Below are 288,358 nucleotides of genomic sequence, written 5' to 3'. Positions count from 1 at the left end.
ACTGTAAGGAGCAAGAGCTTGGTTACTCTTTCTTGTGATGAGTTTGTGTAGAGGAAACGGGGGGGTCAAGTTGAAAATGGACAACCTGCGTGCAGTTAGCCCCCCCCCTCATGCTAAATTTAAAATTATTTTTATGTCAATCGTTTGATCATCGTTTGATCAGGTATGATCAACAATTTTTAACGTTTGATCAGCTTTACTAACAGAAATATAAGCGATATTTAGTAGGGGGGGCTAACTACACGCCAGCCCCCCCTTCACGTCAGATTCGTAATTTTTTGATGTCAATCGTTTGATCATCGTTTGATCAGGTTTGATCAACAATTTTCAACGTTTGATCAACTTTAGTAACAGAGATATAAGGGTTCCAAAATGGAGGGCCAGCCCCCCCTTCACCTCCGATTCGACTTTTTCTTATGTCAATCGTTTGATCATCGTTTGATCAGGTATGATCAACAATTTTTAACGTTTGATCAGCTTTACTAACAGAAATATAAGCGATATTTGGTAGGGGGGGCAAACTACACGCTAGCCCCCCCTCACGTCAGATTCGAAATTTTTTGATGTCAATCGTTTGATCATCGTCTGATCAGGTTTGATCAACAATTTTCAAGATTTGATGAACTTTAATAACAGAGATATAAGGGTTCCAAAATGAGGGGCCAGCCCCCCTTCACCTCCGATTCGACTTTTTCTTATGTCAATCGTTTGATCATCGTTTGATCAGGTATGATCAACAATTTTTAACGTTTGATCAGCTTTACTAATAGAAATATAGGCGATATTTAGTAGGGGGGGCTAACTACACGCTAGCCCCCCCTCACGTCAGATTCGAAATTTTTTGATGTCAATCGTTTGATCATCGTTTGATCAGGTTTGATCAACAATTTTCAACGTTTGATCAACTTTAGTAACAGAGATATAAGGGTTCCAAAACGGGGGGCCAGCCCCCCCTTCACCTCCGATTCGACTTTTTCTTATGTCAATCGTTTGATCATCGTTTGATCAGGTTTGATCAACAATTTTCAACGTTTGATCAACTTTAGTAACAGAGATATAAGGGTTCCAAAATGGGGGGCCAGCCCCCCCTTCACCTCCGATTCGGCTTTTTCTTATGTCAATCGTTTGATAATCGTTTGATCAGGTTTGATCAACAATTTTCAACGTCTGATCAACTTTACTAACAAAGATATAAGGGTTCCAAAATGGGGGCAAGCCCCACCTTCACCTCCGATTCGACGTTTTCTTATGTCAATCGTTTGATCATCGTTTGATCAGGTTTGATCAACAATTTTCAACGTTTGATAAACTTTAGTAACAGAGATATAAGGGTTCCAAAATGGAGGGCCAGCCCCCCCTTCACCTCCGATTCGACTTTTTCTTATGTCAATCGTTTGATCATCGTTTCATCAGGTATGATCAACAATTTTTAACGTTTGATCAGCTTTAATAACAGAAATATAAGCGATATTTGGTAGGGGGGGCTAACTACACGCTAGCCCCCCCTCACGTCAGATTCGAAACTTTTTGATGTCAATCGTTTGATCATCGTTTGATCAGGTTTGATCAACAATTTTCAACGTTTGATCAACTTTAGTAACAGAGATATAAGGGTTCCAAAATGGGCGGCCAGCCCCCCCTTCACCTCCGATTCGACTTTTTCTTATGTCAATCGTTTGATCATCGTTTGATCATGTTTGATCAACAATTTTCAACGTTTGATCAACTTTAGTAACAGAGATATAAGGGTTCCAAAATGGGAGGCCAGCCCCCCTTCACCTCCGATTCGACTTTTTCTTATGTCAATCGTTTGATCATCGTTTGATCAGGTTTGATCAACAATTTTCAACGTTTGATCAACTTTAGTAACAAAGATATAAGGGTTCCAAAATGGGGGGCCAGCCCCCCTGCACCTCCGATTCGACTTTTTCTTAAGTCAATCGTTTGATTATCGTTTGATCAGGTATGATCAACAATTTTTAACGTTTGATCAGCTTTACTAACAGAAATATAAGCGACATTTAGTAGGGGGGCTAACTACACGCTAGCCCCCCTCACGTCAGATTCGAAATTTTTTGATGTCAATCGTTTGATCATCGTTTGATCAGGTTTGATCAACAATTTTCAACGTTTGATCAACATTAGTAACAGTGATATAAGGGTTCCAAAATGGGGGGCAAGCCCCCCTTCACCTCCGATTCGACTTTTTCTTATGTCAATCGTTTGATCATCGTTTGGTCAGGTTTGATCAACAATTTTCAACGTTTGATCAACTTTAGTAACAGAGATATAAGGGTTCCAAAATGGGGGCCAGTCCCCCCTTCACCTCCGATTCAACTTTTTCTTATGTCAATCGTTTGATCATCGTTTGATCAGGTTTGATCAACAATTTTCAACGTTTGATCAACTTTAGTAACAAAGATATAAAGGTTCCAAAATGGGGGCCAGCCCCCCCTTCACCTCCGATTCGACTTTTTCTTATGTCAATCGTTTGATCATCGTTTGATCAGGTATGATCAACAATTTTTAACGTTTGATCAGCTTTACTAACAGAAATATAAGCGATATTTAGTAGGGGGGGCTAACTACACGCTAGCCCCCCCTCACGTCAGATTCGAAATTTTTTGATGTCAATCGTTTGATCATCGTTTGATCAGGTTTGATCAACAATTTTCAACGTTTGATCAACATTAGTAACAGAGATATAAGGGTTCCAAAATGGGGGGCCAGCCCCCCCTTCACCTCCGATTCGACTTTTTCTTATGTCAATCGTTTGAACATCGTTTGATCAGGTTTGATCAACAATTTTCAACGTTTGATCAACTTTAGTAACAGAGATATAAGGGTTCCAAAATGGGAGGCCAGCCCCCCCTTCACCTCCGATTCGACTTTTTCTTATGTCAATCGTTTGATCATCGTTTGATCAGGTTTGATCAACAATTTTCAACGTTTGATCAACTTTACTAACAAAGATATAAGGGTTCCAAAATGGGGGCCAGCCCCACCTTCACCTCCGATTCGACGTTTTCTTATGTCAATCGTTTGATCATCGTTTGATCAGGTTTGATCAACAATTTTCAACGTTTGATCAACTTTAGTAACAGAGATATAAGGGTTCCAAAATGGAGGGCCAGCCCCCCCTTCACCTCCGATTCGACATTTTCTTATGTCAATCGTTTGATCATCGTTTGATCAGGTATGATCAACAATTTTTAACGTTTGATCAGCTTTACTAACAGAAATATAAGCGATATTTGGTAGGGGGGGCTAACTACACGCTAGCCCCCCCTCACGTCAGATTCGAAATTTTTTGATGTCAATCGTTTGATCATCGTCTGCTCAGGTTTGATCAACAATTTTCAACGTTTGATGAACTTTAGTAACAGAGATATAAGGGTTCCAAAATGAGGGGCCAGCCCCCCTTCACCTCCGATTCGACTTTTTCTTATGTCAATCGTTTGATCATCGTTTGATCAGGTATGATCAACAATTTTTAACGTTTGATCAGATTACTAATAGAAATATAGGCGATATTTAGTAGGGGGGGCTAACTACACGCTAGCCACCCCCTCACGTCAGATTCGAAATTTTTTGATGTCAATCGTTTGATCATCGTTTGATCAGGTTTAATCAACAACTTTCAACGTTTGATCAACTTTAGTAACAGAGATATAAGGGTTCCAAAATGGGGGGCCAGCCCCCCCTTCACCTCCGATTCGACTTTTTCTTATGTCAATCGTTTGATCATCGTTTGATCAGGTATGATCAACAATTTTCAACGTTTGATCAACTTTACTAACAGAGATATAAGGGTTCCAAAATGGGAGGCCAGCCCCCCCTTCACCTCCGATTCGACTTTTTCTTATGTCAATCGTTTGATCATCGTTTGATCAGGTTTGATCAACAATTTTCAACGTTTGATCAACTTTAGTAACAAAGATATAAGGGTTCCAAAATGGGGGGCCAGCCCCCCTTCACCTCCGATTCGACTTTTTCTTATGTCAATCGTTTGATCATCGTTTGGTCAGGTATGATCAACAATTTTTAACGTTTGATCAGCTTTACTAACAGAAATATAAGCGATATTTAGTAGGGTGGCTAACTACACGCTAGCCCCCCCTCACGTCAGATTCGAAATTTTTTGATGTCAATCGTTTGATCATCGTTTGATCAGGTTTGATCAACAATTTTCAACGTTTGATCAACATTAGTAACAGAGATATAAGGGTTCCAAAATGGGGGCCCAGCCCTCCCTTCACCTCCGATTCGATTTTTTCTTATGTCAATCGTTTGAAGATCGTTTGATCAGGTTTGATCAACAATTTTCAACGTTTGATCAACTTTAGTCACAGAGATATAAGGGTTCCAAAATGGGGGGCCAGCCCCCCCTTCACCTCCGATTCGACTTTTTCTTATGTCAATCGTTTGATCATCGTTTGATCAGGTTTGATCAACAATTTTCAACGTTTGATCAACTTTAGTAACAAAGATATAAGGGTTCCAAAATGGGGACCAGCCCCCCTTTCACCACCGATTCGACTTTTTCTTATGTCAATCGTTTGATCATCGTTTGATCAGGTATGATCAACAATTTTTAACGTTTGATCAGCTTTACTAACAGAAATATAAGCGATATTTAGTAGGGGGGGCTAACTACACGCTAGCCCCCCCTCACGTCAGATTCGAAATTTTTTGATGTCAATCGTTTGATCATCGTTTGATCAGGTTTGATCAACAATTTTCAACGTTTGATCAACATTAGTAACAGAGATATAAGGGTTCCAAAATGGGGGGCCAGCCCCCCCTTCACCTCCGATTCGACTTTTTCTTATGTCAATCGTTTGAACATCGTTTGATCAGGTTTGATCAACAATTTTCAACGTTTGATCAACTTTAGTAACAGAGATATAAGGGGTCCAAAATGGGGGGCCAGCCCCCCCTTCACCTCCGATTCGACTTTTTCTTATGTCAATCGTTTGATCATCGTTTGGTCAGGTTCGATCAACAATTTTCAACGTTTGATCAACTTTACTAACAAAGATATAAGGGGTCCAAAAGGGGGCCAGCCCCACCTTCACCTCTGATTCGACGTTTTCTTATGTCAATCGTTTGATCATCGTTTGATCAGGTTTGATCAACAATTTTCAACGTTTGATCAACTTTAGTAACAGAGATATAACGGTTCCAAAATGGAGGGCCAGCCCCCCCTTCACATCCGATTCGACTTTTTCTTATGTCAATCGTTTGATCATCGTTTGATCAGGTATGATCAACAATTTTTAACGTTTGATCAGCTTTACTAACAAAAATATAAGCGATATTTGGTAGGGGGGGCTAACTACACGCTAGCCCCCCCTCACGTCAGATTCGAAATTTTTTGATGTCAATCGTTTGATCATCGTCTGCTCAGGTTTGATCAACAATTTTCAACGTTTGATCAACTTTAGTAACAGAGATATAAGGGTTCCAAAATGGGGGCCAGCCCCCCTTCACCTCCGATTCGACTTTTTCTTATGTCAATCGTTTGATCATCGTTTGATCAGGTATGATCAACAATTTTTAAACTTTGATCAGCTTTCCTGATAGAAATATAGGCGATATTTAGTAGGGGGGCTAAGTACACGCTAGCCCCCCCTCACGTCAGATTCGAAATTTTTTTATGTCAATCGTTTGATCATCGTTTGATCAGGTTTGATCAACAATTTTCAACGTTTGATCAACTTTAGTAACAGAGATATAAGGGGTCCAAAATGGGGGGCCAGCCCCCCCTTCACCTCCGATTCGACTTTTTCTTATGTCAATCGTTTGATCATCGTTTGATCAGGTTTGATCAACAATTTTTAACGTTTGATCAACTTTAGTAACAGAGATATAAGGGTTCCAGAATGGGAGGCCAGCCCCCCTTTCACCTCCGATTCGACTTTTTCTTATGTCAATCGTTTGATCATCGTTTGATCAGGTTTGATCAACAATTTTCAACGTTTGATCAACTTTAGTAACAAAGATATAAGGGTTCCAAAATGGGGGGCCAGCCCCCCCTTCACCTCCGATTCGGCTTTTTCTTATGTCAGTCGTTTGATCATCGTTTGATCAGGTATGATCAACAATTTTTAACGTTTGATCAGCTTTACTAACAGAAATATAAGCGATATTTAGTAGGGGGGCTAACTACACGCTAGCCCCCCCTCACGTCAGATTCGAAATTTTTTGATGTCAATCGTTTGATCATCGTTTGATCAGGTTTGATCAACAATTTTCAACGTTTGATCAACATTAGTAACAGAGATATAAGGGTTCCAAAATGGGGGGCGAGCCCCCCCTTCACCTCCGATTCGACTTTTTCTTATGTCAATCGTTTGAACATCGTTTGATCAGGTTTGATCAACAATTTTCAACGTTTGATCAACTTTAGTAACAGAGATATAAGGGTTCCAATATGGGGGGCCAGCCCCCCCTTCACCTCCGATTCGACTTTTTCTTATGTCAATCGTTTGATCATCGTTTGACCAGGTATGATCAACAATTTTTAACGTTTGATCAGCTTTACTAACAGAAATATAAGCGATATTTAGTAGGGGGGCTAACTACACGCTAGCCCCCCCTTCACGTCAGATTCGAAATTTTTTGATGTCAATCGTTTGATCATCGTTTGATCAGGTTTGATCAACAATTTTCAACGTTTGATCAACTTTAGTAACAGAGATATAAGGGTTCCAAAATGGGGGCCAGCCCCCCCTTCAAATCCGAGTCGACTTTTTCTTATGTCAATCGTTTGATCATCGTTTGATCAGGTATGATCAACAATTTTCAACGTTTGATCAACTTTACTAACAGAGCTATAAAAGTGAGATAAGTTTGAGAAAGAAACAGTGATAAATTGCCACCTACCAGGGGAAACATTCGGTTATTTACCCAGCGACGCAAATCTGTATTCAACATAGGGGCGGAGTGACGGATAAGACCGTTAGCAATTTTTTTAAGATGTTTAAAATGTTTTTGAAGTTGAAAAACAATGCTGTGGAGTATCAGAAAACTAGAATTGTCTTTAGGGATGCGTACGAGACAAGATTTGTGGCTGTCTCGTCTCGAAAATGTTCTGTCAAAGTGATGTCTCGACTCGAAAAACGTATATTTTTCTATTGGAAGAGCCGTGTCTTTACTCGAATTTTGTCAGGAAATTCCTGTCTCGACTCGTCTCGTGCGCATCGCTAATTGTCTTCAACATTGGGAGACCTGCAGGGACAGATTTGAGGCTATTCTGAGAGGACTTAAATTTCTTCTCACTTTCCTTTGTGGTAATCGGACACAAATAATCATATTTTCCCCAAAACACATTTCAAATCGAATTATTGGGGGAACAGTCGGCCTCAGTTCTAAGATTGGAGGGGACTCATCCCCCCGGAGTTTTGCCAATGTATCTACCTATGCAGAAAATTAAAGTAAATCGTAATTCTGTATGCTAAGATGATGGACCAATAAAAATCTCTTCCCTGAAGGAAAATGAGTGCAGAAAGTTGGAGAGTATAAATTCTCTTCTTTTCGTTTCAAGTGATTCAAATAGCGCGTTGTTCGTTGTTTCACAAGAATGAGAAAAAGGGAGTCAAGATAGGTATGTAAAACTAACATGAAAAGTTTTTTTTTAACTCTCTTGGACCATGGAGTAGTGAAGAAACTCCTGAATCAGCAACATCAAATAACAGCTGAAGCATCTTCATGCATCAATTTACGGTAAGTACCGTATTGTGATCTTTCGTGTACAGTCGGAAACAATAATAAGTAAAGGTAGAGGTATAAGAAACAATAGGTCCAACCTATACTTAATATTGTTTCTGACTGTACATCTACTCTTGCTTACTTCTTACTTATTTCTGTATAATTTCCTTGTGTGGACTGCTAACAAACTTTAAACGTTTAGATACTTGTGTGTCCAAGGACGTAGACATTTCGAGACCTTAGGCGACAAATATTTCGGCGTCGCTTGCTCCCCCCCCCCCCTTCTGTGCCCTCACCTTGATGAAACTTACACCTTTCTTAGTATCTGTTAATAATTATGTTTGCAAGTTTCTACAAACATTGGAAATTATATGTTAACAAAAATACATGTTATTATCTTTGCTATTTTATTTCAAAACTTAACTTTCATATTGATGTATGTAATTTATATCAGATTGCACTACTGTAATACAAAAGCAATGCCGAAGGCGTTATTCAGAGGTATATATTTTTATGCATTTTGTACTTTTAAAGATTTTACATAAACATTATTCTTCTCGTGCTAAGCCGAGTACTTCTACCAGTATATATAGGTATATAGTGCATTATAATTTATACACTATGTTAAGTGTGGCAAGTGCAAACCATCATATCTTTCACTTACGAGCCGCCACCGCTATCAATTTTACTTTCTCCTCTACCTAGGACATTGTTTAGCTTACTTGGGAAGAACTAAAATATATTTAATTGTTATTTATTTGTAACGGTGTTCGTCCGACGGCATTTTCTTTGATAAGGACACCAGTGACCGCCATGACGTACAAAGCAGCCGCAGGTTCCCGTGTAAGCTATTTTTAAAATACCTGTATATATGATTAACATTTTTCGAAGGCAAAAGTAAGGTAACTTTTTTGAAGAGATCAGGGGTGTAGCCAGCAGGTTTAAGTAGGAGGGGCCCTTCGTTTTTGAAGAGGGGCCAGCTACAATGTATAAAACAAACAAACAAAAAAAACGTGTTGAAGTTAGTGTTTTTTGAGACCTGAAAAATCGGAAAATTTTTGTTTCCTTCCGGAAAAGTAAAAACACAGGTATTTAGCTTATTATTATTATTATTATTATTATTATTATTATTATTATTATTATTATTCCTTTTTCTCCATAAATTATGTTCCAGGTAGTTTTTATTATGTTTCATCAAGAACTACTGAACCGGACCAAACATTATACCTTTGTGTATAACTATTTGAATTTAAGCCCTTGGACACACAACCTATCTATAAAGGTTACCAAGAAAGTTATATCGCTTTTTCACCCAACACCTTCGAACATCGATGTATTACCTCTGGCTAAGACTACCTGGAAGATTAAAGGTAGTCCCCATTAGCATCGACGATCTTCTGCCAACGTTCTGGGAGACCATGGATTCCATCGCGGTAGAACTTCGTGGAGCGTGATGCTAAGAAGATATCAAGTGAATTTTGTATCTCTACTAGGGATTTGAACTGGCATCCTCTAAGGTGACTGTCCAAGGGATGCAACAGGTGATAATCGTACGGTGCAATGTCCGGGGAGTATAGCCGATGCAATAGTGTTTCCCATTCAGAGCGTAGAATGGTGTCCCGGGTCATCCTTGCCACGTGGGGCTTAGCGTTATCCTGTAACAGGAGGGCCCCCTTGTGATTCAGAACTGCTGGCTCCACATCTTTGAGTTTTCCTTGGACACGGCTCAACTGCTGACAGTACACAGTTGCATTGATGCTCTGACCAACTGGTAGCAGTTTAAGATGCACGATGCAGCGAGCACTCCACCCAACACACACGAGAACTTTCTTCTGGTGCAGTGCTTCTTTCGACTGTTTTGAAACTGGTTCATGGATGCTAACTAATGATGGCGGCACCGTGGAGTTTCGTACAGGTCCCACTTATCATCACATGTCAACACCCTGTTCAGAAATGGCTCCTTCCTCAGACGAGACGACAAAGAAACACAGGTGTCTGTTCGCGTTGCCTTCTGGCCCGGAGTTTAATCATGTGGGATCCATCGACCCAACTTGTAGTGTTTCCACAGTTGATGGAGGTGCTGCCGAATGATTTCTTCAATTATATAGAATTGTAGTCCCAGTTCCTCACACGTCTGGCACTGTTAGCCTAAATTGCTGTTTGGAGATCTTCATTTTGTACATGTGTTGGTCTTCCAGCATGTGATGCGTCTTCGAGTGTTTCGTCACCGTCCTTAAACTTGTTAAACTACCACTGCACTATCCGCGTACTCACGACACCCTCACAAAAGACCTGGCATATCTTCTACTTCACTGCAGCGTCATTTGACCCCAGTTTGAACTCGTACAGCATACACGCCCTTATGATTCTGTGGAGGTCCCATATTCCCTCTGTCCTTACACAAGTTCACGGAATAACTGAACTGTCACAACCAGGTAGTATGTTGGATATACCCACACCAACAACTGACCTTCGCCTTATCTCCATTCGCATTCAACTCACGGTGTGAGGGCCAATGGATCACATACCTCCACAAAAAGGGACAGAACATTCTTGGCTACCTTTATACATAAGACTGATCTTTGGAATTGCACTTAATTTCTTTAAGATTTCCTGACAAAAATATTTATTTATTATTCGTCACTAAAAAACATAATTATTTTATTAACAGCTATATATCCTGTTACACATCAAGTAGCATTAAAAAGAGCGAATGAAATCCGAACTGAAAAACTGAAAAAAAAAACGTTATTTTCCACTAAATTTTCCATCTGATAAAAAAAATTAAAAAACATTAGTTACATATAAAAATATATAATATCGTTACTAATTAGTTTAGTACCGTTGTTTAATGGTAGTATTTGAAGTACCTTGTTAAAACATTTGACTTCAAACTGTCAAATATGAATCGCAGTAAATTGAAGACTTCGGGGCAAAAACTCGTCAAGTCCAAAAAGTGAGAGTGTAAAGGAGATAGCTTCACAAGGTTTTCTCGCCATCGGATTTTCTTCAAACTTGGCACATACTAGACCGAAAATAAATAGACACTTTTTTTGTGTCTTTCGGGAAATAAGTTAAGGAGGCCAAAGGGCCTCTTTTCAAAAAGGGCCTCCTTGGTTAAAAGGGCCACATTAAAGAAAGGAAACTCTGCCGATGGAAAGATGACTTAAAAATAGGAAATACGTGTTTTGTCGTTTTTGCGAGAATAGAGTTATAGAGGGCAATGGCCCCCTTCGAAATGATAAAGGACACAACCCTTAGGAATTTAGATTTCCGTGGAATTGCTTGAAACCGTGATATGTTCTAGATGTTATATTCCTAAGAAAACGTCTCAATAGGCACAACCACAAATCACTGACTGTTTGGCCACTACAGGGCCACTTTTTTGAAAACAGCCGAATATAACCACATTCTGAATGTTGGTAAAGTGACTAAAGCCGTGATGTGTTGTGGATACTGTGATCCTGAGAAAAATCTTAATGGGCATAACCACCAATCATTGATCGTTTGGCCACTCAGGGTCACTTTTTTTAAAGCAGCCGAAGATAGTGATATTGTGGATTTCGATGGAAATGACTGAAACTGTGATATGTTCTAGATGTTGTGATCCTGAGAAAAAGTCTCAACAAGCCAAGAAGCACAACCACCAATAACTGACTGGTTGCTACAGGGTCGCCTTTTTGGAAAAAGAAGGTAACGGTATTCTGAATTTAGGTGGAATTGCTTGTAACCGTGATATGTTGTAGATATTATGACCCTGAGGAAAAGTCTTCACGGGCACAACTACCACTCACTGACCATTTGGCTCCTACGAGACCACTGTTTTGAAAGCAACCGAAAATATTGATATTGTGGATTTCGGTGAAAATGACTAAAACTGTGTTATGTTATAGATATTGTGATCCTGAGAAAAGATTTTAATGGACGCAACCACTAATCACTGACCGTTTGACCACTACGAGGACACTTTTTTGAAAGCAGCCGAGCCGAAAATAGTGATGTTCTGGATTTCGGTCAAAATGACAGAAACCGTGATATGTTGTAGATATTGTCATCCTGAGAAAAAGTCTCAATGGACACAACCACAAATCACTAATCGTTTGTTCACTACAGGGCTACTTTCTTGAAAACAGCTGAGTACAACGATGTTCTGGATTTCAGTAAGATTGAGTAAGACTAAGATATGTTGAAGATCTCATCATCGTGATTGTTTGGTGGGTGCGCACGTTGAGACTTTTCTCTGGATCACAATATCTACAGCATATCAAGGTTTCAAGCAATTCCACCGAAATCCAGAATAACGTTACCTTCTGCTGTTTTCAAAAAAGTGGTCCTGTAGTTGCCAAACGGTCAGTTATTGCTGACTGTGCTTATTGAGACATTTTCTCTGGATCACAACATTTACAACATATCAGAGTTTCAGTCATTTTGGTCGAAATCCACAATATCAGGATATTCGGCTGCTTTTAAAAACATGGCCCTGCAGTGGTCAAACGATCAGTGATTTGTGGTTGTGTCCATTGAGACTTTTTCTCAGAAACATCATATCTACAACATATCACGGTTTCAAGCAGTTCCACGAAAATCCGATTTTCGTAAGGATTGTGCGGGGTCCTTTGTCATTTCGAATTGGGCATTGGCCCTATAACCCTTTTCTCGCAAAAACGACAATACCGGTATTCCCTACTTTGAAGTCATCTTTGCATGGGCAGAGTTTAGTTTCTTTAAAGTGGTCCTTTTAATCAGGGGAACCCTTTTTTGAAATGGGGCCCTTTGCCCCCTTCAACCTATTTCCCGAAAGAAACAAAAAATACGTGTCGATTTATTTTCGGTCTTATATATAAGTGCCAAGTTTGAAGGAAATCTAATGAAGAGAAACAGAAAATTATTATTTATATATAAGCATTAAAGCTGTCGTTTGGGGGGGAAGGAAGTCATTTGGGGGCTGGCCCCGTTGGGAGCCCCCCGTGGCTACACCCCTGGAAGAGATAAAAAACAATGCAAGCCGTTCTCACTATCATGGCACCCAAGCAGGGGGTTCCTCACACCCTTTTTTATGCTAGTCACTTTGACCCAGGTGGATGAAACAAAGATCAGCAGTGTGTCAGAAATATAAACATCTACAGTAGAACCGTTTTTCTTTTATCTTCATTAAAATAATAATAATAAATACAAATTTACACTTGTAGAATGCAATAATTCCGCGTGAGTCGATGAATGCTTTAACATTGTAATTGAATCTGGAACACTATCACAGAAACCACAACTTTAAGGACATTTTCTTCGAAATACAGGGGTATACAATTTTTTTAAAAGTATACAAAATTCGTAGATTATTTTTGTCTACTTAAGTCTTTCATATGAACACTCCGTACTCCAACGTGATCGTTGAGTTAGAAACCCTGACGGTAATTTTCTCGAAACACAGAAGTGTACAAAATTATTTTAAAGGTGTACAAAATTGTACGAAATTCGCATATTATTTTTAGCTACCTAAATCTCGAATCTGGTGATTCCGCACTCGAACGTCAAGTTGGAGTGCGGAATTTTGATCGCAAATTTCTGGAAACACATGGGTGTACAAATGTTTTTAAAAGATGTACAAAATGTGTACAAAATTATGAACATGTTTAATACGTGATTTGCCGATTTCCCCCTAATAAATATTGCTTATATTTCTGTTATTAAAGCTGATCAAACGTTAAAAATTGTTGATCATACCTGATCAAACGATGATCAAACGATTGACATAAGAAAAAGTCGAATCGGAGGTGAAGGGGGGGCTGGCCCCTCATTTTGGAACCCTTATATCTATGTTATTAAAATTGATCAAACGTTGAAAATTGTTGATCAAACCTGATCAAACGATGATCAAACGATTGACATCAAAAAATTTCGAATCTGACGTGAGGGGGGCTAGCGTGTAGTTAGCCCCCCCTACTAAATATCGCTTATATTTCTGTTAGTAAAGCTGATCAAACGTTAAAAATTGTTGATCATACCTGATCAAACGATTGACATAAGAAAAAGTCGAATCGGAGGTGAAGGGGGGGCTGGCCCCCATTTTGGAACCCTTATATCTCTGTTATTAAAGTTGATCAAACGTTAAAAATTGTTGATCATACCTGATCAAACGATGATCAAACGATTGACATAAGAAAAAGTCGAATCGGAGGTGAAGGGGGGGTGGCCCCCCATTTTGGAACCCTTATATCTCTGTTACTAAAGTTGATCAAACGTTGAAAATTGTTGATCAAACCTGATCAAACGATGTTCAAACGATTGACATAAGAAAAAGTCGAATCGGAGGTGAAGGGAGGGCTGGCCCCCCATTTTGGAACCCTTATATCTCTGTTATTAAAGTTCATCAAACGTTGAAAATTGTTGATCAAACCTGATCAAACGATGATCAAACGATTGACATCAAAAAATTTCGAATCTGACGTGAGGGGGGGCTAGCGTGTAGTTAGCCCCCCTACTAAATATCGCTTATATTTCTGTTAGTAAAGCTGATCAAACGTTAAAAATTGTTGATCATACCTGATCAAACGATGATCAAACGATTGACATAAGAAAAAGTCGAATCGGAGGTGAAGGGGGGGCTGGCCCCCCATTTTGGAACCCTTATATCTCTGTTATTAAAGTTGATCAAACGTTGAAAATTGTTGATCAAACCTGATCAAACGATGATCAAACGATTGACATCAAAAAATTTCGAATCTGACGTGAAGGGGGGGCTAGCGTGTAGTTAGCCCCCCCTACTAAATATCGCTTATATTTCCGTTAGTAAAGCTGATCAAACGTTAAAAATTGTTGATCATACCTGATCAAACGATGATCAAACGATTGACATAAATATAATTTTAAATTTAGCATGAGGGGGGGCTAACTGCACGCAGGTAATGGACATTATTGTAGCGAAACATTTTGAATTCCATCTATTTAATATCCCCATGCAAATTCTATGGACTACAAATAACGATCGATAAACTGGTTCAATAAGATAAACTCTCAAGTAGAACTTAAGAAATGTCCAGAATCACCAATAATATGAGCCATTTGAATTTCGCGGGAACACTAATCCATTTTATAGAATGTTTTTACTACAGAAAAAGATCTCGTTGCTATCGTTGATGGCGTTAAACGAAGATAAGAAAAAGAAGAAAGAAGACAAGTTGAACCGAGTTCGAATGACCTTGGAAGTCTATATCTTTTTCAATACTTTTTATATTCTTTTACTCAAGATTTCTTCATAGCTTTTTATTAAAATACTCACTAACATATCCTCATTTTATTTCCCTAGAAACCAACATGGGTATGTTACTAGTAAAATAGTTTAGATTGATTGATCTCCTGGTGTGTAACCACAGTATTTCATATCACATTCCCCCCTTTATTACGAAATCCTGGCTAAACGAACGAATGAATTTAGGACAGAATGGCAGGAGGACAAAATGACAGGGGACAAAATGGCAGGAAATAAAGGCAGAAGGACATAATGGCAGCGGACAGAATAGCAGGAGGACAAAAGAGCAGCGGACGAAATGGCAGCTGACGAAATGGCAGAAGGACAGAATGGCAGGAAGTTAATTTGGCAAAAATTATAACTCCTAGGCATCGATTTTTTAGGTTTCAGCTATTGTGTTGGTTAGTAGGTAACGGTTCTCGATTTAGTAATTTCTGCCTCGAAAGTCCAAAGCATATGAATACAGCTAAATTGAACCAAGAGCGTACAAGAGGGTAAATATCAGTTATCCAACCTGAACTTGAAACTTAACAAATCTTAACTTTTTTCTTAAATTTATTTCTTTGTAACCATCTTCCAATTGATATCTTGACCTTATAACAATTCCAACTACAAGAAATATAGATTGAGACAAAACAAGGTAAGTACAAAACTGAAAGAATGGTTACTATTTGTTCTTCAATATTAATATATATCAGTACAGACCTATAAAATTCCTTTACAGTTACAGATATGACAAAGTTTTTTATTGTATTTTTGTTAATTTCCTAGTTTTTTAAAGGAGACATATCCTTTAAATTATAAAATCGGCTTATAGTTGTAAGAATGAGTAATTTCGTACATCTTTCTTAATTCTCAATAATAACGGATATCGTAGAACATACTATGAGGAACACTGCTGTCGTCAGAATAACCAATTACTTACATCATCATTAATTTTATATAACAAAACTAGCCTGTGGCTAGCTGAGGGCTCTAGGGGTCTCTTCATCCCCCTTTAGACACCTAAAAAATTAAAAATATTCACTTTTGGTAATTTTTCTGAGGGTTAGTCCCGGAAAGCTACAATCATGCCAAATTTAATCACTGTAACCCTACAAGAAGTGCTCAAAAATTTGGGGGTGTAGAAGACGTCCCATATAAATAACATGCGAAGATTTTTTCAGTTCTCTATGAAACCACTCTAACGTTGGATGTTTTAAATTTTTACTGATTTACTTAGGTAGTACCAACAAAACCGTAGAAACATACCGAATTTCAGGTTTATATTCCAAATTAAGTACTTAAACCATGAGATTATATGTACAAAAACAGCCCTATTTAAATAACATGGGGAAATTTTTCATCCTCTCTTTAGACCCCCTAAAAATTAAAAATATTCACTTTTGGCAATTTTCCTGTGGGTTAGTTCCGGAAACCTACAATCATGCCAAATTTAATCATTGTAGTCCTACAGGAAGTGCTCAATAATTTATGTCAGCTAATATAGTTTTATATATAGTTAGGATAGGATATATTGTAATATAGCCTATAAACACACTTTGCAGTCGTAAGAATGACTAATTACATACCAGGCCCCCCTAACTTTAGCAAGGTCTCCCTTACATTTTTGGGCTGGCTACCGACCTGATATCAAGTCTTTAACATCTTATAACACATATATTAGAACACAATATAAAAACATTCTACACATGTACGAGTGACTAATAATTACATTGGCGTTAATTTTATATAACAAAATACAGGTATATCGTAATATAGACTATAAACACAGTCGTAAGAATGACTAGTTACTTACAGTGTCGTGAACATCCTATACCACATATCCTAGAATATGCTATAAAAACAATCTGCAGTCTTAAGAAAAGAATGGGTAATTATTTACATTGTCGTAAACTTTATATAATAAAATATATCGTAAAATAGACTACAAAAACAATTTGCAGTCATAAGAATGACTAGCTACTTACATTGTCGTTAATTTCAAGTTGTGATCAATTCCCGCAAGAATTTCTGCAGAGATCTTTTGTTTGTGTCATAATTCACACATAGGTTCTTCAATCTATGCTGCAGATCAACATAAATCTTTTTAGTTTTCTTGACGGGGTATTGTCGCCTTTCGCACTAGGAAATGGTAGAATTTTCTATCTGGAGGCTTTGTATGAGTTTCCATACCGTTGGGTGGTTGTGTCCAACCAAATGGAAAAACTTATGATTTCAACCCTCACATAAGTTATTTGTGCGAGGATTGTTAGGCAGAGTTGCCTCATGAGCATTCCAAATTTAAGGCGGAAATCTTGGTGGCACTCTCTTAATTCTTACATCAGAATTCTCAGAATTGAAATATTATTAGCAGTTCGAATTTTGGAACATAATGAATAAATCGAAAATCTTTGTTGAACTCATCATTCACCAAGTGAGAAACAAACTAGTTTAAAACCCGAGAATTCAAATTATACTTTCTGCCTTTATGTCCTCCTGCCATTTCGTCCTCTGCCATTTCGTCCGCCTGCCATTTTGTATCCTGCCATTTCGTCCGCCTACCATTTCGTCCTCTGCCATTTTGTCCGTTCCCCGAACGAATATATGTTATCAGTAAAATAGTTTAGAATGATTGAGTCCCTGGTATGATAACCACAGTTTCATCACGGATCTCCCTCCCTATTGCGAAATCCTGGTTACGTGCCTGCCCGCAGGGTAAGTCGGGTTCTGTTCTGGACATAAAATGAGCATATTAAAGACTTTCCAATATTTTTGTATACATTTTATAATCTGTGTATCCGTAAAGTAAAACTACACCGAGAACAAAACCACAAATGTACTTGGCCCACCAGAGAAAGCACTCTACCACTGAGCCACAGCCTCCGATCATTAAAGTAAGTCAATGATTATAGATGAATTGGTGGAACGAAATGTAGGGGGAAGTTGAGAGTATCCTAACAAAAACCATGGATACGATCTTGTCCAACACAAACTTACTTGGCTCATCACTGGAAGCGCTCTACCACTCAGCCACCCTGCCCAATGATTAAAGCAAGTCAATGCTAATGGAGAAATTGGTGAAATGAAATGTGGAAGGAAGCGGCAGTACCCTGACAAAACCAGACGTATACGATCTTGTCTACCACAAAGTTATTTGTCCCACCAGAGGAAACGCTCTACCACTGGGCTACCGCGACCAATGATTAAGGTAGGTCAGTGATAATAGAGGAATTGGTGGAATGAAAAATGGGAAGAAGCGGTAATAACCTCAGAAAATACACGAATACAATTTTGTCCATCACAAAAATAATTGGCCCACCAGAGGAAGCGCTCTACCACTGAGCTACCGCGCCCAATAATTAAGGTAGGTCAATAATAAAAGAGGAATTGGTGGAATGAAAAATGGGAAGAAGCGGGAGTAACCTCAGAAAATACACGGATACAATCTTGTCCATCACAAAATTAATTGGTCCACCAGAGGAAGCGCTCTACCACTGATCCACTGCGCTCAATGATTGAAGCAAGTCAATGATAATATAAGAATTGGTGGAATGAAATGTGGGATAAAGTGGGAGTGCCCTGACAAAACCCACGAATAGGATCTTGTCCATTACAAACTTACTTCGCACACCACAGGAAGCGCTCTATCACTGAGCAACAGCGTCCAATGATTAAAGTAAGTCAATGATAATAGAAGAATTGATGGAATGAAATGTAGGAGAAAGCGAGAGTATCCTGAAGAAACCCACGAATACTATCTTGTCCACCACAAATTTACTTGGACCACCAGCGGAAGTGCTCTACCACTGAGCCACCGCGCCCAATGATTAAACAAATTCAATGATGGTAGAGAAATTGGTGGAATGAAAATTGGGAAAGAACGGGATTACCCTGAGTAAACCCACGTTACGTCTTGTACACCACAAACTTACTTGGCACACCACACGAAGCGCTCTACCACTGAGCCACTGCGCCCAATGATTGAAGCAAATCAATGATAGTAGAGGAATTGGTGGAATGATAAGTAGGAAGTAGCGGGAGTAACCTCAGAAAATGCACGGATACGATTTTGTCCATCACAAACTTACTTGGCCCACCAGAGGAAGCGCTCTACCACTGACCCACTGCGCCCAATGATTGAAGCAAGTCAATGATAATAGAAGAATTGGTGAAATGAAATGTAGGAGGAAGTTGGAGTGCCCTGACAAAACCCACGGATACTATCTTGTCCACCACAAATTTATCACGCAGGGGATCGAAACAGTAAGGAATCCACGCACCAGAGGAAGCGTTGTACCACTGAGCCCCCGTGCTCAATGATTGAAGCTAGTCCGTGATAACGTGATAATAGAAGAATTGGTGGAATGGAATGTGGGAGGAAGCTGGAGTACCCTTAGAAACGCTACGCATACGATCTTGTCCACCGTAAACTTACTTGGAAGGGGATCGAAACAATAAGAATCCCACGCGCCAAAGTAAGCGGCCTACCATTGAGCCACCGCGCCCAACAAGAACAAGAAAATTGGAAGTTACTAGGAAACATTTTAAGAAGCAACATCTTTCAATGGTAAAGACCACTGCCCGATGATCGTAGATCGTAGATCCGCCTCTGGACAAGAGAATGGGAAACACCTATTATTCACATTCAGTTTGCACATCTCAACAAATAAACAATATTTCCTTTCACTTCTGCATTCTACTGAACTGTAACGACTTTTTATGTTTAAAAATAATTATTCATTTTTCAATAATTGTAAATGTTTATAAGTTCACCATGAATATAGTCAACTAGAAGTTTTTTGTAACGAAGAAATAACAACATGAACTGTGAAATATCTTCTCACAAACTGTCGAGAGTTGAGAGTCGACAAACTTTGCTCTTTCGTTTACCGATTACCTCGAAACCGCGGTAGCCAGAATTAGCCCAGGATAGGGGACTTAGGGTAGATTGGGGTGAATAGGGCCACTTTCGAGGAAATTACCCTGTACTGCCATAATAAATGCTTTAATAAAGGATTTCTTAAAAGGATTATAATATACTATGTCTCTGCTACAAAGCTCACATAAAATCTTTTCCTTCAAATATTGTATAATACCACAAAAATGTATATATATATTCGCCTCGAATGGCCCTATTCAACCTAACATATCTGGGTGCATAGGGCCGTTTGTAAGATGAATAGGGCCACACGTATTATGTCAATAGAAACCATACACAATTATATATTCGTACTAAAACAGAACACTATACATATACATAATATTTCAGAACTACAGGAAGCGTAAGCGATAAATTTACGTGCTCATAAAGTCATATAGTTATATGTGGATAGCAACAAGTTTCTCTCCAATATATTTTACGAAAATACAACACAAACAAGTAGCTTTAAGTACCTTCTTTTTGTAGCACAATAATCACAATACAAATAAAAATCTCTTGAACAGTCTTTTAAAAGTAATACGAACGCTCTCGTTTAATTAAAACAAATTCTTGAATTAAATCTTGTATATAGGCCTAGTCTATCATATACAAAAGAGCATACACAGACAAAATTTCAGTTTGCATAAGAGAAAACAGTAAATTTCTCATTTGGAACTTTTCTTTCGGTGTTCCGTTGCTGGGTTGTTGAGACAACGTCCACAAGTAAACATTTTCCTTCGTTCTGCCCCGACACATCGCGTATGATACCACGCTTTACATTTGCAGCAACATACCCAATCCCCAAAGGATGAAGACAGAGGATGGTAATAGGAAATGTTGCAAAATCCGCACACGTCCATTTCATTTTTATTTGCATTTTTTATTACTTCATCTTCCTCATATTCTTTTTCTTCCTTCAGGTTTTCTGCACTTACTACTGGCGCTCTACGTTGCCGATCCCTTTTGAATAATGCTTTGCGAATAGATTCCGGAGATGTTAGTAATTCAGCACGTTGCTTAGGTCTAGATTTACTGGATACTTTTTTTAACAATTTTTTTGGGAATTGGTATTAAATCATGGAATGAAACACTTACTTCCTTAGACGTAGGCATACACGTAACTGTTTTCACAGATGTAGTTGCTGACGTTTCTTTTTCTGCAGGTCTTGAGCTGTTATCGTTAATTTCTGCTTCGTTATTGGATATTTCAATTGTGCAAGAGGGCAAGAACTCGTGGTCTGGAATAATATGTCGGTTAAACGGGAACACTCCAGTTGATGAGAAACATTGCTCTGCAATTTTTGGTGTTGCTGCCTGAAGCCATGCTTCTTTGAGAAGTTTGCCAAAATTAAATTTAGTTACTTTTCTTGCAGAGCCAGTTTGCTTCATGTATGAGTTGCATGCATTGTCGAAATATGTTTTAAGTGGTTTAAAAAATGCCCTGTCCAGAGGTTGAAGTCTTTGTGTTGTGTGACTGAGAAATACCATCATATGAATGTTATGTTCTTCACAGAACTTTAGCGCCTCCAGAGATTTGTGCGAGGAATGACCGTCAAGTAAGAGAAGACAAGGGCCTTTTACTCGATTGTTTTCAAAATGATGAAGCCAAGAAAGAAATGCGTCTTCATTTATCCAACCACTGTCAGTCATAGTCACCAAAGATCCATTTGCAACACCTTCTTCGTAATCTTGAAAATACTTTTTCCCTTTAAAAATAATCATAGGTGGTATGAAGTTCCCAACTGCATTTGCACAAGCCAGAATAGTAACTAATTCGCCTCTTTCAACACATGTTTGTCCGCACACAATTTTGGATCCTTTCTCGCAAAACACTTTTTGATTTAACCGATTATTTAGCACTAAACCAGTTTCATCGCAATTGTAAATTAACTTAGGTTTTGTCATGAGCTGGAACTCTATAAGAACGTTCTCTAATTTATTAAAGTAATCAGAAACGTCATCTTTGTTTAATCCCTGTAATCTTGCTTGGGATAAACCCTCGGCTTTCCTCAGAGAAATATCAGAATGTCTCTGTCTAAACCCAGTTACCCAATCATAACCAGCTTTTTTCTTATTTTGTGAAAAATTGTGTTTTACTTTATTTATCACAGCAAATTGGTAAGCATACTTTCTGAGGTCATTAATAGTTAGTCCGAACCCACAACGTGACATTTTCTTTATTCGTTCTGCCAGCTGCAATTCCTGCTCGTGTGTAAAGTATGTTTGACCCCCCTTCTTTTTCAACAGTTTAACATTACTTGCACCATTAAGAAGTCTTCTCTGCAAACATGTTCGTGGAACTTGGTACAACTCAGCTGCTTTTCTTTGACTCATTCCTGCTTTTATTGCTTGTACTGCTTCTTGTACATCATCTTCACTCCATTTCTGCTCTGTTTTACGCTTATATTTTCCCATCTGAAATAAGAAAAAGAGACAAAAGTATTGAATTCTTATATCACCATTATACTGTATATAAAACGATAGATAGGATGAGTAGGTGAGGGTGTGGTTGATGCATGTATTCGTACAAAATTAAAATGAAAAAAAAATCTTTGAGTTTTGGGTCCAACAGTTATACTGAGTAGTCTAAAGGAGATGATGATGAAAATAAATGAAATGGCGGAGTAAAAAAGTTTGAGTAAACGGGAGAACCCCGAGAAAACCCATGCACATGGTGTTTTTCCACCATTTGGCGCGAGCTGGGTTCGAACCAGGGACCCCGCACGTAGGAGGTGAATGTTGTGCCACTGAGCCATCACGGCTCCCTCATCAAACACATGGCCCTATTCACCCTAATTAGATATGGCCCTATTCACCCAAATTGGTAATATATAGAAAAATGAGTTAGCAACCCTGCTGAAGTTCCTTCATGATCACCATGCCAGTAATAACAACTTGAGTGAACCTTTTTGAAGATAAGAAAATAAAACTTCTGCACTTTCAACTGAACAATATAGCGTAACAAGAAAGAATACACGACAGAAATATTAAAAATACGCTATTTTTCTTAACACTTACCTTCAATTGATGATGAAACTTGCTCTGTACTACGACCAACGTCCAGCATTCACTCAAACTAACTGCACAATAAACTTGTAGAGACTCACAGTGAAGACACGGCGTGGCACTAGCTTCGCTGCTTCTGTTCTATAAACAAGTAAGGTGAATGACGTAACAAGTGGCCCTATTCATCCTGCGGCCCTATTCCACCGAAACTACTATATATTAAGAAAATGAAAACCTCAAGAAAATGCAGAAGTCTTTTAGTCTGAGAGAAAAAAGTAATGAAATCTCTAATTTCTAGTTCTGTTAGTCTTGTAGCTCTTAATCCGTACCAAAGTACTGATAGAAATATGGCCAATGAATTATGATTATTTTGTAGAACATTCCACTTTAATATGACAGGAAATTCATCTTCCGGCTATATTAGTATACCTTGCAAAGTCTGTGTACTGCCGGTGATTTGTGATAACAATCAGAAACAGAAGTTAAAGGTAAATTACAGTAATAGTTTTCTGTTAATTTTTATATTCTAGGGGAGACGCAAAACCTACTTTTATCTTAACATTTGTTTTTCTTAAAATCTCTATTCGGGTTCACACCCTTTCCCGTCAACATTGAATACGGAAATGGAGAACTTATTTAGAATTTGATTGTTGATTCCAGTATATTTCAAGCATCACTTCTCAGACCTGGGCCTGTGATATGTCGATACATCGCTATCGTCGATATCTATATTATCATATATCAACATTCGATATCGCGAATATATGGACAAGAATATATATCATTCTAAATTTTCGATATCGATATTGGGGGGACGGCGAGGTATAATGGGCCTCTAAGACTTGCGATGGATGAAGAAATTAAACTTACTTTTTACAATATTGTTTTCTAATCATAATATCTTTATTACCACAAATTGCAATGTAAATAAATACATCCACTTGCAAATTTGCAATATTGTATGGTATAATTTCTTAGGTGCCAGAACTTTTCTGTTCCCTGAAAAAAGAAACAAAAAATCACGTGCAAAAGCAAGTGCTTCGAACTTTGAACTAGAATTTACCATAAGAAAGTTTTTTTATTTCTCTCTCTTGGAGATTTCCACCCCTTTTGGCCTTTGGGACCGCTCGTTGACAAAACGTGCACACATGATCGCTATATGTATTCATGCTTTTAGGCAGAGTCAGAGATTTTGAAAATGAAACGACTTTTTAATAATAATAATAATAATTATTATTATTATTATTATTAGTAGTAGTAGTAGTAGTAGTAGTAAAAGTAGTAGTATTAGTATTATTATAAAAATGGTGTTTCCATTTCTTTATCTTGCATGGGAGGGCTGGTAGTCTGCTACGCCACTGGTGTCCCCTATTCTGTGTTTGTCTCTTTTTCGTTTCGTTTATCTATTTGTTTTTGTGCTGTTAGGCTTTTATATGAAACCTTTATATTATATAACTTTTTCCTTTTATGAGTTTCTTTTTTTGGGTGGGATGGGCCGAAGAGAGAAATGCTTTTTTCTTATATCTGTTTCTTGACATTCATCTTGTTCGAACTGCTTAAGTAAGTCATTTTGTAACTTTTGATGTCATCCAACTCCGTCACAATAATAAAATTGTCATTCTTAACAATTTGTTTTATTCTCTTATTTGCAGTTTGCTACACTGATATATTTTTGACAAAATTGAGGTTTAGTCCAACACCTTTCGAGTTTGCAACCAACCCAATCGCCGAGCTTTTTGGGTTGCCAGCTATTGCAGGAAAAGGAGAATTGCAGGTGGTAATGCACTTTGGGAGTCGTATATACATTATAGATGCCCCCCTGAAAACGACGGGCCACCCCTACACAAACCTGCTGGCTACACCCCTGCTCGCGTCATATGTAAAGTCCGCAATGATAGAGCAGCATTTTGAGGAAAAAATACCTTGTGCAATAGTAGAGACAACGAGCTTGCTCATAACATGTATGAGGTCAAAAATGTTTCGGTAGCTTAAAAGGTTTGATCCCATCTTCCTATATTTTCGTCTAGTTTCATGTACCTTTTCACAATATACTAGAGCGTCTGAGTTACGATTTGCAAAGATCGAAATCTGTTCATTAATTTTCCGTCATACAGTCTATCTTACGAAAAGCTAGCAGCATTTCCTCGTTTAAGTATTTGGAGCAGTCAAGAATATCCTTCATTACTTCTCGATGATGATTTACAAGTTCATTACTTTGCACCAAAAGACTTGAATCAATTCGATTTCCTGCTAAAAATTGTATTCTTGCAATTTGATATTCGAAATACCATTTTGATATTTCGGTGAGCTCTTTATCGCTAGAAGCATTTTTTAAAAAAGCAATCCACCCTTTGTACCCCGTTGAAGATCATACGGTTTGATATCTTGGTGAGGCATAGCATGCAATGCACGCAGAAAGCCGCATCTTTAGATTTGCTATAGGCTAACCATTTTCGCTTTTTGGTACAATAATGTAGTAATTGACTTGATAACTAGATTTTACGTTTCTTTTTGTCTTTGCGTGAAATGAAGCAATTTTAATTATTTTAAATTAAAACAATCCCCCACCCAAAAATTGTAATGACACTATTGAGATCATGTTTCCCTCTTGCGAACATCCCTGACTGTAGATATTTCCGTTAATTTTCATTAATTCTTTTGCCGCCAGAAAAAAATATATATTTCTTTACAACAGCTGTCATACGAGCTCGTATTAAAAGATTCTGAAGAATCATGATTTTAGCGCAAAAAGATTAATTAGAAACTAATATAGGTAACTTTCAATGATTTTTACCTGTCGACATCCGCCTTCAGGAGTAGTAATGGAATATGAATTAGAATTTACACGGCATTGCAAGTGTCATTGTGCATCTCAGCGACCACGAAAACTATGGATTGAACATTAATATTCGTCATTTTGTTCGCACATCTCCTCCTCCCTCTGCCTCAACTTGCGGGGCTGAATTGGGATTTAAACGACGTCGAAATTGTCACTGTTCATCTCGGCGATCCCGAAAACTATGGATTCGACACTAATATCGATTACTTTCGATCATTTTTATTATTATCCCCAAGTCGCGTCTTCGAAGTTACATGATGAAAACCATCCCAGGCCCGAAACTAATTCATGTTGAAACTTTGATCGAGATCAGTCATTAACTTACAAACATAATCACTTTCATTTGTATATAGGTTCCTATATACATTGCAGAATAGGTTAATAATTGCAAGAATTACGATTTTTTGGAAAGTTCATAATTCCATGCGATTATGCATTTTGGAATTTATCTAACTGGCTAACAATCATATTTTCTAGAGGATGACGAAGAAAAAAATACATATAATTTTTCACTAAATGTCTGATATGAGGGTTTCTGCAATAAAGTAGCGTTGTAAAGAAATGTTCCTTCTACCGATATAAAATGCACGTCATATTTAATAAATAGCTGCAATATATGCATTGCATTTTTTAAAGATGTTATTTTCTGATGTATTCTCTAAGAAATGAACTGAAAATGTAACTTCTTCGTACACTTTTCTCGGGTTCACCCTTTTATCTACTGTAGTAGGTGCTGGTAGAAAGGATCGTTTATTTTACTAAATTGTTAGTTAAAGCAAGATTAAGTTAAAAATTATCAGTTTTTCTGGCTAGTCCACTACAGTGAGGATTAACATTATGCTTTAGAAAAAGTTTACATTTCATTCTTCTGAGATTAATTTTGTGCCTCTGAATAACCTTTAAAGTTCATGACTCGTAGCCGGCAATCATAACTATACTTTCAACCACACAATTCTTTTATCTTGTCAAGGAAGTGCCGAAATTATATCGAATAATAAATAAATTATTGGTCCCCCTCTCTTTTCTGGCAGTCATAAATACATTTAGTTAGGAATAACAATTAATCAGAAGTTCTTATCTTTAATTTAAAATTTTGTAAAAAATGAAATAAATTATTTTCTACGCTTAACACTAAATGGAGTGTTTTGTTACCTCAATCAATCCTAGCCCTTCATGAAAATTGGCAACACCGCAAAAATCAAGCTACAAAAAATTTAGACTTAGCTGGGAAAAATCTCCTTCTGAATATAAATTCCTTTCAACTAGTTTTCGGCCAAACAGGAAATCCTAATTTGCCGAAGATGGCCGCGTGTCCAGGTGTGCGATAATTTAGTAGCCAAAGGCATTCGGCGAAACAAGAAGACACGAACATGAGATATGCTACTCTGTTTAATTAGTTAAATATATTGCGAAATCGTTTCTTTTTTGTGATTCTTACATTCAAACTACGTTTATATTTTTCATATGTAGAAATAAATAAACAAGAAGTTTTACACTCCATCTGCTTCTGACTTGGGACCTTGAATAAAAAAAAAATGTCAGTTACGATCTTGAACAGATGACTCTCGAGTTATTTAACTTATGACTCCAATATTAAATTCTTCATCACTGATTTAGAGTTGCGTCGGCAGGCTCCCCATGGAGGAAAATTTCATCGGCATTTAGTACGATAGTTTCACCGTCGTTTGATAGCGTATGAGCTACAATAATTACTTCTCTTGATCGACACGCGTATTGACGTACTACAAATAATGATGTATTGTAGTCAACAGGTTAGCTTCCCCGTGGAACCCAATTTAATGGGAATTACGTCAGATCGATAAATCATCGTTAGATCGCGTTTGATCTCCTAGAATTACTATTCACTGCTCACGCTTACTGACGTACAGCACAATTTTGTAATGGTGGAAGCAGATTAACCTGTTAATACCCTATGGAAGAAAATGTTATCGGTTTCGTGTATTAAAATGAAAAGAAGATTTGTTATCTTTCTAGAGCTCCCTATCTCGATGATAAGGCAATAATCACTACAACGCATTATACTAACTTTCAAAAATACATTTTCCCAGCGTGTGTAGTCATTTTCCCTTTGATTTTTATGGCTGCGGTTCTTACTTCGAACTCGAAGTCTGCTCTTTATAATTATCAGCATCTGCGCATCTCATGGTCTCACACTAACTCTGCTGCCTCAAACATGACTCTCAGATTGTTCCAAGGCTTCGGAAATGTCTTCTTTCGCATGATAGCAATAGTAATTAAGTCCTATCCGTATTTGGTCCCTCTATTCCCGTTACTACTGACTATCAGTACGCACACAAGGGTTGAATGATATAATTTCATTGTTCTTCACCATATGCCTTACCCTTAACATGAGTTTCCGAGTGATGTTACGTACAGGAAGATATATATTTTGATTCTTTTGTTAAAAATTGTTCTCGATATAATTTAATTATGTACAACAAATTGCTTTATTAGCATAAGTTATAAATATAAGTTATAAGTGTTATTAACACTACAAAAATTAAAAATAAATAATTTAAGTTCATTAGAACATTTTATAATATTCCATGTATCTAATGTATGAGAAGATGTACAATCTATACATTCAAAATTCGTAATGTAGTATTTATACATTAAATACATATTTAACGTTACCAACTATAGTGTGTGCATACATCGACAACGAATAGTGTTCCGCGGACAATAATTTGAAAAACGTTTTCTTAACACTAGAAGCACGGAAATTTTGAACCCCCTAGAAGCACGAAGCAGTCAAATTGACTGCTTTGCGTTTCTGACTAAAATATAGAGTAATGATGACACAGGATGAACGTTTTTAATGACATTCGTAATGAGTCACATTCCCAAGTAAGCCTAGGAAATATATTATTTATTTTATTATTTTTATTTATAAGCGTTAATTGCATTAATATGATATATTAAAAATATTTATGAATAAAATATGTTCGATATCAGTATTTTTAAAATACTGATAAAATAATCAAAGATTACTCTCAACTCTCAGATATTAAATGTTTGTTGTAAAATAATATCTCCTATGATATCTTTCTAAATATCTTCTAAGGAGGAGATCATAGCAGAGTCACCTACACTTGGCGCAGATAACTCGCTTCCAGATCTCTGCTGTACATATTCCACAAACATGCTTTCGAAATTTGAAGCATATCTCAACTGTTTTGCTGCTTTATACAATTGCACTTGACATTGTCACGTGTGTGTGGAAGGAATTTCATCGTCTTCAGACACACTGTAATTGTCATCACCGACATTGACCATCAACTCCTCGGCCAAATGTTGGAGATATTGTCCCTACTGATTTTCTTTCCGGTAGCTTCTCTGTATATCATTGTATATCATGCAGGAATTAAAACATGCCAAATCAACCATATTAAAGAAAACGTACTTGAGCCACCATCTACACGCACATCTCACAGTGTGTTTCTTCTCTATTTGATGCACGATGACTAAACCAAACTGTGTCTGATTGTAATATGTTATAGTTCGGGTCTTTCCTTGGTGTCACAAAAATTGACACTGACTTATGCCTGGAACTCAACAGAGAAACGCTTTTGTTCCGCTTACGTTTGTAGACAGTTAATGTACTACCACTCTGATCGCAGTAAACATCACAGTGAAGTAGGTCTTTGGTTTTTTTTTTTTGGTGGTGGAAGTGGGGAAGCACGTAGTGGTGGTGCTTTAGGAAACTCTCTTCAGTTTTTAGCACTGAGAGATTCAGGAAGTTTCGTTGTGACGAAATTATCACATGTCACATTTATTCTTTATTTTAGTAAAAGGATTTATCGAACTAGGCACTGCAAATTCACCTTACCCTATTCCAAATCCTTGCCTAGATACGGAAAGCCATTGATGTCGGCAAGTAACCAAATCTTGATCCCAAATTTTTCGAAATTATTTGGCATATATTGCAGAATGCACCATCTGACTTTTGTAAAATAGAGTTGAATGTCAACAGTCACGTTGTCATGTGGTTTGTAACATTTTACATAGTTCTGAAGAAAGGAATCCCACAATTCGGATGCGGTTGCGGGTCCGTTTGAAGTCTTGGAGATCTTATCACCATTTCATCAAATCTCAAGTGCCGTCTTATTTCACAGAACCCATCTCTATTCATTGTTTTCCTATAAATTGGTGACCCGGTTGTTCTCTACAAGACCGTAATGAGTATTGCTGACGCACGAGTAGCACTTCGATAAATAAAAAGGCCTAAATAAGATTGCAGTTCTGAAAGAGCTAACGTCCATGTTGTTGACTTCAGTTGCCTATTTGCTTCAGAAATGTTGCACTTTAGGATATTATTCATCATCGAATCATCAAATAGTAAACGAAAAGCACTAGTACATTCCTGAAGCTCGGCAAAATCTGACAGACACCCGTCGCTCGGCAAAATCTGTCAGTCCTGGAGCTTCGTGAACAATATTCTGCTTAGATATACGGCAAAAGTCACCTTGCCCAAATCCAATTTTGTCCACATTGTTCCATCTGGAGCAATAAACTGTCACCACTACTGGCGTTGCCTTCCCATCACTGTCTTCCACTTCTTCATCACTTGAATATAAAATGTTCTCTTTAGGTTGAGAATCACTTCAGTTTCCATCTTCTTCACTCGAATTCTGCAAACTGTCATTACTTTCTTTAGACTCACCTTCTGAGAGATCATGTAAAATTCGAAATATTTCTTGAGGTCTCATCGTAAAATTCACATGTACACAGTTCACCTCAACCAACTACACGTACAAACTAAGATGCAGATATTGGGTACATGTACCTGAACTAATTTGTTTTTGGACTATAAATCACTAAGAGATATCTCGTAAGGCAATGGAGGCTAGGTTGTGTGTGTGTGTGTTTATCTCTGGGTGTAACAAACGGCTCTGTGAACTCAAAATATTTTAACAACCGGTTCTAGCGAACAGGTGCGAACCGGGTGAATAGCACCACTGCATACACCCTTCCTATTCCCAACTAGAGAAAGTTTCATTTGCTTCTGAAACGTAAGAGGTAACCGTCATAATATCCCTTCTGAAAGAAAAAATATACATGGATGTACACTAATGTCCAAAATTATTGTCGCATGTCTATAAATATGTTGTTGTAGGAATATAATTTGATAACGAATTCGGCCAGTATTTATCATAATATTAGCATTTGTCTAATCTGCAAATACATGTCTGTGGAAGATTTCATGTCAAAAGAGCAGTAAAGAAGAACAATAAAAAAAATAAAACTTCCTTTTCCATTTAGCAACATTTTCTTTCACTCATTCTAATTTTCGTATTTATAATTTGTTTCCAATGAAATTTACCACAAATATACATTTCCCGATTATACACATAGTATCGGTATTAAAACTGCGCTTCAAAATTATTATCAAATTATATTCTTACAACACGACAATTATAGATAAGACAATCATTTTGTACTATATAGAACATACCATTATCGTACTTACCAAAACAGAGATGAAATCATCCAGAATCCAAGCGTAGGAATTAAATGTTTATCTTCAAGAATGATGAAAAACACCAATAAACACTCATGTAGATATATCTATATACACACACTTAACTATGAGGTACACCACTTCTCAAAAACACACACAAAAGTTTCCTCAGTACTTACAAAATATTGTGGATACATTTCAATTTATGCATGAAATATATATTTTCAGCGAACCACACGATACACTGCTCTACTAAATATATTTATAGGAAAATTTAAAAACACTGATTTTTTATAGCATCTATTCGCAATAATAACGACACATTACTGATTTAAAAACAAAATTTAAAAAAAAGAAGTTCACAGTCCACTGTGTTCCAACATCCTATTTCCAAATTTTGACTTAAAGAAATCCTAAGAAATTCCATTTGTCCTTTTGAGTTGAATCCTATATGTGGTTAAAGAGTTCGTGTCTTATAGATCTAGCAGTAATTGAACATAACTCTTAACACTAAGGTCAGATTAAGAGTCCTCCAAACAGTCTCTACCAGTGTGTCTTTCTGAAAATATGTTCCGTGGGGCACACATAGTATTCCGGGAGGGGCACTGCTGATAATATTATATTTCTTATTAAATTATAACGTGTAATTTTGGTCTGCTCCGGGGGGCCCTCTCAGAGCTACGGGGGGTTACTGCATCCCAAAAAACTGGTCTTGAAGAAAAACTAGTCTCTACTAAGAAGAGAGGTACTTGAAATCCATGGTTGTCTCGAATTTCAGAAAGTGGTGTAGTTACAAATCTAACTACGTTTAAATTAAGGCTGTACCCGATGATGAATTATTTATGTCACAAACACTTTTCCTGTGTCACTATGTAAATACACCCTCCTGAGACTATCTCGAATGTTAAGTTCTCGTTGTCTCAAAAAGTAACTTGAGACGAGCTGAGGTACAATACTGTTAACACAGTCGGTATAGCAAAATCTTCGTATATGATGCGTAAAAATACAAGAAAACCCACGATAATATTCAGAATAATAATAATAACTTCTAGTTGCAGTGGTGCCCCCCCTCTCATGTGCATGACGCACCCCCCTCAATTGTCTATCCGTAGGTGTTCTTCCATGAAAAAAAATCTTTTCGATTAATTTTTACCCCCCCTCAAACATATTTATATAGATTTTTACCCCCCCCCAAATATTTCAATGACGCAGTTTGCGTCCTAGATCCCCCTTGTGGGCACCCCTGTAGTTAGTATCTTATATATCGTCCGAAACACGTAAAATCAAAGTTCACTAATTTTGTTATTATCGTTTACTCCAGGAACTAACTCTAGAATTTTCATTGACAATTAGTACTGAAACATATTCCTTCTTCTCAACAGTCTTCTGGACTGGAAGAATCAGCTGGATACTTTTCAACGGACACACTGAGACTAAACCTCAAAAGAAGAGAATAACAACCTTAGTGGTGTTGTCTATTGTTGCTCATTCTCAACCCTTTCCCACTAGTCAGTCCCTAAAAACTATCTTGCCACTAGACAAAAGAGGTAAAGTGGCTCGCACCAAACCAGCAAGTTTCTGGAAAAGCACCATCCCCTGGAGCAATGCACATGTGTGGTCTACTTTCTTGTGCAAACCAACAACAAAAAATACAACGTTAATATAGAGTATAATTCACTGTAACTTTTCACATATGAATGCTATTGTGGAGCGGAGTAGGTCATCTTATTGTCCAGTCTTTTTGATTTATTTTCATATCAGATACTCCGATAAACAATATATTAAGAGTAAACAGAACCACTTTTAATCGTCTCAATATGTCATTATGCCATTGTAATAACTGGTAGCTCAGACACTGCTGATAGGTGCTGCCACAGTCTAGATGACAGAAAGAAAGATATTTAAAATGAATTTATTTTGAGTTTAACGTCCGTTTCAGCTGTGAGGCTATATGAGACGTGTATCTACTGATTAACGTGGAATCCGAACCACATGAACTCCCTCCGGGAATCGAACCTAGAACCCTTCCAGTGTATGATTACAGAAAAGCTTGTCATGACAATTTAAAATAATCATTGTACACTGGAGCAGTGTCACACATACAATTACATGATAACATTAGTAAATACATACATCAGAGAAGATAATTGCTAAGTATATATAACATAATAACCCTTCTCTCCTGTTGGCAACGAGCATATCGTCTGTTCTTTCAACATATTCACCCTCTTAGGATCGTGCTGGCAGGGACGTATCCAGGATTTCACAATACATCTTATCGCAGCAATGTTGCTTGCCTTAGATACATTTCCACAATTTGTTTTAAATCTTCCTAGATAAATTCTGAATAAAGTGTGATCAATTCACATTTTTTATAACATTAACATATGCCACGAACTGTCTTCAATCTACGCTGCAGAGGAATTTGGATTACTGTCAGGAACTTGGTTTGCTTTAATACATTGTTCGCAACAATCTAGAAAATTTATTTTACGAATCTACAAAGCTTCTGAAATTAATATTAATTGTACCTATGATGTCAGCAAAAGGAGATAGGGGTTTCCCATATCGAACAGAATTGACATGTGGGCCCCGATTTCTTTGTTTTCAGGCCACGGGATCGATTTATAACAACCGCTGTGCTCATGAAACCCGGTTCTTTTCAAGTACATAACTTGTGTTTCCAACTCCATGTCTAAAACGATTGCCTTACTGTAGGATGATTTTCATGGAATATTCTACATGTTCTTATCCAAGAGTAACAAACATAATACAAAGCTGTGGTAATTAACAGGGCATTAGATTGAGACAATTTATTTTTATCGTACATGTCAAGTAGACGGGAAATAGTGGACCCAGAAGGAAACGCCTCACTCTTTTCTTGCAAATCTTTAGTTTTTATCTTATGATTTGTTATTATTATTATTATTATTATTATTATTATTATTATTATTATTATTATTATTATTATTATTATTATTATTATTATTATTATTATTATTATTATTATTATTACTGGTTTACAAACCACGAGTAGTAGAAGGTCTTCATTGCTGATGCAATTCATAGTTTTTTTTTTGTTTTCTTTTTTTTAAGTTCGAGTCCATAAAGAGGAAGTGGGATAGCAAGATGGGGTTTCTAGTTCGGTATAACTAACAATAGTGCACGAATATTAGCAAGGTCCCATTTCGGAGTGTTGGCACTGGAATTCAAGTCCACGTCTGGTTAAAGGATAGATTTACAAACAACAAAAAATTAATCTTTGATGCTTCTTGTCTTGATCCTCGCCGATTTACTAATTTACTATATGAGGATGCTCTAAGTGCCTTGCATCGGACAGGGGAAAATGTTTAGTTGAGCATGAAAATTTGAATCTAAATTGTTGAATTTTGGTAAAATTAAAAAAAAAGAAAACACTCTCGAAAACTACATGACATAAATCAAATAATAAAGACTGTACTGACGTACATTCATAGCCGATGTAGATGTTGCAGAATGCGACAGTTCTAATAAGTGTAGGTAGTGCCTCGGAGGGCGAAAGTGAACCTGAGGAATGCATCACCTCTTTTTCAGAAGCCAGTCTTATAAGATATGCAACGAAAATCATCCATGTAAGCAGTGTTACTTGTATTGCTACTAAGGTATAACATGTATGTTTCTACTGTCTTTAGAAAAGTGCTGCTGTAAAAGTTGGTTTGATAAATGAACTTCATTACGCACGTATTTGATAAGAAATGCATCAAAGACATGACTGACAAATGCGCTACAACCTGTATGTAGCAAATAGGTATGCGAATTTTTACATCAAAAGTTAGTTTTGTTCGTTTCGTTGTTCTTTCTTGAGTTTGAGATGGTGATTCCTAATTGCCGTTAGTGGAAAAATTATTTTTGGCTGTAATGCTAATATATGGCACTAATGTTCCAGTTTAATTAGTGTGTAAGAATTCCACAAGAAGTTAATTATAAAATTTTACGTGGTGTTTCAAAAAAGTTTAAAAACCAATTATTATCTAAACTTTCTGTGTTTTCAAAATGTTACCTTCTTATTTCTCACCTCCATAATTGAATGGTTAATCAATGTTCTTCAGTATATATAACGAAAACAAATCTACAACGATACACTATTATTGTAGGCTTAAAATTAAGTTTATTATAACTTATTCACTCCTTTGCATGTATTATTCATGAACATTAAATTCCCCATCATTTTAAAGATAGAATCGTATCATATTCAGACTTCTTTCAATGGAAAGATGCGCTGGTTTGAAAGGACATGTACGATACATTGCAAAGATGTTCATACTGTACAAAATAAAGAAAGCGAAATAATAGTTGCCTATAGATACTCATACACAACTTTATATTTCCTGGATGCGGGGATTTAGCCATCCAAGTCCCTAGCTAAGGGTTCTTTTCTAAAAGGCCACCCTGGACCAACGCGGTCTTCATTAAGATCCTTCGAAAATATGTTACTTTCTCGACTCGACTCGAATTCGAGTCGAGACGTCTCGAAATTCGAGTCGAGACAAAATATACGAGTTAAAATATACGCACACATGAGCCAGAACATTATGACTACCTACCTAATTATCAGTGTGTCCACCTTTGGCACAGATAACAACGGCGAATGCTCTTTGCATGGACGCAATGATCCTTTGTAAGTCGCTGGAGAGAGTTGGCACCACATGTGCACACACAGGTCACCTAATTCCTGTAAATTCCGGGGAGGGAGGCGATGCGCTCTGACGTAACGTTCAATCATATCCGAATATGTTGGATTGGGTTCAAATCCGGCGAGTTGGGGGGCCAACACATTACTTGAAACTCGCCCCTGTGTTCCTCGAACCACTCCATCACACTCCTGGCCTTGTGACATGGTCCATTATCTTGTTAAAAAATGCCACTACCGTTGGGAAACATGGTCGTCATGAAGGGGTGTACGTAGTCTGCAAGCAGTGTGCGATACGCCTCGGCCGTCATGGTGCTTTACTCGAGCTCCCCTAGACACATGGATGCATAAGCGTAACCTTGGTCCATATGGTCGGGGGGCAAAACATTCGTGCACACACACACACATATATATATATATATATATATATATATAATTCTCAACCTTTGTCGGCCCACTGATGGATGAAGGTCTCTGTCATTCTTTTTCACATGTATCTATATTCGGCAGTTCGTTTCCATGTTACTCCGCACTGCTTCCTAATTTCGTCACACCGTATTGTATTACATCTTCTAGATCGTTTTCGTTCCCTTAGGATCCAGTCAAGGATTGCTTTTGTCCACCTATCGTCAGTTCTTCTTGCAATATGACAAGCTCCCTGACACTTGAGTCCTTTTATTTTCGCGATGATATCGGTCACTCTTGTCATCTTCCTGATCCATGTAAATTTTTTTCTATTTCTCCGGGTTATTGCAAGCAAACATCTCTCCATGCTTCTTTGAGTTGTGTATGCTCTTTCCCTATGGACGTTTAAGAAAGAGCATTATACATTAACATCTGGTCACAGAAAGTTGCGAATTCAACCGGGCGTAGATTTTAATTCCACTTTAGATTGAAACATATTTCAAATTATTGCCTTTGGTATAAAAAACAATTATAAAGTTTAAATTTGCGGTGGCAGCTACATGGCATGAGCGTGAACTGCGATTCTTCTTTTCTTTCATTATTAAAAGACAACAAGTTTTATTTATTGACTGTAAGATTCACAAGCTGTAGTTAGAAATATATAATATACATTGCTCACTTATGCACGTGTAACTTTTCTTTGTTTCGACAAAAATATATTCACAGATTTCCACTTGGGTAGGTAGTCCTCGACCTTAAATTGTCAGTTTTTGAAACCAACCATACATTTGCTTCTAATGTTTTAACCAAATATTTAGCACTGTAGTTTCGAGAAACCCTCTCTGATTTTGGATCATCATTGTGTAGTTGAAGTGTGGAAATGATATAAATACTACTCCGGCAGATATCCAGTCTAACTTGACGTCAGTTTTTGCGGATGAGACCTAAAATTAAACCTTTGCCTTTGTGCTAAAAATTTTTTAGTCAATAGCCGGAACGCCTTTCCCTAGAATAATTTCGCGGAACACAATGACGCAGAACGAAAAGTTCTACATTAATTCTTTATCGTGCTTTAATAGGGTATTAATCTGCTTAAAATATGAAAATAATAAACTGAAAAGATACAAATTTGGAGCGAGACAAGTACAACACACGAACTGAATTCGGACACCACACTGACTTACTGGAACGCAGGACTTGTGCGTTCCGGCCCATTTTAAGCCCCACTTAGCCAATGTTCTCCTGATCTTTGTCCAATCCTCATATTGACCTGACCCTTAAATGTTGTTAAGGAATTACCTGGAACAACCTATCAGCACAACATCCACATATTCGTTTACCCCAGCTCATTAATAGTGTTTCTTTCAGAAAAAATCTCCAAAGAGGGTATTTGAAAAGTAAAGAGGGAAATTATAGTTAAACATATGCAGGGCCGGCGCGAGAGGGGGTCGAGCCGTGCCACCGCCCAGGGCGGCAAGTCTAATGGGCGGCAAAATTTGAAAAAGAAAAGAATGTTGTCAAAATAGGCTTCGTAATAGGCTCACATGGAAAAATAAAATTGTGTTCACCTGGGAATGTAATTGAACTTACTTCACTCACATTCAGGAAATTCAGAGCATTCCCCTTCATTTTCAATTGTCAAACTACTAGCCACAGGTATCTCGTTCAATATTTCCCTTGCAGCGGCGTAGATAAGATTTTCAACTAGAGTGGATAAGATTATCAAGGTGTCTTCTATATTTTTTTCTATTCAACAATGTTCTAACGCTTCACTCCAAGTATGCAAAAAGTACAGTCCGCAGCAAAAAACCTGGAACTTGGGCATGTAAGTTTATTGTGAACGTACGCCTAAAAAACCCAGGGAATCAACATAACGTTTAAGTGGCATGAATCACACCAGGAGAAGCCTCGGCGTCCTCCCCTGCACACTTATTTTGGAGCAAAAGACTTCGTCGTTGCACAATATGAGTTTTTAACCAATTTATAAACTGTTCATTCCGAATATTAGAACCACCCTAATCAAAAAAGGTCCTCCAAGGCAATTAATCAAGTTTGATAACTGTCCCAGAGATAATTTCGACCGTCGGTTCGCTGATAACTGTCACAAGTACACATTATGTGATATCGAAACAATGTTCAGAAAGTGGTTAGTTTATTCAGAAAGTAAGAATGCTGTTTTCCGTTTTTGTTGCAAATTATTTTCCACAAGTAAAATATCTTTCATACAGTAGTTGATGACTATAACAATTGGCACCACATTTCTGAAGCTTTGGTTAGTCATAATAGGTTTCCTATTCAGTTTGAAGCGCAAATAAGGTGGATGGAGCTTTCAATAAGACTGAAGAGTGGTCTTACAATTGATGCAGAGAGCTCCTTGGTGGCTAAGCGGTTAGCGTACACGCCTCTGGCGTGGGAGACCCGGGACCGCTTCCCGGCAGGGACTTATGTGGTTCGCATTTCACGTTAATCAGTAGGTCCACGTCTCATATAGCCTCGCTGCTGAACGGGACGTTAAACTCAAAATCAATTCAATTGATGCAGAACACCAGAAAATGTTAAATATCGAAGCACAACATTGAAAGAACGTAATAGAACGACTAGTTGCAATAATACAGTTTTTAGGTGAGCAATGTCTACCGTTACGCGGAACATCAGGTAAACTTAACACAAGTAATAATGGTAATTTTCCGAAACTGGTAGAACTTTTCGCAAAGTTTGACAGCGTCATGGCAAAAGACATTAAAAGAATCATGGGAGAACAAAACAAATAGCACTATTACTTAGGAGAAGATGTTCAAAACGTAATTATTCAAATTCTTAGTGAACAAATTAAAAGTAAAATCCTGTCTTTGTTGAGAGATACAAAATATTATAGTATAATAATAGACTACACACCAGATATTTCTGACACAGAGCAAATGGCAGTAATCGTTACTTTTGTACAAATTACATACAGTAATGGAGAATTCCTTGTAAAAATTTGCTAACATTTTCTTGGTTTCGTACCGACACCACTGGTCCAGGACTGACAGAAGTAATAATTAATAAGCTAAAGGAAATTAACATTCCTATCGAAGACATGAGAGGCCAAGGATAATGATTCCAATATGAAAGTCATTCAGGTATTCAGAAGAGAATTTTAGAAAAAAATTTCCGAGCCTTCTATGTTCCTTGCAGTAGTCATTCACTAAAAACTGTCGTTAACGATGCAGCCACAGCATCTCTGTACGCCGTTTCTTTCTTTTCTTATTTTCTTTGTATGGTTAATGACTTTTTTCTACGTCAGTTCAACATTGGGCTATACTAAAGGAAAGTATTAGCAGTTTCACTTTAAAACCATTAAACACCAAAAGGTGGGAAAGCCGAATTGATGCTCTGACTCCACTTAGATATCAAATAGGGAAGGTTTATGATACCTTACTTCAAATAAGTAGCGACAATAGAACAGATAGAATGATCGCCAAAGATGCTCTGTGTATAGCAAACCAGCTGCGTGACTTTCCTTTCCTTTGCTCACTCGTTATCTGGTATGACTTTTTACTCCACATAAACATAGTAAGAAAAAGTCTCAAAAGCATTGATTCTCGTGTGTTGGATGCAATCGGATTTCTTGAAAATATATCTGAGTACTTTGAGATGAATAGAAATGGTGCAAAGTTTCAATCTTACTCACAAGTAAACCTTACGTTTGGGTGAATCGAGTTGCTGACTGAGACACATATGAGAAAGTAGTACTAAATGTGGTCAGTATTTCAGTGAAGTTGTAGGTGCGAAGCTCCAGGGGTTTAGGAGATACAGCTACCAGAACATCACATGGAAGTACAGAATAGTCTTCATACAGTTGGAGGTAAAAGCCCTGTAAGACCTCTTGTAACGACAAAAAGTGAATAACAAATATATGGGTACATATTAGGACTAGAGGGAAGTCATATAGTAAGGGTATACCTGACGGCGGCCATCTTTAAATCCGCCATTTTGAATTAAGGTTAAGTTTTTAAAATAGAAATAGGGTATTGTGATACATGATTTAAGGCGCAAATTTAATCAGAAGAACAATGGTGACGTTAATTTTGATTTACGCTCAATTTGTAAAAAGTTAAAGGGAAATTAAATATTGTTGCACCATATGTATTAGTCCTTTACCCCACCTTGTAAATTTTGTATTAATGATAATAATTAAATAAAAAGCAGGTGGATAAATATTAGGTCTATGGTAAGAGTTGCCTTGATGGCGGCCATGTTCAAATCCGCCATTTTGAATCAGACAAAAGTAAATAATAAAAGCAAAAAAGGTTATACCGTTGGATTTATGGTAAAATTTGCTATTAATAAGGTGTCAATGTTATGCGTTTTGTTTAAAACTTTTGTAAAACTATTCCTATTTTAAAAACTTAACCTTAATTCAAAATGGCGGATTTCAAGATGGCCGCCGTCAGGTATACCCTTACTATATGACTTCCCTCTAGTCCTAATATGTACCCATATATTTGTTATTCACCTTTTGTCGTTACAAGAGGTCTTACAGGGCTTTTACCTCCAATTGTATGAAAACTATTCTGTACTTCCATATGATGTTCTGGTAGCAGTATCTCCTAAACCTCTGGAGCTTCGCACCTACAACTTCACTGAAATACTGATCACATTTAGTACTACTTTCTCATATGTGTCTCAGTCAGCAACTCGATTCACCCAAACGTAAGGTTTACTTGTCAGTTGGTGTGATGGAGTTGGCATCAGCATTAAATATGGATGATCCACGAATAGGCAATACAGTGCAAGCTCGAAGTCGAAAGAAGAAGAGACAGTTTCAGTACAAGGCAGAGAATGAAGCTATTGAAGATCCACAAAAAGGTTAATTTTTATTACAAAATTCTAGGGGTGATTGTGTTAGCATTAAGAGAAAGGTTTCAGCAACTTAAACATTACAGCGAGTATTTCGATTTTCTTTACGATATAAGTAATCTTAAAGATATGCCACCTGAACTTTCGTCTGAAAAGTGTACTAAACTTGCCAGCCTTTTAACACTCAAAGAATCGGATGATATTAACCCTAGTGATTTGAAAGTGTTATCCGCTATAATTAGGCCTGAAAGTTCACCAAAAGAGATTTTAAAATATTTTTCTATTGTTATTATGTTATCGTATAGAAGCTGTGGTCAAATTGCATAGATTTTCACGTTACGCTAGTGATTAACTATTACTATCTGTTTATCTATTACGTTTATAGTATAAATCTTTGCCACCTAGAAAAAAAATATTTACTTGATTGAAACATTGCCTTGAATTACTTAAATGTGCACATGTCGGTAGATGTATTTTAAGACTTCGTATGTTAAATATTTAAATTATATGTTCCTCTTAAAAGTAATCTATATAAATAGAAATCTTTGTAAATAATTGTAAAAACGTACAAAATGATTTTAAAATTAATTAAGGAACATGGTTTTGCTTCCAATATCAGTGTTGAACTTAGGACTTTGTTAATATTACCGGTAACAGCGGCAAGTTCAGAAAGAAATTTTTCGAAACTTGAACTTATTAAAAACTATCTACGTTCTTTCATGTCTGAAACACACTTGAGTAGTATAGCGATATGAGTATAACACGAATTGGCTGAAACATTGGACTATGAGAATGTGATAAAGGAATTTGCTCACATCAAAGCTAGAAAACTTTCTTTCAATTAAGATATGTTAAATTTATGTATCTCTATTGTATTTTAGTACATTATAAGACTTAGGCTAATCACTTAGTTTTGCCGTAATATCTGATTCACTATATTATCTTCATACTCGATAGGAAACACCTTTTGATATATAATAAGCTTAAAAATTAAAATTCTTAGTCGTGACTAAAACGTAAGGAGCCGTTTATATATTACGTAAACATTTCAAAGAGGCAGTTATCATTTTTTCTTTTTAATTTTACTTTTTCATTTTATAGATGCTTTTAAATGGGGCATCTTACCTTTTCGTAACACTTGAACGTCTTTTGTCAATTGACGGTTTGTAGATTAAAGAGGCGGCATGTGAAAGTACCGCTCAGGGCGGCAAAACTGCTAGCGCCGGCCCTGACATATGTTTCTTGATATTCTGATTTTCTCTGAAAATTTGCTTGAAGGGTATTTTGCACTTGAGTGTGTTTTTGTATGGAGGAGTAGGCCCGGCTCACCCTCTGAAAGAAATACTGCTTACAAGGAAATCACAATATTAAGAAATCCAAATATTAGCCAGTAAATATTACATTTATAATTTTGATTTAATAAGTTAATATTTCGCTTACTGCTAACTGTAATTATATGGAAGCTGGACTTGAACTGTTAATGGAGCTGCAGTTGCCTTCCTCGAAGTGTTGCTTCTGAATCAAATGTGTCGATAATCTGAGAAACGTTAATGTCGTAAGACCTTTCTAACCACAACACAGCTAAACTACGAAATTTTTCTTGACCCATAGTGGTACGAACGTATGTTTTTAGCCGTCTCAGGAGCGAAAAGGAACTGGTAGCGGAACTGACAGGTACGGTTAGAAAAGTCTTATAAACTTGGTTCAAGTTTGGGAAGAATTCGTAAAGGTTCAATTAAAAAAAAAAAATAGACGCGATGAAAAATCATGTTCAGTCTCTCTGCACACAAATTGGAGAAGACTATTAACTCTGATATCAGTTCAACTTTGGGGATTTTGTAGGTGTTGCTGACAATTGTGATACTTTCTGCTGATGGCTTGTGTAGATGTCTTGGAGGAAATGAAGAACGTGCATATCATTTTCTTTGAAGTTTTATTGCTAATATCTGCCACAAGAATGTCAATAACGGAATAATAGGCCCTACACTTCGCGTCTGTAATATTCAGCTGCTGTCTTAAGAAGTATCATCACCATCCAATGCTCGTGGCACTCGTGTTCCCTCGTGAAACGTTCAGTGCACTGCACCCCATGGTTTCTGCAATTTATTCTGTTTCCGTCCACAACATATTGAAACTTTTCTCACTCCGTAAGGACTGAAGGCTGCAGATAGTGGCTTGCGACAAATTTTTCACAGTAGAAACATTGGCACGTGTACCACTGTTGCCACACTTGGTACAATTGTACCAAATTCAGCCCTTTTTGTCATTCATCGGCCCGTTGGTACCACGCTGGCATTTTCAGCCCCTTTTGTGAAAAAGTTGGTACAATTCTACCCAATTCAGCACAGGGATGAATTCAGGGGGTAGCCCGGGGGGAATCTCCCCCCGAAGAAAATTTATTCCCCCCTGGAGAAACTCCCAAAATTTCAGTCACAAAATGTAGAAATTACTTCACCCAATTATTTGCTTTTCTTTCCGTGCACGTGCAGACGAAATCCGATCTCTCAATATATGTAGATATAAATGAGGCAGACACATTCTATATAAATATTAAACATGTAACATCTAAGATAGAATACCAAATAGTCAATAAAACCTGTATTTCTTAACGCTATGGCCGAGTTTGGCAGAACATGAAATTGTCAACTGTTGAAGAAAGGTTTGTATTTTAGCAGGTACAATACTCTCGCCCTATACAGTATTATATGAATATTAGTAGGTAGCACTAGCACAAATTAAGATAGGAAAGGAAAGATAGGGAAGATCTTTCGATCATTCCATATGATCTCTGATGTCAGCAGACTTCAGTTCTTGAATATGTACAGTTCTTGCATTATTTGAAATAAAGCGCCTAAATCCCATTTCTCGCATCGGAAGTAACAGACGTAAATGTGTTTTACGATTGTTAAAGTAAACACACCTTTCTTTAACTAAAAATAAGTCAGTTAAAGGGTGGGATTCAGAGGGATCAGGGAGGAACAGTTATCCCTCCTGGGTTAGAAATTTATATAGAATTTATCAATATAATAGTAGTATATAAGTGAAAGATTGCTATTGAAGGTTGCGAAGATCCTGCTCACTGCCGTGCCATGGGGGAGGGGCAAGCAGTGCGACGGCCCCGGGCGCCGAAGTAAGGAGCGCAAAATTCGGAAGGGAAAGAGAAAAGAGAGGAATAAAACACATGTGCACATGTGGGCATATGCACATATATAAAATGAAAGGAAAAAAGTACTAAAAAGTGCTCAAAATCAAGGAAGAGCAGGGTTTACTTTTTAAAATTTTCTCACCTTTTGCGGCTGGTCTGTCGACCTCACTCATATGTACGGGGATGCCGTCATATACTCTCGCCCTAAGCGTTGATTTTCCACGACACGGCACTAATCTACTGATGATTTCGTAAACTAAACTATTGATGTGTATGCAGTGAAAAAACCAAGGCTAATATGCTTGATGTAGAATCAGAAGTGTGAGAAAAAATGATAACTTTTTGTTAAGATATTCCTATGTATGTTTGTTTTAGGACAAAAAATATTTGAGTTAATTTAAATCTTTTTAAAAACTTCTACATTAGTATTACCTGACCAGCGAACGAGTGCGGGCGGCCGGTTTTGGAACTAAAATGCAAAGCAGCAGTGTTTCTAACCGGATTATTTGTAATCAATCTATCACAGTTCTTTTTGTTCTGTTCGTAATAAACCACTTCACGCACATACTCAAGTCACGGGCAGATTCAGGGGAAGGGGCGATCGGGGCGATTGCCCCCCAGAATAGGATATTTTTTATTTTAAAAATATAATCTAAGAATTTTCACCTTTGTATTATAAATGTAAAATAAAACTTAAAATAGGTAGGTCTTACTTTTTTTTTGTTTTACGTTGCAGAAGTCAAATAATAAATTGCAAGAAATTACTTACATTGGCGTTCTTGCTATTTAAAAAAAATGTCCACCTTCGAAATCGCAGGTGGCCATTTCTGTTCTAGAAATTGCACACAATAGCTACTTCTCCTTTTCTAAAGTTATTTTACTTTTTTTGCAATAAACTCTCAACTTGATTTGACTTTGAACGACCACCCTCCAAACATTCAGTCTTTATCCGCCCTTGGCTCAAGTTAAGACAAACAGTTTCAAAAGTTATTGAAGTTATTTGCAGAACATCTTAAGTAACAAGCAGAAAACATCACCAACAAAAAATATAACTCCATATTAACTTGCGAACAAACTAACGAGAGCAGCGTTTTACAGGTTGGTCCTGTTTTATAATGACATCGAATAAAACGTAATCAATTTTTATACAATCTTTTTAACACACGGTAGAAGCTCATTGAATTGTCAATTGTGCTATGTTGTTCTTAAATTGGTAATTTCCATTCATATATCACTATTCACAATACATCTGCATACTGCAGGAATGGTTCACTACAATCACATAACTTACGGCGTTCTTTATTAAGCGTAAAGAGATTAGACTATGCATAACATCTAAACTGCAACTTTTAAAAACCGTTGGATACACTGCAGAGTGAAACTCTCCGCTCCCCTGTCTCACCGCGCTTGCCAAGAAACTGATGTAAACACAACAGCAGCGCCATCATCCCAAAACCGCACTGCTATCCTGGTCAGGTAATAACAAACAGTAACTACTGAATATAGAAAATAATAACAAAAATAGTTACTGTAAATAGGAGTTAAAGTTTAGTCTAAAATATTTTTGCCAGTCTTGGCAATTTAATGTTGTAGATAAAATTAAACTATTGTTTTTTTTAATTATAATCTCTCATTGAATATTTATCAACATTTAGTCTCAATATTAGGTAAGATAGCATGTCAATGGAATTGTTAAATATGCTACTTTCTTGCAAAAATACAGAAAAACAACCCTCCCCCCCCGAGGAGTTCACATTCCCCCCGGGTGAAAATGTCTGAATTCAACACTGATTCAGCACCATTTAACAAATACTTGCCATATTTTCAAAAGTGTCAGTAAGACTTTTCCTACATCTCACGTTACTCATACTGCGTGTTGGCAGTTATTTTCTTTCATATATGGCCATAATACCGTTTTGGTTTATTAGTCACTTTGAAATAGAGGTGTGTTTGGTTTTCTTACAATACATACCGAAGATGATAACTGTTTTCTCTTTTAATTTGCAGCTTCTGTTATACTAACTACGTGCGAGAAAAGTTTCATCTACTTCGACGGTTGTTTAGGATCCTCCCAGCGGCGTAGCAATAGGGTAGGCATTGCCTACGGGCGCAGGATGTTTCGGTATATTAGGGGGAGTCCCCAGGTTTTTAATAAAAAAGAAACAAATTATATAACTGGAGCCCCAAGTTTTCGTCGTCTTCATCTTCAAACATGGGAAGAATAAAAATCCCCTCCCTCTCTCGCAGTTTATTATATTTGCGTATCAAATTATTAGCATTACTGTAAACTCGTCGAGGTTACAGCACTGTATGATTAAGAAATTAATCCTCCTGGTAATTAATTATTACCGTATTAATACGATACGAGTCCTATATTACATACACTGGCGTCTCTGGCATGTAAAATTTGGGGGGACATCAAAGAAAGTTATATAAATGATATTACCTAGCCCAACCTGTTTATTATCTTCGATTCAATTTGTTATCTTTCTTCTTACCTTCACGAACCCCCTGAGACATATCAAGAACTATTTTATAATCGTTTCATAGCCTGAATATTATAGTCCAAATAAATAAAATTATTATTATTTGTATATTTTTCTGTTGTTAATAAATAAAGTAAAATAAAATATTGAATATTTTGTACTTCAAAATATTGGTGGGACGCGTCCCCCCACCAGAGACGCCCGTGATTAAATGTACTGAGCTTACTAACTATATTCTAAATAAAATTCCCCTGCGCAACAGGCTTTCAACAATAACGACAAATTCTCCAAGCACCAAAGGTTGGGCAAACCGGGCAACTGCCCGGGACGCTAACGTCAGAGACGCCCAAAACAGTACCCCATAATAAATTTTCGAACGTGTTTTCTAACATCACTGTAATAAAATGTAAAATATAGGCTAGGACTAGGTGAGGGCGGGGCAAACACTGGCAGGGTGAAAATTTTGCCTTCGTCCGCTCCTGATGTTGACTGAGATGACGTAGTGTTAAATGGATGAGGACGATACTGACCTATTTAGGCTCTAATATCAACATATTATTGGAGAGTAATTATTAGGTGACCACCTTAAATACCGATTGCAATATTACTTACAGTATCTTTGTAAACGTGATACTTTTTTTTTTTTTTTTTTTTTTTTTTTTTTGCAGTTAGCAAATTTTCAGCCCTGTTTCAGCGGAAAGAAAAATCTCATGTTGGCAATACTGCCAAAAGCTAGTCAAATGTGGGATGTGGCGCATACGCGTAAGTTACAGATGGTCATACATTGATCTATTAAAAGGGTGAGGGGGCGCTACTAGGTATTTTGCTTAGGGGCGCCAAAGGCCATTGTTATGCCACTGGGTCCTCCTATTTGGATGTTTTTAAAAAATAATTTTTAAAAAGAGTATTTCTTGATTTGGACTCTTGGAAGGGGGCGGGGGTGCTCTAGAACTTGACCTCTTTTAGTTTCGTGATATAGAGCCACGTATTACACTGATACAAAATAATGAATTCAGCCCTTTTTCTTTCAATTTGGTACTATTTTTCAGCCCACTCCAGAGCGAGGATTCTGGCAACACTGACGTGCACCGTATTCTGTAAGTGCATGGACAGTTGATTCGTGTATTCAAAAACACGTCTTATCAGTTTAAGACGAAATAGAAATAAAAAGTCACGAATATTTTTAACAGTAAATGCGCGTCTGGGCCGTAAATTTGATCGTGATCTGCTATATCCTCTAAAGTTTCAACTACTGGTCCAAAATTTTCTAAAACTGCACGAATAGCTTCTAATCTACAGTTCCATCTAGTGTCGATCACAGATTTTAATGTTAGCAAATGCTTTAAGTTTTCTCCTTGACGTTGAATATTTTCAAAAATAGTGTGCCTTTTTGACGACGCTTCTACGAAGGAATGCAAACTACTCAGAACACCAAATATATTTCGAATCGCAGACGCTTCTCTGCACACATCAACAATGCATAAGTTCAAAATGTGAGCGTAACAATGAATATAAATGGCTAAATCGTTCACGTCCCTGATCCTCTTTGCAATACCAGAATGCTGACCACACATAGCCAGTGTTGCCAGATCTACTGATTTTGCAGGAGATCTCCTGCTTTTTCTACGTTTTACTGATCTACTGCGAAAGAAAATGAAAAGTGAATAATCTCCTGCTTTTCCCTTATTTCGAGAAGTTGAAGCAATATATTATTATTAATACTGAATTTTTAATGTTTCCTCACATAAAAGGATGAAATTTCCCTGTTATAATACACAAAGCTCAGTAGAGCATATAGTTATAGAGCTTTACTGTATATAATATGAATCCAAAGAATACAACTGTACGTCATCTTCTATATGCATTATGGTTAGCGTTTTTATGACTTTCTGTAAGATTTACAAGTAAGTGTTGTTTAGATTGGGATTTTGGTTGGAAGAGTAGATTAGATCATTTCTCCACGATCGTCAGCAAGAAATCGTCTTACGCCACGATCACGTGTGACTGTACCATATAGCTACGTTATCGCTACGTGCATGAAAAGACATTTTCCCACTCCACTTTGCTCTTTCAGTACGTTTTACTTCACACACTTATCAAATAATATTAATATAAATTGGGACATTTCCCTTTCATTTGCTCAACGTAGTTCATCGGAAATGAATTCTGGACTGCTTGTTATGACTACTGCGCCCGTAATAATGGCAAATTTTATTGCCCCCACCCGGATTTACATTCAAACGCCACCACTGTATGTGTCTACTGCTTTCTCCTGTTTTTTGTCTTCGAATCTCCTGCTTTTCCAACTGACTGGTCTGGCAACACTGCACATAGCGGCTGCACCATCGTAACATTGCCCTCGGATGTTATCTACTTTCAGACCCAGTTATATTAACACATTTGTTAACAGTTTGGATAAACTTTCACCGTGTTTTTTCTATGTTGTAAAACCCGATAAAACTTTCGTGAACAATTAATGTTTCATCACAGACTCACAAAACAATTGATAGTTGTTCATGTCGCTTCAAATCTTGAGTTTCATCCATGATGACACTATATATACCTGCAGTCTTCACACGATCAGTTATTTTTCCCAGCACATACTCACACAGTAAATCTAGAAATTGATTTTGGTATTCGGGACTAACGCATCTAAAGGTTTTCTCTTTGTTTCCATAATACAGAAAAATCACGTCATTGTCTTTGGATCTTAGCAATAAGAGTTCTAGTAAATTATCTTTATTTTCACTTTCGTTATTTCCCTATGGCCTCTAAGAGGAACACATCGGCGAGCACAATTCAAATACTATCTAAAAGTGCTTCAAATATATTCTATTGCCGTTAACTATTTGGTTCGTCTAATTTACGCGCAACTGATCCATGCAATAGTGCGTTTCGGAATTCCGCAGCCTTAGAAATACAAGTCTTATGAGCGTTACTTGCCTCATGAGTACCGAATTTATCTACGACCTTCTTCCAGTTACGGAAACCCTCCTTAGTAAAGGTGTCTTCAGATTTCGGAATATTTTCGGAGAATGCGCGACAATAAAAGCAAAAAGCACTATCTCGAGAAATGCTATATTATAACCAACTAAGTTGCCTATACCACTCAGATCGGAACCGGCGGCTATTTTTATTGGGGTATGTTTTCAATTGCGGTTGAAAGGGACCTAGACCTAGTGTCAGAAATGTCTTTGCCTTTTCACAACCTTTGACTGGATCACGATCTTCTGAAATTTCATCTTGTGACACTGTTTCAACAGTAGTACCGGCATTTGAATTCTTATCTTCTGACGCTGTTTTCACACTAGCACTTGAATTTTTATCTTCTGAAACGCAACAAGTAAATTGTTTATTCACTATTTCATTATCTCCGCTGGCACTGTCAATATTGCTAAGTTTCGGCTTCTTACTAAAATATTCCAAGTGTTTTTTTTTTTTTTTTTTTTTTTTTTTTTTTGAGCACTGCATATTAGTCACAACTTCCTGTGAAACTTGAGAAATGTTCAGGTACCACAGATAAACTATAAAAAAATGTAACCACTATACACCGATACACGTAAAGGCTATATATATAACTAAACGAACTGCTCACTGCAAAGGGCGCCAATTTCTCTGTAACTTTTGGGGAGGGGGGCATTCAGATGTGGGTTTGTATATTTATAAAAAAATACATATAATAATACAAAATACATATAAACATACATATTCAGAAAAATACATAGGTTCCCCCCATATGAGCTTTGGGGGGCCAGGGTCCCACCGGCCCCCCAGGATCGGCGACCTTGCTCACTGCAAACACAAACTTCAGAATAAATCAAGTGTATTATTTTTGGTTTGGGTGCCAGGGTGGCTATTAGTAAAAATAACTCGTTGTTTTAACCTTACAATTCTCCCTTTCTACTTTACAACAATACCAGATGTTACTATTTTTGTGACTTACAGGGAAAACAATAAAATATCTTTTGTATTTAGGACCACAAGATTTCCGACAAAGAGCCGAGTTCTGTATGTCTCTGCTTATCCTTATAAAACACACCCAGTATCCCAGACAACAGACCGACCTGCACTTACTTTGACCATCAACGTACACCGCAACCCCGTTCTCCAGCACACTCCAAGTTCACTGACCTTTATTAAGATGAATGTAGCAAAACATTTATTGCAAGACATTACCAAATATGGTTAAAATCAGAGTTCCATTCGCGTTGTTATTCTAGAACTTTTATCAGACTTAAAGTCAGTTTACAGTCGAACATTTTATAATAATATCAGCATAGATAAGAAAATTTTTAATAACTGTCCATTGCCTAAGAAACACCCATAATCAGTAAGGGAGAAGGTATATGAACATCTCTGAACATTAGATTTTTTTTTTCTTTTTAAGATATAGTTCAATCACAATTTTACACTGCCTCTGTGATCCTCCCCCTTTCCAAAGAAAAACATGTTCAGAATAAGTCCTATCTTTATTCAAATTACGAGCATTTCTGATGTAACAGAAAAATAAAGAAATCCTGAATTTGACGATACAGTTTATAAATTATTATTGCCGTCGTAAAGCGTCAAAGTGTCTAAAAACGAAAAAGCAATAAAGTGAGGTGTGAACCAATTCAGATCACATGCATCGAAAATGAGTGACAATTACCCAGCTAGTAGTAGAGAGGCAATGTCAGGGCTTAAAGTGAGCCGCAACGTGCCGGCGCTGCGTTCCGACAAATCAGCCTGGTGTCAGAATTTAGTTCGTGTGCAACATTTGTCACTTAACAAACATAGTGCATTAATTTTTAATTAATATTTTAGTTCCGTCTATGAAACAACTATTAATGATTTATCAAACCACATCAGGAATATAGATCAGGGATTATTTACTTTAATTGTTGACTGTGTTCTCGCAAATCACTGTGGATAAACATTCTGGCGAGGTGGCTATTCACTGAAGCCACTTTAAGCCCTGGGCAGTGTGTATTCCTAACGAGCAGTATTTTAAAGGTGGATCATCGAACCCTGTTCAGACCGGCCATCCTGACTGAAGTTTTACCTGGTACGTTTTGTTAGGCCAGGGTCACTGTCTTTTCACTTCCTTGACCCTCCTTTCTCTTGGCCTGGTTAGCGCCTAAAGACCTTATTACTGTGAAACAAAATCATAAACTTAAGCAAAACGGTGTTGTACTAGGTTCAGCTCAGTTCATAGATAACACTGAATGACTATCCTAATAAACTTGAGAAATGTGGGGGGGGCAGTTGCCCCCCCGTAAGTTACGTCTATGCATGGATGCTCACTTGAATTGGTTTCAAGGCTGTTTCTGAGTAAATACTTTCTTCAAAATAATATTAAAAATTATAGAAAGATTTTCGAGACATTCGATTCGAGTCGAGATTTTTACGAGCCGTCTCGACTCGACTCGAATTTTCGAGTCGAGAAATATGTTTGCCTCGACTCGTCTCGAATTTTACAAGGTGTGTCTCGACTCGAATTCGAGTCGAGTCGAGTCGAGATTCGAGACTTGTCTCGACTCGAGCGCATCCCTATCCTTTAGTCTGCTCGGCATAATCGAGGGACGTAAAACTGTAAGATTTCATTTAAAAACACATACTGTCTCAAAAGTCAAGCAGAAGGTCCTATTGTTATTAATAATATAATTAGTACAATAGCTATACTTAAATGTACCTTAAGTTATTTTTCGCTTACATACACTCATCTCAGTTAAGTAAATAGAAACGAATGAAGAAGTAAGAAAAACGAAGACCTTTATAGTAAAACGTAGACAAAGTTACCAATGTTCAGAAGATGTATACAATATACTGAGCAGTGTACGGTCGCTGGATCGTAGTAGTCCATTTTGGGTTGGTGAGTCATGGTGGGTCAGAGTGGATTGGTGGATCGGAGTGCGTCAGTGGGTCACAGTGGGTAACGGAAAGTAGTGGGTCGCAGTTGTTCACGCCCTGTTGATCTACAACTCACTCGCAAATGTTGACCCATGACCCACTCTTTCTGTGACAAAGGGAAACTCACTCATGGCTTACTCTTGATTAAAAATTGGAATATTTAAATTTTAAATTAAATTGAATAAATATGTGTAATAATAAATGTGTTTTTCTTTGCTTTTCTGCTTGATTGATTCTCCTTGATACTGAAAATAGTTTTATATCTGGACTGAACAGCAAAATTTGCGAGCCAGAGCTAATTATGTGGTGTATGATTTTCCGGTCGTTTTTCATATTAACGTATGCGGACTGCTGAGTGTGGTTTCCTGTTTCGTTGCCTTCTGATAACTAAAGCAATGTGAAAAGCTGGATACTTGGCATGCGAGGTTAATAATGTCTGATATTGACTATATGTGAAGTCAACAAGAAATGGAATGATAGAAAGCCTGTAATTTAAGTTTTATTACAGCATGATTAAAAATTGGATTTTTTTTTAACCTGAGTGGGGGAGAAACGTTCATTCTATCGTTTTCGATTGATTTTAAAATCCAGGTTGTGAGCATGATTTTCAAGTTTCAAGAAATATACGGGATACTCCATAAAAAACTGCATTTTTGCAAAATATATATTGGATCATACTTTTATATCTGTACGTAATAATCCACTACACATTAAAGTGCTAAATTGTACGCTTATTATTTACTGGTTTTAATCCTAAGCATGCAGGATGCGGAAAAGAGTGAACGAAAATGTACATAACATTGTATGGAGATTGAATGAGTTTTATGTAAGTTCTCCGGGACTACCAGTACCTGACTGGCCAAGTCGGCTACTTGGCGATCGACAAGGACACGAGGCCTTAGGGGCCCCTCAGGAATCACGAGGCTTAGGACCTGCAGGCCTTCGTTGAATTCTAGCAATCGAGCAAGTGCTTTCTTGAGTCTTCCTACCCAAAAAAGTTCGTAAACCTAAGTTCGTCTCGACAGAAGTTTTCTTGGGTTCCCCTTGCTCATATCAGTACGCCGTCGAGTCAGTAAAACTTCGTACTTAGCAAAGGCCCCCTCTAGTTCGTAACGCTCTTGCGCTTATTTGCTTTCACCTGTTGTCTCATGCGTACACCGTTCATATTTACTACCAAGAAAATATGATTGTATCACTTATCATCTTTTGCAACTGACGTGTTAAGTTTATATATATATATATATATATATATATATATATATATATATATATATATATATATATATATGTGTGTGTGTGTGTGTGTGTGTGTAGGATGTTTCAAAACAAGACCGACAACGTTTGGGAGATGATTCCTGGCACCAAGATAAGACAAAAAGTATATACTTATACCAACCTGGGTTTACAAATGCATTCTTTCGGAGTTATAGGCTAGCGAAAATCTGAAAAAATGAAATTTAAAAGTCCATAGCTCGTAAGCTATGGGACCTACCGTAGTCGGGTCAAGATTTCACATCATATGCGCTATCGAAAAATACATGTTTCAGAATTCAAAAGTACTCATGCTAGAATTTTGTAGAAGTACTTAGGCTACGAGCATATATCTGAAGGGGCCTTTAAGGACCCGCGACAAGGACCCTCAACTTGGCCAGTCCGACACTGAGGACTACAACTTTACTCTTTACTGATTTCAGCTCCGTGCAGAGTGAATGACTAGAAATCAAGTTTCCGAGTAGGCTCCTAGTCAGCCTTCTCTATATTTACGGTAACTGGTGACAAGTGTTCTGTTTTGTAAGCAAAAATGTTTGGTTTGCAATTCTCAATGTTTATATATGAAATAAAGAAATTTAAAGATGTAAAGCGTTGCTAAATTTCGTAAATATTATTTTAAATATATTCATATCTTTACGTGTATTAAAGTTTACTAATCAATAAAATTAGCATAGAGTTATTAATATACAGAATAAATTAAGAATAAATTCAAGATTATTTCAAATCAAATTCACTTTATAAGTATCTATTTCGTTGACTTGATTTTCAATTTAACGTCCAGTGCAGCAACAAGACTGTATGAGACTTGGACCTACTGATTAATGTGGAATATATTATAATTAATTTAACAGAAGAATAATAAGCAAACCTTTTTTTTTCTAACACAGTATGGCATTTTAGTCAGTGTTACATTGTATGAAAGTGTTCGTGTTGCAATAATCTGTTCTTGCATCTACATAAATTAATTCAAAATGTGCAATATTGCGTTTATAAAGTCAGCAAAGTACATTAAATTCTCTATAAAGTAACAGTCCGCAAGAAAGGATATAGGAGCGCTACTATTACCAACCTGCAGTTCTAAGCATTTACGATGATTGGGAAAATTAGAATTAATAATAATAATAATAATAATAATAATAATAATAATAATAATAATAATAATAATAATAATAATAATAATAATAATAATAATAATAATTGCGGTAGTAGTAGTACGGGAAATAGAAATACTATTTTTTTTTTTTTTTAAATTTTCCACTGAAAATCACCCACAGCTGCACAGAAAATTGACATCGACTAACGAACATAGCTTTTCGTAGTTAAGAAAAAAATACCTTCAAGCTGAGTTAATGCTTTCAAAAATAAGCACATGTTTAATTTAACAATAGAGTATATGATGAATCGAAGTAGATTTTTCGATTTTAAATGAACGAATGTTAGGAATGATAAAAAATATTATCAGAGTAGTGCAGACGATACGCAGCGAAGAGAAAACGAAGTTATTATGACATAAAGTATACTTCACTTGTAATACAAGATGTCCAAGAACTTCTTGTACTCCTAGGTTTGAGTATCACAGAGAACAATTTCAGTTGTAGTGTTGATAATACTGCTTTTATGGTCACAACCAGCACCGTGTCACAACGTTTTATTCATTGTGATATGGAAATTTTAAGTTGTAAGGCCATGACTGATGTGACGGGTTGCAGTTACACAATTCGATCCCATTGAAATGGCCGCCACGAAGCCCGGACCTTACACCAGATAACTCGTTGTGGAGAATAATCAAGACATATGTTTCTGATCGTTGGTACACGAGAGACTAAGAATTAGGCGGATGTGTGGAGAACAACTATCGAACGATGACTTATCATATGCTCCGCAAAATGTCAAGAAGAACATGAAGACGCACACGTCTATGTGTACATTACAATGGAACACATAGAGATCCACTGGATTTGAATTCCTATATGTGGACCTAAATACTCAACTGTAATATGTAGTAAATAAATTAACTACAATGACACCGACATTGCTCTCTTGATGCCCACACCTAAGAATAGAGGAACTTCTCAGACATCCTGTAACAAGCAACGAATAAAATTTGGTAAACCTAAGTAGGGATGCATTCGAGTCGAGTCGAGTCGAGATTTAAGCCTGTCTCGACTCGTCTCGAGAAAATGTTGTCTCGACTCGTGTCTCGACTCGAAAATATGTTTCTGTCTCGACTCGTGTCTCGACTCGACAGTCTCTGTCTCGACTCGACTCGAATTCGAGTCGAGACGTCTCGAAATTCGAGTCGAGACAAATTGTACGAGTTAAAATATACGCACACATCAGCCAGACCATCATGACTACCTACCTAATTGTCAGTATGTCGACTTTTGGCATGGATAAAAACGGCGACACGTCTTGGTATACACGCAATGATCCTTGATAGGTCGCTGGAGAGAGCGGGCACCACAAGTGCTCACTCAGGTCACCTAATTCCCGTAAATTCCGGGAAGGGGGGCGATGTGCTCTGACGTCACGTTCAATCACATCCCACAAGGGACATCACTCAAATGTCCGGCTCCAATTTCAATGAAACTTTTTTTTGCTGATAGAAGGCATGTATGCATCATTACTTGTGATGACAAATTTTTGGCATGGTGCATGATTTCTATTTTTTTAAATAACTTTTAAGAGTTGTGATGTGGTTATTAGAGATTACTACAGGAGTCGCTTACTACCCTTTGTAAACGGAGCGTTAATGAAGAGAAGTGAAGAAAAACCATGTGGATACATATAAGTCCTGGGGGGAAGTCGTATGGTAGATATGACCTTGATAGCAGCCATCTTGAAATCCACCATTTTGAATTAAGGTCAAGTTTTCAAAATGGGAATAGGGTAATATGATACATAATTTCGGGCTAGAATTTAATTAGAAAAATAATGGTGAGGTTAGTTTTAAGATACACCCATTTGGGGGAAAGTTACAGGCATATTAATTGTTTTTACTTACTGTGTGCGTACGTCCCTTCTTACTTTCGTCTCAAGACCTGTAAATCGATCGCAACGGCAGAGCCCGGTTTCGCACTAGTGTTTAGAAATCTTTAAACTCACTTGAGGCAATATTTGTGGATTATTGTATTGTATTTTGCCTTTAATTAAATTTGAACCCACTTCATGATCTTGTGTTATCACTAAAACAGAATTTCTGTTTTTATGGAGAACGTAAGCATGGCAATTATAAAAGGTGAGTAAGGTGCGTATGTATTTATAAGAAAGTCTTTTGTGGTTCCGCCAACCTATTTTTTAGTTGTTTTTTTTTTCAAAATACTCATATCTCATAAATAAAAGAGCTATTATAAAATCTCTTACCACTATTCTTTAATACTTATAAAATTTTATTTATTGTAAAAGCACTGGCGAGATATTTCTTAACGCCCACTAAAATTATGGTGGAGCTCCTTCGTGGCTAACGGTTAGCATACTTGCCTTTGGCGTGGGAAACCTGGGCTTGATTCCCGGTGGGAGTTCATGTGGTTCGGATTCCACGTTAGTCAGTAGGAATAGCCTCACTGCTGAACGGGACGTTAAACTCAAAATCAATTCAATTCAAAATTATGGTTTTGATTTTATTATGATGCCATTAGTTTAAACGCCCAACTGCCCAGTAATTATAAACATTGACTACATTATAAAATTGTAATTTGTGACGACTAAAATATCAGAAATTAAAGATTATTCTTTGGGTTTTGGAACATTTTGAAAAACGTGAAAAACCGGTACTGCACCGATACAACACACCTTTTGGATTTGTCATAACATGTCTTACATAGCTTTGGTTCGATTCTCAACACGGACTGCAACTACCCGTTAAATTGTGCATCCGAAAGGCACTCTTTGTTAAACCTCGCTTATCACCGCTCATCTTAATAATATATATAACTTCACCGCGAAGCAAATGTTGCATTTCTCTCTTTCATCCTAACACAAAACAAAACTAACCACAGCGTGACACGAAGGAGCTATTTCGAAAGGAAACAAGCTGTGCTTCATAGAGATGTGTACCAAATAATAGAAGTATAAAGTATTGTTTTCTTTCCTGTTTATTGATATCAGTTGGTGTTCTTAATGAGTTTACTCATTAGTTTAGAAAGAGTATATATGGAATTTGGACATATGTTGTACGTATTCTCCTGAGAAATTGATGAGACCAGAAAAGTTATAAGGACAGATGGAATAGGTTTAAGCGCATCTACGTGACTTCATCATATATTTATTCTCCGTAATGGTACCACGCGGAAAACTTGGTATAGGCCTACTTTTATCTTTGCCTCCCTGTTAGCTGTTTCGTATCATATATATCGGATGGTTTTGATATTTCTTCTGATCATTAAAACAACAATGGTACCTGTGTGCGTGCAGAAATGCAAAAGCACAAGGTAACTTCCTATTTGTTTTGGAAACAACAAACCCATTTCACGTGTGCGGGAGAAATTGAGCACAGCGAGATCGGGTGTTTACTCACGGTCAGTTCGCAGCAGGAGTCCATGGTAAAAGATTTGGCTATCTCGAAAACACTCGCAAAACCTTACAAATACAAAAGACTGCGCTTCAAAGAAAGTTTAGACACAGATGTTTCAATTTTCTTTTAGCATCTTTCTTCAGCAAAAGAGTCGGTTCATTGTATTCGAAAAAGGGAAGGGAGAAAGGTTGAATTTATATTTTATGTGGGGGGTAACGTTGTAAGTAGTATAAACAATACATACCGCTTCCGACTCTGTACTGAAGCATTTCCTTTAGCGGTATATCACTAGATCTATCCTGACTCTCATCCCACCTCAAGTTGTAAAGTAGAAAGGGACAGAAGTATTCAACATGACTGCGCACTTGAGTTTCAGTTCACAATACGAAAACCAGTGAGCAAGTAAACAGTCTTTTGTAGGATCCTGTTTTACTTCTTGAATTTATTTTTGAACATTTCTGTGAATTCAACAACAGAACGCAGTAGAAATACGGACTAGTTTTTACTCCAACCATTACTTTCGCTCCAACCCAGGGATGCCACATTTATGATTTCGTACTAGATTTAGTGATTTTACTATTGAACTAGTGATCTAGTACGTACTTTGGGTAAATAGGCACATTCTAGTGATTTTTTTGCATTTTTTCTGATGCAGACAAATGAAAAATAAAAGGAAGAAGTATATTGCAGTTCAAAACAAATGTAGAAACCTTAAATTATTTTTTCTTTTCCCTCTGACTGAATGAAACCCCTGCTGTGTAACGACCTTAGGTAAACAACGGCTATCTTTGGTCCGCTACCTCCTTTTGTTAGCCGACATGAGATCGGTTACTTTTTTTTTCTGGAAGAAAGTGAAGAAATAATTATCCAGTACATTTACGTTTTGTCAGGCACACAGGCGCAGTCTGTACTTGTTTCCTAACGAATTTTAGCAACATAACATAAATGAAACATATGTACCAGAAAATAGAGGCAGTACAAAAGGAAATTTTCATCTGTGACACATTTGATGATAAACATAGTTAGATATCACGTGCAAGCAATCTAAATATGTCCTATCCTGTAATTCTATTCGTATGTTTATGTAGGTGAGACTAAGAAATCAAGAAACAATAATAACTGGTTTTCTTCCAGGGGAAAAATCTAAATGTGAAGGGGTGTTACACTGGGACTTTAATTGCGTCCTTTGTACAAGATTAACAAGTAATAGCAATTTTTTAATTTATTTTAGTTCTTGGGGAGAGGAAGATGGAAGCGAACCCTTGTAAGGACCTCTGCAAGGAAACATGAATACTATCCGCCACTGTTTGTTACATTACACAAAATAGTTATATATATATATATATATATATATATATATATATATATATATATATATATATATATATATATATATATATATATATATATATATATATTGAGTTTTAGTCAGGGTTTTCATTCTGCAGGAGAGGGGGGATAGTAATACCTGACGAACATTTTCTATTCTCAGAGTGTTGCAATGATAGCATTTCCTCCATTATAACTTGGCCAAGCTAGTTGCATTATATGTAAGGATTAAGTTAGCCTAAAAAGCTTAAATTTCTATGGCTGTTTTACTCTGTACCCATGTTTCTCATTTTCGGTCTACGGGACTCTGTGTCCGGAAATTTTCGATGGCTTCCAAGTCGGAAAATAAGTGTATCAAATGCATATATATTATATCTATGGTTATATGAGGCATGGATCTACAGTTTAAAGTGAGATACCGGTAACAACTTCATGAGCTTCCACCGTAAATCGAACCAGAGTCTCCCGCGATCAAGGCGTATGTGTTAACCATACAGCCACGAGGAAATTCACATAAGCACACACACATATATATTGTTGAGTTGATTTTGACTTTACCGTCTCTTTCAGCAGCGAGGATATATGAAATGTAGACCTAGTGATTAACGTGGAATCCGAACTACATGAGCTCGCGCCGGGAATTGAACCCGAGTCTTCCACTGCAAAGACGCGTACACTAGCCGCGGAGTTCACACACACACACAGAATCAGAGTCCTCACACACCAAGGGTGAGAGCTGTGCCACTGAGTCACAGCGGCCACGGGGCTAGGTCGAGTCCACTTTACGTTCATAGTTTCTTAGTACATAAATGTTACGATTATGAAATAGATTTTCCTTAATGAGCTGCATAAAAACAAAAGCTTTCGAAATGCATTAAACAATTAGCTTGATTTGAGTGTGAACTTAAAGTTATATCAGAGTGTAAATACGGATACGCACCAAAGCTCGAAAACTTAATACACTATTTCTCCTATATAGTCAGCATGTATCAAGCAATCGTTCAGCTTTCATTTGAGAGGATGGAAATCGAAGGCCCCTGAACAACTATGTTACTAATGTGCGGAATGTATTTATCTTACAGTGAACTGCTTTGATGCCAAGTGGCCTAACTCCAAAATTGAAATTTTCCAGGAGTGAAAGTCGAAGTTCAATATCTCATGAACAATCCATATTTCTTTTATGTTGGGAACCAAAACCATAACTACTGTATGTAGTTCATTGTTTTATAACTTAGTGATTACAAAAATCCTTTTAAAAATACCTATTCATAGAAGTGAATGGTACTTATCTGTACTAGTTCTTGGCATCCAAGCAGTCCATTTATTGTAATACTAGCTTAATATACCCATTCTTCGCATGGGGGCTGTATTTCGAAGTCAACACCTGTGGAAGTATCACCATTCATTTCAGTGACCGCGAAAACTATGGATTTGAAACTAGTATCAATCAATATGGGCTATTTATACTTGTCTCGGTATTCCTCACCCGCTGACACCCGGCCCGCATACAGTAGTAGCCGAATTTGCAAGTCATCGCTGATGGAAGTGTCACCATTGATCTCAGCGACCGTGAAAACTATGGATTTGACACTCATGTCGATCAATTTGGATTACTTTTACTACATGTCTCGCTAAAGGCCCCCCTGAGACCCCCTGGTTCCAATTTTGACAAAATCGCTTCGCCTTAGACTGGGACCTCGACCAAGGTATCCGTGACCAAAATTTGGTAACTCTCGGTCAACTTGTCTGGTCCCCAGGTCGGTCCCAGTTAACGTCCCCCCGAGACCCCCTCTGGTTCGAAATTAAAAAAAACGCTTCGTCTTGATCTGGGGCCTGGACTAAGGTACCCGTGACCAAATTTTGGGAACTCTCGGTCCACTCGTCTGGTCCCCAGGTCGCACACAGACAGACAGACAAACACAAACAAACTCTTTATTTTATTTATATTAGATAAGATATACTATGTAAAATAGTCTCGTATCATAATATGTGATTTACAACAAATGTTACATTATATATTATCCGTAGCTCGTGATATGCTGCAACATATTAAAGCCTCAGAATAGTTGGGTAAGCGAATAATCCAGAAGTTACGTAACCCTATTGCGTTCATGGGAACGAAAACACAATAATTATAACTATGCTAAATTACTATAGACTACCAACTGCTCATTCAGAGAATTTATGAAGTTCACTTTATCTCAATAGTTTTATACAAACTAGATTTAGACTACGGATAATAGTTTTATACAAACTAGATAATCAATTATTATTATTATTATCATTATATTTCCAGTACAACCAAATACAACGACATTAACTATTAGTTCTAATTAACTGAATTGAGCTGAAAATTAAATCTTGATCTTTAAAGATTAACTATTCTCATTCAAATTTAAATATTAATGAACAAAATAATAAAATTTTTACAATCATCCAAAAATTGATGAACGGAAGTTTGTACATATTCCTGTTCGTTATTATATTGATATTTCATATTTGATAAAGCAAATTAATACGCACAACAGATTCACAATTTACATACATCCTACATTAATGAAAGAAATGGCGATTATATAAGACGTGCTCGTAAAAACACAGATGTGGACATTGTATTGTTACCAAGTGCTAGTGCGGTGTTGGAATTAGATCCAGAAGCAGATCTAAGGAACAGGCAACAAGACAAAACTGTTCCAAATTTACATTTAGGACTTCCATATACAATGTATATATTGTGATATAGTTCAATCTGTGTCTTTGGAGATCAGTAGCACCATTATTATAAACCTTCGAAACATTTCAGTTTTACGTCCCACAGTTATGCCCGTTCGGCTAAGGAAATGGTCACGATTATTATGTATCATAAATATAACTACTGTGGATCATACATTTGGAGCTAGTGCTATACAAATTTTAAAACTCCACATTATGTACTTATTAACAACATGCATTTTGAACACACAAAAATAGATATAAGAGATTGTACAGGCTCTCCACTCGCATTTAGTTTCGGAAATATATGCGGTAAACTACATTTTTGACCAGTGCGAAAACATCAAAAACTATCAACAATCCATATTTACATATTATAAAAACAATCTCCTTCTGCAAGTGGAAAGGTTTATGCTGGATCACATTATCATTATGGACATGCTATCGAAAGTTTCCTTGGAGGATTATTTCGCTCTGTCATGTCATTAGTAAAACAAGGCGTAAAATAATAACAAAGGAATTTCAACATCTGGCGCAAACGATATTAATGACTCATCATTGATAAACAACCTATTAACGAATCCTTTCATCAGTGAATGGGTGAAGTGAATTCCAGCTTGCATAAAGCTAAAAATACACTGAAATGTATATCGGCATCTGGATATCACCGAAGGAAAAGAATTACACATCATTCTAACTTTAACCCTTCATCATTACACATCATAGAAGGAGGAAGAAATTCACAAGTAAAAACAAAACAAAACAAAAAAAAACGTACACAGAAAGCAAAGAAAAATAGATTTTATAAGAAGAAGAAACTATCAGACATCTTCGATTAAATCATCATCCTGGCCTCTCACATCTCACAACACAAACCAGTATACTAGATAATCATATTGTTACAAATAAACCAATCAGTTCACTAACTGATAACCCAAGTATAGAATTTGTCATACCTGGAACAAGAGATGAATACATAGATATTACACACACTCTTTATATTGAAGCTCAAATCGTTAAGCTACATGGATAATTTCGAGAAAATGGTATGGGTGTGACTTCTATTAGTGTACTTTAAATTTTATGTTCTGTGAAATAGATGTGTATTTAATTAAAAAAAATTATTTCATTTCTGTGATAGTCATTTATATCGATCATCCCTAAGAAAAGAGTTAATTATGATGATTATGCTAAATCACTCATCTTCAACGTGCATTATGGTTTCAAGATACTACTGGACATATAAATGCAAGAACTAGTGTTAGTAAGGGATTTCAACAGCGTTATGAATTAACAAAAACAGTGCAAAATTCGACATGCTGGGACATCTTCAATGTGATACTTTTAATCAGGATAAATTTTTAATCCAAGGAGAACTACGCATCAAATTAATTCCTGTTAAGCCAAATTTTTGTCTCATCGCTAATTATTCCTCTGTTGAGGCTAAAGTAAATATTTTAGTCCATGCTTCACATATTTCAAAGGTTGCTGTTAGTCCTACAATAAAACTAACACAAAACAAGTTTCGATAATCAACATCAGAGAAATGTCCTTTCACAAGAAGTCAAATGAATTCATTCGTCATTCCAAATGGTCTTCAATCAAAAGCAATAGAAAATTTATTCATGCAGATATTACCAACTCGAGCGATTTTGGCGTTTACTGAAAATAATGCCTTTACAGGAACGATAGCTTCAAATCCGTCTACCCCAAAATATTTTGACATTAATTTCTTATCATTACATACTGATGGAAAACCTTTACAACTAAATTTTGAAGAAAAGCTATATATTTCTTCATATCAAACCTTATTTTGTGGATCAGGTATTTACTTTTTAATCTATGGTAACAACATTTTTCGCCTTGACTTTGCTCAAGGATACATTATCTTTGTTTTCGACATTATGCAAGATGAAGAAGCCAGGGCTGTGCAGCATTGGAACTTTATTAGACACGGATGTGTTCGTTCGTTTCGAAGTTAACTTAAGAACCCTCTACCAGAATGTGTCCCACGCAGCACATATAGATAATTCCAATCCCACTTAGAAGTGGATCACCAGACGAACATCATCATATATTTTCAAAAGTACGTTATTATTATTATTATTATTATTATTATTATTATTATTATTATTATTATTATTATTATTATTATTATTAAATACCACCTCATATATATATATATATATATACGTATGTATTTTTATATATGATGTCACCCACAATAGAATAGGAAAGATATGCAGAATACTTCGCTATATTTCGACTTCTTCCCTCTGTAATTCAACACATTCAATTTCTTCGTAGAATTTCTCTTTATTATAAATTCACCAATAATAAAATTCAAAGTGTCAAATCGTCCCTATGTGGACATTATTAATACTTTTTTCTGTTTCAAGGCTAAAGGAAATTCCTCAAATGATTTTCATCATACATTCTCATCAAAACCATAAATAAATAATCTCCAATTTTTCTGTCTATTACTATGGGTATTCATTTATTATTGTATTATCATTTCATCATTTCTTCCTAATTATAGATAAATTTTTAATTATCATTCAAATTTTTATTATCTTATAAATAATACTCATAGTACACAAGGAAAATATTACAAGATTTTCCTTTTATAAAACGTAAAATATTACTGAAGTAATAAAAATTTATATCAAATTTAAGTGCATTAAACGAACACAAAGGACAAATTTATTTGTAAATGAAGCATTTCAGTTTCGCTATATCTTTATTATTAAATGCACTAAATTTATGACTACACTGCTCAGTATAAATGAAAAAATAATTTCCCTCTCTCTTAACAGAATTTCATACAATGCAAACGTTGTGTATCAGTTTCCCCCACCATGGCTGTGTTTGTGCACTGTCAAATAATTCACTCGTTATTGAGTCTATGAATTTTTGTTTGTCAAATCCTTTCGTTTCCAATTTTAACCAACCGATATGAATCACTGATTCAAATGTGACACTATCCACTCCAACACAAATTAATTTATTTCCTATTGAATTAAGACCTTATTTAAGTACCACTGAAGAGTACCATTTAGTAAGTACTCGTTCTTAGTATGCATAGTTGGTAGACAAGTACTCATAGACCTTTCAATCCAGTAGCTGATACACACAGACTACTGTCACCAGAAGATGTGGAAAAATAATGCTTGGTCTTGTTCGAACACGTCGCATATATTTACGAACAAGATACAATCTCAGTAAATTCAAGATCGTGCATGGTACATCCAGATAAATTAATCTTCATTCCTTTATATTTTGTCTAGGAATTAATTCGTGCGGTTGGTACGCACACATTGAAGCTGTAGTAAGACACAAAATACATAAATACCTTAAGAAAAATATTGTCCATCGCTAGCCACCACTTCCGCCCATCTGTCAGGCAATGTACTGATTCCGTGGCGAAAGAAGTCCTCATCCTTGGAAGCGATCCAGTCAGAGACCCATGTTTCGATATCTTCTGAAAAAGTAAACCGCTGTCCAATCAAATCGTTGTTCATGCAATCGAACAAGTAGTAGTGCGAAGGAGCAACGTCTGGTGAATACGGCGGGTGGGGTAAAACTTCCCATCCGACATTTTCTAAATAGGTTTTGACCGGTTTTGCGACATGTGGGCGAGCGTTATCATGTTGAACAATAAGTTTATCATGTCTGTTCTCCCATTCTGGTCGTGTTCTGACCAGAGCTTGCTTCAAACGCATTAATTGTCGTCGATAACGTTCTCCATTCATAGTTTCACCCGGTTGCAGCAGCTCATAGTACACCACACCTTTCATATCCCACCATATGCACAGCATAACCTTTGCACAGTGAATATCTCGTTTTCGTTGTGATGGACCTGGTTCACCTGGTTTCAACCAGACCTTTTTTCGTTTAGGGTTCTCGTAATGGATCCACTTCAAATAACCCGTCATAATTCGATGCAGAAACCCCTTTCTGCTCTGTCGTTGAAGCAGCAATTCGCAAATGGTTTTTCGCGTTTCAACGTCTCTGTCTTTCAAGCGTTTGGAGACTGTTGTTTGATCAATGCCTAATGCTGTTGCAAGTTGTTCCTGCGTTTGACACGAATCCTGCTCGAGCAATGCTGTCAATTCTTCGTCTTGAAATTTTTTTGGCTGTCCAGCTCGCTCTTGGTCTGCCAAGCCGAAATCACCACTTCAAAACAGTGCAAACCACCTCTGACACGTTCGCTCAGCTAGAGCATGGTCACCATACACTTCCACCAAAATACGATGACTTTCAGTCGCACTTTTCTGCATGTTAAAGTAATGCAGCAGGACACCCCGCAAAAACACTTTATCAGGCACAAATTGCGCCATGTTCACTTAACTACAAACTGGTGTTGTTAACGCTTTAATCCACTGCCCTATACTACGAACGATACGCGATGACAGGGGTTTGCAACACATGTGTGGATACACGGAACTGTGGGACGCTCCGTTCGTTGCGCCATCTCTTGTCCACCCGCACGAATTAATTCCTAGACCAAATATGTTAAACATATCTTTCCACTTTGCAAATACGATAATAATGCACCATGATCTTCTTCTAATTTTCCAGTACAGCGTCATGGTAAAATTACTGTTTTGTCCTCCTTGAAATGTGAAACATGCCTTCCTTCCATTACTCACTGTAATTACCTCAAAGTTTACAATACGAAATGGTACGCATATCTCTAAATCACGCATAATTTTTAAAGGGATCCAATGATTGCGTAGTAAGCTTACTTAATATATTCATTGACGATATCATCTTTAATTCGATTTTTCTTCTTTCACAACAGCTGCTAACGGAATGATATACACATACACATACGTGTACGTTCTGCATTCCGTTAACATCATCGTACTCACAATCACTACTTTTCGTCACGTGATCTTACTACATCAGACATACGACCTCACGCACACACACACACACCTCACGTGTCTCAATACTTCCTTCAAAAAATAGTCATGAAATGCTATATCCCCTTAGCAATAAATCAATTTCACGTGGAAATTCAAGGCCAAATTCTACGGAGTCTGAGTATCATGAATTCTTCAACATACTGATCATACGCTCTGACATATACAGGTAGCAACCAAGGCCAAATTCGACCCAGTTTGGCATAAGATCCAATTCCTGTGGGAAGCTCCGGACTCTGACAGTGAGCGGAGTCTATTACTGTGTTAAATAAAGCCATCCAACGCACGCCTACGGCCACATACACACCAAGGAACAGCTACAATTCACACAAGAATTTTCCCACGACGGGACGAAGTCAACTATTTCTACCGCGGTGCCCAACCACTTAAGACATCAAGCCGTTCTTCTTCGTCTGGTAAGTGGATGCTGATGGAAATGTCAGCACTGGTTTCCGACTATTATAATGCAAACATGTGTGGAGCGGACAAACTGGACCAAACCTGAAGCTCTATCACTCTTCCAGTCTTGAAATGAAGTGGTATTTCCCGTTCATAGTCTGGATGCAAAAGGTTGTTACCGCAAACTGTTGTATACTTGAAAGGAAGGCTGGATAAACTATTGACCCTACACACATTGACCCTACGCATAAGCATTTGCAAGATACTTTTGAGGAAATTTTGGAATTTAAAGCCTGGGCCTGAAGTTGATGCTACTTCAAAATCTTCAGATACCACTGTCAGGTATTACAACATAGGTCATACAGTAACGGTTTTAATTTTAAGCAGGATCTGAGGTTCTTTTCAAAAACGAAACAATGTTAAATGCAAACTATTCCTGCATGACAAATGTTTCGATGCGTTTCATACTCAGGCATAAGTATGCATCATAGGTGCGCTAGTATAGTTACAAAATGGTGTACAATCTATTTTCACGTATATATATATCATATAGTTATTATCAAAATGTTTCTTATCAGAAATTAGAGAACAATGCTTCATAAACTGTTCAAATATTGCAAATCTATGGAAACAACAGGTCTCTGACGAAAATGTAAAAATTAAAATTAACAAATTTTAATTAATGTAATCATTTATTCCAGTTGATACTAACTAACAAATTTATTCAGAAGGACAACGTATTGAAAACTTTACCTCATGTTCTCAATGGGTCGAAAACGACCCCTGTGACTAAGAACGATATTTCCGATGTATCATTTTCGACCCACCCTCCTGAAAAGTGTACACGTAAGACGGAGATCATTTATTTCAAGAATTTTGTGATTATTCCTCATCAAAGATTACTCCACACAAATATCAAAAAAAATTCGCCACAAAAAAATAATTCGGAAAAATGTGGGTTAATAAGACAGAAATAGAAAGAGTCTGATATTAGAAAAGAAGTCAAAGATATTCTAAAATAATTCGTCCGTAGTTACCTTTTTTTTAATTGAAAAAAGCATTTCCAAAAGTGCTACTTAAAACTTTAAATAAAATAACGGAAAAATGGTGCATGATGATATTTGAGAGTGTTTTTTTTTCGGAAAATGGCACTAGCAAACAAAAATATGAGGAATCTACTCCGTTAAAAATCAACAAATCTATCTTCTTTGGAATTTGGTGTACACTTAGCACAAAATAAACCGCAGTACAATTGGTACCTATGCGTTTTTAAAATATATTTTTTTTGTATACCAGAAATTCTGAACTAGTATGTATATTTTTAGACACAAATGGTAAATTCATCGAAAACCAAACACAAATTAATAATGAAATTATTAGAAGAAAAATCTTAATTAGGAAATTATTCGATAATTATAGACATAGGTGCTTATGATAATAAACTAACTTCACTAATTTATTAATACAGTTGTTAAAACGAATTGAAAGGAAAATTAATATAGAGATTGTTTTTTTTTCTACCAGATACGTATACTAGTTATTGTGTACAGCTACGACTACCGTAACTAGTTACCACTCCTATTACGTAAATAGAAATTGCCCTCCTTATTCAAGATGTGTTTGTGGTATTACAATTTCTAGCAATCTTTTCACACACTTTTTTGGTAGGATTCTTATCCACCGTAAACTAATAAGTCGTATTACACTAAAACCTACCTGACTTTATTTCTCTGTGGGTAGTATGAGTCTTGAATTTTTGTCTGATGTCGGAAAAGAAATACGAGAATTGGACAACAATCTAGAGAATACCAGATGAAGTGAAACAAATGCTGGAAGTGAGTGAATGTTTTTTCCGGAAAGATATTTACACGAAATTAAGACTGTAGTAGTGCAAGGAAGCACGATTTGGCGTGGGAGGAAACTATAGTTCAAGGTTAAAACCAAACCGAAGGGAAAAAGTAAACAAGTCATTGATTTCAAACATTCGTACATTTCTGAAAAATAAATTTTCGTCAAAATAGTGAGAAGTCGGTGCATCTCTTACTGCCAATTATGGTACTACTCAGATGCTACCAATTATCTTGTATTACCTGTTACTCTATAGACCAACAATTTACGCATACAATTCCACATTTCAGACATATAACTTACAACTTTCTTTTTATGGGGGACAAAGATCACCACGTATTTGCATCCTGTCCCATTATTAACAGATTTTTTTTAACATTCGTTTCTCCGCTTACTGCTGAATAAGAAAGAATATTTATACTTATTACGTGAGAAGTTTCGTCCTAGCTCCGGGTCTGAAAGTATCATCATAAAAAAGTCAAATGTTTTTCTGGTGGCATGTAAAAACCTTGGTTTCGTAACAGTCGTGTACAGTGAGTACACGGTAACGAGTCGAAACCAGTATCATCACAAATATCGATGTAATACCACTACTAGAACTTTTAATAATAATAATAATAATAATAATAATAATAATAATAATAATAATAATAATAATAATAATAATAATAATAATAATAATAATAATAATAATAATATAGAGGAGTTGACTAAAACCATGTGGCATTGGTGTAAAAAAAATGAAATGAATGAAAAAGGAGCTAGACTAATGGATTAGAATGCATATACCCATGCAGTGCTATTTGCAAAGCCTTTTATTGTTAGAATTAATATTGAAGAAATTAAACATCTGAAAACCCATAATTCTTTACTAATAAAGAGTAGAATTGACATTCTCCTAAATAGACATTACAGACCAAGGATACAGTACAAGTTACCCCATTTCTGCGTAATGTGCGAACTTTTATCTATAATTGCACAGAAAGTAAAACTTTTTATACTTAACAATTTCTGCTGTGAATGAAATAACTAATTGAGTGTTGAAAACATATTCTTAATTACGCAGAATTAGGCACCATTTTTCGTGAAATTCCAATTGGACTTAACACATCTTCCGAAGAAATTGTCTTTTTCATACCGCCATAAGGGAATGATGGAATGACAGTGAGGAGCAGAAAGGAGTATGCAACGAATCGATGATTTTAAAATATAGAAGAAGATATTGGGACTAGCTAAATGAGGAAGCTGATGATCAACAAACGTGGAAGAAACATTCCAGGTCCAAATCTAACATAAAAACGATGTAACACCTCACTAGGCCCACGACCAGCCAAAAGGCAGACTACTTAATAACTAACAGTATACGTTCCCGCGAAAAGTTTACTATCTCCTTTTAGCAGTAATTATTCATCACAGCTGGAACGTACAAGGTTAGTATGTGTTCCTTATGCAGACTTTCGTTCCCTATAATCGGTTTGAAAATATCCTCTCGTCCTGCCTTCGCATTGAAATCCCCTAATGGAATTTTCATATATTATCGTGGAGTTGGTTAAATATCCGTTCCACTTCTACGTAAAAACTGTCATCCTTATCTTCAGTTGGGGCATGTACATTTAAAACAATAATATCACACCATCGTCCCTTAAGCGTAATAAAAGAAAGTCTGTCAGTAACAAATTCAACCCGTTTAATTGCTGGTAATATTCGTTTGTGAACGAAAAACTCTGTTCCTAACTGGTGATTTTTATTTTTTTCCCCGTAAAATTTCCGAAATTCACAGATCCATTTCCTTCCCCCTTAAGTTCCTGAACTCCAACTAGGTCCATCCTGTATTTCTCTATCTCACTCGTTACGGATTTTAACGCGCCTGCCCTATAAAAACTTCTAAAATTCCATGTTCCAAATCTCATGTCCATTTTCTTTTGGTGAGATTGTGCCAAGTTATCAGTCCTTATCCAAGGCTTTTTTGAATATTTCTGAACAAGAGTGTTTTTTTACAGATAAGGTTTTGGTACGAAAACCCCCAAGCTGGAGGACCACTTCTAGTCGTCTGTCCGCGACTGCTTATTCAGTAAATTCGCAGCTGACCTCTATATCTAGAGGCCTTCTCCTCAATCTGCAACCTGAGGAAGCGCCGTGCCGTGGTGACGGAAACCCACACCAAGCACATATTATTAGACACTCCTTTCCTATATATGATCCATACCAAATGCAGGCCTTTAGAATCACGAGATTATAAGATCCATTGTAATAGACTATTTTCACAGACAATGGTGAATTGTCTTCAATGACATCAGTTTTTAGCGTTGGACATTTAACTCCTTCTTACTGATGTTCTTTAGTGGTCAGAATAAATTTTATTGTTCTTGGGAAACACCAAGGGTCTAAACAAAAATTTAATTTAAACGAATTATTGTGTTAATAGTAAAAATTATAATTAATGTTAATTTGCCATTCAATAGAAACTTTGTCAAAAATTGTATCATAACTTAGAATAATACATAATTGAAGCTTTTCGTAGGGGCACGATGTCACCAATAATAATATATAATTCAAGCGTTTACCACTGGGTTTCTAGTTCAAACTCCACCAGGTAAGTTTCTGGTGGCAACAATGTGTCAGTGAATTTTCGCAGGATACTTCCGTTTTGTCCCACATTCTCATTCCATCAATTCTTCCATTACAATTGACATACATTAATCAACAGATTCCTTTAACTTAATAGACATTACGTGGGACGTTAAGCTTTAAAATTTCATTTTCAAACTTCTGTTTCAAGATTTGTGATAATTTTAACAGATACATATTATCAGATATACCATGTTTTCTACGTCAATAATCGCACCGTTCGAAACGTCGCATTTATTAAACGACACGTGAAATGTAAACTATTGACCAGTTTGCAAACTACCATAATGGATGAATAAGATGACCTTAAATGGAGAGATGAGCTAAGATGGTCAATATCAGGCACTTTTTTACTCAAAAGCAAAACGTCAATCATGTCACATTAAGATATCTATTTTCTAAAAAGTCTGCTTCTGTTAAAATGAAGAACTCCCTGAAATGAAGATAAGATCACACAATTAGCTCTGTCATTCAACTTATGCTCATTAGTTGATATATAAAATCATTTTCTCTATTAAAGAGAATCACTCAATCGTAAATTTAACAAACAGAAATTTACTGCCCAAAATAATTGATAACATAAATAATGCAACTTCTATGTACAAAAAGTCATGCTCTGATTGAATTATCAATTTCATGATTCCTTTGTTCCATTTTTTGCTAATTTTATAAATGTTCAATATGGGACATTATTTTACTCCCACGCAAAAATTTCGGTCTCGTCACAATCACGTACTTAACGAGAAACGAAAGAGCTGAAACTATTCAAAACAGTCCGCATCTGTCAAAATGAAAAACTACCTGAAATGGAGACAACGTCACATAATTAGCTCTGCCATTCAAGTTTAAATGCTTTGTAGCGTCTCGATTTACATTTTAATAATCACGGATTCTACGGAAATATCTCGAAAATCGTTAAACACAATTGAACAAAACAAAAACTCAAATAGGAAATGCAATAGGTACATCGGACGGTGTTGTCCCGGTGCCTATCAGGGCAGGCCTTCATGAAGGCCAAGGGCCTGATTTTAAAATTTTAAATTGAAACCTCGTTCGATAATCTTCAAACACTACATGGACTTGTGACAAAAGATTTTTCATATCGGTCACCATATTCAAAATGGAACCTAGACATGATCCTTTTATCAAACAAAATGTCTAGTATTACTAATATGAAAATGGTTGGAGATAAATCAACAGAACAAAAAGTGAAACAGGAAAATGGCATAGTGCACGTCGAATGATATCGCGGTGACCCCATGGCTACCTTTCAGGAGGGCCCAATGCCTAACTTCAAAACTGTCAATAGAAACATGGGTCAAGTGATATCTTGTTCGATACATCTTTAAAAACTAAGAGGCGTTGTGGTAAAAGATTTCTCATATCAGTCACCGCATTCAAAATGGCCGCCAAGACATGGTGCCTGTATCAGATAAAACGTCCAGTACGAATAATATCAAAACGGTTGAAATAAATAACCGAACAACAACTCCCGGTGATTTCCTATACGAGTTTTATTCTGTTCATTTCTCTGCATCCCTTTTCATATGAGTGTACTAGACGTTTTATCTGATACAGACACTATGTCTTGGCGACCATTTCGGAAACGGTGACAGATATAAACATTTTTGCCACAACACTGTTTAATGTTTGAAAATCTATCGAACGAGGTATCACTTGAACCATGTTTCCACCTAAAATTTTAAAGTTGGACCTTGGGAGCACCACGACAGCATCATTCGACGTACCCCTTGATATTTTCCTGTTTCGCTCTTCGTTCTGTTCATTTATCTCCAACCGTTTTCTTATTAGTGTAAGGCCCTGGGTCCCCATGAAGTGTGGCCCTGGGTAGCACCGCGACAACATCATTCCACGTTCTCCATGATATTTTCCTGTTTCGCTTTTCGTTCTGTTCATTTATCTAAGACCGTTTTCATATTGTTGTATTGGACGTTTTATCTGATACAGGTACCATATCTTGGCGACTATTTTGAATACAATGACTGATACGAAAAATCTTTTGCACATCTCTTGTTTAGTGTTTGAAGATCTATCGAACGAGATATCACTCAACGCACGTTTCCATTTAAAATTTTAAAGTTGGACTTTGGCGGCACCGCGACAATATTTGACGTGCCCCGTTGCATTTAACATTTGAGTTTTTGTTGGGTTCATTTATATTCAGCCGTTTTCGAGATATCTCCGTGGAAAGGTTAAAATGGGTCACCAGATATATATATATATACTGGCGGATCCAGGATATGATCAACGGAGGGGCTAAACCATAGTCTGCAGCTTTATCCAGTGTAAAACAGGATTGAAGTCCATTTTATCCAGTGTATATCTGAGGACCAAGGGGAGATATAGCCCCTCTTGGATCCGCCCTTATGTATATATATACCTTTGGGGAACCCGTGGTACAATTTGTACCATACGAGTGTTTCAAGGTACATTGCGTTATAACTCTCCTATTTGAGCTTTTTCCTCCGGGTCTTTTGTTTTTCAAATCCAGAGGCATTGTAGAAGACCTTACGTATGGTTTCACACCTTCCTGCGTCGAGACAAAGAAGGTGATGACGTCATAATTCTTAAATATATATTTTCTTTTAATATTGCGGGGCCGGTCTATGTTCATTATTTTTTGCCGGGATTATTTTTGCAACGTAGATTGAAATTTTGCACAAACATTCAGTCCATCAAGTAGTATTTACCAGATTTTTTTTAAATTTCTGCGTTAAAACAGGGGGGATCCAGACGGGCAAAAAGTGGAAAAAAGGGATATTTTGCCAAAAAATCCCTTTCTTCGGGATTTTCCCGCCTTAGATACATGATGGAGACATGTGAATGTGGTACCGCCTAAAAGGCAGTTCTATTCTGAAGAGAATGATGGGCGAAACATGATCCTAGGGTAATTAGGGAAGTGTCAGGGAATTTTGATCAAAATATACTTCTGTATAGGGGAATTTTGGACCAGTGTTGAATTCAGACATTTTCACCCGGGGGGGAATGTCAACTCCTCGGGGGGGAGGGTTGTTTTTATGTATTTTTGCAAGAAAGCAGCATATTTAACAATTCCATCCACATGCTCATCTTACCTAATATTGACAAGGTACATTCGCGAAGTGTCCCCTCGGGATTCGTCTAAAATTGATTTAAATGCAAAGTTTTCCGCGACGCAAAGTATATTGTACTAATTTTAGCGGCCCATACGGGTAATTTGCATATTTATGGGCCTTCATATATCCGGAATTCATACACTACTATAACGCTTGGTCACAAAATTGCTTTTAGTTTCTTTAGATGTAACTGAATATAAATGTGGGCATATGCAAAACAAATTGGATCAAGTACTGCTTCTCTGACAGGTTTTTTCCACACCGACCGTCATATTGAATTCAACTTTCGGTTTTTCAAATGGGAATAGGTGCATGTGATACATCAAATTCATACAAAAGTTTCTCGGAAATTCATTGGTGTAGTGAGATTTACGGTAGCTTGTACCATTTGCAAGATATTTCATGTTAAATGTGAGGTACTTCACAAATTCAACCATTAAAAAGTTGTGCAGGGCCTCGTATGTATATGTGATCTTTTACGTGATTCATTGTTGATGATATTTCTTCTGAACGTACATACATACAGACACACAGACGTCAATAGGATATGTTAGATCTTCACCGAAATCTGGTCGCATCTAGATTTACATTAGGCATAATGTTCGTAATACAATACTTCCTTGTTCGGAGAATAACATGGAAGTAATAACAATTACTCACAGAAATGTTGTAAGATTATGACATCAATGTTGTAGAGAGTTTGTTTATACCTACAGTATTTTCCAGTTAGAAATTGTTTTGATTTGTCAACATCAAAAACGTAAGCGTAACTCACATTACTCTATAATGTCTATTCGCGAAGTGCCTAGTGGGATTTAACATGTAATATCTCGCAAATGGTACAAACTACCGTAAAACTCACTACACCAATGAATTTCCGAGAAAATTTTATATGAATTTGATGTATCACATGCACCTATTCCCATTTGAAAAACCGAAAGTTGAACTCAATATTGCGGATCCAAGATGGCGGCCGGTGTGGATAACACGTGCCAGAGAAGCAGTATTTGATTCTATTTGTTTTCCATATGCCCACATTCATGTTCAGTTTTATCTAAAGAAACTAAAAGCAATTTTGTGACCGAGCGTTATAGTAGTGTGTGATTGAATTCCGGGTGTATAAATATGCAAATTACCCATATGGGCTGCTAAAATTAGTACAATACACATTAGGCCATGGAGAACTTTGCATTTAAATCAGTTTTACATGAATCCCGGGGGACGCTTCGCGAATGTACCTTGTAAGATTAATTGCTGATAAATATTCTATGTGAGATTACAATTGAAAAAAACAATCCTTTAATTTTATCTAAAACATTAAATAAAGACTGGCAAAAATATTTTAGACTAAACTTTAACTGCTATTTACAGTAGCTATTTTTGTTATTATTTCCTATATTCAGTAGTTACTGTTTGTTACTAATGTAGAAGTTTTTAAAAAGATTTAAATTAACTCAAATATTTTTGTCCTAAAACAAACATACATAGGAATATCTGAAAAAAAAAGTTATCATTCTTTCTCACACTTCTGATTCTAAATCAAGCATATTAGCCTTGGTTTCTTCACTGCATACACATCAATAGTTTAGTTTACGAAATCTTCAGTAGGATTAGTGCCGTGTCGTGGAAAATCAGTGCTTGGCGCGAGTGTATACGAAGGCACCCCCGTATATATGAGTGAGGTCGACGGACCAGCCGCGAAAGGTAAGAACATTTTAAAAAGTAAACCCTGCTTTTCCTTGATTTTGAGCACTTTTCATTACTTTTTTCCTTTCATTTTATATATGTGCACATGACCACATCGCACTTACTTCGCCGCCCCGCTTGCCTCTTCCACATGGCACGGCATTGAGCAGGATCTTCATCACCTTCAATAGCAATCTTTCACTTCGAAATATATACTACTATTATATTGATAAATTCTATATAAATCTCTAACCCAGGAAGGATAACTGTTCCTCCCTGATCCCTCTAAATGACGCCCTCTGAATCTCACCCTTTAACTGACTTATTTTTAATTAAAGAAAAGTATGTTTACTTTAACAATCGTAAAACACATTACGTCTGTTACTTCCGATGCGAGAAATGGGATTTAGGCGCTCTATTTCAGATAATGCAAGAACTGTACATTTTCAAGAACTGAAGTCTGCTGACATCAGAGATTATATAGAATGATCGAAAGATCTTCTCTACTTTCCTTTTCTATCTCAATCTGTGCTAGTGCTACCTACTGATATATAATATAGGGCGAGAGTATAGTACCTACTAAAATACAAAACTTTCTTCAACAATTAACAATTTCTTGTTCTGCCAAACTCGGTCATAGCGTTAAGAAATACAAGTTTTATTCACTATTTGGTATTCAATCTTAGATGTTACATGTTTAATATTTATGTAGAATGGGTCTGCGTCATTTATATGTATATTGAGAGATCGGATTTCGTCTGCACGTGCACGGAAAGAAAAGCAAATAATTGGGTGAATTTCTACATTTTGTGACTGAAATTTTTTGAGTTTCTCCGGGGGGGAATGAATTTTCTTCGGGGGGGAGATTCCCCCCCGGGCTACCCCCTGAATTCAACCATGTTTTGGACATTTTTGGTATTTTCTGCGGGCTTATTTTTGCACCTAGAAGATTGAAATTGTGCACAAGCATTCAGTCCACCGACAAGTATTTAACAGATTTTGTTCGTATTTCTGTTTTAAAACAGGGGGTTACAGAAGGGCTAAAAGTTGAAAAAGGGAAATTTTTAACAAAAAATCCCTTTCACGGAATTTTCACGCCTTAGATACATGATGGAGACAAGTGAACGATACCGCCTGAAAGGCAGTTCTATTCTGAAGAGAATGATGTGCAAACCATGATCCTAGGGTAATTTGGGATGTTTCAGGGAATGTTTAAAAATATCCCTCTGTATACGGAAATATGGGACATTATCGGTATATATATTTTTTGGGCGGGCTTATTTTTGCACCTGGAAAATTGGAATTGTGATAAACATTCAGAACACCTAGTAGTATTTATCAGATTTTTTAAGATCTCTGCGTTAAAACAGGGAGGACCAGAGGGGCTAAAATTTGAAGAAAATGATATTTAGACTAGGGATGGCCACATTTTCCGGAAAAACGGAAAATATTTTTTCCGGAAACCGGAAAATTGAAAACGGAAAATTTTCCGGAAAATCGGAAGGCGGAAAATTTTCCGGAAAAACGGAAACGGAAATTTTCCGGAAAATGAAAATGTTCACTTGGAATAGTGACATTGGTCGTCTTACATTAAGAAATATAACGAAAAATGCTACGCGAAAACAACCTGTAAATGAGGCAATTCTCTTCACAATCTAGTGCTATAGAAACGCAACTCAAACTTAACAGTGGATAGAAGAGAAAAAGTCGAGTAAATCAGCGACGAAACATTCCTTTCTCCTACATCTATTTGTACACTTGCTAAATCATGTAATTTTTTTGTTTGCGTGAGGGCTTGCAGATCATTCGTTTGCACCGGGAAATTCCCATCATGCGTGTGTTTCGGGGAATCCCCGATTATGCGTGTACCTGAGGGCAGAACTCTGACAGTGTGTTATTAATACAACTGGTATGTTTATATTCCAACCATTTTTTTTTATTGCTTATCGTGACCACGGTGATCTGTCAAGGTCACAAATCCTGGGGGGCCGGGGGCAGCCCCCATCAAAATTCATGTGGACCCCGCATTCTATTTATAAATATACAATATTTTACACAATTTGAATTCAGTTTATCTTAAAACCCTAATATATACCTTCTGTATCTGAATGGATCCCCAAAGTTACAGAGAAATCGGCGCCCTAGATTCAATAGAATCCACACGCAGTAATATTGGCGGGAGTATACTACGTATTCCAACTGAGCTCAGGCGTTAGAACATCGGATTAACATTGAGAAAGCCGATGTTCGATTCGAGCGCCCTATCGTCCCGACTGCGAACTCTGACAGTGTGTTATTAATACAACTGGTATGTTTATATTCCAACCATTTTTTTTATTGCTTTTCGTGACCACGGTGATCTGTCAAGGTCACAAATCCTGGGGGGCCGGGGGCAGCCCCCATCAAAATTCATGTGGACCCCGCATTCTATTTATAAATATACAATATTTTACACAATTTGAATTCAGTTTATCTTAAAACCCTAATATATACCTTCTGTATCTGAATGGATCCCCAAAGTTACAGAGAAATCGGCGCCCTAGATTCAATAGAATCCACACGCAGTAATATTGGCGGGAGTATACTACGTATTCCAACTGAGCTCAGGCGTTAGAACATCGGATTAACATTGAGAAAGCCGATGTTCGATTCGAGCGCCCTATCGTCCCGACTGTTTTTTTCTGTATGTTTATTACTCAGTTACATCCGACCTGTGCCATAGACTTTTTAATCCTAAGATAAATTCAATTCTACTGATGTAATTCAATTTTATACTTTACCCTAGTGTTACCATCTTGCAACTATAAGCGTCACGAATTCCAAATACCGGTACTATTGACTATAAATACCATAGTATGTAACACTACTTGAAACTAGCGCCAGGTATTCATATAATGATCTATTCCACATAATTCTCTTCGTAATTTTTCCCTCTAATTTCTCTTAAACTGAAGGAAGATTCCACCTAGTCATCGATACATCAATTCAGTTCTCAATGCTGGCTTATTATCTATGTTTCTGTATGCATTTGAAAGTTTTACTTATTATTAGAGCAACCCAAAAGCATACAAAGCATAAAAAGCATAATAGCTATTTACACATATGGTTGGTACCTTGAACATGGTTGTGGCTGTCTAAGGGTCCAGAAGAAACTAATTTTAAGAGCATAATTTTAGAAAATAAAGCATAAAGCATAATTTAAAAGCTATAGCACAATTCTTTAAAAAATCTCTTTAACTTCAAGTTTAACATACTGTATTAATATTTTTAAGAAACAATATTTACAATGCAACAATGAAAAGCTTATTTTTATTTCTGTAAACATTTTGGTCTAATCTTTTGACATGGAGAAAAGAATAAAGGACAAAAAGAAGAAAACTACCACCAACAATGAATAGTACACAAGAACTCCACACTATACTGTTATGTGTACGTACCTCTTGAAGTTGAGCACTTTCTGTACTTTTTTGGTGGCATCTTTTACTTTTCCTTTCTGTATATATGCACCTCAAGGCGCACACAAGTTATTAAAAAAAACTGACTCGAGTAGAGCCTCTCTTTACAGTGCATTAGGTAGAAAGTTCATTAAATATGAAAGAAACTGGTTGCATAAAATATTAATAAATAGATCAAGATATTTGGAATATTTAATGTATAGTAAATATTATACGTTATACACGATTAATGTAAAACAATGATTTAAATTAATAATAAAGCATAATAAAGCATAATTTGAAAAAAAATAAAGCATAATGTGGATTGCTCTACTTACTATTCTACATTCATGTTTTATTACTAAATTGTGAACTCGTAATGCAATGAAAGTGCTTTATTATTATTATTATTATTATTATTATTATTATTATTATTATTATTATTATTATTATTATTATTTCATAAACGTAGATGATAATCTAGGTGCTGCTACCTCTATATCAGATTATCGCTTCACCTGGCGCACGCTCAAATGCATCTAAAGTAACAGAAAGATCCCAGAAAAAATGTTTTACAAATAAGGGAACATAGTAGTACGTAAAAAACAGAAAAGAATTCTGTCTTATCTCAGAGATCTTAAACCTTGTTCTTTCGCAAGAGCAGAGGTGCTTCATAGTAAAGTAAGTAATATGATACCAAAGGATCTTCTTCCTTTGCCTTTCGTTGAAGCAATTCGGTTTCTTGAATTTATGAATGAAGTAGAACCAAGTTACCACTCACCATCCAGGCAAACTGTGACTTGCCGTATTTAGGCCTTGTTTTCTAAGGAGAAGTGTGGCTGCGGAATCGATTGATTTGACAACAGATAGCTGGGCTTCGCAGGCTGCGGAAAGTTATATTACAATTACAGCCCACTATATGCTTCCATCTAAGTTCAATAAGTTCAGTACTTCAAATAATTGAAATAGAAGTGAGGCACACAAGGGTAAACCTAACTCAGCAGTTAGCACATGTTGCAGAGCAGTGGAACATTTTAGATAAAATTCATGCAATTGTCTATGACAATGCTAGTAATATCACAAGTGCAGTACGAGAACTTCCGTATGCAAGCATATGTTGTTTTGCTCAGACCCTACAACTCTCTATAAATAAGGGTCTTGCAATAGAGAAAATCGAGAAAATGTTAAGTGTTGTTAGTCGGATTTTTTCCCACTTTAAATATAGCACGTTGGCAACGTCAGAACTGGAAAAACAGTAAAGGTTATTAGGATTGGAAGTACATTTCCTTATACAGCAAGTGAAAACTCGGTGGAACAGCATACATGAAATGCTTGAGAGACTGATAGAACAAAGAAGAGCTCTTAACAATGAATTATCAGATAGAAATGTAACAAAGACGTCAGATTGCACGAAGTTTAACCCTTTAAGGATATCCAAAATTTTAGACTTTCACTAAACAGCTACTGCTTCCTTACTATTTATCGTAGGATCATGGTTCATATCTCGTTTTTCTCACGATAGAGCATACTTACCAACGGTATCACGTGTCGGTATCATAAACCTTAACCGGAAAAATCGAAAAAAAAACGGAGTTTTTCTGAAAAAATCACCCCTTCGTAACACTTGCTCCCCTTGCAGTATTTGCTTTTCGTAACAAAGATAACAATTCATGAACAATGTAAATAATTTTTATAACGGTATTTCCTACTTCCTTTATCAAGTAACATGATTTAATAAAAATAAGTGATTATGCAAATAAAACTAAGTTAAATTACTTTCAATAATATAATCTATCCCAGCGTCACCGAGAACTAAACCCAAGTACCATAGCATCCCATAACATCCTATGACAGTGCTTCAACAGCATGGTGATCTGCTGGACTGTATGCGGGTGCGGACTGACTTGAAGGAAGATGATGCACAAGCTGGAAAGTCCTAGATTAAACCTCTACCTGCTGCCGATGAATTTCAGTTGTGCTTACATGTTGTGTCAGAAAACAAGCCCCCATTTTTATTTACCTACAAATAGCGCACTAGGTGGCAGGTAGTTAAAACTTTATACAGTTGTCAACTCCATGTAGTAAAATCACTGCACTCTTCTCACTCCTCTATAACAAAGGAACCTCCAGATATATCGGCCTTGTAACCTGACTTTCTGATCATCCCTCGTACGTCCAATTCTGATTCGCAAACCCCTTCACTTATCACTACGCGGTGAATAGTCTGGATTTTCATGTGATGTACAACGTGTTCATCAGAGAGGTCTATTTTGTGAAATTAAGAGCTATTTTCATGAGTCGAAAAATTTCTAGTTTCCATTCTGATGAACGAACTCAAAATAAAGCTGGCACAAAATTAAATTTAGTTACAATTATATTCGAAATACAAGAGACCGAAACATTTTTGAGGTGAAATATTTACCTTGTTCACTCTAAACCATCGCTATTACTACAAAAGTGTTCCGAAATAATGTTTATGCTGCTCTGATAATAATGATTGTTTTTACAAATATTTCACGTGAAAAGATAGAAATCAATGCTCATAAAACTTACAAGATAACAAAGGCTATGCCTGTGTGCATGGGACAACACGTCGAAGCAATACAGAAATGGCAATACCATTCCGCATTGATCCCAAGGGACCAATGCAAGAAAATTTCAATTTTCCCAGGAACTGTTAGTAATATTACAAAATTATAGTAACAAAATAACATTTCAGTGAGAGTTACATATTACTACATGAATGGCACATTGGACCCAACGAGTAAATTTCTGAAACTAGAGTAGGAAAGGAAGTTGGATCGAGAAAATTTCCTGTTCCTCAAAGCTTGCAGCGCTGGCCATGGCCAATTCCTACATTACTAATTAGTATAATTTTATAGACATTTTTGTCTTTGTGGCGCAAGGTGTGTCTGTTACAGTGGAATCGAGTTTCTTGGTTAAGTCCCTGGTTCAATCCCCGGGGAAGTAGGCTGTTTTCAACATCGTGCCTATAGGTTTTCTTGGAGTACTTCCGTTTCCCTCCACATTACATATCACCAGTTCTCCCATCGTGATTCACTTGTCCTGATCACCCGTCGCTCTTACGCTTGTCGGCATATTCATGGGTCTTTAAACAGAAAAACTTCATTTTTATTTCCCTTGGAAATTCCTTACACTTTTCAATAGTATGTCTCATCGCGATTTCAAACCTCAAACTTCACACTGCATAAAATCTAATGGGTTGTTAATAATGAAACAAAAATAGTTAAAGTTCTGTAAGCTTAACATTTAAGGAGAGAAACATTTTGAACTTCAGGGAAAGCAGAATAGACACAGTAATGATCTTGGCACCTGGCGTATTAAGACGAAAACAAATGACTAGATAATAAAGTGTATTTTCCAGTTATTAGTGTTGTTCAAACGAAAACTGGTTAAGCTATGTGATTATATGTATATAGTGAGAAAGGGGACCATCGAACGGAAGACAATTGGTATAGACGAGCTGAAACAGCTAACTGTAATTACTATTGCGATAGCCCTTCTTACTAAGATCGATGGATACTCACCTCACGCTTTAGCTCGTTTGTAATATGAACTACGTGCTTCAGCTGACAGTGAATACACTGGAATTAAGAACATGACACTAACGGGGACTTGAAGGCAAGTGTTGTGTTGCAAATATTTTTCTCTAATTTACATAGAACACTCAGAGATAAAAGCTGAGTATGTCACTAACAAGTGACTCACTGAAATTCTTTCAATTTGATGCCCTCTTCTTTTATTTACCATGGTGGGTAACACATAACGATTAAGCTTTTGTCGTATTCCTGCTAGATACTTGACATATTTGTGATTGTACTAACAAGGAATTGTTAGAATAGAGGGGAGATGTCAGAGAAGAATGGTATTTGAACGAGAGTTCGACAGCCCGTAACCATTTTTATTTAATGTTAGCAAACACTAATACTCAGAGTAGAATTTTACGTTTTTCCTTTTTCGTCTTGGAGATATTTCCAGTCCTTAAGGCTCATACTTGCGTGAATTCGAATAGCTTGTATGGAGTGGTTATTGAAGAGTACGCCGTCCTATTTGTTCCCTTAGGGAAAATATTTTTAAAAATACACTGAAACACGTGTGCAATTATCTTAATTGAAAAGTTCAAATACTGAATTTTTGGTATTTAACCTTAACAAACTTCAATATGTGGACAGCTTGTTAGAATAATCGGTTCTCATTCCCGTCCATCCTTGCACTTCGAATTTCTGTGTAAAACTTGAAGTCTCTAGCTAGATCAATATATCAGCCAGTCTAGAATTATATATAGAAGAGATACTAACGAAGACGGTATTTTGATAGACAATATAAATATTAGATTTACTAAATTCCCAGATGACATATTTCGTTGCGGAATCTTAAGGGAAAATAAGACGAAAATTTCGAGAAAAAGTTTTAAGAACTTAGTATCTGAGATAAGCCCAATAGTAATTGCAACCAGTGATTATCTTTGGGGTACCCAGAGGCTACGAGACTCCATTAGGGAAGCTTCGCGGATCGTCCTTGAATATTAATCGATGAAATCCTGCGTACACCACTGTTAGGGAGTATTAATAGTGAAGACGTGAAGTGCAAACTCTGATCATGGAACTAACGAAAGAACAGGTATGGCGAAATGAGGTTTGGGACGGTGAAGTAATATTCCGTGCAGCTTTGAATAAAAAAATCAGGAAACAGTATCATAAGATATCTCGTCTGAAGTTTGGGTTAGAAACGCTGACTTTATGCAAAGTAGATTAAAAATCACTGGAAGCTTTACAAAATTCGGATGAAAAGGGAGTTCTACAAAATTCAAATTAGAAAATGTGACGAATGATAAGAAGGGGACAATATTATTGTGAAATAAGGTCTAAGATAGAGAGAACAGTGTAAAAATAAATCCGTAACGTTGATCCAAATGTTGGATGCAGCTCAGATACATTCACAACATGGATGAACGTAACTTAAACCATTTTTTTTTAAATTAACTTTCATACTGAATAAAGGTTTATTTGGTTAGCTGAACGTTTAACTCTGCTAAAGGATAAAGGTTCATCTAGCTGGTTGAACGTTAAAGTCTCCTGGAGGACGAATACCCATCTGAGAATGGGTTAAAGGTCTAAATGTGGTACAGTTAAAACTATAATACAGAGGATAAATAAAGGGTCATTTCAATATACCCACAATAGACCCATCTTTTCTCCGTTGCTTTGAATACAAATTCTACAATTTTACATATCATTAAAAAAATGGGCATTAAATTCAAACGAAATGTAGCATTGAGCAACAGTTAACAATAGCTTCTATAAATCTAATACAGACTCGAAATCACGTTAAATATACTCTAAAAATCAATAAATGGATTCAACCGTACCTTTGAAATATTGATTAGTAAATCATTAAAAATAAAATATAGAAAATGAAGACATGAGAGTAACTAGATATATCATATGACTAATTATTATTTACAAACCAGTGTCTGATTATCAACATTTTTATAATTTTCAACATATTAGTAAAATATGTTCCGTTTTAAATATGTTATTTCTTCACAGAAAATCACACAAAAAATATCCATGTAATCAAGACTCGAATTGAGAATTTTGTATGTCAGAACATTTTTAAGCTCAATATAATCTGCCACAATAGTAGCGGCTGAATCATTAATGCTCAAACATTATTCAGTTTCGTTTGTAAGCGTTTCTTCCTTTTCCAGCCATTATTTTGTCAACAGCTTGATATTTCTCTTGCTATTACTTTTTTTTATATATTTTAATTAGTTTCCTGATAAAGCTCAGTACTTTCTTTCCTCGTTTTTAGTATATAAAATTGATCATGTAATAATTTATCATTGACTTCTAACTAGTAAGTGCTTTGCAAAAAGCAAATAAATTGAAACCCCACAATATCATTTATGGATTGCTTTTTTGGGACGAATTTCTATGCTAGAGATACACACTTACTTCTTAGTAATCATTTATTAATTCGCGAAAAGCTTATAGTCTTTAAAAAATGAGCATAGGGGTCTAGGTTGGGATGGTCTCTGATTTGAGTGTTTTCCTGAGACGGGAGTTAGATTGTGTAGAACATATGAAAATGAATATCAGCACAATAGATCTCATCAATAACCAGAATTCAGAGGAAGATATTGGGCTCTTACCAGGCAGGCGTCTCCTGACATCTATTCAGTTAGCTTGCTACTGTGTGAAAACAGATCCAAAAGTTTAAAATATCCAACAAAATCAATATATGACGGGATTATAGACAAGAGAGTGGAATTGTTTCGTGAAAATTTTCAGGATTCACAAATTCGTTACGGGTTATTTTCATACAAATCATCGCTTTGATTATGACTGAAATGTTCATACTGTTTGCCCATTAACTTCGACATTTCAAATATAAGGGTACTAACTCCATATTGTCTTTCATCTGTTTGCATTTAACTAAAATCATATAATTAACATACTAGAAACTACAATGTTAAGTTTAAAGAAAAAAAATACTAATTTTTAATTCAAAACTATTTTTCAAAGTAAACATCAGTGAATATATATTTAATGAATATTAGTTACCAAATATCTACTATTTATCTAAACGACTAATGCACATGGCTGTACATCAGTGTACTATTTGAAAAAAGTTATCAAGGATTGAAATACATAGACAGGAGCAAGAACAATATGTTAGTATACCAAATTTGGTTTCTTAAGATTTGACGCTAAAACATCCTCCAGGCCATATTGTAACAGCGTTATAAACGTTCGTAATAAACGTTATACAAAGTGTTCCTTTGTGAACTCTATAATTTGTTTTTTTACTGTTTATTCTATTCTAAAATATTTTGTATACTTTCTCTTATATATTTTATTATCTTTGAAAGTCTTGCTATTGGTTTTTGAAACATCAGATTGTGATTGGTAAGTAATATCTTTCGAAAACTGAAATAATTTCAAACAGAATTTTGTAAACTAAAAAGCCAGAAGTCTTGAGTGTGATATTTTCGTTATTTAGACGCGCTAGACGGTCTATCAATAGAGTAACGGAGAAAACACTGTCTACTTTATTAATATTATTTCCCCGGAGGTCATGCTCTGATATGAAAGATTAGACCTTTACATTTTTCATTCATATACAGATTCTTGAAACTTGACTTAATTCCATTTTGTTTTAAAACTAAATTCGAAACATTTAAGGATATGAAGTTTTCCATTGTATTTTATTAGCGCGTATGAGTTTTCAAATTATCCTTCCGACTAAATTCTTATCCACGTTCTTCGCATGTAAGATGTTTCTCACACGTGTTTCTTAAGATGTGAGCTCTCAAAGGAGAACTTTGACTAAATCCTTTTCCACATTTTTCGCACTTTCGAGGTTTTTTTTCTGAATGTCTTGTAACGTGTGCTATCAAACTAACATTTTGACTAAATCTCTTTTCACACTATAGGCATGTATGAATTTGCTCAACTGTATCTGTTAAGATGTTCCTTTTCAGAGTACAAGTATGTCTGAACTTTTTTCCACATTCTCTCCAAGTGTGAGCATTTCCATTTGTATGCATAAACATGTGCGCTTGCAATTGTAACCACCCAATAAATTACTTTTAACACAGTTGTCACTTCTGAGGTTTTTCATCTTTATGTATTAACATGTGCGCTCTCACAAGTGATTTTGGACTAAATCTCCAACAGCACACTTAGCACTTGTGAGGCTTTTCACCAGTATGTTGAAAGATATGTTTTCTTAAGTTAGAACTATCGGTAAATTTCCTTCCACATACCTGGCACTTTGGGGTCTTGCACCACTATGTGAAAGTAGGTGTCTTCTTAAGGAAGAATTATGAGTAAATTTCTTTCCACATTCTTCGCACGTGTAACGTTTTTCACCTGTATGTATTAAGACGTGTGCTCTCAGATTTGAAGTATTTGTAAACCCCTTGCTGCACACTTGGCACTGGTAGGCTTTTTCACCAGTATGTGTAAAGATGTGGCTTCTTAAGTAAGAGCTTTGACTAAATGCCCTTCCACAGTGTTGGCACTTGTGGTGTTTTGCACCAGTATGTGTAAACATGTGTGTTCTTAAGTTAGAACTTGTTGTAAATACCCTACAACATACTTGGCGCTTGTGCCGCTTTTCACCTGTATGTATAAACATGTGCTTTCTCACATTTGATTTCGCACCAAATCTTTCACCGCACACTTGGCACTTGTGAGGTTTTTCACCAGTATGTATAAACATGTGCTCTCTCACATGTGATTTAGTACAAAATCCTTTACCGCACACTTCGCACTTGTGAGGTTTTTCACCAGTATGTGTAAAGATGTGTCTTCTTAAGTCAGATTTACGAGTAAATCCCCTACCACATTCTTGGCACATATGAGGTTTTTCACCAGTATGTCTTAAGATGTGCTCTTTCAAACTAGAACTTCGACGAAATCCCCAGCCACACTCTTGGCAGATATGAGTTTTAACAGATGTATGTATAACTATGTGTGTTTCCGTACTTGCTGTTGCAGTAAACCCGTTTCCACACTCTTCACGTTTTTCTCCTGTATTTAGTAACATGTGTGCTCTTTTATTAATTCGTTTTACATATTTTTGATACGTATGATGTTTTTCACTTTTACGTGATCTCGACATATGCGATAGACTTAATCCTTTACAAAACGATTTGCTAGTATCAGATATCCCATCTGGATGAGAAATTACCTGGTTTCGAGCAAAAAGCGTGTTCTCTTCTCTGCAAAGAGTGTGTTTATGGAACCAGTAAGAAATTAATTAAATCCATAAAAATAACATGAAAGAACAAAGAAGGGAAATTTCTTAAATGTAAAATACAGCAGCAACAGCGAGATACTGATCACGAGAACCTTTACAATTACAACTACCAGAAACTGTTAGTAAAGCGACAAAAACAATTCCAATTAAAATAAAGATAAAAAGGTTATAACAATTCCTAATGTTTGGACACTGGTATCATTTTAGGCAATTTACCAATCCCTATAAAAGATTCTATTATCCTTAGAATGTTTTGAGGTATCAAATTTTAATCCATATTACGACATTCACGTCTATTGAAATATATCTACGTGTTTAGTTGTGATACATATCTAAACACTGTTCCGATATAAAACTATTGAAGAAATGTTCCTTCTTAATATTTCACAAAATTATAACAAATACATGATATTATCATTATAGAATTCGATGCTAAGGTAATGAGGAAATGCGTAAAGTTCCTCTATCTTGGGTTCTTACTGTTAGAGACTTCCAAAATTTCCAATGCTATCATTACGTAACCTCCCTAATTTGTAACACATAAAAATAAATGTGTTCCATACTATAACATAGTCAAAAAAAAAAAAAAAAAAAAAACAACGAATCATGAACATTAAATTCAACAGAAAAAAAAATGAAGAAAGAGGTCCTCACATCTCAAAACGTATGCGGCTAAACAGTAAAGTAGTATAAGTCATCAAACATTAATTTCACAGAAGTGAAAAAAGTTTCGGGCGAAGAAGGTGACTTGAAATAATTTCTCTCTCAGCCCCACAAATATAATACAGGGATAGCTAATTAAAAGATTACGGCAAGCACATAATGAAAAACTTAAAACCGACGTATAGCACATAGAGTAAAAATGGATAGAATATTCTGAAAAGTAGGTCGTTTCAGAAAAACAAAAAAATAATAATAATAAAATATATCCATCCTCTGTTAATTCTCAAGAGCACCCCTTGCGGAGCTTACGTGCTTGAAATATCTCAAATTGTGTTTCGAATCTCTAGTCTCAATTTAGCACGAAATGTGACATTTGAGTTGATCATGTGACACAATATGGTCCTTATGACAAACGAAATAAGCCCTTCGTAATAAGCTGATGCCATGCCATTGAAACAAAGCAATATATTATATCGAATTTACAACCCTATTATTGCATGATATGTCAAACGATGTTCCCTGGCAGTTGTCTGCATCCTGAAAAAAGTCAGTGTTTATTGTTTATTATTTTAAAAGTTAAAACTGCATGTAAAATAGGCTCCAATCTGTTTATGAAAAGAAATGTAACAGACATAAATACGAGGATAAAACAAAAAATATCTGCGATGTAGGTATATATTTGCTTGCATTGTGCATACTAACATCTGCCCGTTTATCTCATTGCAACCCACTTGTGGTCATCGTTCGATCGTAATTCCTTATTTTTTTGCAGATAGGTCATCGGCGCATCATTAGAAATTTGCAGCAAATAAGAACAATGAGCAGTGATCCGGTTTATGCGGTCCGAAGGTGCATCAGAGGCCGCAATCCGTCCGAAACCTTCGGCACACTACGGGAACAGTATCCTGAAGCAACGCAGTTTTTGGGAAAGGATTCAAAAATTTCAAAATGGTCCCATTGGTGTTACGGACTAGGAAAGAGTCGGACGACCATCTAGGGCCACAAATGTTGTCAATATTGAGCGTATTTGTGCGACTATTTTTGAATTTTTCAATCCATCTCTAAATACTATTTACCGGGAAGACATACACTCCGAATTGTGCCGAAAGTCTTTCATGGATTACGGCTCCTGATACATATTCCGATCACAAAAACTGGATTATTACTCGTTCTTCCTCTTTAGTACAAACTTCTGATGGAGCGCCTATGTACTATCTGTAACAAAAAGAAAACAAATGGACGAAATAGGATCAAACCTTCACAGCATAACTACATCAGCATATCAATAAAATAAACGAGGACATATGTCAGGATGAAAAATATAAGAAAAGTTAAAGCTACACTATGGGTAAATTTCATTTACCTCGTACATTACATTATAAAAAGTATTCAGCTGAGCTGTTTATACAAATCTTCTAATGTCCTGAGTTATTACGGTCAAATGTCATGATGGTTATTAAAATTAGAGTTCTACATTTTACGTGGGCAGCAGATGATATAAGAAATCATTGGATAAATGATACAAATGGATACTCATGAGATTTGGGCTTATGATGTTGTTCAATAAGGTGAGAATACAAAAAGTGGTTGATTATTTGCAGAATACATATATATGTAAAAGCCAAAATGGAAGCTAGCGGACGGTCATCATATTGTGAGACAGATGAGCTAAAAGAGAAGGACATTCAACAATTTTATGAAAAAAGAAGGAATACGGCTAGATATAAAAAGTAAAACTTAATCTAGTACCTAGGAATATATCTATGTTAATGTTAAATTCAATTTCAGAAAAATTTCGCCAACGTGTGAACATGTGACAAGTAAGCGTCATTAATAACCGCAACGAATTATATGATAACATCATGATTTAGAAGTTCATCAAATATTTCTAGTAAATAATGGCATGTTATAAGTATATCGGCAATGGTCAGACGAAGTCCCTGTTTCATTATCAAGAGTAAACGTCACAGCCGCATATACAACAGCACAAGCTAGATTGGAATTGTATAAGAATTTAGATCAGCTACATGAAAAAGAATTATATTTTGATACCGATTCGGTAATTTATACACAAAAACCTAGTGAAAACATATCCCAACTGGTGACATTATAGGTAATTTAACAAATGAATTATTCGAAAAGAGTAAAGAAACATATATCGCAGAATATGTATATTAATCCCGAAACAAATGTGTATAAAGTGAATTACATAAAACGACGTAGAATTCCAAATACGAATGAAACTGTACCACGCAATCCTTAATTCAAAAGAAGAGAAATGTAATACAAACATTTATAAATATATTGTTGCAGGGAAAACTATCATACTGCTTAACATAAGTACGACATGGAAATATTTGTTTTCATGTCTTGTTGCAGAACCCAATGCATGTGGAAAAACTTCCTTCGTAACAAGACTACTTTCTAATTTATCACGCATGGTTAATGCAACATTTCGTAATACTTATTGGTACTATGAAGAGTTGAAAATACATAGAGATTTCAATGAAATTACAGTTCATTGAAGGATTACCTCAAACAAAAGACTTTTTACCTGAAAGTGGATCTCATGTTATTATTACTGACGAAGATATGTATGAAGTGAACAGTTATATAGTTGATTTCTTTACAAAAGGTTTCCATCATAGCAATCTTAGTGTAATATTTACTACTCAAACATATTTCATCAAAGAAAAGGAAGTAGTTGTAATATTTTGAATACTTTTTATCATGTATTATTTAAAACTCCAAAGGATAAATCACAAATTATACATATGAGTTATCAGGTAATTCCTAAAAATCCAAAATAACCAATGAGAATTTAAAATATCTTCAAGAAAGTTTGAACGACACAACAACGTTACCATACGGTTATTTATTCATTAATTCAAAACCGGATACACCAGATGAAAATAGTTTCTAAATATATTTCCTAACGATATTTATCATTATTTTCCGAATAGATACAGGAAAAAGAAGCGATCATGATATTCGAGCTGTGTTTATAATATTAATTTTAAAATGTTTCTTCATTCTATAAATATGTCTAAAGTAAACCACGGGGATGATCTTCGTACGCTGAGCAAAGCAAATCCTGAATTACTTAAATCTATAGTGACAAATGAACTTTTCAGTGATTCGTAGTATTTGCGAATGTTGTGTTAATGCTTTGAAAAGTAACCTATATCTTATAAAGATACAGAAATCAAGGTTAATGTGATACAAGACGACACTTCAATATCTTGTGAACAATGTAAACTCCATCCTAAAGAAAGAGCATTTGTTACTGCAACAAGCGGATTCTTACCAGCATTATTAACTTATATTTTAAGTGGTCCGTTTTGAAGTTTACTACTTGGCTAGTGAAATGGAGCACTCAAACAAAATGACTTTAGCTTCATCTCAATTTCTAATCGTAAACAATCAACATCAGCAGCAGCCCTGGAAAAGTGTGAATTTAGTTAGGATCAAGAAATGCAAAACATTTTACATTTATCCTCTAACAGAATTTAGAACAGACCTTCATATCCTGCTTTGTTTTAAACTGCTAAACCGTTGTGGACAGCTACAAAGAAGAAAATTTAAATACGCTGTATAAGAGAGTGCTCACTGAAACAATCAACATATACATTACACAAACCAGTACGTCGTCGTTTAAAAAGAGATTTCTCTGTGGTGAACAATATTGGCGATGAGTAGGAATAATGATCGTCAGTCTCTTCATACATTTAATGTTAAATATCGTTATATTCTTACACTGATAGATGTGTTGGAATAATATAAATGCTGTCTCCCAATAAAATCTGAAAAAAATAAATGTCTTAAAAACATGTTTTCATGTAAATTGTTTTCAAAGACTTTTATGAAAACTGTTTTCGAAACCCGGTACATTGCAAACAGATAAAGGAAGTGAGTTTACAAAAAGAGCAATACAGAAATATTTTAAAGAAACAAAATAAAAAATATTACAAACAAAAACCTGATTTAAGGCTAGAATTGCAGAACGTTTTAACAGAACTGTAAAAGAAAAAATGGGGAAGAATTTCACAAAGAGTATCAAACGTATGATTATGTAAATGTATTGCCTCTTCTTGAGAAATCATAGAATGAAAGGTATCATTCAAGTATTAAGATGTTATTTACAAATGTTTCTCAAAATAACCTATTGCAAATGTGGCATAATCAATATGGTAGTAAAATGAAGAAGAAAACTAGGGATTTTTTAAACATTTCAAATTGGTGATAAAGTTCGAATTAGTAGAAGTAGATATAGTTGATAACGGATACATGCAAAACTGGACGTGGAAAAAATTTAAAATGAACGAAATAATACCAAGAGAACCACCTGTTTATCAAATAGAAGATTTAAACCAAGAACCGCTGGATTGGCGATTTTTAGAAAGGAATTACAGCTGTAACACTATCAAAACCTTTTTACATAAATAATATCATACGCACACTAACCGTAAGAATAGGTAACAGATTAGAATCTCTTATTCATTGGAAAGTATATCATTATTCTTTCGACTCCTGGATACCTGCATCATCCCTGAAGATCAAGAAATACAATGGAACCAGATGGAGCTTTTGCAGTTACGCTTCCCAGTAATAGTGCTATGGAATATTTTCCTCATAACATCATACACTACTAAACTTCATCAAAGAATGGAATTCCGTGAAAAATGGAAAGTGGCTATTTTTGAGTTTCATTATTCTCATTCAAATTTAAATATTAATGAACAAAATAATAAAATTTTTACAATCATCCAAAAATTGATGAACGGAAGTTTGTACATATTCCTGTTCGTTATTATATTGATATTTCATATTTGATCAAGCAAATTAATACGCACAACAGATTCACAATTTACTTACATCCTACATTAATGAAAGAAATGGCGATTATATAAGACGTGCTCGTAAAAACACAGATGTGGACATTGTATTATTACCAAGTGCTAGTGCGGTGTTGGAATTAGATCCAGAAGCAGATCTAAGGAACAGGCAACAAGACAAAACTGTTCCAAATTTACATTTAGGACTTCCATATACAATGTATGTATATTGTGATATAGTTCAATCTGTGTCTTTGGAGATCAGTAGCACCATTATTATAAACCTTCGAAACATTTGAGTTTTACGTCCCACAGTTATGCCGATTCGGCTAAGGAAATGGTCACGATTATTATGTATCATAAATATATCTACTGTGGATCATACATTTGGAGCTAGTGCTATACAAATTTTAAACCTCCACATTATGTACTTATTAACAACATGCATTTTGAACACATAAAAATAGATATAAGAGATTGTACAGGCTCGCCACTCGCATTTAGTTTCGGAAATATATGCGGTAAACTACTTTTCTGACCAGTGCGAAAACATCAAAAACTATCAGCAATCCATATTTACATATTATAAAAACAATCTCTTTCTGCGACTGGAAAGGTTTATGCTGGATCACATTATCATTATGGACATGCTATTGAAAGTTTCCTTGGAGGATTATTTCGCTCTGTCATGTCATTAGTAAAACAAGGCGTAAAACAATAACAAAGGAATTTCAACATCTGGCGGAAACGATATTAATGACTCATCATTGATAAACAACCTATTAACGAATACTTTCATCAGTGAATGGGTGAAGTGAATTCCAGCTTGCATAAAGCTAAAAATACACTGAAATGTATGTCGGCATCTTGATATCAGCGAAGGAAAAGAATTACACATCATTCTATCTTTAACCCTTCATCATTACACATCATAGGAGGAGGAAGAAATGCACAAGTAAAAAAAAAAACGTACACAGAAAGCAAAGAAAACTAGATTTTATAAGAAGAAGAAACTATCAGACATCTTCGATTAAATCATCATCCTGGCCTCTCACATCTCACAACGCAAACCAGTGTATTAGATTATCATATTGTTACAAATAAACCAATCAGTTCACTAACTGATAACACAAGTATAGAATTTGTCATACCAGGAACAAATGATGAATACATAGATATTCCACACACACTCTTTATATTGAAGCTCAAATCGTCAAGCTACATGGATAATTTCGAGAAAATGGTATGGGTGTGACTTCTATTAGTGTACTTTAAATTTTATGTTCTGTGAAGTAGGTGTGTACTTAAATAAAATAAAAATTATTTCATTTCTGTGATAATCATTTATATCGATCATCCCTAAGAAAAGAGTTAAATTATGATGATTATGCTAAAACACTCATCTTCAATGTGCATTATGGTTTCAAGATACTACTGGACATATAAATGCAAGAACTAGTGTTAGTAAAGGATTTCAACAGCGTTATGAATTAACAAAAACAGTGCCAAATTCGACACGCTTGGACATCTTCATTGTGATACTTTTAATCAGGATAAATTTTTAATCCAAGGAGAACTACGCATCAAATTAATTCCTGTTAAGCCAAATTTTTGTCTCATCGCTAATGATTCCTCTGTTGAGGCTAAAGTAAATATTTTAGTCCATGCTTCACATATTTTAAAGGTTGCTGTTAGTCCTACAATAAAACTAACACAAAACAAGTTTCGATAATCATCATCAGAGAAATGTCCTTTCACAAGAAGTCAAATGAATTCATTCGTCATTCCAAATGGTCTTTAATCAAAAGCAATAGAAAATGTATTCATGCAAATATTACAAACTCGAGCGATTTTGGCGTTTACTGAAAATAATGCCTATACAGGAACGATAGCTTCAAATCCGTCTACCCCAAAATATTTTGACATTAATTTCTTATCATTACATACTGATGGAAAACCTTTACAACTAAATTTTGAAGAAAAGCTATATATTTCTTCATATCAAACCTTATTTTGTGGAGGGGCCATGGTGGCTCAGTGGTAGAGCGTTCACCTCTGGTGCTTGGGGTCCCGGGTTCGATCCCAGCTCCCGCCAAGTGAACTTTGTGGTGGACAAACACCGTGTGCGTGGGTTTTCTCCGGGTTCTCCCGTTTCCTCCCACTTTCTTCATTCCACTATTTCATTCATTACTCATCATCACCGTCTCCTTTAGCCTAATAGGCATAACCGTGAGACGTAAAACTCAAAGATTTCATTTTTTTAATTTTGTGGATCAGGTATTTACTTTTTAATCTATGGTAACAACATTTTTCGCTTGACTTTGCTCAAGGATACACTACCTTTGTTTTCGACATTATGCAAGATGAAGAAGCCAGGGCTGTGCAGCATTGGAACTTTATTAGACACGGATGTGTTCGTTCGTTTCGAAGTTAACTTAAGAACCCTCTGCCAGAATGTGTCCCACGCAGCACATATAGATAATTCCAATCCCACTTAGAAGTAGATCACCAGAGGAACATCATCATATATTTTCAAAAGTTATTATTATTATTATTTTTAAATACCTTTTCATATATAGAGACGTATCTATTTTTATATATGATGTCACCCACAATAGAATAGGAAAGACATGCAGAATACTTCGCTATATTTCGACTTCTTCCCTCTGTAATTCAACACATTCAAATTATTCGTAGAATTTCTCTTTATTATAAATTCACCAATAATGAAATTCAAAGTGTCAAATCGTCCCTTTGTGGACATTATTAATACTTTTTTCTGTTTCAAGGCTAAAGGAAATTCCTCAAATGATTTTCATCATACATTCTCATCAAAACCATAAATAAATAATCTCCAATTTTTCTGTCTATTACTATGGGTATTCATTTATTATTGTATTATCATTTCATCATTTCTTCCTAATTATAGATAAATTTTTAATTATCTTTCAAATTTTTATTATCTTATAAATAATACTCATAGTACACAAGGAAAATATTACAAGATTTTCTTTTTATAAAACGTAAAATATTACTGAAGTAATAAAAATTTATATCAAATTTAAGTGCATTAAACGAACACAAAGGACAAATTTATTTGTAAATGAAGCATTTCAATTTCGCTATATCTTTATTATTAAATGCACTAAATTTATGACTACACTGCTCAGTATAAATGAAAAAATAATTTCCTTCTCTCTTAACAGAATTCCATACAATGCAAACGTTGTGTATCAGTTTCCCCCACCATGGCTGTGTTTGTGCAGTGTCAAATAATTCACTCGTTATTGAGTCTATGAATTTTTGTTTGTCAAATCCTTTCGTTTCCAATTTTAACCAACCGATATGAATCACTGATTGAAATGTGACACTATTCAATCCAACACAAATTAATTTATTTTCTATTGAATTAAGACCTTATTTAAGTACCATTGAAGAGTACCATTTAGTAAGTACTCGTTCTTAGTATGCATAGTTGGTAGACAAGTACTCATAGACCTTTCAATCGTAGCTGATGCACACAGACTACTGTCACTATACATACGGATATTGGTGCACGTACAAACGGCAAGAAAGAAGAGGTGGAAAAATAATGCTTGGTCTTGTTTGAACACGTCGCATATATTTACGAACAAGATACAATCTCAGTAAATTCAAGATCGTGCATGGTACATCCAGATAAATTAATCTTCATTCCTTTATATATTAAACATATCTTTCCACTTTGCAAATACGATAATAATGCACCATTATCTTCTTCTAATTTTCCAGTACAGCGTCATGGTAAAATTACTGTTTTGTCCTCCTTGAAATGTGACGGGACGCAGGCAAGGTTGGACGACGACAAGCTTGGACAACCACAAGCTTGGACACTTCTCAATTTATCCTCTTGCGCCAGACTCGAACGAATTCCTGAGGTGTCCAAGCTTGTCGTGGTCGATCCCGACAAGCCTGGACACATCTCATTTTGGGTCGCTGACGACAAGGTTGGACGATGACAAGCCTGGACACATCTCATTTTGAGTCACTGACGACAATGTTGGACGACGACAAGCCTGGACACATTCCTGAGGTGTCCAAGCTTGTCGGGATCGATTTTGGATCGCTGACGACAAGGTTGGCCAACGACAAGCCTGGACACATTCCAATGAGCCGGTTTGGTGCATTCAAAGCACGTAGCAATAAGTTTGTTTAGCGCTGAAAGAGCAGCATTGCGTGAATTTCCACCAGAAAAGTTTCGTTCCGTTTCTAGGTTCGGGAGATGCTAAATACCCCGGAAAGTAGCACCACAGGCTCCATAAAGTTGCTTTGTTCTTTTTTACCAAAAATATTTCAATCCAAATATAAATTTTGTGAAAATGAATATATTTGTGCGTGTGTATGAAAAGGTACAAGTTTGCGGGTATTGAGCTATTGGTGTTTTCTTAATGTTTGTTAAAAGTAATAACCATATAGAATGCGGTTTGAATACAATTTCAGCATTAAAAATTACTTTCATAAAGTTAAAAAAGGTATACACTTTTTATATACATGGTTTTTATGTACATTTAATTTGACAAATCAAAATATCTTTGGAACGAAGAACAATTTTCAAATTCGGTATACACAAGAAGATAGATAGTATAGGGGGCACCGTGAGACGCTATAGAGTAGAATCTGTGGATCTAGTCTTCTTCTTCTTCCCGGGTATTATCGATACGCATAATACTGATTCCCCATTTCATCCACGGTAGTTCGCAGTGGAACAACATAAACAGTCTCTTTAATGTATCCTACCCCACACAAAGTGAGAACAGGTGATAATCCACTATTAGAGATCCTCATGCCAGAAATTCTAGAAAACTTCCATGCAGATTTTTTGAATATCACTTCTGATACCAACATCACCCTTATTGGAAATATTATACTGATATTTCCAATAAGTATAATATAATGTATACACGGTGTCCGATGAGGAAATGCAAAGATTTGGGGATGTGATGAGGAGGGGGGATCGGGAAGGTCATGCTAAGCTTAAATGCTTATGTAAACATAGGTTCTATTCCCATTCCTTTCGGAGATAGGGGTGGAGGTAACGTTTTTCGTGGTGCACTTGTCGATTTTCGTTTGAAACATTATAGCCCACCCTGTAGTTGGTCTTACGTTACATGCAGTTTATCCCAGTATTTTCCTATTTTTTAAAGGTTACTAGCCTTAACGCCCGACTTCGTACGGGGAGATCTGGTTTCTTAAAAAATATTTTGGAATACTATTACCCATTTCTACTACATTATACTACTACTACTACTACTACTTCCTACTACTACTACTACTACTACTACTACAACTACAACTAACTACTACTACCTCCACTACTACTACATCTACCTACTACTACTACCTACTATTAGAACTACCTACTACTACTAATACTAATACTACCACTACTACTACTGAAACTACCTACTGCTACTAACACTACAACTACATAGTAGGCTTATTACTACAACTACCTACTACTACTACTACTAGTACTACTACTACTACTATTACTACTACTACTACTACTACTACACCTACCTGCAACTACTACTACTACTTACTACTCCAACAACAACAACAACAGCAACTACTACAACTACGGCGTTTGGAGTGTTAACATTGATCTAAGTGACCTCAGAACCTATATAAACGACACTAATATTGGTCATTTTCGACAAATTTTACATTTCAGCCCCTCCACCTCCGCCTCTGGACGCGCTAGGGGTGTCCTACTCCAACATTGTTATTTGCCAGACTATAAGCTATATGTGGGGCAAGTTTCGTTTAAATCGGTCGAACCGTTCTTAAGATAATTCATTAAAACCATTTATGCCATTATATCGCCATTTAAAAAGCATTGTGTAGTGTTCCACGCCCTCCCCTTCTGCAATGGGGTGAATATAGTGTGGCTAACCCCGACAGTGTTGGTTGTCTAGTAGCAAGAAATACTTGTGCCAAGTTTGGTCAAAATCGGTTCAACCGTCTAGGAGGAGATGTGGAACATACATACATACATACAATCATTTTTATATATAAGAATAACCGTTACTTGGTTAATAAGCCGTTTTTCTACAAAACTGGAAATACAATACTATTCCCAAACAGTGACGACGCCAGCTGTAAGTTTCTAGGGGGGGCAAAGGAGGGGTAGATACATTTTCGGGGGGGCGGCTATTTTCCACACCAAAAATGACATTTATTATGTTTGACTTACTTTACATTGTGTATTTCGTTGTTGTTTTTATATTAGGCCTATATGATAAACTTATTTCAAGTAAAATTTGTAACTAACAAATAAGTTACGTCTGCACATAAAATATTTTTCAATGCAACTTTTGAAACATAAATTGAATTACTTTCGCGTTTGCTACAAGTAACAAATTCGTCTAGTACTATATGCTACGTATATATATATATATATATATATATATATATATATATATATATATATATGAGGGGCTGCTGAAAATCTCTACAGAAAAATGAAACTATAGTTTTGAAAAACATGTTTTCAACAAATTTACATATTAATAACGAAATTCTTATTGCTTTCTCAGGCCTCTGAAGTGATTATGTGTGCCCAAACAGCGAATTTCACGAACATCCAGATCACAACTATTATAACATTTTTGTTCCACCAAGGATAGTCACCAAAGTAAATTAATGAGAAAATCAGTGAAACACTACGGGACTCTCCTCCATTATATACAGTGGTGAAGAAGTGATGGCTTAGTTCAAACGTGGCGGTTTCTCAACAAATTATGCTTTACATCCAAGATGACTTTACATCCAGTGACTGTTCCCAAAATCATAGATGCAATTTGTGACATTATTCTTGAAAATTGCAGCATTTCAGCCAGTGGTAGATATAACCTGGGGCTGGGGTTCCTACGCCACCCCAGTTTTTGACTGACAAAAAGAATTTAAGCTATTATTTATACACTTTTTAATGTGTACAGTAAACTCACGATATACTTATTATAGTCTGAGGTCTGGCTGCAACCCCTTCCCCAGTTTTTACCGTCTCAGTAAAACTTGTGTCAGAGATTGTGGGCATTTCTTTGGAACGCGTCGGTAGTGTAATTCAGAATGGCTTGGGTATGCGCAAGTTCTTGACACAATAGGTTCCCAAAAAATCTGTCAGGAGAATAAAAGAGTGACGGCTTTAAGAGAAATCTTCTTCCAATTTGAATGTAATGCTGATCATTTCGCTCACGAATAGTAACCAGGAACGAAATATGGTTGTACCACTATGATCCTGAAAAGAAACAACAGTCAATGGAGTAGTAGCACTCCTTTCTCCCTTGCCCCAAGAAGTTCGAGACACAGAAGTAGGTTGAAAAACTGTTTGCAACATTCTTCTGGGATAAGTATAGAGTCGTACTTAGGGATGCGCACGAGACAAGATTTATGGCTCTCTCGTCTCGAAAATGTGCTGTAAAAGTGATGTCTCGACTCGAAAAAATGTATATTTATCTATTGGAAGAGCCATGTCTCGACTCGAATTTTGTCAGGAAAATCCTGTCTCGACTCGTCTCGTGCGCATCTCTAGTCGTACTCATAGACTACCTCCGCAACGGTCAGATATTTAGTTCAGAATCTCTACATTACTCACAAAACTGAAAGGAATATTCAAAGTTCAACACCGCGGAAAATGAAAAGAAAGGAATTGTGTTCCTTTAAAAGAATACACCTGTCCATCGAACCCCTGCGAACACAATTAGCATTGCATAATCTAGGATTTCAATGTCTAGATCATCATCCTTATTCCCCAGATTTAGCTCCGCCTAACTATTGCCTGTATTTATTTCCCAATCTTAGATCTGATTAAACTTTAGATCTGATAAGGGTAGTGTTATGAACAGTGGTGCGAGGAAGTCTCCAGATTTTTTTAACTTCTGCAAAACTGGAGCACTGTACAAGGTAGTATATTGACTCTCGGGGGAAGTGTAGAAAAAGTAAAACTTCACCATTCTACGTGCACTCCTGGGTTGGGCTACGAATTTTTCAGCAGTTCCACGCACATTTTTAGTCAATATGATAGACGTCATGTCAGTACTTTGAAACAAAATAAGTAAGGAAGCACTAGTGCATACCAATTACTAACTAAAGATCAACACTCTGACAATACGTTTTATTGGGAGCTAAATAAATAATCGATTTAATTCCATACATTTATTATTATTATCATTTGCAGGAAGGGAAAACACAACTCTTTTTTTCCTTCAAAAAATTAAGCCCTGGTAGTCGCAAATTAAGCTGTTATAAGCCCATCCTCCGAATATTGAAAGCCGAGAATAATGTTTCAGGAAATAGATATATAAAACCTTTAAATAAAACAAAATATGAAACTGAAAACTTCAAAACTGGATAAATACAAACAAGTTATGTAATTGGTTTTACCTTTCTTTTGTTTCTAATCGAAGTTGATGCAATGAGAAGAAAACAAGTCGACCAAATCTACTATTGCTCGCTAGCCACAGTAATTAAAATTCATAAGAAAGAACTGTAACTAAAATTTACCGGAAAAGGCGCTAAATTAGAAAACAGAAATATGTGTGCATACCCAGACGCTCAAAGAAGAAAGCTTGAGGACTAATCTACCACATAGTAAATGCATGGAAAGTAGACTACAATTTGACAATGAGATTGGTTATGATACTGATATAAAATACTATATGTAGAATGTTTTATGATTGTAGGAGTCTGGGGGGAGGCAGTCTGGATGGCAGTCAGGGGGGCAAGAGTAGCCACCAGGGGGACGCTCGCCCCCTTGCCCCCTCTGGCGTCGTCACTGTTCCCAAACATACGAAAGCTCTACATTTCCACGTAGGAACACAAGTTACAATAAAAATTGTGACAATAATAACAGTAACAATTAAAATAAGAGAAGAAATAATAATAATAATAATAATAATAATAATTATGAAACAAGCAAAATTGTTTGTTTCCAGTGGAAGTCATTATTCAACAAATAAACCGATTAGTAAGAAGTGTTTGTGGCTTCTAAAGAAGATAACAACTTGACACCTGTGTATAGTTTTCCCCAAATCAGAAACAGTTTCTCTACTGAAAGAGTTTCTACTCAAGAACAGTGCAAAATTGTGTTACAAAAGAGAATTTTTAAAAATCCCTCCGTTACTTCCCTATTGTATGCAGTATTGAGACAATTGCAGACCTCCTACAAGCCTGTTTCATTAGCTTTAAAACAAGCTATAATATGTAATGTAAGACCAACTACAGGGTGTGCTATAATGTTCGAAACAAGAATGCTCAAGTGCAAGATGCAAAAAGTTATCTCCACCTCTATCTCCGAAACCCTATATGTTCACATAAAATTTTTGCTTAGAATGACCTCCCCTATCACCTCCCAAAGTCTTGGATCCAATATGGTGGCCGGGAGCATTTGTCATAAAAATACAGAGCCTAGACGCTGAGGCTAGAGACACCAAATGTGGTATAAATAATGACCATCACGAGGAGGTTAGAAACAGAAAATAAACAGAAAAGTCTCCATCCTGAATCCAATATGACTCCTAAAATATAAGCACAGTATATGCACAGCCCGAACTACTGAACCTAAAAATACGAAATTTGGTATAAAACCCTTTCATCAAACGTGTATTAAAAGAATAATAAAAATGTTCAAGAACTCACCATCTTGAATCCAATATGGCGGACGAGAATATACTTCACAGTCGCTGGGGATAGAAACACCAAATGTGATACAAATATTGATTATGAATATGTGATCACGCAATGAAGTATGAAAAAATCGTCATCTTGAATCCAATATGGCCTCCTAAAATAAAAATCAAAGCTATATGTACAGTCAAAGTGCTGAAGTTATATTACCAAATTTGGTAGAAATATTTTTGAGAATGAGCAAGTCAAGGGACCAACGCCAAATTTTGAAAAAGTTGCCATTGTGGATCGTATTTGACAGCCTAAATAAAATAAGGAGTGTATATGCACAAACCAAATGGCTGAAGCTATACAGACACAGAGTTTGGTATAAATGTGCATTATGATAAATTGGTAAATCCATTAAGTAAATTGGATAATACCAAGAATGTAATGGAGGGAATACCAGGGTATTCGGCGTATACTCACCTTCAATTTTGAGATACCATTGTATGGCTACCTAAAATTTATGAAGTCTATATACCGCATCTATAGAGTGTGTAATAAATGTCAGAGCGTATACCCACCTAAAATTTTAGGATGACATCACTGGAAACTTTGAAAATGTTGTCATCTTGAATTCAATATGGCAACCGTACATACAATTTCAAAGTAGCCAGCACATCCGTACAATGTAAGCGTAGTTTGTTTTCGTCCACTTTTTCGAGGGCTTCTCACATATCTTCGCTTTTTTTCTGTATTTTCATTTTGTTCGTTTAATTCAGATGCCAATTAGTAGTTGTTTCGATTAAAGTCATATACAGGGTAGTGTTGTAAAAAAACGGTTTTTTTCTGTGAAGTTTTTTTTCAATAAAAAACATCGTTCTTTTTCATGTTTTTTTTTCAAATGTCTGTTTTTTTTCTGGCAGCTATTATTTATTGATTTATGTTGAAGATTATTGAAATAATCAATAGAACTTGAGTTGAAGCCCTCGTAACTTACAAATCGTTTGTTTCCTTGTACCTATACGGGCAAAATCGTGTGATTATTCCTTTCGGACCCAGGTCATTTTTGGTGTTTTCCTACCTTGTCAGTTAGTGACTTATTACTCAAAAACCATTTACCCTATTGATATGGTTAAGACCTTATATTTTAGAGAAGGAATGTGGCTATTTTTTGGTGTACGTTACATTGCAGTGTTGCAAGCGGGTTGGAAATTACTGAGGGAAATGTAGGGGTGAAAATTTACAAAAAAAAAAATCCCTAACCGAATTTCAAGACTTTTTATATCTAGCACCACTGTTGCCATATGAGTCCAAGTCACCTAAAAAAATTCTTTGGTGCGTTGACAAGGTACAGTGAAAACCTGAAGTCTCTGGCTTCCATTCAAAGAGAGAAAGAAAAAATTCTCTGTTCCCATACACATGAAATTTTGACACTTTTTACTCCTCAGAAGCAAAAATCAACAGATATGCCGGGACTACAGCTTCTCTAATTATCCTATTGAAACTTTTTATGTTGCGTTCTGTAGGCTAAAAAGAAGGCTTTCAGGTAGTGGTACATTTGTTCCAACGTAGCGAGCAAGAGGGAAATAATAGAGGGAAAAGGAAATTTGCCGAATTTTTCACTTAAAATTGGTAATTAATTGCTTTGGCTGGAAACACTGCCATAAAACAGACGTAAACTATCTGAAAGTAAACCTTGGTACCAAAAGAATATATCCTACAAATATCATGGCGATATCTAACAAAGTAAGCATGATTTTTTTAAAAAAAAATCTCATTCTAACTCAGAAATGCACAATTTTCTTACCATTTACAGAACATGGTTTATTATAAGCCTCAACTGTACTTCCCCTAATATTCTACCGAAACTTTTTATGGTGCGCTGTGTAGGCTAAGGACGAGGCTTTCAGACAGTAATACGTTTGTTCGAATGAAGCCAACAAGAGGGAAATAATAGAGACAAAAAGGGAATTTTTCCAAAATTTCCCCCTAAAATCGGAAATTAAAATTTTCTGTAGCTGGCAACAGTGCTAGCAGACACACACAAACTATCTTAAAAGAAGCTTTGGTATCCCTATAGTATATCCTACAAGTACTGTGACGATATCTAATAAAGTAAGCAGGTCATTAAAAATATTTCAGTCTACCTAAAAAATCACAGTTATCTTTCCACTTAGAGAACAAGGTCTACTGTAAACCTTAACTGTACTTCCCCTAACTATTCTATTGAAACTCTCTATAGTGCGTTGTGAAGGGCAAAGACAAGGCTTTCAGATACTGTTACTTTTGTTCCTATGTAGCCAACAAGAGGGATATACTAGACAAAACACGTAATTTCCCCCTAACATCTTGAATTAAAATTTACCGTAGCTGGCAACACTGCTACCAGACAGACGAAAACTATTTTAAAATAAACACAGGTACATTACTAATATATCCTACAAGTATCATGGCGATATTTAAGAAACAATGCTTCTAATTATAAAAAAATATATTTCGATAAACAGAAAAGTAAAGGAAAATCAAGAGTTAGAACCTAAATCCGAATTTTTCGTGCGTCCCCTAATTATCTCACTGTAACGATATGTACCCGAGTTTGTTCAGTAAGGACAAATGTTCGACTGGCGTAAGTTGACTTGCATTCGGACGTATAGGTACGGTTTCTAACAAAAACTTCGATTTTTGGCCCAAATTTAAGGAGATTTTAATTTCCGTAGTTGGCAACACTGCGCGCAAGCCCGTCCAATTGATATCAACAATTAGGTATCCATCCGATGTATCTACCTGACAAGTCTTAAGGAGGTCTCTCTACAACTAGTGATGGGATATTTACCGGTAAATATTTTTTGGGTATATACCTTGGGTAAATACCCAGATATTTACCCAAATTGGGTAAATATACGGGTTTTTTCCTTTTCAACCCTATATGTGAGACAAGCGTTCTTTCGCAGTACGTAAAAGTAGTTAAAAAGTAACAGTAGATCCAGTAGAAACTAAAACAAATGTCAAAAGTCAGTAAATTTATTATTTTCCGTAATATAAATAAGTTAGGTGGTCGTTCCTGTTTTCATAATAATAACACAAAACAAGTATGATTCTCTAGAGAACTTATTTTTTAAAAACTGTTTACCCTGAAAAAGACCAGTTATTTTTTCTGTAAATAAAGAAACTAAAATAGAACATACAACGCAAATAAGTGTCTTTCTTTTAATTTACATTCTACAAATGACTATGTGCGACAAGTTATTAAAATTGACATGATTTGAAATATATTTTTTCTGTTACATTATGCATGCTTTAATAACTGCAAATAAAACAGTAGGAGTATAAGTATGAGTGGGGACTTTCACATTTACACTCACTTGCTAGCTATACATTAAAATGTAATAAAAATTGAGCTATCTTAAACCAAAATGAAGTAATTGTATTTTCATGTTTTGCATGAAATTAGCATTATTGGAAACAAAATTAGATAAAATACCATTGGAAAATGGGCTTCTCATGACGATAAAGTCAGTTTCTTTAATTAGTTTCTGATTGGATGGCATCAGATTCATACGCCTAATTCAAATGATTTCATGCTTTAATTTAGAATTCGGCAAAATGCCGTTAGTTCACTCTGGTTTCTAACATCTCATTTGACAGCATCATCCACGGCATTTCTATCTTAAAGCTAATAAAAGAACAAATTAATTACAGAACATCAAGAATTAGCAGCGTTCTCGAAATATTCTAGCTATATACTTAAGGACAAAACGTTATCTCGTTATGAGGTTACATTTCTACCAACATTATTCATCAGCTTCATCGGATATATAGAATGAATATATGGCATCATCACCGCTGATGTATCCACCAATCTCACACACGGAAAAAGTGTCATATCATTGTCTTCCTCAAGCGTTTTCCTTTCTTTTGTGTCATGTTCACTTCAAGTGTTATTTTAGAACGCACTACGTCTTCTTATTATGTAATCTTGCAGTTTGTAGTAAATACCCATTTTTTGGGTAGGAAAATAAAATTTCGGTATTTACCGGGTATTTACCCAATTTTTATTTACCTACCCAGTGGGTAAATACCCAAGTCCCATCCCTATCTACAACGAATGAAGCTATAGGGGGAAAGTAATAAAGAAAATTCGAAAATACTCGAATTTTTGACTGGGGTGAAATTTGAGAAGGAAATTCGACACACAGAAGAAAAAGAAACTAAAATGATAAACTATGGACCAACCATATTTGGAAAAATAATATATACCGATATCTTAATTAGTGACCATACAGGAGCGGATTTAAAAAGTGACACACCCGTATGTGCCACTTTGGCCACCTGGGTCCGAAAGGGTTACGAGTGTACATTTAATTCCTTTTGTTTTGACTACTAACTTGTTTTGTAGGAATTATAGTCTTGACTAATAATAATATCGTTGTTGTAAACAATCACAATCTCTCCTTTTTACATCTTAGTTCTAATAGTGATGCTGAGAAATGCAGGGTGTTTCAAAATGAATATCGGGGAATTAAGTCTTCGTAGTACTTATTACATTTTGCGCACAATTATAAACAATACATCAAATAAAACAGTTTTTGCTTCAAGTGTTCGATATGAGTTTCATTCGTCACATGGCACACATTGAGTCAATAGGTGAGAAAGGCCCATAAACTTTCCGCCATATGGCACAAAACATTCAATTCACACAGACGGTTGCACTGTAAATACAGATTCAATCTTTGCAAAATTAAAACACACAAAGCTTTCTGTTCTCTAGTCTCCATCTTTGCTACTTGCTCTTTCTAACGGCAGACAGAGGAAACAATGCATGGCATGCGTGTGTACAAAACTATTTGAGTTGCTCTTTCATTTGATAATACTTATAATTGTAAGTTAATTATAATAGATACTACAGTTTCAAACCCTAATATTAATTTTGAAACACCCTGCATTACTTCAAATTATGTCATCCTATATTCATGACTTGTATGTACACTCATGTCCAAAATTATTGTCGAATGTCTATAAATATGTTGTTGTAGGAATATAATTTGATAACGAATCCGCCTGGTATTTCTTATAATGTTAGTATGTGTATAATCGGCAAAAGGCATGTATGTGGAAAATTTCATGTCAAAACAGCAGTAAATAAGAACAATAAAACGAAAATAAAACTTTCTTGTCCATTTAGCAACATTTTCTTTTACTCTTTCTCATTTTCGTATTTATAATTCTTTTCCTTTGAAATTTACCACAAATATACAATTTGCGATTACACACAGCATCAGTAGGCCTATTAAAAGTACCCTGCAAAATCATTATCAAATTATATTCTTACAAGAAGACAGTTATAGGTATGCGACAATCATTTTGGACATGAGTATACATATCATCAGGGCCGGATATGGGCAATTTGTCGCCCTTTGCCGCCTCCCTCTTTCTCCAGAAAGAACAAATCTTAAAAGTCACGATTTTAAGTATGCTACTCCAGCATGAACAACGAAGGGGAGGGTAACTACACTCGCACTCAAAAAGGCTTAAATACTTACTATACATGCAATATTGTTGTGTCTGTTTTTTTCTTTAAATATTAATCTATTATGTTAAAGAAAGATAAAGCAAACACATCTGAAAGATGGTAATCCTCTTTATAGAATTCAATATCGAGTTTCAATCTCAACATATCAGTTTGCAATTATAGTGCAACTAGCTCTTTTACCTTTATTTCTTGATTTTCCTTCTACATCTGTTATTTTTTTTTAAGTGTTTCCACCTTCAATGATAACGATCTTATTTGCGACAAAGACAAGAGAAGCTTTCATATCGGAACTCTGATAACTAACCAAAGGGGACAGCCATTCGAGAATTGAGTTCTTGTATTTCACAACAATCAAGCAATTTATTCTGGGATTTATTTTACCATTTGCTTTAGCACTGACCATGTGACTTAAACTAATGCGACCTAAACATAATTTATGAATGTAGTATTCAAATAGAAGGTCAGCATAGTAAATTTAACTACCATGATCATGAAGTCTGTTTCCAACAAGAAATATTTATTTTAAATCAAATACTTATGACAGATATTGCAGCCCCGTACAAATGCGCGGGTTGCACATATGGTAGAGCCAGCAATGCACATCATATATCTAGTCGACAAATTATTTATATATGATATTCAGAAAAATATTAGTAGGCAAATTAGTATTAGTTTTTACCTTTAGACAAGTTATTTGCATTTTATACTGTTCGTGATATTATTTTCGTACTTATTAAAGGCCTACTTTCACGAAAAAAAACAAACGGTCATTTATACTTTTATTTCTTCGTTGACCTTGGTGAAACAGTACAGAAACCCGGATTATTAGTAGGTACGCTACTCATATAAATTGTAAAATATTTATACCGTATCAGTATCTAGTGTTTAATTTATGTTGTATTTTATGGTAATTACACCTACATAAAAATACTTCAGACTTAAATGACGTAAGATACATTACAAATAACTATTTGAAAAAAAAAACGAGAGGCAATGTTTTTTTCTAAAAAAAACGTACATTTCTGAAAAAATACGAACAGTTTTTTTTTCTATTTACAACACTAATACAGGGAAAAGTTCCTATTTCGTGATTGCGACCATTTTGAATCCAAGATGAAAACCATTTCAAAGTTTCATATTATCCCATTTACGTAGTCATCGTAATGCATATTTATACCAAATTCAGTGTTTCTGCCTTCATCCAATTATTAGGTTGTTCATACTTTAGTTATTTATTCAGGGCGCCATACTGATCTACGATGGGAACTTTTCTACATTTGGTATTCTTCCCTTTACCTGCCCATTCTCATGAATATTTCTACCTAATTTAGTACCTTCGATTTTTATTTTAGGAGGCCATTTTGAATTCAAGACAACGACTTTTTCACACTTTATTTATCATTTCGTAATCACATCTTGATAATCAATATGTGTATTTCATTTGGTATTTCTATCCACAGGGATTGTGAAATACATTCTCATCCACCATATTGGATTCAAGATGGCGACTTCATGATCTTTTTAAAGAAATTATTTTTGTAATACACGTTTGGTGAAAGGTTTTTATATCAAATTTCGTATTTCTAATTCTCATTCTCATTCCCATTCATCATAATCAACATTTGTCTTTGACCTAGAAATATAGATGAAGGTTCTGAGGTCCAGGGACTTTACCGTCCTTTAAAAATAGGACAAATTGCAAGAAATGGTATTTTTGTGGGGATATGGAAGATTCGGTGTAGGGAAGTTCTGTGCAGGCCTTGGACGTAAGGTGGACGCTTTCAGACCCTGGACCTGTTGTGTCAGCAATCCATCAATCCTAGCAATTTTTGTGCAGTTTAGCACATTTTACAATGATATAATGCATTGAGGAAAAATAGTTTTTAAATATTAATATATATATCTATATCTATATCTATCTATCTATCTGTCTATATATATTTAAAAACTATGATATAATATCATTATCATCATTTTCAATCGATGTTTATCCACTGTTGGATGAAGGTCTCTCCAACTCTTCTCCATAACTATCTATCTTCTGCTGTTCTTTTCCATGCTAGTTCACAGTGCTTTTTCATTTCGTCATTCCATCTTGTATTAGGACGCTTTCTTGGACGTTTCCTGTCTAGGTATCCAATCGAGAACTGCCTTTGTCCATCTGCCATCAGTTCTTCTTACGATATGTCCCGCCCACTGCCACTTCAGTCCCTTTATTTTCGCAATAATATCCGTCACTCCTGTCATCTTCCTGATCCATGTATTTCTTTTCCTATCTCTTTGGGTTATTCCGAGCATACATCTCTCCATGCTCCCTTGTGTAGTCTGCAGACTGTGAATGTCTGATTTTGTTAGTGTCCATGTTTGAGCTCCGTATGTCAAAACAGGAAGAATACATTCATTGAAAACTTTCCGTTTCAGACACATTGGCAGTATAACCTATATCACTAGCGTGACAGACCTTGCGGCCTCTTAGCCTGACCCAATACTATGTGCAATTATTTCCACCTGAGTGATGGCCGTTGGGTCAGCACTGCGCAAATTTGAACAAAATTATTTTAGAACTAGTTGGCCAACGAAAATAAAGTTTTGGTTAAAATGACAGTCTTTATTGACGCAATGAAACTGTTGCAAATATTAAATTAAAATACTCTTCCTTAGTTACATATATATTTTTTTAATATTGTTTTTTTTCTATTCAACTAACAGGTGGGGTGAATAGGAACAAGCATTATTTTTTGTGTTACTTTCCTATTGCATTGCAACTGACATGAATTATCATCATTCCCTTACAGTAAGGCTTTGGCTGCGAGAGTTTCCTTTTTACCTGCCCAAAATGGAGATCGAAGACATCTGGAACGTCGGGATAGCCACACACGAAATCGATATCTGAGATTTTTGGGAATGACGTTGAAGAAAACTTACGACCAAATTATTTTTGAACTTTTAAAATGTTTTCCCTTATTTGTTAAGATATCTTTTGATCATCAGTGTTATGTCATACTCTTGTAGTGAATAACCCTACTCTGCACACTTCACAATTTTATCAATAATCATTTCTTCTGTATTTTTTTTTTTTTACAGTATTCGATCTTGAGACTTCACGTTATATTGGTTTACATATCTCTGTAAAACTATTGTGGGTATGTCATATTTTTTACTAACACATTTTTTACATTAGTTTGTTAACGATAATGCCCTTTTAACTTTTTCAGTTAGGTCATTTGGGTATTTGCGATATTTTTTGGTACGATGTTATGGTTTATAAACTCAAGATATTATGTACCTGTTCACCTGCCACTCTCAAAAATGCTGTTGTTAATTTATAAAAATGTCTTAAAATCAAATTATGAAATTTCAAAACTAGTTTTGCACATGAAACATCGAAGTGCAGTAAAATGCTTTGAAGCCCCACACATCAAATTGCTTGGAGCGCTACCTTTGGAGTGAACAAAGTTAAACTAAGTTAATTAGTATTAAGATTCTTCGAACAGTAGACCTCGCGATAAATTACTGAAAGTTTTACTTAGGTTCGTCAGTTCTCATTTTTGGATAATTCATTTTCATTTTCTGGCTACATCCTTATCTGATTTCATCCCCCCTCCACCTTCATCCGAGACAACAGTAATTCTCGAAGTATATTTGTTCATTTCCTGTCAAAGTATCGTTTCGATTCATCAGTTTCCATTTTTGATCACCCCTGTTTCATTTTCTGGCTACACTCTTAGCTATTTTACCCCCACCCTCTCCGAAAAACTATGCCGTAATTCGCGAAGTACGTTTGCTCGTTTTCTGTGAAACCCACACAGCACATAATGTATAATATACGCATATTAAACGTCTAATACATGTTAGAATGTTTATTATACGTTTAATATACGTATATTATTCATTGTGTGTTGCGTGGAAAGTTTTGTTTCGATTCGTCAGTTTTCATTTTTTGATCACCCCCTTTTCATTTTCTGGCTACACCGTATCCGATTTCATGCATCTCCGTAAACAAAGGTCGTAATCCCCGATATATGTTTATTCATTTGCTGTGACAGTTTCGTTTTGATTCGTCAGTTTTCAATTTTAGATTACCCCCGTTTTTGTATTCTTGCGATTTTATTCCTTATCCGATTTTACCCCGCTCCCTCCGAAACAATAGGTCGGAATCCCCAAATATGTTTGGTCATTTCCTGTGGAAATTTCGTTTTGATTCGTCCGTTTTCATTTTTAAATAACCATCTTTTCTACTTTCTGGCTACACCCTTATCCGATTTTACCCCCTTCCCTTCCTCCGAATCAATAGCACATAATTGCTTATTTATTAAGCTCTTGTAACAGAGAGGAGTTCATCAAATTAGTTTTTAATTGTGGTTTTCTTCGATTTTCTATATTTTCGCACTATTAAGAGGGAATTTCACCCCCTTACCCTGGTCCGATTTTGTTTCCCAACGAACTCGACCTGTCATTTGAACCAATAAACATTCTGTGAAACGAACAGTAGACCTCGTGATAAACCTGCGAAAGTTTCATTCGTATTCGTCAATTTTCACTTTTAGATAACTCCCTTTTGTAATTTTCTAGCTACATCCTTGTCCAATTCACCCCCTCCCCGTCTTTCCGAAGAAATAGCTCCAGATCTCCGAAGTACGTATATTTGCTGATTTATAAAGCTCTTGCAACAGAAAATAGACCATTAAATTCGTTTTTATTTTTTTATTTTCTGTGTTTTTCTACATTTTTGCACTTTTAAGGGGGTTCCACTCCCTCCCTTTGGTTCGATTTTGTTCCCCAATGAATGATCTGTAACTTGAACCAATAAACAATCTGTGAAAGTTTCATTTGAATCTGTTCACTCGTTCGACTTTTATCGTGCGACATACACACAGACAGACAAACAACACAAATGCCAAACTTTCGACTAGAAGACCTTCGCAAGCTCGGTCAAAAATTGTCAACAGTAATGTAGCTAAAAATAGTTGCAGAGAAAAAATGTTAAAGCAAGTCGCCAATCCTATTATTGCATGCATAGCAAGATTAGAGTATGAAGAGTACCTCAAACAATTAATATAGGGTTTCTCTTGCATTTATAAAACATAAGAGTGAACAAATTAAAAAAATGAAAGTTTTGTTTGTATTCACCCCACTTGGCGGTATAAAGAAATTAGTGTTTGTGATTGTATTATGTGGTGAACTTTTTGGAGTTCCAATTCAAAATAGAATCAATTTCCAACTAACGTATTCCTTGATTTTTTGCTTCTGAAATGTAGAATGGCGACGGTTTTCTACATGCTTTCAATTTATGCTTTAAATCATGTTCACTTTCACACGCGATCACCTAGGAAAATGCAATGTTACACATTTGATTTGCAAGATATCTTGATCGAAAGTTGTTAGTACATTCTCCTATCCTTCGACAATAAGGATATAAAACTAACTATGATCACTCTGGCGGTTTCTTATACAATTTTTGTCCGTGCGCATCTCAGAACGTTTAGTTCCTAGACCCGGGCTTAGTATAGGCCTATCAAGAAATTCGGGCCTGCAGGAACAGATAGTGAAATCTAATCGGAAACTTTCGAAATGTGGGCATAGAGAGAAAGATAAATTATCAGACAAAATATATAATGAAGGAGAGCAGAAGAAATTAAGTGCTGTAACAGCAATATTAAAAAGAACAAATTAAAGAGAAGTAGAGTGGGTGAGACTACGCACTAACTGAAGAATGCAATAGGCCAGGGGGAGCGAGAAAGAAGCTTAGTATTAATGCAGACTCTTCAGATCAAATCTGTAACACTTGTACGAAAAGCAAGTATCAGCATTTAGCTGCCCGTCTGTCTCATTTTCCTTGGATTAGAGTCATAAAACTATCCACTCTTTCATACACTGATGTCAAGCAAGAGAGTTCCACACAGAATTTTCTCTACCATTCAAGACTACATCTGTATAACTCAAACGATTGATTCAGTTCTAACATTGCAGTTTGGAAATCCACACTTTCTTGTAACATTGTTCTCCATCGAGATGGCGTCCGTAGAAAAACACACTGTGCGATATTGGAATATTCTTGGTTTATATTTCAAAATTGCTCATGTTCTCATAGTCCGAAAATAACATCAAGATTAGCACAAATACTTGTTGTCCCAGCCGAATACTGCTATGACACTGTTAGTTTCCTTTATTGTAGTTACTGGTTTAAATAAAATACAGTGATGCACCTCTAAATATCCTAAATATGGTCTATACCCTCCTCAAAATATTCTAAATATGGCCTATACCCTCCTCAAACAAATCCTGGGTACGGCCCTCTTTAAGACGAACCCCATTCTCAGCTTTTGAACATCCTACTAAGAGGCACGCAAACAACAATGCTGTACATGGTCATAGATCAGGATTTTTTTTTTTAGATATTCCTTGTTCTATCAGATAGTCTTCCAGAAACCAGATATACTTAATTTGCTTACGATTGCTCACCAGATGATCTCCCCAAATAACTCACTTCCATAATTGTTCATCAAAAAAGTTTTTTTTTTTTTTTTTTTTTGCGAAGTGTAGACCTACTCACGCTAATAATTGATTCACCTCCCGTAACGAAATAAGCGTTTTCACGAAAAGAATTTCATAACACTAGGCATTTAACCTGATCAAAGAAAGCATTTAACCTGATCGATGTTTAAGAACGCGCCCTTAGAGTCAGAGGTGCATGAAAACGTGGCTTTCACGGCACAGTCGCACGATCCTGATTTTTTGGCGGAAATGTTTCAACGATTGCTAAATACTGCTTGTAATATTTTAAGTAAAACGAAAATCTTGTAAATAATAATAATCTCTTTTAATAAAAGATAAATAAATTTAAAATAATTTGAAAATCCTCTAGTAGAGGGCAGTAGCTGACTGGCGAGAATCAGCCAATAGCGATATAGATGCGAGCCATGCAACTATATTGAAGGGCACGTATGTATGAACTGGAAACGCCTTAACTGGTAGAGTTTGTTGGAACAGACATTTCAAATTGGGTCGTTGACGACAAGCCTGGACACATTCCTGAGGTGTCCAAGCTTGTCGCGGTCGATCCCGACGAGCCTGGACACATCTCATTTTGGGTCGTTGACGACAAGTTGGACGACGACAAGCCTGGACACATTCCTCGGGTGTCCAAGCTTCTCGTGGTCGATCCCGACAAGCCTGGACACATCTCATTTTGGGTCGCTGACGAAAAGGTTGGCCAACGACAAGCCTGGACACATTCCTGAAGGTGTCCAGGCTTGTCGGGATCGACCCCGAGATGCTTTGACATATCTCATTTTGGGTCGCTGACGACAAGGTTGGCCAACGACAAGCTTGGACACAAAAAGTGTCCAGGCTTGTCGTCGTCCAACCTTGGCGCGGTCCCAATGTGACACATGCCTTCCTTCCATTACTCACTGTAATTACCTCAAAGTTTACAATACGAAATGGTACGCAAATCTCTAAATCACGCATCATTTTAAAGGGATCCAATGATTGCGTAGTAAGCTTACTTAATATATTCATTGATGATATCATCTTTAATTCGATTTTACTTCCTTCACAACAGCTGCTAACGGAATGATATACACATACACATACGTGTACGTTCTGCATTCCGTTAACATCATCGTACTCACAATCACTACTTTTCGTCACGTGATCTTACTAGATCAGGCATACGACCTCACGCACACACACACACATCACGTGTCTCATTACTTCCTTCAAAAAATAGTCATTAAATGCTATATCCCCTTAGCAACAAATCAATTTCACGTGGAAAATCAAGGCCAAATTCTACGGAGTCTGAGTACCATGAATTCTTCAACATACTGATCATACGCTCTGACATATACAGGTAGCAACCAAGGCCAAATTCGACCCAGTTTGGCATAAGATCCAATTCCTGTGGGAAGCTCCGGACTCTGACAGTGAGCGGAGTCTATTACTGTGTTAAATAAAGCCATCCATCACACGCCTACGGCCACATACACACCAAGGAACAGCTACTATTCACACAAGAATTTTCCCACGACGGGACGAAGTCAACTATTTCTACCGCGGTGCCCAACCACTTAAGACATCAAGCCGTTCTTCTTCGTCTGGTAAGTGGATGCTGATGGAAATGTCAGCACTGGTTTCCGACTATTATAATGCAAACATGTGTGGAGCGGACAAACTGGACCAAACCTGAAGCTCTATCACTCTTCCAGTCTTGAAATGAAGTGGTATTTCCCGTTCATAGTCTGGATGCAAAAGGTTGTTACCGCAAACTGTTGTATACTTGAAAGGAAGGCTGGATAAACTATTGACCCTACACACATTGACCCTACGCATAAGCATTTGCAAGATACTTTTGAGGAAATTTTGGAATTTAAAGCCTGGGCCTGAAGTTGATGCTACTTCAAAATCTTCAGATACCACTGTCAGGTATTACAACATAGGTCATACAGTAACGGTTTTAATTTTAAGCAGGATCTGATGTTCTTTTCAGAAACGAAACAATGTTAAATGCAAACTATTCCTGCATGACAAATGTTTCGATGCGTTTCATACTCAGGCGTAAGTATGCATCATAGGTGCGCTAGTATAGTTACAAAATGGTGTACAATCTATTTTCACGTATATATAAATCATATAGTTATTATCAAAATGTTTCTTATCAGAAATTAGAGAACAATGCTCCATAAACTGTTCAAATATTGCAAATCTATGGAAACAACACGTCTCTGACGAAAATGTAAAAATTAAAATTAACAAATTTTAATTAATGTAAACATTTATTCCAGTTGATACTAACTAACAAATTTATTCAGAAGGACAACGTATTGAAAACTTTACCTCATGTTCTCAATGGGTCGAAAACGACCCCTGTCACTAAGAACGATATTTCCGATGTATCATTTTCGACGCACCCTCCGAAAAGTGTACACGTAAGACGGAGATCATTTATTTCAAGGATTTGGTGATTATTCCTCATCACAGAGTACTCCATACAAATATCAAAAAAAATTAGCCACAAAAAATAATTCGGAAAAATGTGGGTTAATAAGACAGAAATAGAAAGAGTCTGATATTAGAAAAGAAGTCAAAGATATTCAAAAATAATTCGTCCGTAGTTACCTTTTTTTTAATTGAAAAAAGCATTTCCAAAAGTGCTACTTAAAATTTTAAATAAAATAACGGAAAAATGGTGCATGATGATATTTGAGAGTGTTTTTTTTTTTCGGAAAATGGCACTAGCAAACAAAAATATGAGGAATCTACTCCGTTAAAAATCAACTAATCTATCTTCTTTGGAATTTGGTGTACACTTAGCACAAAATAAACCGCAGTACAATTGGTACCTATGCATTTTTAAAATATACTTTTTATGTATACCAGAAATTCTGAACTAGTATGTATATTTTTAGACACAAATGGTAAATTCATCGAAAACCAAACACAAATAATGAAATTATTAGAAGAAAAATCTTAATTAGGAAATTATTCGATAATTATAGACATAGGTGCTTATGATAATAAACTAACTTCACTAATTTATTAATACAGTTGTTAAAACGAATTGAAAGGAAAATCAATATAGAGATTGTTTTTTTTTTTACCAGATACGTATACTAGTTATTGTGTACAGCTACGACTACCGTAACTAGTTACCACTCCTATTACGTAAATAGAAATTGCCCTCCTTATTCAAGATGTGTTTGTGGTATTACAATTTCTAGCAATCTTTTCACACACATTTTTGGTAGGATTCTTATCCACCGTAAACTAATAAGTCGTATTACACTAAAACCTACCTGACTTTATTTCTCTGTGGGTAGTATGAGTCTTGAATTTTTGTGTGATGTCGGAAAAGAAATACGAGAATTGGACAAAAATCTAGAGAATACCAGATGAAGTGAAACAAATGCTGGAAGTGAGTGAATGTTTTTTCCGGAAAGATATTTACACGAAATTAAGACTGTAGTAGTGCAAGGAAGCACGATTTGGCGTGGGAGGAAACTATAGTTCAAGGTTAAAAACAAACCGAAGGGGAAAAGTAAACAAGTCATTGATTTCAAACATTCGTACATTTCTGAAAAATAAATTTTCGTCAAAATAGTGAGAAGTCGGTGCATCTCTTACTGCCAATTATGGTACTACTCAGATGCTACCAATTATCTTGTATTACCTGTTACTCTATAGACCAACAATTTACGCATACAATTCCACATTTCAGACATATAACTTACAATTTTTTTATAGGGACAAAGATCACCACGTATTTGCATCCTGTCCCATTAATAACAGATTTTTTTTTTTTTAACATTCGTTTCTCCGCTTACTGCTGAATAAGAAAGAATATTTATACTTATTACGTGAGAAGTTTCGTCCTAGCTCCGGGTCTGAAAGTATCATCATAAAAAAGTCAAATGTTTTTCTGGTGGCATGTAAAAACCTTGGTTTCGTAACAGTCGTGTACAGTGAGTACACGGTAACGAGTAGAAACCAGTATCATCACAAATATCGATGTAATACCACTACTAGAACTTTTAATAATAATAATAATAATAATAATAATAATAATAATAATAATAATAATAATTATAATTATTATAATAATAATAATAATAATAATAATATAGAGGAGTTGACTAAAACCATGTGGCATTGGTCTAAAAAAATGAAATGAATGAAAAAGAAGCTAGACTAATGGATTAGAATGCATATACCCATGCAGTGCTATTTGCAAAGCCTTTTATTGTTAGAATTAATATTGAAGAAATTAAACATCTGAAAACCCATAATTCTTTACTAATAAAGAGTAGAATTGACATTCTCCTAAATAGACATTACAGACCAAGGATACAGTACAAGTTACCCCATTTCTGCGTAATGTGCAAACTTTTATCTATAATTGCACAGAAAGTAAAACTGTTTATACTTAACAATTTCTGCTGTGAATGAAATAACTAATTGAGTGTTGAAAGCATATTCTTAATTACGCAGAATTAGGCCCCATCTTTCGTGAAATTCCAATTGGACTTAACACATCTTCCGAAGAAATTGTCTTTTTCATACCGCCATAAGGGAATGATGGAATGACAGTGAGGAGCAGAAAGGAGTATGCAACGAATCGATGATTTTAAAATATAGAAGAAGATATTGGGACTAGCTAAGTGAGGAAGGTGATGATCAACAAACGTGGAAGAAACATTCCAGGTCCAAATCTAACATAAAAACGAAGTAACACCTCACTAGGCCCACGACCAGCCAAAGGTAGACTACTTAATAACTAACAGTATACGTTCCCGCGAAAAGTTTACTATCTCCTTTTAGCAGTAATTATTCATCACAGCTCGGACGTACAAGGTTAGTATGTGTTCCTTATGTAGACTTTCGTTCCCTATAATCGGTTTGAAAATATCCTCTCGTCCTGCCTTCGCATTGAAATCCCCTAATGGAATTTTCATATATTATCGTGGAGTTGGTTAAATATCCGTTCCACTTCTACGTAAAAACTGTCATCCTTATCTTCAGTTGGGGCATGTACATTTAAAACAATAATATCACACCATCGTCCCTTAAGAGTAATAAAAGAAAGTCTGTCAGTAACAAATTCAACCCGTTTAATTGCTGATAATATTCGTTTGTGAACGAAAAACTCTGTTCCTAACTGTTGATTTTTATTTTTTCCCCGTAAAATTTCCGAAATTCACAGATCCATTTCCTTCCCCCTTAAGTTCCTGAACTCCAACTAGGTCCATCCTGTATTTCTCTATCTCACTCGTTACGGATTTTAACGCGCCTACCCTATAAAAACTTCTAAAATTCCATGTTCCAAATCTCATGTCCATTTTCTTTTGGTGAGATTGTGCCAAGTTATCAGTCCTTGTCCAAGGCTTTTTTGAATATTTCTGAACAAGAGTGTTTTTTTACAGATAAGGTTTTGGTACGAAAACCCCGAAGCTGGAGGACTACTCCTAGTCGTCTGTCCGCGACTGCTTATTCAGTAAATTCGCAGCTGACCTCTATATCTAGAGGCCTTCTCCTCAATCTGCAACCTGAGGAAGCGCCGTGCCGTGGTGACAGAAACCCACACCAAGCACATATTATTAGACACTCCTTTCCTATATATGATCCATACCAAATGAAGGCCTTTAGAATTACGAGATTATAAGATCCATTGTAATAGACTATTTTCACAGACAATGGTGAATTGTCTTCAATGACATCAGTTTTTAGCGTTGGACATTTAACTCCTTCTTACTGATGTTCTTTAGTGGTCAGAATAAATTTTATTGTTCTTGGGAAATATTTCTAATTCAATATGTCTTCACTGTTGAGAAGGGAAATATTTTCGAAATGATACTAAAAATGTTTTCCGTATATGATACGGAAAGCAATCAAACAAAATATATTCCACATATTTAAAAAATGTTTTCTAATTCGTTATTTGTAATATTTTCTATTTTTACGAGAAAACGTATTAAATATATATTTTTAAAAACATTTAGAATATTTTAAAAATAGATTATTTCGTAATATAAGAAATATTTTTCAGAAATGTTTTAAAAAGGTTTACTTAATTTTTACAAAAGTATTTTGGTAATCTTCTCCTATAACTTAAATTAAATATTTTCGTATGATATTTTAGTATTATTTCCAGAATATTTTATGGAATTTTGAATATAAAACTTTAAAACAGGTAAAAGAAAACATTAAAAATGAATAGAAAATGTTTTCCATTGTGTTTTGGAAGATATTTTGTGTCTTTAGTGAACAACATTTTCTGATATAGGTCTATTATAGAAACATTTTTACATGTTTTCAGAATATACTCTTCCGTTACTGGAGAAAACACATTCCTTGTTATATCTGGGAAGTATCCCAAATATATGCCGGAACTATTTTTTAAAATGTGTTTGGAGAACATTTAATTAACTACGGGAAGCAGTGGCGTTAAATAAGCTTTCCGGGCTTAATCCTCTCCCGAAATTGTTTTACTATATTAAAGTAAATGAAATATCCTGCACAATTTTCACATTTTCAGGAATAAAGTTAGCAAAGATTCCCTCTACAAAACAAAATCGTAAATATGCCACTGAACAGGATGTGCATTTTTAGAACGTTAGTAGGAAAATAATGTATGGAAAATTTTCACAAATTGTAATAGAAATATTGTGTTGAATGTAATGTAATATGTTTTCAATGTTGAGAGCAGGGGTAAAAGTGAATCTGAAAAGGTTGGGGGACGGTAGGTAGCGGATGACGTCACGCCGTTCACCCTGCCTATCTTTGCCCATTGTAATTTTTTTAGGAACTGGGTAGACGCCGTGTATATTTTCTCGAGGTGGGGGCGGCGTCCCCCCGTACTTTTACCCCTAGTTGAGAGAGAAAATGTTTTCTAAGTAACACAAAAAATGTTTTACATACATGATAAAGGAAACAGAATAGGCCTATAAACAGAATAAAGTGTTTTCCAACATGTCATTTACATTCTTTTCTATTGTTACAAGAAAACATATGAACTATATTTTTTAAAATATTTCGAATATTTTAAAAATAAATTCGTTCGTAATATAAGAAATATTTTTAAAACTCCTATTAATTTTGTATGGAAATGTGTTTATCTTGTCCTGTAACTTAAATGAAATATTTTCATGTAAAATTTTAGAATTATTTGCAGAATATTTTATCGAATGTTGAATAAATTCTCTCACGAGAGTATCGTAGTAGCATTATTACCAATCATTATACTAATTATAGCAGCACCAAAGAAATATATTTGTTAAAAATTTGAAATTTATGATATCCAGTGTGTGAGATTGCTAATTAGCATAGCTACATCAACCGTCATTTGTTTATCAAAGGTACCAGCATTCCTTGCGCGCTGTGTTGAATTCACAAATCAAGAGAAGGAATATTTAAAAAATAAATAAATAAAATAAAATAAATCTCACTATATTCAGTCATGTTGAAGAAGATATCTTTATATAGAAAAAGGGTTATAGTTAAGGAGCCAGGAATTATTCATTGAATATCTACCTACTTAAAAAGTTGGTAATATACCCAATTTTAATTAGTTAATGAGTGATTTGAAATTAAAGAAGACTTTTCCGAAGTCGGAGGCACACCTCAACACTGTTAATAGTGAAGAAGAAAGAAAGAAAGACAAGAAAAGTCGGTAAGTATAACGATTACATAAAATAATTTAGTTTTATTGTCTTTATAAGTGATTGAGTGTCTGTATAGTATACATGAAGCTGCATCAGTTCCCGAATGAGCAGGACGCTCGTACTTTTAGGGATTATTCATTGAGTATGTACGAACTTACAAAGGAGGTAACAAAGCGACTTTTCTTTACTTATCGACTGATACGAAAATAAAGAAAGAACGTACCTGTACTTTATATCTGCATGTGTAGTGCTCTTGTACTTTATCTATGACTATGTGTGTGTGGAGGGGGGGATTTAAGGTATATCGCATGTCTTGTGCACATGGGTACTTCTTATATTGCACTACGTAGAAAATTTATGGTATTTCATGCAGAAATGGTAATAGAACACAGAAGAAACGCAGGTCAGGGGGTTCTCATGTATACTATGTATTATCGAGAAATTTATGTTTACAAATTAATAAAGGTATGGGATGCTAGATTTCTATTTTTCATCTCTATACATAAAATACCGTGAAGGTTTACTTTTGGCTCACCAGTCGAAATAATTGCTGAAAAATAGATTCTTTTAATAATTTTTCTTTTTATTGTCGGATTGAGTATAGCCCGCTCCCCCCAGTGATTTTTAACGAATCATAGTGAATCTAACGATTCATACTAGTTCATAATGAATCGGAATCGCATGTTATAAAGATTTAAGATGTAAATCTTGCGGTAAGGTAGCTTTAGTATAAGTAGTAGTAGTAGCTTTAGTAGCGGTAGTAGTAGTAGTTAGTAGCAATAGTAGTAGTAGTGGTGGTAGTTAGTAGCAATAGTACTAGGAACGGGTTAGAAGCCCCGCAGGGGTTGGTTTGGTTCTGTTCTCGATATAAGTAGTAGTAGTACTGACTCTTCCAGTTCCGGTGACAAAGAACTGGGGGGAGCGGGCTATACACAAGCCTTATTGTCTCCTAAAGATTTGCGCTAGGCGATTTGAGATACGTAACATGGAATAGATAAAATTCAAAAGGAGCGTCAGAAGTAATTGTCGAAAAAGTAGTTATTCTTTTATGATTTGCGTATATATATACGTTGCCGGATGTATGACGTAAAAACTACAGTGCAAAAAATATAAATCAGCCTGTACTACATGGCCACTAAAAAGCACCAATAGGCAGGGATGTAGAACACAGGTTCCTCTTCCCATTTATCTGTAATAAAGACAGAAATCAACGTGCCCTGCGGGGCTCTAACCCGCCTTCACTTGCTAACGCTCGCTCGGCAATACAATGTGAATTAAATATTTTACTTTGATACAGAAAAGAAACATCTATTAACCTATAAAGGGGACCTGTGTTCTAGAAGCACCAATACTGTCTGAGTCAGAGCATTGCGAAGTTGGAGGTCAGCAGGAGCGAGGGGAAAATATGCGGGCAAGTCTTTACTTTAGTCAAGGCAGTGACAATGACCAATTGATCTGAACCGGTTTCTGCAGTTACAGTTCCCAAGAAGGAAAGAGAAAACAACGTGCCCTGCGGGGCTCTAACCCGCCTTCACTCGCTAATGCTCATTCGGCAATACTATGTACTGACATAATATCACTGCCTTGTTCAAAGTAAAGAGTTTAAAAAGATGCTTACATTACCATTTTTATGACAGGTTATAATTCTTCGTGCAGTTTTACTTCTAGTGTGCCACTCGAAAGCAGTGTTTCTTTCAAAAGTAATGTTCCGGGGGCATTGCTCGTCCTATTCTAGTTATTATTATAAACGTATTATTTTGGTCTGCTCCGGGGAGCCACTGCCCTCCCAAAGACAAGTCTGGAAGAAGCACTGCTCGAAATACTTACTGAAATATAATTCTTTCGCTACTTTCCTTCTTGTTGTCTATTTAATGATTTTCGCCAAGCGACGTATACATTTTTAAATTTTTCACTTATAAATTCAAGGCGACCGTCAGAATTAATTGTCGAAAAATTACAATTCTTTTACGATTTGCGTATTTATACTGATTCCTGATGTGTGGATAAGAAGCCCAAAAAATACAAACCAATCTGTGTTACGGGGCTAATAAAAAGCACGAATGCCATCTAACCGAGTCAGGGGGGGCCGAGGGGATGCTTCCGAAGGGAGTAGGCACGTACATTTCTATTTTCGTGACGGGATAATTGCGCGTATATTAACATTTTAATGACGTATTTACGATTTTTTTTTTTCACGGGAGAAGGGCTTGGCTAACTTTGTTCTCCAAGATAATTCATTTACTTTAATATAGTAAGTACAATTTCAAGGGGCTTAAGCCCAAGAGCCCCCCTTAAATACACCAGTGGGTTATAATAATTCTTCGGTTCTGTCGAGCAGACGTTTACGCCGAGAACAAAATTTATAGATAAAATATGATGTGAAATATTTTTCGTGAAGGAATGAGAGTGTTAATGTAAGTTATTTCTATCATTGCACAGCTTATTGAAATGGATTTTGAATGCAAATAGGGTAGAAGTAAGCGGCGGGAATTTCCGGTTCATACGTCAGTTGTGAACATCTGCGATGGCCGTAATGTAAACTTTTTTTTTAAGAATTGTGTAATAAAGAGAGAAGGATTATAAATTTTTTACAGAGTCATGGTATGGTGAAGCGCGTAAATTCAACTGCGCAAAGTGTGGAAAAGATTTATTCAAGAAGAAAAATTTAGAACAGAGGCAATAGCCCTACATACACTATTTTCTGTCGTAAAGGTAAGAAAGAAAGGCGGTGTAACACTCGTGTATTAGCTGTGAAAGGTATTTTTCTTAGGATCGAAATTAAGTGTTTTTGAAGATAAGAATAATTACAAATATTGTAAATGTTTTTGCACCATCCTCGTTTATGCGTACCCCCTGCCTTGTCGCTGACGTGTCTGCTCGCTACGCTGTCGCTCGGGCCCCCCTTCTGTGCTTCTGTCCTGACTCAGATAGCATGCGTGCTTTTTTACTGGCCACCTAACAGAAGTTGTTTCGCTTTTTCTTTTAGAGCTCCTCATTTAGTACATAGGGGGGCGCGGTTGCTCAGTAATAGAGCGTTCACCTCCGGTGCTTGGGGACCCTGGTTCGATCCCAGCTCGTGCCGTGTGGACTTTCTCGTGGGTTTTCTCGGGGTTCTCCCGTTTCCTCCCACTTTCTTCATTTCTCATTATTACCGTCTCCTTTAGCCTAACTGACATGACCGTGGGATATTAAACTTAAGGATTTCTTTTCGTTTAGTGCATGTACTACAAAAAGAAACCGGAAGATGAAGAAATGCGTCAAAATTTAGTAAAACAGTCTGCTTGAGTATTACCTAATTCTGCCTGCAGGTTTACTATTGGCGTGCCGCTCGAAATAATTGTTGAAAAATTATAATTCTTTCGCTAATTTTCTTATTTTCTCTTAAATGGTTTGCGGCAGGCGACATGTAAATATTTTACCTGGCATATATAAAATTAAAAGGGGCCATCAGACTAGATTTGCCGAAAGATTACAATTATTCTTTTGCGATTTGCATATATATATATATATATATATATATATATATATATATATATATATATATATATATATATGTTTGTGTGTGTGTGTGTGTGTATTGTATCGTATTGTGTTCAGGGTTTGTTATTGGAAGTGGTTCTTATTAGATTTTGGACTTTCCTTGGGCGAATTAGTTGCTTTCGCGCTAAGATATACAACATTCAACGTAAGACCCGGGGGCGCGGTGGCTCAGTGGTAGAGCGTTCACCTCCAGTGCTTGGGGTCCCTGGTTCGATCCCAGCTCGCGCCGTGTGGACTTTGAGTTGGCAAATACGTGCTCGTGGGTTTTCTCGGGGTTCTCCTACTTTCTTCATTCCACCATTTCACTCATTTCTCATTATCACAATCTCCTTTAGCCTAACCGCATAACCGTGGGACGTTAATCTTAAAGATTCCATTTTTTTCAACGTAAGACCTTTATAAAGTTCTGAATGCACTGAATGCATTAAAAAAGCCGTACCTTAGATTCAGAGTGGAAAGAATCATAGAAGTTGTCATTTGAAGAGGGATACACTATGTTTAAATTCTTGTAAAAAAAAAACCTTTCTGGCTCCCTTTTTATTTTTTCTTCGCTTTAAATACATACTATTGTGCCATGATACTTCTCAGAATCATCTTCCTGTAAACTTTATTTCCCAAAAGCATGTACTACAAGCGCTGTTATAACATTTAAAACACTTTGAAAATTCTTATTTTAGCAAAATGCGCAATTTTCCCATCTTAAAGTGACACGTTCCATTTAAGTGTCCGTGGAAGACAGAGTTGAACATGTATAGAGTATATTTGAAGGGTAAGGGGAAAATAGAAGGAATGTCACAAAATTGTATTTTTGAGAAAACGGTGTTTTAATATTGAAAACCTCGTAAAAAGGCATAGGCTTAATCAAATCTTTTGCCTGTTTTTACATAGGTATTTTTACATCTAGGGATGCATATATATATACAGCCAAATAGTACCAAAAGTCACCATCACATAGGACAAAGTACCCAATAAAGCACACACATGGACATTCCTTGTTTTTTCCCCTTACCTTTCATTTCATCCTTTTACTGAATTGTTCTGTCATGTTGGTAGTTTTCTTGAGCATTTCATGGTTCATTCCTATATTCGCGATTTTTTGTATTCTTTGCAATGCAACGTTATCAAAATTATTCATTTGTATAAGGCAAAATAATATGTATGGCCTGCTCCGTGGGGAAAGAAATCAAGCAAGGTAGCGGTCATCAAGGCCTTAGTAACCACCTCGGCATTCACCTGGTACGACTGAGGGGAAAAGGATGTTCGGGTCCAGATTTTAGATCAGAGCATTCGGAATGAGACGCTAGTTCTTCATCAACTCAAATGCTGCCACATGTTTTCAAATTATTATTATTTTTTTTTTTAATATTAGGTTTAATATTTATAAGATGCTATACTTTTTAAAAATAAATGTGTGACCGCTTCAACATGTTACAACGTCCGTAATTAAGCTACAGTCTAAGCTATGTCACTTTCAGCTGTAGCTGTTGTCTTCCTTGCCCTTTACATTTTCTTCAGGATGTTACTTTTGTAACACAATATTGTCTTCACAAGCTGCTGTAGGTCCTACACAAACATTTTAAATATTTTTGTAAGTTTAAGATGTAATAATTGATCTTTAATCATTCCCTACTGTTATTATGTTATTAAACGCTGCCTATTATTTTTATTTTCAGAAACTGTGTAACACAAGAGAAACGTAACTAACGATGAGATCGTAGATTATTGGGATTTGGCTTCAACATGTCATACAGAGACGAACAAGAAGATCAGTTAAGAATTCAGCTGCAGTTCCACAGAACTTTAACTGACAATTCGCAGCGTCGAATTTATAGTTAGTTGTGGTAATCAATAGTGACATTATAAAGAAGCAAATACGTTTTCTGGTTATTCAACAATGTGATATTTCTTGAAAGTTGCAAAAAGTGACATTTCGTGAAAAGATCTATTCCCCATGCGCCGTAGATTTGTAGAACATATTTTCAGCAACATACATAAATATCGTTGTTGATTTTTTTTTTAATTAGTGTCAGTGACATAATTTTTTAGAACAAGTGTTTACAAGTTAAAATGTGAATTTCTGATATTTGAGAAGATTGTTCTTAATGTATAGAAACAAATAATACGAGCAGCATGAAGATGCTGCTGAAGAGTATTTAAATAAATAATGCCAGAATAGTGTACATTTAAATTTTTATTTAACTACTAACCGATATAAACTTATATAGATGTATATTTATTATAGTGTACAGTGTAAATTATAACTACATAATGTTAGCTTGCTCTCATAATTTTAAGCTGCTTTTATTATTATTATTATTATTATTATTATTATTATTAACTCAAAATCTTATTTACACACAGAATGCTTCAGGGTGTTCCACTGCTACTACTGGTATGTGGCCACGCCGTCTATGTATGTTTGGGTGTCTTATGTGATGTTGCGAGGTTCAAACTGCAAATTAGAGCCTTCACAATCATCGCGTGCCAAATTACAAAGCGGCTATATTGGATTTATTATTTTTAAGATAGGAAAAGGATTGCCAACAATTGTTTCTTGAAATGGATGTCTAAACTTCAATCCTTTTCGTATTAAAAAAAAATCCAATACAGCCGCTTTCAAAACTGGCAGGCGACGATTGTGAACACAGTGATGTGCAGTTTGAATGTCGTAAGTCACATAAGACACCCCAACATATATGCACGGCGTGTCCACATACCAGTAGTACCAGTGAAACACCCAGAAACATTTTGTGTGTAAATAAGTTTTTGAGTTTAAAAAAAAATGCTTAAAATTATGAGAGCAAGTTAACATTATGTAGTTATAATTTACACTGTTTATTATAATAATAATAATAATTATTATTATTATTATTAGTAGTAGTAGTAGTAGTATTTTATTTTTATTTTTAGTTATTTATCTATTTATTTATTTTTTTGGTCTGAGTCTGTGGGCCGCAATGGTTCCTCGTCATGAAGACAGAGTGAGGCAAAGACGACTAAGCAGGTAAAATTGTACAGAAGAATCTTATGTTTTCTTCCAGCTGCTATGTCACAGCCTGGCCGCCTTGTTTTCAACCCACTATTTGTTCCCAGCAAGAAGCCGTTATACCGTATATGCAGAGTGACGCAAAAGTCCGGAGCCCATAGGCCAACTCGGTTACTATTGCAGGTATGGAAACACGGTAAGATATCTAAGGACTCCTTTAAATTCCAGCAACACTTTTGTTTTTGTACTAGTGTACCGCTCAATAAAGAAAATGCGTTACCATACATCATGTAGGGCTACACGAATGAAAGAATGTGTGGTTTGAAATTAGCTACACCGAGAAGAATTGAAAGGAGACACAGTGAAGGATAAACATGCAAATGCAACATCCACGCCAGAGGCGTAGCAACCACGGTGTTGGGAGAGGGTAGGAGATATAAGGACGCAAAATTGGGTCTTGCACTATATTTTTCATTGTGTCTTTCCGTTCCCTTTGGTTCAAATAATTTCAAACCACACTTTCTTTCATTCGTTGTTGTCCAACAGTGGCAGCGTTGTACTTTTCGTTACTATTGGGCGGTATACTAATATAAAAACAAAACTTGCTGCATTTTAAAAATTTCCTTCTGTATCTTACCTTGTTTTCGTATCTGCAGTAGTAACCGAATTGGCCTATGGGCTTTGGGTTCTATCATGTACAGAAAATATTCTATAGATATTTTGTCATGTACAGAAAATATTCCCTAAATATTTTGTCATGCACAGAAACTATTCTTTAAATATTTTCTGTGATGTACAAAAAATATTCACTAAATATATTTTGTCATGTAAAGAAAATATTTTGGCATATGTAGGAAAATATTGTCTGCGTTATTGGTAAAAAATTTTAAAATATTCCATGAGAAACATTTTAAAAACCATTCCGTTAACATTGTATAAAACGTTTCAAATACTTTTTCAGTAATGTTTGAAATCGTACAGGAAACATTTTTAGGAAAACTTTTCTAACGGCGTATAAAATATTTCTACAACGTTTTTGAGTGAATTTAGAGAATATTTTCAGTATTATGTGGAAAATGTTTTCAACAACATATGGAATATATTTCCTTAAGGGAAGTAGGATACATTTTCTGAAGGAAAATGATGGCACGTTTTAGAAACGTTTTGAAAATATTTCATTCCTGTGTGGGATGACCTTAAATGGAGAGATGAGCTAAGATGGTCAATATCAGGCACTTTTTTAATCAAAAGCAAAACGTCAATCATGTCACATTAAGATATCTATTTTCTAAAAAGTCTGCTTCTGTTAAAATGAAGAACTTCCTGAAATGAAGATAATATCACACAATTAGCTCTGTCATTCAACTTATGCTCATTAGTTGATATATAAAATCATTTTCTCTATTAAAGAGAATCAGTCAATCGTAAATTTAACAAACAGAAATTTACTGCCCAAAATAATTGATAACATAAATAATGCAACTTCTATGTACAAAAAGTCATGCTCTGATTGAATTATCAATTTCATGATTCCTTTGTTCCATTTTTTGCTAATTTTATAAATGTTCAATATGGGACATTATTTTACTCCCACGCAAAAATTTCGGTCTCGTCACAATCACGTACTTAACGAGAAACGAAAGAGCTGAAACTATTCAAAACAGTCCGCATCTGTCAAAATGAAAATCTACCTGAAATGGAGACAACGTCACATAATTAGCTCTGCCATTCAAGTTTAAATGCTTTGTAGCGTCTCGATGTACACTTTAATAATCACGGATTCTACGGAAATATCTCGAAAATCGTTAAACACAATTGAACAAAACAAAAACTCAAATAGGAAATGCAAAGAGATACTTCGGACGGTGTTGTCCCGATGCCTGTCAGGGCAGCCCTTTACGAAGGCCAAGGGCCCAATTTTAAAATTTTAAATTGAAACCTCATTTGATAATCTTCAAACACTACATGGACTTGTGACAAAATATTTTTCATATCGGTCACCGTATTCAAATTGGCAACCTAGACATGATTCTTTTGTGAAACAAAACGTTATAGTCATAAAATATACTGAATATATCATATAGTCATAAAATTGAATTTCTGAAGATGTGAGAAACGTACTGCGTTTTAACTATCAAAATAAAGAAATAATCGAGCGGTATGATCCCTTGGGGTCTGTGAGACCCCACGACATAAAACTGGGGCTAACCATAGAAGGCAGAATTTCAAATGAGAAAAATGTGCCGAAGGACAGATCATACTATCGTTAGCCTTCCCGAAACAAATGTGTATAAAATTAATTACATAAAACGACGTAGAATTACAAACACGAATGAAACTGTACCACGCAATCCTTAATTCAAAAGAAGAGAAATGTAATACAAACATTTATAAATATATGGTTGCAGGGAAAACTATCATACTGCTTAACATAAGTACGACATGGAAATATTTGTTTTCATGTCTTGTTGCAGGACCCAATGCATGTGGAAAAACTTCCTTCGTAACAAAACTACTTTCTAATTTATCACGCATGGTTAATGCAACATTTCGTAATACTTATTGGTACTATGAAGAGTTGAAAATACATAGAGATTTCAATGAAATTACAGTTCATTGAAGGATTACCTCAAACAAAAGACTTTTTACCTGAAATTGGATCTCATGTTATTACTACTGACGAAGATATGTATGAAGTGAACAGTTATATAGTTGATTTCTTTACAAAAGGTTTCCATCATAGCAATCTTAGTGTAATATTTACTACTCAAACATATTTCATCAAAGAAAAGGAAGTAGTTGTAAGATTTTGAATAGTTTTTATCATGTATTATTTAAAACTCCAAAGGATAAATCACAAATTATACATATGAGTTATCAGGTAATTCATGAAAATCCAAAATAACCAATGAAAATTTAAAATATCTTCAAGAAAGTTTGAACGACACAACTACGTTACCAGACGGTTATTCATTAATTTAAAACAGGATACACCAGATGAAAATAGTTTCTAAATATATTTCCTAACGATATTTATCATTATGTTCCGAATAGATAAGCTGTGTTTATAATATTAATTTTAAAATGTTTCTTCATTCTATAAATATGTCTAAAGTAAACCACGGGGATGATCTTCGTACGCTGAGCAAAGCAAATCCTGAATTATTTAAATCTATAGTGACAAATGTACTTTTCAGTGATTCGTAGTATTTGCGAATCTTGTGTTAATGCATTGAAAAGTAACCTATATCTTATAAAGATACAGAAATCAAGGTTAATGTGATACAAGACGACACTTCAATATCTTGTGAACAATGTAAACTCCATCCTAAAGAAAGAGCATTTGTTACTGCAACAAGCGGATTCTTACCAGCATTATTAACTTATATTTTAAGTGGTCCGTTTTGAAGTTTACTACTTGGCTAGTGAAATGGAGCACTCAAACAAAATGACTTTAGCTTCATCTCAATTTCTAATCGTAAACAATCAACATCAGCAGCAGCCCTGGAAAAGTGTGAATTTAGTTAGGATCAAGAAATGCAAAACATTTTACATTTATCCTCTAACAGAATTTAGAACAGACCTTCATATCCTGCTTTGTTTTAAACTGCTAAACCGTTGTGGACAGCTACAAAGAAGAAAATTTAAATACGCTGTATAAGAGAGTGCTCACTGAAACAATCAACATATACATTACACAAACCAGTACGTCGTCGTTTAAAAAGAGATTTCTCTGTGGTGAACAATATTGACGATGAGTAGGAATAATGATCGTCAGTCTCTTCATACATTTAATGTTAAATATCGTTATATTCTTACACTGTTAGATGTGTTGGAATAATATAAATGCTGTCTCAGAATAAAATCTGAAAAAAATAAATGTCTTAAAAACATGTTTTCATGTAAATTGTTTTCAAAGACTTTTATGAAAACTGTTTTCGAAACCAGTTACATTCCAAACAGATAAAGGAAGTGAGTTTACAAAAAGAGCAATACAGAAATATTTCAAAGAAACAAAATAAAAAATATTACAAACAAAAGACCTGATTTAAAGGCTAGAATTGCAGAACGTTTTAACAGAACTGTAAAAGAAAAAATGGGGAAGAATTTCACAAAGAGTATCAAACGTATGATTATGTAAATGTATTGCCTCTTCTTGAGAAATCATAGAATGAAAGGTATCATTCAAGTATTAAGATGTTATTTACAAATGTTTCTCAAAATAACCTATTACAAATGTGGCATAATCAATATGGTAGTAAAATGAAGAAGAAAACTAGGGATTTTTTAAAACATTTCAAATTGGTGATACAGTACGAATTAGTAGAAGTAGATATAGTTGATAACGGATACATGCAAAACTGGACGTGGAAAAAATTTAAAATGAACGAAATAATACCAAGAGAACCACCTGTTTATCAAATAGAAGATTTAAACAAAGAACCGCTGGATTGGCGATTTTTAGAAAGGAATTACAGCTGTAACACTATCAAAAACTTTTTACATAAATAATATCATACGCACACTAACCGTAAAAATAGGTAACAGATTAGAATCTCTTATTCATTGGAAAGCATATCCTTGTTCTTTCGACTCCTGGATACCTGCATCATCCCTGAAGATCAAGAAATACAATGGAACCAGATGGAGCTTTTGCAGTTACGCTTCCCAGTAATAGTGCTATGGAATATTTTCCTCATAACATCATACACTACTAAACTTCATCAAAGAATGGAATTCCGTGAAAAATGGAAAGTGGCTATTTTTGAGTTTCATTATTCTCATTCAAATTTAAATATTAATGAACAAAATAATAAAATTTTTACAATCATCCAAAAATTGATGAACGGAAGTTTGTACATATTCCTGTTCGTTATTATATTGATATTTCATATTTGATAAAGCAAATTAATACGCACAACAGATTCACAATTTACATACATCCTACATTAATGAAAGAAATGGCGATTATATAAGACGTGCTCGTAAAAACATATGTGGACATTGTATTATTACCAAGTGCTAGTGCGGTGTTGGAATTAGATCCAGAAGCAGATCTAAGGAACAGGCAACAAGACAAAACTGTTCCAAATTTACATTTAGGACTTCCATATACAATGTATGTATATTGTGATATAGTTCAATCTATATCTTTCGAGATCAGTAGCACCATTATTATAAACCTTCGAAACATTTGAGTTTTACGTCCCACAGTTATGCCGGTTCGGCTAAGGAAATGGTCACGATTATTATGTATCATAAATATAACTACTGTGGATCATACATTTGGAGCTAGTGCTATACAAATTTTAAACCTCCACATTATGTACTTATTAACAACATGCATTTTGAACACATAAAAATAGATATAAGAGATTGTACAGGCTCTCCACTCGCATTTAGTTTCGGAAATATATGCGGTAAACTACATTTTTGACCAGTGCGAAAACATCAAAAACTATCAACAATCCATATTTACATATTATAAAAACAATCTCTTTCTGCAACTGGAAAGGTTTATGCTGGTTCACATTATCATTATGGACATGCTATTGAAAGTTTCCTTGGAGGATTATTTCGCTCTGTCATGTCATTAGTAAAACAAGGCGTAAACAATAACAAAGGAATTTCAACATCTGGCGCAAACGATATTAATGACTCATCATTGATAAACAACCTATTAACGAATCCTTTCATCAGTGAATGGGTGAAGTGAATTCCAGCTTGCATAAAGCTAAAAATACACTGAAATGTATGTCGGCATCTGGATATCACCGAAGGAAAAGAATTACACATCATTCTATCTTTAACCCTTCATCATTACACATTATAGAAGGAGGAAGAAATGCACAAGTAAAAACAAAAAAAAAAACGTACGTAGAAAGCAAAGAAAAATAGATTTTATAAGAAGAAACTATCAGACATCTTCGATTAAATCATCATCCTGGCCTCTCACATCTCACAACGCAAACCAGTATACTAGATAATCATATTGTTACAAATAAACCAATCAGTTCACTAACTGATAACCCAAGTATAGAATTTGTCATACGAGGAACAAGAGATGAATACATAGATATTCCACACACACTCTTTATATTAAAGCTCAAATCGTTAAGCTACATGGATAATTTCGAGAAAATGGTATGGGTGTGACTTCTATTAGTGTACTTTAAATGTTATGTTCTGTGAAATAGATGTGTATTTAATTAAAAAAAATATTTCTGTGATAATCATTTATATCGATCATCCCTAAGAAAAGAGTTAAATTATGATGATTGTGCTAAAACACTGATCTTCAATGTGCATTATGGTTTCAAGATACTACTGGACATATTTGGTCTAGGAATTAATTCGTACGGGTGGACAAGAGATGGCGCAACGAACGGAGCGTCCCACAGTTCCGTGTATCCACACATGTGTTGAAAACCCCTGTTATCGCGTATCGTTCCTAGTATAGGGCAGTGGATTAAAGCGTCAACAACACCAGTTTGTAGTTAAGTGAACATGGCGCAATTTGTGCCTGATAAAGTGTTTTTGCGGGGTGTCCTGCTGCATTACTTTAACATGCAGAAAAGTGCGACTGAAAGTCATCGTGTTTTTGTGAAAGTGTATGGTGACCATGCTCTAGCTGAGCGAACGTGTCAGAAGTGGTTTGCACGGTTTAGAGGTGGTGATTTCGGCTTGGCAGACCAAGAGCGAGCTGGACAGCCAAAAAAATTTCAAGACGAACAATTGACAGCATTGCTCGAGCAGGATTCGTGTCAAACGCAGGAACAACTTGCAGCAGCATTAAGCGTTGATCAAACAACAGTCTCCAAACGCTTGAAAGCCATGGGAATGATTCAAAAGATGTCACATTGGGTTCCACATGAATTGAAAGACAGAGACGTTGAAAGACGCAAAACCATTTGCGAATTTCTGCTTCAACGACAGAGCAGAAAGGGGTTTCTGCATCGAATTATTACGGGTGATGAGAAGTGGATCCATTACGAGAACCCTAAACGAAAAACGGCCTGGGTGAAACCAGGTGAACCAGGTCCATCACAACCAAAACGAGATATTCACTGTGCAAAGGTTATGCTGTGCATATGGTGGGATATGAAAGGTGTGGTGTACTATGAGCTGCTGCAACCGGGTGAAACTATGAATGGAGAACGTTATCGACGACAATTAATGCGTTTGAAGCAAGCTCTGGCCAGAACACGACCAGAATGGGAGAACAGACATGATAAACTTATTGTTCAACATGATAACGCTCGCCCACATGTCGCAAAACCGGTCAAAACCTATTTAGAAAATATCGGATGGGAAATTTCACACCACCCGACGTATTCACCAGACGTTGCTCCTTCGGACTACTATTTGTTCGATTGCATGAACAACGATTTGATTGGATAGCGGTTTACTTCTTCAGAAGATATCGAAACATGGGTCTCTGACTGGATCGCTTCCAAGGATGAGGACTTCTTTCGCCACGGAATCCGTACATTGCCTGACAGATGGGCGAAAGTGGTGGCTAGCGATGGACAATATTTTTCTTAAGGTATTTATGTATTTTGTGTTTGTACTACAGCTTCAATGTGTGCGTACCGACCGCACGAATTCATTCCTAGACTAGTGTTAGTAAGGGATTTCAACAGCGTTATGAATTAACAAAAACAGTGCAAAATTCGACATGCTGGGACATCTTCAATGTGATACTTTTAATCAGGATAAATTTTTAATCCAAGGAGAACTACGCATCAAATTAATTCCTGTTAAGCCAAAATCTTGTCTCATCGCTAATTATTCCTCTGTTGAGGCTAAAGTAAATATTTTAGTCCATGCTTCACATATTTCAAAGGTTGCTGTTAGTCCTACAATAAAACTAACACAAAACAAGTTTCGATAATCAACATCAGAGAAATGTCCTTTCACAAGAAGTCAAATGAATTCATTCGACATTCCAAATGGTCTTCAATCAAAAGCAATAGAAAATTTATTCATGCAGATATTACCAACTCGAGCGATTTTGGCGTTTACTGAAAATAATGCCTTTACAGGAACGATAGCTTCAAATCCGTCTACCCCAAAATATTTTGACATTAATTTCTTATCATTACATACTGATGGAAAACGTTTACAACTAAATTTTGAAGAAAGGCTATATATTTCTTCATATCAAACCTTATTTTGTGGATCAGGTATTTACTTTTTAATCTATGGTAACAACATTTTTCGCCTTGACTTTGCTCAAGGATACACTATCTTTGTTTTCGACATTATGCAAGATGAAGAAGCCAGGGCTGTACAGCATTGGAACTTTATTAGACACGGATGTGTTCGTTCGTTTCGAACTTACGAACCCTCTACCAGAATGTGTCCCACGCAGCACATATAGATAATTCCAATCCCACTTAGAAGTGGATCACCAGAGGAACATCATCATATATTTTCAAAAGTACGTTATTCTTCTTCTTCTTCTTCTTCTTATTATTATTATTATTATTATTAAATACCACCTCATATATATATATATATATATATATATATATATATATATATATATATATATATATATATATATATATACATATACGTATGTATTTTTATATATGATGTCACCCACAATAGAATAGGAAAGACATACAGAATACTTCGCTATATTTCGACTTGTTCCCTCTGTAATTCAACACATTCAATTTGTTCGTAGAATTTCTCTTTATTATAAATTCACCAATAATAAAATTCAAAGTGTCAAATCGTCCCTATGTGGACATTATTAATACTTTTTTCTGTTTCAAGGCTAAAGGAAATTCCTCAAATGATTTTCATCATACATTCTCATCAAAACCATAAATAAATAATCTCCAATTTTTCTGTCTATTACTATGGGTATTCATTTATTACTGTAATATCATTTCATCATTTCTTCCTAATTATAGATAAATTTTTAATTATCATTCAAATTTTTATTATCTTATAAATAATACTCATAGTACACAAGGAAAATATTACAAGATTTTCTTTTTATAAAACGTAAAATATTACTGAACTAATAAAAATTTATATCAAATTTAAGTGCATTAAACAAACACAAAGGACAAATTTATTTGTAAATGAAGCATTTCAGTTTCGCTATATCTTTATTATTAAATGCACTAAATTTATGACTACACTGCTCAGTATAAATGAAAAAATAATTTCCCTCTCTCTTAACAGAATTTCATACAATGCAAACGTTGTGTATCAGTTTCCCCCACCATGGCTGTGTTTGTGCACTGTCAAATAATTCACTCGTTATTGAGTCTATGAATTTTTGTTTGTCAAATCCTTTCGTTTTCAATTTTAACCAACCGATATGAATCACTGATTCAAATGTGACACTATCCAATCCAACACAAATTAATTTATTTTCTATTGAATTAAGACCTTATTTAAGTACCACTGAAGAGTACCATTTAGTAAGTACTCGTTCTTAGTATGCATAGTTGGTAGACAAGTACTCATAGACCTTTCAATCCAGTAGCTGATACACACAGACTACTGTCACTATGCATACGGATATTCGTGCACGTACAAACGGCTAGAAAGAAGAGGTGGAAAAATAATGCTTGGTCTTGTTCGAACACGTCGCATATATTTACGAACAAGATACAATCTCAGTAAATTCAAGATCGTGCATGGTACATCCAGATAAATTAATCTTCATTCCTTTATATTTGGTCTAGGAATTAATTCGTGCGGTTGGTACGCACACATTGAAGCTGTAGTAAGACACAAAATACCTTAAGAAAAATATTGTCCATCGCTAGCCACCACTTCCGCCCATCTGTCAGGCAATGTACGGATTCCGTGGCGAAAGAAGTCCTCATCCTTGGAAGCGATCCAGTCAAAGACCCATGTTTCGGTATCTTCTGAAAAAGTAAACCGCTGTCCAATCAAATCGTTGTTTATGCAATCGAACAAGTAGTAGTCCGAAGGAGCAGCGTCTGGTGAATACGGCGGGTGGGGTAAAACTTTCCATCCGACATTTTCTAAATAGGTTTTGACCGGTTTTGCGACATGTAGGCGAGCGTTATCATGTTGAACAATAAGTTTATCATGTCTGTTCTCCCATTCTGGTCGTGTTCTCGCCAGAGCTTGCTTCAAACGCATTAATTGTCGTCGATAACGTTCTCCATTCATAGTTTCACCCGGTTGCAGCAGCTCATAGTACACCACACCTTTCATATCCCACCATATGCACAGCATAACCTTTGCACAGTGAATATCTCGTTTTGGTTGTGATGGACCTGGTTCACCTGGTTTCACCCAGGCCTTTTTTCGTTTAGGGTTCTCGTAATGGATCCACTTCAAATAACCCGTCATAATTCGATGCAGAAACCCCTTTCTGCTCTGTCGTTGAAGCAGCAATTCGCAAATGTTTTTTCGCGTTTCAACGTCTCTGTCTTTCAAGCGTTTGGAGACTGTTGTTTGATCAACGCCTAATGCTGCTGCAACTTGTTCCTGCGTTTGACACGAATTCTGCTCGAGCAATGCTGTCAATTCTTCGTCTTGAAATTTTTTTGGCTGTCCAGCTCGCTCTTGGTCTGCCAAGCCGAAATCACCACTTCTAAACCGTGCAAACTACTTCTGACACGTTCGCTCAGCTAGAGCATGGTCACCATACACTTCCACCAAAGTACGATGACTTTCAGTCGCACTTTTCTGCATGTTAAAGTACCGCAGCAGGACACCCCGCAAAAACACTTTATCAGGCACAAATTGCGCCATGTTCACTTAACTACAAACTGGTGTTGTTGACGCTTTAATCCACTGCCCTATACTACGAACGATACGCGATGACAGGGGTTTGCAACACATGTGTGGATACACGGAACTGTGGGAAGCTCCGTTCGTTGCGCCATCTCTTGTCCACCCGTACGAATTAATTCCTAGACCAAATATGTTAAACATATCTTTCCACTTTTCGAATACGATAATAATGCACCATTATCTTCTTCTAATTTTCCAGTACAGCGTCATGGTAAAATTACTGTTTTGTCCTCCTTGAAATGTGACGCATGCCTTCCTTCCATTACTCACTGTAATTACCTCAAAGTTTACAATACAAATTGGTACGCAAATCTCTAAATCACGCATCATTTTAAAGGGATCCAATGATTGCGTAGTAAGCTTACTTAATATATTCATTGACGATATCATCTTTAATTCGATTTTTCTTCTTTCACAAAAGCTGCTAACGGAATGATATACACATACACATACGTGTACGTTCTGCATTCCGTTAACATCATCGTACTCACAATCACTACTTTTCGTCACGTGATCTTACTACATCAGGCATACGACCTCACGCACACACACACACACACCTCACGTGTCTCAATACTTCCTTCAAAAAATAGTCATGAAATGCTATATCCCCTTAGCAACAAATCAATTTCACGTGGAAATTCAAGGCCAAATTCTACGGAGTCTGAGTATCATGAATTCTTCAACATACTGATCATACGCTCTGACATATACAGGTAGCAACCAAGGCCAAATTCGACCCAGTTTGGCATAAGATCCAATTCCTGTGGGAAGCTCCGGACTCTGACAGTGAGCGGAGTCTATTACTGTGTTAAATAAAGCCATCCATCGCACGCCTACGGCCACATACACACCAAGGAACAGCACAATTCACACAAGAATTTTCCCACGACGGGACGAAGTCAACTATTTCTACCGCGGTGCCCAACCACTGAAGACATCAAGCCGTTCTTCTTCGTCTGGTAAGTGGATGCTGGTGGAAATGTCAGCACTGGTTTCCGACTATAATGCAAACATGTGTGGAGCGGACAAACTGGACCAAACCTGAAGCTCTATCACTCTTCCAGTCGTGAAATGAAGTGGTATTTCCCGTTCATAGTCTGGATGCTAAAGGTTGTTACCGCAAACTGTTGTATACTTGAAAAGAAGGCTGGATAAACTATTGACCCTACGCATAAGCATTTGCAAGATACTTTTGAGGAAATTTTGGAATTTAAAGCCTGGGCCTGAAGTTGATGCTACTTCAAAATCTTCAGATACCACTGTCAGGTACTACAACATAGGTCACACAGTAACGGTTTTAATTTTAAGCAAGATCTGAGGTTCTTTTCAAAAACGAAACAATGTTAAATGCAAACTATTCCTGCATGACAAATGTTTCGATGCGTTTCATACTCAGGCATAAGTATGCATCATAGGTGCGCTAGTGTAGTTACAAAATGGTGTACAATCTATTTTCACGTATATATAAATCATATAGTTATTATCAAAATGTTTCTTATCAGAAATTAGAGAACAATGCTCCATAAACTGTTCAAATATTGCAGATCTATGGAAACAACAGGTCTCTGACGAAAATGTAAAAATTAAAATTAACAAATTTTAATTAATGTAAACATTTAATTCCAGTTGATACTAACTAACAAATTTATTCAGAAGGACAACGTATTGAAAACTTTACCTCATGTTCTCAATGGGTCGAAAACGACCCCTGTCACTAAGAAAGATATTTCCGATGTATCATTTTCGACGCACCCTCCGAAAAGTGTACACGTAAGACGCAGATCATTTATTTCAAGAATTTTGTGATTATTCCTCATCACAGAGTACTCCATACAAATATCAAAAAAATTAGCCACAAAAAATAATTCGGAAAAATGTGGGTTAATAAGACAGAAATAGAAAGAGTCTGATATTAGAAAAGAAGTCAAAGATATTCTAAAATAATTCGTCCGTAGTTACCTTTTTTTTAACTGAAAAAAGCATTTCCAAAAGTGCTACTTAAAACTTTAAATAAAATAACGGAAAAATGGTGCATGATGATATTTGAGAGTGTTTTTTTTTTCGGAAAATGGCACTAGCAAACAAAAATATGAGGAATCTACTCCGTTAAAAATCAACTAATCTATCTTCTTTGGAATTTGGTGTACACTTAGCACAAAATAAACCGCAGTACAATTGGTACCTATGCATTTTTAAAATATATTTTTTTATGTATACCAGAAATTCTGAACTAGTATGTATATTTTTAGACACAAATGGTAAATTCATCGAAAACCAAACACAAATAATGAAATTATTAGAAGAAAAATCTTAATTAGGAAATTATTCGATAATTATAGACATAGGTGCTTATGATAATAAACTAACTTCACTAATTTATTAATACAGTTGTTAAAACGAATTGAAAGGAAAATCAATATAGAGATTGTTTTTTTTTTTACCAGATACGTATACTAGTTATTGTGTACAGCTACGACTACCGTAACTAGTTACCACTCCTATTACGTAAATAGAAATTGCCCTCCTTATTCACGATGTGTTTGTGGTATTACAATTTCTAGCAATCTTTTCACACACTTTTTTGGTAGGATTCTTATCCACCGTAAACTAATAAGTCGTATTACACTAAAACCTAGCTGACTTTATTTCTCTGTGGGTAGTATGAGTCTTGAATTTTTGTCTGATGTCGGAAAAGAAATACGAGAATTGGACAAAAATCTAGAGAATACCAGATGAAGTGAAACAAATGCTGGAAGTGAGTGAATGTTTTTTCCGGAAAGATATTTACACGAAATTAAGACTGTAGTAGTGCAAGGAAGCACGATTTGGCGTGGGAGGAAACTATAGTTCAAGGTTAAAAACAAACCGAAGGGAAAAAGTAAACAAGTCATTGATTTCAAACATTCGTACATTTCTGAAAAATAAATTTTCGTCAAAATAGTGAGAAGTCGGTGCATCTCTTACTGCCAATTATAGTACTACTCAGATGCTACCAATTATCTTGTATTACCTGTTACTCTATAGACCAACAATTTACGCATACAATTCCACATTTCAGACATATAACTTACAATTTTTTTTATAGGGAAAAAGATCACCACGTATTTGCATCCTGTCCCATTAATAACACATTTTTTTTAACAATCGTTTCTCCGCTTACTGCTGAATAAGAAAGAATATTTATACTTATTACGTGAGAAGTTTCGTCCTAGCTCCGGGTCGGAAAGTATGATAATAAAAACGTCAAATGTTTTTCTGGTGGCATGTCAAAACCTCGGTTTCGTAACAGTCGTGTACAGTGAGTACACGGTAACGAGTAGAAACCAGTATCATCACAAATATCGATGTAATACCACTACTAGAACTTTTAATAATAATAATAATAATAATAATAATAATTATAATATAGAGGAGTTGACTAAAACCATGTGGCATTGGTCTAAAAAAAAATGAAATGAATGAAAAAGGAGCTAGACTAATGGATTAGAATGCATATACCCATGCAGTGCTATTTGCAAAGCCTTTTATTGTTAGAATTAATATTGAAGAAATTAAACATCTGAAAACCCATAATTCTTTACTAATAAAGAGTAGAATTGACATTCTCCTAAATAGACATTACAGACCAAGGATACAGTACAAATTACCCCATTTCTGCGTAATGTGCAAACTTTTATCTATAATTGCACAGAAAGTAAAACTTTTTATACTTAACAATTTCTGCTGTGAATGAAATAACTAATTGAGTGTTGAAAACATATTCTTTATTACGCACAATTAGGCACCATCTTTCGTGAAATTCCAATTGGACTTAACACATCTTCCGAAGAAATTGTCTTTTTCATACCGCCATAAGGGAATGATGGAATGACAGTGAGGAGCAGAAAGGAGTATGCAACGAATCGATGATTTTAAAATATAGAAGAAGATATTGGGACTAGCTAAGTGAGGAAGCTGATGATCAACAAACGTGGAAGAAACATTCCAGGTCCAAATCTAACATAAAAGCGAAGTAACACCTCACTAGGCCCACGACCAGCCAAAAGGCAGACTACTTAATAACTAACAGTATACGTTCCCGCGAAAAGTTTACTATCTCCTTTTAGCAGTAATTATTCATCACAGCTGGAACGTACAAGGTTAGTATGTGTTCAATGTAGAGGTTTTGCACGTTTAATTAGTTATTAGTAAATCCTCCGAAATGCCATCAATAAAATAACAATAACCAAACACTCGAGATTTGCAAAAAATACCCAATAAAAGGAGTTCGACGTTTGTACCTGAAATATCGATGAAAAATTTAAAAATAAGTATTACTACTCACGCCTGGAACGTGTAAGATTAGTATCGTGTAAGTATTGACTAATTTAGTATTTTATTATTTGTGAAACAAAAAAAAACTGAAAATTATTAAATATATTTTAGATTTAATGTTAAACAATAAACCAAATTCGTAAGTTTGGTTCAAAATAAATTAGGAAACGAATATTCAAACGAAGCACTGTGAAAATAAAAAAAAAAATTAGTCAACTAATTTATTAAATTGATTTTGTGCACAATTTATCTAAAAATCCATCTAGCACTTATTCTACACTTTTAAGTCAATACGTAAATTTAAATAGCATAAATAGCTCTGAATTATTTAAGTGATGTATATATTCGAGACGGCATGGTTCAATAGAAACATCATCCGTGTCACATTCACTACTTTCCAGCACGATCTACTAAGCTCGTATCTACTTCAACCCTCCGTGTATTACTATGATTTAACACTCTTTGCAACCACTGTAATCCACCGTCTCTTTCTCTCATAGACGCCTAAGCAACATTTGCTGAGAAAGAGCATACATAACTTAACATTTCTTCTGTGTGTTATTTAAATACACGCAACATGATTGAATTCAATTTGACGTGGTGAAGGGTAGAGAACACAGAGAACGCTGACATTTTGTTTTAATTGAAGTGTGAATCCCTATTGTAAATCACCCAAACGTTTCCTTCATTCACAGTAACAGTAGAACAACAAATGTTCCTTAAAATAGAACTCAAACCAGCACACGAAGATAGTTTGAGTTAATCAACTGCTTATTGTCAATCATTCAAAAAATTAATACCTTATTATTTAATAAACAGACCACAGCACATATAATTATAAAGAAAAGTGTTTGCCTGCCAACTCATTAAACGATTATAAAGCATCGTTTGCAATGCTTTTTACTAAACTATGATGTGACAAGTTATTATTAAAAAATGAAGCAAGAATACCTAAAGTTAGAACTTGATGACATTTCGTTATGGATTAAGTATTGCTCACTTGAACTTATAAGCTAAACATTAGGATGTGTTTGTTTCTTTTTCTTTTTTTTATTTATTTATTTAAATGTTTGCGCTTCCATTTACTCAGTTAAAACGAAACGAAAAGAATAGTTAACTAAAAAAATAATTAAGTATTGCAAGTTAAAAAAAATAATTATACAAAATGTAACTTATTAAATAAAACATTTAAACGTACCTGACAGCCTGAGCATTGCTACCTGCATCTTGCTTATCATTTTCTTGAACGTCCCCTTCGTGACCATTCTTATATCCAATATTGGAAGATATCTGATTGCTTGACTCTTCTGTGCTGTTTCTTAAATCGGAGGAATTTGGCTTGATGTTACTGTGAAAACTATTGGAATTTGCACGTACTTCAACTGTTGACAAACGCCTGATCAAACATATTGCTTTAGAAGTTAGTTTCCAATCTGATATTGTTTTATCCTCATTACATTTTGGAGTGAAATTCTCTCCCTCCGTTCTACTTTCTCGTTCCTTACATTCCAAGCGTATTGCAAGAGGATCTTTATGATCGTCAGAGCTAATAGTACAAAGTTCATAATTACATTCTTGAAATAACATGCTTTCTGTTTTCACTTCAACTTTAATAGAAACGTTTTTTGTTTTCATTTCAATTTCATTACAATGTTGAAATAATGAGAAGCTGTTTCGTTAATACAAAAAATTGTTCAAGTTTGAGATTTGAAATCTTCAGCATTCAATGTACAAGGAAAAAAACAAATCTGAAAGAAATAAGAAAAATATTCGTTTTATTTAAATTTATCACCAAGCTGGGGAAACACAAAGGTAAATGCCAGTTCAGGTGAAATTGAGTTAGTGGGTGGAATGGTTTGGTATCAGACTAAGGATATAAAAGATACTGGAACAAGTATTTTAAAATTTTGCTACTAATAACAAAATAACGATAGATCTAAATACCAAAATGACAGAACTATAACGAACTACTGAAAAACTTATTAATATCCAATTTTTTCTTTTGTTTCTCTCTTGATAAATCGAAAACTAACCTGTTTTCCTGATGACAAACTATATTAACAAAAACTATCTATATTTAATAAATAGTTTATGTTATAGATATAAATAATCTTTCTTGTTATACTTAAATATATTTTATTTAAGTACGATTTTTGCCTTCTTTCTCACTTTTCTTAAAGTAACGAATTCTCTACGTACGATCAGTATTGCCTGAAGACAGGAAACTGCGCTACGTACCTTGCTTTTATTTCTTAAATAAAATATGAAAAGCAATGCTATACAAATTTTTACTTAGAAATGGTTTGCATTTTCAAGACGTATTATAATATCTTAAAGGCAGATCTACTTGTTGTCTCCAGCCTCTCATTCTTAATCAAATATATGTAGCTCTAGCAACTTCTATTTATATTTATTTTGCGTCGTTATTGCGTGCTCTAATTTCCTTTAATACTTTGGTATTTTCGATTTCGAAAATTTAATTCTAATTGGATTTTTTTTATACAGCAACTTATGGTATTTATCTGATAATTAGGCATATTGGAGATTAGTGTAAATTTTAGTAGCAATGTTATGCGAAACATCGACCTACTGGCTACTGTTGGATCCTAACAGCAAATATTCTTACCAGAAATTAAACGATCTTTCGCGAAGAAGGCGTACAGGCTTATCTAAAGAGCATCTAGAGACCTATTAAACAGAGATGTAATGGAGCATATAACAATCTTATTATCGTCTAGCGTACAACTACCTTAAATTAACAAAAGAAAAGAGTACTAAGTGCATAGTTATACGGTATATTTTATTGAACTGAAGCATTTCGTAAAACGATATATTATTTATCTTTTCGATGTAAATCAGTTTTTGGATATTAAAACATCAAAATCAACATCACAAGATCTTGACATCGAAGAGTCTCACTGGCATATATGCTAACTACAATTCCCAATTCTTTTGAAAATTAAAGTGAGATATTAAGCTGAGAGAGCTGTATTATAAGAGATGAGTTTAACCAAATTTTTCAACAATTTTATTTTACTAAAATAAATGCCTGCTCACATTAAAAGGGATTCTTACGATTTAAGCAAATATCTCTCTTATTTGGATAGAAAAAGCATTTTTTTCTACCATACAAACAACTGTATAGTATTTTCCCCATGTTTTATAAATACTGGTTTGAGTCATGTGCGCCTTTTGGTACTTTATGTAATAGTATTCAGACAATATTCTCATAAACCGAAAAAGAAGATACTTCTTCTACGATAGTGAATGCCTCTTCCTGGAACAACGAAATCGCCCCGAAGGATTTTTCCAATAGGAATCAACTAGGATTACCAGAGTTTCAGCAGTATTTCTTACACTGTCAGGGTCTTCTGATCTCATAACTGCTACAGTTCATTACTCGGATGATATTAACACGCTAAGTGGAGTTGACTTTGAGTTTAACGCCCCTTTCAGGATGGAAGCCTTATGAGACGTGTACCCACTGATTAACGTGGAATCCAAGCCACATATACTCAAGTCAGGAATTAAACCCGGGTCGTCCAAGCTAAAGGCGCGTACGCTAACCGATTAGCCACGGAGCAGCTTATATTAACACTGAGTGTTAAACACGTATATATAACAGGAGACGGAACATAAGGAGATGGCGACGTGCTCCAAATCAAAATGTATTTTATGTTTTCTTTAATACTTGCACGAAGTTAGCAATCTTGTATTATACTCAAGATTTTCGATACCGTAATTTAGTTACTACTATCCATTTCATAAAGATACGCTCTACATTTCGTGGTGCTGACCTGATGATCATTCGAAATTTATATGGCATTGTCGTACCTCGTTAGTTATTGTTGAAATGTCATTTCAATAATTAAGATATGAAACTTTTCTTTGTACTGAGCACTGAGAAAAATAGGAATTATTGAAAGAGTGCTTATTTTATTGTACTCTTTTGGTTGGTTAATGTTCATACGACTATATATCGGAAAAGAAATCGTAAAATAATTTCCCGTGCGCGATATGTAGGTCAATTTATTTATTTGTTTTAGAGTATACCAGCTGGAGCGAGCACTGTAAAGTTAACCCGGAGGATTATTATATTAAAACAAAATTGTAGGCATGTTAACGGCGCCTATGACAAGGTGTCACACACATTCAACTCTTTCTCATCTTCGCCACACCTTTATCTCCATAATACCACGTTGAAGTTCAGACACAATATTGAAAATAGGAGTTCTCGCTTAAGTGTAGAGTTGCCCCTCCAGTTTCCAATCTACAAAAAAGCAGTAAACACATTAAAATATGCAGTTTTATTATACAGATCCAGTGTATAAGCAGTAGTAGTAGTTGTAGAAGTAGAAACGGGTTCGTTGCTTTCTGTTGTAGACATAAAATGGTCATGCCGCTGAATCATCGAACCTTCAGCGTCTTAAATATAGTACTCACTTCCACATCTTTTCTAGTATTAAGCATAACTTTATTGCCAAACTTACACACACAAGCATCAGATAAGAACTCGAAATCATTTCTTACCTCATCTCTCCTGTAAATTTTCCTAATTTTTATAAAAAACGGAAGGGCAACATAACCCGGATTTTCATATAGTATGTATGATAATATACACAGAGTATAACTAGTACAAGGGTCCAGAACCACGAGAAAAACACAAAAATTACAGGAGAAATGAGTAATGCAAGCACTTACACATAACATAATGCATCCAAATCTGACCTAACTTGAACTAATTTAAGCTAACCTGAACTAACCTAAACTAACGTAATATTAGTAGAAATAAGCGAAATTCTACCACTTTTTGGAAAATTATTCGGGACTCCCACACTAATATAACAAACTAAACTAACCTAACGTAACCTAAACTAGCCTAACCTAACTTAAACTAACCAACTTTACCCCAAACTAACCGAATGTGAACAGAAATTACTGAAATAGTAACATTTTTTAAAGAAAAGAGCTGGACCCCTTCTGCTAAACATAGGCTATATAAACTGTAACACAAAAGATTTTAACTCGCCATACCAGAGAACGACATTCAGTTTCAGCATAGACAAATTCTGTGGATTTTAAGACCATGCAGAGCATGAAAATATATATAAATTTAGAACGATTATAACGTGGGAGAAATTTACAACAGAGTCACTGAGAAAGACTCACACAGTCTTTCCAGATGCCTCGAGTTGAATTTCCCACATCAATTAAGAAAAGACCCACATCTACCGGATTTTTCCCACAATATTTCTTTTATCAATTTTACAACTTGCAATTACCTAGTTAACATGTGTTTCTAGAAAACCCTCTTTACTAACGGGAAGAAAAGTTTACAGACTAAATATTAGCAATTAATACGTGGATGGTTTGCATTAACTAATTAAACCATTGTTCTGCGCAAATCCAAGTTTAAAACTATAATGTGCTGATAAACCTAGATTTGTAACAAACAGCGGCTTCATTGGTTGATGCAAGACATTATCCATCTTATGCAGAGATGTTTTGAAGTATGATTAGCGTCAAACTAAAACACTGACTTCTGCAGGAGACTTATGTTAGTCGAACTCTTTAGTATGGCCCTAATCACACTTCAAAACTACTCTGCATAAGGACCCAAATTTCTAATTCAGTATAAAAGCCTTTAGATTAATGAAATCATAAACAACAACAACAGCACAAATCAAAGTTTTACATACTGAAGAAATCTGACAAAAATTAAAAATTATCTATTGAAGCTTTCCTGGCGACGTATTGTGAAGAGGTCTTCTCGGGCTAGCAGCCAGGTAGCAATCTATATTCTTCGCCTGAAAAGCTGATCTCACTAGATTGCCACTGCACTAAGAGCATCATCTCCATTTCTGTTCTTCTTTCTTGTTTTCACATAATTTACAATGGAGAAAATTCTTTCCGATTCAACATTTGAGTGGGCCAATGTGAGTACAAGTATTGCAAGCTTGTCTAAGTTGGGGAACTTAAGTTCATCATTAAAATCTTTCGTTTTTGAAATGAAATCCCACATGATATCCAATTCCATAGCCATTAAATCACTTTTTTCGTTAGCATTAAAGAAGTGTGGCAGAACCCTCCATTCAATAAACAAATCGTTTTCGTCAATACGCTTACTGAAATGTTTGGATAAAGGTGTAAGCTCTTTTAGCTCATTTCTAGAATTTACTTCTGACGCTACAGAGAGAGAGAGAAACCTTAGTTCACGAAGGAGAGGTTGATTCACTGCTAAGCGTCGTTGAATATCAGTCACCACTGCATAACACAATTGGATTGTGTTGGGTTCGGTTCCTGTTTAGGGCAGTTATTCTTATAACCGGAAGAGTTTGATTCTTACCTGATCCCATTCGGGATAACCAAGTTTTATAACTCCGCTGGAAACAACTTCTGTTCAATACGGCTTACCTGTGGTGGATTTTAGTAATTGGCGTGAAGAAGACATTCGCAATACAAATTATAATGCTACAATAGAGAGTGCGCAAACCTCCAAGTTGGATCTCGAACCAAAATACTATTTCATTGAGGTTGCGACTGCAAGTGCCCACCATCCTTGCCACGCCTGCTGGTATCAGCGGAATAAGTGCAAGTCATTAGACATAACATCCAGCAACTCTGTAGTGATTGTGCAGAAATACTGTAAAGGTAATTGCACATAAAGAAATAGATAGTGTGTAAATTTTATTCGCTTAACACAGGTTTATAATACTTACGTTTACAACATTACAACATTTTGTTAGTGATTTATTTAACATGTACCAACACACCATAAGCCCAAAACTTTATTAATGTGTAATTTATGCGAAGAAATTATTACATATTTTTATTTTATTCTTTCTTTCTTTAAGGAAGATGACGCACTACGAATGCCGGCTGAAATTTGCATTACACTATGCACTAGTATTAAACACACGCTATTTCGATATCACACTTAACCACACTATAAATTAATGGATTTTGGGGGGGGGAATCATGTAGTCATTTTTACGAAGAAGATTTCTCCATGCTTCTTGTTGCTCGTTGGACAGTCATTATTTAGCTTCCGTGGAGGTTATTATTTTTCGATTCCAAGTGGAATTCACCATTTTACTTGTGTAAGTTCCTTGCTCATGCCTCGTTACTTACGTGATTTCACATATTAAACGTTGTCTTGGTATACGAACATAGATTTTGTGTTAAATTTATATTTATATACCTGCGCAGATTTAGCTTACTCTTTTCATTATCAAACTTATTAAATCTTCAACGATTGCGAGGCAAAACTTTGATATTCTTCTCGGGCGTCACTGTAGTAGAACCAATCTAGACCACCATAACCACTTAGAGTACCTTTCACGGCTTTTTTGCCTCAGCGTCAATATCTTTACGCTGAGCACACCAGAAAAGATTTTATAAATATTCATAATAAATATCCTTCATCAGAAATACAAATATCAAAGGGCGTTAAATAAGTTCCCAATTAATACAAAACAATTGAAGTGTTAAAAACAGTGAAGGTATTTTACGATGGCATTTGAATTCAAGGGACTATATTTTAGATTGTCATAACCACTTTACACCTCCTTTATTCGGTGGACAGGAAGCACGAGTCATCACTCACAGGATTGCCAACTTATACAAAGATAAAACCAAAATACAGTTTGCGTCGACGAACAGTACATGAAGCCTCATTCCAATTCAGCCAACAGTAACTGGGAAATTTAAAATGGAATGGGAGTGAGGGGGGCTACACACTCATAAATGGCGTGCGACATGGACGATGATCTTCTTTGAAGATTATCAGAACCCTGGGATCTTGGGTTTCCTCTTCTTAAATTTATTTTTCCGGTTATTATTCCTCTTGTTTCTTCCATTGTTAACATTTGATTCATTATGATTCACTAACACTTTACACAAACGTAGATGGGCTTTTATTTTATGGGCTATTTATTTTAAATGGGCTTTCTTTCTTTTTTTTGTTTGTGTGTGTGTGTGTATATGCGAAAATATAAAATTACATTTGTTTTTATAAGACAAGATTTCAATATAAGTTGAATAATATTGATTATCTATTATATTTTCATTTTATATTATATACTATTCATATTCTATTTACTAACATTAAACTAATATATTTCTTACACCATTACTTAAATTATAAGATTTCAATCTTTTTTTTGTAAGTATCTGACTCGTATTACTACACCTCACACTAAATATTCTTATCAAACTAAACACATAAAATTTTCAATATTTTGAGAAAAATGACACATGAAATGCAAAAATAACCTTTTCATCAATATATGCTTCCTTATAACTAATTCTCAAAATAACTCCTAATAATGTAATATTTCCATTCTTCAAACCTTTAAAATACAACATTTAAACAACACTATATCAACTTACAAATTAATTTTCAAATATAATGCAATAGTATAGTGACATGACATGAATATACGAAATGGGTTCTCTCATTAGTAAATAATTTTTCAAAACATATTACATATTAAAACTTTATTTTCGCACAATATTCAATAATATACCTTTTTGGTCGAGATTTAATAAAATTTATCGACGCCTTTAAGATTCACAGCTAAACTTTTACAACGTAATAATTCAGCTATGACTCTCTCTGATCACTCGACAGGATCTGCCTGGCTAAATTTCGAAGGAACCTACCCACAATGAATTATTTATTTTACCACCCCGAGATGAGGCCGAATTAAAGAATACAAGGTTAAAAACTTAAAATAATAAAGAATGGGATTTACCAAAATAGCTTACTCCGAGCATTAAAAACATGTTACATTACCCAATACACATAAAGGGGGGGGGGAACCTCATCTCCATGACTTGGCATATTTCTTTACTGGTTTTTCCATTACTTTGGAAAAGAAATATCAACGGTCATCTGGAAGTCGCATAGCGGGTCACAGATGCCTGCATAAATCATATGAAACATTTTTTTTTTTACATTCCTTGTACTTGCTCATGTAGTGCCACATAAGGATTCTGTAGATTTACTAACGCAAATTCCAATACATCAGATGAGCATAAATTTTTACAGTACAGAAAATTCAAATACTTATCAATATCTAGCAATTTCTCTAAAATTTTATGTATTCGTTGGTTATTACTTCTCGATTGAACACTTTGAGACAAACATACTGGTGTTGTAGTTAATGCATTGCAAAGAACGGTTTCAACACTACTTTCTAGATCTGAATTTTTAAATTCGCTTGAAATTACATCATGATATTTCTCAGAACTATGTTTTACTGCTAAATCTAACCAGATTTTACGAGTTTGTTTCGTAGGTTTCCACACCTTAAGTCTATCCACTGAATGTGAACCAATTAATTTACCAGTTAAAGGATCTAACAATTCGAACACCTTTTCTGAATTGGAGGGTTTGTTAATACAAAGATAGGGTCCTTTGAACACATTGAAAAATTTGGCGATTTTCTTGTCTGTTGCGGAACTTAAGTTTGTCTGTTTCAAAAAAACCAGATCATTCACCTGTATTTTATGTTTACTCTCCTGTTGTGAGTTATACCTTTCATTTCGCTTTCGGATCACTCCCTTTCTTTTAAAATCAGCCATTACCAATTTATTGTCCCAACTTTCATTATCGTTTTCGTTCGTATCATTCGTAAAAATGCCAAAATGTCCGAAGATAGGTTTTTCAGCCTGTATGTTCAAATGTAAACTGGCTGGACTCGCGCCAAGAGTGCTAGATATAGAATAGTTCAGCAACACAACGACTTGTGGTATAAATTTCTCCCAAGAACCATGATCATCTTTACAAAACAGTCTAAACAACCTGTTCGTGTCCCGATGGATTCTCTCCACCGCGTTCGACGCCGGATGGTAAGGCGTTGAATAAAATATCTTAACACCATATTCTTCCATTTTCTGTTTAAAGTTTTTAGAGATAAAACAACTACCATTGTCCGCCAATATAGCTGAAGGTATTCCTAAGTGCACGAAGTACAATGTCTCCAAACATTTAACTACGCACTTCGTAGTAGCGTTCCGGATCGGATAAAGAACAAGGTAACGAGTAAAGACATCCAAAACTGAGAGTATAAATTTACACTTTGAGGGAGATGGCACAAGAGGTCCGATAATGTCAATTGAAATTAATCTCCTAGGGCCTTTCACCTGTATGGTTTCTAAAGGTCTCGCCGGGGGTCGAGTATCGACTTTAGTTCGTTTACACTCGAGACAATCGTTAATATAGTTCATCACGTCTCGCCGCATAGATTTCCAATAACAGATCTCACTGATGAAGCTTACAGTTCTTTCGCACCCGAAATGTCCACGGTTATTATGCATTTCTTCAATTACCAGATTTACTAAAGATGGTGGGATGCAAATTCTCCAACTATTGGGAAAGTGAAAGTTCTTATACAACAATATACCATTTTCTAATTTGTAGAATTTCTCTACATTTCTATTTTGCATCTTACTGTAGGGATCGTTTGGTTTCTCTAGAAATTTGATAATTTTATTATACTCAGGATGTTCCTTTTGTTTTTCAGTTAACTCTCCTGGTGTGAGATTTCTGAAGAATGATGGAAGTACTTCTAAATTGTTTATATCCAGAATTTCACTAGGAGGAGCTAAAACTATCCTGGACAATGCATCACTGGCTACATTTTCACTCCCTGAAATGTGCGTTATCTCTAAATCAAATCCCTGTAGTTCAAGACTCCACCGAGCCAAACGAGAGTTCCAATGGCGAATTTTATTCAAAAACACTAATGAGTTATGGTCTGTGTAAACTTTCACGTGATGGCCATATAATAAATGTCCCCATTTACGTACGGCTGTAACGATTGCATACGCCTCTAATTCCGTGATAGTGAAATTTCGCTGTGCACTATTTAAAGTCTTACTGTAAAAACCAAGTATGTGTTTTTCACCGTTAACTTCTTGGAATAATATACTTCCCACTGCTACCAAGGAACTGTCTGTCACTAAACAAAAATCGTGATCTAACAGCGGATGATTTAACAACACTTCTTCAGCTAACGATGCTTTTAACTGAGTAAAACTTTGCTCACATTCGTCAGTCCAAACCCATTTTTTATTCTTTTTCAGAAGTTCAAACAATGGATTGGCTAAATGAGCGAAATGATATACAAATTTTGAACACCACTCGAACAAACCTAACACTCGCTTAAGTTCCTTTACATTTTTCGGACGAGGCAATGTTCGAATTGTTTCTACATACGACGGATCCTTTTTCACGCCTTCAGGTGTGACTACGAAACCAAGAAATTGAAAACTCGTATTGCAAAATGAAGATTTCTTTAAATTTACAGTCATATTGGCTTCTTCTAATTTTGTAAACAACAAATTTAGAATTTCTAACTGTTCATCAAAAGAAAATGTTGGTACAGAAATGTCATCGATGTACGTAACTAATTTATCAAACAATGCATGACCTAAGACAACCAAAAGACAAGCCATTAACCCTACACCTCCATTTGCATATCCAAAAAGGATAGATGTAAATCTATACATTTTGCCATTCCACGAGAAGGCTGTGTAATCTCTACAATTTTCAGAAATTGGAACTTGTGTATAACTTCCTACTAAATCAATATTTGAAACATACTTCGCACCTTGAAACTTTAACAACAAATCATCAATTTTATTTACCTTTGATTGTTTTATTTTTACATGCTTGTTCAAGACAGTTAAATCGACTACTACTCGCATTTTACTAGTGTTTTTCTTTGGCACGCAAAAGATTGGGTGAGAATGGATTGACACACAAGATTCTATTACGCCACATTGTAACCACTCATCGATTTGCGAATCAATATGCTCTTTGAATTTATATGGTAATGTATACTGCCTTTTAACCAAAGGTTGATCAGTGTCTACTTCAATTTCATATTCAAATTTGGTACAACGTCCGGGAATATTTTTAAAAATTTTCCTATGTTTCAACAACAATTTGAACAATTTCTCTTTCTCAAAATCAGACAATTGTGCTTCCATAACCCTTTCCCGTATTTCTGAAATTGGAACAAATTCACTTTCAATCTTACTATCAAATGTATTACAAACTGCAGCTCTATCTAACGATTTACAATGCGATTTTTCGATCTCACAGTCTATTTCTAAAATTTGCTGTGAATAGTAATCAAACAAAAATTTATCTTCGCTAGCAACTTCTAGATTTAACACTCTCATTTCTTTTTCATTACTACAAGAATTACGAATTTTATTATAAGCTTGATCAGAAAGAACAACATGATTAACCCATTCTTTTTCTAATTTTTGTTTTTCACTTACCAAATTATTTACTATGGGACACTCTACATTTACTTTTCCAATCTCAAATAAAATTTCTGATTCATCATCACTGCCGCTGGTAACATTCATTTTAGCTTCAATACCAACTTGAGATACAAAATTTACCTTTTTCTGTACATCACCTTTAGTCAGAATTTTTGTAACTTTCATATTGTCAGCTTGAGCACCTAGCATAGGTACGTTAACGATTTCTCCTTCCTTTTCAACCGTAATAGAATTATCACCAAAATCTATCTTTGCCTTGGATTGTGTGAGAAAATTTCTACCCAATAAGCATTCAGTATTCAAATCAGAGACAACTAGCACACGTACGTCAAAACTAACTTTCCCTATTTCAATACACAATATTGTTTCACCTTGCACCTGTTTCTTTTTCTTACCTGAAAAATCCACCAACAAAATATGTGGGGCTGGTCGCAAGTGAGGGTGTGATATGATTGACGCTATACGTTTCCATGTCTCTAACGACAAAATACTAACCGAAGCTCCAGAGTCACACAAGGCTACTACCGGTTGATTTAAAATATGTACTTTTATTTCAGCTGACCTAGCTTGACTATTAAATTTCTGTTCTTCATCACTACTTTCAGATGAATCAGTGTCCCAACTTACTACATTAACTACATTCTTTCCAATTACAACAAGCTCGCATTGCGAATCATTGAGTGCATTTTGACTTTTAGTACCAAAATTACCATTTACATTACCAACTCTGCCAACCGCACTCGCGTTGGAGAGCAACTTTAGTTTAAATGTTGATCTTTGTTTTGAGGAAACATAACTCTTGGGCTATAATACGGAAATTGTGGTGCAGATTGAGTATATGTAGACATTGGCTGTGTTCGGTTCATACCTTCATCATGGTTACTATTTACAAAGCTCACTCTTTCGTTTTGATTTGAATTTTCATACTCGTGATCATCTTCGTAATTGCTACGATTATTACCCTGACCTTCATTGCGATCATTATTCCTTCTATGATTATTCTTACCTGTGTTCCAATGGAACTTTCTCTTGTTCGGAGTTCCCTTTCTTCTGGGTCCGTCAAACTTACCTTTACCTGAATTTTTACGGTTTTCATTACCATAATTTCCTCTTTTATTAAAACTCTCGTAATTCCCTTGCACTTCATCTACCTGATTGACACGTACAGTTCTACCATAAAAATTGTTTCTATCATTAGTATTTCTGCTGTCATAATACAGTGCTTCAAGATTTTGTATGGCTGTTAAAAATGAACTGAAATCTAAATTTGGGAACAACGCTAATTGTCGTCGGTAAGAAATAGGGATCAACTGTTTAATCGTATTCACAATGAAAGTATCCGGTATATTAGGTGACAAACCCCGTATCTTATTAAATCTTTTGTGAACGAAATCAGTAACAGTACCATCAGTTTTTGGGTTGAACGCTTGCGATTGCAACACTGAAAGTTTACTTGCGATGACTTGTTCAGAACCAAATTGAGCTTTGAACTCTTTAGTGAAATCTTTAAATGAACGAAATGTACCTAATTTTGACTTGTACCACTCACGAGCGTTACCGGTAAAAATAAACCCTAATACATCTAAATATTGGGATTCAGGTACGTCTACAGCGTGCGCTGCGATCTTAAACTGCTCTAAAAACGAAGCTGGTGACTCATCATCTTCTAAACCAGAAAATTTCGGGAACATTTCGATGTCACCGTGACGCAATATTCGTCGTTTAGCCCTTTTTACGTCACCCCAAACTGATTTTCTTACTTTAATACGCTTCTTTAGTTTTGTTGTCTCACTAGCTGTCGAAGAACTACAATCTGTTTGGTTGGCACTACTAGTTTCTTCCTTACTGCTGTATTTCGACTTATGACTACTCCTATCATCACCGGATATACTTAATCTACGCCAATTACGCTCACTCACTTCTCTGCTAGCGCTCTCCGCTAATGAGGTTAACTTCGTTTGGGTTTCATCTACCTTAATTTCTAAACTTGACAACCTGTCACCTATTAAAGCAATATTTTGGTTCATATTAACGATATCAATACCAGGAGGGATAGCGTTCTGTGACAAAATATCAACCCTACTGTGCAAAACTACGACATTTCTTTCTAACTTATGGGTCGTATCATTTAATCCCACTAACATTTTTTCTTTATTTTCCAAATTATCTTCAATTTTATTTACTGACCCCTCGATTGCTTCAATTTTCTCAAAAGCTCGGTCCACCTTTTCTTCACATTTACCCAAATCGACCGTAATATTCTCAAGTTCTTGATAATTCTGAAGTGTTTTCCCCCATATTTTCTCACATTTATCATTAACCTTTTCATATTTCTCATCTATTTCTTTGGATATTTGTTCATATCTACCTACGCATTCTTTTTTGAATATTTCTAATTGCACCTCAAGTTTATCGTCGATCTGTTGTTTTGTTGCCTCTGAGATTTCTAACATCTTGTTTTCTAAGGAATCATTGTTCTCAACAATTTTGCTTTCTAAAGACTCACGTACACTATTAGTTTGCTCGCTAACCCTTTCAATTTTGTGTTCTAAAGATATATTACTCTTTTCTATTTTATTTTCTAACGATTCACGTAAATTTTGCATTTCTTTATTAGTTTGTTCAATAAGTTCCTCTTTATTTGCTTTCAGTGCGTCCAGCACTAACTTAACATTACTTTCATCCATTTTTCACAATTGCAGAAAATTTCTAAGTACGAGTCAGATACTTTATACCTTTACGTTTCTACACATAAATCACTACTTTTTACATGTACGGTGAAGGAGTTCTGTTCCTGTTTCGGAGCGCCATTTTTATAACACAATTGGATTGTGTTGGGTTCGGTTCCTGTTTAGGGCAGTTATTCTTATAACCGGAAGAGTTTGATTCTTACCTGATCCCATTCGGGATAACCAAGTTTTATAACTCCGCTGGAAACAACTTCTGTTCAATACGGCTTACCTGTGGTGGATTTTAGTAATTGGCGTGAAGAAGACATTCGCAATACAAATGATAATGCTACAATAGAGAGTGCGCAAACCTCCAAGTTGGATCTCGAACCAAAATACTATTTCATTGAGGTTGCGACTGCAAGTGCCCACCATCCTTGCCACGCCTGCTGGTATCAGCGGAATAAGTGCAAGTCATTAGACATAACATCCAGCAACTCTGTAGTGATTGTGCAGAAATACTGTAAAGGTAATTGCACATAAAGAAATAGATAGTGTGTAAATTTTATTCGCTTAACACAGGTTTATAATACTTACGTTTACAACATTACAACATTTTGTTAGTGATTTATTTAACATGTACCAACACACCATAAGCCCAAAACTTTATTAATGTGTAATTTATGCGAAGAAATTATTATATATTTTTATTTTATTCTTTCTTTCTTTAAGGAAGATGACGCACTACGAATGCCGGCTGAAATTTGCATTACACTATGCACTAGTATTAAACACACGCTATTTCGATATCACACTTAACCACACTATAAATTAATGGATTTTGGGGGGGGGGGAATCATGTAGTCATTTTTACGAAGAAGATTTCTCCATGCTTCTTGTTGCTCGTTGGACAGTCATTATTTAGCTTCCGTGGAGGTTATTATTTTTCGATTCCAAGTGGAATTCACCATTTTACTTGTGTAAGTTCCTTGCTCATGCCTCGTTACTTACGTGATTTCACATATTAAACGTTGTCTTGGTATACGAACATAGATTTTGTGTTAAATTTATATTTATATACCTGCGCAGATTTAGCTTACTCTTTTCATTATCAAACTTATTAAATCTTCAACGATTGCGAGGCAAAACTTTGATATTCTTCTCGGGCGTCACTGTAGTAGAACCAATCTAGACCACCATAACCACTTAGAGTACCTTTCGCGGCTTTTTTGCCTCAGCGTCAATATCTTTACGCTGAGCACACCAGAAAAGATTTTATAAATATTCATAATAAATATCCTTCATCAGAAATACAAATATCAAAGGGCGTTAAATAAGTTACCAATTAATACAAAACAATTGAAGTGTTAAAAACAGTGAAGGTATTTTACGATGGCATTTGAATTCAAGGGACTATATTTTAGATTGTCATAACCACTTTACACCTCCTTTATTCGGTGGACAGGAAGCACGAGTCATCACTCACAGGATTGCCAACTTATACAAAGATAAAACCAAAACACAGTTTGCGTCGACGAACAGTACATGAAGCCTCATTCCAATTCAGCCAACAGTAACTGGGAAATTTAAAATGGAATGGGAGTGAGGGGGGCTACACACTCATAACTGTAACATAAAATTGCAAACATCTCTTTCGCACTTCTTCTGCCCCGGAATTTGGCAACTCACTTAACTAATTCTCAGCGTCCGGGCCAAGGTACACTTCGGACAAGGGAAAAAAGTTTCTGGGACATGAAGCTTTCACTGTCTCTATATTTTGTAAAGTACTTGACACTAAAAAGTTCTGCACTATCTCCTTCAAAAGAAGCACAGCAGATTCGGTTAAGGAATGAATAAGTATTTTCCGACCTTGAAAAATTACATTAAAAGTATTAAGGTACATGAACACATATTTGAGGAAAAACATGTATGGCTTTGTGAATAGATTGTTAAGTTCTGTCAATATTATTTCTGCGCTTTTCAATTTATCTTCGAAGACTGCTAATTGAAAAAAAAAACTTTCGAGCACTTCCCAATTTTCAAGAATACGACACACGCACGCATGCATTGCTAACCATCTCGTAAGGGCAAGCTTGAGATTTTTTTTCCTTTCCGTGTTCAAAAATTCTTGAATTTTGTGAAATAATGCATTTCGTTTTGAACTGCATGACAAATAGGAGGAAATATTCCTTACAAGTTCTTCCGGTGCCCCCGGAAGTTCCTCACAGGCTTTGCTAGCAATTAAAGCTGCAAAGTGACAGATGCATCCCATGGGAATTAGATCACTCGAATTCTTTTTAAGGCGCGAAACAAAAGAGTCTCTGGCCCCGACCATAACACTGGCTCGATCACAAGCAACTCCGACTGTATTATTTAAGGGTATATCCTTGGAAATAAGGCACCCTTTAAAGGTGGTATATATGTTTTCTGCCGAACAGTCTCGTGAATCTAGATTTACCAGCTTCAAGAGCAGAGTTTTCACTCTCTCTGTTATCGGTGAATTATAGCGCACAAGAACACAAAGAAACTTTTTAAATCCAATATCTGTACTTTCGTCAACTAAAATAGAGCAAGTGTTATCTTTGATATCGTTTACAACTTCATCTGTTTCAACCTGAGCAACAACATTCTTGATCAAACTCGTACATTACGTTCGTTTTAAATTTAGTTCCTGAGCAATTGTAGAATATTTGAAAATATCTTGAACAACGGGAACTAGGTGCTCAACTATTTGGAACACTGCGTTGTGCTCAGCGAAGAAAGCGGCTAGTTTTATCTAAGCTTCTTTGACTTTCGTTGAGGACGTAGGAGTATCTTTAGTGTGTGTCTTATTTTTCTGCACATATCCCCTGATTGATGGTGTTGCCGAAAATGATTTCACTGCGTTTTTGTTTGAGACGTATGCAGGCCCGTGCTGGCCCACCGGGACGTGTCCCGGTGCGCCCTCCAAAACATCACGATATAAGAAAAGGTACAACTTTTTAGTAATAAATTCTTACAATTTTATTGGTACAATTTTATTGGTATGTTTTTTGTATAACTCAATGTACTTCTTTGACAAGGTGGTAGAGCAGAAATATGCTGAACCTCGCCCGCTTGAATAAAGCCTTTTCAATTCAATTCAATTCAACCCGTGAAAGGCGCAGTGCACCCTTTACATTAGGCCTCTTTCCGAAACCACATCAAAGATGAACGATTTTATTTATTCTTCTGTATACCACAATTCTTTACAATAAATAGCCTACATTCAGTTACTGTTGGTAAAGAACTCGTGAAAGGTACAGTGCGCCCTTTACATAAAGCGTCCTATGAAACCACATTATAGATAAGTGGTTTTAGTTATCCTGTATACCAGCTTTGTATAATAAATTCAAATAGTGAATGCTATTAAAGAATCTGTGAGGGATACAAGGCGCCCTTTACATAAGATGTCTTGCGAAATATCACATTAATTTAAAATAAAAACATTTTATTCTTTTGTATTTCAGTTTTATATTATAAATTCATACACTTGCTATTGGCAGAGAATAGGAAAAGAGTATAATCACTTACAAAAAAATTATAAAGTTATATAGCTATAAAACGAACAATGTGATACATCAAGTATAGTTTGTATAGTAAAACGTACGATGTATTCATAAAGTACTATATTGACACTAGTTTCTAATTTACCATTTTTACGGTAACGAAGCCTTCACAGTCTTAATATTCATCCATATATCCGAGCATATTGATTGTTCTTGTGTGTTTTAAAGCAGTGTTCAGATAATCAGTACCTATTGTAATCTAAAATATAGCTATATTAATTTCTGTGAAATGTGGTCTTCCTCTCACCACGGCACGCCTCGTCCTCAGGTTCCGGATCAAGGAAAAGGCCTCTAGAGCTTGGCTGCGAATATAGACCTACTGAATTAGCAGTCGCGGACAGACGACATGGAGTGATCCTCCAGCTTGGGGATTTGGTGTGGGGCTAACAACCTCATCCTGTAAAAAGAGATTTGTTCAGATATATTTACAGAATTCTCGAATCAGAACTCCTAACTTGGCACGAACTCAGGAAAGTAAAATCGACATGAGATTTGGAACATGGAACATAAGATGTCTCTATAGGGCAAGCACGTTAAAATTTGTAACGAATGAGTTTAGAAATAGAGGATGGATCCAGTGGGATATCAGGAAGTTAGATGAGAAGGAAATAGAGGAATCAAGTCAGGAAATTTTACGTTCTTTTACGGGGACGAAATAAATTTTACCAGCTAGGAGCAGGGCTTTTCGTTGACAAACGAATAAAATCAGCAATTACATGCGTTGAACTTGTTAATGATAGATTTTCATTTGTGATATAATATTACTGTTTTAAATGCACATGCCCCAACAGAAAATAAGGATTCCGATAAAAAGACAGTTTTTACGAAAGAATAGAACGGGTATTTGATCATCTCCGGCAATACCATATGAAAATTCTGTTAGGCGATTTCAGTGTGAAGGTAGCACGAGAGGGTATTTTCAAACCGGTTATAGGGAATAAATGTCTGCATAAGGAAGACAACGGCGTTAGACTCGTGAACTTGGCAGCATCCAGAAACCTTATCGTGAAGATTACAAAATTTCCACATCGCAACATTCATAAATATACTTGGACTTCATCAGATGGAGAAACACATAGTCAAACTGATCACATTTTAGTAGACAGAAGAAAACAGATTAGCACAACAGTTTCTGATGTTCGGTCGTTCAGAGGAGCTGATTCTGATACTAATTGTGATACATAAATCAGAGAAGAGTCAAGTGAGAGTGGAGCGATTGAAATGTCAAATAGATTTTCCCTTTAGAAGGTTCAAAGTCCACTAGTGTTCAGGATACTTTGTTGAAATTAGAGATGCCATTAAAATTTCAGCAAAAGAAGGATTGAGGCACGCAGAAATGCGTAGAAACAAACCATGGTTCAACCAGGAATGCACTAAAGTAGCAGAGAAGAGAAAACAGAAGAAACAGTATTGGCTGCAAAATCCGAACAAAATAACCACATCAAATTTCATTGTCATCTGGCGGAAAACTTCCAAAATTTTTAGAACAAAGAAACGCGAGTTTTGAAAGCTAAATCAATTATCTTGAAGATAGTAAAAACAAAAGCATTCGGGACATGCATAAATGCATCAATGAATTTAAGAAAGGAAATCAGCGTCGTGCTTATACATTAAAGAAAGAAAACGGAATAGTTCTCACTGATCAGAATAGCTTCTTAAATAGATTGAAAGATTTCTTTGACGATTTACTTAACACATTGCCCATCAGTAATATTCGTGGAGAAAGTAAAGTGCACATAGAAACAGAAATCGCTATTTAAAAAATTAAAGAAACACTCATCTCCGAGTGTACATGAAATTTTGACTGAGTAAATTTTAGCTGGAGGGGAAAAATTATAAAGCCATATACACAATGTCATTCTCCTTATCTGGAACAAGGAGGAATTACCACAAAAGTAAAAAGAATCACTGTCCTAGTTCAGAACAAAACTGATTGTAATAATTATTGAGACATTTCTGTTCTGTCAACATCCAATAAATCCTCTTAAACATTCTATGAGCAAGATTGACTGCATACACAGATGAAATTATTGGAGATCATCAGAGAGGATTTAGGTAAAATCAATCAACTATGGTACAGATATTTACCATTCGACTAATACTTGAAAAGAAATGGTAATCCTATATCCTGGCATATCAATTATTGACCTTAGACGCGGATAGGAGGGAAATATTGTACATGCTTACAAAATTTGGAATACCGAAAAAGGTAGATTAAGTAATATATGTTTAAATGAATCCCAAAGTAAAGTCCGGGTAGGAAAATTTATGTTCACGAGCTTTCACGTCAAAAATGGCCTGAAAAAGAAGACCCGTTTTCGCCATTATTATTCAACCTTGTTCTGAAGAACACTATAAAGAAAATCAAAGACAGCAATCAAGTTCTAGAGTTGAATATTATATACCAGATTATGGCGTACGCTGATTATGTAAATTTAATAGGAGATGATAGGAGAATAGAAAATAATGCAGAAATCTTAATTAACGCATGCAGTGATATGGGATTACAAGTAAATTGAGAGAAAACTAAATACATAGAAGTTTGTTGGGATCGTAATACTGTATTGTATGGATGCGTTAAATATCAAATAATATTTACTCTCGAGAAAGTGGATACCTTCAAATATCTAGGATCATTATTAGCAGACCAAATCAATAATCACTAAGAAATTTGATGTCAACCGAAAGCAGGGATTTCGTGTTATTATTCAGTTAAAAATCTTTTGTTGTCGCGAATTCTGTTGAAAAATTTGTAGCTTAAAATATAAAAGGATAATCATGCCTGTTGTGCTGTATGGTTGCGAAACATAGTCACTGACTCTGAGGGAAAATCGGAGACTGAAAGTATTTGAAAAAAAATATTCTTAGACCAATATTCGGGTTCCAAGATGAACGGAAATGGAGAATGGCGGAAACTTCATAATATATACGGTTTACCAAACATTGTTAGGGTCATCAAGTCTAGGAGGCTCAAATGAGCGGGCCATGTAGCCAGAATGAAAGAAAATAGATATGCTTTCAAAGTTCTAACTGGAAATCTAAATAGGAAAACGACCATTAGAAAGACCGAGGCTGAGATAGGAGGGCAATATTAAAATGGTTCCCGCAGAGATTGGAATATAAAGTAGAAACTGGGTCCAGTTGGCTAAAGACAGAAATCAATGGAGAGCTTTAGTAAACGCGACACTGAACCTCTTGTGTCCATGGGCCATAGAGTTATATTAATTTGTTGATATATGTAGCTTGTTTTTATTTGACAGAAATGTTATTATAGGAACAAAAAAGTATTTCTCTAATAAACATGATTTCAATTCGATTTTTCCACAAATTAGCTATTTACGTTAGTACTAAAAATAATTTGATGATGATTTTGATATAAAATGGCACCCATACTTTCTTTCAAAGTTTCTCTCTTTGTATCCGTTTGTATGGGCGCTCTTTTAAAATAGTAGACTTATCCACTACCCTCATTACTATCCCAGCACGGGCCTGGACCTATGCTATGTTTTTGAAGATCACTTTTCCAACATTGTAGTTCAACATTGCATACAATATATCTACACTTACAGTCAGTACCTGGCACTCGTTTTAACCAGCCTTTAAAATCTGGATCATTTAGCCAGTTCTCTTGAAATTTATTCTTTCTGCTTTGTTCCCCTTTTTCTTCAGATGAAAGTTCTCAGCGAATCTTCCTTTCCTTTTTAGGCGTTCCTAGTATTTATTCATTTTACTAAACACAATGCTACACCAACACACACTGCACACAATCGAAAATGTTCATAATCCAGTAAAAGCTCTGCCAGAATCCTATTACGTCTTAAACCTCGTGCCTAATGAAATCCAAATGACGATATTTTATATGAGGCTCAATTTCAAACAAGACGCATAAATATTTTTAATACGTGTGGACGGAATGCCACATCCTACCCTCACCGCAATAATACAAATAATCTAACGAAATAAAATATTATATGCAGTACGTTACTTAACATTTACACATAACAATAATCATACAAACGGCAAATGAATTGGAAAGCAGTAGGTGAATATAGTAAAGTTTAAACTCTGCCTCCCTATTCCAGTTTTGGCTTCCTCCTACATAATGCTTTCGATATAGGGACTGGAAGTTTACTCCTTAAATTAGATGTCTGTGTGTAGAATTTTCTCGAGTGTTAACAGATTTGTTTATATATACTGTGGAAGTGTGTTGTGAAATCGCAACGGTTGGTGCGGTTCTTTCTTTGATTAACGTTTACTTATCAGAACCCAACAATGTGCTATAAATATTCTGAGGTGAATGTAATACTGTAATAGGGTTATATTGGCTTAAATTTTTGCAGCAAAAGGAGACATTTTCAACATATTGTACAGAGGGGAATAAAACTATTTCTCCTTAACCCGTGAGGAGTGGGATTCTTTAAAATATTGCTAGAAAACCCATTATATTTCTTGCTCTCTGAATATAAGAAATTTTTATTCGCTTGACTTCACCACTAATAAAACCTATTTAAGAAGAATGTTGAAATTTCCCACGTTTTCGTTCTATTTTCGCATATTTTCCCTTTTACCCACACTGAAAATTATATCCATTTTTCCCACGTCCGTGGGAAATTTCCCTCAATCTGACATCACTGGGTTCACACAGACGCAGAGCGCCAGGACGATATAAATTATTTGGTCCCGATAGAATACTGTGCAATGACAATGGAGACGTTCAGTAATGGTTTGCGTTATAGCAACGCTATGCTTGCGATACACTTCAAAACAGTTATGATAACAGTTACGTTGCCTAAAATAAAAACATGTTTTCATTAATATCATGCTCCATTTAAACTTCAATTTTACAGTATAACTTTTTCGGTATCAATAAAAAATTCTTTGGAAAGACAACGGGCATTTTCTCTAACGGTTTGCGTAAACGCAAACAGAATATTAAGATAATTGAGATAGTAGTCAATGACATTTTCCTTTTTTGTGTGTGTTGCGTTACTGTACGTAGAATATTTAAAGACACTGAATGAGCCTCAGCATGAATTAGTGTTACACAATTATTTTTTTTAACCGATGGCCATCAGTTTCATGAATATTTCTTATTAGTATCGGGAAACTGGTTAATAATCCTAAAGTTAACAATAACCAATTAAAATCGTTATACTTGTTTTAAATTAGTCTTAATGCATCATTCAGTACAATTTAAAAACAATACTGCATTAAGAACCCAATTAAGCCGTTTAATGACTCTAGCATAAAAATTCAACGTGACTCGCCTACAAGGACGTCAATTCTGAGGAGCCTGGGCTCCCCAATGCCGCATGTGTTTTATGAATATATATATATTTTAACGAATATACAATATTTTACATACCTTGAATTCAATTTCTAATAATAACCTCATAAATGCCTGCAACCAAACTCACATATGAATGACTCACCTCCAAAGTTACAGAGAAATAGACGCCCTTGCTCGCCTTAAATCCAGTTCAATATATATATTAACCCTGCGTTATGAGCGTACGTTTGTGTTGCACAATTAGGCGCATGGGTGACTCACCCACAAAAATATATCTAGAATAAGTAAAATCATTTTTAAATGACGATACTTTGATTCGTTTCATACAATGTTAATTACAGGTTATGGTTTTGGTTGTACACAGTGTTCTACTCAATACAATGGGCCTTTTTTTCATAACTACTAGACTGACTGCAAACATGTTACACAAATGTCTTTGAGATGCTCTCCACACATCGATCTTTTACATTTTAATCACCACTTCCTTGTAGTTTTGTCTCTTCCTCTTCCATAGGCATGCCAGCGTCCTCAAGAACCTGATGGGTTTTCAGGATCGACCATTCTCTCTTCCTCAACACCCAGTAAGAACCGAAGTCCGACCCTCCTCCTAATTTCAACTAGAACTTGGAGAATAGAGCATCGCCGTTGTAACTGAGATTTAATCATTTCCCAGGAGATATCGTACTAAAAAATCCTTCGTCATAATTGAGTTGAACAGGTATTGAATTTTACAATGTAAAGTGCGCTAATTGCACACATATTTAGAAGATCAAAAATATCACCATGGGCCATTTTGTTCCGTTTCAGTATTGAGTGCCACTTGCACTTATTTGACCAATTTCATAATCACTGTCATCAGAACCTACTTCCGACTCCTGCTCTTTCTTCTCAGGCCATTTCAGAACAATATTTTTATCTTTTGTCGTCTGTCTTCCGTCGTTTTGATACTTTACTTGTTACGTACATGGACGTGCGGTTGACAATTGTCACACAAACACGCTGTTGCAAAGATAATTTATTTCTTATGAACTGTAGACGGGAAACAGAAGTGCACTACTGCTGCCACATCAAACAATAACAATTAACGCTCAACTACTGACAGGCACGACTGCGAACACCAACACACAGTGTTGCCATTTTGACACAAAAATCACTGGGGACATCTGTCACCCACGCGCCTAATCTAGGGTTAAAAAAACAAACAATCTGATGAAAAATATACATATAGTCTTTAATAGTCGACAAGAGAACGTTACTTGTTCTACACTAATATCTACTACTTTGCGATACACAAGTGCAAATGTAAATACTTAATCTACCGGGTATCTAAATTAAGTAATGATATGTCATCTACTAAAAACTTTATCACAACAATCACATTATAAGCAGCAGTAACAGTGTGGGGGAATGCGGGAATCACCATTACCTCTCTCCGAAAAAATATGTATGGCGACCTTCCACTTCATATAAAAAATACAATGGGCAAAAATTGAGAGTGGCGGCCCTACAGGGGGCGAGGAGGTGCTACCACTACACCCATATTTTTTCTTACCCCTCCTTTGACCATCCATTTTTCTACGTGCAACCAGTGAACACCTGATCACGAACTACTGCTGTAGAATTTGCCACTGAAATCTATATGACATTGAAATCTTCGTTGTTCATTGACATATTTATAGATATAGAAGCCTCTTTTGTTCATTAACGCATTGTTTAATGCAGGTTCTGATCTCTAATTAAATAAACCCTTCTGAGTATGGCTAACCACTGAGTATTTCCAGGCATTACGTTGAACATTTTATAATCCCTTTGTACTTCCGTCTATTGATAACTATTGATAAACTGCAGCCACACCTGTGCAATAAAGTTAATGCTGTAACTATGTGTACAACTGGGAAATGTATTTTGCAGTAAATTTCATATAAAAAATTATAAATACGTAAATTAGAATGAGTGAAACAAAATGTTGGTAAATGAACAAGAAAAATTTTTGCGTAATATTGTTCTTATTTACTGCTTTTCTCATGAAATTTACCACATACATATCTTTGCAGATTTTATACATACTAACATTGTTAGAAATACAGGAAATCATTAACAAATTATATAGCATTCGTACAATAACATATTTATAGACATGCGAGAATCATTTTGGACATAACTGTGCATTTTTATAGTACGTATGCTTTGGGCATACGTGCTTCTAACAATTCCAATTCACTTCACTGTATTTGTGTGATATGCTTCTTTCAATATTTGTTGTAAGTTTATGTTGCTGTGTTTTGCTTACATTAAAGTGTGTCCAGAAATGTGCCGATGTTCATTTGCTACCCACAAGCATAAAGCTGTGCAATCATACACAATACAATTATTATTATTAGACTAGCTCTATAACTATAAAACCCATAGGTTCATTGCCGCGTTCACAAAAGCTCTGCACTGACTTCTATCCTTAGATCCAGTTTCTACTTTGTATTCCTATCTCTGCGAAATCCATCTTAATATTGTTCTCTCATCTGCGCCTAGGTCTTTCTAATGGTCGTTTTCCGATTGGTCTTCCAGCCAAGACTTTGAAAGTGTTTATATTTCCTTTCATTCTAGCTACATGACCTGCCCGCCTAAGCCTCCTAGACTTGAGGACCCTAACAATGTTGTGTAAACCGTATAAATTATGTAGTTCCTCATCATGAAGTTCCCGCCATTTCCCATTCCCTTTCCTCTTGGGTCCCAATATTCGTCTCAGGATCTGGTTCTCAAATGCTTTCAATATATGTTCTTCCCTCAGACTAAGCGACCATGTTTCGCAACCATACAGAACAACAGGCATGATTAACGTTTTGTATATTTTAAGTTTCCAATTTTTCGACAGAATTCGCGACGACAAAAGATTTTTAACGGAATTGTAACACGAATTCCCTACTTTTAGTCGACATTTAAAGCAAGGAATGTATTTAGTTTTCCCCGTTCTCCCGACGCACTTCCATGCATTTAGTTTTCTCTGTTTTTACTTCTAAACCCATGTCCCTGCAAGCGTTTATTAAGATCTTTGCATTTCTTTCTATTGTTCTCCTATCATTCCCTATTAAATTTACATCATCAGCATATGGATAACCTGATGAATACCGTTCAACTCTAGGCCCTGGTTGCTATCTTTGATTTTCTTTATATCGTATTCCAGAACAAAGTTAAATAATAATGGCAACATTCTCGGTATTCCAAGTTCTGTAAGAACGTTGTATAATCTTTCTTCCTAACCGAGTCGCACGCCTTTCTAAAATCAATAAATAGTTGATGTACCGGGGTATTGCGTTCCCAATTTTTTTCGAGTATTTGGCGAATCGTAAATATTTGGTCGATAGTTGATCGATTTCGTCTAAATGAGCACTAATAATCTCCAATAATTTCATCTGCGTAGAGGGTCAATCTTGCTAATAGAATATTTGTAAGGATTTTATAGGACGTTGACAGAAGAGAAATGCCTCGATAAATATCTTGGGGCAATTCGTCATTGTTCCAGATAAGGAGAATGAGTTTGTGTATTTTTTTCCACAGTTTTTCGCCACCAGCTAAAATTAACTCAGCCGGAATTTCATCTACACGCAGAGATTTGTGTTTCTTTAATTTCTTTATAGCGGTTTCTACTTTTATTCGGTTATGTTCTGGAATATACGGTCTTGCGGTGTGTATCTCTTTTTCTCCAGCAACATTAGTTTTTGGCTGCGTGTCCTCAAATCGTCAAAGAAATTTTTCCATCTATTTGAGATGCAATCCGTATCAGTGGGAACTGTACCGTCAGCTTTCTTTGATATATAAGCACGAAATTGATAGTCTTTCTTAAATTCGCTGATCCTCTTATACATGTACGGAATGTTTTCATCTTTACTATTATCTTCAAGTTCCTTAATTTTAGTTTTCAAAAAAAAACGCGTTTCTTTGTTCTAAAAGTTTTGGAAGTTTCCCGCTTGATATCTGCGAAATTTTGTGTAGAAATTTCATTCGGATTTTGTAGCCAGCATTATTTCTTTTCTCTGCTAGTTTAATGCATTCGGGTCGAACCATGGTTTGGTCCTACGTATTTCCGCGTATCCCAATTTTTCTTTTGCTGAAATTTTAATGCTATCTCTAATTTCAATCCAAGTATCCTGAACACTAGTGCACTCCGATTCTTCTAGAACCGAAAATCTATTCGAAACTTCAATCTGATATTCCTCTCTTACCTGGCACTCTTCTAATTTCTTTAAATTAAATCTCTCCGATTTCGGACATTGAATATTACCTTTATTCAATGATAAACTCTCTCGTGTCATTGCTGCTACCAGGTAGTGATCAGTATCCCAATCAGCCCCTCTAAACGACCGGACATCAATTATGCTAGATTGCCTTCTTCTATCTACTAAAACGTGATCAATTTTATTATGTATTTTTCCGTCTGGTGATGTCCAAGTGTATTTATGAAAGTCGCGATGTGGGAATTTTTTACTCTTCATGATTAGATTTTTGGATGTTGCAAAGTTCACGAGTATAACACCGTTGTCATTACTTTCCTTATGCAGACTTTCGATCCCTATAATCGGTTTGAAAATATCCTCTCGTCCTGCCTTCGCATTGAAATCCCCTAATGGAATTTTCATATATTATCGTGGAGTTGGTTAAATATCCGTTCCACTTCTACGTAAAAACTGTCATCCTTATCTTCAGTTGGGGCATGTACATTTAAAACAATAATATCACACCATCGTCCCTTAAGAGTAATAAAAGAAAGTCTGTCAGTAACAAATTCAACCCGTTTAATTGCTGGTAATATTCGTTTGTGAACGAAAAACTCTGTTCCTAACTGGTGATTTCTTATTTTTCCCCGTAAAATTTCCGAAATTCACAGATCCATTTCCTTCCCCCTTAAGTTCCTGAACTCCAACTAGGTCCATCCTGTTTCTCTATCTCACTCGTTACGGATTTTAACGCGCCTGTCCTATTAAAACTTCGAAAATTCCATGTTCCAAATCTCATGTCCATTTTCTTTTGGTGAGATTGTGCCAAGTTATCAGTCCTTGTCCAAAGCTTTTTTGAATATTTCTGAACAAGAGTGTTTTTTTACAGATAAGGTTTTGGTACGAAAACCCCCAAGCTGGAGGACCACTCCTAGTCGTCTGTCCGCGACTGCTTATTCAGTAAATTCGCAGCTGACCTCTATATTTAGAGGCCTTCTCCTCAATCTGCAACCTGAGGAAGCGCCGTGCCGTGGTGACAGAAACCCACACGAAGCACATATTAGACACTCCTTTCCTATATATGATCCATACCAAATGCAGGCCTTTAGAATCACGAGATTATAAGATCCATTGTAATAGACTATTTTCACAGACAATGGTGAATTGTCTTCAATGACATCAGTTTTTAGCGTTGGACATTTAACTCCTTCTTACTGATGTTCTTTAGTGGTCAGAATAAATTTTATTGTTCTTGGGAAACACCAAGGGTCTGGACAAAAATTTAATTTAAACGAATTATTGTGTTAATAGTAAAAATTATAATTAATGTTAATTTGCCATTCAATAGAAACTTTGTCAAAAATTGTATCATAACTTAGAATAATACATAATTGAAGCTTTTCGTAGGGGCACGATGTCACCAATAATAATATATAATTCAAGCGTTTACCACTGGGTTTCTAGTTCGAACCTCCACCAGGTAAGTTTCTGGTGGCAACAATGTGTCAGTGAATTTTCGCAGGATACTTCCGTTTTGTCCCACATTCTCATTCCATCAATTCTTCCATTACAATTGACATACATTAATCAACAGATTCCTTTAACTTAATAGACATAACGTGGGACGTTAAACTTTAAAATTTCATTTTCAAACTTCTGTTTCAAGATTTGTGATAATTTTAAGAGATAAATATTATCAGATATACCATGTTTTCTACGTCAATAATCGCACCGTTCGAAACGTCGCATTTATTAAACGACACGTGAAATGTAAACTATTGACCAGTTTTCAAACTACCATAATGGATGAATAAGATGACCTTAAATGGAGAGATGAGCTAAGATGGTCAATATCAGGAACTTTTTTACTCAAAAGCAAAACGTCAATCATGTCACATTAAGATATCTATTTTCTAAAAAGTCTGCTTCTGTTAAAATGAAGAACTCCCTGAAATGAAGATAAGATCACACAATTAGCTCTGTCATTCAACTTATGCTCATTAGTTGATATATAAAATCATTTTCTCTATTAAAGAGAATCAGTCAATCGTAAATTTAACAAACAGAAATTTACTGCCCAAAATAATTGATAATATAAATAATGCAACTTCTATGTACAAAAAGTCATGCTCTGATTGAATTATCAATTTCATGATTCCTTTGTTCCATTTTTTGCTAATTTTATAAATGTTCAATATGGGACATTATTTTACTCCCACGCAAAAATTTCGGTCTCGTCACAATCACGTACTTAACGAGAAACGAAAGAGCTGAAACTATTCAAAACAGTCCGCATCTGTCAAAATGAAAAACTACCTGAAATGGAGACAACGTCACATAATTAGCTCTGCCATTCAAGTTTAAATGCTTTGTAGCGTCTCGATTTACACTTTAATAATCAAGGATTCTACGGAAATATCTCGAAAATCGTTAAACACAATTGAACAAAACAAAAACTCAAATAGGAAATGCAATAGGTTCATCGGACGGTGTTGTCCCGGTGCCTATCAGGGCAGGCCTTCATGAAGGCCAAGGGCCTGATTTTAAAATTTTAAATTGAAACCTCGTTCGATAATCTTCAAACACTACATGGACTTGTGACAAAAGATTTTTCATATCGGTCACCGTATTCAAAATGGAACCTAGACATGATCCTTTTATCAAACAAAATGTCTAGTACTACTAATATGAAAATGGTTGGAGATAAATCAACAGAACAAAAAGTGAAACAGGAAAATGGCATAGTGCACGTCGAATGATATCGCGGTGACCCCATGGCTACCTTTCAGGAGGGCCCAATGCCTAACTTCAAAATTGTCAATAGAAACATGGGTCAAGTGATATCTTGTTCGATACATCTTTAAAAAGTAAGAGGCGTTGTGGTAAAATATTTCTCATATCAGTCACCGCATTCAAAATGGCCGCCAAGACATGGTGCCTGTATCAGATAAAACGTCCAGTACGAATAATATCAAAACGGTTGAAATAAATAACCGAACAACAACTCCCGGTGATTTCCTATACGAGTTTTATTCTGTTCATTTCTCTGCATCCCTTTTCATATGAGTGTACTAGACGTTTTATCTGATACAGACACTATGTCTTGGCGACCATTTCGGAAACGGTGACAGATATAAACATTTTTGCCACAACACTGTTTAATGTTTGAAAATCTATCGAACGAGGTATCACTTGAACCATGTTTCCACCTAAAATTTTAAAGTTGGACCTTGGGAGCACCACGACAGCATCATTCGACGTACCCCTTGATATTTTCCTGTTTCGCTTTTCGTTCTGTTCATTTATCTCCAACCGTTTTCTTATTAGTGTAAGGCCCTGGGTCCCCATGAAGTGTGGCCCTGGGCAGCACTGCGACAACATCATTCCACGTTCTCCATGATATTTTCCTGTTTTGCTTTTCGTTCTGTTCATTTATCTAAAACCGTTTTCATATTGGTGTATTGGACGTTTTATCTGATACAGGTACCATATCTTGGCGACTATTTTGAATACAATGACTGATACGAAAAATCTTTTGCACATCTCTTGTTTAGTGTTTGAAGATCTATCGAACGAGATATCACTCAACGCACGTTTCCATTTAAAATTTTAAAGTTGGACTTTGGCGGCACCGCGACAATATTTGACGTGCCATGTTGCATTTAACATTTGAGTTTTTGTTGGGTTCATTTATATTAAGCCGTTTTCGAGATATCTCCGTGGAAAGGTTAAAATGGGTCACCAGATATATATATATACTGGCGGATCCAGGATATGATCAACGGAGGGGCTAAATCATAGTCTGCAGCTTTATCCAGTGTAAAACAGGAGTGAAGTCCATTTTATCCAGTGTATATCTGAGGACCAAGGGGAGATATAGCCCCTCTTGGATCCGCCTTTATGTATATATATACCTTTGGGGAACCCGTGGTACAATTTGTACCATACGAGTGTTTCAAGGTACATTGCGTTATAACTCTCCTATTTGAGCTTTTTCCTCAGGGTCTTTTGTTTTTCAAATCCAGAGGCATTGTAGAAGACCTTACGTATGGTTTCACACCTTCCTGCGTCGAGACAAAGAAGGTGTTGACGTCATAATTCTAAAATATATATATTTTCATTTAATATTGCGGGGCCGGTCTATGTTCATTATTTTTTGCCGGAATTATTTTTGCACGTAGATTGAAATTTTGCACAAACATTCAGTCCATCAAGTAGTATTTACCAGATTTTTTAAAAATTTCTGCGTTAAAACAGGGGGGATCCAGACGGGCAAAAAGTTGAAAAAAGGGATATTTTTGCCAGAAAATCCCTTTCTTCGGGATTTTCCCGCCTTAGATACATGATGGAGACATGTGAATGTGGTACCGCCTAAAAGGCAGTTCTATTCTGAAGAGAATGATGGGCGAAACATGACCCTAGGGTAATTAGGGGGTGTCAGGGAATTTTGATCAAAATATACTTCTGTATAGGGGAATTTTGGACATTTTTGGTATTTTCTGCGGGCTTATTTTTGCACCTAGAAGATTGAAATTGTGCACAAGCATTCAGTCCACCGACAAGTATTTAACAGATTTTGTTCGTATTTCTGTTTTAAAACAGGGGGTTACAGAGGGGCTAAAAGTTGAAAAAGGGAAATTTTTAACAAAAAATCCCTTTCACGGAATTTTTACGCCTTAGATACATGATGGAGACAAGTGAACGATACCGCCTGAAAGGCAGTTCTATCCTGAAGAGAATGATGTGCAAACCATGATCCTAGGGTAATTTGGGATGTCTCAGGGAATGTTTAAAACTATCCCTCTGTATATGGAAATATGGGACATTATCGGTATATATATTTTTTGGGCGGGCTTACTTTTGCACCTGGAAAATTGGAATTGTGATAAACATTCAGAACACCTAGTAGTATTTATCAGATTTTTTTAAGATCTCTGCGTTAAAACAGGGAGGACCAGAGGGGCTAAAATTTGAAGAAAATGATATTTAGACTAGGGATGGCCACATTTTCCGGAAAAACGGAAAATATTTTTTCCGGAAACCGGAAAATTTTCCGGAAAATCGGAAGACGGAAAATTTTCCGGAAAAACGCAAACGGAAATTTTTCGGAAATGAAAATGTTCACTTGGAATAGTGACATTGGTCGTCTTACATTAAGAAATATAACGAAAAATGCTACGCGAAAACAACCTGTAAATGAGGCAATTCTCTTCACAATCTAGTGCTATAGAAACGCAACTCAAACTTAACAGTGTATAGAAGAGAAAAAGTCGAGTAAATCAGCGATGAAACATTCCTTTCTCCTACATCTATATGTACACTTGCTAAATCATGTAATTTTTTTGTTTCATGCGATAGAGAAAATCGAGAAAATGTTAAGTGTTGTTAGTCGGATTGTTTCCCACTTTAAATATAGTACGTTGGCAACGTCAGAACTGGAAAAACAGTTAAGGTTATTAGGATTGGAAGTACATTTCCTTATACAGCAAGTGAAAACTCGGTGGAACAGCATACATGAAATGCTCGAGAGAGTGACAGAACAAAAAAGAGCTCTTAACAATGAATTATCAGATAGAAATGTAACAAAGACGTCAGATTGCAAGAAGTTTAACCCTTTAAGGATATCCAAAATTTTAGACTTTCACTCAAACAGCTACTGCTTCCTTACTATTTATCGTAGGATCATTGTTCATATCTCGTTTTTCTCACGATAGAGCATACTTACCAACGGTATCACGTGTCGGTATCATAAACCTTATCCGGAAAAATCGAAAAAAAACGGAGTTTTTCTGAAAAAATCACCTCTTCGTAACACTTGCTCCCCTTGCAGTATTTGCTTTTCGTAACAAAGATAACAATTCATGAACAATGTAAATAATTTTTATAATGGTATTTCCTCCTTCCTTTATCAAGTAACATGATTTAATAAAAATAAGTGATTATGCAAATAAGACTAAGTTAAATTACTTTCAATAATATAATCTATCGCAGCGTCACCGAGAACTGAACCCAAGTACCATAGCATCCCATAACATCCTATGACAGTGCTTCAACAGCATGGTGATCTGCTGGAATGTATGCGGGTGCGGACTGACTTGAAGGAAGATGATGCACAAGCTGGAAAGTCCTAGATTAAACCTCTACCTGCTGCCGATGAATTTCAGTTGTGCTTACATGTTGTGTCAGAAAACAAGACCCCATTTTTATTTACCTAACACTAGCGCACTAGGTGGCAGGTAGTTAAAACTTTATACAGTTGTCAACTCCATGTAGTAAAATCACTGCACCCTTCTCACTCCTCTATAACAAAGGAACCTCCAGATATATCGGCCTTGTAACCTGATTTCTGATCATCCCTCGTACGTCCAATTCTGATTCGCAAACCCCTTCACTTATCACTACGCGGTGAATAGTCTGGATTTTCATGTGATGTACAACGTGTTCATCAGAGAGGTCTATTTTGTGAAATTAAGAGCTATTTTCATGAGTCGAAAAATTTCTAGTTTCCATTCTGATGAACGAACTCAAAATAAAGCTGGCACAAAATTAAATTTAGTTACAATTATATTCGAAATACAAGAGACCGAAACATTTTTGAGGTGAAATATTTACCTTGTTCACTCTAAACCATCGCTATTAGTACAAAAGTGTTTCGAAATAATGTTTATGCTGCTCTGATAATAATGATTGTTTTTACAAATATTTCACGTGAAGAGATAGAAATCAATGCTCATAAAACTTACAAGATGACAAAGGCTATGCCTGTGTGCATGGGACAAAACGTCGAAGCAATACAGAAATGGCAATACCATTCCGCATTGATCCCGAGGGACCAATGCAAGAAAATTTCAATTTTCCCAGGAACTGTTAGTAATATTACAAAATTATAGTAACAAAATAACATTTCAGTGAGAGTTACATATTACTACATGAATGGCACATTGGACCCAACGAGTAAATTTCCGAAACTAGAGTAGGAAAGGAAGTTGGATCGAGAAAATTTTCTGTTCCTCAAAGCTTGCAGCGCTGGCCATGGCCAATTCCTACATTACTAATTCGTATAATTTTATAGACATTTTTGTCTTTGTGGCGCAAGGTGTGTCTGTTACAGTGGAATCGAATTTGTTGGTTAAGTCCCTGGTTTAATCCCCGGGGAAGTAGGCTGTGCTCAACATCGTGCCTATAGGTTTTTTCGGGGTACTTCCGTTTCCCTCCACATTACATATCACAAGTTCTCCCATCGTGATTCACTTGTCCTGATCACCCGTCGCTCTTACGCTTGTCGGCATATTCATGGGTCTTTAAACAGAAAAACTTCATTTTTATTTCCCTTGGAAATTCCTTACACTTTTCAATAGTATGTCTCATCGCGATTTCAAACCTCAAACTTCACACTGCATAAAATCTAATGGGTTGTTAATAATGAAACAAAAATAGTTAAAGTTCTGTAAGCTTAACATTTAAGGAGAGAAACATTTTGAACTTCAGGGAAAGCAGAATAGACACAGTAATGATCTTGGCACCTGGCATATTAAGACGAAAACAAATGACTAGATAATAAAGTGTATTTTCCAGTTATTAGTGTTGTTCAAACGAAAACTGGTTAAGCTATGTGATTATATGTATATAGTGAGAAAGGAGACCATCGAACGGAAGACAATTGGTATAGACGAGCTGAAACAGCTGACTGTAATTACTATTGCGATAGCCCTTCTTACTAAGATCGATGGATACTCACCTCACGCTTTAGCTCGTTTGTAATATGAACTACGTGCTTCAGCTGACAGTGAATACACTGGAATTAAGAACATGACACTAACGGGGACTTGTAGGCAAGTGTTGTGTTGCAAATATTTTTCTCTAATTTAGATAGAACACTCAGAGATAAAAGCTGAGTATGTCACTAACAAGTGACTCACTGAAATTCTTTCAATTTGATGCCCTCTTCTTTTATTTACCATGGTGGGTAACACATAACGATTAAGCTTTTGTCGTATTCCTGCTAGATACTTGACATATTTGTGATTGTACTAACAAGGAATTGTTAGAATAGAGGGGAGATGTCAGAGAAGAATGGTATTTGAACGAGAGTTCGACAGCCCGTAACCATTTTTATTTAATGTTAGCAAACACTAATACTCAGAGTAGAATTTTACGTTTTTCCTTTTTCGACTTGGAGATATTTCCAGTCCTTAAGGCTCATACTTGCGTGAATTCGAATAGCTTGTATGGAGTGGTTATTGAAGAGTACGCCGTCCTATTTGTTCCCTTAGGGAAAATATTTTTAAAAATACACTGAAACACGTGTGCAATTATCTTAATTGAAAAGTTCAAATACTGAATTTTTGGTATTTAACCTTAACAAACTTCAATATGTGGACAGCTTGTTAGAATAATCGGTTCTCATTCCCGTCCATCCTTGCACTTCGAATTTCTGTGTAAAACTTGAAGTCTCTAGCTAGATCAATATATCAGCCAGTCTAGAATTATATATAGAAGAGATACTAACGAAGACGGTATTTTGATAGACAATATAAATATTAGATTTACTAAATTCCCAGATGACATAGCTTTCGTTGCGGAATCTTAAGGGAAAATAAGACGAAAATTTCGAGAAAAAGTTTTAAGAACTTAGTATCTGAGATAAGCCCAATAGTAATTGCAACCAGTGATTATCTTTGGGGTACCCAGAGGCTACGAGACTCCATTAGGGAAGCTTCGCGGATCGTCCTTGAATATTAATCGATGAAATCCTGCGTATACTACTGTTAGGGAGTATTAATAGTGAAGACGTGAAGTGCAAACTCTGATCATGGAACTAACGAAAGAACAGGTATGGCGAAATGAGGATTGGGACGGTGAAGTAATATTCCGTGCGGCTTTGAATAAAAAATCAGGAAACAGTATCATAAAATATCTCGTCTGAAGTTTGGGTTAGAAACGCTGACTTTATGCAAAGTGGATTAAAAATCACTGGAAGCTTTCCAAAATTCGGATGAAAAGGGAGTTCTACAAAATTCAAATTAGAAAATGTGACGAACGATAAGAAGGGGACAATATTATGTGAAATAAGGTCTAAGATAGAGAGAACAGTGTAAAAATAAATACGTAACGTTGATCCAAATGTTGGATGCAGCTCAGATACATTCACAACATGGATGAACGTAACTTAAACCATTTTTTTAAATTAACTTTCATACCGAATAAAGGTGTTTTTGGTTAGCTGAACGTTTAACTCTGCTAAAGGATAAAGGTTCATCTAGCTGGTTGAACGTTTAAGTCTCCTGGAGGACGAATACCCATCTGAAAATGGGTTAAAGCTCTAAATGTGGTACAGTTAAAACTATAATACAGAGGATAAATAAAGGGTCATTTCAATATACCCACAATAGACCCATCTTTTCTCCGTTGCTTTGAATACAAATTCTACAATTTTACATATCATTAAAAAAAATGGGCATTAAATTCAAACGAAATGTAGCATTGAGCAACAGTTAACAATAGCTTCTATAAATCTAATACAGACTCGAAATCACGTTAAATATACTCTAAAAATCAATAAATGGATTCAACCGTACCTTTGAAATATTGATTAGTAAATCATTAAAAATAAAATATAGAAAATGAAGACATGAGAGTAACTAGATATATCATATGACTAATTATTATTTACAAACCAGTGTCAGATTATCAACATTTTTATAATTTTCAACATATTAGTAAAATATGTTCCGTTTTAAATATGTTATTTCTTCACAGAAAAACACACAAAAAATATCCATGTAATCAAGACTCGAATTGAGAATTTTGTATGTCAGAACATTTTTAAGCTCAATATAATCTGCCACAATAGTAGCGACTGAATCATTAATGCTCAAACATTATTCAGTTTCGTTTGTAAGCGTTTCTTCCTTTTCCAGCCATTATTTTGTCAACAGCTTGATATTTCTCTTGCTATTACTTTTTTATATATATTTTAATTAGTTTCCCGATAAAGCTCAGTACTTTCTTTCCTCGTTTTTAGTATATAAAATTGATCATGTAATAATTTATCATTGACTTCTAACTAGTAAGTGCTTTGCAAAACGCAAATAAATTAAAACCCCACAATATCATTTATGGATTGCTTATTTGGGACGAATTTCTATGCTAGAGATACACACTTACTTCTTAGTAATCATTTATTAATTCGCGAAAAGCTTATAGTCTTTAAAAAATAAGCATAGGGGTCTAGGTTGGGATGGTCTCTGATTTGAGTGTTTTCCTGAGACGGGAGTTAGATTGTGTAGAACATATGAAAATTTCAAAGTAAACATCACTGAATATATATTTAATGAATATTAGTTACCAAATATCTACTATTTATCTAAACGACTAATGCACATGACTGTACATCAGTGTACTATTTGAAAAAAGTTATCAAGGATTGAAATACATAGACAGGAGCAAGAGCAATATGTTAGTATACGAAATTTGGTTTCTTAAGATTTGACGCTAAAACTTCCTCCAGGCCATATTGTAACAGCGTTCGTAATAAACGTTATACAAAGAATTCCTTTGTGAACTCTATAATTTTTTTTTTTACTGTTTATTCTATTCTAAATTATTTTGTATACTTTCTCTTATATATTTTATTATCTTTGAAAGTCTTGCTATTGGTTTTTGAAGCATCAGATTGGGATTGGTAAGTAATATCTTTTGAAAACTGAAATAATTTCAAACAGAATTTTGTAAACTAAAAAGCCAGAAGTCTTGTGTGATATTTTCGTTATTTGGGCGCGCTGGACGGTCTATCAATAGAGTAACGGAGAAAACACTGTCTACTTTATTAATACTATTTCCCCGGAGGTGATGTCTCTGATATAAAAGATTAGACCTTTACATTTTTCATTCGTATACAGATTCTTGAAACTTGACTTAATTCCATTTTGTTTTAAAACTAAATTCGAAACATTTAAAGATATGAAGTTTTCCATTGTATTCTATTAGCGCGTGTGAGTTTCCAATTATCCTTCCGACTAATGTCTTATCCACGTTCTTCGCATGTAAGATGTTTCTCACACGTGTTTGTTAAGATGTGAGCTCTCAAAGAGAACTTTGACTAAATCCTTTTCCACATTTTTCGCACTTTCGAGGGTTTTTTTCTGAATGTCTTGTAACGTGTGCTATCAAACTAACATTTTGACTAAATCTCTTTTCACACTATAGGCATGTATGAATTTGCTCACCTGTATCTGTTAAGATGTTCCTTTTCAGAGTACAAGTATGTCTGAACTTTTTTCCACATTCTCTCCAAGTGTGAGCATTTTCATTTGTATGCATAAACATGTGCGCTTGGAATTGTAACCACCTAATAAATTACTTTTAACACAGTTGTCACTTCTGAGGTTTTTCATCTTTATGTATTAACATGTGCGCTCTCACAAGTGATTTTGGACTAAATCTCCAACAGCACACTTAGCACTTGAGAGCCTTTTCACCAGTATGTTGAAAGATATGTTTTCTTAAGTTAGAACTATCGGTAAATTTCCTTCCACATTCCTGGCACTTTGGAGTCTTGCACCACTATGTGTAAATATGTGTCTTCTTACGGCAGAATTATGAGAAAATTTCTTTCCACATTCTTCGCACTGTAACGTTTTTCACCTGTATGTATTAAGACGTGTGCTCTCAGATTTGAAGTATCTGTAAACCCCTTGCTGCACACTTGGCACTGGTAGGCTGTTTCAGCAGTATGTGTAAAGATGTGTATTCTTAAGTTAGAGCTTTGACTAAATGCCCTTCCACAGTGTTGGCACTTGTGGTGTTTTGCACCAGTATGTGTAAACATGTGTGTTCTTAAGTTAGAACTTGTTGTAAATACCCTACAACATACCTGGCACTTGTGCAGCTTTTCACCTGTATGTATAAACATGTGCTTTCTCACATTTGATTTCGCACCAAATCTTTCTCCGCACACTTGGCACTTATCAGGTTTTTCACCAGTATATATAAACATGTGCTCTCTCACATGTGATTTAGCACAAAATCCTTTACCGCACACTTGGCACTTGTGAGGTTTTTCACCAGTATGTGTAAAGATGTGTCTTCTTAAGTCAGATTTACGAGTAAATCCCTAGCCACATTCTTGGCACATATGAGGTTTTTCACCAGTATGTGTTAAGATGTGCTCTTTCAAACTAGAACTCGGAAAAAATCCCCAGCCACACTCTTGGCAGATATGAGTTTTAACAGATGTATGTATAACTATGTGTGTTTCCGTACTTGCTGTTGCAGTAAACCCGTTTCCACACTCTTCACGTTTTTCTCCTGTATTTAGTAACATGTGTGCTCTTTTATTAATTCGTTTTACATATTTTTGATACGTATGATGTTTTTCACTTTTACGTGATCTCGACATATGCGATAGAGTTGATCCTTTACAAAACGATTTGCTAGTATCAGATTTCGCATCTGGATGAGAAATTGCCTGGTTTCGAGCAAAAAGCGTGTTCTCTTCTCTGCAAAGAGTGTGTTTATGGAACCAGTAAGAAATTAATTAAATCCATAAAAATAACATGAAAGAACAAAGAAGGGACAATTCTTAAATGTAAAATACAGCAGCAACAGCGAGATACTGATCACGAGAACCTTTACTATTACAACTACCAGAAACTGTTAGTAAAGCGACAAAAACAATTCCAATTAAAATAAAGATAAAAAGGTTATAACAATTCCTGTTTCAACACTGGTATCATTTTAGGCAATTTACCAATCCCTAGGTCGTTTCAGAAAAACAAAAAAATAATAATAATAAAATATATGCATCTTCTGTTAATTCTCCAGAGCACCCCTTGCGGAGCTTACGTGCTTGAAATATCTCAAATTGTGTTTCGAATCTCTAGTCTCAATTTAGCATGAAATGTGACATTTGAGTTGATCATGTGACACAATATGGTCCTTATGACAAACGAAATAGGCCCTTCGTAATAAGCTGATGCCATGCCATTGAAAGAAAGCAATATATTATATCGAATTTACAACCCTATTATTGCATGATATGTCAAACGATGTTCCCTGGCAGTTGTCTGCATCCTGAAAAAAGTCAGTGTTTATTGTTTATTATTTTAAAAGTTAAAACTGCATGTAAAATAGGCTCCAATCTGTTTATGAAAAGAAATGTAACAGACATAAATACGAGGATAAAACAAAAAATATCTGCGATGTAGGTATATATTTGCTTGCATTGTGCATACTAACATCTGCCCGTTTATCTCATTGCAACCCTCTTGTGGTCATCGTTCGATCGTAATTCCTTATTTTGTTGCAGATAGGTCATCGGCGCATCATTAGAAATTTGCAGCAAATAAGAACAATGAGCAGTGATCCGGTTTATGCGGTCCGAAGGTGCATCAGAGGCCGCAATCCGTCCGAAACCTTCGGCACACTACGGGAACAGTATCCTGAAACAACGCAGTTTCTGGGAAAGGATTCAAAAATTTCAAAATGGTCCCATTGGTGTTACGGACTAGGAAAGAGTCGGACGACCATCTAGGGCCACAAATGTTGTCAACATTGAGCGTATTTGTGCGACTATTTTTGAATTTTTCAATCCATCTCTAAATACTATTTACCGGGAAGACATACATTCCGAATTGTGCCGAAAGTCTTTCATGGATTACGGCTCCTGATACATATTCCGATCACAAAAACTGGATTATTACTCGTTCTTCCTCTTTAGTACAAACTTCTGATGGAGCGCCTATGTACTATCTGTAACAAAAAGAAAACAAATGGACGAAATAGGATCAAATCTTCACAGCATAACTACATCAGCATATCAATAAAATAAACGAGGACATATGTCAGGATGAACAATAAAAAAAGTTACAGCTACACTATGGGTAAATTTTATTTACCTCGTACATTACATTATAAAAAGTATTCAGCTGAGCTGTTTATACAAATCTTCTAATGTCCTGAGTTATTACGGTCAAAAATCATGATGGTTATTAAAATTAGTAAATTCATATTTGTGGACAGGTACTTCAGCTTTGATAATCTCCAATCGATGTCTTTCCACTATGCGATCTTCATTCCAAATCTTCAGTTTACTGCCCGTACTCAACCGGCACAATTCTTTTCCGGGATTCAGATACTTTCTGGTTGTAGCGTAGAGCTTAGCTCAGGTCTCCTTATGAAATGCCTTACTTTGTTATTTCCGTATAGCAAACTTCCTATAATTGTGGTGTGATGCCTACGTTATGTTTTTATTTTCCTAAACAATTTGAATATCGCTTTCTTGTTTTACAATAAATTTACAAAATACATGTGAGGATTTTGGGTACTTTACAATACTATTAGTATGATACCAAAGAACGGGTATCGCGGGAGAGATTTACAGTCGATTGAAAGGGAAGAGTAAACAAAAATTCTAATAACGAATGCTGCACGTAGTAAGGGAAAGCGAATTGCATCAATCAAGGTAGATGGTGAATGGACAGACGACACAGGAAAAAGACACGTGTGGGAATATGAAGTGTATTTCACACACGTTTTTATTTTTTGTTACCAACCAATGCTACAGACACCATGGAATTTCGATATGAAGCAGCAAAAATTAAAAAATTAAAGGATTTTGGATGTGAAGTTCACGAAATATGGGGTTGTGGATTTAAAAAACAGTTGGCAGGAAATGAAGAGATGAAGAAATGTTATAAACCAACCATACCAAGAAAACACCACTGAATCCTAGTGACGCTTTTTATTGAGAGCGTGTGAAAGCCATACATTTGTACCATAAATCAGAAAAGCCTGAGGAAAAAGTAAATTATGTAAACGTTAATAGTTTGTACAGTCCGCAGCAAGAAACCTGCAACATAAGTATGTAAGTCTATTGTGAAACGGCGAAGTCTCTTGTTCGAAAATAAACGTGTAGGGGAGGATGCCCAGGTTTCTCATCGCGTGGTTCGTGCTACTTAGACGTTATGTTGATTCCCTGCGCTGTTATGCGTAATTTGGCAATAAACTTACATGCTTATCTTGCAGGGTTTTTTTTTTGGCTGCCGACTGTACCTATTCGTATGAAAAAATAATTAATTTGCAATATGTCACCAGACAAACTATTTGCTTGGAGATTCCATTTTCCCAGCATTGAAGAGGTAAAATGATTAGTTAAGTTTTCCTCCAAAAACTCATTGTATATTGCCTTACAAATGAAATGACAGATTAATGTTTCCGCTTTGTCATACATGTTGTGATGAATGAAATGAGTGAACATGTAATCACAGTGATGAAGAATGAGTTCTACATTTTACGTGGGCAGCAGATGATATAAGAAATCATTGGATAAATGATACAAATGGATACTCATGAGATTTGGGCTTATGATGTTGTTCAATAAGGTGAGAATACAAAAAGTGGTTGATTATTTGCAGAATACATAAACATGTAAAAGCAAAAATGGAAGCTAGTAGAGGTCATCATGTTGTGAGACAGATGAGCTAAAAGAGAAGGACATTCAACAATTTTATGAAAAAAGGAGGAATACGGCTAGATATAAAAAGTAAAACTTAATCTAGTACCTAGGAATATATCTATGTTAATGTTAAATTCAATTTCAGAAAAATTTGGCCAACGTGTGAACATGTGACAAGTAAGCGTCATTAATAACCGCAACGAATTACATGATAACATCATGATTTAGAAGTTCATCAAATATTTCTAGTAAATAATGGCATGTTATAAGTATATCGGCAATGGTCAGACGAAGTCCCTGTTTCATTATCAAGAGTAAACGTCACAGCCGCATATACAACAGCACAAGCTAGATTGGAATTGTATAAGAATTTAGATCAGCTACAAGAAAAAGAATTATATTTTGATACCGATTCGGTAAATTATACACAAAAACCTAGTGAAAACATATCCCAACTGGTGACATTATAAGTAATTTAACAAATGAATTATTCGAAAATAGTAAAGAAACATATATCGCAGAATATGTATATTAATCCCGAAACAAATGTGTATAAAGTGAATTACATAAAACGACGTAGAATTCCAAATACAAATGAAACTGTACCACGCAATCCTTAATTCAAAAGAAGAGAAATGTAATACAAACATTTATAAATATATGGTTGCAGGGAAAACTATCATACTGCTTAACATAAGTACGACATGGAAATATTTGTTTTCATGTCTTGTTGCAGAACCCAATGCATGTGGAAAAACTTCCTTCGTAACAAGACTACTTTCTAATTTATCACGCATGGTTAATGCAACATTTCGTAATACTTATTGGTACTATGAAGAGTTGAAAATACATAGAGATTTCAATGAAATTACAGTTCATTGAAGGATTACCTCAAACAAAAGACTTTTTACCTGAAAGTGGATCTCATGTTATTATTACTGACGAAGATATGTATGAAGTGAACAGTTATATAGTTGATTTCTTTATAAAAGGTTTCCATCATAGCAATCTTAGTGTAATATTTACTACTCAAACATATTTCATCAAAGAAAAGGAAGTAATTGTAAGATTTTGAATAGTTTTTATCATGTATTATTTAAAACTCCAAAGGATAAATCACAAATTATACATATGAGTTATCAGGTAATTCCTGAAAATCCAAAATAACCAATGAGAATTTAAAATATCTTCAAGAAAGTTTGAACGACACAACAACGTTACCATACGGTTATTTATTCATTAATTTAAAACAGGATACACCAGATGAAAATAGTTTCTAAATATATTTCCTAACGATATTTATCATTATGTTCCGAATAGATACAGGAAGAAGAAGCGATCATGATATTCAAGCTGTGTTTATAATATTAATTTTAAAATGTTTCTTCATTCTATAAATATGTCTAAAGTAAACCACGGGGATGATCTTCGTACGCTGAGCAAAGCAAATCCTGAATTACTTAAATCTATAGTGACAAATGAACTTTTTAGTGATTCGTAGTATTTCCGAATGTTGTGTTAATGCATTGAAAAGTAACCTATATCTTATAAAGATACAGAAATCAAGGTTAATGTGATACAAGACGACACTTCAATATCTTGTGAACAATGTAAACTCCATCCTAAAGAAAGAGCATTTGTTACTGCAACAAGCGGATTCTTACCAGCATTATTAACTTATATTTTAAGTGGTCCGTTTTCAAGTTTACTACTTGGCTAGTAAAATGGAGAACTCAAACAAAATGACTTTAGCTTCATCTCAATTTCTAATCGTAAACAATCAACATCAGCAGCAGCCCTGGAAAAGTGTGAATTTAGTTAGGATCAAGAAATGCAAAACATTTTACATTTATCCTCTAACAGAATTTAGAACAGACCTTCATATCCTGCTTTGTTTTAAACTGCTAAACCGTTGTGGACAGCTACAAAGAAGAAAATTTAAATACGCTGTATAAGAGACTGCTCACTGAAACAATCAACATATACATTACACAAACCAGTACGTCGTCGTTTAAAAAGAGATTTCTCTGTGGTGAACAATATTGGCGATGAGTAGGAATAATGATCGTCAGTCTCTTCATACATTTAATGTTAAATATCGTTATATTCTTACACTGTTAGATGTGTTGGAATAATATAAATGCTGTCTCCCAATAAAATCTGAAAAAAATAAATGTCTTAAAAACATGTTTTCATGTAAATTGTTTTCAAAGACTTTTATGAAAACTCTTTTCGAAACCAGTTACATTCCAAACAATAAAGGAAGTGAGTTTACAAAAAGAGCAATACAGAAATATTTTAAAGAAACAAAATAAAAAATATTACAAACAAAAGACCTGATTTAAAGGCTAGAATTGCAGAACGTTTTAACAGAACTGTAAAAGAAAAAATGGGGAAGAATTTCACAAAGAGTATCAAACGTATGATTATGTAAATGTATTGCATCTTCTTGAGAAATCATAGAATGAAAGGTATCATTCAAGTATTAAGATGTTATTTACAAATGTTTCTCAAAATAACCTATTGCAAATGTGACATAATCAATATGGTAGTAAAATGAAGAAGAAAACTAGGGTTTTTTTGAAACATTTCAAATTGGTGATACAGTACGAATTAGTAGAAGTAAATATAGTTGATAACGGATACATGCAAAACTGGACGTGGAAAAAATTTAAAATGAACGAAATAATACCAAGAGAACCACCTGTTTATCAAATAGAAGATTTAAACAAAGAACCGCTGGATTGGCGATTTTTAGAAAGGAATTACAGCTGTAACACTATCAAAAACTTTTTACATAAATAATATCATACGCACACTAACCGTAAGAATAGGTAACAGATTAGAATCTCTTATTCATTGGAAAGTATATCCTTGTTCTTTAGACTCCTGGATACCTGCATCATCCCTGAAGATCAAGAAATACAATGGAACCAGATGGAGCTTTTGCAGTTACGCTTCCCAGTAATAGTGCTATGGAATATTTTCCTCATAACATCATACACTACTAAACTTCATCAAAGAATGGAATTCCGTGAAAAATGGAAAGTGGCTATTTTTGAGTTTCATTATTCTCATTCAAATTTAAATATTAATGAACAAAATAATAAAATTTTTACAATCATCCAAAAATTGATGAACGGAAGTTTGTACATATTCCTGTTCGTTATTATATTGATATTTCATATTTGATAAAGACAATTAATACGCACAACAGATTCACAATTTACATACATCCTACATTAATGAAAGAAATGGCGATTATATAAGACGTGCTCGTAAAAACACAGATGTGGACATTGTATTATTACCAAGTGCTAGTGCGGTGTTGGAATTAGATCCAGAAGCAGATCTAAGGAACAGGCAACAAGACAAAACTGTTCAAAATTTACATTTAGGACTTCCATATACAATGTATGTATATTGTGATATAGTTCAATCTATATCTTTGGAGATCAGTAGCACCATTATTATAAACCTTCGAAACATTTGAGTTTTACGTCCCACAGTTATGCCCGTTCGGCTAAGGAAATGGTCACGATTATTATGTATCATAAATATAACTACTGTGGATCATACATTTGGAGCTAGTGCTATACAAATTTTAAACCTCCACATTATGTACTTATTAACAACATGCATTTTGAACACATAAAAATAGATATAAGAGATTGTACAGGCTCTCCACTCGCATTTAGTTTCGGAAATATATGCGGTAAACTACATTTTTGACCAGTGCGAAAACATCAAAAACTATCAACAATTCATATTTACATATTATAAAAACAATCTCTTTCTGCAACTGGAAAGGTTTATGCTGGAACACATTATCATTATGGACATGCTATTGAAAGTTTCCTTGGAGGATTATTTCGCTCTGTCATGTCATTAGTAAAACAAGGCGTAAAACAATAACAAAGGAATTTCAACATCTGGCGCAAACGATATTAATGACTCATCATTGATAAACAACCTATTAACGAATCCTTTCATCAGTGAATGGGTGAAGTGAATTCCAGCTTGCATAAAGCTAAAAATACACTGAAATGTATGTCGGCATCTGGATATCACCGAAGGAAAAGAATTACACATCATTCTATCTTTAACCCTTCATCATTACACATCATAGAAGGAGGAAGAAATGCACAAGAAAAACAAAAACAAAAAAAAAAAAAAACGTACACAGAAAGCAAACAAAAATAGATTTTATAAGAAGAAGAAACTATCAGACATCTTCGATTAAATCATCATCCTGGCCTCTCACATCTCACAACGCAAACCAGTATACTAGATAATCATATTGTTACAAATAAACCAATCAGTTCACTAACTGATAACCCAAGTATAGAATTTGTCATACCTGGAACAAGAGATGAATACATAGATATTCCACACACTCTTTATATTGAAGCTCAAATCGTTAAGCTACATGGATAATTTCGAGAAAATGGTATGGGTGTGACTTCTATTAGTGTACTTTAAATTTTATGTTCTGTGAAATAGATGTGTATTTAATTAAAAAAAATTATTTCATTTCTGTGATAATCATTTATATCGATCATCCCTAAGAAAAGAGTTAATTATGATGATTATGCTAAAACACTCATCTTCAACGTGCATTATGGTTTCAAGATACTACTGGACATATAAATGCAAAAACTAGTGTTAGTAAGGGATTTCAACAGCGTTATGAATTAACAAAAACAGTGCAAAGTTCGACATGCTGGGACATCTTCAATGTGATACTTTTAATCAGGATAAATTTTTAATCCAAGGAGAACTACGCATCAAATTAATTCCTGTTAAGCCAAATTTTTGTCTCATCGCTAATTATTCCTTTGTTGAGGCTAAAGTAAATATTTTAGTCCATGCTTCACATATTTCAAAGGTTGCTGTTAGTCCTACAATAAAACTAACACAAAACAAGTTTCGATAATCAACATCCGAGAAATGTCCTTTCACAAGAAGTCAAATGAATTCATTCGTCATTCCAAATGGTCTTCAATCAAAAGCAATAGAAAATTTATTCATGCAGATATTACCAACTCGAGCGATTTTGGCGTTTACTGAAAATAATGCCTTTACAGGAACGATAGCTTCAAATCCGTCTACCCCAAAATATTTTGACATTAATTTCTTATCATTACATACTGATGGAAAACCTTTACAACTAAATTTTGAAGAAAAGCTATATATTTCTTCATATCAAACCTTATTTTGTGGATCAGGTATTTACTTTTTAATCTATGGTAACAACATTTTTCGCCTTGACTTTGCTCAAGGATACATTATCTTTGTTTTCGACATTATGCAAGATGAAGAAGCCAGGGCTGTGCAGCATTGGAACTTTATTAGACACGGATGTGTTCGTTCGTTTCGAAGTTAACTTAAGAACCCTCTACCAGAATGTGTCCCACGCAGCACATATAGATAATTCCAATCCCACTTAGAAGTGGATCACCAGAGGAACATCATCATATATTTTCAAAAGTACGTTATTATTATTATTATTATTATTATTATTATTATTATTATTATTATTATTATTATTACTATTATTATTATTATTATTAAATACCACCTCATATATATATATATATATATATATATATATATATATATATATATATATACGAATGTATTTTTATATATGATGTCACCCACAATAGAATAGGAAAGACATGCAGAATACTTCGCTATATTTCGACTTCTTCCCTCTGTAATTCAACACATTCAATTTCTTCGTAGAATCTCCCTTTATTATAAATTCACCAATAATAAAATTCAAAGTGTCAAATCGTCCCTATGTGGACATTATTAATACTTTTTCTGTTTCAAGGCTAAAGGAAATTCCTCAAATGATTTTCATCATACATTCTCATCAAAACCATAAATAAATAATCTCCAATTTTTCTGTCTATTACTATGGGTATTCATTTATTATTGTATTATCATTTCATCAATTCTTCCTAATTATAGATAAATTTTTAATTATCATTCAAATTTTTATTATCTTATAAATAATACTCATAGTACACAAGGAAAATATTACAAGATTTTCTTTTTATAAAACGTAAAATATTACTGAACTAATAAAAATTTATATCAAATTTAAGTGCATTAAACGAACACAAAGGACAAATTTATTTGTAAATGAAGCATTTCAGTTTCGCTATATCTTTACTATTAAATGCACTAAATTTATGACTACACTGCTCAGTATAAATGAAAAAATAATTTCCCTCTCTCTTAACAGAATTTCATACAATGCAAACGTTGTGTATCAGTTTCCCCCACCATGGCTGTGTTTGTGCACTGTCAAATAATTCACTCGTTACTGAGTCTATGAATTTTTGTTTGTCAAATCCTTTCGTTTCCAATTTTAACCAACCGATATGAATCACTGATTCAAATGTGACACTATCCAATCCAACACAAATTAATTTATTTTCTATTGAATTAAGACCTTATTTAAGTACCACTGAAGAGTACCTTTAGTAAGTACTCGTTCTTAGTATGCATAGTTGGTAGACAAGTACTCATAGACCTTTCAATCCAGTAGCTGATACACACAGACTACTGTCACTAGAAGAGGTGGAAAAATAATGCTTGGTCTTGTTCGAACACGTCGCATATATTTACGAACAAGATACAATCTCAGTAAATTCAAAATCGTGCATGGTACATCCAGATAAATTAATCTTCATTACTTTATATTTTGTGTAGGAATTAATTCGTGCGGTTGGTACGCACACATTGAAGCTGTAGTAAGACACAAAATACATAAATACCTTAAGAAAAATATTGTCCATCGCTAGCCACCACTTCCGCCCATCTGTCAGGCAATGTACGGATTCCGTGGCGAAAGAAGTCCTCATCCTTGGAAGCGATCCAGTCAGAGACCCATGTTTCGATATCTTCTGAAAAAGTAAACCGCTGTCCAATCAAATCGTTGTTCATGCAATCAAACAAGTAGTAGTCCGAAGGAGCAGCGTCTGGTGAATACGGCGGGTGGGGTAAAACTTCTTATCCGACATTTTCTAAATAGGTTTTGACCGGTTTTGCGACATGTGGGCGAGCGTTATCATGTTGAACAATAAGTTTATCATGTCTGTTCTCCCATTCTGGTCGTGTTCTGGCCAGAGCTTGCTTCAAACGCATTAATTGTCGTCGATAACGTTCTCCATTCATAGTTTCACCCGGTTGCAGCAGCTCATAGTACACCACACCTTTCATATCCCACCATATGCACAGCATAACCTTTGCACAGTGAATATCTCGTTTTGGTTGTGATGGACCTGGTTCACCTGGTTTCACCCAGGCCTTTTTTCGTTTAGGGTTCTCGTAATGGTTCCACTTCAAATAACCCATAATAATTCGATGCAGAAACCCCTTTCTGCTCTGTCGTTGAAGCAGCAATTCGCAAATGGTTTTTCGCGTTTCAACGTCTCTGTCTTTCAAGCGTTTGGAGACTGTTGTTTGATCAACGCCTAATGCTGCTGCAACTTGTTCCTGCGTTTGACACGAATTCTGCTCGAGCAATGCTGTCAATTCTTCGTCTTGAAATTTTTTTGGCTGTCCAGCTCGCTCTTGGTCTGCCAAGCCGAAATCACCACTTCTAAACCGTGCAAACTACTTCTGACACGTTCGCTCAGCTAGAGCATGGTCACCATACACTTCCAACAAAATACGATGACTTTCAGTCGCACTTTTCTGCATGTTAAAGTAATGCAGCAGGACACCCCGCAAAAATACTTTATCAGGCACAAATTGCGCCATGTTCACTTAACTACAAACTGGTGTTGTTGACGCTTTAATCCACTGCCCTATACTACGAACGATACGCGATGACAGGGGTTTGCAACACATGTGTGGATACACGGAACTGTGGGACGCTTCGTTCGTTGCGCCATCTCTTGTCCACCCGCACGAATTAATTCCTAGACCAAATATGTTAAACATATCTTTCCACTTTTCGAATACGATAATAATGCACCATTATCTTCTTCTAATTTTCCAGTACAGCGTCATGGTAAAATTACTGTTTTATCCTCCTTGAAATGTGACGCATGCCTTCCTTCCATTACTCACTGTAATTACCTCAAAGTTTACAATACAAATTGGTACGCAAATCTCTAAATCACGCATCATTTTAAAGGGATCCAATGATTGCGTAGTAAGCTTACTTAATATATTCATTGACGATATCATCTTTAATTCGATTTTTCTTCTTTCACAACAGCTGCTAACGGAATGATATACACATACACATACGTGTACGTTCTGCATTCCGTTAACATCATCGTACTCACAATCACTACTTTTCGTCACGTGATCTTACTACATCAGGCATACGACCTCACGCACACTCACACACACCTCACGTGTCTCAATACTTCTTTCAAAAATAGTCATGAAATGCTATATCCCCTTAGCAACAAATCAATTTCACGTGGAAATTCAAGGCCAAATTCTACGGAGTCTGAGTATCATGAATTCTTCAACATACTGATCATACGCTCTGACATATACAGGTAGCAACCAAGGCCAAATTCGACCCAGTTTGGCATAAGATCCAATTCCTGTGGGAAGCTCCGGACTCTGACAGTGAGCGGAGTCTATTACTTTGTTAAATAAAGCCATCCAACGCACGCCTACGGCCACATACACACCAAGGAACAGCTACAATTCACACAAGAATTTTCCCACGACGGGACGAAGTCAACTATTTCTACCGCGGTGCCCAACCACTTAAGACATCAAGCCGTTCTTCTTCGTCTGGTAAGTGGATGCTGGTGGAAATGTCAGCACTGGTTTCCGACTATAATGCAAACATGTGTGAAGCGGACAAACTGGACCAAACCTGAAGCTCTATCACTCTTCCAGTCGTGAAATGAAGTGGTATTTCCCGTTCATAGTCTGGATGCAAAAGGTTGTTACCGCAAACTGTTGTATACTTGAAAGGAAGGCTGGATAAACTATTGACCCTACGCATAAGCATTTGCAAGATACTTTTGAGGAAATTTTGGAATTTAAAGCCTGGGCCTGAAGTTGATGCTACTTCCAAATCTTCAGATACCACTGTCAGGTACTACAACATAGGTCATATAGTAACGGTTTTAATTTTAAGCAGGATCTGAGGTTCTTTTCAAAAACGAAACAATGTTAAATTCAAACTATTCCTGCATGACAAATGTTTCGATGCGTTTCATACTCAGGCATAAGTATGCATCATAGGTGCGCTAGTGTAGTTACAAAATGGTGTACAATCTATTTTCACGTATATATAAATCATATAGTTATTATCAAAATGTTTCTTATCAGAAATTAGAGAACAATGCTCCATAAACTGTTCAAATATTGCAGATCTATGGAAACAACACGTCTCTGACGAAAATGTAAAAATTAAAATTAACAAATTTTAATTAATGTAAACATTTAATTCCAGTTGATACTGACTAACAAATTTATTCAGAAGGCCAACGTATTGAAAACTTTACCTCATGTTCTCAATGGGTCGAAAACGACCCCTGTGACTAAGAACGATATTTCCGATGTATCATTTTCGACCCACCCTCCTGAAAAGTGTACACGTAAGACGCAGATCATATATTTCAAGAATTTTGTGATTATTCCTCATCACAGAGTACTCCATACAAATATCAAAAAAATTCGCCACAAAAAATAATTCGGAAAAATGTGGGTTAATAAGACAGAAATAGAAAGAGTCTGATATTAGAAAAGAAGTCAAAGATATTCTAAAATAATTCGTCCGTAGTTACCTTTTTTTAACTGAAAAAAAGCATTTCCAAAAGTGCTACTTAAAACTTTAAATAAAATAACGGAAAAATGGTTCATGATGATATTTGAGAGTGTTTTTTTTTCGGAAAATGGCACTAGCAAACAAAAATATGAGGAATCTACTCCGTTAAAAATCAACAAATCTATCTTTTTGGAATTTGGTGTACACTTAGCACAAAATAAACCGCAGTACAATTGGTACCTATGCATTTTTAAAATATAATTTTTATGTATACCAGAAATTCTGAACTAGTATGTATATTTTTAGACACAAATGGTAAATTCATCGAAAACCAAACACAAATAATGAAATTATTAGAAGAAAAATCTTAATTAGGAAATTATTCGATAATTATAGACATAGGTGCTTATGATAATAAACTAACTTCACTAATTTATTAATACAGTTGTTAAAACGAATTGAAAGGAAAATCAATATAGAGATTGTTTTTTTTTTACCAGATACGTATACTAGTTATTGTGTACAGCTACGACTACCGTAACTAGTTACCACTCCTATTACGTAAATAGAAATTGCCCTCCTTATTCAAGATGTGTTTGTGGTATTACAATTTCTAGCAATCTTTTCACACACTTTTTTGGTAGGATTCTTATCCACCGTAAACTAATAAGTCGTATTACACTAAAACCTAGCTGACTTTATTTCTCTGTGGGTAGTATGAGTCTTGAATTTTTGTGTGATGTCGGAAAAGAAATACGAGAATTGCACAAAAATCTAGAGAATACCAGATGAAGTGAAACAAATGCTGGAAGTGAGTGAATGTTTTTTCCGGAAAGATATTTACACGAAATTACGACTGTAGTAGTGCAAGGAAGCACGATTTGGCGTGGGAGGAAACTATAGTTCAAGGTTAAAAACAAACCGAAGGGAAAAAGTAAACAAGTCATTGATTTCAAACATTCGTACATTTCTGAAAAATAAATTTTCGTCAAAATAGTGAGAAGTCGGTGCATCTCTTACTGCCAATTATGGTACTACTCAGATGCTACCAATTATCTTGTATTACCTGTTACTCTATAGACGAACAATTTACGCATACAATTCGACATTTCAGACATATAACTTACAATTTTTTTTTATGGGGACAAAGATCACCACGTATTTGCATCCTGTCCCATTAATAACAGATATTTTTTAACATTCGTTTCTCCGCTTACTGCTGAATAAGAAAGAATATTTATACTTATTACGTGAGAAGTTTCGTCCTAGCTCCGGGTCTGAAAGTATCATCATAAAAAAGTCAAATGTTTTTCTGGTGGCATGTAAAAACCTTGGTTTCGTAACAGTCGTGTACAGTAAGTACACGGTAACGAGTAGAAACCAGTATCATCACAAATGTCGATGTAATACCACTACTAGAACTTTTAGTAATAATAATAATAATAATAATAATAATAATAATAATAATAATAATAATAATAATAATAATAATAATATAGAGGAGTTGACTAAAACCATGTGGCATTGGTCTAAAAAAATGAAATGAATGAAAAAGAAGCTAGACTAATGGATTAGAATGCATATACCCATGCAGTGCTATTTGCAAAGCCTTTTATTGTTAGAATTAATATTGAAGAAATTAAACATCTGAAAACCCATAATTCTTTACCAATAAAGAGTAGAATTGACATTCTCCTAAATAGACATTACAGACCAAGGATACAGTACAAGTTACCCCATTTCTGCGTAATGTGCGAACTTTTATCTATAATTGCACAGAAAGTAAAACTGTTTATACTTAACAATTTCTGCTGTGAATGAAATAACTAATTGAGTGTTGAAAGCATATTCTTAATTACGCAGAATTAGGCACCATCTTTCGTGAAATTCCAATTGGACTTAACACATCTTCCGAAGAAATTGTCATTTTCATACCGCCATAAGGGAATGATGGAATGACAGTGAGGAGCAGAGAGGAGTATGCAACGAATCGATGATTTTAAAATATAGAAGAAGATATTGGGACTAGCTAAGTGAGGAAGCTGATGATCAACAAACGTGGAAGAAACATTCCAGGTCCAAATCTAACATAAAAACGAAGTAACACCTCACTAGGCCCACGACCAGCCAAAAGGCAGACTACTTAATAACTAACAGTATACGTTCCCGCGAAAAGTTTACTATCTCCTTTTAGCAGTAATTATTCATCACACCTCGAACGTACAAGGTAAGTATGTGTTCCTTATGTAGACTTTCGTTCCCTATAATCGGTTTGAAAATATCCTCTCGTCCTGCCTTCGCATTGAAATCCCCTAATGGAATTTTCATATATTATCGTGGAGTTGGTTAAATATCCGTTCCATTTCTACGTAAAAACTGTCATCCTTATCTTCAGTTGGGGCATGTACATTTAAAACAATAATATCACACCATCGTTCCTTAAGAGTAATAAAAGTAATTCTGTCAGTAACAAATTCAACCCGTTTAATTGCTGATAATATTCGTTTGTGAACGAAAAACTCTGTTCCTAACTGGTGATTTTTATTTTTTTCCCCGTAAAATTTCCGAAATTCACAGATCCATTTCCTTCCCCCTTAAGTTCCTGAACTCCAACTAGGTCCATCCTGTATTTCTCTATCTCACTCGTTACGGATTTTAACGCGCCTGCCCTATAAAAACTTCTAAAATTCCATGTTCCAAATCTCATGTCCATTTTCTTTTGGTGAGATTGTGCCAAGTTATCAGTCCTTGTCCAAGGCTTTTTTGAATATTTCTGAACAAGAGTGTTTTTTTACAGATAAGGTTTTGATACGAAAACCCCCAAGCTGGAGGGCCACTCCTAGTCGTCTGTCCGCGACTGCTTATTCAGTAAATTCGCAGCTGACCTCTATATCTAGAGGCCTTCTCCTCAATCTGCAACCTGAGGAAGCGCCGTGCCGTGGTGACAGAAACCCACACGAAGCACATATTATTAGACACTCCTTTCCTATATATGATACATACCAAATGCAGATCTTTAGAATCACGAGATTATAAGATCCATTGTAATAGACTATTTTCACAGACAATGGTGAATTGTCTTCAATGACATCAGTTTTTAGCGTTGGACATTTAACTCCTTCTTAGTGATGTTCTTTAGTGGTCAGAATAAATTTTATTGTTCTTGGGAAATATTTCTAATTCAATATGTTTTCACTGTTGAGAAGGGAAATATTTTCGAAATGATACTAAAAATGTTTTCCGTATATGATACGGAAAGCAATCAAACGAAATATATTCCACATATTTAAAAAATGTTTTCTAATTCGTTATTTGTAATATTTTCTATTTTTACGAGAAAACGTATTAAATATATATTTTTAAAAACATTTAGAATATTTTAAAAGTAAATTATTTCGTATTAAATATTTTCGTATGATATTTTAGTATTATTTCCAGAATATTTTATGGAATTTTGAATATAAAACTTTAAAACAGGTAAAAGAAAACATTAAAAATGAATAGAAAATGTTTTCCATTGTGTTTTCGAAGATATTTTGTGTCTTTAGTGAACAACATTTTCTGATATAGGTCTATTATAGAAACATTTTTACATGTTTTCAGAATATACTCTTCCGTTACTGGAGAAAACATATTCCTTGTTATATCTGAGAAGTATCCCAAATATATCCCGGAACTATTTTTTAAAATGTGTTTGGAGAACATTTAATTAACTACGGGAAGCAGTGGCGTTAAATAAGCTTTCCGGACTTAATCCTCTCCCGAAATTGTTTTACTATATTAAAGTAAATGAAATATCCTGCACAATTTTCACATTTTCAGGAATAAAGTTAGCTAGATTCCCTCCACAAAACAAAATCGTAAATATGCCACTGAACAGGATGTGCATTTTTAGAACGTTAGTAGGAAAATAATGTATGGAAAATTTTCACAAATTGTAATAGAAATATTGTGTTGAATGTAATGTAATATGTTTTCAATGTTGAGAGCAGGGGTAAAAGTGGATCTGAAAAGGTTGGGGGACGGTAGGTAGCGGATGACGTCACGCCGTTCACCCTGCCTATCTTTGCCCATTGTAATTTTTTTTAGGAACTGGGTAGACGCCGTATATATTTTCTCGAGGTGGGGGCGGCGTCCCCCCGTACTTTTACCCCTAGTTGAGAGAGAAAATGTTTTCTAAGTAACACAAAAAATGTTTTACATACATGATAAAGGAAACAGAATAGGCCTATAAACAGAATAAAGTGTTTTCCAACATGTCATTTACATTCTTTTCTATTGTTACAAGAAAACATATGAACTATATTTTTTAAAATATTTCGAATATTTTAAAAATAAATTCGTTCGTAATATAAGACATATTTTTAAAACTCCTATTAATTTTGTATGGAAATGTGTTTATCTTGTCCTGTAAATTAAATGAAATATTTTCATGTAAAATTTTAGAATTATTTGCAGAATATTTTATCGAATGTTGAATAAATTCTCTCACGAGAGTATCGTAGTAGCATTATTACCAATCATTATACTAATTATAGCAGCACCAAAGAAATATATTTGTTAAAAATTTGAAATTTATGGCATCCAGTGTGTGAGATTTCTAATTAGCATCGCTACATCAACCGTCATTTGTTTATCAAAGGTACCAGCATTCCTTGCGCGCTATGTTGAATTCACAAATCAAGAGAAGGAATATTTAAAAAAGAAATAAATAAAATAAAATAAATCTCACTATATTCAGTCATGTTGAAGAAGATATCTTTATATAGAAAAAGGGTTATAGTTAAGGAGCCAGGAATTACTCATTGAATATCTACCTACTTAAAAAGTTGGTAATATACCCAATTTTAATTAGTTAATGAGTGATTTGAAATTAAAGAAGACTTTTCCGAAGTCGGAGGCACACCTCAACACTGTTAATAGTGAAGAAGAAAGAAAGAAAGACAAGAAAAGTCGGTAAGTATAACGATTACATAAAATAATTTAGTTTTATTGTCTTTATAAGTGATTGAGTGTCTGTATAGTATACATGAAGCTGCATCAGTTGCCGAATGAGCAGGATGCTCGTACTTTTAGGGATTATTCATTGAGTATGTACGAACTTACAAAGGAGGTAACAAAGCGACTTTTATTTACTTATCGACTGATACGAAAATAAAGAAAGAACGTACCTGTACTTTATATCTGCATGTGTAGTGCTCTTGTACTTTATCTATGACTATGTGTGTGTGGAGGGGGGGATTTAAGGTATATCGCATGTCTTGTGCACATGGGTACTTCTTATATTGCACTACGTAGAAAATTTATGGTATTTCATGCAGAAATGGTAATAGAACACAGAAGAAACGCAGGTCAGGGGGTTCTCATGTATACTATGTATTATCGAGAAATTTATGTTTACAAATTAATAAAGGTATGGGATGCTAGATTTCTATTTTTCATCTCTATACATAAAATACCGTGAAGGTTTAGTTTCGGCTCACCAGTCGAAATAATTGCTGAAAAATAGATTCTTTTAATAATTTTCTTTTTATTGTCGGATTGAGTATAGCCCGCTCCCCCCAGTGATTTTTAACGAATCATAGTGAATCTAACGATTCATACTAGTTCATAATGAATCGGAATCGCATGTTATAAAGATTTAAGATGTAAATCTTGCGGTAAGGTAGCTTTAGTATAAGTAGTAGTAGTAGCTTTAGTAGCGGTAGTAGTAGTAGTTAGTAGCAATAGTAGTAGTAGTGGTGGTAGTTAGTAGCAATAGTAGTAGGAACGGGTTAGAAGCCCCGCAGGGGTTGGTTTGGTTCTGTTCTCGATATAAGTAGTAGTAGTACTGACTCTTCCAGTTCCGGTGACAAAGAACTGGGGGAGCGGGCTATACACAAGCCTTATTGTCTCCTAAAGATTTGCGCTAGGCGATTTGAGATACGTCACACGGAATAGATAAAATTCAAAAGGAGCGTCAGAAGTAATTGTCGAAAAAGTATAGTTATTCTTTTATGATTTGCGTATATATATACGTTGCCGGATGTATGACGTAAAAACTACAGTGCAAAAAATATAAATCAGCCTGTACTACATGGCCACTAAAAAGCACCAATAGGCAGGGATGTAGAACACAGGTTCCTCTTCCCATTTATCTGTAATAAAGACAGAAATCAACGTGCCCTGCGGGGCTCTAACCCGCCTTCACTTGCTAACGCTCGCTCGGCAATACAATGTGAATTAAATATTTTACTTTGATACAGAAAAGAAACATCTATTAACCTATAAAGGGGACCTGTGTTCTAGAAGCACCAATACTGTCTGAGTCAGAGCATTGCGAAGTTGGAGGTCAGCAGGAGCGAGGGGAAAATATGCGGGCAAGTCTTTACTTTAGTCAAGGCAGTGACAATGACCAATTGATCTGAACCGGTTTCTGCAGTTACAGTTCCCAAGAAGGAAAGAGAAAACAACGTGCCCTGCGGGGCTCTAACCCGCCTTCACTCGCTAATGCTCATTCGGCAATACTATGTACTGACATAATATCACTGCCTTGTTCAAAGTAAAGAGTTTAAAAAGATGCGTACATTACCATTTTTATGACAGGTTATAATTCTGCGTGTAGTTTTACTTCTAGTGTGCCACTCGAAAGCAGTGTTTCTTTCAAAAGTAATGTTCCGGGGGCATTGCTCGTGCTATTCTAGTTATTATTATAAACGTATTATTTTGGTCTGCTCCGGGGAGCCACTGCCCTCCCAAAGACAAGTCTGGAAGAAGCACTGCTCGAAATACTTACTGAAATATAATTCTTTCGCTACTTTCCTTCTTGTTGTCTATTTAATGATTTTCGCCAAGCGACGTATACATTTTTAAATTTTTCACTTATAAATTCAAGGCGACCGTCAGAATTAATTGTCGAAAAATTACAATTCTTTTACGATTTGCGTATTTATACTGATTCCTGATGTGTGGATAAGAAGAACAAAAAATACAAACCAATCTGTGTTACGGGGCTAATAAAAAGCACGAATGCCATCTAACCGAGTCAGGGGGGGCCGAGGGGATGCTTCCGAAGGGAGTAGGCACGTACATTTCTATTTTGGTGACGGGATAATTGCGCGGCTATTACCATTTTAATGACGTATTTACTTTTTTTTTCACGGGAGAAGGGGTTGGCTAACTTTGTTCTCCAAGATAATTCATTTACTTTAATATAGTAAGTACAATTTCAAGGGGCTTAAGCCCGGAAGCCCCCCTTAAATACACCAGTGGGTTATAATAATTCTTCGGTTCTCTCGAGCAGACGTTTACGCCGAGAACAAAATTTATAGATAAAATATGATGTGAAATATTTTTCGTGAAGGAATGAGAGTGTTAATGTAAGTTATTTCTATCATTGCACAGCTTATTGAAATGAATTTTGAATGCAAATAGGGTAGAAGTAAGCGGCGGGAATTTCCGGTTCATACGTCAGTTGTGAACATCTGCGATGGCCGTAATGTAAACTTTTTTTTTCAAGAATTGTGTAATAAAGAGAGAATGATTATAAAGTTTTTACAGAGTCATGGTATGGTGAAGCGCGTAAATTCAACTGCGCAAAGTGTGGAGAAGATTTATTCAAGAAGAAAAATTCAGAACAGAGGCAATAGTCCTACATACACTATTTTCTGTCGTAAAGGTAAGAAAGAAAGGCGGTGTAACACTCGTGTATTAGCTGTGAAAGGTATTTTTTTTAGGATCGAAATTAAGTGTTTTTGAAGATAAAAATAATTACAAATATTGTAAATGTTTTTGCACCATCCTCGTTTATGCGTACCCCCCTGGCTTGTCGCTGACGTGCCTGCTCGCTACGCTGTCGCTCGGGCCCCCCTTCTGTGCTTCTGTCCTGACTCAGATAGCATGCGTGCTTTTTACTGGCCACCTAACAGAAGTTGTTTCGCTTTTTCTTTTAGAGCTCCTCATTTAGTACATAGGGGGGCGCGGTTGCTCAGTAATAGAGCGTTCACCTCCGGTGCTTGGGGCCCCTGGTTCGATCCCAGCTCGTGCCGTGTGGACTTTCTCGGGGTTCTCCCGTTTCCTCCCACTTTCTTCATTTCTCATTATTACCGTCTCCTTTAGCCTAACTGACATGACCGTGGGATATTAAACTTAAGGATTTCTTTTCGTTTAGTCCATGTACTGCAAAAAGAAACCGGAAGATGAAGAAATGCGTCAAAATTTGGTAAAACAGTCTGCTTGAGTATTACCTAATTCTGCCTGCAGGTTTACTATTGGCGTGCCGCTCGAAATAATTGTTGGAAAATTATAATTCTTTCGCTAATTTTCTTATTTTCTCTTAAATGGTTTGCGGCAGGCGACATGTAAATATTTCACCTGGCATATATAAAATTAAAGGGGGCCATCAGACTAGATTTGCCGAAAGATTACAATTATTCTTTTGCGATTTGCGTATATATATATATATATATATATATATATATATATATATATATATATATATATATATATATGTGTGTGTGTGTGTGTATTGTATTGTATTGTGTTCAGAGTTTGCCCAATTGGGCCCAGCCCGGAAAAACCCACCTGGGTTTTTGAGCTTTTCGTTGGTATATTATTGGTGCAATAAAGGTGATCAAGTGATTGGAAGTGGTTCTTATTAGATTTTGGACTTTCCTTGGGAGAATTAGTTGCTTTCGCGCTATGATATACAACATTCAACGTAAGACCCGGGGGCGCGGTGGCTCAGTGGTAGAGCGTTCACCTCCAGTGCTTGGGGTCCCTGGTTCGATCCCAGCTCGCGCCGTGTGGACTTTGTGTTGGCAAATACGTGCTCGTGGGTTTTCTCGGGGTTCTACTACTTTCTTCATTCCACCATTTCACTCATTTCTCATTATCACCATCTCCTTTAGCCTAACCGCATAACCGTGGGACGTTAAACTTAAAGATTCCATTTTTTTCAACGTAAGACCTTTATAAAGTTCTGAATGCACTGAATGCATTAAAAAAGCCGTACCTTAGATTCAGAGTGGAAAGAATCATAGAAGTTGTCATTTGAAGAGGGATGCATTATGTTTAAATTCTTGTAAAAAAAAAAAAAAAAAAAAACCTTTCTGGCTCCCTTTTTATTTTTTCTTCGCTTTAAATACATACTATTGTGCCATGAATACTTCTCAGAATCATCTTCCTGTAAACTTTATTTCCCAAAAGCATGTACTACAAGCGCTGTTATAACATTTAAAACACTTTGAAAATCCTTATTTTAGCAAAATGCGCAGTTTTCCCATCTTAAAGTGACACGTTCCATTTAAGTGTCCGTGGAAGACAGAGTTGAACATGTATAGAGTATATTTGAAGGGTAAGGGGAAAATAGAAGGAATGTCACAAAATTGTATTTTTGAGAAAACGGTGTTTTAATATTGAAAATCTCGTAAAAAGGCATAGGCTTAATAAAATCTTTTGCCTGTTTTTACATAGGTATTTTTACATCTACGGATGCATATATATATACAGCCAAATAGTACCAAAAGTCACCATCACATAGGACAAAGTACCCAATAAAGCACACACATGGACATTCCTTGTTTTTTCCCCTTACCTTTCATTTCATCCTTTTACTGAATTGTTTTGTCATGTTGGTAGTTTTCTTGAGCATTTCATGATTCATTCCTATATTCGCGATTTTTTGTATTCTTTGCAATGCAACGTTATCAAAATTATTCATTTGTATAAGGCAAAATAATATGTATGGCCTGCTCCGTGGGGAAAGAAATCAAGCAAGGTAGCGGTCATCAAGGCCTTAGTAACCATCTCGGCATTCACCTGGTACGACTGAGGGGAAAAGGATGTTCGGGTCCAGATTTTAGATCAGAGCATTCGGAATGAGACGCTAGTTCTTCATCAACTCAAATGCTGCCACATGTTTTCAAATTATTATTATTATTATTTTTTTATTATTAGGTTTAATATTTATAAGATGCTATACTTTTTAAAAATAAATGTGTGACCGCTTCAACATGTTACAACGTCCGTAATTAAGCTACAGTCTAAGGTATGTCACTTTCAGCTGTAGCTGTTGTCTTCCTTGCCCTTTACATTTTCTTCAGGATGTTACTTTTGTAACACAATATTGTCTTCACAAGCTGCTGTAGGTCCTACACAAACATTTTAAATATTTTTGTAAGTTTAAGATGTAATAATTGATCTTTAATCATTCCCTACTGTTATTATGTTATTAAACGCTGCCTATTATTTTTATTTTCAGAAACTGTGTAACACAAGAGAAACGTAACTAACGATGAGATCGCGTAGATTATTGGGATTTGGCTTCAACATATCATACAGAGACGAACAAGAAGATCAGTTAAGAATTCAGCTGCAGTTCCACAGAACTTTAACTGACAATTCGCAGCGTCGAATTTATAGTTAGTTCTGGTAATCAAAAGTAACATTATAAAGAAACAAATACGTTTTCTGGTTATTCAACAATGTGATATTTCTTGAAAGTTGCAAAAAGTGACATTTCGTGAAAAGATCTATTCCCCATGCGCCGTAGATTTGTAGAACATATTTTCAGCAACATACATAAATATCGTTGTTGATTTTTTTTTTTTTTAAATTAGTGTCTGTGACATAATTTTTTAGAACAAGTGTTTACAAGTTAAAATGTGAATTTCTGATATTTGAGAAGATTGTTCTTAATGTATAGAAACAAATAATACGAGCAGCATGAAGATGCTGCTGAATAGTATTTAAATAAATAATGCCAGAATAGTGTACATTTAAATTTTTATTTAACTACTAACCGATATAAACTTATATAGATGTATATTTATTATAGTGTACAGTGTAAATAATAACTACATAATGTTAGCTTGCTCTCATAATTTTAAGCTGCTTTTATTATTATTATTATTATTATTATTATTATTATTATTATTATTATTAACTCAAAATCTTATTTACACACAGAATGCTTCAGGGTGTTCCACTGCTACTACTGGTATGTGGCCACGCCGTCTATTTATGTTTGGGTGTCTTATGTGATGTTGCGAGGTTCAGACCGCAAATTAGAGCCTTTACAATCATCGCGTGCCAAATTACAAAGCGGCTATATTGGATTTATTATTTTTAAGATAGGAAAAGGATTGCCAACAATTGTTTCTTGAAATGGATGTCTAAACTTCAAACCTTTTCGTATTAAAAAAAAAAAATCCAATACAGCCGCTTTCAAACTGGCAGGCGACGATTGTGAACACACTGATGTGCAGTTTGAATGTCGTAAGTCACATAAGACACCCCAACATATATGCACGGCGTGTCCACATACCAGTAGTACCAGTGAAACACCCAGAAACATTTTGTGTGTAAATAAGATTTTCAGTTTAAAAAAATGCTTAAAATTATGAGAGCAAGTTAACATTATGTAGTTATAATTTACACTGTTTATTATTATTATAATAATTATTATTATTATTATTATTAGTAGTAGTAGTAGTAGTAGTGGTATTTTATTTTTATTTTTAGTTATTTATTTATTTTTTTGGTCTGAGTCTGTGGGCCGCAATGGTTCCTCGTCATGAAGACAGAGTGAGGCAAAGACGACTAAGCAGGTAAAATTGTACAGAAGAATCTTGTTTTCTTCCAGCTGCTATGTCACAGCCTGGCCGCCTTGTTTTCAACCCACTATTTGTTCCCAGCAAGAAGCCGTTATACCGTATATGCAGAGTGACGCAAAAGTCCGGAGCCCATAGGCCAACTCGGTTACTATTGCAGGTATGGAAACACGGTAAGATATGTAAGGACTCCTTTAAATTCCAGCAACACTTTTGTTTTTGTACTAGTGTACCGCTCAATAAAGAAAATGCGTTACCATACATCATGTGGGGCTACAAGAATGAAAGAATGTGTGGTTTGAAATTAGCTACACCGAGAAGAATTGAAAGGAGACACAGTGAAGGATAAACATGCAAATGCAACATCCACGCCAGAGGCGTAGCAACCACGGTGTTGGGAGGGGGGGAGGAGATACGAAGGACGTGAAATTGGGTCTTGCACTATATTTTTCATTGTGTCTTTCCGTTCCCTTTGGTCCAAATAATTTCAAACCACACTTTCTTTCATTCGTTGTTGTCCAACAGTGGCAGCGTTGTACTTTTCGTTACTATTGGGCGGTATACTAATATAAAAACAAAACTTGCTGCATTTTAAAAATTTCCTTCTGTATCTTACCTTGTTTTCGTATCTGCAGTAGTAACATAATTGGCCTATGGGCTTTGGGTTCTATCATGTACAGAAAATATTCTGTAGATATTTTGTCATGTACAGAAAATATTCCCTAAATATTTTGTCATGCACAGAAACTATTCTTTAAATATTTTCTGTGATGTACAAAAAATATTCACTAAATATATTTTGTCATGTAAAGAAAATATTTTGGCATATGTAGGAAAATATTGTCTGCGTTATTGGTAATAAATTTTAAAATATTCCATGAGAAACATTTTAAAAACCATTCCGTTAACATTGTATAAAACGTTTCAAATACTTTTTCAGTAATGTTTGAAATCGTACAGGAAACATTTTTAGGAAAACTTTTCTAACGGCGTATAAAATATTTCTACAACGTTTTTGAGTGTATTTAGAGAATATTTTCAGTATTATGTGGAAAATGTTTTCAACAACATATGAAATATATTTCCTTAACGGAAGTAGGATACATTTTCTGAACGAAAATGATGGCACGTTTTAGAAACGTTTTGAAAATATTTCATTGCTGTGTGGGATGACCTTAAATGGAGAGATGAGCTAAGATGGTCAATATCAGGCACTTTTTTAATCAAAAGCAAAACGTCAATCATGTCACATTAAGATATCTATTTTCTAAAAAGTCTGCTTCTGTTAAAATGAAGAACTCCCTGAAATGAAGATAAGATCACACAATTAGTTCTGTCATTCAACTTATGCTCATTAGTTGATATATAAAATCATTTTCTCTATTAAAGAGAATCAGTCAATCGTAAATTTAACAAACAGAAATTTACTGCCCAAAATAATTGATAACATAAATAATGCAACTTGTATGTACAAAAAGTCATGCTCTGATTGAATTATCAATTTCATGATTCCTTTGTTCCATTTTTTGCTAATTTTATAAATGTTCAATATGGGACATTATTTTACTCCCACGCAAAAATTTCGGTCTCGTCACAATCACGTACTTAACGAGAAACGAAAGAGCTGAAACTATTCAAAACAGTCCGCATCTGTCAAAATGAAAATCTACCTGAAATGGAGACAACGTCACATAATTAGCTCTGCCATTCAAGTTTAAATGCTTTGAAGCGTCTCGATGTACACTTTAATAATCACGGATTCTACGGAAATATCTCGAAAATCGTTAAACACAATTGAACAAAACAAAAACTCAAATAGGAAATGCAAAGAGATACTTCGGACGGTGTTGTCCCGATGCCTATCAAGGCAGCCCTTTACGAAGGCGAAGGGCCCAATTTTAAAATTTTAAATTGAAACCTCATTTGATAATCTTCAAACACTACATGGACTTGTGACAAAATATTTTTCATATCGGTCACCGTATTCAAAATGGCAACCTAGACATGATTCTTTTGTGAAACAAAACGTTATAGTCATAAAATTTGTTATAGTCATAAAATATACTGTAAAATTCAATTTCTGAAGATGTCAGAAACGTACTGCGTTTTAACTATCAAAATAAAGAAATAATCGAGCGGTATGATTCCTTGGGGTCTGTGAGACCCCACGAAATAAAACTGGGGCTAACCATAGAAGGCAAAATTACAAATGAGAAAAATGTGCCGAAGGACAGATCATACTATCGTTAGCCTTCCCGAAACAAATGTGTATAAAAGTAATTACATAAAACGACGTAGAATTCCAAACACGAATGAAACTGTACCACACAATCCTTAATTCAAAAGAAGAGAAATGTAATACAAACATTTATAAATATATGGTTGCAGGGAAAACTATCATACTGCTTAACATAAGTACGACATGGAAATATTTGTTTTCATGTCTTGTTGCAGAACCCAATGCATGTGGAAAAACTTCCTTCGTAACAAAACTACTTTCTAATTTATCACGCATGGTTAATGCAACATTTCGTAATACTTATTGGTACTATGAAGAGTTGAAAATACATAGAGATTTCAATGAAATTACAGTTCATTGAAGGATTACCTCAAACAAAAGACTTTTTACCAGAAATTGGATCTCATGTTATTACTACTGACGAAGATATGTATGAAGTGAACAGTTATATAGTTGATTTCTTTACAAAAGGTTTCCATCATAGCAATCTTAGTGTAATATTTACTACTCAAACATATTTCATCAAAGAAAAGGAAGTAGTTGTAAGATTTTGAATAGTTTTTATCATGTATTATTTAAAACTCCAAAGGATAAATCACAAATTATACATATGAGTTATCAGGTAATTCATGAAAATCCAAAATAACCAATGAGAATTTAAAATATCTTCAAGAAAGTTTGAACGACACAACAACGTTACCATACGGTTATTCATTAATTTAAAACAGGATACACCAGATGAAAATAGTTTCTAAATATATTTCCTAACGATATTTATCATTATGTTCCGAATAGATAAGCTGTGTTTATAATATTAATTTTAAAATGTTTCTTCATTCTATAAATATGTCTAAAGTAAACCACGGGGATGATCTTCGTACGCTGAGCAAAGCAAATCCTGAATTATTTAAATCTATAGTGACAAATGTACTTTTCAGTGATTCGTAGTATTTGCGAATCTTGTGTTAATGCATTGAAAAGTAACATATATCTTATAAAGATACAGAAATCAAGGTTAATGTGATACAAGACGACACTTCAATATCTTGTGAACAATGGAAACTCCATCCTAAAGAAAGAGCATTTGTTACTGCAACAAGCGGATTCTTACCAGCATTATTAACTTATATTTTAAGTGGTCCGTTTTCAAGTTTACTACTTGGCTAGTGAAATGGAGCACTCAAACAAAATGACTTTAGCTTCATCTCAATTTCTAATCGTAAACAATCAACATCAGCAGCAGCCCTGGAAAAGTGTGAATTTAGTTAGGATCAAGAAATGCAAAACATTTTACATTTATCCTCTAACAGAATTTAGAACAGACCTTCATATCCTGCTTTGTTTTAAACTGCTAAACCGTTGTGGACAGCTACAAAGAAGAAAATTTAAATACGCTGTATAAGAGAGTGCTCACTGAAACAATCAACATATACATTACACAAACCAGTACGTCGTCGTTTAAAAAGAGATTTCTCTGTGGTGAACAATATTGACGATGAGTAGGAATAATGATCGTCAGTCTCTTCATACATTTAATGTTAAATATCGTTATATTCTTACACTGTTAGATGTGTTGGAATAATATAAATGCTGTCTCAGAATAAAATCTGAAAAAAAGAAATGTCTTAAAAACATGTTTTCATGTAAATTGTTTTCAAAGACTTTTATGAAAACTGTTTTCGAAACCAGTTACATTCCAAACAGATAAAGGAAGTGAGTTTACAAAAAGAGCAATACAGAAATATTTTAAAGAAACAAAATAAAAAATCTTACAAACAAAAGACCTGATTTAAAGGCTAGAATTGCAGAACGTTTTAACAGAACTGTAAAAGAAAAAATGGGGAAGAATTTCACAAAGAGTATCAAACGTATGATTAAGTAAATGTATTGCCTCTTCTTGAGAAATCATAGAATGAAAGGTATCATTCAAGTATTAAGATGTTATTTACAAATGTTTCTCAAAATAACCTATTGCAAATGTGGCATAATCAATATGGTAGTAAAATGAAGAAAAAAACTAGGGACTTTTTAAAACATTTCAAATTGTTGATACAGTACGAATTAGTAGAAGTAGATATAGTTGATAACGGATACATGCAAAACTGGACGTGGAAAAAATTTAAAATGAACGAAATAATACCAAGAGAACCACCTGTTTACCAAATAGAAGATTTAAACAAAGAACCGCTGGATTGGCGATTTTTAGAAAGGAATTACAGCTGTAACACTATCAAAAACTTTTTACATAAATAATATCATACGCACACTAACCGTAAGAATAGGTAACAGATTAGAATCTCTTATTCATTGGAAAGTATATCCTTGTTCTTTAGACTCCTGGATACCTGCATCATCCCTGAAGATCAAGAAATACAATGGAACCAGATGGAGCTTTTGCAGTTACGCTTCCCAGTAATAGTGCTATGGAATATTTTCCTCATCATACACTACTAAACTTCATCAAAGAATGGAATTCCGTGAAAAATGGAAAGTGGCTATTTTTGAGTTTCATTATTCTCATTCAAATTTAAATATTAATGAACAAAATAATAAAATTTTTACAATCATCCAAAAATTGATGAACGGAAGTTTGTACATATTCCTGTTCGTTATTATATTGATATTTCATATTTGATAAAGCAAATTAATACGCACAACAGATTCACAATTTACATACATCCTACATTAATGAAAGAAATGGCGATTATATAAGACGTGCTCGTAAAAACACAGATGTGGACATTGTATTATTACCAAGTGCTAGAGCGGTGTTGGAATTAGATCCAGAAGCAGATCTAAGGAACAGGCAACAAGACAAAACTGTTCAAAATTTACATTTAGGACTTCCATATACAATGTATGTATATTGTGATATAGTTCAATCTATATCTTTCGAGATCAGTAGCACCATTATTATAAACCTTCGAAACATTTGACTTTTACGTCCCACAGTTATGCCCGTTCGGCTAAGGAAATGGTCACGATTATTATGTATCATAAATATAACTACTGTGGATCATACATTTGGAGCTAGTGCTATACAAATTTTAAACCTCCACATTATGTACTTATTAACAACATGCATTTTGAACACATAAAAATAGATATAAGAGATTGTACAGGCTCTCCACTCGCATTTAGTTTCGGAACTTTATGCGGTAAACTACATTTTTGACCAGTGCGAAAACATCAAAAACTATCAACAATCCATATTTACATATTATAAAAACAATCTCTTTCTGCAACTGGAAAGGTTTATGCTGGATCACATTATCATTATGGACATGCTATTGAAAGTTTCCTTGGAGAATTATTTCGCTCTGTCATGTCATTAGTAAAACAAGGCGTAAAACAATAACAAAGGAATTTCAACATCTGGCGCAAACGATATTAATGACTCATCATTGATAAACAACCTATTAACGAATCCTTTCATCAGTGAATGGGTGAAGTGAATTCCAGCTTGCTTAAAGCTAAAAATACACTGAAATGTATGTCGGCATCTGGATATCACCGAAGGAAAAGAATTACACATCATTCTATCTTTAACCCTTCATCATTACACATCATAGAAGGAGGAAGAAATGCACAAGTAAAAACAAAAAAAAAAAAAAAACGTACACAGAAAGCAAAGAAAAATAGATTTTATAAGAAGAAGAAACTATCAGACATCTTCGATTAAATCATCATCCTGGCCTCTCACATCTCACAACGCAACCCAGTATACTAGATAATCATATTGTTACAAATAAACCAATCAGTTCACTAACTGATAACCCATGTATAAAATTTGTCATACCAGGAACAAGAGATGAATACATAGATATTCCACACACACTCTTTATATTGAAGCTCAAATCGTTAAGCTACATGGATAATTTCGAGAAAATGGTATGGGTGTGACTTCTATTAGTGTACTTTAAATTTTATGTTCTGTGAAATAGATGTGTGTTTAATTAAAAAAATATTTCATTTCTGTGATAATCATTTATATCGATCATCCCTAAGAAAAGAGTTAAATTATGATGATTGTGCTAAAACACTCATCTTCAACGTGCATTATGGTTTCAAGATACTACTGGACATATAAATGCAAAAACTAGTGTTAGTAAGGGATTTCAACAGCGTTATGAATTAACAAAAACAGTGCAAAATTCGACATGCTGGGACATCTTCAATGTGATACTTTTAATCAGGATAAATTTTTAATCCAAGGAGAACTACGCATCAAATTAATTCCTGTTAAGCCAAATTTTTGTCTCATCGCTAAATATTCCTCTGTTGAGGCTAAAGCAAATATTTTAGTCCATGCTTCACATATTTCAAAGGTTGCTGTTAGTCCTACAATAAAACTAACACAAAACAAGTTTCGATAATCAACATCAGAGAAATGTCCTTTCAGAAGAAGTCAAATGAATTCATTCGTCATTCCAAATGGTCTTCAATCAAAAGCAATAGAAAATTTATTCATGCAGATATTACCAACTCGAGCGATTTTGGCGTTTACTGAAAATAATGCCTTTACAGGAACGATAGCTTCAAATCCATCTACCCCAAAATATTTTGACATTAATTTCTTATCATTACATACTGATGGAAAACCTTTACAACTAAATTTTGAAGAAAGGCTATATATTTCTTCATATCAAACCTTATTTTGTGGATCAGGTATTTACTTTTTAATCTATGGTAACAACATTTTTCGCCTTGACTTTGCTCAAGGATACACTATCTTTGTTTTCGACATTATGCAAGATGAAGAAGCCACGGCTGTACAGCATTGGAAATTTATTAGACACGGATGTGTTCGTTCGTTTCGAAGTTAACTTAAGAACCCTCTACCAGAATGTGTCCCACGCAGCACATATACATAATTCCAATCCCACTTAGAAGTGGATCACCAGAGGAACATCATCATATATTTTGAAAAGTACGTTATTATTCTTCTTCTTCTTCTTATTATTATTATTATTATTATTAAATACCACCTCATATATATATATATATATATATATATATATATATACGTATGTATTTTTATATATGATGTCACCCACAATAGAATAGGAAAGACATACAGAATACTTCTCTATATTTCGACTTGTTCCCTCTGTAATTCAACACATTCAATTTCTTCGTAGAATTTCTCTTTATTATAAATTCACCAATAATAAAATTCGAAGTGTCAAATCGTCCCTATGTGGACATTATTAATACTTTTTTCTGTTTCAAGGCTAAAGGAAATTCCTCAAATGATTTTCATCATACATTCTCATCAAAACCATAAATAAATAATCTCCAATTTTTCTGTCTATTACTATGGGTATTCATTTATTATTGTATTATCATTTCATCATTTCTTCCTAAAAATTATAGATAAATTTTTAATTATCATTCAAATTTTTATTATCTTATAAATAATACTCATAGTACACAAGGAAAATATTACAAGATTTTCTTTTTATAAAACGTAAAATATTACTGAACTAATAAAAATTTATATCAAATTTAAGTGCATTAAACGAACACAAAGGACAAATTTATTTGTAAATGAAGCATTTCAGTTTCGCTATATCTTTATTATTAAATGCACTAAATTTATGACTACACTGCTCAGTATAAATGAAAAAATAATTTCCCTCTCTCTTAACAGAATTTCATACAATGCAAACGTTGTGTATCAGTTTCCCCCACCATGGCTGTGTTTGTGCACTGTCAAATAATTCACTCGTTATTGAGTCTATGAATTTTTGTTTGTCAAATCCTTTCGTTTCCAATTTTAACCAACCGATATGAATCACTGATTCAAATGTGACACTATCCAATCCAACACAAATTAATTTATTTTCTATTGAATTAAGACCTTATTTAAGTACCACTGAAGAGTACCATTTAGTAAGTACTCGTTCTTAGTATGCATAGTTGGTAGACAAGTACTCATAGACCTTTCAATCCAGTAGCTGATACACACAGACTACTGTCACTATGCATACGGATATTCGTGCACGTACAAACGGCTAGAAAGAAGAGGTGGAAAAATAATGCTTGGTCTTGTTCGAACACGTCGCATATATTTACGAACAAGATACAATCTCAGTAAATTCAAGATCGTGCATGGTACATCCAGATAAATTAATCTTCATTCCTTTATATTTGGTCTAGGAATTAATTCGTGCGGTTGGTACGCACACATTGAAGCTGTAGTAAGACACAAAATACCTTAAGAAAAATATTGTCCATCGCTAGCCACCACTTCCGCCCATCTGTCAGGCAATGTACGGATTCCGTGGCAAAAGAAGTCCTCATCCTTGGAAGCGATCCAGTCAAAGACCCATGTTTCGGTATCTTCTGAAAAAGTAAACCGCTGTCCAATCAAATCGTTGTTCATGCAATTAAACAAGTAGTAGTCCGAAGGAGCAGCGTCTGGTGAATACGGCGGGTGGGGTAAAACTTCCCATCCGACATTTTCTAAATAGGTTTTGACCGGTTTTGCGACATGTAGGCGAGCGTTATCATGTTGAACAATAAGTTTATCATGTCTGTTCTCCCATTCTGGTCGTGTTCTCGCCAGAGCTTGCTTCAAACGCATTAATTGTCGTCGATAACGTTCTCCATTCATAGTTTCACCCGGTTGCAGCAGCTCATAGTACACCACACCTTTCATATCCCACCATATGCACAGCATAACCTTTGCACAGTGAATATCTCGTTTTGGTTGTGATGGACCTGGTTCACCTGGTTTCACCCAGGCCTTTTTTCGTTTAGGGTTCTCGTAATGGATCCACTTCTCATCACCCGTAATAATTCGATGCAGAATCCCCTTTCTGCTCTGTCGTTGAAGCAGCAATTCGCTAATGGTTTTTCGCGTTTCAACGTCTCTGTCTTTCAAGCGTTTGGAGACTGTTGTTTGATCAACGCCTAATGCTGCTGCAACTTGTTCCTGCGTTTGACACGAATTCTGCTCGAGCAATGCTGTCAATTCTTCGTCTTGAAATTTTTTTGGCTGTCCAGCTCGCTCTTGGTCTGCCAAGCCGAAATCACCACTTCTAAACCGTGCAAACTACTTCTGACACGTTCGCTCAGCTAGAGCATGGTCACCATACACTTCCACCAAAGTACGATGACTTTCAGTCGCACTTTTCTGCATGTTAAAGTACCGCAGCAGAACACCCCGCAAAAACACTTTATCAGGCACAAATTGCGCCATGTTCACTTAACTACAAACTGGTGTTGTTGACGCTTTAATCCACTGCCCTATACTACGAACGATACGCGATGACAGGGGTTTGCAACACATGTGTGGATACACGGATCTGTGGGACGCTCCGTTCGTTAAGCCATCTCTTGTCCACCCGCACGAATTAATTCCTAGATCAAATATGTTAAACATATCTTTCCACTTTTCAAATACGGTAATAATGCACCATTATCTTCTTCTAATTTTCCAGTACAGCGTCATGGTAAAATTACTGTTTTGTCCTCCTTGAAATGTGACACATGCCTTCCTTCCATTACTCACTGTAATTACCTGAAAGCTTACAATACAAATTGGTACGCAAATCTCTAAATCACGCATCATTTTAAAGGGATCCAATGATTGCGTAGTAAGTTTACTTAATATATTCATTGACGATATCATCTTTAATTCGATTTTTCTTCTTTCACAACAGCTGCTAACGGAATGATATACACATACACATACGTGTACGTTCTGCATTCCGTTAACATCATCGTACTCACAATCACTACTTTTCGTCACGTGATCTTACTACATCAGCCATACGACCTCACGCACACAAACACACCTCACGTGTCTCAATACTTCCTTCAAAAAATAGTCATGAAATGCTATATCCCCTTAGCAACAAATCAATTTCACGTGGAAATTCAAGGCCAAATTCTACGGAGTCTGAGTATCATGAATTCTTCAACATACTGATCATACGCTCTGACATATACAGGTAGCAACCAAGGCCAAATTCGACCCAGTTTGGCATAAGATCCAATTCCTGTGGGAAGCTCCGGACTCTGACAGTGAGCGGAGTCTATTACTGTGTTAAATAAAGCCATCCATCGCACGCCTACGGCCACATACACACCAAGGAACAGCTACAATTCACACAAGAATTTTCCCACGACGGGACGAAGTCAACTATTTCTACCGCAGTGCCCAACCACTGAAACATCAAGCCGTTCTTCTTCGTCTGGTAAGTGGATGCTGGTGGAAATGTCAGCACTGGTTTCCGACTATAATGCAAACATGTGTGAAGCGGACAAACTGGACCAAACCTGAAGCTCTATCACTCTTCCAGTCGTGAAATGAAGTGGTATTTCCCGTTCATAGTCTGGATGCTAAAGGTTGTTACCGCAAACTGTTGTATACTTGAAAGGAAGGCTGGATAAACTATTGACCCTACGCATAAGCATTTGCAAGATACTTTTGAGGAAATTTTGGAATTTAAAGCCTGGGCCTGAAGTTGATGCTACTTCAAAATCTTCAGATACCACTGTCAGGTACTACAACATAGGTCATACAGTAACGGTTTTAATTTTAAGCAGGATCTGAGGTTCTTTTCAAAAACGAAACAATGTTAAATGCAAACTATTCCTGCATGACAAATGTTTCGATGCGTTTCATACTCAGGCATAAGTATGCATCATAGGTGCGCTAGTGTAGTTACAAAATGGTGTACAATCTATTTTCACGTATATATAAATCATATAGTTATTATCAAAATGTTTCTTATCAGAAATTAGAGAACAATGCTCCATAAACTGTTCAAATATTGCAGATCTATGGAAACAACACGTCTCTGACGAAAATGTAAAAATTAAAATTAACAAATTTTAATTAATGTAAACATTTATCCGAGTTGATACTAACTAACAAATTTATTCAGAAGGACAACGTATTGAAAACTTTACCTCATGTTCTCAATGGGTCGAAAACGACCCCTGTGACTAAGAACGATATTTCCGATGTATCATTTTCGACCCACCCTCCTGAAAAGTGTACACGTAAGACGCAGATCATTTATTTCAAGAATTTTGTGATTATTCCTCATCACAGAGTACTCCATACAAATATCAAAAAAATTCGCCACAAAAAATAATTCGGAAAAATGTGGGTTAATAAGACAGAAATAGAAAGAGTCTGATATTAGGAAAGAAGTCAAAGATATTCTAAAATAATTCGTCCGTAGTTACCTTTTTTTTAACTGAAAAAAGCATTTCCAAAAGTGCTACTTAAAACTTTAAATAAAATAACGGAAAAATGGTGCATGATGATATTTGAGAGTGTTTTTTTTTTCGGAAAATGGCACTAGCAAACAAAAATATGAGGAATCTACTCCGTTAAAAATCAACAAATCTATCTTCTTTGGAATTTGGTGTAAACTTAGCACAAAATAAACCGCAGTACAATTGGTACCTATGCATTTTTAAAATATATTTTTTTATGTATACCAGAAATTCTGAACTAGTATGTATATTTTTAGACACAAATGGTAAATTCATCGAAAACCAAACACAAATAATGAAATTATTAGAAGAAAAATCTTAATTAGGAAATTATTCGATAATTATAGACATAGGTGCTTATGATAATAAACTAACTTCACTAATTTATTAATACAGTTGTTAAAACGAATTGAAAGGAAAATCAATATAGAGATTGTTTTTTTTTTACCAGATACGTATACTAGTTATTGTGTACAGCTACGACTACCGTAAGTAGTTACCACTCCTATTACGTAAATAGAAATTGCCCTCCTTATTCAAGATGTGTTTGTGGTATTACAATTTCTAGCAATCTTTTCACACACTTTTTTGGTAGGATTCTTATCCACCGTAAACTAATAAGTCGTATTACACTAAAACCTAGCTGACTTTATTTCTCTGTGGGTAGTATGAGTCTTGAATTTTTGTCTGATGTCGGAAAAGAAATACGAGAATGGGACAAAAATCTAGAGAATACCAGATGAAGTGAAACAAATGCTGGAAGTGAGTGAATGTTTTTTCCGGAAAGATATTTACACGAAATTAAGACTGTAGTAGTGCAAGGAAGCACGATTTGGCGTGGGAGGAAACTATAGTTCAAGGTTAAAAACAAACCGAAGGGAAAAAGTAAACAAGTCATTGATTTCAAACATTCGTACATTTCTGAAAAATAAATTTTCGTCAAAATAGTGAGAAGTCGGTGCATCTCTTACTGCCAATTATGGTACTACTCAGATGCTACCAATTATCTTGTATTACCTGTTACTCTATAGACCAACAATTTACGCATACAATTCCACATTTCAGACATATAACTTACAATTTTTTTTTTATGGGGACAAAGATCACCACGTATTTGCATCCTGTCCCATTAATAACAGATTTTTTTTAACAATCGTTTCTCCGCTTACTGCTGAATAAGAAAGAATATTTATACTTATTACGTGAGAAGTTTCGTCCTAGCTCCGGGTCGGAAAGTATGATAATAAAAAAGTCAAATGTTTTTCTGGTGGCATGTCAAAACCTTGGTTTCGCAACAGTCGTGTACAGTAAGTACACGGTAACGAGTCGAAACCAGTATCTTCACAAATATCGATGTAATACCACTACTAGAACTTTTAATAATAATAATAATAATAATAATAATTATAATTATAATTATAATATAGAGGAGTTGACTAAAACCATGTGGCATTGGTCTAAAAAAATGAAATGAATGAAAAAGAAGCTAGACTAATGGATTAGAATGCATATACCCATGCAGTGCTATTTGCAAAGCCTTTTATTGTTAGAATTAATATTGAAGAAATTAAACGTCTGAAAACCCATAATTCTTTACTAATAAAGAGTAGAATTGACATTCTCCTAAATAGACATTACAGACCAAGGATACAGTACAAGTTACCCCATTTCTGCGTAATGTGCAAACTTTTATCTATAATTGCACAGAAAGTAAAACTTTTTATACTTAACAATTTCTGCTGTGAATGAAATAACTAATTGAGTGTTGAAAACATATTCTTAATTACGCACAATTAGGCACCATCTTTCGTGAAATTCCAATTGGACTTAACACATCTTCCGAAGAAATTGTCTTTTTCATACCGCCATAAGGGAATGATGGAATGACACTGAGGAGCAGAAATGAGTATGCAACGAATCGATGATTTTAAAATATAGAAGAAGATATTGGGACTAGCTAAGTGAGGAAGCTGATGATCAACAAACGTGGAAGAAACATTCCAGGTCAAAATCTAAAATAAAAGCGAAGTAACACCTCACTAGGCCCACGACCAGCCAAAAGGCAGACTACCTTATAACTAACAGTATACGTTCCCGCGAAAAGTTTACTATCTCCTTTTAGCAGTAATTATTCATCACAGCTGGAACGTACAAGGTTAGTATGTGTTCAATGTAGAGGTTTTGCACGTTTAATTAGTTATTGGTAAATCCACCGAAATGCCATCAATAAAATAACAATAACCAAACACTCGAGATTTGCAAAAAATACCCAATAAAAAAAGTTCGACGTTTGTACCTGAAATATCGGTGAAAAATTTAAAAATAAGTATTAATACTCACGCCTGGAACGTGTAAGATTAGTATCGTGTAAGTATTGACTACTTTAATATTTTATTACCAGTGAAACAAAAAAAAACTGAAAATTATTAAATATATTGTTAAACAATAAACCAAATTCGTAAGTTTGGTTCAAAATAAATTAGGAAACGAATATTCAAACGAAGCACTGTGAAAATAAAAAAAAATTAGTCAACCAATTTATTAAATTGATTTTGTGCACAATTTATCTAAAAATCCATCTAGCACTTATTCTACACTTTTAAGTCAATACGTAAATTTAAATAGCATAAATAGCTCTGAATTATTTAAGTGATGTATATATTCGAGACGGCATGGTTCAATAGAAACATCATCCGTGTCACATTCACTACTTTCCAGCACGATCTACCAAGCTCGTATCTACTTCAACCCTCCGTGTATTACTATGATTTAACACTCTTTGCAACCACTGTAATCCACCGTCTCTTTCTCTCATAGACGCCTAAGCAACATTTGCTGAGAAAGAGCATACATAACTTAACATTTCTTCTGTGTGTTATTTAAATACACGCAACATGATTGAATTCAATTTGACGTGGTGAAAGGTAGAGAACACAGAGAACGCTGACATTTTGTTTTAATTGAAGTGTGAATCCCTATGGTAAATCACTCAAACGTTTCCTTCATTCACAGTAACAGCAGAACAACAAATGTTCCTTAAAATAGAACTCAAACCAGCACACGAAGATAGTTTGAGTTAATCAACTGCTTATTGCCAATCATTCAAAAAATTAATACCTTATTATATAATAAACAGACCACAGCACATATAATTATAAAAAAAAGTGTTTGCCTGCCAACTCATTAAACGATTATAAAGCATCGTTTGCAATGGTTTTTACTAAACTATGATGTGACAAGTTATTATTAAAAAATGAAGGAAGAATACCTAAAGTTAGAACTTGATGACATTTCGTTATGGATTAAGTATTGCTCACTTGAACTTATAAGCTAAACATTAGGATGTGTTTGTTTCTTTTTCTTTTTTTTATTTATTTATTTAAATGTTTGCGCTTCCATTTACTCAGTTAAAACGAAACGAAAAGAATAGTTAACTAAAAAAATAATTAAGTATTGCAAGTTAAAAAAAATAATTATACAAAATGTAACTTATTAAATAAAACATTTAAACGTACCTGACAGCCTGAGCATTGCTACCTGCATCTTGCTTATCATTTTCTTGAACGTCCCCTTCGTGACCATTCGTATATCCAATATTGGAAGATATCTGATTGCTTGACTCTTCTGTGCTGTTTCTTAAATCGGAGGAATTTGGCTTGATGTTCCTGTGAAAACTATTGGAATTTGCACGTACTTCAACTGTTGACAAACGCCTGATCAAACATATTGCTTTAGAAGTTAGTTTCCAATCTGATATTGTTTTATCCTCATTACATTTTGGAGCGAAATTCTCTCCCTCCGTTCTACTTTCTCGTTCCTTACATTCCAAGTGTATTGCAAGAGGATCTTTATGATCGTCAGAGCTACTAGTACAAAGTTCATAATTACATTCTTGAAATAACATGCTTTCTGTTTTCACTTCAACTTTAATAGAAACGTTTTTTGTTTCCATTTCAATTTCATTACAATGTTGAAATAATGAGAAGCTGTTTCGTTAATACAAAAAATTGTTCAAGTTTGAGATTTGAAATCTTCAGCATTCAATGTACAAGGAAAAAAACAAATCTGAAAGAAATAAGAAAAATATTCGTTTTATTTAAATTTATCACCAAGCTGGGGAAACACAAAGGTAAATGCCAGTTCAGGTGAAATTGAGTTAGTGGGTGGAATGGTTTGGTATCAGACTAAGGATATAAAAGATACTGGAACAGGTATTTTAAATTTTTTAAAATTTTGCTACTAATAACAAAATAACGATAGATCTAAATACCAAAATGACAGAACTATAACGAACTACTGAAAAACTTATTAATATCCAATTTTTTCTTTTGTTTCTCTCTTGATAAATCGAAAACTAACCTGTTTTCCTGATGACAAACTATATTTAACAAAAACTATCTATATTTAATAAATAGTTTATGTTATAGATATAAATAATCTTTCTTGTTATACTTAAATACATTTTATTTAAGTACGATTTTTGCCTTCTTTCTCACTTTTCTTAAAGTAACGAATTCTCTACGTACGATCAGTATTGCCTGAAGACAGGAAACTGCGCTACGTACCTTAATTTTATTTCTTAAATAAAATATGAAAAGCAATGCTATACAAATTTTTACCTAGAAATGGTTTGCATTTTCAAGACGTATTATAATATCTTAAAGACAGATCTAATTGTTGTCTCCAGCCTCTCATTCTTAATCAAATACATGTAGCTCTAGCAACTTCTATTTATATTTATTTTGCGTCGTTATTGCGTGCTCTAATTTCCTTTAATACTTTGGTATTTTCGATTTCGAAAATTTAATTCTAATTGGATTTTTCTTTATACAGCAACTTATGGTATTTATCTGATAATTAGGCATATTGGAGATTAGTGTAAATTTTAGTAGCAATGTTATGCGATACATCGACCTACTGGCTACTGTTGGATCCTAACAGCAAATATTCTTACCAGAAATTAAACGATCTTTCGCGAAGAAGGCGTACAGGCTTATCTAAAAAGCATCTAGAGACCTATTAAACAGAGATGTAATGGAGCATATAACAATCTTATTATCGTCTAGCGTACAACTACCTTAAATTAACAAAAGAAAAGAGTACTAAGTGCATAGTTATACGGTATATTTTATTGAACTAAAGCATTTCGTAAAACGATATATTATTTATGTTTTCGATGTAAATCAGTTTTTGGATATTAAAACATCAAAATCAACATCACAAGATCGTGACATCGAAGAGTCTCACTGGCATATATGCTAACTACAATTCCCAATTCTTTTGAAAATTAAAGTGAGATATTAAGGTGAGAGAGCAGTATTATAAGAGATGAGTTTAACCAAATTTTTCAACAATTTTATTTTACTAAAATAAATGCCTGCTCACATTAAAAGGGATTCTTACGATTTAAGCAAATATCTCCCTTATTTGGATAGAAAAAGCATTTTTTTCTACCATACAAACAACTGTATAGTATTTTCCCCATGTTTTATAAATACTGGTTTGAGTCATGTGCGCCTTTTGGTACTTTATGTAATAGTATTCAGACAATATTCTCCTAAACCGAAAAAGAAGATACTTCTTCTACGATAGTGAATGCCTCTTCCTGGAACAACGAAATCGCCCCGAAGGATTTTTCCAATAGGAATCAACTAGGATTACCAGAGTTTCAGCAGTATTTCTTACACTGTCAGGGTCTTCTGATCTCATAACTGCTACAGTTCATTACTCGAATGATATTAACACGCTAAGTGGAGTTGACTTTGAGTTTAACGCCCCTTTCAGGATGGAAGCCTTATGAGACGTGTACCCACTGATTAACGTGGAATCCAAGCCACATGTACTCAAGTCAGGAATTAAACCCGGGTCGTCCAAGCTAAAGGCGCGTACGCTAACCGATTAGCCACGGAGCAGCTTATATTAACACTGAGTGTTAAACACGTATATATAACAGGAGACGGAACATACGGAGATGGCGACGTGCTCCAAATCAAAATGTATTTTATGTTTTCTTTAATACTTGCACGAAGTTAGCAATCTTGTATTATACTCAAGATTTTCGATACCGTAATTTAGTTACTACTATCCATTACATAAAGATACGCTCTTCATTTCGTGGTGCTGACCTGATGATCATTCGAAGTTTATATGGCATTGTCGTACCTCGTTAGTTATTGTTGAAATGTCATTTCAATAATTAAGATATGAAACTTTTCTTTGTACTGAGCACTGAGAAAAATAGGAATTATTGAAAGAGTGCTTATTTTATTGTACTCTTTTGGTTGGTTAATGTTCATACGACTATATATCGGAAAAGAAATCGTAAAATAATTTCCCGTGCGCGATATGTAGGTCCATTTATTTATTTGTTTTAGAGTATACCAGCTGGAGCGAGCACTGTAAAGTTAACCCGGAGGATTCTTATATTAAAACAAAATTGTAGGCATGTTAACGGCGCCTATGACAAGGTGTCACACAAATTCAACTCTTTCTCATCTTCGCCACACCTTTATCTCTATAATACCACGTTGAAGTTCAGACACAATGTTGACAATAGGAGTTCTCGCTTAAGTGTAGAGTTGCCCCTCCAGTTTCCAATCTACAAAAAAGCAGTAAACACATTAAAATATGCAGTTTTACTATACAGATCCAGTGTATAAGCAGTAGTAGTAGTTGTAAAAGTAGAAACGGGTTCGTTGCTTTCTGTTGTAGACATAAAATGGTCATGCCGCTGAATCATCGAACCTTCAGCGTCTTAAATATAGTACTCACTTCCACATCTTTTCTAGTATTAAGCATAACTTTATTGCCAAACTTACACACACAAGCATCAGATAAGAACTCGAAATCATTTCTTACCTCATCTCTCCTGTAAATTTTCCTAATTTTTATAAAAACGGAAGGGCAACATAACCCGGATTTTCATATAGTATGTATGATAATATACACAGAGTATAACTAGTACAAGGGTCCAGAACCACGAGAAAAACACAAAAATTACAGGAGAAATGAGTAATGCAAGCACTTACACATAACATAATGCATCCAAATCTGACCTAACTTGAACTAATTTAAGCTAACCTGAACTAACCTAAACTAACGTAATATTAGTAGAAATAAGCGAAATTCTACCATTTTTTGGAAAATTATTCGGGACTCCTACACTAATATAACAAACTCAACTAACCTAACGTAACCTAAACTAGCCTAACCTAACTTAAACTAACCAACTCTACCCCAAACTAACCGAATGTGAACAGAAATTACTGAAATAGTAACATTTTTTAAAGAAAAGAGCTGGACCCCTTCTGCTAAACATAGGCTATATAAACTGTAACACAAAAGATTTTAACTCGCCATACCAGAGAACGACATTCAGTTTCAGCATAGACAAATTCTGTGGATTTTAAGACCATGCAGAGCATGAAAATATATATAAATTTAGAACGATTATAACGTGGGAGAAATTTACAACAGAGTCACTGAGAAAGACTCACACAGTCTTTCCAGATGCCTCGAGTTGAATTTCCCACATCAATTAAGAAAATTCCCACATCTACCGGATTTTTCCCACAATATTTCTTTTATCAATTTTACAACTTGCAATTACCTAGTTAACATGTGTTTCTAGAAAACCCTCTTTACTAACGGGAAGAAAAGTTTACAGACTAAATATTAGCAATTAATACGTGGATGGTTTGCATTAACTAATTAAACCATTGTTCTGCGCAAATCCAAGTTTAAAACTATAATGTGCTGATAAACCTAGATTTGTAACAAACAGCGGCTTCATTGGTTGATGCAAAACATTATCCATCTTATGCAGAGTTGTTTTGAAGTATGATTAGCGTCAAACTAAAACACTGACTTCTGCAGGAGACTTATGTTAGTCGAACTCTTTAGTATGGTTCTAATCACACTTCAAAACTACTCTGCATAAGGACCCAAATTTCTAATTCAGTATAAAAGCCTTTAGATTAATGAAATCATAAACAACAACAACAGCCAAATCAAAGTTTTACATACTGAAGAAATCTGACAAAAATTAAAAATTATCTATTGAAGCTTTCCTGGCGACGTATTGTGAAGAGGTCTTCTCGGGCTAGCAGCCAGGTAGCAATCTATATTCTTCGCCTGAAAAGCTGATCTCACTAGATTGCCACTGCACTAAGAGCATCATCTCCATTTCTGTTCTTCTTTCTTGTTTTCACATAATTTACAATGGAGAAAATTCTTTCCGATTCAACATTTGAGTGGGCCAATGTGAGTACAAGTATTGCAAGCTTGCCTAAGTTGGGGAACTTAAGTTCATCATTAAAATCTTTCGTTTTTGAAATGAAATCCCACATGATATCCAATTCCATAGCCATTAAATTACTTTTTTCGTTAGCATTAAAGAAGTGTGGCAGAACCCTCCATTCAATAAACAAATCGTTTTCGTCAATACGCTTACTGAAATGTTTGGATAAAGGTGTAAGCTCTTTTAGCTCATTTCTAGAATTTACTTCTGACGCTACAGAGAGAGAGAGAAACCTTAGTTCACGAAGGAGAGGTTGATTCACTGCTAAGCGTCGTTAAATATCAGTCACCACTGTAACATAAAATTGCAAACATCTCTTTCGCACTTCTTCTGCCCCGGAATTTGGCAACTCACTTAACAAATTCTCAGCGTCCGGGCCAAGGTACACTTCGGACAAGGGAAGAAAGTTTCTGGGACATGAAGCTTTCACTGTCTCTATATCTTGTAAAGTACTTGACATTAAAAAGTTCTGCACTATCTCCTTCGAAAGAAGCACAGCAGATTCGGTTAAGGAATGAATAAGTATTTTCCGACCTTGAAAAATTACATTAAAAGTATTAAGGTACATGAACACATATTTGAGGAAAAACATGTATGTCTTTGTGAATAGATTGTTAAGTTCTGTCAATATCATTTCTGCGCTTTTCAATTTATCTTCGAAGACTGCTAATTGAAAAAAAAAAACTTTCGAGCACTTCCCAATTTTCAAGTATACGACACACGCATGCATGCATTGCTAACCATCTCGTAAGGGCAAGCTTGAGATTTTTTTTCCTTTCCGTGTTCAAAAATTCTTGAATTTTGTGAAATAATGCATTTCGTTTTGAACTGCATGACAAATAGGAGGAAATATTCCTTACAAGTTCTTCCGGTGCCCCCGGAAGTTCCTCACAGGCTTTGCTAGCAATTAAAGCTGCAAAGTGACAGATGCATCCCATGGGAATTAGATCACTCGAATTCTTTTTAAGGCGCGAAACAAAAGAGTCTCTGGCCCCGACCATAACACTGGCTCCATCACAAGCAACTCCGACTGTTTTATTTAAGGGTATATCCTTGGAAATAAGACACCCTTTAAAGGTGGTATATATGTTTTCTGCCGAACAGTCTCGTGAATCTAGATTTACCAGCTTCAAGAACAGAGTTTTCACTCTCTCTGTTATCGGTGAAATATAGCGCACAAGAACACAAAGAAACTTTTTAAATCCAATATCTGTACTTTCGTCAACTAAAATAGAGCAAGTGTTATCTTTGATATCGTTTACAACTTCATCTGTTTCAACCTGAGCAACAACATTCTTGATCAAACTCGTACATTACGTTCGTTTTAAATTTAGTTCCTGAGCAATTGTAGAATATTTGAAAATATCTTGAACAACGGGAACTAGGTGCTCAACTATTTGGAACACTGCGTTGCGCTCAGCGAAGAAAGCGGCTAGTTTTATCTAAGCTTCTTTGACTTTCGTTGAGGACGTAGGAGTATCTTTAGTGTGTGTCTTATTTTTCTGCACATATCCCCTGATTGATGGTGTTGCCGAAAATGATTTCACTGCGTTTTTGTTTGAGACGTATGCAGGCCCGTGCTGGCCCACCGGGACGTGTCCCGGTGCGCCCTCCAAAACATCACGATATAAGAAAAGGTACAACTTTTTAGTAATAAATTCTTACAATTTTATTGGTACAATTTTATTGGTATGTTTTTTGTATAACTCAATGTACTTCTTTGACAAGGTGGTAGAGCAGAAATATGCTGAACCTCGCCCGCTTGAATAAAGCCTTTTCAATTCAATTCAATTCAACCCGTGAAAGGCGTAGTGCACCCTTTACATTAGGCCTCTTTCCGAAACCACATCAAAGATGAACGATTTTATTTATTCTTCTGTATACCACAATTCTTTACAATAAATAGCCTACATTCAGTTACTGTTGGTAAAGAACTCGTGAAAGGTACAGTGCGCCCTTTACATAAAGCGTCCTATGAAACCACATTATAGATAAGTGGTTTTAGTTATCCTGTATACCAGCTTTGTATAATAAATTCAAATAGTGAATGCTATTAAAGAATATGTGAGGGATACAAGGCGCCCTTTACATAAGATGTCTTGCGAAATATCACATTAATTTTTAAAAAACAAACATTTTATTCTTTTGTATTTCAGTTTTATATTATAAATTCATACACTTGCTATTGGCAGAGAATAGGAAAAGAGTATAATCACTTACAAAAATATTATAAAGTTATATAGCTATAAAACGAACAATGTGATACATCAAGTATAGTTTGTATAGTAAAACGTACGATGTATTCATAAAATACTATATTGACACTAGTTTCTAATTTACCATTTTTACGGCAACGAAGCCTTCACAGTCTTAATATTCATCCATATATCCGAGCATATTGATTGTTCTTGTGTGTTATAAAGCAGTGTTCAGATAATCAGTACCTATTGTAATCTAAAATATAGCTATATTAATTTCTGTGAAATGTGGTCTTCCTCTCACCACGGCACGCCTCGTCCTCAGGTTCTGGATCAAGGAAAAGGCCTCTAGAGCTTGGCTGCGAATATAGGCCTACTGAATTAGCAGTCGCGGACAGACGACATGGAGTGATCCTCCAGCTTGGGGATTTGGTGTGGGGCTAACAACCTCATCCTGTAAAAAGAGATTTGTTCAGATATATTTACAGAATTCTCGAATCAGAACTCCTAACTTGGCACGAACTCAGGAAAGTAAAATCGACATGAGATTTGGAACATGGAACATAAGATGTCTCTATAGAGCAAGCACGTTAAAATTTGTAACGAATGAGTTTAGAAATAGAGGATGGATCCAGTGGGATATCAGGAAGTTAGATGAGAAGGAAATAGAGGAATCAAGTCAGGAAATTTTACGTTCTTTTACGGGGAACGAAATAAATTTTACCACCTAGGAGCAGGGCTTTTCGTTCACAAACGAATAAAATCAGCAATTACATGGGTTGAACTTGTTAATGATAGATTTTCATTTACTTCTCTTAAGGGTCGGTGATATAATATTACTGTTTTAAATGCACATGCCCCAACAGAAAATAAGGATTCCGATAAAAAAGACAGTTTTTACGAAAGAATAGAACGGGTATTTGATCATCTCCGGCAATACAATATGAAAATTCTGTTAGGCGATATCAGTGTGAAGGTAGCACGAGAGGGTATTTTCAAACCGGTTATAGGGAATAAATGTCTGCATAAGGAAGACAACGGCGTTAGACTCGTGAACTTGGCAGCATCCAGAAACCTTATCGTGAAGATTATAAAATTTCCACATCGCAACATTCATAAATATACTTGGACTTCATCAGATGGAGAAACACATAGTCAAACTGATCACGTTTTAGTAGACAGAAGAAAACAGTTTAGCACAACAGTTTCTGATGTTCGGTCGTTCAGAGGAGCTGATTCTGATACTAATTGTGATACATAAATCAGAGGAGAGTCAGGTGAGAGTGGAGCGATTGAAATGTCAAATAGATTTTCCCTTTAGAAGGTTCAAAGTGCACTAGTGTTCAGGATACTTTGTTGAAATTAGAGATGCCATTAAAATTTCAGCAAAAGAAGGATTGAGGCACGCAGAAATGCGTAGAAACAAACCATGGTTCAACCAGGAATGCACTAAAGTAGCAGAGAAGAGAAAACAGAAGAAACAGTATTGGCTACAAAATCCGAACGAAATAACCACATAAAATGTCATTGTCATATGGCGCAAAACTTCAAAAACTTTTAGAACAAAGAAACGCGGGTTTTGAAAGCTAAAATTAATTAACTTGAAGATAGTAAAAATAAAAGCACTCGGGACATGCATAAATGCATCAATGAACTTAAGAAAGGCTATCAGAGTCGTGCTTATACATTAAAGAAAGAAAACGAAACAGTTCTCATAGATCAGAATAGCTTCTTAAATAGATTGAAAAATTTCTTTGACAATTTACTTAACACATTGCCCATAACTAATGTTCGTGGAGAAAGTGAAGTGCACATAGAAAAGTGTTTACATGATCTTTCACACCAAAGACGCGATGGACAGGCGCTACCGCCCGTTTCCTAATTTTGGGGGAGGGTGCGAGTCCGGTTCTTTTTTCCGCAGAAGACGCGTACGCTATTTGCTTAGATATGAACTATTTTAACAGATTCGTTTCTTTTTGAAACCTCTACTTATGTATTTATTCGTTTTTTCATTAAAATTTTTCCTTGTAATAATTACTTGAACGCTTTGTGTGAGCATACTAAAGTTATTCCGAAAATATTAAAAAGTATGAACGTACTGAAGATTGGGAGGGGTCCAATATTTTAACTGCTGTAAAAAATGCTACTAAATTACTCGAACACTTTGTGTGATAGTACGAAAATTGGGAGGGGTTCAATAATCCTCATAATCGTTGTGCACCCCTAGAATCCAACAGGTTAAACGGTCTGCACCTCACAAGTTTTGCGGAAGTACAACGAAAAATTATTGGTAAAAATCATAGCCACGAACTGTGTGTTTGAAATGGAAAAAGAATTTGTAAAATTAGGGGATCCTTATGTTTTGTTATAGCATCAGTATTGGAGGCAGATATACCAGATTTTTATTGGGAGGGAACCAAACAAATTTACACCTTTATGTTTTGTTATAGCACCGACATTCTTGTTGGATATTTTCGATTTTCGATTTGGACTTTAATACACAAGTGGAGGGGGGACTAGCCCTCATGGCACGGCACGCACCCCTGATTATTAAATTTGTATAATTGTTTTAAATGCTCATATATTGACAATAAATTCGTGTAATTTTTAAAATGTGAATTTAACTACAACAAATTCGTGTAATATATAATTTTACATAGTACATAAGGAGTTTGCATACCTTAACGCGGAAATTGCATGAACAGACATTCGAGCTGAACAAAAGCGAACAATATGCTGATCTCTAAATCAAAAATTTCACACCAGGTGACGCTTCTAACGGTAGTGTAGCCACACATGACAGTTTTGTTTATTATTATTGTTAAAGTATTGATAATGATAATTTACTAGGAAACTTAAAAACATTTTTTCAGTATTTTGACTATGTACTGATTAAGCGAATTAATGTTCTGGTATTCTAAGAAAAAAAGTAAAGAACGAATGTAAAATCTAATTTCTAATATATTATCACAACTATTGGATTCAAAAGACATATTTATTTAATATGGTTACTGGGATCAATCTTAGTTTTGTTTATTTTCGAGAAAATATTTTCTACTTTTTACAATTTTAATAAATGAATAAAATGAAATCTTTTTGTTGTACATCCTACTATTATGCCGGTTAGGTTGGAGGAGACTTTAATGATAAAAAACGAATGAAAGAATGGAAAGAATAAAGCGGAAGGAGGCCCAAGAACTCCGAAAAATACGGATACTTCGTTTAACCACCACAATTTATACAAATCCAAAACATGTTTTGTCTGAAAAATGTTAAAATAATTGGCGCGAGCTAGGATCGAACTAAAGACACCAGCCATTTGAAGTGAACGTTCTAACACTTCTCCACTTTTAATGTATAATTTTGTATAAAAGCATGTCATAAAACAGAAGTTTCCGCTGGAATTAAACTCAGGTTTCCTCAGCACCGAACCTTTCATAAGTACTCCCTGGATTGAAATATAAGTTTTCACACCAGTGGAACTTTCTTGTTTCGACTAAGTTAAATTGATTTCAGTTTGGCATATCGTTAAACAACATCGCTATATGTGACATGGCCCAGCCGGGAATCGGACATAGGTTCCGCAGGACAACGATACTTTGTTTGGGGATGTCTTATCAGCAATCTAAACTGATTGAGGTAGCGCTGGGAATTAGGGCTAGGTCTTACACACCACCGAAACTTTTAGTCGGGATTGTTTGTCTAACTTGTTTTCTAACTTGTCTAACGTGTCTAGCTGGTTTTATAGAGTACATTCGATTTTCAAAATTAATAAGTGATTGGAATAGTGCAGACCAGGAAATTACCATAATTCTGAGAAAAACCGAATAGCATGAATTCAGGAACACGTTCATTTCTTATTTATATTTCAGCCAAATGCTACTGGAACATTTTTATTTTATGTTATTTTCACTAGCCCGCAGTTTTTGCTACTGCGACCTTAATTTTACGTCTTTTCTAGACGGTTAATTAAGCGTAATTTATTGTTAGGATATTTAGTATTAGACTAGGGTGCCCACGAGATGATAAGTTTCTTCTTAAATTCGAGAAGAGATGATAAACATATCGATTCTAGTGTCATTTTTGAGACTAGAATTGAGACGAGACTAGAAATTTCACGAGTCTGGTGGACAACACTAGTTTAATGTCGTCCTACATCTAGTGCCTCGAATAATCACTAAACAGAATGTAATACGATAGTAGTATGGGTCCCCGTCTATGCAACTGACTCAGCAAAAATTTTCTGACGTCATAGGTCAAAGGTCAATGACCTTGGACCGGGGTCAATGACCTAGGGGTACATAGGACCACCCCCTCTAAATTCTGGCAGGGGTACCATGGCCCACCCCATAAATTTTGGCAGGGGTACATAGGAACACCCCACTTAAATTTTGGAAATTGCCAAATCTAAAAATTTGGTATGGTAGCCTAGGACCACAGTATGTATCTCTATTAGTATTGGGGGTCTATGTTGTTCCCTTTTATGGGTAAAAAATTGCCAAACATTCAAATTTCGGGGGTTTTTGACCTAATTTATCCTCTTGGATGAGGTCCTATTACCTTATATGGTTATATGGTTATGTATAGGGATCTATTCCCTATCATAAGACATAGGTACATTTATGCACATAGGAATGGTACCGAGACCGAGACGGACTTTTACATACCGAGACGAGACCGAGACCGAGACGGACTTTTACATACCGAGACGAGACCGAGACGAAACCGAGACAGACCTCTATAAATCGAGACGAGACCATGGTCAGTCTCGAAAGTCTCGGTCTCGTCTCGAATATTGATAGTTACTTTGCCTTTACTAAAAAATTGTTTCATTGCTGTATAAGATAATATGGGAACCGTTGACTGATGTATAGTGGCGTATTTAGGGGGTAGGTATCGGGCTCAAGCCCCTCCCGAAATAAATTTGTAATAATTTTTTCGCATGGCACGTACAACACAAATGTTTGTTACCCGTTCCTCAAGCCTCTCCCGAAACAAAACCCACTGCTGTTGCATATCATCTTCTCTCTCTCTCTCTCTCTCTCTCTCTCTCTCTCTTTCTATCTATCTATCTATCTATCTATCTATCTATAGGGTGGCCCATTTTAATCTTTCCACAGAAATATCTCGAAAACGGTTGAACATAAATGAACTGAACAAAAACTAAAATAAGAAATACCATGGGCAGATCGAATGGCGATGTCATAGTGCCCCCAGGGCCGCTCATCAAGGGAGCCCGGGGCCCAACTTTAAAATCTTTAATGGAAACATGGGTCGGGTGACACCTCGTTCGATAGGTCTTTAAAAACTAAAAAGCAGTGTGGCAAATGATTTTTCATATCGGTCACCGTATTCAGAATAGCCCGCAAGATATGTTACCTGCATCAGATGAACGTCCAGTAGCACTAATATGAAAACGGTTGAACATAAATGAACCAAACAAAAATTCAAATATTAAATCCACGGAGCAAATCGAATGATGCTGTTGCGGTGCCCCCCAGGGAAGGCTTTCATGGGGCCCGGGCCCAACTTAGAAATTTTAAACGAAAATATGGGTCAAATGATACCTATTTCGATAGATCTTTATACACTAAACAGCGTTGTGGCAAAAGATTGTTCATATGTGTCATCGTTTTCAAAATGGCCGCCAAGACATGGTGCCTGTATCTGATAAAATGTCCAGTACCACTAATATGGTAACGGTTGAAGATAATAACGGATGAACAGAATAAAACTCCTATAGGAAATCACAGAGGGTATTTATCATTCCAGGACTCGAAAATGTTGCAACAGAGAGGATGCTTAGAGTAAAAGTGCCATAATACAAAGGAGGAAATCTAGTTCCTAGAAAATCATCGTTCCAACGTCCTCCGTAAGTGGGTGAAGCGGGACAGGAAGGAACGGTGAAATTGCAAATGAGAACCTTAGTTTTTGCAAATTGTATCTACACAACAAAATTATCTGAAATGTGATTTTATAACAGATAGTTGTCTGTAATAGAAAAAAAACAGGTAAAATTCTTGTTAAATATTACTTTCCATTTTGATTGCAGGCAATGATTTGTGCAAAAATGAATCAACTGAAATGCGAAACCAATTTGTCGAACAATGCAATTTTAGAACAACTTGTACAAATGTTGGTTTTGCTCAAAAGTCGTCTGCACAATATTGGTTAGTTACTTCATTACAGTACCAGTCACTTGTACACCCAAGTGTTTCAGACAAACCATACCCTTCACCCACTTACGGAGGGAGATCGGAAAGATAATTTTCCAAGATTTAGATTTCCTCTTTAGCATTATCTCACTTATACTTTAATAATCTTTTTCTCCGTTGGATTATTCTCGAGGCGAGGAATGATAAATACCTTCTGCGATTTCCTATACGAGTTTTATCCTGTTCATTTATCTCCAACCGTTTTCATATTAGTAGTACTGACGTTTTATCTAATACAGGCACTATGCCTTGGCGCCCATTTTGAATACGGTAACTGATATGAAAAAATATTTTACCAAATGAATTATGAATTATTTGCCAACTAATGAGTGGTACTAATTGAATAATTTTTAGCATGGGATGGAAAATGTGCTGGACATATTGCAAGAAATTATGATGGATGAACATAAACAATTCTAGACAGGATACGACGAGATAAAAACAGCCTAGGAAACGTCCTTATACGAGAAGGTTGACGAAATCAGGAACAGCTGGGGAGTAACCTAAAAAAAGAATTGCTCAAGATAGATAGTTGTAGAGAAGACTTGGAAAGACCATCATCCAGCAGTGGATTGAAAATGGTTGATTATGATTATGGCTATGATTTTATTATATCTGGACCTTAGCGGTAAACTAAACCAAGTCATAATTTCGTAATTTTACAAGAGAAGCGAGAACCAAGTTCCTTAAGTAAGACCTATAGTACTGTTTTCAAGCTATACTAAGTTGTTACAAAGTAATAGGATGCTTTTAGACTTACATTGTTACACCACTAGAAAGAACATAGACTATTAAAAAATATTCTTAACTCAATTTCTACCAAAAAATGACAGCATAGTCTTCCTCTAAAGTTCATGTATATACAGTATGGCGCTAAATTCGTTGTACAAAAGAGAGGGGTGATTCCTGAAGGTAAAACAAACAAGAAAGTTCTAATAAACATAGGGCGAAAACTGCGTCATTTACGTGTTATAGGCTGACGAAAGCGTGGGAAAACGAACTTTAAACTTAAATATTCACTAACTACTAAGCTTAGACGTGATGCGGCATAATATCGTCAAAGAATCCTAATCGGCTCTATCCAAATTGGCAGTTTTCAAATTTGTGCAGTGGCGGCGCCAGGGATTCCCCAAAGGACGTTAGGGATTCCCGGACATTTAATTACAAGTTATTGTTGATCCAATTTGATTGGTTGGTCACTATCTTTCGTGCAATCTGATTGGCTTATCACTATCTCTCGTGCAATCTGATTGGTTGGTGAGTTTCAAATCTTTGATGCATTCACTTTTGTTTTAACATGTAAAAAGTTTTTGAAATATTTGTTTGAAAACTTTTTTGTTTGAAACTTTGGTTTGACATTTTTTCGTTTGATATTTTTAGTTTCAAAATTTTTGTTTGAAAATTTTTTTCTGGGATTTTTGTTTCAAAATTTTTTGTTTGAAAAATTTTTGTTTGAAGTTTTTGTTTCAAAATTTTGGTTTGAAATTTTTTGTTTGTAAATTTTTGTTTCGACATTTTTGTTCGAAAAATTTTTGTTTCAATTTTTTTAAGATTTTTTCGTTTCAAAACTGAAATATTTTTGGTTTGAAATTTTAGTTTAAAAATGTTCGAATTCTTTTCTGTTTAAAAATTTTTGTTTGAAGATTTTTGTTTGGAAAAATTTTGGTTTCAAAATCTTAAGTTTGTGCATTCATTAGTAAAGAACCGAAACTGTTTAGAAGAAAATTTGGTTTGAAATTTTTTCTTTCTAAATTTTTGTTTCGAAATTTTTGTTTGAAACTTTTGATATTTTTTTAAAGTTTGTGCACTCATTAGTAAAGAACCGGAACTGTTTAGAAGAAAAAACATCTGGCATCATTGTTTATCATGGTGCAATAGTACACGTCAGAAGATGACAATGCAACGTCATCAGTTTTGCATCATATATAAGTATCGTTCGTGTTAGTATTCATGATAACATCATCATGGCTACTTGTCTACAATTTCTAAACACACGTGATGTGATGAAATCATTTACCAAGATTACTGATTTAGAACAGAATGTACCTTATAAGATCTTAGCTAGCCAAAAAATCCCTACAAAGTTTGGATTAACAATCGTAGTGAAGCTTGAAAATGATAAGAATATAATTTTGCCAGCAAGGTATTTACCCATGGAACCATCAAAACACGAAGAACTGCTGCGTTTCTTAAATACTGGATCTGTATCTTTATGTTACAAAGGATTCTTGGGTCGAAGTCATCAATTTGAATTTAGTACACAGCCGGTTTCGTCAGCAATTGTGATGAAATCATGAATTCAAATGTTAGCACATTCCTTTGACGTCAGACGTAGCTGTATGCAGAATGCGATCTATGAATTTGGTTGGTCAGCATGACGTCAGCAACTGTGATGAAATCATGAATTCAAACCTCAGCACATTCCTTTCCAATGACGTCAGCAATAACTATGAAATGAGCAAATACAGTGTCAGCCCATGAAATCATTTGAACAAGTGCGTTTCAGCAAGAAAGATGTGAACTTCTAACGATAAAGAGTTCATCTTCGCAAGCTATTATCCAATAAATATATTTCAAACAAAACATGTGATGATTGGTATCAGTGCTAGAACATTTGAACCTGTGATTCGATTGGGCAAAGCAGAACAATTTGGTGTACAACTGACCTGTGAAGAATGGCAAATATTATGTTCACGAATCGACCAAATGAACGATTATTTTCATGATGATCTAAATGTGACCATAATCAAATCATTATACTCAAATCATGAAGTGGTGCTGCATACAGTCCTCGAAGAGAAGATGGTGCTGTTACGTAAAAAGAGTACATTTCATGTCCCTCGCAATATGGTGTATCTAAAAAAACGGAATGGAAAAAATTCATTAACGTATTCCAGTGTGTGAAACATGGCGAAGAAGTGTGCAACAAAACAAGTATATTCCTGAAAAAGTATTATTTTGAAAAATGTGTCATGCATATTGTACAACATGTATCTAGATGTTGTGATGGTTGTCAACACCGTTCCTGGGTGCATACCTGTATTGATAAACAGTTTATTTGTGACCTAATGGACATTGAGTTTCCACCAATTGATATTGCAATAGACCTTAAAGTACTTCAACTGGAATTAAAATTATACGCTAAAGACAAACTAGTGCAAGAAGTTCAAAATACATTGTATCGACAATATCCGGATCCTTTATCTGGTATAAATGTATGTGATTAACCAGTGCAGTGTAATAAAATGATCCATTTCAATGATTTGTGTAGATGTTGTGATGGTTGTCAACATTGTTCGTGGGTGCATACCTGTATCGATAAACAGTTTATTTGTGATCAAATGGACATTGAGATTCCACCAACTGATATAGCAATAGACCTTAAAAGACATCCATTGGAACTAAAATTATATGCTAAAGACAAACTAGTGCAAGAAGTTCAAAATACATTGTATCGACAATATCTAGTTCTTTACTAATGCGTGCACAAAGTTAAAAAATGTCAAACCAAAGTTTCAAACAAAAAGTTTACAAACAAAATTTGGAACAAAAAACTTTGAAACAAAATTTTGAATAAAAATTTCGAAACGAAAAATTTCAAACAAAAAATTTCAAACGAAAAAAATTCAAACAAAATTTTGAAACGAAAGATGTTATCAAACAAAAATCTTGAAACAAAAAATTTCAAAAGAATTTTAAACAAAAAATTTGAAAACAAAAAATTTCAAACAAAAAGAATTTGAAACGATAAAATTTCAAACAAAAGAATTTGAAACGATAAAATTTCAAACAAAAAATTTTAAACAAAAAATTTGGAAACAAAAAATTTAGAAACAAAAATTTCAAACAAAGAACTTTTCAAACAATTTTGAAACAAAAATTTTCAAACTAAAAAATTTCAAACCAAAGTGTCAAACGAAAATTTTCAAACGAAATTTTCAAAAACTTTTTAAATATTAAACTTAAAAGTGAATACAGCAAAGATTTGAAAATCATCAACCAATCAGATTGCACGAAAGATAGTGATCAGCCAATCAGATTGCACGAAAGTTAGTGATCAACCAATCAAATTGCATCAACAATAACTTCGCCAGTGTTGTAGCATGTATTCTCTTAAGACTATGAGTCATAAGATTCAATGAGGTTAGCTATCAGATTCTAAAGCTCAAGGTCAAATCAATCACCACAAATGATCTTAGACTATGAGCTGTGATTAAAGTTCAATGTATTGTTTCAAATTTCGCGCCTTATGTTAAAGTTCTGTTTATCACAATTCCCAAATTTAAAGAATACTTCTCTAGATATACCTAAGTCTTAGAATTAATCATATTATTATATGTTCAATAAGGTCAATAATGTCCGTCAATTGTTTATCTTAGCAGAACCAACTGTTGTCTAGAAACGTGTTATTTGATAACTTCCACGAATTTTGAGAAGTAAATGAATCCCTGTACACTACCTCATCAAGGTCAATCACGTGGTACATAGTATTGCTTACGTTTATATTTGGTCCATAAGCTAAAATAATCAAAGCCAATGACGGAATTTCATTTGACAATTCTCAAATTATCCTACAAAGTTTAAATGTACCAATGTTCTGAACACCTAATCTCATCATAGATCAATAACTGATCACGTGATCATACTAATATTTGACAATAATTTACCCAATGAATGAGATACTATCCAATTTTAAGAACAATTACCAATTATTAATATAACAATATTAAATGTACCCCTCCCAAAATTTAAGAGTGGTAAGCAAATACACCTGTGTCTTATAAAAAATTAATAAATCCTGTACGCATTCAATAATAAAGCCGTATCAAAAAATAGGTCAATAACCTTTAAATTTTGAATATTTGGCCATAAGAGCACCAACATCTACAATGGGTCGTAGAAAACGTTTACCGAATTTTGTTATTTGATAATTTCCAAATTTTAAAAGGGCACATAAACATATAAAAGTAATGAACCATATAACATGCTAAATCCTTATCAAAGGGGTCAATAACCTCCGAAATTTGATTTTTGATAATTCTTTACCCATGAAAGGGAACGATGTGGACCATCCAAATTTATAGTGGTACATATTGAAGACCTGTACGAAAATAGCAAATGCTTATATTAAACAATTTCTAAAACTGAGTGGATGAGCCAAGATACCCCTCCATAATTTTAAAGGGTGCATAAATGTACCCATGTCTTATGATAGGAAATGAACCTATATACATGACCATATAACCATATACGGTAATAAGACTGCGTCAAAGGGAATAAATTGGGCCAAAAAACCAAACACGTGGTTGTACTAAAATTTATCAATTTCGTACCCATGAAAGGGAACGAGATGGACAACCCAAATTTATAGTAATATATATTAGGGTCCTACACTATTATACCAAATGTTTAAATTGGGCAATTTCTAAAATTGAAGGGGTGGGCCAAGGTACCCCATCCCAAAAAATTTAAAGGGATGCACAAATGTACCTATGTCTTTTGATAGGAAATGGACCCCTATACATGTCTATATAATCATATAAGGTAATAGGACCTCATCCAAGGGAATAAAGTAGATCAAAAACGAAACACGTGTTACAACGTATTGCTTACGTTTATATTTTGGCAATATTGTACCCCAAAAAAGGGAACGAGGTGGACCACCCAAATTTATAGTGATACATACTATGGTTCTATACTAGTATACCAAATGTGTAAAATGAGCAATTTCTAAACTTTAAGGTGTTTGTCAAGGTACCCCTCCCGGGGTGCACAAATGTACGTATGTCTTATGATAGGGAATAGACCCGCTATACATAATCATATAACCATATAAGGTAATAGGACCTCATCCAAGGGAATAAATTAGGTCAAAAACGAAACACGTGGCACAACGTATTGCTTACGTTTATATTTTGGCAATATTGTACCCCTAAAAGGGAACGAGGTGGACCACCCAAATTTATAGTGATACATACTATGGTTCTATACTAGTATACCAAATGTTTAAATTGGCAATTTCCGAAATTTAAGGGGTGGGCCAAGATACTCCTCCCAAAATTTTCAAGGGGTGCACAAATATACCCATATCTTATCATAGGGAATAGACCCCTGTATACGCCCATATAACTATATAGGATAATAACACCTCATCAAATGGGATAAATTAGGTCAAAAAACCCCGAAATTTGAATTTTTGCCAATTTTTTACCCATGAAAGGGAACGAGGTGGACCACCCAAATTTATAGTGATACATACTGTTTCTATACTGGTATACCAAATGTTAAATTGGGCAATTTCTAAAATTAAAGGGGTGGGCCAAGGTACCCCTCCCAAAATATTAGAGGGTTGCATTAATATACCCATGTCTTATGAAAGGTAATGGACCCATGTATACGCCCATATAGCCATATAAGGTAGTAACACCTCATCAAAGGGAATAAATTAGGTCAAAAACCTCCAATTAAATTTTTTGCAACTTTTTACCCATAAAACGGAACGACATAGACCCCCATTACCGATAGAGGTACATACTATGGTCCTAAGCTACCACACCAAATTTTTAGATTTGGCAATTTCCAAAATTTACGGGGGGTTGTCCTAGGTACCCCTGCCAAAATTTATGGGGTGGGCCAAGGTACCCCTCCCAAAATTTAGAGGGGGTGGTCCTAAGTACCTCTAGGTCATTGACCCTGGGCCAAGGTCATTGACATTTGACCTACGACGTCACAAAAATTTTTGCTGACTCGGCTGGCCATATGTCGGGGCCTACTACTACGATGTTTTTTCATGCCATCCTATTTAGAATTTATTCACAAAACGAACAGAAATTTCAAGAAATACTGCACTTCTTAAAAATAAAGTTGAGAATGCTCGAAGAGTATTGCCAGAACAAATCCAAAATAATTATTTTTTCCGAAGTTTATATGAAATTGTATATTAAGTTTATTTAATTAAATTTAATAGATAATACAATATAGATAGTTATTGAACGACATAATAATTATTGAATCAATAACTAATGACGTAATAATTATTGAATTAGTAACATATATTGGTATTAATATCACTAATATCATCTCCCTTTGACTTACGGTCCTTAACTCTCCCGAAATCGGAACTCTTTTGGCCAATGTCTCGGAAACGGTAAGACTGTCGCGAAAAGTTCCATTACTTCTTTGAAATAGTTTTTGATGCTGCATCGCATGGAGGGATCAAAATTTTAAAAAATCGCGAATAACAGACAGACATACACATAAACACACATACTCACACAGAATTCAGTAACGAACTGTTAAAGTTCGTTGAAAGAAATAGCGAAAGAAACTGACTTGGCGGAAATAACTGAACTTTTCGAACATTGCACTAACTTTGATGAAGTGCTATCCACTAAGTCAAACCCACGAATTAGATAGGTCTATTTCTTGAAATGGAAGGGCCTCGTAGAAAACAAAGCAACGAATGCAGTGTTAGATGAATGTACTGTCCACTCCTGCATGAAGGATGACCTTTAGTCATTTATTCCCAATTTTCCATTGGAAATATCTAGAGATGCACACGAGTTTTGACATGTTGTCGAATCTCAACTCGGATTCGAGTCGAAACACACTTTGAGAATTAGACACGAGTCGAGACAAACGTATTTCTCAACTCGAATGTCTCGATAATCTTTCTATAATTTTAATATTCTTTTGAAGAAAGTACTCATTCAGAAACACTCGGCACGAGAATTTCGGAAGCTACAGGATTTGTCAGCTGTTCGAGGAGTGCTGTGGTGAGTGTCTTCAACAAATGGCGAAACGAAGGGAAAACGACGTCCAAACGCCGAGGTGTTGGGCGCCTCCACCTCATTACATATGTCGGACGTTGTAGGCTGAGTATAGTGGTAAAACTGGACAGGCAGCGAACTGCGTCGGAACTAACATCAGGGTTTAATGCTGGGCCAAGTACAAGTTTGTCTCGAGAAAAACGCATTTCTTCAAGTTCGATATTTTAATACTCCTTGAAAAAATACCTTACACAAAAATATCCTTATTACAAAAAAAGTACATTCACTTGTGTAATTCATAATTAATCGAATGGAATCGAATTAAATTTAACAGTTCCACATGGTTGTAAATAACGCGTGTATCTAAAGAACTTTCAGGCATTCAAAATTTCAATATTATATCCTGAAAACTAAGGGCGGGAAAAATGTTCAGAATTTCCTCAAAAATAAAAGGTTATATTACGCCCTCGCCACCATTTAGCGCCACCACGTTCACCATCTGGTTCCAGAAATCAGCTGGGGTGTTCTTTTGTCCATATCTGACTTGACCAATAAAACACTGGCTTAAATGCCTGTTATACGACTTAAATAAGTGGTTAAAGACCACATTGCACTATGGTACGAAAACGCACCATTGATAGTAAAAGGGTTAATGTTGATAGCAATGGAAGCAGGAAATTTTACTAGAAATTTAATAGAAGTATCTTTATTTAGAACACTTATTAGTGGAAGTGTCATATCAGAAGCAAGAAGCAGAACTTTGTTGATGATTGGGAGAGAAGGACGACGAAACCCAAGATATACGCATCGGGAATTCAAGTCAAATGTAGATGCTTCGCACCTCTCATTATAAAAGTTCGTCGATGTGTAGATGCTTCGCACCAAACGTCCTTTTCGTCAATACAATTCTACTGCATTTACAAGTCTTCCTGAACATCTCTTATTCTCTATATACTACCCCTCTCTTACAGTTAATATAGCAACCATATATATACGCCCTGGTCATCCAATACCTTTTACCTTTTTCGAATATATCGCTTAAAACTTTAAAAACACAACCATCATGGCTGACATAAACATCCATAGCAGAAGTGCAAGGGAGAAACAACGTTATACGGACTTTATTTCAACTACACTACAACTCCACATTCATAATCTTCCCGGTCCCACTCGACTAGCTAGTCAAACAACCCCAAATGTAGTAATCACATCTCTCTCGCTTATAAATGACTCTGAGGAGAATGTTCTTGACACGATTGCAAGTGATCACTGTCCTATCACACTAACCATCAAAAAGATTCGGCCATCTCTACAAAAGTTAGAGTCACATATTACTTAGCGTTATGATAAGACTGACTGGACTCAATTTCGACAGACCGTAAATATCCGTGTCTCCAATCTTCAACCACCAAATTCAGAAACTGACATGTACAATGTTGTCAACCACATCACGTACGCTTTACGTACCGGTGCTCAACAATATATACCCGTGGAGAAAATTTATCCGTCTAAGCCAAAATTTCCTGCAACCTATCTTTCTTTAATACAGAAATCACGACAGCATTTTCGAGAATTTAGACGAACCGGCAATGAAGAATGTCTTCGTCAACACAGACAATGGCACTGAATTGTTACAAATTATCTCACAGCATACAAACGTCGCACTTGATCAGCGCGTGTAATAAACTAAACGACGAAGCCTCACCAAGCCCATATTGGAAAACCTTCCATAGGCTCACAAGCAAAAGCATTAAAATATCATATCCTCTGGTGGACAATAGTGTCCCTCTCTTTACATATCATAATAAGACAAACGCTTTTACACACAAAATTACAAACAGTTTTCACGCCTGCAATATCATATAATTGACATAACCGGAGACTTGTCCACTATTCCAGCTTTACAACCATCATCATCACACGTAATACATATCGACCATCCTCTTTCAGCACCAATCACTACACATGAACTTCAATGCGTACTTCATAAGAAACGTAATACTGCACCTGGCATCGATCATATTTCCTACCAGCTAATAAAAGAAGCTCCATTCTCTTTACTTACACTACTCGTTACTATCTACAACTTTATTCTCCGCACTGGCTTTTACCCTGCGGATTGGAAAGTATCCAAAATTGTATGTTTCTTAAGCCTAATAAACCAGCACATTCTATACTTCTTACCGCCCAATACAACTGACAACAGTTTTCAGTAAACTGTTTGAGAAAATTCTTGTCCAGCGGCTTCATTTACATATCCAAGAGCATAACTTATTGTCCATGCAGCAAGCAGGTTTTCGATCAGAATTTTCTATTAATGATCTGTTACTTCAGCTCTCTACAATAATAACAAATCAATATAACAAGGACTTTCCATCTTGCCTTGTCTTAATGGACCTTGAAAAGGCTTTCGATAAAGTATGGACTTATTCAAAAGTTACAGAAGCTAAACCTCTCGATCTGCTACTTACTTATCATACATTCCTTTTTAGTAAATCGAATCGGATATGTCTATATAGGTACTGTTATCTCACACCCTATTTTTCCGTATTGTGGCGTTCCACAGGGTTCTGCCCTCAGCCCGCTCATATATATACTATATGCCTCTGATATACCAAAACCTACGGAAAACGTATTCTTATTTCAACCTGCCGATGACACGGCTTTTCTAGCTCTTGGCAAGACTATGCATCAGATCAGCACGGTATTACAATCCACTCTCAATGGATTTATGCAATTGTGCAAAACTTGGAAACTTACTGTCAATAGTGACAAAACTCAAGCGCTGGTCTTTTTACCCCCGAAACTCCGCTCCAAGGTTCATCGCAATCCGCGAAACCTTAAAGTCACACTTAACGAGCATTCTCTACAACCAACTACTACGACCAGATATCTCGGGGTTGTATTCGACTCCAAACTTAACTGGAAGGCTCATTTTGAGAAACTCCCTCAAAAGGCTAATATCCGGCTCAATCTTCTTCGCCCTCCAATTCCACCAACTGGGGCAAAACGCCGCCTTGCTCCTAAATACATATAAAATGTTCCTTCGGCCTATCTTAACTTTTGGCCACATTGCTTGGTCCAACGTTCCCACGAAGTTCTATGACCGTTTGTCAATACTTGAGTGTCATGTCATTCGACTTGCACATCATATCAGGCTGTCATATTTCAACTTTCTGACTTACGAGCACATTCACTTTCCTCAACTGACTCAACACCTCGCCGATATCTGCTTGAAATATATACTCTGTCGACTACCAGTCTCACACCCATTTCTTCTCGATACCCTAGAAGTAGATGCTGAAACTGACGCCCCATGTAAGTAATTGCACACGCCAATAAATATACTTATAACGATGTATCTTAATACTGAGCACCCTACCACCGACGAGCGCGATATCTTCCATACTTATCATATAGCTAATCATCTCCCTCATTTGTTTCCCTGGGCTTTCCCCATGTCGCCATCAGTCTCGAGCCGCCCCGAGACAAAAGAACTAATCTGCATTTGTCTTCTTAACAATGTGTTTGTGATTGTGGCGTGGACGCACTGCATCTCATCTCTCCCCGTCATCATATTTATTTCAGAAAGCATCTCAATCTCTATATACACTTTCTTAAACATTAAAAAAAGTTTTCTAGTTGCACCACTTTATGTGTGTTCTTTTCTGCACTCATATTTAAATTTTTGAATAATCTTGTGTTTAGATTTTATAAATCTTTGTTTTTGAAAATTGCACATAGACCATCATGAAATTCTTTAAACAAAGGTGTACTAAAATCTGTGCCAAAGAGAGAGCGTAACCCTCTAATGACCAGGGTTAGAAATTGTCTTTAAATTAAATGATGAATATAAAACTCCCTAATCCCTAACGCTTTACTATTAAAAATAGAAAGAAATCACATACATTACCAAGAAACATAACCTCTCTTGTGTCAGTTACTATGCCAGCGAGGACCAAGCAGTGGCGTATTTAGGGGGTCTTCCGGGCGTACGCCCCCCGAAATCTTGCTTACAATAGTAAAGTATATTAAATATCCTGGCTGGGTCGCCATTTTCTCACACCTTCACGCATTACGTCTTCGAATGATGAAGTGTAGACTCGTAATTTTTTAATGTTCAGGATATCGCTTTTCCAGATTTCCTTAATGTGGTTTCCTGAGTGTCAACGGTAATTACTGGCTTCATAATTTCTGTCCTTCTTTTGATACTTACATAGATATATACATACAACTAATTGTGACTGACGTAATTTCGAACTTCAAGGAACAAATAATCTCACCTTAAACTGAGGAAGACTGCTATACAGACAATGGAGACTAGAGTATGAGAAAGACCGCATCTAGGATTCCACATTAGCAACACAGGTAACATTTATCACTGGCGCCACAAGCGTGATTACTCATGGAGGATTCAACGCACTTACAATTACATATAAAAGGGTTCGGCATTTACTTCGCTCGAACTACCCATTCACAAGGCGGTTTCCCTCCATAGCATCACTATGACTATATTAACTATACATTGACTATATTAACTATACATTTACCTGGTTGTGTACAGATGCGAATTTATCAGGCACATTTACTCATACTTTGTTAGTGAACAAATTATAGTAGAATAACTATTAAGCATATCGTCATCATCAGTAATTTTCAGGCGGATTAACTATCATTGGCTCAATAAATTATTTAGTATCGCAATGATAAAGAAGGATTATAGCATCTTGTAAGGTGAGATCGAATCATTTGAGGGGACCCTGAACTTGTTTTAGTTGTACATATTTTCTATAGTACACATGGCAAAATTATACTTTAAATTTTTCGCAACAACTTCAAAAGTGTTATGAGTTTTAATGACCTTTAATTAGCTTACAACACATCTATATCTCATATAAGATTGCGAAACCACTGAAAGCAGTATCACTTAATTTGTAACTTTCTATAATAATGTATATCAAGACAATCTTTATATCTTTCTTTTTCTTCTTCTTAACGTGAATTAGATTTCCGATTTACAATCTGTCGAAATCAATACATATTGAACATATTGTGCATATGTTATCATTCTAATTAACAATATAAATTTTATAAGACTTTTTTGTAAACATTGAGTGGATTACATACGTTCAATTATAATAATTAATAAGCCGTACAGATAAAATATAGTAAGATACGAATATTTAAAATTTTACATTAAACAAAAGGTCATGTTATGGTATTTCTTAGCATAATTAATCTCTGACATGAAATACTAAATTCAACATTTTTCTTACTTCTCCGGGAAGAAGCTACTTAAAGAGATGTCAGAGTTTGTTTTTCTGTAATGAAACAAATCTAAAATTTGGTTCGTTACAGATTGCCAGCTCGGTTAGAAAAAAATTAAGGGATTTAATTTTTTTAAAATTCAGCATTAGCGTTGAAAATCAAAATGTTAACTTAATAAAATAAATAAGTGCTACAAGCTTTAGAGCGCATGTACAACATAAATAAATAGAAATTTGATCAATAACACATCGAATCAATAACACATCGAATTACACATATGATCAAACTATGCATTTAACTACTTCAACAGTGTCACATCCTACTTAAACAAAACAATTAACTTTTTTTCAAATAGCATTATTAACTTGATAACGAAGCATTAATTTGGTTTTGTATTCATCAAAGCAATTAAATGTTTCAAGTTTCTAAAGTTTTGCAAACCCGCCGGTTATCCTTTAAGATTTTTCGAAACCGCACAATTCCGAAGCATTTTTATAATTAGATATGGTCCCGCGAACTTTTATTTTGTTTTCAAATTTCATAATGCTAAAGACTTAATAGTAAGATTTCACATCTGTGAGTGAACATCCCGAAACAATAGAAAAGCAAGTAACAATAGGTTTAGAGCAATAACATTATTGGACATTAAAAGATTATTATGATTTCGGACGAACGATTAATACCTCTTATAATAATATTTTTTACATTAACACAGATACGATCGATAACAGTGTTCAAATAACAGGCGTCTAACAAGAAACGTTGCCTAATATCAGCAGTCGAGCTCTCAAGGGTTAATGTTATCACCTACATTTTTCAATGATAGTTGCAGGTAAAGAATTCAACATTTTGATTGCATCTACCCTGTAATATTATCAACTGCCAGCAACATAACATACCTAAAGGTAACTAAGATAAACATAACATACCGAAAAAACATAACACATTATATCATAAAAACTTACACTTAACTCTATCTGCAAAATGTTGTACAGCTATATACATTCTGCAACAATATATACAGCATATTAACACTATTTACAGAATTTCTACATTTCATCCTCTTTCTCTTCTTCCTTTTATACTTAGTCCCAATTCTGAGAGGAAATTATTTCCTCCTCTTTCTTTTCCTCATAATTCCTTGTATTTTAATCTTCTTTCGGGAATGGAATCTTCCGTCCTGCGATCTTCTATTTTTCTTAATTCGGTACTTCCATCGGCCAATTCTTTTCGTTCTCTTCCGTTTTTCGCATCTTCTTTTCATCTTCCTATGGATATTAGTTCTTCTTAATTGTCGTAATCACAAATCTTCTTCCAGTTCTTTGTTAAATCCTTTCTGAATACGCTCACAACTGGTGATTTTCTTCTTGTTCCTTTACGATGGCTGTTTTCTCTGAATTGCTTTCTCATCTGACTCATGTATGTCATGTATCCTTTTCTTCTTTTTCTTTTCCAACTACATTTAAGTTTGACATCTTTTACACTGTCACTTTTCCACCTTATCCGTTTTCGATTCCTTTCATGTGTGATTCTTTCTGGAGATGTGGTTTTTCTTGAAATTCGCCATTTCATTCTCCGATTCAACCATTCGTGAGGACACTCTACAAATTTCACTTCAGTCTCAACTCCGTCCTTGATGTCCAAATTTTGTCTCTCAATTTCGTATTCATTATTTACTTGCTCTGTTTCCTTCTTGAGATCACTATTCATCGTCATCATCTTTCCTTCTATTTCCTCTTTTTCATTTCTTTGCGATTCTTTCTATTCATTGATGTCTCTCCTGGTTTCATCCTGGAATCTCTTAAGTTCCTCCATTTGAGTCTTCATACCACCGAATTCGGAAAACTTCTCATCCAGCCATTTCATTAGCACTCTCAATTCACCCGTCACTTGCGGACTTCCAGCTAATGCTGTTTCAGTTCCAGAACCTTCACCATCATTGACCTGTAATAAAAAAATATCGATATTAGTTAAGAAAAAACTCATAAACAAATAATACAGTACTTCGTTTCATATACCCATTGCTTTCTAGTATAATAATTGCTGAAGCTTATGTTTATTATATTGAGCGCTTGCAGCACAAGGCAATCAATCCATAAAGTTGTGAAAAAATAGACATAAAATTTATACTGTAAGCTTAAGTACACGGAAATTTTAGTTTGAATTGTATGTATAATTATATGGAAAATTTTACACTTTTTTCCTTTACGTTAGTCTACTTACCTTGATTTGGGACTTTCAAATTTCATCCCTTTTTTCCACTGAAAAGTATCTATAATTCAACAAGGAAATAATTATACTATGATAATTTAATTGGAATTCATGGTAAGTTTTCCCATGGCAAACAACAGTGTGGTAATTGAAGGGGAAGAAGGGGGAAATTCTCAGACAGCTCTGAACACTTCCCTGAAACTTCGTTTCCTTTTGCCTTCTAGGGGGAAGGGAACTTGGTAATGACATCAAACTTTCATGTGTAATTACAAAAACTAAATTTATAAACGAATAGGAAATCATCAGTTTATCAGATTTTAATTGATAATTTATGCACAAGATTTCCTATCGAAGATGTGGTAGATGAAGTTTCTGTTCTCCATGAGTCGACACTGCCAACTGACACGGTCGATATGGAAAAGATGTTGTATGGTGATTGAGAGGTGATAATTTTTGCAGAGTATTTCAAAACTGACCAAGAAAAATCGTTATCAGATTTAACTCTAGCAAGCAGATTGTCGAGTATTACAAATTTCCACGACTGAGTGCGAACGGGGATTTCCCCTTATGAATTTATAGATGACTGACATTACAAATAGACTAAGTGCTCAAACATTGTCTAACTTGTTGTTCATCAATGTTAATGGCCCACCGCTAGACAAGTTCAAAGTAGACGAGGTAGTTATTTCCTGGCTGAAGAATGGACATCATTCCGCTGCGGATGATTTACTACGAAAAAAGTTCTGGAGGCCAACAGGAAATAAACCCGATTTCAGATTTGTTTTAAGGTGGTAAATTACGAGTTATGGAAAATGTATACTTGTATTACTAATGGCTTATTTCTGTTCTTTAGGGATGGACACGAGTCGAGCTGAAATTCGACTCAAGTCGAAACACGACTCGAATTCGAGTCGAGTTACGAGTCGAGTCAAAGATAATTTTCTCGAGTCGAGTTCCGAGTCGAGTCACTGTTTGGAGGTCGACTTTCGAGTCCAGTCGAGTTTGATACATGGCTCGCGCGTTCATCTCGTTTTAGCTCGTCTTGAAATCATGACCTGACTAGACTGAAAGCTAAAGCCGTGAGAAATATAAGTAGTAAAGTGGATTTCTTTTAATGTTGCTCACGAGGGGGGACATTGTTCGCGTCTCGTCTCGATAACGAAACAATAGATTTTTATAACGAGACAGTCTCAAATGATGTGAGCACCAATAAAGTATGTATACTGGGTAGATCTTACTATCAAGGCTGAGACTTGTACGGTCGAATTTTTGAGCCCAAGCAGAAGCCCAACCCAGACAGTGATGTCAACAGGCTCAGCTCGGTTGAACTGAGAGAACAGCTCGATCCGGCTCGGTTGGGATGATCCATCGGCAGGGCTCAATTGAACCGATAGCTTAAGCCGGGTTGGTTGGGATGAGCCATCGACTCTACTCAATTGAGCGAAGGCTCGAGCCGACTTGGTTGAGGTGAGCCACCAACTTGGCTCAAGTGAGCCGATGGCTCCAGCCGGCTCGGTTGGGAAGAGCCATCTGCTCGGTTTGGTTCGGCTCTGGTGAGCCATCGGCTCAATAGAAATGACATGCAAACGATTTTTCTGAGATCGGCTCTGTGGTGAACGAGTCATGAGCCGACCCATTTAAACCAATTGCACCATTAGAGTCGGCACAGATGATTCAACATGATCAAATGGATCGAGTTTGTTTGTTCACTAGAAGTCAGATGTCGCTTTTATTGAAGTGACTGTATATCTGGATCAATGGATCTTGTATCTGGGCCCTAGTTTAAAAAAAATATTGGTTCGGATATGTGGAAGACTATTACAAGAGTAAGTTCTTGTACAATCAGGTGTAAATTTCCAACTCGATAAATTTGTTGTGAGCTACGCTAAGAAAAAATGTAGGTAGCGTACTTAAAAAGATAGGTTACATGCGTAATTCCTGTAGTTTTTGAACTTAACTTACACCAGACATAACTGAAAACGGATGTTTCATAATACTTTCCGTATAAGTGTTCTATCTATACGTACTTTTCGTATGAAACAATAGAGGCGGTCAGGATCTCACATACAAATGGACGTATATATCATATAGCTGAGGAATGTAACATAAATATATCCATGTGATATACGGAAAAACTGTTAGATGTGAAACATCCTGCAACGGCATGATGTAACATTTAAGGGCAGTGCGTATGTAGCATATGGATAACGTATTATCCATACTGATTTCTGTACTGATTCTATGTATTTGTACAATATACCGCTGTCCGGATAACGGATTTTTCTCAATGTATCTTGAAGACTTTATGGATAGAAGTAGTGATTAGTAATTTTTGTTGGTTCAAGTTTAGGGATGCGCACGAGACAAGAGTTGAGACTGTCTCGTCTGAAAAATGCGCTGTAAAAGTGATGTCTCGACTCGAAAAGTATATTTTTCTATTGGAAGAGCTGTGTCTCGACTCGAATTTTGTCAGGAAAATTCTGTCTCGACTCGTCTCGTGCGCATTCCTATTCAAGTTAGTGAGGTCTTGGTAGAGGCGGATCTAGGAGGTAAAAAATGGGGGGCGCAGTCGGAACCAAGATTATTATGAGTATACCTTGTTTATTATAAACTTTCAAAGTTATATAAATAATAGCTTAAATTATTTTTGTCACTCAAAAAACTGGAGGCCTAGGCGTCCCTGACCCCTGTCTAGATCCACCATTGCGTTATTGGTCCCTAGCGCTCCCTTTCTGTAAGACTCTGGTACTCTAAATCGTCTCCTTAACTTTGAGAGCTTTTTGCTCATACAGAATATCAACCGGAAAAGAATAATAAACTTGCTTCTACCGCCTGTTCAAACCGAAGCAAGCAAACTTGTGGAGAATAGAGCTGGGTTCGCACACATAGAGGGCAAGCATATTCGCCATTTGGCAGGAAACAGGTAGAAAAATTGACCACTGTTCCCAGTTAAAGTTTCCTTAACGTAACAATTAATATTCACTTTAGACCTATACAATACTCAATTATAGATACAAACGCATACATAGGTAGCAAATGCATTCATCAAGAAATTACGTGAATGCAATAATAATAGATAAACCTATAGGAGAGACTCGATAGGTTTATCACTCATCTGCTAATAACAATGCTTCGGGCAGCAATGTGATAGTATTAGAATAGCGGCAAGTTCAACAGTTGACATCTACATAAGGTGAAACAAAGGTCGAGTTTTTTTGTTCTATGGTCATTATTTTCTATTTATGACAGATCTCTTGTAGAATAGAGGAAACCTAAAACGAAAGGGGGAAAAGGAAGGTGAAGACAGCGAAACATTCTTTTGACAATTATCAGTCCTCGCATTTATTCCCTAGTAAGATACCTTCAAGGAGTAAAATATAGGCCTTGTATAGTTCATTGACCTCACTGAAAAAAAGAAAAAAACTATGTGCCATACAATATTTTTGAGTATGTTCTCCTACGCTACAGAAAATCTACAGACCACACTTTTAAAAAATCTGGTTTTCCGTATTGTGACGAAAAATCCCTAGATCTAAAAATAAATATGTAGATCTGGCAACCTGTTATATCCGCATCTGCAAATAGCGGTTATTCTTTATCTGTGTTCCTGAGTCTTTTACGGTTGGGAGGAAAAAAAATAACTTTTTCTCTGGAGACCGACTGGTTATGATTTACAACATGCTGTTTGGAACAATGTATTTACTCATATGTTCCGTATTTTGTGAATCTACCGTCGGCAAATCGGACAAAATGTTCTTTCTTTTTTGTGTCCTGTACGTTTGTTTGAAGCGGTAAAACCTCCAAACTGCTTCATAGTGAGAGGATTGGGCCGCAAAAAATTAACAGAAAGATGCTGAAAGAAAATACTTATAAGCTTGTCTAAGTAGCGGCCTAGCTGATTTGAAAGAAAATGAAATTAAATATTTATGTTTTACATTGCTCGATTATGCCAACTAGGCTAAAGAAGACGGTGTTGATGAGAAATAAAAGAAATCGTGGAATGAAGAAAGTGGGAGGAAACGGAAGAACGCCGAGAAAACTCACGCACAGTGTTTGTCCACCACAAAGTTCACTTGGCACGAGCTGGGATCGACCCAAGGACCCCATGCACCAGAGGTGAACGCTCTACCACTGAGCCACTGCGGTCCACCTAGGCCATTTGTCCAAAAGACATGCCTATAATATTTTTGTGGTAATAATACGTAGCGTTTGCCACAAACATTAAAATATTCAATATTTCAATAGATCATGTGGAATGAGTGAGCTACTCTTTCTCAGGACTAAGGATGTAAGAATATCTAGAATAATGTGGGGAAAAAATATTGTTTATGACACAAAAGGACAGTAGAAGTGCATTTCATTTAACTTTCCCAAATTTTGCCCCGAAATAGTGGTTGCCCTGAGTGACTCTTTGCATCCTCAGTTTTTTCGAGGGAGATACCATTGAAGTTATATATTAAGTGAAGATCAAAAGCATCACAAATTATAGTTTTGAAGTTAGAAGGTAACTTCCAATTGTCTTACGCAAAGAAAACTCGTCTAACAGATTTGTCATTATCTAGACCTATCAGCCTTTTGAATGCTTCTCGATGAAATTTCAATCAGTGCGTGTTGTGGAAGTAGGGAGGGGAGCGCAGAACAACAGTCAACATGACATTAGGTCTCTTTAAACAATAAAACTTTCTTTTATTTTCAGTGTGTTCTGCTATCTAAGCAATTAGTATAAGGGAGAGTGAACAGCTAGGAACAGAAAAGGTGCTATAATTTTCATTGTGGATGGATTTTAAATTTCTGGGCTGTCGTCACCTATGGTCATTTAGCCCGTCACGTTTGAGGGATGACATGCCTCGACGAGCACAGTCTCCTGGGAAAGGGAAGTTAGAAAGGAAAAACCTAATTCAGGACCATTCGCCTAAACAAGCTTTTTACACATTTTCGACTGAGTGCCCCCACCCCAGCGGGAAGCAAACCCGGAACCGCTAGCACTGAAGAGAATTTTCATTGTTAATACTATACTGTTTTCAATCGTTACGCAGGAAATTAAGCTGATCCGAGCTCTACCAGAAGCTTCTGGTAGAGATGCCAAGGAATGCACTTTCCCTGGGAATGTACTTTATGTCTTAGGACAATTAATTTGGTGGTCCTATAAACGTAAGACCCCATGCCTACCATCACCCTCCTCCAAAATATAAACCCGGAACCTTGTGAACCGTATGTCCTTTCCTCTTAGACTTCACAACTACCGAGATTAGCAGTTAACTAGTTTTTAGTATTCAGATACAAACCACTTCATATTTTTACATGATGTTACAACAACAACAACAACAACAATAATAATAATAATAATAATAATAATAATAATAATAATAATAATAATAATAATAATAATAATTTGTTATCGTAGTATCATTGGTAATAATTATATTGTCTATGTAGGATACTTGAAGAAAGTATTTAGAACTACACAGAGGATTTGGCTCGATTGGGCTCGTTTTAGCTCGACTCGAAACAAATCTAGTCGATTTGGAGGAAGGTTTTCGAGTCGAATCGAGTCGAGCTGAAAGATGTATGTTTCGAGTCGAGTCGAGTTTCAAAGAAAACTAGCTCGTACCCATCCCTAGTGTTTTTTCAACTTTGTACCTAATTTTTAATAACTCCCTTCTTTCCTTTTCATAAACTAGAAGGTAAACTACTTTGAATAAATATTCATAATAATTGCAATTATGCATATTTGTAACGTAAATTTAACGTGGTGTTTTAGTGATTACACAAATTACAATTATGAGCATACTTTATGGAGATGTTCTTACAGACAGTACCCGAGCACTTTATACGCTATGAAAAACTGATTTTTGAAGTCTTTGGAGAAAAATACTGTGAACTGAGAAATCATAACCTTCTCCATATTGTACAGAAGTACTTTTCTGCGAATAGAAGTTTCTTTTGGAATGTGTTAAGAAATTTTCACTCGCAAGAATACTCTCTTAGTACAATTATATTTTAGGCACACACTAATTCCTCCCCCCTCGAAGTGCTTGAATTTCCTCATTACAAACACTTTAGGCTACTATTTTATATCGTAAAGGTCAGATCCACCTTTATTGTAACAGAGTGGTGCTTGAGCGATTGACCGTAAAAATTCAAACTCCTATTAGTGACAATTTCAGTCTGGTTTTATTACAAGTGTAAACTCTTTAGTCAGTAAAAGAGGCCGCGGATTATGTGTAAGAGTTGATAACGAGATTTTGCTAAGTGAGAGTAGGTCACAGTGGATGAGAGTGGTTGATGGTGGGTGGTGGGTCACGGTGGGTGGTGGGTCAGAGTGGGACATGGTGGGTGGTGGGTCGTGCGTCACGATGGGTGGTGGGTCAGTGGGTCGTGGGTCAAGTTTTCATTGACCCACGCCAACTCTGGTGTGTGTAATAAATATCGAACATTTTTTGTGAGCTGCTGAAGACTTAGAAAAGTATTCTATCTCTTCTTGTCCATATGACAGTGACCTCATTTCTGTAAAAATGCGTATAATTTTTAAATTTTTATTTTTATCTCTCTCTATAAAATTCTGTTCAGGGTTACTTTTGGCTCACCATTCGAAATAATAGTTGAAAAATTAGGCTTTTTTTCGTGCAGTTTTACTATACGGATCCATAGTATAAGTAGTAATAGCAGTAGGAGTAGGAGTGGGATTTGGAACGGGATAGAAGCTCCGCAGGGGTTCGTTGGGTTCTGTTCTCGACATAAATTGGGCAAAATAAAGACTTAACCAAATCTTCCCGTTCATTTTACAATCTGTGGATCAGTGTTGGGTAAGTTACTTGTAAAAATGTAACGCGTTACAAGTTACTTTACTTTCTCTTAAAATGTAACGCGTTACTTGGACCGAAAAGTAACTGTTACTTTACTTCGAAAGTAACGCGTTACTAACGCGTTACTTTTAGGTCCAAAACTTTAAAAATGTGAAAAAAAAATTATGACTTCAATTTTCCGTAGTACTATTAGGCCTACTACCGCTATTATTATTATTATTATTATTATTATTATTATTATTATTGCACGTTCTGAATCGCTTTATGTGAATGCAAGGACAAATTTTTACTTGATATATGAACTCATATAATGTAACATTGATAAAATGCCATACTGCGTTATTCGTAGGGATGGACACGAGCGAGTTCGAGCGAGTTTTCTTTGACACTCGATTCGACTAGAAACAGACATCTTTGAGCTCGACCCGAGAACTCGACTCGAAAAATATCCTCCAACTCGACTCGAATTGGAGACACTTTACTTTTAAATTCTGTCCACCATCATCCTCAAATCTTAAGAAAAAAGTATTCATTCAAATGTTCGAACGGTAAAATATTTTCGTTCTCCATCTTTATAAAAACAACACCAATCAAAGTAAAATAGACTACAGGTATCATTGCACTCCTTGTTCACTCACTGAATGTATTGATTTGGAGCTGTCAAAATCTACGACAAAATCTTCCAGGTGCTTGCAATCAGTACACGTGATTTCCCTAAGGCTGTCCTCATCTTTAAAAAACAGCAAGTGGCACTACGAACTTATCTGTTTCTCTGTGTGTCTGTAACTGTCGGTCACTGACATACGTAGCTCATGCTCGATTGTTTCATTCTGAGAAATTCACTCACTTACAAGAAAGAAACGTTTGTTTTTAAAAAAATGCATATGATGTTGTTACTCATCCGAAATGTAACGCGAAAAAAGTAACGCAAACTAGCTACGTTACTTAAAAATTTGTAACGCGTTACCGTTACAGTTACTTTGGGAAAAATGTAACGCGTTACTAGGAAACGTTACCTAAAAAGTAACGCGTTACTTGCGTTACGTTACTTCCCAACACTGCTGTGGATCCGTATAGTAAAACTGCACCGATTCTTTTACTGCTTTCCCTCTTCTTATCTCCTAAATGGTTTGAGCTAAGCAACCTCAAAATATCTCACATGGCATAGATAAAATTCAAGAGGGGCATCGCAAGTAATTGTCGATAAATTACATTTATTCTTTTATGATTTGCGTATATATATATATATATATATACGGGGCTAGATGTATGGCATAAGAACTACAGTGCACAAAATACAAACCAATTTGTACTAGGTGGCCGCTAAAAGGCACCAATGCCATCTAACGGAGTCAGAGCACGGCGAAGATGGTGGACCGAGCGAGAGCGAGGGGATGCTTCCAAAGGGAAAAGGTGAGTACATTACTATTTTAATGACAGGCTATAATAACTCTGCATGTAGTTTTACTTTTGAGGTGCCACTTAATATAATGAATGAATTATTATAATTATTTGGGTTCCCTCGAGCAGACAGTTCTACCAAAAACAAAATTTATGGGTTAAATACAAGTGTAAAGCCCTTTTCGCAAAAGCAGCAGAGTGTGAATATTAAGTAACTTCTGTTAGTGGATATCATACTGAAATACATTGTGAATGGTAGTGAACGTGTTCTAAGTGTAATTATTTACTGAAGCGTAAGGCGGAAGAATACAAGAATGCAAATAGAGTAGAAGTAAACCGCGGGAAGTTCCGATTCATACGTCAGTTATGGTCATCTACGGTGGATATTATACTAATTTTTTTTTTTTTAATTTGTGATAAAGAGAGAAAGGTTATAAAGTTTCTGCAGAGTCAAGGTATGATGGAGCGTAAAATCAACCGTGGAAAGTATGCAAAGGGAGTAAAAAGAGTTTTTTCTTTGGCATCAAAATTAAGTGTTTTCGAAGATAACAATTATTACAGATATTTTAAGTGTTTTTCCACCATCCTCGTTTATGCGTATACCCTCGTCGCTGATGTGACTGCTCCCTACGGATGCACCCTTTTGCTGCCGCTTGGACACCCCTGCTGCGCTTATGCCTTGATTCGGTTAGATAGTATTCGTGCTATTATATTGGTTCGTGGTTTATGCGCTGTAGAATTTAGAACTCCTCATTTAGTGCATGCTGTGCAACAAGAAACCGGAAAGTGCAAGAAATGTGTCAAGGTTTGGTAGGATCGTTTGCCTGTAGATCTTCCAAAATGGGATGCACCAAAAGTGAACCAACGCCTAAAATTCAAAGTTTTGTGTGACAACTGACTGGTCCTCGCACAGGCCAAACCGCTTAAGTTAAAACCTTGAAATTTGGACAATACATAGGATTTGTGACGTATGGTACTACTAAATAAGGATTTTTGGAAAGGGGGAGTAAGGGGTGGAATGTACTTTAATAATGTGGCCACATTTCTGAATCCCTTAGGCTTAAATACTTCAAGATTTATTTGTCATTTAAAATAATTAGACACATATTTAAGTTTTCTTTTTTGTTTTGACATACAACCTATAATGGAAGAAAAGGGGCGGGGACAGGGAAAAAGATCAGAAGTACTTTAATAAGATGGCCATATCTTTGAATCCCTTAAGCTTAAAACTTGATCTTTTTTATTTAGGCTCCTAATTTAATATAATTTCAACGTGTTTTAATGTTTTTTTTAATATTTCAGTAAAAATCGAAAGAAACGACGGGGAAAGGGAAAAAGTTTCTTCTTATAGGTTAAAAACACGGAATTTGGTATTTGGACTTCTCATTTAAAATTATTAGATACGAAATTAATCGTTCCTTTTTAAACATATGTCGTAGAAGGGGAAAAAGGTGCGCTGGTGGTGATGGAGCGATAAAGAAGGTGGAAAAATAAGAGACGTGTGTCCGAGTTTCTGAAACTACATTTATTAGGATGAAAGGACCTCAATCTTTGGTTTAAACACAGTGAAGCGGGCATGTTCAGCTAGTTCTGAATATTACCCTGATGGGCGCATCGATGAATATTTGCTTACAGATTATAATAACCCTCAGGGCATATGTTATCCACATACGTTTATTGTAAACGGCTTACTCAACTTTTGCTTCAAGTATACTTTTGTATTAGCCTGTCAAAAGTGGCCAGCACGGGACATTGGCAGAAGAACTGCATGCAAAATAGTAGCATGTTATGGTTACTACGAGCGCAATTTTCCCCTCCCAGTACTTTGACCAGCACAGAAGGACCTATATAATTATACAAAGTTACAGAGCGCAAAGTATTTCCATAACTACAATGCTAAAGTGAGATTGAATAGGCTTTTATGACATTTAAAACCATAAAATCTTACAATCTAAAATCTTACTTCTAAAACTATATCTCTTCTATTTCATAATGTAACCATGGTAGGGTATTTACCCCATTCTTCCAAACATATGCTTACCATCTACACAACTTAAAGCTAATTTATTTACTTCTATACTGTACAAATCATGCTTATAACTTCTGATTAAATTCATCTTTTTATAATATTCTTTGGGATTGAATAAACAGTCTTTATAATTGTTAAATGATAGTTCTTTACTTATAACATTTTTCTTAACTTCTTTTGCTTTTTTTACAACATTTATCTTTTTCGAACCTGATTCAATACATTTTTGATCTTAAACCAACAAATTCTTCTATGATTGTTCCTTTAAGTTCATCTTTCATCTTACAAAGTACTTTCTTATTAACTTGTGGTATCTTATATCTGTTATCTTTAGGGTGATCACTCGTGTCGAAGTAATCAATATAATTTTTCATGTCGTCGTACACATCTTCTGTTTGAATATGGTATATATAGCTATCGGTATCTGTATAACATACTTCTATTTTGTCTTGGTATTTTGGCTTCATTACATTATAATGGAGGTCGTACATTAAATGGTTTGAAAAAATATAAAATTCACATACCTACATAAATAGGTTTGTTAAATTGTACTTTAACCTTGTTCATGTGAACAGCTACTAAATTTTCCGTAAAATCTGTAGTACTCTTATAATTTGGTTTTGCTACAAGCTTCTCGTATTTTTTCTCATCATTTACAAGTTTAATATTAACTCTCTAATATTCTCCATAGTCTTCCCAAGTACTGAATTATTCATGAGCTTATAGAAGTCTTTTTCAAAATCATTTGTTGATTTCGTTCTCATCTGTGTGTTTAAATCAATATATTTCTTTAGCAATCTGACTGTTCGAACTCTATTACTCGATGTATCTTCTCAAGTTTCAATCCAAGTGAAAGACTGTTTTAGGTTTCGATAGTAAATTACATATTTTTCTTTGTCAAATAGAGTTGTTAATAGCTTTGATTGTTTTGAACCAGGCGGATATATGTTATGAGGAGCTATTGGATAGTCTTTGTGATAGTTATTTAATTCTTTTGGATATTCAAGATCAACTTCTAATATGTATCCAGTATCATAATTATCAGATATACTTGTGAAGTCTATTTCTCTTATCTCATCTTCGCTTAACCATTTAAATCCCTTATACGGTAGATATTGACTCATTGCCCACCTATACAAGTTATTAGCATCTAGGTAGATAGGGTAAGAATCTTCTTTATTCTTATCGTAATCTTCCACATACTTATTATTTGCTTTAAGATATCTTTTTGAGCATTGACTAATCCCGCCTCTTATACCCTCCTCTATCATTAATACCATATCATAATCACACAACAATTCTAATTCTATATTTGTCATCTTTAACATTGCATCCCAAGCTAAACCTGGTGCTGTTATATACCAAGCAGGATCAAGGTCATAAGCTTTAAGACATGTTTCCCTAAAATTTTCGAATATATCTGCTAACAATAATACATACGCTTTTAAATATAAATCATGGTATTGTCCGAGATTCTTAATGTTGAATTTTTCCCATACTTTCTTTGCATGTTCATAATCTTCATCATTTATATGTGTGTTCATAAGTTTGTTGAAGAATGCTTCCTTTAGCGGTAATTTTCTTTCTCTAAACTTATTCCAGTTGTTAACATAATCATATGGGTAAACACCTTTTCTTATTACAAGTTGAAACTGTTCTTGATTAGGATAAAAGTGCTGGGTATGTATCATTTGTTCAGGTTTCAAGTTCGAAGACAATTTTTCTAAATTAGAAGCCATAAATCTAAATGAATCTACAAATTTTAATTTAATAGTTCCAACCTTTTTGCTGAATATGTATCTTTCTTCGTTATTGGGTATTAGATCTATTTCTTCTTTATTACATGCAAGCTCTTTTATAAATAAGTGTGAGTCATATCCTGTCAAGTTATGTATGATCACTGGTACAAACTTTGGTACTTTAACTTTTAAACTGCAGTTATTACATAGAGGTGCTACAAATTTTCCAGTTATATGATCATGATGCTTAACTTTATGATTTTCTTTAGTATACTTCTGCTTACAGTAATAACAACATTTAGATTTATTGAACTCTTTTCTCTGACATTTTGTTAATGGTAATTCGTTATTTTGTTTGTATATGTTCGATATATGTTTGGCTTCTTTTGTTAAGTCTTATAAATTTCTTAGCAGCGTTCTTACCTCTATACAAAACAGGATTACTTTTACTTCCATCGCTCTTTACTACATAATAACAAAATCCAGATGGCTTATGTTGTTGATATTTCTTCGTATATGATTCGTTATCTGGATAACATTCTTGACAACTCATAACTTTATGTAACAAACATTCAAAATCAGCATAAATCACAAATGGCATTTTCATTGTGTATTGGTAGTTTTTAAATTCAACGTATTTACCTTCTTCAGGCATTATTACTTTTACTGGCTCATTTAACGAACAATCTTGCTCATGTTTATTTAAAGCTCCTCGAGAGTAAAAGTATAACAAACATCTATGACATAAATATTTTTGAGCTCTCTTTTTAGTTAACTGTGCACATACTAGTCTGCTTAAATCCTTAATCCAACAATAATGTGTTTTAAGTTGGTCTTCATTTTGTTCTTTTATATATAATTAATTGACATGATTTTCTTTCTTCTTTTGCGTGTGATGTAGTATATAGATTGAATAGTCTTTATCATACGCATAGACATTTATAGAAATATTAAGTAATTTTTCATCTTTTTGGATATCGCTTAGCTTTACAGGAAAATGCATATTTTTTTAAATTTTTCTTCTAAGTATTTAACAACTTGCTTTTACTTGGAAGGTCGTTGTGGATCTTTATTAACTGGGTATAGTAAAGAACAAATTGAAGAAATATTTTTCATCTTCGTTCTTTACATTTATGACTGCTTGTTTATTTTTAATTTTATCAGGTAAATCTATGTATGTCAATCCTCTATATGGTGTATATTTGACGATTGCCCAGCCAGAACCTCTAGCTTCGAACTCATCCATTCTTGTTCTTAATCTTTGTTTCATTTTAGTTATTTCTTTTAAATTACTTGAGTGATATATTTCTTGGTTTTCAGTGTTAAAATAGAAGTTTCGAGTTTCTTCGCCTTTCTTATATGTACAACTTATATAAAGATTAGCTTTCAACGAACTGTTTACTTAAGCTGATTTGTAATCTTTTAATATAGCTTTATATGTTGCAGTAATATATTGTACGAGTGGATCTTGTGGCTTATAATCTTTCAAATCTCCATGTTTCTAATCTTGATTTTAATGCAATATTTTGACGTTTTACATCGATTGGTATTGATTCAACTTTGATTCTTGGTTGTTCAATTACTTCTTGTTCAAATGGGAATATATTTCTAATATGTCTTCTGCTTTGTTCATCGTCATGTTGTTTAAGGTTTATTAGTTCATGTTTTCGTAATTGGGAATACCTTTTGGTTCCCTTCTCTTTACATTGTCGTCTTAACTCTATTAGTATAAATCTACTACAATTACTCATCTTATTTATTATATAGAAAATCTTAGTATCACTCTTCAATTTTTTATCTTCATCAAAAATTTTTAATCATTGTCATTCATTTTTTAACACATCATTTAAACATTTGCACGCGCCTGCCATTGCTTGCATATGTTTTCTCGATGTGTTACTATAGAGCTTTCATGGGAAGACCCATCATAGTTACATATACACATTTTAAAACTGAATGATTTTTGTAAACTTACTCATTATCATAATCATCACTATCATATTCGTATTCATCACTACCCAAATCAGGTGTTTTTTGTTGTGTTATTAATATTTTTTTTCCTTTAACAGTATTTGTTTCTCTATTAACAGTGCTTGTTTCTCTAGTATTGCTGCTAAGAGTTTAAGATCTTGATAAATTAGTTTAAGTCTATCATGTAATAAATCAAAATGTTTCTCCATATTTATTATATAGAAAACCAAAAATGAAATAAATTTTTAAAAAATCTAAGAATAAATACGAACAGGTGAATATGACTAGTGCTAAGGAAATATTATCTTACAAACCTATATTTGATTGTGTATGTAAATATTTAGATATTGGTGGCTATAATGATGAAAACAAAATAAATTTTAGCGTGTCCATAGGTATGTTAGATCATTTGTTCAAGAAAACTACTAAAGAAAAGAACTCGTATCTTATACAAAACTTCTCTATACAATCGTTATGAACTTGTCCGATGAGATGTTAGATTCACTGACTGATGAACAATGGTTATTTATAGGTTATGATGATTATGAGGAGGAATATAACTATGATCACATTACAGAAGATTTCATACGCAAATATTAGTAGAAAGTTAATTTGAGTGAAATATGTTCATGGAAAAAGTTATCAGAAGAGTTTATAAGAGAATTAGCTGATAAAGTTGATTGGGAGATTATTTCGGGAAGACAAGTCTTATCAGAAGACTTTATAGCAGAATTTGCAGATAGAGTTCATTGGAGAGAAGTATCGTTTAATCAAAACGTATCTGAAGAATTTATTAATGAGTTTATGGACAAAGTTGATTTGGATGCTATGTCTTATGGAAGGAAACTCTCTGAAGCTTTTATACGAGAGCATGCAGATAAACTTTCTTTGTGGCGCTTATGTGGAACCCAGCAATTATCAGAAAACCTTGTAAGAGATTACGCTGACAAAGTAAATTGAGCAATGATTTCAATGTTTCAAAATTTAACAGAAGAATTTATTGCAGAGTTCAAAGACAGTGTTCATTGGTATAACATTTCGATTCATCAAAACCTCTCAGTAGAGTTTATATATTTATTTAGACATTTCGTAGATTGGAGAGTTATAATAAGAAGATACCATAATAATTCCGATTTAGGTAATATATTGAATTTAGCATTCGATGTTACAACAGGTGGTTTGTTTAATGCTTAACTAATTACCTTTTATGGCTATTATACCATAAAAGTCGTAACCTTAATTATCAGATAATAACCGATCATATAAACAATCTATACTGTTAATCAATTCTTCTTCTGATAGGGATGTCCAAAACTCATTACACTTACCTTTACTAATATCTAAATACAAAACTTATTTTTAATTGTCTCATACTTAAAAACAAATCAATAACAAACTCATCATCTTCTTCTTCATCCACATTCTTTAGGTCTACATGACAACCATGCAAAATAACACAATCATATTTTTCTTTTATTTTATTTAGAAGGTTAATCGAGTTTGGGTCTCTGCTTTTAGACAATATAGTCATGTCTGGACATTTTTCTTGTAGACATGGTAATCTTGTTTTTATATTACACTCTTGAATTCTTCCCACCCAATACCTATAACTGTTATAGAGCTTTACTTGTTGTCTTTTGTCTGAATCATACTTTTCTAAGATCTTTTCTAATTGTTTAGTTGTAAGGTTCTTTTTAATAATAATAAGTTTATGTATTCTTAATGGATCTTCAATATGTGGTGCTGCTATTTTTAAGCTTTGTGTTTTCTATTTTTAATCTTTCCATTGATTGTTCTATCTCTTCTACCTTTCTTTGTAGTTCTTCGTTATTCCGTTGGTATTGTCTAAAACCTTGTATAAAGTAGTCTTCGATTATATCATAACACTTATCGTAAAAATCATCAGATATCCATATTGCAATATCTAAAATTATCTTTTTATAAACATATGTTCCTGATATCTTATTATTTAATTCACTTCCTGCAAGTTTTATTTCATGAGTTTCTGAAGCAGTCGGAATCCCGACCATTAAGCTTTTTTTCATAATAATTGATTCGTCTTTTAGATCTTATATTTTCTAAACAATGTTTAAATTCTTTAGCACCATCTTTACATAACTTGGTAGCGTTAAATTATCCTGTACTCTTATCTATAATCAATTTGAAATCACCAAAAATACCATACCAATAACTGTTTTAATCTGTCCGTAGCAAATATCGTTTAAACTAAGAGAATTATCCATAGTACTCATATATTTATTATATAGAAAATCATTATTTTTAACTTTATTTCGTTCATTATCCTTATCTCGTTCAAACTAGCCTACCACCTTTGACAATCTTAGTCATCCCCACAAATTCGGTTCAATGACTATATAAGAAATTACCTCTTTAGATTGTTTATTTTCTAACCATTTATAAAATTTCTTTCCTCCATCATGACATAACTTAGTTTCATTGAAGTATCCTGTTGTCTTATCAATAATCAATTTAAAATCACTAAATAAACCATACCAATAGTTGTCTTTAATCTGTTCGTAGCAAATATCACTTAAACTCTCCACCAAGTATTCATCTTTGTGTTTTGTCTTTAATAGTTCTGGTTCTTAAAATCTACCTTGCACATCTTTTTCTCTAAATCTTTAATTCTATACGTAGGTGGATTAGATGGAATAACTTCACTAATAACAAATACTTCTGTTGACCAATTAGGTGTATATCCTTTCTCAAATAATCCTTTCGATTTACTTATACGAACATGATCACCTAATTTGTATTTGGGTTTAACACGCTTATATTCTTTCTTATACACTTTCTCTAATATTGTTCGCTCATTCTTCTTATTAACTTCTATAGGCTTTAAACCAATTGTTCTATGCATACGATTATTATACTCGCTAACTAGTGTTGGTAATATCTCTATCCATTTATAATTTCGTTGTGTTGTAAACTTCTTCCACATGTTTTGTTTAAGTGTTCTATTAAATCTCTCAACAACAGAAGCTTTCTTACCACTATAGGTTGAGTAATGATTAATCTTATTTTCCTCCATCAACTTCTTAAATTCTTTATTGTAAAACTCTGCCTTGATCAGTTTGTAAGTTACTAGGTTTTCTCACTCTTGATATGGATTCAAATGCTTCTGTAACATTCTTACCGCTCTTATCTTTAACAGGAACAGCAAACGCATATTTCGAAAACACATCTATAGTCGTTAGCAGACACTTATAGCCTTTCTTTAATTTGGAAACACCTTTTAATACTCTGCTATCCATTTCTACAAGATCAGCTTGTCAAAGATCATCCATACCTTTTATAACCGCACTTAGTCTGTCAAAGTTTTTTCTAGATGGTTTGTGAATTTCTTCTATAATGTCTTCTCTAATACCTTTACCTTCATATAGGCAATCTTTCTTTTTAACGAATTGAGTTTTAGTAACACCGCATACAGAACAAATACCTTTCTTGAGATATCTTCCATTCTTTGTTTGTTCAATTCTAAAGGTATCTTTCTTCGTATCTGTTGATTTCTTACATTTAACACAATACATTATCATTATTATTGTATAGAAAATCAATAAAATAATATTCATCATCACTTCCTAATACTAAACTCTTAACATTATCTCCATCTTCTGTTTCTATATACATAATAAGCAATAATAATTCGCCATGTTTCAGATCAGAATCTTTGGATGGTCTAACTGCTAATTGATCATTTAAATTAAAGTGTAGTGGTAAACTTTGAACCAGAGTGTTATTTAAAAATAGATCTATAAAATGTGAATTGAAACTTGATTCTATATGCATTATCCTACCTTTATAAAGAAATTGGTAGGCGGCAGCTAAATTATATACAAAAAAGACTGGTTTCCCAACATCATCTTCTGCCAATCGACATGGTAATTCAACAATTTCTTTTCGCGTAAGTAAATTAAACTCTTCTTTCGCTGATTGAATCTGTTCTAATGTTACAACATCTTGTTTATCAATAGCATTAGATACATTAACCAATCTTTTGTTCTTAAAATCAACCCAGGATGTGTATTTTGATGTAAAAACTTTATCTATTTTATATCCTTTAGGTTCTTCTTTTCTACTTTTAACATTACCAAAAATATCCATATTTATTATATAGTAAACGCCTTTACGAAAGCTCTCTTTCTATGTACATTACAGCAAACAATAATTCCCCATTAGCAGAATTTTTTATTTAGTTTAATCGTAATTATAACACTCTTGTTAAAGCTAAAAGGTAAATTTTCAATCAAGGTATCACCCAAATATATCTCTAGAAAGTATTTATCCAAACTTAATTCCATATGCAATATTTTTCCATTATACAGAAAACTATAACCATTACAAAGATTGAATATTCTAAAGATTTGGTCTTTAACATTCTTAGTTCTCTATCGGTATAATAGAGGTATGGTTTCTTTCTGCGTAATCAATTTAGTAGTATTTATTTTAATCTTTTGAAAATCTTCTTTATGTATGTGTCTTGTAACATTTCTAATACATCTTCAAATCGTTTTCTATCTTTCTCTAATTGAGCCTGTATTGACTTAAGTTGACTTACACTAACAACATCATTTGAATTCTCCAACAATTTTAATTTTTCTTCACTAATATCAACATCACCTTTTCTATTTACAACATTATCAAATATACATATGTTCATTTATTATTAAAAATGCCCATCCTAATTTTTTAAAACATTTCTTCAACATCTCTATTTGTTTAGGCGAGTGTTTAAAATCAATATCAACATGAACGTCATGCTTTTCCAACAGATAGTACAAAACACATTTTAAGTTAATAAACAATACTCTTTTCGGATACAGTTCTTTAAAGACCTCGTGTAAGTATTCGAACTCGTTTATAAGTGTTTCTTCCATATGTTGTAATTTTAATGGTCTTGGATCGATAACGTGATAGTGTATTAAATAGACATCATCATAATATTCTATGCATTTGTTTTTCTTTAGTACTTCTAGAACATCTTTTGTTGATATTAAATCTTTTGGTATTTCTCTAATTTCATCATTTAACACCTTGAACACATCTTTGGAAATAATTCTATCCTGTAAAGCTTGTAAACGAGATAACTGTAACTTAAAACTTTTTGTAGTATCATACCATGGTTTTCTTGCACAACCAGCTTTCATTTACTTCATTAGTACTGTAAACCCAACCACTCTACAGAACAATTACAAATATAACTATTCATACTTTTTGTTAATGACTTACTAACACAATTACTGCATTCTAATGGTCTAGAGCTATAATTTGACAACAACTCCTTTATGGTAATTATTAGACTAACTTTTTCAACTCTTCATTCGTGTACAAAAATTTAGGTATTAACGTTATCCATAAATCAATAACTTTATATACGTTGTTTCTATCTTTTACGTCTATCTCACTAACATACTGAAAGTACTCATAAAAATTATATCTATCTAGTGCATCTAGTTCACCTCCATGCTTCTCAAAATAATCTAAAAATCTATTGTGTATAGCTTCCATATTTATCTTAAACAAAACTTTTATGGATACAAACCATAAAAGCACTTAAACTTAATAATATTTAATCATTTTTAATCATATTCATAACATCACTAAAAGAATACCCTTGATTCAGAAGATTTAAAACCTTAACACAAAGATGACCACATATAACAGAATTAATCTTGTATTCGTTCGTCATTGTAAAATAAGTTTTCGGTGTCAAGATATTGTACTAGTTGTTTAGGAGGAACACCGCCATAAGAATCGAACACGTACCTTTCGTTGTTATCTTTCCAATAGCATATCCAATGAGCACCAATGTTTTCTGATTTATCGAAGTTAACTATACCACACTCATTTACATAGGGTTCTTGTGGAAGTTCGTCACTCATAAATACACCTCTAAATCATTTTACCTTTAATTCTTTAACCAACCTCTCTATATCGAAGTTGGTCAATGGTTTTAGTTTTTTGACTTCTTCGGTTTACCTGCTCCTTGTTTTTCTTCTATAGCCATATTGTGCCTTTTTTGTTCTTAAAGTTCTTGTTTATTTTTCGTAGCATCAAGTACAGTTTTAGCAATCGCTGCTGCACCACCTGCTAATGAACCAACTGCTCCTAAAGATGCTAGAATGGCTGGAATTGTAAAGATAAAACCACCCATATGCTCTTTCTTAATATTTTTCATTTGTGTAGTAGTTAGAGTTAAATCCATTCCTTTACCTTCTTTAATTTTCTTAGATTTATCACTAAGTTGTTTCTTTGTTAATACATGATCGATATTTAAATCCTTTAGTTCACTGTAAGGAACACTAAACATACAACCTTTAATAGAATACATCTTCCTATTTATTTGAGAGAAAATCTTGGTTTGTAAAAGTACAGTTGTTGTAGCTTCACCAAAATCAATTAAGCAATCATTCTCATCTGTTATCCTTATCTCAAAATTATCAACCTTGTCTTTAGATATAGGGAAAAATAATGGATAAGTAGGCTCGTAAATAATACTATGTTTAAACTCAGCATGTTTTAAATGATGCTATAATTCCTGTTTCTCTATGTGTGTACTCCGTATCTTTAACAAACAAGTCATCTGCTATATTACAGTGAACATTAATTGTATCGAAATGATGAAACGTTGGTACCTTATCTCCAATATGTTCTATGTTACTAGCTAAGTTTTTCTCACTAAAACCTAATATGGTATTAATGGTATCTAAAATTATGTCACAATGTCTGTTAAATATTTTAAATCAATTGTTATTTCTGTCCTCAGTAAATTTAATATCTTTAAAAGGATCGGTGGAGTATGGAAGATTTGATTTAATATATTCTTCTAATTCTTTTAAATTATATTGACTAGGTTGAACTATAAGTTGCTCTGAAAGTATATTATCATCACTACAAAATGTTAATTTATTTTTTCTTTCTGTAATGTTTGGAGTTAACTATGTTGTGTTAAACCCAACTAGTCCTATACTTAAATAGCTGTTATTGTTGTCTAATTCACAATGGAGTTTCTTCTTTAAAACAGAAGTATCACTCATTAACTTAAATACCTTAGGCATTTATTATATAATAAATGAACGAGTTTGATTTACCTAGAGATATTCCAAGAGAGAAAGTAATCAAGTTAATAGAAGATATCATTCAAAAGTTAGAATACAGCTTAAAGAAGAAAAAGAGAAAACTACGAATTGTTACATATGCATACTACACTTTGATTACGTTATCGGTTATACTTTCTGCAACAACTGGGTTTATTAATATTTTTATACCCGTAACAATTTACTCAATATTAACAACGTCTCTTGCAACTGGAAGTGCTATTATAACAGGTTTGTCTTCTAAGTTAAACATAAGCAAAAGAAAAGACGAATATAAAACCATTGTCACTTGTATTAACTCATTTAAAGAACAGTTAGAGATAATAATAACATTAAATGGCGAAATGGATGAGGAATATATAAAAAATACGTTGCATAAGATTAGAAAACAACTTAAAGATATAAGATCATAAAGGGTGTTAGCGCCCAGGAACTCGACGATTTGCTCTATAATAAATGAGTAAGAAAACTATTAATTGGGATGTAAAAGAGATGATAAAAGAAACAACAGCTAAGAAAACAAATGGAGAACTTATACCTGATGATATTCGAGTCTTATAATGGGTCTATCTGGTTGTGGTTAAACTTTTTTGTTATTTAACTTCTTATTACAACCAGGTTGGTTAAACAATAATTACTTCTACATGTATTCTAAAAGCATGAATCAGCCAAAGTATGAGCAATTAAAAGATCGATTTGAAAAAGCAGAACTAAAGTTCAATAAGCAAATAGCAACGTTCTTAAGCAGTAATGACTCTTTTGTACCTATTGATGAATGTGAAAAATACTCTGTCGTTGTGTTTGATGATTACATTTTGGAGAACCAATATAGTGTTAGAAATTACTTTACGAGAAGTAGACATAGACATTTAGACTGTTTCTATCTTGCACAGACATATTCAAAAGTACCTAAACAGCTTATAAGAGATAACGTTAATATCCTATGCGTATTTAGACAAGACGATACTAATCTTAAACATGTGTATAACGAGTTTGTTAGAGGAGATATGCCTTATGATAAATTTAAAGATATATGTTCAAAATGTTGGCAAGAAGATTATGGTTTTATAGTAATTGATATGACAAGGAAGGTACAAGGAATGGTAAGTATAGGAACAAGATAAAACACTTCTTAAACGTTTGACGTTTTTTCACGTTTGACGTTTTAACGGTTTACGTTTTTTGACGTTTATTGACGTTCTTTGACGTTTGTTGACGCTTGTTCGTTTTCTATATAATAAATGGATGAGAAAGAAATTAATAAGAATATTAAGTTAAAGGAGTTCTTCATAAAGGGCTTCGAATCTTGGAAGAAAGAAAGGACAGGTATATACGATAAATTTAAGACGCAAGAACAACCTGTAATTGATGCTATCCAAAATTTAGGAAGTGAGATCAAAGAAGTAGCAGAACAAACTAAAAATCTAATAACTGAACTTGTTCCAGCTGTACATAAGGTGGCTTCAATAGATTATAGTCTACTAGAAACACCTAAAAAGATAACTTATGATAGTCCTCCAAGTAGTAGTGATACACCAATAACAGGAGAAATAAAACAAATGAGAAAACAAACTAAAGACAAAGTCGAAGAAGTAGAGCCTTTAACAACAGCACAATCATTTGGTAAGATTGCAACAGTATAATATAGTAGAAGAAATTATAGTGTATTTGGAATAAGAGCTGTTGAAGAAGATGGAAGAATAATAAATAAGATAGAAAATTCTGAAGTTAAATTGAGTGGCGATGATTTGATAATTAATGGTAACTAATAAAACCATTCAAGATTATGATAATGATGATTTTGAACAGTACAAGGAAATAATAATACAATTAGATGCTGACTTCCAAAAATATAATCGAGATAAAAAAGTAGCATCTAATAGAGGTTCTAAGTACATTAATATTATCCAGCCTATTAGGGATGATTAAGCCATATTAACCTCCAATACCAAGAAGAAAGAAAACACCAAAATCTGGGGAAGGAATAAAAATATACAACGAATTATCTAAAGAATATATATAGATGGACGATGTGAGAAAATTAATTGATCGGTTAATAGTTATAGATGGAGAAGAAAAGGTTGGTAATAATTACTTTTATAATGAGAAAGTAGGTATAGTGAGTATGATTAATAATAAGCTTTCACAATTTATTCCTAATGATCCGGAAGCTATAGGGTATTTGATTAAGATCTTAAATACATTGCCACCACGATTCTGGAATGATGAGAAGTTTGGAAAAGGATTAGTAAATAACTTAATTAATAAATTACCGTTTGAGCTACATATTCCTGGATTTTCGTACTGTAGTCCGGGCACTAAGCTACAAGAAAAGTTAGAAAGAGGAGATAAAGATATCAACCCATTAGATGAGGCTTGTAAAGAACACGATATATACTACAGAGACAATAAAGATACAAAGTCAAGACATATTGCAGATAAGGAACTAGAAACTAAAGCATGGAATAGAGCATTTAGTAGTGATGCATCAATTGCTGAACGATTAGCTCCTTTTGGAGTTAGGACTGCTACGAATGCTAAGGTTAAGTTAGGATGGGGATTATAAGTTTTTTAAATGTTATTATGTATAATTCTTTTATGGGTACATTCCATAAAAGCGTTGTTTCAAGATTTTCTTTATAATAAATGGACAGTATTGAGAGTTATGAGTTAGAGTTTTAAACCTAACACAAGAACATTTAATAATTTGAATGAAACTAACAAAGATATTGAGTTTGATCTCGATGTGGGAGAAGGGTTTATACATCCACACAAAGCAGATTGTTATATGACTTTTGAAGTTGTTGGTGCATCATTTGGAGGAACATTTGGTGCAAATGATACTATAAAACTTGTAGATAACTTCTTACCATTCTTCTTTTCTCAAATTGAGGTTAGAAAGCATGGAGTTGTTATAGATAAGATTGAACTACCTAAAATAACATCTACAGCTATTGGAACACTAAAGATTTCCAAACCAGAAGTTGAATATCTAAAACAAGCAGGATTTGAAACAGATGATAAACTTGGTCTACGAAAGGACTTCAGCGTTTTGTACCCATTATGATTAATTCCAAGCTTTTTAAGTGACTATCAAGAGGTTATGTTGAAAAGTGGATTGAGAATAGCATTTGCAAAAGCTAAAAACAATAACGATGTCTTGTACAAATGGGCTGGAACAGGAGCAGGTGCAACAGCTCCTCATGATGGAAAAATAACAGTAAAGAATATGGAGATAAGAATGCCTATTATTGAATACGAATCTATTTACGAAAACTAGTTAAAGTTGAATATTCTTAAAGAACCTTTAAAAAATCATGTTTTCATTCCATAGTTATCAGTTTGTTCAGAAGACTGTTGTAGGTTCTTTCTGGGAGTACGATGTTACTACTCAATTTAATTCTAGACAATTTTATATGCCTGATTTCGTAGTTGTAATGTTCCAAACTGATAGAAGTGGTAAACAGACAGCAGATGCAAGTAAGTTCGATCATTATAAGGTAAAGAATATCTATCTTAAGAATGGGAGGAATGAGGTATCTCCAAAAGAATCAAGAATAGCAACACCTCATTTTGTTAATTAATGAAGGAGTTAAATTCTTCAACCAACCCCTGCTGCCAACCAGCACCCGTTTCCCCTATGTATAAAGAGACATAAGTAGAGTGTTCACACTTACATATTTATATCTTTAATTTCATTAGAAATTTTCAACTCAAACTTTGAATAGTATGAACATATGACGAGGATATAGTGAAAAGTCGCTCTAATTATGTAAATGTTTCTTTTTTATTTTTAAAAAATGTAATCTTTACTGATTATGATAACAAATATGTAATATTATCCGAAACATATTGTATTGTTTATGGGAAAAGAGAAATTGATTTCAAAAAACTTTCATGATAAAAATATATATAATTTATAATAAGACATGATTTTATATAAATACACTAAGATTTTATTTGTGATTTTATTTTATAAATAATAATAATAATAATAAATCACAAAACCTCAACATAGAAATGTGTTCAAAGTAAATCCCACATGAAATCATAAGTAGCTATAGAAACGATTATATTGTATCGCTGTGGGAAACACGCGTCTGGCCTTTATTGATGTAAATCGTTGATCAAATATCCAATGTGTTTCTAAATAGAAAAGAAGCATGACGCGTAAGTCAGTTTCTCAGAAAACGGTAATTACTCCGAAAAACATCTCTTATAATAGGAATTAACGTAATTTCTCTAAATCTGGATGGAAATGGCTGTGGAAAATTCGTGACCGGCCATTTTGGATAAAAAGTTTTGATAAAATGTCCAATGTGTTTCTGAATACAAAAGATATCATCACGCGCTAGTCAATTTCTCAGAAAAAAGCTAATCATAGGAAAGAGTTCTCTTAGTATAGGAAATAACTTCGTTGTTAAAAATCTGGTTTTAGATCTCTTCGGAAAAGTGGTCGCAGACATTTCTGAATATAAATCCTGGATAAATTATCCAGCGAGTTTCTAAATACAAAAGATAGCATCATGCGTTAGTAAATATTTCCGATGGACGCTAATTGCACGGAAAACATATCTTATTATAGGAATTATTTAAAATTCTCCAAATTTCGTTGGAGATTGATGTGAAAATTTCGTGAGTGGCCTTTTTCGACATAAATCTTTGATAAAATATCCAATGTGTTTCTAAATAGAATAGTTAGCATCACGCTTTAGTCATTTTTTTTTTTCAGAAAGACGCTAACTCCACAATAAACCTCTCTTAATATAGGAATTAACGTAATTTCTTCAAATATGGTTGAAGATCGCTGTGGAAAATTTCTGGCTGGACCTTTCCCATATAAATCGTTGATAAAATACGGTAAACGCTCTACCACTGAGTCACCGCGGCCTCAATTATCGAATAGCGTCCATACAAAGTATTTATTATATTTAAAAAGAAAATGTTAAATTAAGATGTTCCACATGCCTGTACTACTTGTGTGTACAGAAAGCAAAATGTATTTGTTTTTAGTTAAGTCTTCCTATTTTCTTTAATAAATAAAAAAACAAATTGCGTTTGTATTATTATTTCAGTATTATTAATAGTATGATTAATAACTTTAATGTAGAATACTTGACCGTAAATATAACACATTACTTTTACGCGCTACTGGAAGTGCATTCGATTTCAATAATTTTCACAATCCTTTACTCTTTAGTAATTACCAAAAATTCGTTATTCCAACAAATTGTAATTGAAACTGAATGTAATCTGCGTGATATTGTGCAAAATTATTGCAATCCAATTGACCTTACGGCCAAGTTGTCATATAATGTATGCTGTAGATCCCATGCAGTTCCTATTTAGCTGCTACTAATTCGAACATACATAGGTAAATTATGGCTGAGCATAATATTCTTTTCCGGTGCTCTAATATTAATATGTGACAAAAATAACGCAGATTATTTTTTTACAAAATTGTCTGAGGTCACTAATCGAAGGTTTATGGTCACGAAAATATAATATCCGTAGATATATGTTTAGGACTTTTATGATGCTCTTATCAAATTCAAACTGCTATAGTTTGTTACTTAATTATATATTATCTACGTGTTAAATTAATAATAAATCAGTTCAATCTTTAATATTTATTTTGGACATAGTCCATTCTAGATATTAGTCTTGATTTTGTTCCGTTTAAACCACTTATGTCGTCTCATTTCTTCATGCCCTAAAGACATGTTATACCTTATCCTTTATAACCTACGTATCAAGTTCGCTCAAATGTTGATGTGACCTTCATTGTCTTATCTTTATGTTTACCTGTATGCCGTGAAGACGTGAGTAGTCCTTTTTTTATTAATATCTGACATAAGAAATCTAACTTCGTTTATTATGCTTCTCCGTCAACAATGCTCTCTATACTTTTTTAAATTATTATTATTATTAGCATGAAATTATGTTACTTAATCTAAATATGAAATATCGTACATCAATTGAATTTATCTACACTAATATTTTCCCTTAACCTATGATAATAACTATTTACATATTAATGATAACTACTACTAGATAGATCCATTTAACTAATTAGCCATGCATTACGAGGCATGAATAGCTCTGCAAAGGCAGCTAAATCCAAATGTGTTTTATCACTGGATACCATTATCTCAGCTTGCTTCTCGAGTCGAGCAAAGGTCTGAACTAAGGTAGCGATTTCGATAGCTGGAGTACATTTGAAGTTATGTCTAAATCTCTCCAACCATGTTTCTATCTTTAATAAATCTACACCAGCTCTAAAAATAGCACATATGATACAATTGGGTTCTGCGGACTTTAATACAAAGAATAATGCATTTCGTAATGTTAGAGACGTTTCTACTACCTCTCATATCGTAGGTAGAAAATGTCTTCTAAATCCTAATTCAATTAATTTCTCCAAGTCAAAATTTCTTCTTGAAAATTGGAGTAAAAACCATTTCTTGTATCGTAATGACAAAATGTTGTCCCTAAAAATTCCTTCCTCTTTTTCACTAAAAGTTGGACAGTATTTCTTAAAGTTACACAATACCCCTAAATCTAGGTGATAATATTAAGACTAAGAGAACATTGTCGCCGGTTTTCCGTCGTCTTTTACCACCGGGTAATGAATCTTATGATTCTTTCTTAAAGATAGCATTTCCTTCCACCAAACTAAGTTCTTAATACATAATACTTCCACAATGGGTGGCGGGCGGGGGTTTAATATAACTAACGAGGGACAATGGAATTAGTTAAATTTTCAAATTTCTAATACTTCAGCTGATTGGTAATAATTTCTTTGGGATCTCCGGCTTAAACGTTTGTGCCGTGACTACTTCGGTTATTTTATCTGTAGGATCCTTAAGCATCGCCAACCAAGTTCTGGTGGGCTAATGTAAATATTGGGATCCTTCAGCATTATCCACCATGTTAGCCTGGTCTACTCTAGTTCGAAGTGAATGTGGGGATTGTAGCTTAAGAGAGAAAAAAAGACCAAACTTAGAGAAGTTCTTAAATTTCCCTTATGAACATGCCCCTGAAAAATTAGGCAAACTGCGTGCAACGAAAACTAAAACTAATTCAAGTTGTGGCAAATGGTGCTGGCGTTGAATTTAGAGAAAAGCTTAATGTTCATTCTAGATCAGTTTATTGGATATAGAGTTTAATGTTCTTAGGTTTGACGTGTTTAAATGTCTGAAAGATTGTCTGGAATAAAAAAGAAGGAAATCTGGCCAAAGAGAATATCATACCTTGTGTACTTCTGGATCCATGTTGCCAAGAGTCCTTTTCTGTAACTCTGCTTTGGATATTACAAAAATGTCCTTGGAATAATGAAACTTGGTAATCGTCAAACACTTGCAAACAAGAACTATGCACGAACTTTCCGAACACTTTCAATTAAAACGATTAATTTTGTCTCGTTACTTTGAGTGTAGTACTGTATCACAAAGTGACATGTTCGTTTTGTTTATTATTTACGGCTCATCGCGTTTACTAGTTCGTCGCGTCTCTTTCTACTGTCCGCGCTCTCTCGGCTCTCAATCTTTACTCACTCCTCTATTTCCAAGGAAATAATTTTATGTACCCAAAAACATGAGATTGCAGATTTCAGAGATACTTCAGGACAACAATGGCTCCAGCAAGCACGTGCAAACTCTTGAGAAAACTCAGTTGAGAAAGAACATTCTGCTGAATAAATATCCTTAAAATCTCCAGACGCAATCTTCCGGATAATTTAAATTTTGTCAATCTAAGAAATTTCTGGAAGAGATGAATACAGAGAATCTTATGTTACAAACGGTACTTCCTCCTTCCTTTATCAAGTAACATGATTTAATAAAAATAAGTGATTATGCAAATAAAACTAAGTTAAATTACTTTCAATAATACAATGTATCGCAGCGTCACCGAGAACTGAACCCAAGTACCATAGCATCTCATAATATCCTATGACAGTGCTTCAACAGCATGGTGACCTGCTGGACTGTATGCGGGTGCGGACTGACTTGAAGGAAGATGAGGCACTCGGTGAAAAGTCCTAGATTAAACTTCTACCTCCTGCCGATGAATTTTAATTGTGGTTATATGTTGTGTCAGAAAACAAGTCCCCTCTTTATTTACCTACAAATAGCGCACTAGGTGGCAGGTAGTTAAAACTCTATAGAGTTGTCAACTCCATACAGTAAAATCACTGCACTCCCCTCCCTCGTCTATAAGAAAGGAACCTCGAGTAATATCGGGCTTGTAAGCTTACTTTCTGATCCTTTCTCGTACATCCGATTCTGATTCGCAAACACCTTCATTTTCCACTACGCGGTGAAAAATCTGGATTTTCATGTGATGTACCACATGATCATCAGAGAGGTCTATTTTGTGAAATTAAGAACTATTTTCATGAGTCGATAATTTCTAGTTTCTATTCTGATGAACTAATTCAAAATAAAAAAAGCACAAAAGTAAATTTAGTTGCAATTATATTCGAAATACATGAGACCGAAACATTTTTTGAGGTGAAATACTTATCTTGTTCACCCTCAATCGCTATTAGTACAAAAGTGTTCCGAAATAATTTTTATGCTGCTCTGATAATACTGATTGTTTTTACAAATACTTCACCGAAAAATATAGAAATCAATGTTCATAAAACTTACAAGATGAGAAAGTCTATGCCTATTTGCATGGGACCAACACGTCGCAGCAATACAGAAATGGCATTACCATTCCCCATTGATCCCAAGGAACCAATGCAAGAAAATTTCAATTTTTCCAAGAATATTAAAAAAATTATAATAGCAAAATAACATTTCAGTGAGAGTTAGATAACAATACATGAATGGCAAATTGGACCCAACGAGTAAATTGCCGATACTACAGTAGGAAAGGAAGTTGGATCGAGAAAATTTCCTGTCTCTCAAAACATGCAGCGCTGGCCATGGCCCATTCCTACATTACTAATTAGCATATAGACATTTTTGTCTTTGTGGCGCAAGGTGGCTCTGTTACAGAAAAGTGGAATTGGTTGCTTGAGTACCTAGTTCAATCCCCGGGGAAGTAAGCTGTGTTGAACATCGTGTCTATAGATTTTCTCGGGGTACTTCTGTTTCCCTCTACATTACATATTTGAATTTTCTCTTTCAGCGGGCGAGGTTCAAGTGCTACATCACCAGTTCTCCGATCATCATTCACTTGCCTTGATCACCCTTCTCTCTTACGCTTATCGGCATATTCGTGGGTCTTTAAACACAAAAATTTCATTTTTATTTCTCTTGGAAATTTCTTAGACTTTCCAATAGTATGTATAATCGTGATTACAAACCTCGAACTTCACACTGCATAAAATCCAACGGGTTGATACTAATAAAACAAAATAGTTCTGTAAGCTTAACATTTAAGGAGAGAAAAATTTTGAACTTCAGGGAAAGCAGAATAGCCACTGTAATGACCTTGGCACCTGGCGTATTAAGACGAAAACAAATGACTAGAAAATAAAGTGTGTTATCCAGGTATTAGTATTGTTCAAACGAAAACTGGTTAACTAATGTGTTTATATGTATATAGTGAGAAAGGTGACCATCGGACGGAAGACAATTGGTAGAGACGAGCTGAAACAGCTGGCTTTAATTACTATTGCGATAGCCCTTCTTACTACGATCGATGGATACCTACCTCACGCTTAGCTCATTTATAATATAAACTACGTGCTTCAATTGCCAGTGATTAAACTGCAATTAAGAACATGACACTAACGGGGACCCGTAGGCAAGTGTTGTGCTGCAATAATTTAGATAGAACACTCACAGATAAAAGCTGAGTATGTCACTTACTAGTGACTCACTGAAATACTTTCACATTAGATGCTTTCTTCCTTCATTCACCATCACATAGTGGGCAACACATAAGGATTAAACTTTTGTCGTATTCCTACAAGATACTTGACATATTTGTGACTGTATTAACAAGGAATTGTTAGAATAGAGGCGAGATGTCAGAGAAGAATGGTATTTCAAGGATAGTTCGACAGCCCGTAACCATCTTTATTTAATGTTAGCGAACACTAATACTCAGAGTAAAATTGTACGTTTATCTATTTTCGTCTTGGAGATATTTCCACTCCTAAAGGCTCATAATTTTGTGAATTCGAATAGCTTGTATGGAGTGGTTATTGAAGAGTACGCCGTCCTATTTGTTCCATTAGGAAAAATATTTTAAAAAATACACTGAAACACGTGTACAATTATTTTAATTCAAAAGTACAAATACAGAATTTTAGTTATTTAACCTTAACAAACTTCAATATGTCGACAACTTGTTAGAATAATCGAATTAAGACCAAATTCAAGACTTTTACGAATATGAAATTTTCCAATTAATTTATGAGGTGTGCTATGAAAATGCAGTTTTACTAAATCCCTTTCAAAACTCTTAACGCGTGTGAGATTTTTCACTTGTGTGTTCTGATGTGAGCTTTCAAGTTATCTTTCCGACTAAAACCTTTTCCACATTCTTCGCATGCAAGAGTCTTCTCACTCGTATGTGTTAAGATGTGAGCTCTCAAATGAGACCTTTGACGAAACGCCCATTCCACATTTTTCGCACTTGTGAGGTTTTTCTCCTGTATGTGTTCTGATGTGTGTCATCAAAGTACCTTTTTCACTAAATCGCTTTCCACACTCCAGGCATGCATGATGTTTCTCACCCGAATGTGTTAAGATGTGCCTTTTCAAAGTACGAGTATAACTAAACCTTTTTCCACATTTTGTACATGTGTGAGCATTTCCATCTCTGTGGATAAGCATGTGCGCTTGCAATTCAGACGTCGTAACAAATTCCTTCTTGCACACTTGGCATTTGTGAGGTCTTTCACAAGTATGTGTAAAGATTTGTTTTCTTAAATCAGAACAACGTGTAAATCGCCTTCCACATTCTTGGCAGTTGTGAGGTTTTTCAACTGTATGTATTAACATGTGGGCTCTCGCAAGTGATTTCGTACTAAATCTCCAGCCGCACACTTGACACTTGTGAGGTTTTTCAACAGAATGCGTAAATGTCTTCTTAAGTAAGATCTTTGAGCAAATACCCTTCCACATACTCGGCACTTGTGAGGCTTTTCACCGGTATGTATTAACATGTGCGCTCGCGCATGTGAATTCGCTCGAAATCCCAGCCCGCACACTTGGCACTTGTGAGGTCTTTCACCAGTATGTGTAAAGATGTGTTTTCTTAAATCAGAATTACGAGTAAATCTCTTTCCACATTCCTCACACTTATGAGGTCTTGCACCAGTATGTGTAAAGATGTGATTTCTTAAGGCAGAATTGTGAGTAAATTCCTTGCCACATTCTTCGCATATGAAAGGTTTTTCACCTGTATGTGGTAACGTACGTGCTTCCATATCTGTGATATTAGTAAACCCCTTGCTGCAAACTTAACATTGGTGAGGTTTTTCACGAGTATGTGTAAAGATGTGCCTTCTTAAGTTAGAACTATGAGTAAATCCTCTTCCGCACTCTTTGCACTTGTGAGGTTTTTCACCAGTATGCGTTAACATGTGTGCTCTCACATCTGATCTATTCGTAAACCCCTTTCTGCACACTTCGCACTGGTGAGGTTTCTCGCCAGTATGTGTAAAGATGTGTCTTCTTAAGTTAGAACTTTGACTAAACCCCCTCCCACATTCTTGTCACATATGAGGTTTTTCACCAGTATGTGTTAAGATGTGTGCTTTCAAAGTAGAATTCTGACAAAATCCCCTGCCACACTCTTGGCACATACAAGGTTTGAAACATGTATGTATAACTATGTGCGTTTCCGTATTTGATTTTGCAGTAAACTCGTTTCCACACTCTTCATGTTTTTCTCCTGTACTTAGTAACATGTGTGCTCCAATATTAATTCGTTTTACGTACCTTTGATGCGTATGATTTTTTTCACTTTTACGTGATCTTGACATATGCGCTAAAGTTAATCCTTTACAAAACGTTTTGCTACTATCAGATTTCTCATCTGAATGAGAAATTGCCTGATTTCGAGCAAAAACTGTATTCGCTTTTCTGCAAAGAATGTGTTTATGGAACCAGTAAGAAATTAATTAAAAAGGAAAAGCGTAAAAATAGCATTGAAGAACAAAGAAGGGACATTTCTTAATTCTAAAATACAGCAGCAATGGCGAGATACTGATTACGAAAATCTTTACTATTACAACTACCACGAACTGTTAGTAAAACGACGAAAACAATTAGAATTAAAATAAAGATAAAAAGGTTATAACAATTCCTAATGTTTGAACAAAGGTATTATTTCAGGCACTTTACCAATGCCTACAAGTGATTCTATTATCCTAAGATGTTTTGAGGTATCAAATTTTAATGAATATTACGACATTAACGTCTATTGAAAAATAACTACGTGTTTAGTTGTGTTCCATATCTAAACACTGTTCCGATACAAAACTATTTGAGAAACGTTTTTTTTTTTTAATATTTCACAAAATTATAACAAATACATGGTATTATAATTGTAGAATTCGATGCTAAGGTAATGAGGAAATGCGTAAAGTTTATCTATCTTGGTTCTTAGTGTTAGAGACTTCCAAAATTTCCAATGCTATCATGACAAAGCCTCCTTAATTTGCAACACATAAAAATAAATTTGTTCCCTATTATAACAGTCAAAAAAATCAACGAATCATGAATATTAAATTCAACAGAAAATCAATGAAGAAAGATGTCCTCACATCTCAAAAAGTCTGTGGCAAAAAGTAAAGTAGTATAAGTCATCAAATATTAATTTCACACAACTGAAAAAGTATTTTCAAGACAATATATTGTTGCAGAGAATCTATTGTTTATCGAGGAAACAAGTTTTCACTTCCTGCTTTCCAGTTGTCTACAGCTCAAAACCTTCTTTTTGTCCTTCCTATATGGCTTGCACTTGCCATAATTTCTCTCTCAGGTCCACAAATATAATACAGGGATAGCTAATTAAAAGATTACGGCTAGCACATAATGAAAAACTTAAAACTGACCTATAGCACATAGAGTAAAAATGGATAGAATGTTCTGAAAAGCAGGTTGTTTCAGAAAAATAAAAAAATAATGATAAAATATATGCATTTTTGCTAATTATCCAGAGCATCCCTCGCGGAGCTTACGTGCCTGAAATATCGTAGATTTGGATTTCGAATCTCTAGGCTCGATTTAGCACGAAATGTGACATTTGAGTTA

General features: G+C 35.1%; 1 protein-coding gene across 9 annotated transcripts; it reads right to left on the bottom strand.

Moving 5' to 3' along the window:
• Positions 1 to 85,616: 85,616 nt before the first annotated feature.
• Positions 85,617 to 230,210, bottom strand: LOC145681206 (uncharacterized). 9 transcript variants are annotated; one of them, XM_081752725.1, is made up of 4 exons: positions 229,718 to 230,002; positions 225,624 to 226,173; positions 146,960 to 147,509; positions 85,617 to 89,242 (listed from the first exon to the last, which is right to left on the bottom strand). In XM_081752725.1, the coding sequence occupies exons 3-4, from the start codon at positions 147,394 to 147,396 to the stop codon at positions 88,246 to 88,248; spliced, it is 1,434 nt and encodes a 477-aa protein (XP_081608851.1). In that variant the 5' UTR covers positions 147,397 to 147,509; positions 225,624 to 226,173; positions 229,718 to 230,002; the 3' UTR covers positions 85,617 to 88,245. The 9 variants fall into 9 exon arrangements, with proteins under 9 accessions (XP_081608851.1, XP_081608849.1, XP_081608852.1 ...); XM_081752723.1 differs by lacking the exon at positions 229,718 to 230,002 and adding an exon at positions 229,470 to 229,627; XM_081752726.1 differs by lacking the exons at positions 225,624 to 226,173; positions 229,718 to 230,002 and adding an exon at positions 151,044 to 151,239.
• Positions 230,211 to 288,358: the final 58,148 nt, after the last annotated feature.

This window comes from Thermobia domestica, chromosome 3 (assembly GCF_964235325.1).
Source record: "Thermobia domestica chromosome 3, izTheDome1.hap1.1, whole genome shotgun sequence".
Lineage (NCBI taxonomy): Eukaryota > Metazoa > Arthropoda > Insecta > Zygentoma > Lepismatidae > Thermobia > Thermobia domestica.
The sequence above is the reverse complement of the archived record's forward strand: the minus strand, read 5'-3'. Positions and strand labels throughout refer to the sequence as shown.

Bases quoted from the DNA above. Each gene is read 5' to 3' on its own strand.
- LOC145681206 (XM_081752725.1), bottom strand. From the start codon at position 147,396: ATGAAAACAAAAAACGTTTCTATTAAAGTTGAAGTGAAAACAGAAAGC. The intron at 89,243-146,959 runs GTACGTTTAAAT...CACTCTTTGCAG, and splicing joins AGCAATGCTCAGGCTGTCAG to AGAAGAGAACACGCTTTTTG.